We start from the raw sequence: 288358 nt of genomic DNA, 5'->3' as shown, positions 1-288358 counted from the left end.
TGATTCCAGACTCATTCCTGGGTCTTGTCTGTCAGCTCTGCCACAGTACCCAAACATTGCACACATCGGTGTGTCCGGCTCCCTCCCACACACCTGCCTGTTGTTCCCGCCACTCACCACCAGGGCACCAGATGGAGGGAAACTGTCCACCATTTTTGGTTAATGGTCTCTTCAAATCCTTTTTAAATCGAGTTAACTCTTTTGTTGTTGTAGCCAGGTTCATGTAATTTTGGGGTGTGGATGTGTGAGTTACAAAGCAAGTGAAGTAGATAATAAACTAAAGTGAAATAAACAAAAATTAACAGTAAACATTACTCGCAGAAGTTCCAAAAGAATTTAGACATTTCAAATGTCATATTATGTCTATATACAGTTTTGTAACAGTGTGCAAATAGTGTTGTAACGATGTGAAAATGGTTAAAGTACAAAGCGGAAAATAAGTCAACATAAATATGGGTTATATTTACAATGGCGTTTGTTCTTCACTGGTTGCCCTTTTCTTGTGACAACAGGTCACACATATTGCTGCTGTGATGCACACTGTAGTATTTCACCCAATAGATATGGGAGTTTATCAAAATCGAGTTTGTTTTCAAATTCTTTGTGGATCTGTGTAATCTGATGGAAATATGTGTCTCTAATATGGTCATACATTGGACAGGAGGTTAGGAAGTGCAACTCAGTTTCCACCTCATTTTGTGGGCAGTGAGCACATAGCCGATCTTCTCTTGAGAGCCAGGTCTGCCTATGGCAGGTCAACAGCAAGACTGTGGTCACTGAGTCTGTACGTGGTCAAAGTTTTCCTTAAGTTTGGGTCAGTCGCAGTGGTCAGGTATTCTGCCACTGTGCACTCTCTGTTTATCTCTCTTTCTAATGTGCTGTATGGTGCAGCACAATTTTGGCCATAATAAGCTTCAAGCTCCTAGTGGGAACCACAGTCTGACTACTAGAAGGCTCAAATGGATCATTTGGCTACAATGGGAGCTCTATATGTACTGTCAGGCCCTCAAATTGTCTCCCCGGCTAAATAGAGTAGGTTGCTCTACCATGACAGGACAGAACTACTATTGAGATGACACGTGTCAAATAAGTTATTCACATCTAATAACCCAACAGTACTTCCTGTGTTGGAGATACTCCCTGTGTTGGAGATACTCTCTGTGTTGGAGATACTTCCTGTGTTGGAGATACTCCCTGTGTTGGAGATACTCTCTGTGTTGGAGATACTCCTGTGTTGGAGATACTTCCTGTGTTGGAGATACTCCCTGTGTTGGAGATACTCTGTGTTGGAGATACTGCCTGTTGGAGATACTTCCTGTGTTGGAGATACTGCTCTGTGTTGGAGATACTGCCTGTGTTGGAGATACTCTCTGTGTTGGAGATACTCCCTGTGTTGGAGATACTGCCTGTGTTGGAGATACTCCCTGTGTTGGAGATACTACCTGTGTTGGAGATACTGCCTGTGTTGGATACTCCCTGTGTTGGAGATACTGCCTGTGTTGGAGATACTCCCTGTGGAGATACTCCCTGTGTTGGAGATACTGCCTGTGTTGGAGATACTCCCTGTGTTGGAGATACTCCCTGTGTTGGAGATACTGCCTGTGTTGGAGATACTCCCTGTGTTGGAGATACTCCCTGTGTTGGAGATACTGCCTGTGTTGGAGATACTCCCTGTATTGGAGATACTGCCTGTGTTGGAGATACTACCTATGTTGGAGATACTTCCTGTGTTGGAGATACTCCCTGTGTTGGAGATACTGCCTGTGTTGGAGATACTGCTTGTGTTGGAGATACTCCCTGTGTTGGAGATACTCCCTGTGTTGGAGATACTCCCTGTGTTGGAGATACTGCCTGTGTTGGAGATACTGCCTGTGTTGGAGATACTTCCTGTGTTGGAGATACTACCTGTGTTGGAGATACTCCCTGTGTTGGAGATACTGCCTGTGTTGGAGATACTCCCTGTGTTGGAGATACTCCCTGTGTTGGAGATACTCCCTGTGTTGGAGATACTGCCTGTGTTGGAGATACTACCTATGTTGGAGATACTCCCTGTCTTGGAGATACTCCCTGTGTTGGAGATACTCCCTGTGTTGGAGATACTGCCTGTGTTGGAGATACTCCCTGTGTTGGAGATACTCCCTGTGTTGGAGATACTTCCTGTGTTGGAGATACTTCCTGTGTTGGAGATACTGCCTGTGTTGGAGATACTTCCTGTGTTGGAGATACTACCTGTGTTGGAGATACTCCCTGTGTTGGAGATACTGCCTGTGTTGGAGATACTCCCTGTGTTGGAGATACTCCCTGTGTTGGAGATACTTCCTGTGTTGGAGATACTCCCTGTGTTGGAGATACTCCCTGTGTTGGAGATACTTCCTCTGTTGGAGATACTCCCTGTGTTGGAGATACTCCCTGTGTTGGAGATACTCCCTGTGTTGGAGATACTCCCTGTTTTTAGATATTGAACAAGAGCAGGTATGAATGAGATATTGTCACACGGGTGAGACTGAGATTTAGGTTGAGGTGAACTAGGTTGTCAGCATTTCTGTATATGAAGGTAAAAAATGTAGCATTTGAGGTCAGACTTTGTTCCTCAGATTTTCAACGAGGTTGAAAAGCAAGCAGAAGAGCAATGTGTCTGTGTTGTTAGTTTCGTTGAGTTCTATAGACGGTCAAAGGGGAAGCCAGAAGCCTCACCCAGGACCTTCCAGAGTCCTGAGCTGAGCTCCAGGACCGCTCCCACATTCCTGCTCCATGCACTCCACTGTTAGGAGAGTCTCTCGCCTCTCTCTATCCTTCTCTCTCTATCTCTCCCCTCTGTCTACCTTATCTCCCTCTCTATCCCTCATCCCCCTATCTCTTCCTCTCTTGCTGAGAAGAACTTCCTTTGTTCCACCTTTCTGGAACCTTCCCCACCAATCACACTCTGCTGATTTCTGAACTCTTGTCAGCGCCGTCCTCTGTGGTGCGGTGAGCTGGGAGATTTACGGGCGTGGCCTGTACTGTTAGAGCACAGCTCCCATCCAGACCAAGCCCTTGCCTGCTCTCCACCTACTCGCCCTGCATTGAACTGTAACTGGCTCCAGAGGAATTTGTGTTATCTTTGAATTCATGCCTCTCTTCTTCCAGTCTCTGTCTCTTTCTGTCTATCTTTCTGTCTATCTTCTCTCTGAGACTGTGATCTATAAATACATTGAGAGTAAATCTAATTGGGAGCGCAGAGAGAGAGAGAGAGAGAGAGAGAGAGAGAGAGAGAGAGAGAGAGAGAGAGAGAGAGAGAGAGAGAGAGAGAGAGAGAGAGAGAGAGAGAGAGAGAGAGAGAGAGAGAGAGAGAGAGAGAGAGAGAGAGAGAGAGAGAGAGAGAGAGAGAGAGAGAGAGAGAGAGAGAGAGAGAGAGAGAGAGAGAGAGAGAGAGAGAGAGAGAGAGAGAGAGAGAGAGAGAGAGAGAGAGAGAGAGAGAGAGAGAGAGGGGGGGATGATAAAGGAATGGAGAGAGGAGACAGATCCACACATAGCTGGCATGCCTCACTGTAGTAGCCCTTCATTACTGATATCCTATTGACCTTTCTCATAACTCGATTCAATTCAAGGGCTTTATTGGCATGGGAAACATATGTTAACATGGCCAAAGCAAGTGAGTAGATAATATACAAAAGTGAAATTAACAATAAAAATGAACAGCAAACATTACACTCACAGAAGTTCCAAAAGAATAAAGGCATTTCAAATGTATATTATGTCAATATACAGTGTTGTAACGATGTGAAAATGGTTAAAGTAGAAAAGGGAAAATAAATAAATATAAATATGGGTTGTATTTACAATGGTGTTTGTTCTTCACTGGTTGCCCTTTTCTTGTGACAACAAGAAGATGGCACACTGTGGTATTTCACCCAGTAGATATGGGAGTTTATCAAAATCAGGTTTGTTTTTGAAATCTTTGTGGATCTGTGTAATCTGATGGAAACATGTGTCTCTAATATGGTCATACACTCAGTTTCCACCTCATTTTGTGGGCAGTGTGCACATAGCCGATCTTCTCTTGAGAGCCAGGTCTGCCTACGGCGGCCTTTCTCAACAGCAAGGCTATGCTCACAGAGTCTGTACATAGACAAAGCTTTCCTTAAGTTTGGGTCAGTCACAGTGGTCAGGTATTCTGCCACTGTGTACTCTCTGTTTAGGGCCAAATAGCATTCTAATTTTCTCTGTAACTCACTCACCCTTCGTATTTCTGTCTCCATCATGGCATTCTCCCAGATAAAGCACCACAGAATGAGTAGAGAGAGAGAGAGAGAGAGAGAGAGAGAGAGAGAGAGAGAGAGAGAGAGAGAGAGAGAGAGAGACAGAGAGAGAGAGAGAGAGAGAGAGAGAGAGAGAGGCAGAGAGACAGAGAGAGAGAGATGTATGCTGGTCATCCCCTCTCTGACACCACTGGGACTCACCCAGACTGCCTCCCTAATGGTCCTGGTCAAATAAAGGAAATAGGGGGCCATTTGGGACATATACAGTCCCACACTGGCTGTTTTAATTAATAGGTGTTGACTTGTATTTATCCCACAAAGCCACTATTGAGAAGGCGGTCGGAATGTTGGCTTGAAGCTGATACAGCCATGGGTGTCCCTCCTTAGCAGAATAATCAATTATCACTAACTCATACATACAGTCATACTTTCTGCCATGTAAGACGAGGATATAGCAAGGCAGCCATATGAACTCACTCCCCCCTCTCTCATCTATCTCTCTCTCTTTCCTCCCTCTCTCCTCCCTCTGCCCCTCTTGACTCTCTATACCTCTCTGTCTTTAACCCTCTCACTCCTCTCTGTCTTTAACCCTTTCACTCCTCTCTGTCTTTAACCCTCTCACTCTCTGTCTTTAACCCTCTCACTCCTCTCTATCTTTAACCCTCTCACTCCTCTCTGTCTTTAACCCTTTCACTCCTCTCTGTCTTTAACCCTCTCACTCCTCTCTGTCTTTAACCCTCTCACTCTCTGTCTTTAACCCTCTCACTCCTCTCTATCTTTAACCCTCTCACTCCTCTCTGTCTTTAACCCTCTCACTCCTCTCTATATTTTTACTGTTTCCCCTGACTCTTTTTATCTCCTCTCTTTCTATAATTATTTTTTTCTCCCTCTCTTTTCCACATCCCTCTCTCCCTCCTCCCTCTTTCTCCACCTGCCATACCCTTGGTGTGGGAGGGTTTCTCTGCTACAATAACAGTAAGTGCTGTGGAGGCGGGGAGGGCAGAGAAGAGCAGAGCGGAGCTCACAGAGCCAGAGCTGTTGTCGGCTGCTCTGTGGCCAGCCGTTCACCCTCCTCTGGGCGGATCGTTGTTCTTGGCCCAGGCCTTCCCAGCCTCTCAGAGCGCAGTGGGTGTGGAGGAAGACGCTCAGATTCCAGGCCTGTTGGCCCATCGACGAACGGACACCACTCCACACCCACTCTTCTCTGATCCCCACAAGCAACAACCCCAGCTGGGCCCCGTCTGTTCGATCACATGACCTGCACAATAACTAACGGAATGTGGCCAAAGCTTTTACACAACAAGGCAATAAACATACACGTACAGAGCCTTCAGAAGGTATTCACACCCGTTGACTTTTTACACATTTTGTTGTGTTACAGCCTGAATTTAAAATGGATTAAATTGAGATTTTATGTCACTGGCCGACACAAAATACCCCATTATGTCAAAGCGGAATTATGATTTTAGAAATCTTTACAAATTAATTAAAAGTGAAAAGCTGAAATGTCTTGAGTCAATAAGTATTCAACCCCTTTGCTGTGGCAAGCCTAAACATGTTCAGGAGTAAACATGAGCTGAACAAGTCACATAATATGTTGCATGGACTCACTCTGTGTACAATAACAGTGTTTTACATGATTTTTGAATGAGTAGCTCATCTCTGCACCAACACATACAATTATCTGTAAGGTCCCTCAGTCAAACAGTGAATTTCAAACACAGATTCAACCACAAAGACCAGGGAGGTTTTCCAATGCCTCATAAAGAAGGGCACCATACGTTGAATATCCCTTTGAGCATGGTGAAGTTATTAATTACATTTTGGATGGTGTATCAATACACCAAGTCACTACAAAGATACAGGTGTCCTTCCTAACTCAGTTGCCGGAGAGGAGGAAACCACTCAGGAATTTCACCATGAGGCCAATTGTGACTTTAAAACAGTTACAGAGTTTAATGGCTGTGATTGGAGAAAATTGAAGTGTACAAAGCTCTTAGAGACTTACACAGAAAGACTCACAGTTGTATTCATTGCCAAAGGTGCTTCTAACAGGTATTGACTCATGGGTGTGAATACACTATAAATAAAAAATAATGTGGACACCCCTTCAAATTAGTGGATTCGTCTATTTCAGCCACACCCATTGCTGACAGGTGTATACAATTGAGCACCCAGCCATGCTATCTCCATAGACAAACATTGGAAAAAGAATGGCTTTACTGAAGATTGCAATATTCACTACTGAGTTCCAAACTGTACGTGGAGAGCTTTGTGAAATGGGTTTCCATGCCCGAGCAGCCGCACACAAGCCTATGATCACCATGCGCAATGCCAAGTGTCGGCTGGAGTGGTATAAAGCTCGCCACCATTGGACTCTGGAGCAGTAGAAACACTTTCTCTGGAGTGATGAATCACGCTTCACCATCTGGCAGTCAGACGGACAAATCTGGGTTTGCCAGGAGAACACTACCTGTCCGAATGCATATTGCCAAATGTAAAGTTTGGTGGAGGAGGAATAATGGTCTGTGGATATTTTTCATGATTCAGGCTATTACCCTTAGTTCTAGTGAAGGGAAATCTTAACGATACAGCATACAATGACATTCTAGACGATACTGTGCTTCCAACTTTGTGGCAACAGTTTGGGGAAGGTTCTTTCCTGTTTCAGCATTTCAATGCCCCCGTGCACAAAGTGGGGTCCATACAGAAAGGGTTTGTCGAAATCTGTGTGGAAGAAGATGATTTGCCTGCACAGAGCCCTGACCTCAACACCATCGAACACCTTTGGAATGAATTAGAACACTGACTGCAAGCCAGGCCTAATCGCCCAACATCAGTGCCCAAGTCCCCGCAGCAATGTTCCAACATCTAGTGGAAAGCCTTCCCAGAAGAGTGGAGGTTGTTATAGCAGCAAAGGAGGGTCCAACTCCATATTAATGCCCATGATTTTTGAAGGAGATGTTTGACGAGTAGGTGTCCACATACTTTTGGTCATGTAATGTAATTCTGTATTTCATTTTCTATCAATTTGAATACATTTCCAAACATGTTTTTAACCAAAAAATCTTTCTACAGTACCAGTCAAAAGTTTGAACACACCTACTACTTCCAGGGTTTTTCTTTATTTTTGTATTCAAATCTATCATCAAAGCAAAGGGTGGCTACTTTGAAGAATCTCAAATATATTCCTGATGTGTTATTTCATAGTTTTGATGTCTTCACTATTCTTCTACCATGTAGAAAATAGTACAAGATAAAGAAATACTCTTAACTCTTGAATGAGTAGGTGTGTCCAAACGCTGAACTGGTACTGTATATTTCATCCATTTGCAATTCAGGCTAGAACACAACAAAATGTGGGATAAGTCAAGGGATATGAATACTGTAACGGCTTTCATCGGAAGAAGAGGAATCGTCAGACCAAAATGCAGCGGGATACGTGTCCATCTTTATTATAAGGAACTGAACACGGAATACAAAAATAACAAAAGGAAAACCTGAAACGGTCCTGCAAGGTGACACAAACACTAAACAGAAATACAACTACCCACAACTAAAAGTGGAGAAACAGGCTACCTAAGTATGGTTCCCAATCAGAGACAACTATAGACAGCTGTCCCTGACTGAGAACCATACCCGGCCGAAACATAGAAATACAAAAACCTAGACATACAAACATAGAATGCCCACCCAAATCACACCCTGACCAAACTAAAATAGAAACATACAAAGCAATCTATGGTCAGGGTGTTACAAATACTTTCTGAATGCACTGACCACACATATCACCCTCCACCCCATGGCTAACTTCAAGATAAGACCTAATGCCCAATGTCATCAATTAATTGTGTAATTGTTCTGTACTTTTTAGTCTCATTGTTACAGTATTTCCAGAGTATTAACAAACTGCTTCAAGCCAAGGATACCCCCACAAACATGTCTATGACAACAGAGGTTACATATAAGTCATAGATTTCTACCAGGTCGCTGTGTGGAACATTGAAATTAACTGATCATTCCACGGTACGACAGCTCAGCAGACAACGGATAAAATATTAGCGTTACTTGAGATCCTGAGATCCTCATCAGATCCTTATCAGATCTTATGACCTTGAGGTCCTCAACAGATTTTATGACCCGGAGAACCTCATCAGATCCTCATCAGATCTTATAAACCTGAGATACTCATCAGATCCTCATCAGATTGTCAGATCCTAATCAGATATAATGCCCCTGAGATCCTCATCATATCGTATGACCCTGAGATCCTCATCATATCTTATGACCCTGAGCTCCTCATCAGATCCTAATCAGATCAAATGCCCCTGAGATTCTCATCAGATCCTCATCAGATTCTCATCAGATACTCATCATATCGTATGACCCTGAGCTCTTCATCAGATCCTAATCAGATCTAATGCCCCTGAGATCCTCATCAGATTCTCATCAGCTACTCATCATATCGTTTGACCCTGAGCTCTTCATCAGATCCTAATCAGATCTAATGCCCCTGAGATCCTCATCAGATTCTCATCAGCTACTCATCATATCGTATGACCCTGAGCTCTTCATCAGATCCTAATCAGATCTAATGCCCCTGAGATCCTCATCAGATTCTCATCAGCTACTCATCATATCGTATGACCCTGAGCTCTTCATCAGATCCTAATCAGATCTAATGCCCCTGAGATCCTCATCAGATTCTCATCAGCTACTCATCATATCGTATGACCCTGAGCTCTTCATCAGATCCTAATCAGATCTAATGACCCTGAGATCCTCATCAGATTCTCATCATATCTTATGACCCTGAGATCCTCATCAGATCCTAATCAGATCTAATGCCCCTGAGATCCTCATCAGATTCTCATCAGCTCCTCATCATATCGTATGACCCTGAGCTCCTCATCAGATCATAATCAGATCTAATGCCCCTGAGATCCTCATCAGATTCTCATCAGATCCTCATCAGATCTTATGACCCTGAGATATTCATGTGATTCTCATCCGATCCTCATCAGATCCTTATCCGATCGCCATTAGATCCTCATGCAATTCTCAGCCGATCCTCATAAGATCTTATGACCCCGAGATCCTCATCAGATCGTTTCACCCTGAGATCCTCATCAGATCGTTTCACCCTGAGATCCTCATCAGATCGTTTCACCCTGAGATCCTCATCAGATCGTTTCACCCTGAGATTCTCATCAGATCTTATGACCCTGAGATTCTCATCAGATCGTTTCACCCTGAGATCCTCATCAGATCGTTTCACCCTGAGATTCTCATCAGATCTTATGACCCTGAGATTCTCATCAGATCCTCATCAGATTCTCATCACATCCTCATCAGATCCTTTTCTACTCGCTCAGGTGTTTTATGTGCTCATAAATCTGCGTCCTAAATGGCACCCTATTCTCTACAAAGTGCACTCCATGGTCAAAAGTGGTCAAAAGTCAAATCAAATTTTATTGGCCACATACACATGGTTAGCAGATGTTATTGCGAGTGTAGCGAAATGCTTATAAATATTGTACTTTGTAGATAATAGGGTGCCATTTGGAATGCAACCATCGTCTGCCAATGTAGCTGCAATCCAAACCATTTCCCCGTTCAGTTTCATAAGAAGCACCTGTTTTCGGAGACTAACATTCCACGTACTGACCCAAGTAACTACACAAACACCTAAAAAAAACAAAAATGAAGTCCACTTGACCGTAAAGGGAAAATCAATACTATGGACATTTCTATCTGTATTTTTGCACCCAAACTTTGAGAGTGTATGCTAAATGACCAAAATGTAAACTGTTTATGATTTTAGACAATGTAAAGTTTTGATAATCTTTCATAAATAGTAATATCCTATGATCAACCACTAGATGAGCTGTAGCAGTTTCTGCCTTGTTGTGAAAAAAGGCTGTAGTATTGCTAACTAACTGCATCAAAGATAAGAGGTTGTAGTATGACTAACTACCTGAATGACATATAAGAGGTTGTAGTATGACTAACTAACTGTATGACAGAGAAGAGGTTGTAGTATGACTAACTAACTGTATGACATAGAAGAGGTTGTAGTATGACTAACTAACTGTATGACAGAGAAGAGGTTGTAGTATGACTAACTAACTGTATGACAGAGAAGAGGTTGTAGTATGACAAACTAACTGTATGACAGAGAAGAGGTTGTAGTATGGCTAACTAACTGTATGACAGAGAAGAGGTTGTAGTATGACAAACTAACTGCATCAAAGAAAAGAGGTTGTAGTATGGCTAACTAACTGTATGACAGAGAAGAGGTTGTAGTATGACTAACTAACTGTAAGAAGAGGTTGTAGTATGACTAACTAACTGTATGACATAGAAGAGGTTGTAGTATGACTAACTAACTGTATGACAGAGAAGAGGTTGTAGTATGACTAACTAACTGTATGACATAGAAGAGGTTGTAGTATGACTAACTAATGCATCAAAGAGAAGAGGTTGTAGTATGACTAACTAACTGCATCAAAGAGAAGAGGTTGTAGTATGACTAACTAACTGTATGACAGAGAAGAGGTTGTAGTATGACTAACTAACTGTATGACAGAGAAGAGGTTGTAGTATGACTAACTAACTGCATCAAAGAGAAGAGGTTGTAGTATGACTAACTAACTGTATGACATAGAAGAGGTTGTAGTATGACTAACTAACTGTATGACAGAGAAGAGGTTGTAGTATGACTAACTAACTGTATGACAGAGAAGAGGTTGTAGTATGACTAACTAACTGTATGACAGAGAAGAGGTTGTAGTATGACAAACTAACTGTATGACAGAGAATAGGTTGTAGTATGACAGAGAAGAGGTTGTAGTATGACTAACTAACTGTATGACATAGAAGAGGTTGTAGTATGACTAACTAACTGTATGACAGAGAAGAGGTTGTAGTATGACTAACTAACTGTATGACAGAGAAGAGGTTGTAGTATGACTAACTAACTGCATCAAAGAGAAGAGGTTGTAGTATGACTAACTAACTGTATGACAGAGAAGAGGTTGTAGTATGGCTAACTAACTGCATCAAAGAGAAGAGGTTGTAGTATGACTAACTAACTGTATGACAGAGAAGAGGTTGTAGTATGACTAACTAACTGCATCAAAGAGAAGAGGTTGTAGTATGACTAACTAACTGTATGACAGAGAAGAGGTTGTAGTATGACTAACTAACTGCATCAAAGAGAAGAGGTGGTAGTATGACTAATTAACTGCATCAAAGAGAAGAGGCTGTAGTATGACTAACTAACTGTATGGCATAGAAGAGGTTGTAGTATGACTAACTAACTGTATGACATAGAAGAGGTTGTAGTATGACTAACTAACTGTATGACAGAGAAGAGGTTGTAGTATGACTAACTAACTGTATGACATAGAAGAGGTTGTAGTATGACTAACTAACTGCATCAAAGAGAAGAGGTTGTAGTATGACTAACTAACTGCATCAAAGAGAAGAGGTTGTAGTATGACTAACTAACTGTATGACAGAGAAGAGGTTGTAGTATGACTAACTAACTGTATGACATAGAAGAGGTTGTAGTATGACTAACTAACTGTATGACAGAGAAGAGGTTGTAGTATGACTAACTAACTGCATCAAAGAGAAGAGGTTGTAGTATGACTAACTAACTGTATGACAGAGAAGAGGTTGTAGTATGACTAACTAACTGTATGACATAGAAGAGGTTGTAGTATGACTAACTAACTGCATCAAAGAGAAGAGGTTGTAGTATGACTAACTAACTGCATCAAAGAGAAGAGGTTGTAGTATGACTAACTAACTGTATGACAGAGAAGAGGTTGTAGTATGACTAACTAACTGCATCAAAGAGAAGAGGTTGTAGTATGACTAACTAACTGTATGACAGAGAAGAGGTTGTAGTATGACTAACTAACTGTATGACAGAGAAGAGGTTGTAGTATGGCTAACTAACTGCATCAAGAGAAGAGGTTGTAGTATGACTAACTAACTGTATGACAGAGAAGAGGTTGTAGTATGACTAACTAACTGCATCAAAGAGAAGAGGTTGTAGTATGACTAACTAACTGCATCAAAGAGAAGAGGTTGTAGTATGACTAACTAACTGCATGACAGAGAAGAGGTTGTAGTATGACTAACTAACTGTATGACATAGAAGAGGTTGTAGTATGACTAACTGTATGACAGAGAAGAGGTTGTGTATGGCTAACTAACTGCATCAAAGAGAAGAGGTTGTAGTATGACTAACTAACTGTATGACAGAGAAGAGGTTGTAGTATGACTAACTAACTGTATGACAGAGAAGAAGGTTGTAGTATGACTAACTAACTGTATGACAGAGAAGAGGTTGTAGTATGACTAACTAACTGTAACAGAGAAGAGGTTGTAGTATGTAACTGTATGACAGAGAAGAGGTTGTAGTATGACTAACTAACTGTATGACATAGAAGAGGTTGTAGTATGACTAACTAACTGTATGACAGAGAAGAGGTTGTAGTATGACTAACTAACTGCATCAAAGAGAAGAGGTTGTAGTATGACTAACTAACTGTATGACAGAGAAGAGGTTGTAGTATGACTAACTAACTGCATCAAAGAGAAGAGGTTGTAGTATGACTAACTAACTGCATCAAAGAGAAGAGGTTGTAGTATGACTAACTAACTGTATGACATAGAAGAGGTTGTAGTATGACTAACTAACTGTATGACATAGAAGAGGTTGTAGTATGACTAACTAACTGTATGACAGAGAAGAGGTTGTAGTATGACTAACTAACTGTATGACAGAGAAGAGGTTGTAGTATGACTAACTAACTGTATGACAGAGAAGAGGTTGTAGTATGACTAACTAACTGTATGACATAGAAGAGGTTGTAGTATGACTAACTAACTGTATGACAGAGAAGAGGTTGTAGTATGACTAACTAACTGTATGACAGAGAAGAGGTTGTAGTATGACTAACTAACTGTATGACAGAGAAGAGGTTGTAGTATGACTAACTAACTGTATGACATAGAAGAGGTTGTAGTATGACTAACTAACTGTATGACAGAGAAGAGGTTGTAGTATGACTAACTAACTGTATGACAGAGAAGAGGTTGTAGTATGACTAACTAACTGTATGACAGAGAAGAGGTTGTAGTATGACTAACTAACTGTATGACATAGAAGAGGTTGTAGTATGACTAACTAACTGTATGACAGAGAAGAGGTTGTAGTATGACTAACTAACTGTATGACATAGAAGAGGCTGTAGTATGACTAACTAACTGTATGACAGAGAAGAGGTTGTAGTATGACTAACTAACTGTATGGCATCGAAGAGGTTGTAGTATGACTAACTAACTGTATGACATAGAAGAGGTTGTAGTATGACTAACTAACTGTATGACAGAGAAGAGGTTGTAGTATGACTAACTAACTGTATGACAGAGAAGAGGTTTGTATGGCTATAACTGTAACAGAGAAGAGGTTGTAATGACTAACTAACTGTATGACATAGAAGAGGTTGTAGTATGGCTAACTAACTGTATGACAGAGAAGAGGTTGTAGTATGACAAACTAACTGCATCAAAGAGAAGAGGTTGTAGTATGACTAACTAACTGTATGACAGAGAAGAGGTTGTAGTATGACTAACTAACTGTATGACAGAGAAGAGGTTGTAGTATGACTAACTAACTGCATCAAAGAGAAGAGGTTGTAGTATGACTAACTAACTGTATGACAGAGAAGAGGTTGTAGTATGACTAACTAACTGCATCAAAGAGAAGAGGTTGTAGTATGACTAACTAACTGCATCAAAGAGAAGAGGTTGTAGTATGACTAACTAACTGTATGACAGAGAAGAGGTTGTAGTATGACTAACTAACTGTATGACAGAGAAGAGGTTGTAGTATGACTAACTAACTGTATGACAGAGAAGAGGTTGTAGTATGACTAACTAACTGTATGATAGAGAAGAGGTTGTAGTATGACTAACTAACTGTATGACAGAGAAGAGGTTGTAGTATGACTAACTAACTGTATGGCATCGAAGAGGTTGTAGTATGACTAACTAACTGTATGACATAGAAGAGGTTGTAGTATGACTAACTAACTGTATGACAGAGAAGAGGTTGTAGTATGACTAACTAACTGTATGACATAGAAGAGGTTGTAGTATGACTAACTAACTGTATGACATAGAAGAGGTTGTAGTATGACTAACTAACTGTATGACAGAGAAGAGGTTGTAGTATGACTAACTAACTGTATGACAGAGAAGAGGTTGTAGTATGACTAACTAACTGTATGACATAGAAGAGGTTGTAGTATGACTAACTAACTGTATGACATAGAAGAGGTTGTAGTATGACTAACTAACTGTATGACAGAGAAGAGGTTGTAGTATGACTAACTAACTGTATGACAGAGAAGAGGTTGTAGTATGACTAACTAACTGTATGACATAGAAGAGGTTGTAGTATGACTAACTAACTGTATGACAGAGAAGAGGTTGTAGTATGACTAACTAACTGTATGACAGAGAAGAGGTTGTAGTATGACTAACTAACTGTATGACAGAGAAGAGGTTGTAGTATGACTAACTAACTGTATGACATAGAAGAGGTTGTAGTATGACTAACTAACTGTATGACATAGAAGAGGTTGTAGTATGACTAACTAACTGTATGACATAGAAGAGGTTGTAGTATGACTAACTAACTGTATGACAGAGAAGAGGTTGTAGTATGACTAACTAACTGTATGAAGAGAAGAGGTTGTAGTATGACTAACTAACTGTATGACATAGAAGAGGTTGTAGTATGACTAACTAACTGTATGACATAGAAGAGGTTGTAGTATGACTAACTAACTGTATGACATAGAAGAGGCTGTAGTATGACTAACTAACTGTATGACATAGAAGAGGTTGTAGTATGACTAACTAACTGTATGACATAGAAGAGGTTGTAGTATGACTAACTAACTGTATGACAGAGAAGAGGTTGTAGTATGACTAACTAACTGTATGACAGAGAAGAGGTTGTAGTATGACTAACTAACTGTATGACAGAGAAGAGGTTGTAGTATGACTAACTAACTGTATGACATAGAAGAGGTTGTAGTATGACTAACTAACTGTATGACATAGAAGAGGTTGTAGTATGACTAACTAACTGTATGACAGAGAAGAGGTTGTAGTATGACTAACTAACTGTATGACAGAGAAGAGGTTGTAGTATGACTAACTAACTGTATGACATAGAAGAGGTTGTAGTATGACTAACTAACTGTATGACAGAGAAGAGGTTGTAGTATGACTAACTAACTGTATGACAGAGAAGAGGTTGTAGTATGACTAACTAACTGTATGACAGAGAAGAGGTTGTAGTATGACTAACTAACTGTATGACATAGAAGAGGTTGTAGTATGACTAACTAACTGTATGACATAGAAGAGGTTGTAGTATGACTAACTAACTGTATGACATAGAAGAGGCTGTAGTATGACTAACTAACTGTATGACATAGAAGAGGTTGTAGTATGGCTAACTAACTGTATGACATAGAAGAGGTTGTAGTATGACTAACTAACTGTATGACATAGAAGAGGTTGTAGTATGACTAACTAACTGTATGACAGAGAAGAGGTTGTAGTATGACTAACTAACTGTATGACAGAGAAGAGGTTGTAGTATGGCTAAGTAACTGTATGACAGAGAAGAGGTTGTAGTATGACTAACTAACTGTATGACATAGAAGAGGTTGTAGTATGACTAACTAACTGTATGACAGAGAAGAGGTTGTAGTATGACTAACTAACTGCATCAAAGAGAAGAGGTTGTAGTATGACTAACTAACTGTATGACAGAGAAGAGGTTGTAGTATGACTAACTAACTGTATGACAGAGAAGAGGTTGTAGTATGACTAACTAACTGCATCAAAGAGAAGAGGTTGTAGTATGACTAACTAACTGTATGACAGAGAAGAGGTTGTAGTATGACTAACTAACTGCATCAAAGAGAAGAGGTTGTAGTATGACTAACTAACTGCATCAAAGAGAAGAGGTTGTAGTATGACTAACTAACTGTATGACATAGAAGAGGTTGTAGTATGACTAACTAACTGTATGACATAGAAGAGGTTGTAGTATGACTAACTAACTGTATGACAGAGAAGAGGTTGTAGTATGACTAACTAACTGTATGACAGAGAAGAGGTTGTAGTATGACTAACTAACTGTATGACAGAGAAGAGGTTGTAGTATGACTAACTAACTGTATGACATAGAAGAGGTTGTAGTATGACTAACTAACTGTATGACATAGAAGAGGTTGTAGTATGACTAACTAACTGTATGACAGAGAAGAGGTTGTAGTATGACTAACTAACTGTATGACAGAGAAGAGGTTGTAGTATGACTAACTAACTGTATGACATAGAAGAGGTTGTAGTATGACTAACTAACTGTATGACAGAGAAGAGGTTGTAGTATGACTAACTAACTGTATGACAGAGAAGAGGTTGTAGTATGACTAACTAACTGTATGACATAGAAGAGGTTGTAGTATGACTAACTAACTGTATGACATAGAAGAGGTTGTAGTATGACTAACTAACTGTATGACAGAGAAGAGGTTGTAGTATGACTAACTAACTGTATGACAGAGAAGAGGTTGTAGTATGACTAACTAACTGTATGACATAGAAGAGGTTGTAGTATGACTAACTAACTGTATGACAGAGAAGAGGTTGTAGTATGACTAACTAACTGTATGACAGAGAAGAGGTTGTAGTATGACTAACTAACTGTATGACAGAGAAGAGGTTGTAGTATGACTAACTAACTGTATGACATAGAAGAGGTTGTAGTATGACTAACTAACTGTATGACATAGAAGAGGTTGTAGTATGACTAACTAACTGTATGACATAGAAGAGGTTGTAGTATGACTAACTAACTGTATGACAGAGAAGAGGTTGTAGTATGACTAACTAACTGTATGACAGAGAAGAGGTTGTAGTATGACTAACTAACTGTATGACATAGAAGAGGTTGTAGTATGACTAACTAACTGTATGACATAGAAGAGGTTGTAGTATGACTAACTAACTGTATGACATAGAAGAGGCTGTAGTATGACTAACTAACTGTATGACATAGAAGAGGTTGTAGTATGACTAACTAACTGCATCAAAGAGAAGAGGTTGTAGTATGACTAACTAACTGCATGACAGAGAAGAGGTTGTAGTATGACTAACTAACTGTATGACAGAGAAGAGGTTGTAGTATGACTAACTAACTGTATGACATAGAAGAGGTTGTAGTATGACTAACTAACTGTATGACAGAGAAGAGGTTGTAGTATGACTAACTAACTGCATGAAAGAGAAGAGGTTGTAGTATGACTAACTAACTGTATGACAGAGAAGAGGTTGTAGTATGACTAACTAACTGTATGACAGAGAAGAGGTTGTAGTATGACTAACTAACTGCATCAAAGAGAAGAGGTTGTAGTATGACTAACTAACTGTATGACAGAGAAGAGGTTGTAGTATGACTAACTAACTGCATGAAAGAGAAGAGGTTGTAGTATGACTAACTAACTGTATGACAGAGAAGAGGTTGTAGTATGACTAACTAACTGTATGACAGAGAAGAGGTTGTAGTATGACTAACTAACTGTATGACAGAGAAGAGGTTGTAGTATGACTAACTAACTGTATGACAGAGAAGAGGTTGTAGTATGACTAACTAACTGTATGACATAGAAGAGGTTGTAGTATGACTAACTAACTGTATGACATAGAAGAGGTTGTAGTATGACTAACTAACTGTATGACATAGAAGAGGTTGTAGTATGACTAACTAACTGTATGACATAGAAGAGGTTGTAGTATGACTAACTAACTGTATGACAGAGAAGAGGTTGTAGTATGACTAACTAACTGTATGACATAGAAGAGGTTGTAGTATGACTAACTAACTGTATGACATAGAAGAGGTTGTAGTATGACTAACTAACTGTATGACATAGAAGAGGTTGTAGTATGACTAACTAACTGTATGACAGAGAAGAGGTTGTAGTATGACTAACTAACTGTATGACATAGAAGAGGTTGTAGTATGACTAACTAACTGTATGACATAGAAGAGGTTGTAGTATGACTAACTAACTGTATGACAGAGAAGAGGTTGTAGTATGACTAACTAACTGTATGACAGAGAAGAGGTTGTAGTATGACTAACTAACTGTATGACAGAGAAGAGGTTGTAGTATGACTAACTAACTGTATGACATAGAAGAGGTTGTAGTATGACTAACTAACTGTATGACAGAGAAGAGGTTGTAGTATGACTAACTAACTGTATGACAGAGAAGAGGTTGTAGTATGACTAACTAACTGTATGACATAGAAGAGGTTGTAGTATGACTAACTAACTGTATGACAGAGAAGAGGTTGTAGTATGACTAACTAACTGTATGACAGAGAAGAGGTTGTAGTATGACTAACTAACTGTATGACAGAGAAGAGGTTGTAGTATGACTAACTAACTGTATGACATAGAAGAGGTTGTAGTATGACTAACTAACTGTATGACATAGAAGAGGTTGTAGTATGACTAACTAACTGTATGACATAGAAGAGGTTGTAGTATGACTAACTAACTGTATGACATAGAAGAGGTTGTAGTATGACTAACTAACTGTATGACAGAGAAGAGGTTGTAGTATGACTAACTAACTGTATGACAGAGAAGAGGTTGTAGTATGACTAACTAACTGTATGACAGAGAAGAGGTTGTAGTATGACTAACTAACTGTATGACAGAGAAGAGGTTGTAGTATGACTAACTAACTGTATGACATAGAAGAGGTTGTAGTATGACTAACTAACTGTATGACAGAGAAGAGGTTGTAGTATGACTAACTAACTGTATGACAGAGAAGAGGTTGTAGTATGACTAACTAACTGTATGACATAGAAGAGGTTGTAGTATGACTAACTAACTGTATGACAGAGAAGAGGTTGTAGTATGACTAACTAACTGTATGACAGAGAAGAGGTTGTAGTATGACTAACTAACTGTATGACAGAGAAGAGGTTGTAGTATGACTAACTAACTGTATGACATAGAAGAGGTTGTAGTATGACTAACTAACTGTATGACATAGAAGAGGTTGTAGTATGACTAACTAACTGTATGACATAGAAGAGGTTGTAGTATGACTAACTAACTGTATGACATAGAAGAGGTTGTAGTATGACTAACTAACTGTATGACAGAGAAGAGGTTGTAGTATGACTAACTAACTGTATGACAGAGAAGAGGTTGTAGTATGACTAACTAACTGTATGACATAGAAGAGGTTGTAGTATGACTAACTAACTGTATGACATAGAAGAGGTTGTAGTATGACTAACTAACTGTATGACATAGAAGAGGTTGTAGTATGGCTAACTAACTGTATGACATAGAAGAGGTTGTAGTATGACTAACTAACTGTATGACATAGAAGAGGTTGTAGTATGACTAACTAACTGTATGACAGAGAAGAGGTTGTAGTATGACTAACTAACTGTATGACAGAGAAGAGGTTGTAGTATGACTAACTAACTGTATGACAGAGAAGAGGTTGTAGTATGACTAACTAACTGTATGACATAGAAGAGGTTGTAGTATGACTAACTAACTGTATGACATAGAAGAGGTTGTAGTATGACTAACTAACTGTATGACATAGAAGGGGTTGTAGTATGACTAACTAACTGTATGACATAGAAGAGGTTGTAGTATGACTAACTAACTGTATGACAGAGAAGAGGTTGTAGTATGACTAACTAACTGTATGACAGAGAAGAGGTTGTAGTATGACTAACTAACTGTATGACAGAGAAGAGGTTGTAGTATGACTAACTAACTGTATGACATAGAAGAGGTTGTAGTATGACTAACTAACTGTATGACAGAGAAGAGGTTGTAGTATGACTAACTAACTGTATGACAGAGAAGAGGTTGTAGTATGACTAACTAACTGTATGACAGAGAAGAGGTTGTAGTATGACTAACTAACTGTATGACATAGAAGAGGTTGTAGTATGACTAACTAACTGTATGACATAGAAGAGGTTGTAGTATGACTAACTAACTGTATGACATAGAAGAGGTTGTAGTATGACTAACTAACTGTATGACATAGAAGAGGTTGTAGTATGACTAACTAACTGTATGACAGAGAAGAGGTTGTAGTATGACTAACTAACTGTATGACATAGAAGAGGTTGTAGTATGACTAACTAACTGTATGACATAGAAGAGGTTGTAGTATGACTAACTAACTGTATGACATAGAAGAGGCTGTAGTATGACTAACTAACTGTATGACATAGAAGAGGTTGTAGTATGGCTAACTAACTGTATGACATAGAAGAGGTTGTAGTATGACTAACTAACTGTATGACATAGAAGAGGTTGTAGTATGACTAACTAACTGTATGACAGAGAAGAGGTTGTAGTATGACTAACTAACTGTATGACAGAGAAGAGGTTGTAGTATGACTAACTAACTGTATGACAGAGAAGAGGTTGTAGTATGACTAACTAACTGTATGACATAGAAGAGGTTGTAGTATGACTAACTAACTGTATGACAGAGAAGAGGTTGTAGTATGACTAACTAACTGTATGACAGAGAAGAGGTTGTAGTATGACTAACTAACTGTATGACATAGAAGAGGTTGTAGTATGACTAACTAACTGTATGAAAGAGAAGAGGTTGTAGTATGACTAACTAACTGTATGACAGAGAAGAGGTTGTAGTATGACTAACTAACTGTATGACAGAGAAGAGGTTGTAGTATGACTAACTAACTGTATGACATAGAAGAGGTTGTAGTATGACTAACTAACTGTATGACATAGAAGAGGTTGTAGTATGACTAACTAACTGTATGACATAGAAGAGGTTGTAGTATGACTAACTAACTGTATGACATAGAAGAGGTTGTAGTATGACTAACTAACTGTATGACAGAGAAGAGGTTGTAGTATGACTAACTAACTGTATGACAGAGAAGAGGTTGTAGTATGACTAACTAACTGTATGACAGAGAAGAGGTTGTAGTATGACTAACTAACTGTATGACATAGAAGAGGTTGTAGTATGACTAACTAACTGTATGACATAGAAGAGGTTGTAGTATGACTAACTAACTGTATGACAGAGAAGAGGTTGTAGTATGACTAACTAACTGTATGACAGAGAAGAGGTTGTAGTATGACTAACTAACTGTATGACAGAGAAGAGGTTGTAGTATGACTAACTAACTGTATGACAGAGAAGAGGTTGTAGTATGACTAACTAACTGTATGACAGAGAAGAGGTTGTAGTATGACTAACTAACTGTATGACAGAGAAGAGGTTGTAGTATGACTAACTAACTGTATGACAGAGAAGAGGTTGTAGTATGACTAACTAACTGTATGACATAGAAGAGGTTGTAGTATGACTAACTAACTGTATGACATAGAAGAGGTTGTAGTATGACTAACTAACTGTATGACATAGAAGAGGTTGTAGTATGACTAACTAACTGTATGACATAGAAGAGGTTGTAGTATGACTAACTAACTGTATGACAGAGAAGAGGTTGTAGTATGACTAACTAACTGTATGACATAGAAGAGGTTGTAGTATGACTAACTAACTGTATGACATAGAAGAGGTTGTAGTATGACTAACTAACTGTATGACATAGAAGAGGCTGTAGTATGACTAACTAACTGTATGACATAGAAGAGGTTGTAGTATGGCTAACTAACTGTATGACATAGAAGAGGTTGTAGTATGACTAACTAACTGTATGACATAGAAGAGGTTGTAGTATGACTAACTAACTGTATGACAGAGAAGAGGTTGTAGTATGACTAACTAACTGTATGACAGAGAAGAGGTTGTAGTATGACTAACTAACTGTATGACAGAGAAGAGGTTGTAGTATGACTAACTAACTGTATGACATAGAAGAGGTTGTAGTATGACTAACTAACTGTATGACATAGAAGAGGTTGTAGTATGACTAACTAACTGTATGACATAGAAGAGGTTGTAGTATGACTAACTAACTGTATGACATAGAAGAGGTTGTAGTATGACTAACTAACTGTATGACAGAGAAGAGGTTGTAGTATGACTAACTAACTGTATGACATAGAAGAGGTTGTAGTATGACTAACTAACTGTATGACATAGAAGAGGTTGTAGTATGACTAACTAACTGTATGACATAGAAGAGGCTGTAGTATGACTAACTAACTGTATGACATAGAAGAGGTTGTAGTATGGCTAACTAACTGTATGACATAGAAGAGGTTGTAGTATGACTAACTAACTGTATGACATAGAAGAGGTTGTAGTATGACTAACTAACTGTATGACATAGAAGAGGTTGTAGTATGACTAACTAACTGTATGACAGAGAAGAGGTTGTAGTATGGCTAACTAACTGCATCAAAGAGAAGAGGTTGTAGTATGACGAACTAACTGTATGACAGAGAAGAGGTTGTAGTATGACTAACTAACTGTATGACAGAGAAGAGGTTGTAGTATGCCTAACTAACTGCATCAAAGAGAAGAGGTTGTAGTATGCCTAACTAACTGCATCAAAGAGAAGAGGTTGTAGTATGGCTAACTAACTGCATCAAAGAGAAGAGGTTGTAGTATGACTAACTAACTGTATGACAGAGAAGAGGTTGTAGTATGACTAACTAACTGTATGACAGAGAAGAGGTTGTAGTATGACTAACTAACTGTATGACATAGAAGAGGTTGTAGTATGACTAACTAACTGCATCAAAGAGAAGAGGTTGTAGTATGACTAACTAACTGCATCAAAGAGAAGAGGTTGTAGTATGACTAACTAACTGTATGACAGAGAAGAGGTTGTAGTATGACTAACTAACTGTATGACAGAGAAGAGGTTGTAGTATGACTAACTAACTGCATCAAAGAGAAGAGGTTGTAGTATGACTAACTAACTGTATGACAGAGAAGAGGTTGTAGTATGACTAACTAACTGTATGACAGAGAAGAGGTTGTAGTATGACTAACTAACTGTATGACAGAGAAGAGGTTGTAGTATGACAAACTAACTGTATGACAGAGAATAGGTTGTAGTATGACAGAGAAGAGGTTGTAGTATGACTAACTAACTGTATGACATAGAAGAGGTTGTAGTATGACTAACTAACTGCATCAAAGAGAAGAGGTTGTAGTATGACTAACTAACTGTATGACAGAGAAGAGGTTGTAGTATGACTAACTAACTGTATGACAGAGAAGAGGTTGTAGTATGACTAACTAACTGTATGACAGAGAAGAGGTTGTAGTATGACTAACTAACTGTATGACAGAGAAGAGGTTGTAGTATGACTAACTAACTGCATCAAAGAGAAGAGGTTGTAGTATGACTAACTAACTGTATGACAGAGAAGAGGTTGTAGTATGGCTAACTAACTGCATCAAAGAGAAGAGGTTGTAGTATGACTAACTAACTGTATGACAGAGAAGAGGTTGTAGTATGACTAACTAACTGCATCAAAGAGAAGAGGTTGTAGTATGACTAACTAACTGTATGACAGAGAAGAGGTTGTAGTATGACTAACTAACTGCATCAAAGAGAAGAGGTGGTAGTATGACTAATTAACTGCATCAAAGAGAAGAGGCTGTAGTGTGACTAACTAACTGTATGGCATAGAAGAGGTTGTAGTATGACTAACTAACTGTATGACATAGAAGAGGTTGTAGTATGACTAACTAACTGTATGACAGAGAAGAGGTTGTAGTATGACTAACTAACTGTATGACATAGAAGAGGTTGTAGTATGACTAACTAACTGCATCAAAGAGAAGAGGTTGTAGTATGACTAACTAACTGCATCAAAGAGAAGAGGTTGTAGTATGACTAACTAACTGTATGACAGAGAAGAGGTTGTAGTATGACTAACTAACTGTATGACATAGAAGAGGTTGTAGTATGACTAACTAACTGTATGACAGAGAAGAGGTTGTAGTATGACTAACTTACTGCATCAAAGAGAAGAGGTTGTAGTATGACTAACTAACTGTATGACAGAGAAGAGGTTGTAGTATGACTAACTAACTGTATGACATAGAAGAGGTTGTAGTATGACTAACTAACTGCATCAAAGAGAAGAGGTTGTAGTATGACTAACTAACTGCATCAAAGAGAAGAGGTTGTAGTATGACTAACTAACTGTATGACAGAGAAGAGGTTGTAGTATGACTAACTAACTGTATGACAGAGAAGAGGTTGTAGTATGGCTAACTAACTGCATCAAAGAGAAGAGGTTGTAGTATGACTAACTAACTGTATGACAGAGAAGAGGTTGTAGTATGACTAACTAACTGCATCAAAGAGAAGAGGTGGTAGTATGACTAACTAACTGCATCAAAGAGAAGAGGTTGTAGTATGACTAACTAACTGTATGACAGAGAAGAGGTTGTAGTATGACTAACTAACTGTATGACATAGAAGAGGTTGTAGTATGACTAACTAACTGTATGACATAGAAGAGGTTGCAGTATGACTAACTAACTGCATCAAAGAGAAGATGTTGTAGTATGACTAACTAACTGCATCAAAGAGAAGAGGTTGTATTATGACTAACTAACTGTATGACAGAGAAGAGGTTGTAGTATGACAAACTAACTGTATGGCATAGAAGAGGTTGTAGTATGACTAACTAACTGTATGACATAGAAGAGGTTGTAGTATGACTAACTAACTGTATGACAGAGAAGAGGTTGTAGTATGACTAACTAACTGTATGACATAGAAGAGGTTGTAGTATGACTAACTAACTGTATGACATAGAAGAGGTTGCAGTATGACTAACTAACTGCATCAAAGAGAAGAGGTTGTATTATGACTAACTAACTGTATGACAGAGAAGAGGTTGTAGTATGACAAACTAACTGTATGGCATAGAAGAGGTTGTAGTATGACTAACTAACTGTATGACATAGAAGAGGTTGTAGTATGACTAACTAACTGTATGACATAGAAGAGGTTGTAGTATGACTACCTAACTGTATGACAGAGAAGAGGTTGTAGTATGGCTAACTAACTGCATCAAAGAGAAGAGGTTGTAGTATGACTAACTAACTGTATGACAGAGAAGAGGTTGTAGTATGACTAACTAACTGTATGACAGAGAAGAGGTTGTAGTATGACTAACTAACCGTATGACAGAGAAGAGGTTGTAGTATGACTAACTAACTGTATGACAGAGAAGAGGTTGTAGTATGACTAACTAACTGTATGACAGAGAAGAGGTTGTAGTATGGCTAAGTAACTGTATGACAGAGAAGAGGTTGTAGTATGGCTAACTAACTGTATGACAGAGAAGAGGTTGTAGTATGACTAACTAACTGCATCAAAGAGAAGAGGTTGTAGTATGACTAACTAACTGCATCAAAGAGAAGAGGTTGTAGTATGACTAACTAACTGCATCAAAGAGAAGAGGTTGTAGTATGACTAACTAACTGTATGACATAGAAGAGGTTGTAGTATGACTAACTAACTGTATGACAGAGAAGAGGTTGTAGTATGACTAACTAACTGTATGACAGAGAAGAGGTTGTAGTATGACTAACTAACTGTATGACAGAGAAGAGGTTGTAGTATGACTAACTAACTGTATGACATAGAAGAGGTTGTAGTATGACTAACTAACTGTATGACATAGAAGAGGTTGTAGTATGACTAACTAACTGTATGACAGAGAAGAGGTTGTAGTATGACTAACTAACTGTATGACAGAGAAGAGGTTGTAGTATGACTAACTAACTGTATGACAGAAGAGGTTGTAGTATGACTAACTAACTGTATGACATAGAAGAGGCTGTAGTATGACTAACTAACTGTATGACATAGAAGAGGTTGTAGTATGGCTAACTGTATGACATAGAAGAGGTTGTAGTATGACTAACTAACTGTATGACATAGAAGAGGTTGTAGTATGACTAACTAACTGTATGACAGAGAAGAGGTTGTAGTATGACTAACTAACTGTATGACAGAGAAGAGGTTGTAGTATGACTAACTAACTGCATCAAAGAGAAGAGGTTGTAGTATCACTAACTAACTGTATGACAGAGAAGAGGTTGTAGTATGGCTAACTAACTGTATGACAGAGAAGAGGTTGTAGTATGACTAACTAACTGTATGACAGAGAAGAGGTTGTAGTATGACTAACTAACTGTATGACATAGAAGAGGTTGTAGTATGACTAACTAACTGCATCACAGAGAAGAGGTTGTAGTATGACTAACTAACTGCATCAAAGAGAAGAGGTTGTAGTATGACTAACTAACTGTATGACAGAGAAGAGGTTGTAGTATGACTAACTAACTGTATGACAGAGAAGAGGTTGTAGTATGACTAACTAACTGTATGACAGAGAAGAGGTTGTAGTATGACAAACTAACTGTATGACAGAGAATAGGTTGTAGTATGACAGAGAAGAGGTTGTAGTATGACTAACTGTATGACAGAGAAGAGGTTGTAGTATGGCTAACTAACTGCATCAAAGAGAAGAGGTTGTAGTATGACTAACTAACTGTATGACAGAGAAGAGGTTGTAGTATGACTAACTGCATCAAAGAGAAGAGGCTGTAGTATGACTAACTAACTGTATGGCATAGAAGAGGTTGTAGTATGACTAACTAACTGTATGACATAGAAGAGGTTGTAGTATGACTAACTAACTGTATGACAGAGAAGAGGTTGTAGTATGACTAACTAACTGTATGACATAGAAGAGGTTGTAGTATGACTAACTAACTGTATGACAGAGAAGAGGTTGTAGTATGACTAACTAACTGCATCAAAGAGAAGAGGTTGTAGTATGACTAACTAACTGTATGACAGAGAAGAGGTTGTAGTATGACTAACTAACTGTATGACATAGAAGAGGTTGTAGTATGACTAACTGTTACGAATCCCTTTTGGCCCGACAGTCTAGGGGGGATGGTAATGAGACTCGTAACATAACTCATGCAAATTATTATTGTGACAAAGGAAAAGTGTGAACGAAATAAGCACGACAACTGAAATCTACCGTCAAACTCTAGGTTTATTTATAAACACACGGTAATGGGGGGAGCAGGAAAAGGGGCTGAGCTGGACCCAAGGAAAGAAACAATAAGTATTCAAAAACACCCCTAAGCTAGACTAGCCTACTTTAACAACAGCTAACTAACTAACCAAAAATACAGTGGGTGGTCCGCCCAGTTCTAACTAGTGTATTTAACAAAGTTAACGGGTAGTGTATGCCCATAGACTTGAGGTTTTTTCCACCAGCAATCAAACACAAACACCATAACCAAAAACAATACTCACAGGTGATGACAAAGTGCTATGAGGTGCTTAAAAAAAAGAGAGGTTACGACACAAAGCGAGAGTGAAACACAGAGACCTACAGACATGGCATTTACAGAGAGATTGGATTGAGCTGAGCTGAGCTGAGCTGAGCTGGGCTCTAGAACAAACAAATGGGGTTTTTAAACCATGGGGAAGGAACTGTGATAGGTCAGGAAATTGGAGGAGGTGTGTCTTCTGATTGATGATTGATTGGGGAGTGATGATTTTCACCTGTGAGGGGAGAAGGAGAGAAAAGAAACACACACACAGGATACACACACACACAGGATAACTGTATCCGTAACACTAACTAACTGCATCAAAGAGAAGAGGTTGTAGTATGACTAACTAACTGCATCAAAGAGAAGAGGTTGTAGTATGACTAACTAACTGTATGACAGAGAAGAGGTTGTAGTATGACTAACTAACTGCATCAAAGAGAAGAGGTTGTAGTATGACTAACTAACTGTATGACAGAGAAGAGGTTGTAGTATGACTAACTAACTGTATGACAGAGAAGAGGTTGTAGTATGGCTAACTAACTGCATCAAAGAGAAGAGGTTGTAGTATGACTAACTAACTGTATGACAGAGAAGAGGTTGTAGTATGACTAACTAACTGCATCAAAGAGAAGAGGTGGTAGTATGACTAACTAACTGCATCAAAGAGAAGAGGTTGTAGTATGACTAACTAACTGTATGACAGAGAAGAGGTTGTAGTATGACTAACTAACTGTATGACAGAGAAGAGGTTGTAGTATGACTAACTAACTGTATGACAGAGAAGAGGTTGTAGTATGACTAACTAACTGTATGACAGAGAAGAGGTTGTAGTATGACAAACTAACTGTATGACAGAGAAGAGGTTGTAGTATGACAGAGAAGAGGTTGTAGTATGACTAACTAACTGTATGACATAGAAGAGGTTGTAGTATGACTAACTAACTGTATGACAGAGAAGAGGTTGTAGTATGACTAACTAACTGTATGACAGAGAAGAGGTTGTAGTATGACTAACTAACTGCATCAAAGAGAAGAGGTTGTAGTATGACTAACTAACTGTATGACAGAGAAGAGGTTGTAGTATGGCTAACTAACTGCATCAAAGAGAAGAGGTTGTAGTATGACTAACTAACTGTATGACAGAGAAGAGGTTGTAGTATGACTAACTAACTGCATCAAAGAGAAGAGGTTGTAGTATGACTAACTAACTGTATGACATAGAAGAGGTTGTAGTATGACTAACTAACTGCATCAAAGAGAAGAGGTTGTAGTATGACTAACTAACTGCATCAAAGAGAAGAGGTTGTAGTATGACTAACTAACTGTATGACAGAGAAGAGGTTGTAGTATGACTAACTAACTGCATCAAAGAGAAGAGGTTGTAGTATGACTAACTAACTGTATGACAGAGAAGAGGTTGTAGTATGACTAACTAACTGTATGACATAGAAGAGGTTGTAGTATGACTAACTAACTGCATCAAAGAGAAGAGGTTGTAGTATGACTAACTAACTGTATGACAGAGAAGAGGTTGTAGTATGACTAACTAACTGTATGACATAGAATAGGTTGTAGTATGACTAACTAACTGTATGACATAGAAGAGGTTGTAGTATGACTAACTAACTGCATCAAAGAGAAGAGGTTGTAGTATGACTAACTAACTGCATCAAAGAGAAGAGGTTGTATTATGACTAACTAACTGTATGACAGAGAAGAGGTTGTAGTATGACAAACTAACTGTATGGCATAGAAGAGGTTGTAGTATGACTAACTAACTGTATGACATAGAAGAGGTTGTAGTATGACTAACTAACTGTATGACATAGAAGAGGTTGTAGTATGACTACCTAACTGTATGACAGAGAAGAGGTTGTAGTATGGCTAACTAACTGCATCAAAGAGAAGAGGTTGTAGTATGACTAACTAACTGTATGACAGAGAAGAGGTTGTAGTATGACTAACTAACTGTATGACAGAGAAGAGGTTGTAGTATGACTAACTAACTGTATGACAGAGAAGAGGTTGTAGTATGACTAACTAACTGTATGACAGAGAAGAGGTTGTAGTATGACTAACTAACTGTATGACATAGAAGAGGTTGTAGTATGACTAACTAACTGTATGACAGAGAAGAGGTTGTAGTATGACTAACTAACTGTATGACAGAGAAGAGGTTGTAGTATGGCTAACTAACTGTATGACAGAGAAGAGGTTGTAGTATGACTAACTAACTGCATCAAAGAGAAGAGGTTGTAGTATGACTAACTAACTGTATGACAGAGAAGAGGTTGTAGTATGACTAACTAACTGCATCAAAGAGAAGAGGTTGTAGTATGACTAACTAACTGTATGACAGAGAAGAGGTTGTAGTATGACTAACTAACTGCATCAAAGAGAAGAGGTTGTAGTATGACTAACTAACTGTATGACATAGAAGAGGTTGTAGTATGACTAACTAACTGTATGACAGAGAAGAGGTTGTAGTATGACTAACTAACTGTATGACAGAGAAGAGGTTGTAGTATGACTAACTAACTGTATGACATAGAAGAGGTTGTAGTATGGCTAACTAACTGTATGACAGAGAAGAGGTTGTAGTATGACTAACTAACTGTATGACAGAGAAGAGGTTGTAGTATGACTAACTAACTGTATGACAGAGAAGAGGTTGTAGTATGACTAACTAACTGTATGACATAGAAGAGGCTGTAGTATGACTAACTAACTGTATGACAGAGAAGAGGTTGTAGTATGACTAACTAACTGTATGACAGAGAAGAGGTTGTAGTATGACTAACTAACTGTATGACAGAGAAGAGGTTGTAGTATGACTAACTAACTGTATGACATAGAAGAGGCTGTAGTATGACTAACTAACTGTATGACAGAGAAGAGGTTGTAGTATGACTAACTAACTGTATGACAGAGAAGAGGTTGTAGTATGACTAACTAACTGTATGACATAGAAGAGGTAGTAGTATGGCTAACTAACTGTATGACAGAGAAGCTTTGGAAAGGCCTCAGGCTTTTGCTCTGTTGAATGCTGCACACACCACAGAACACACACACCACAGAACACACACACCACAGAACACACACACCACAGTGACACTCACACACACACACGCCACAGAACACACACACACACCACAGAGACACACTCTCTTGCGCATGCGCGCACACACACACACACACACACAGACACAGACACACACACACACGCACGCACACACAGACACACACACACACACACACACTGAATCCACTGCTTGACCTTTCAGGCATACACGCATTCTCCCTCAATCCACAATGTCTCGATGTGATATTTCCATCCAATAAACGTTGATTTGATTTTTCTGTTCTACCTGTCATGACCAGCTATAAAATGGGGTTAAAGCAAGAATAATCAGAAGGGCTTTGTGTTTCTTTGGGTTAACTTATGTAAGTGAGATATAGTGCATTTTCAATGAGCCCCGTTCCTGGGCCTACCATAACCAATCAATGGGTGGACTCTTGACCTTCTGTCTGCGTTGTAAGTGGAGCTTGTTGGGCTGCGATAAAGCTACCAGGCTAGGTAGGCATGGTGGCGTCCCTCTGGGAGTGATATTCCTAAAAGGGATCTGTCTGTGTGTGTCGAATGGGAAACAGGTTTTGCCTCTACTGTGAGGCAAAAAGGTCCACATTGGTCACATTAATCACCACAGGAGTTATTGCTCTATTTATCGCCAGGCCTATCCATCTATATGCCTAATTATGTCTCTCTCTGCTTGTCTGTCCCCCCCTCTCCTCTCCCCTCCCTCTCTCTCTCTCTCTCTCTCCCCCTCTCTCTCTCTCTCCCCTCTCTCTCCCTCTCTCTCTCTCTCTCTCCCTCTCTCCCCCTCTCTCTCCCTCTCTCTCTCTCTCTCTCTCCCCCTCTCTCTCCCTCTCTCTCTCTCTCCCCCTCTCTCTCCCCCTCTCTCTCTCTCTCCCCTCTCTCTCCCTCTCTCTCCCTCTCTCCCTCTCTCTCTCTCTCTCTCCCTCCCTCAATCTCTGGAGAGAGTAAAAGGCCCAGGTCTATCTCCTCTGTCTCTTGTTGCCTTTTGTGTGTGTGAGAGAGAGAGAGAGAGAGAAACACGCACACACACACAAACACACACAGACACACACACACACACATACACATACATACATACACACACACACACACACACACACACACACACAGGTGTTCATCACTAATTATAACAGGATATTATTAGTCCCTGCTTGTCTCCGTAAAATAAGTGCAGGGTATCTGCAGTGTCCAGAGCCAGTTGGGTTTTTCAGAGCCTGCCAAACAAGGCCTGCCTGTGGTGCCGTTCATGTACAAGTGTTTAAACTTGCGAGAGAGACTTTTTTTTAATGGATTTGTCCCTTGTGTATTTCAGGGCTGAGATTTTTTTTACTCACGCCAGCCTTGTACAGCCAATGGTCTTACGAGGTACTACACGCGCGCATGCACACACACACACACACGCACGCACACACACACACACACACATGCACGCACGCACACACACACACACACACACACACACACACACACACACACACACACACACACACACACACACACACACACACACACACACACACACACACACACACACACCTCACTAACTCATCCATTCACACATAGCTTCACACACCCCTCCCCTCAGTGTATATAAAAGCTGTATTGAATTGCACCTTGGCTAGCAATGACTAATCGTCCTTTTGGAGCCTAGAAGAATGTCGACTGCCTCTGTCAGAGGATAGAGGAGAACGAAGTGAATTGTCCTCTGGCCTCCATTCAACTGCTATCGTAATTGCAAAGAAATTCAGAGGAGGTTTTCAGCAGTAGCAGCATTTGAGATTTATTTATTTACCTTCCTCTTCCTCTGGTTGAGATGGTCCCTAGCCTGGCTGGGCTGGCTGCTGGTTGAGATGGTGCCTGAGCTGGCTGGGCTGGCTGCTGGTTGAGATGGTGCCTGAGCTGGCTGGGCTGGAAGCTGATTGAGGTTAGAGGTCGACCGATTAATTATGGCCGATTTCAAGTTTTCATAACAATCGGAAATCAGTATTTTTGGGCGCCGATTTTGCCGATTAAAAAAAAAAATATATATATATATATTTTTTATGTACCTTTATTTAACTAGGCAAGTCAGTTAAGAACACATTCTTATTTTCAATGACGGCCTAGGAACGGTGGGTTAACTGCCTCGTTCAGGGGCAGAACGACAGATTTTCACCTTATCAGCTTGGGGGATCCAATCTTGCAACCTTACAGTTAACTAGTCCAACGCTCTAACCACCTGTCTCTCATTGCACTCCATGAGGAGCCTGCCTGTTACGCAAATGCAGTAGAAGCCAAGGTAAGTTGCTTGCTAGCATTAAACTTATCTTATAAAAAACAATCAATCAATCATAATCACTAGTTATAACTACACATGGTTACTAGTTTATCAAGCGTGTCCTGCGTTGCATATAATCAATGCAACGCTGGGGGATGATTTAACAAAAGCGCATTTGCGAAAAAAGCACAATCGTTGGATGACTGTACCTAACCATAAACACCAATGCCTTTCTTAAAATCAATACACAGAAGTATATATTTTTAAACCTGCATATTTAGCTAAAAGAAATCCAGGTTAGCAGGCAATATTAACCAGGTGAAATTGTCACTTCTCTTGCGTTCATTGCACGCAGAGTCAGGGTATATGCAACAGTTTGGGCAGCCTGGCTCATTGCGAACTAATTTGCCAGAATTTTATGTAATTATGACATAATATTGAAGGTTGTGCAATGTAACAAGAATATTTAGACTGATGGATGCCACCCGTTAGATAAAATACAGAACGGTTCCGTATTTCACTGAAATAATAAATGTTTTGTTTTTGAAATTATAGTTTCCGGATTCGACCATGTTAATGACCAAAGGCTCGTATTTCTTGTGTTATGTTATAATTAAGTCTATGATTTGATAGAGCAGTCTGACTGAGCGATGGTAGGCAGCAGCAGGCTTGTAAGCATTCATTCAAACAGCACTTTTGTGCGTTTTGCCAGCAGCTCTTCGCAAGCCTATCAGCCTAATGGCTGGTGTAACCGATGTGGAATAGCTAGTTAGTTAGCGGGGTGTGCGCTAATAGCGTTTCAAATGTCACTCGCTCTGAGACTTGGAGTAATTGTTCCCCTTGCTCTGCATGGGTAACGCTGCTTTGAGGGTGGCTGTTGTCGTTGTGTTCCTGGTTCGAGCCCAGGTAGGGGCGAGGTAATGACGGAAGCTATACTGTTACACTGGCAATACTAAAGTGCCTATAAGAACATCCAATAGTCAAAGGTATATGAAATACAAATGGTATTGAGAGAAATAGTCCTATAAATACTATATTAACTACAACCTAAAACCTCTTACCTTGGAATATTGAAGTCTCATGTTAAAAGGAACCACCAACTTTCATATGTTCTCATGTTCTCAGCAAGGAACTCAAACTTTAGCTTTCTTACATGGCACATATTGCACTTTTACTTCTCCAACTGTCGCGACTTCCGCCGAAGTTGGCTCCCCTGCCTGTTCAGGCGGTGCTCGGCGGTCGTCGTCACCGTCCTACTAGCCGCTACCGATCCCTTTTTCATTTGTCTGTTGGTTTTGTCTTATTAGTTTCACCTGTGTGTATTTTAGTTTAATTAGCTTCCCTATATATAGTAGGTTGTCCCGCCCTTGTTTTGTGCGGGATTGTTTTTGTTACTCTGTTGGATGTGGTTTTCATGTGTGTATTCTCCGGACTGTTTTGTCCTGTGTTTGGGCTGGTCTGTTCAATGCGCCCTGTATGTTGGCGTGACTGTTTTTTGGCCGGAGAATAAATTCACGATATACTGAACCCTGCTCTCTGCGCCTGATTTCAACCCACCACTCCTAGTATCCCGTGACACCAACACTTTGTTTTTGCATTATTCAAACCAAATTGAACATGTTTCATTATTTATTTGAGGCTAAATTGATTTTTATTGATGTATTATATTAAGTTAAAATAAGTGTTCATACAGTATTGTTGTAATTGTCATTATTACAAATAAATAAATAAAAATCGTCCGATTAATCGGCATTGGCTTTTTTTGGTCCTCCAATAATCGGTATCAGTATCGGCGTTGAAAAATCATAATCGGTCGACCTCTAATTGAGATGGTGCCTGAGCTGGCTGCTGGTTGAGATGGTACCTGAGCTGGCTGGGCTGGCTGCTGGTTGAGATGGTACCTGAGCTGGCTGCTGGTTGAGATGGTACCTGAGCTGGCTGCTGGTTGAGATGGTACCTGAGCTGGCTGCTGGTTGAGATGGTACTTGGGCTGGCTGCTGGTTGAGATGGTACCTGGGCTGGCTGCTGGTTGAGATGGTACCTGGGCTGGCTGCTGGTTGAGATGGTACCTGGGCTGGCTGCTGGTTGATATGGTACCTGAGCTGGCTGCTGGTTGATATGGTACCTGAGCTGGCTGCTGGTTGAGATGGTACCTGAGCTGGCTGCTGGTTGAGATGGTACCTGAGCTGGCTGCTGGTTGATATGGTACCTGAGCTGGCTGCTGGTTGAGATGGTACCTGAGCTGGCTGGGCTGGCTGCTGGTTGAGATGGTACCTGAGCTGGCTGCTGGTTGATATGGTACCTGAGCTGGCTGCTGGTTGAGATGGTACCTGAGCTGGCTGGGCTGGCTGCTGGTTGAGATGGTACCTGGGCTGGCTGCTGGTTGAGATGGTACCTGAGCTGGCTGCGTTGGGCTTATGGGCATCAGGGACCCCTGAGACAGCTGGATCCTCTCTCTTTTCCTGAGATGATCCCAGCTCTCACTCACTCTAGTCCAGTATTAATAAAAGCCCTGTCTGCTACTCTGATCACAGCCACTTCCTCTCTGTGGATCAGCTACAGGAACCGTCTCTCTGACCTGGGGGCAAAACTCACCACAGATCATATGTGTCAACTAATTCAATCTGTTGCTATCAGTTATTTTAGGTGCTCGGATCGGGAGCACGTGTGCATGTGTGTTATGTGTACTGTATTTATGTGTGATTGTGTGTACTGTATGTATGTGTGATTGTGTGTACTGTATGTATGTGTGATTGTGTGTACTGTATGTATGTGTGATTGTGTGTACTGTATGTATGTGTGATTGTGTGTGAGTGTATGCTCATGTGTGTTGCTCTGGCTCTATGACAATAAGAGGGAGCTATGTGAGAAATTAGCTGCTGCTCGTGGGTATTGTGTGTGTGGTTGTCTGTGTGTCTGGGAGCCTGACAAGACACAGATCCACACATAGCTGGCGTGACAGGAGACAGATCCACACATAGCTGGCGTGACAGGAGACAGATCCACACATAGCTGGCGTGACAGGAGACAGATCCACACATAGCTGGCGTGACAGGAGACAGATCCACACATAGCTGGCGTGACAGGAGACAGATCCACACATAGCTGGCGTGACAGGAGACAGATCCACACATAGCTGGCGTGACAGGAGACACATCCACACATAGCTGGCGTGACAGGAGACAGATCCACACATAGCTGGCGTGACAGGAGACAGATCCACACATAGCTGGCGTGACAGGAGACAGATCCACACATAGCTGGCGTGACAGGAGACAGATCCACACATAGCTGGCGTGACAGGATACACATCCACACATAGCTGGCGTGACAGGACAGATCCACACATAGCTGGCGTGACAGGAGACAGATCCACACATAGCTGGCGTGCCTCACTGTAGTAGCCCTTCATTACTGATATCATATTGACCTTTTTCATAACTCACTCACCTTTCATATCTCTGTCTCCATCATGGCTTTCTCCCAGACAAAGCACCACGGAACGAGTGTGGGAAGAGACAGACAGGAGAACGAGAGAGAGAGACAGGGCGAGAGAGACAGGGTGAGAGAGAGACAGGGTGAGAGAGGGAGAGAGAGAGAGAGAGAGAGAGAGAGAGAGAGAGAGAGAGAGAGAGAGAGAGAGAGAGAGAGAGAGAGAGAGAGAGAGAGAGAGAGAGAGAGAGAGAGAGAGAGAGAGAGAGAGAGAGAGAGAGAGAGAGAGAGATCTGCATCAGTAACAGCTGCTGAGGCTAAAGAACATGATGTAAGAGATAGCAGCCGCGGGTGAGAATCAAATCTTTAAAGAACATTTTGCCACATTACCTGTAGAAAGGTCAAGCTCATTGATGGCTACAGAAGCATTTGTCAGCGGATAAGTCTGTGCAACCAAGTACTAATTCTGTGGTCCCAATCATTTTATTGATGGTTTAAACTGTAAACTTCTGAAAATGCAACTCTGTCATATTGAAAATCCAATAACAAGGTGTGGAAACCAAAATCTGCTTTTCCATTTCAACGTATTTGAAAAGAAATATGCAATTATAGAATAAAAGTGCAAGGGTGCCAACATACACTATTTGGTTGCAACTGTATGATGATGGGTAGTATAGTAACCTGTTATAATAACCTGTTATAAAAAGCTGTTATAACAACCTGTTATAATAACCTGTTTTAATAACCTGCTATAATAAACTGTTGAAATAAACTGTTATAATAAGATAGTATAATAAGCTGGTATAATAAACTGTTATAATAAGATGTTGTAATAAGATGTTGTAACATCTTGTTATAATAGGCAGTTATAATAGCCTGTTATAATAAGCTGTTATAATGAGCTGGTATAATAACCTGTTATAATAAGCCGTTATAATAAGATGTTATAATAAGCTGTTATAATAACCTGTTATAATATCCTGTTATAATAACCTGTTATTATACCAGATTATTATAAACTGTTATGTTAACCTGTAATAAGCTGCTATAATAAACTGGTATAGTCCATCCTCCCTGAAATGTGAACAAACTGAAACATATGGATTGTGGATGGTGATGTTTGCATTGGTATGGGATGACATGATTTTAATATCCAGCTTTCAGCATACCATGTATTTGACATGAGTTTATGAATAATTTAAGATCTTCATGGGAAATCCTTCTCATTCCCATAGGTTTAAGTTTCAACTTTAAAGCTCATATCCAGTGAAAAGGAGCTATTATTTTGACCTATTACAAATGTTGATCTGATATACTGTCCACACCAGTATATGGCCTCTGTGTGCAGGGCAAGTTTTGTTTTCTGTTCCTCCAATGTAATGTTGTTTTTACAGCTGCATAAGGCATCACGCAAAGGATGGACATACCACATGGGTTATTGAACATCATACCACATGGGTTATTGAACATCATACCACATGGGTTATTGAACATCATACCACATGGGTTATTCAACATCATACTACAAGGGTTATTCAACATCATACTACGGGGTTATTCAACATCATACCACATGGGTTATTGAACATCATACCACATGGGTTAGTCAACATCATACCACATGGGTTATTCAACATCATACTACGGGGTTATTGAACATCATACCACATGGGTTATTCAACATCATGGGTTAGTCAACATCATACCACATGGGTTATTGAACATCATACCACATGGGTTAGTCAACATCATGGGTTAGTCAACATCATGGGTTAGTCAACATCATACAACATGGGTTATTAAACATCATGGGTTATTCAACATCATGTGTTAGTCAATGTCATACATCATGGGTTATTCAACATCATGGGTTAGTCAACGTTATACAACATGGGTTATTCAACATCGTGGGTTATTAAACATCATGGGTTAGTCAATGTCATACATCATGGGTTATTCAACATCATGGGTTATTCAACATCAAGGGTTATTCAACATCATGGGTTAGTCAACGTACTACAACATGGGTTATTCAACATCATACATCATGGGTTATTCAACATCATGGGTTATTCAACATCATGGGTTATTCAACATCATGGGTTAGTCAACATCATGGGTCAGTCAACGTCATACAACATGGGTTATTAAACATCATGGATTAGTCAACATCATGGGTTATTAAACATCATGGGTTATTCAACATCATGGGTTAGTCAATGTCATACATCATGGGTTATTCAACATAATGGGTTAGTCAACGTTATACAACATGGGTTATTCAACATCATGGGTTATTAAACATCATGGGTTATTCAACATCATGGGTTAGTCAACGTCATACGACATGGGTTAGTTAACATGGGTTATTCAACATCATGTGTTATTCAACATCATGGGTTATTCAACATCATGGGTTAGTCAACATCATACAACATGGGTTATTAAACATCATGGGTTATTCAACATCATGTGTTTGTCAATGTCATACATCATGGGTTATTCAACATCATGGGTTAGTCAACATCATGGGTTAGTCAATGTCATACATCATGGGTTATTCAACATCATGGGTTAGTCAACGTTATACAACATGGGTTATTCAACATCATACATCATGGGTTATTCAACATAATGGGTTATTCAACATCATGGGTTAGTCAATGTCATACATCATGGGTTATTCAACATCATGGGTTAGTCAATGTCATACATCATGGGTTCTTCAACATCATGGGTTATTAAACATCATGGGTTATTCAACATAATGGGTTAGTCAATGTCATACATCATGGGTTATTAAACATCATGGCTTAGTCAACGTCATACAACATGGGTTATTAAACATCATGGGTTATTGAACATCATACCACATGGGTTATTCAACATCATGGGTTAGTCAACATCATGGGTTAGTCAACATCATGGCTTAGTCAACGTCATACAACATGGGTTATTGAACATCATACCACATGGGTTATTCAACATCATGGGTTAGTCAACATCATGGGTTAGTCAACATCATGGGTTAGTCAACATCATACAACATGGGTTATTAAACATCATGGGTTATTCAACATCATGTGTTAGTCAATGTCATACATCATGGGTTAGTCAACGTTATACATGGGTTATTCAACATCATGGGTTATTAAACATCATGGGTTATTCAACGTCATACGACATGGGTTAGTAAATATCATGGATTAGTCAACATCATGGGTTATTCAACATCATGGGTTAGTCAACATCATACAACATGGGTTATTAAACATCATGGGTTATTCAACATCATGTGTTTGTCAATGTCATACATCATGGGTTATTCAACATCATGGGTTAGTCAACGTTATACAACATGGGTTATTCAACATCGTGGGTTATTAAACATCATGGATTAGTTAATGTCATACATCAAGGGTTATTCAATATCATGGGTTATTCAACATCAAGGTTTATTCAACATCATGGGTTAGTCAACGTTATACAACATGGGTTATTCATCATCATACATCATGGGTTATTCAACATAATGGGTTATTCAACATCATGGGTTATTCAACATCATGGGTTAGTCAATGTCATACATCATGGGTTCTTCAACATCATGGGTTATTAAACATCATGGGTTATTCAACATCATGGGTTAGTCAATGTCATACATCATGGGTTATTCAACATAATGGGTTAGTCAACGTTATACAACATGGGTTATTCAACATCATGGGTTATTAAACATCATGGGTTATTCAACATCATGGGTTAGTCAATGTCATACATCATGGGTTATTAAACATCATGGCTTAGTCAACGTCATACGACATGGGTTAGTTAACATCCTGGGTTATTCAACATCATGTGTTATTCAACATGTGTTAGTCAATGTCATTCATCATGGGTTATTCAACATCATGGGTTAGTCAACGTCATACAACATGGATTATTCAACATCATACATCATGGGTTATTCACATCATGGGTTATTCACATCATGGGTTATTCAACATCATGGGTTATTCAACATCATGTGTTAGTCAACATTATACAACATGGGTTATTCAACATCATGTGTTATTCAACATCATGTGTTATTCAACATCATGGGTTATTCAACATCATGGGTTAGTCAACATCATACAACATGGATTATTCAACATCATACATCATGGGTTATTCACATCATGGGTTATTCAACATCATGGGTTATACAAGATTATACCACATAGGTTATTCAACATTATACAACATGGGTTATTCAACATGAGAGACAATGTTTGTTCTAATCATTATTGTAGTGTTTTTTCTATGCTTCTAATCATTCTCGTTCTTCTCCCACTCCTCTCTGGTCTCCTGGCCTGTCTGTCTGTCTCCTGTCCTGTCTGTCTGTCTCCTGGCCTGTCTGTCTGTCTCCTGGTCTATCTGTCTGTCTATCTCCTGGACTGTTTGTCTGTCTGTCTGCCTGTCTGTCTGTCTGTCTGTCTGTCTGTCTGTCTGTCTACTGATCTGTCTGTTTGTCTCCTTGTCTGTCTGTCCGTTTGCCTCCTCGTCTGTCTGTTTGTCTCCTGGTTGGTCTGTTTGTCTCCTGGTCTGTCTGTCTGTCTGTCTACTGATTTGTCTGTTTGTCTGTTTGTATCCTTGTCTGTCTGTCTGTCTGTCTGTCTGTCTGTCTGTCTGTCTGTCTGTCTGTCTGTCTGTCTGTCTGTCTGTCTCCTGGTCTGTCTGTTTGTCTCCTTGTCTGTCTGTCTGTCTGTCTGTCTGTCTGTCTGTCTGTCTGTCTGTCTTCTGTCTGTCTGTTTGTATCCTTGTCTGTCTGTCTGTCTGTCTGTCTCCTGGTCTGTCTGTCTCCTGGTCTGTCTGTTTGTCTCCTGGTCTGTCTGTCTGTCTGTCTACTGGTCTGTCTGTCTGACTGTCTGTCTACTGATCTGTCTGTTTGCCTCCTGGTCTGTCTGTCTGTCTGTCTACTGGTCTGTCTGTCTGTCTGTCTGTCTACTGATTTGTCTGTTTGTCTGTTTGTCTCCTGGTCTGTCTGTTTGTCTCCTGGTTTGTCTGTTTGTCTGTTTGTCTCCTGGTCTGTCTGTTTGTCTCCTGGTCTGTCTGTTTGTCTCCTTGTCTGTCTGTCTGTCTGTCTGTCTGTCTGTTTGCCTCCTCGTCTGTCTGTTTGTCTCCTGGTTGGTCTGTTTGCCTCCTCGTCTGTCTGTTTGTCTCCTGGTTGGTCTGTTTGTCTCCTGGTCTGTCTGTCTGTCTGTCTGTCTGTCTGTCTGTCTGTCTGTCTGTCTGTCTGTCTGTCTGTCTGTCTGTCTGTCTGTCTGTCTGTCTGTCTCCTGGTCTGTCTGTCTGTCTACTGATCTGTCTGTTTGTCTCCTTGTCTGTCTGTCTGTCTGTCTGTCTGTCTGTCTTTCTGTCTGTCTGTCTGTCTCCTGGTCTGTCTGTTTGTATCCTTGTCTGTCTGTCTGTCTGTCTCCTGGTCTGTCTGTCTGTCTGTCTGTCTCCTGGTCTGTCTGTTTGTCTCCTGGTCTGTCTGCCTGTCTGTCTGTCTGTCTCCTGGTCTGTCTGTCTGTCTGTCTACTGATCTGTTTGTCTCCTTGTCTGTCTGTCTGTCTGTCTGTCTCCTGGTCTGTCTCCTGGTCTGTCTGTCTGTCTGTCTGTCTCCTGGTCTGTCTGTCTGTCTGTCTACTGATCTGTTTGTCTCCTTGTCTGTCTGTCTCCTGGTCTGTCTGTCTGTCTGTCTACTGATCTGTTTGTCTCCTTGTCTGTCTGTCTCCTTGTCTGTCTCCTGGTCTGTCTGTTTGTATCCTCTGTCTGTCTGTCTGTCTGTCTGTCTGTCTGTCTGTCTGTCTCCTGGTCTGTCTGTTTGCCTCCTTGTCTGTCTGTCTCCTGGTCTGTCTGTTTGTCTCCTTGTCTGTCTGTCTCCTGGTCTGTCTGTTTGTCTCCTTGTCTGTCTGTCTCCTGGTCTGTCTGTTTGTCTCCTTGTCTGTCCGTCTGTCTCCTGGTCTGTCTGTTTGCCTCCTTGTCTGTCCGTCTGTCTCCTGGTCTATCTCTGTCTTAGATCTGGCAGATAACCTGGCTATGGATGACTTCACGTTCCATGACCATTTGCTGACCCCTCAGCTCACTTCCGACAGGGCGGGAGGGCCGTCTTCGTCTGCGGCTGTCCTGGTTCTGAGTCACCTGGATGGGGCTCTCCCTCTGACACTCTTCCTTCTCCTCCTGCTGCTGCTTGGACACCAGTGACCAGTAATCAGTGATCCATCCCTGCTTCTCACCCACAGCTTTCAGAAGAAGAAGAATTTATTAATCTATAAGAGTCGGATATGTGTCTTCTGCTGTAACCAACCCCTCCAAAATGTATATATATAATGCAGCCCTGGGGGTCACAGCAGACTGATTCTGAGATTCCACAAACATAGTCAGACATTGTTTTGACACTATTAAGATGGCATTACTACTGAGGCCTCCCATGCCTCCCACCTATCTCTCCTTTCTCTTCACCTCTCTATATATCTCCTCTCTCTCCTCTATCCTCTCTCTCCTCTTTCTCCTCTCTCCTCGCTCTCCTCTTTCTTCTCTCTCCTCTCACCTCTCCTTTCTCCTCTCTCATCTTTCTCTCTCTCTCTCTCTCTCTCTCTCTCTCACCTCTACCTCTCTCACCTCTCTCCCCTCTCTCCTCTTTCCTCTCACCTCTTTCTTCACCCTCTATCTTCTCTCTCTCTCTCTCTCTCTCTCACCTCTACCTCTCTCCTCTCTCACCTCTCTCCCCTCTCTCTCCACAGCAGACTGATTCTGAGATTCCACAAACATAGCCAGACATTGTTTTGACAGTATTAAGATGGCATTACTACTGAGGCCTCCCGTGTACAGAACAGTTCAATGACTCATCCAAAGCTGACATGGGACTTTCTGAGTCAGCTCTTTGTGAATGAACTGTCCTCTTAATCTGTTTAAAACTCTGCTTGCTGAATAGAGACTCATGGATGTCCTTTGTCTTCGACTGCCAGGCCATCCAACTGGTCTAGATGAACCCAATGCACCATGTAAATAAGTGACTATGGCCTTTCCCTTCCCTCCCCTCTGGCCTCCTCTCATTCTGGTTAAGTGCTCCATTACTCTTTCCTCATAGGGAATCCCCCTCCACTACAGCTAACCCATCTAGACTAAACCTGGTGTTGTGACAAAGTAACTGTCTGAGGCCCTTAGAGCTGAGACTCTCATCCCTAGAGGAGCTACAGGTGTTCTGTTCTTTCGGGTGAAGAGGACTCAGAACTCACAGAGTGGACAGACATCTCTGACTCTCTCTCCTCTCGCTCTCCTCTGTCTCCACCACTTTCTCTCTCTGATCTCCTCTAACTCTCTCCTCTCGCTCTCCTCTGTCTCCACCACTCTCTCTCTCTCTCTGATCTCCTCTCGCTCTCCTATGTCTCCACCACTCTCTCTCTCTGATCTCCTCTAACTCTCTCCTCTTGCTCTCCTCTGTCTCCACCACTCTCTCTCTCTGATCTCCTCTAACTCTCTCCTCTCTCTCTCCTCTCGCTCTCCTCTGTCTCCACCACTCTCTCTCTCTCTCTGATCTGCTCTAACTCTCTCCTCTCTCACTCTCCTCTGTCTCCACCACTCTCTCTCTCTGATCTCCTCTAACTCTCTCCTCTGTCTCCACCACTCTCTCTCTCTGATCTCCTCTAACTCTCTCCTCTGTCTCCACCACTCTCTCTCTCTGATCTCCTCTAACTCTCTCCTCTCTCTCTCCTCCCCCTTCACCACTCTCTCTCTCTCTCTCTCTCTGATCTCCTCTAACTCTCTCCTCTCTCTCTCCTCTGTCTTCACCACTCTCTCTCTCTGATCTCCTCTCTCTCTCCTCTGTCTCCACCACTCTCTCTCTCTGATCTCCTCTTTCCTATCTCCTCTCTCTCTCCTCTGTCTCCACCACTCTCTCTCTCTGATCTCATCTCTCCTATCTCCTCTCTCTCCTGTCTCCACCACTCTCTCTCTCTGATCTCTTCTAACTCTCTCCTCTGTCTCCACCACTCTCTCTCTCTGATCTCCTCTCTCTCTCCTCTGTCTCCACCACTCTCTCTCTCTCTGTTCTCCTCTAACTCTCTCTTCTCTCTCTCCTCTGTCTCCACCACTCTCTCTCTCTCTCTGATCTCCTCTAACTCTCTCCTCCCTCTCTCCTCTGTCTCCACCACTCTCTCTCTGATCTCCTCTAACTATCTCCTCTCTCTCCTCTGTCTCAACTACTCTCTCTCTCTCTCTGATCTCCTCTCTCTCTCCTCTGTCTCCACCACTCTCTCTCTGATCTCCTCTCTCCTATCTCCTCTCTCTCCTCTGTCTCAAACACTCTCTCTCTCTGATCTACATCTCTCTCTCCTCTGTCTCTCCTCTGTCTCCACCACTCTCTCTCTCTCTGATCTCCTCTAACTCTCTCCTCTCTCTCTCCTCTGTGTCCACCACTCTCTCTCTCTGATCTCCTCTCTCTCTCCTCTGTCTCCACCACTCTCTCTCTCTGATCTCCTCTAACTCTCTCCTATCTCTCTCCTCTGTCTCCACCACTCTCTCTCTCTCTGATCTCCTCTAACTCTCTCCTCTCTCTCTCCTCTGTGTCCACCACTCTCTCTCTCTGATCTCCTCTCACTCTCCTCTGTCTCCACCACTCTCTCTCTCTCTGATCTCCTCTAACTCTCTGCTCTCTCTCTCTCCTCTGTATCCACCACTCTCTCTCTCTGATCTCCTCTCTCATATCTCCTCTCTCTCTCCTCTGTGTCCACCACACTCTCTCTCTGATCTCCTCTCTCTCTCCTCTGTCTCAACCACTCTCTCTCTCTGATCTCCTCTCTCTCTCCTCTGTCCACCACTCTCTCTCTCTGATCTCCTCTAACTCTCTCCTCTCTCTCTCCTCTGTCTCCACCACTCTCTCTCGCTGATCTCCTCTAACTCTCTCCTCTCTCTCTCCTCTGTGTCCACCACTCTCTCTCTCTGATCTCCTCTCACTCTCCTCTGTCTCCACCACTCTCTCTCTCCCTGATCTCCTCTAACTCTCTCCTCTCTCACTCTCCTCTGTCTCCACCACTCTCTCTCTCTCTGATCTCCTCTAACTCTCTCCTCTGTCTCAACTACTCTCTCTCTCGCTGATCTCCTCTCTCCTATCTCCTCTCTCTCTCCTCTGTCTCAACCACTTTCTCTCTGATCTCCTCTAACTCTCTCCTCTGTCTACACCACTCTCTCTCTGATCTCCTCTCTCTCTCTCCTCTGTCTCCACCACTCTCTCTCTGATCTCCTCTAACTATCTCCTCTCTCTCTTCTCTGTCTCAACTACTCTCTCTCTCTGATCTCCTCTCTCCTATCTCCTCTCTCTCCTCTGTCTCCACCACTCTCTCTCTGATCTCCTCTCTCCTATCTCCTCTGTCTCAACCACTCTCTCTCTCTTTGATCTCCTCTCTCCTCTGTCCCCACCACTCTCTCGCTCTGATCTCCTCTATCCTCTAACTCTCTCCTCTCTCTCTCTCTCTCCTCTGTCTCCACCAGTCTCTCTCTCTGATTTCCTCTAACTTACTCCTCTCTCTCTCCTCTGTCTCCACCACTCTCTCTCTGATCTCCTCTAACTATCTCTCCTCTCTCTCCTCTGTCTCAACTTCTCTCTCTCTCCGATCTCCTCTCTCCGATCTCCTCTAACTCTCTCCTCTCGCTTGCCTCTTATCTCCACCACTCTCTCTCTGATCTCCTCTCTCCTATCTCCTCTCTCTCCTCTGTCTCAACCACTCTCTCTCTCTGATCTCCTCTAACTCTCTCCTCTCTCTCTCCTCTGTCTCAACCACTCTCTCTCTGATCTCCTCTAACTCTCTCCTCTCTCTCTCCTCTGTCTACACCACTCTCTCTCTCTGATCTCCTCTCTATCCCTCCTCTGTCTCCACCACTCTCTCTCTGATCTCCTCTAACTATCTCCTCTCTCTCTTCTCTGTCTCAACTACTCTCTCTCTCTCTGATCTCCTCTCTCCTATCTCCTCTCTCTCTCCTCTGTCTCCACCACTCACTCTCTGATCTCCTCTCTTCTATCTCCTCTGTCTCAACCACTCTCTTGCTCTGATCTCCTCTCTCCTATCTCCTCTCTCTCTCCTCTGTCCACCACTCTCTCTCTCTGATCTCATCTCTCCTATCTCCTCTCTCTCCTCTGTCTCCACCACTCTCTCTCTCTGATCTCCTCTCTCTCTCCTCTGTCTCCACCACTCTCTCTCTGATCTCCTCTCTCTCTCCTCTGTCTCCACCACTCTCTCTCTCCGATCTCCTCTAACTCTCTCCTCTATCTCTCCTCTGTCTCCACCACTCTCTCTCTTTCTCTGATCTCCTCTAACTCTCTCCTCTGTCTCCACCCCTCTCTCTCTCTCTGATCTCCTCTAACTCTCTCCTCTCTCTCTCCTCTGTCTCCACCACTCTCTCTCTGATCTCCTCTCTCTCTCCTCTGTCTCAAACACTCTCTCTCACTGATCTCCTCTCTCTCTCCTCTGTGTCCACCACTCTCTCTGATCTCCTCTCTATCCCTCCTCTGTCTCCACCACTCTCTCTCTGATCTCCTCTAACTATCTCCTCTCTCTCTTCTCTGTCTCAACTACTCTCTCTCTCTCTGATCTCCTCTCTCCTATCTCCTCTCTCTCTCCTCTGTCTCCACCACTCACTCTCTGATCTCTCTCTGATCTCCTCTTCTATCTCCTCTGTCTCAACCACTCTCTTGCTCTGATCTCCTCTCTCCTATCTCCTCTCTCTCCTCTGTCTCCACCACTCTCTCTCTCTGATCTCCTCTCTGTCTTCCCTGTCTCCACCACTCTCTCTCTGATCTCCTCTCTCTCTCCTCTGTCTCCACCACTCTCTCTCTCCGATCTCCTCTAACTCTCTCCTCTATCTCTCCTCTGTCTCCACCACTCTCTCTTTCTGATCTCCTCTCTCCTATCTCCTCTCTCTCTCCTCTGTCTCCACCACTCTCTCTCTCTCTGAATTTCACCCAGTAGATATGGGAGTTTTTCAATTTGGATTTGATCTCCTCTAACTCTCTCCTCTCTCTCTCCTCTGTCTCCACCACTCTCTCTCTGATCTCCTCTCTCTCTCCTCTGTCTCAAACACTCTCTCTTGCTGATCTCCTCTCTCTTTCCTCTGTGTCCACCACTCTCTCTCTCTGATCTCCTCTCTCTCCTCTGTCTCTCCTCTGTCTCCACCACTCTCTCTCTCTGATCTCCTCTAACTCTCTCCTCTCTCTCTCCTCTGTGTCCACCACTCTCTCTGATCTCCTCTCACTCTCCTCTGTCTCCACCACTCTCTCTCTCTGATCTCCTCTAACTCTCTCCTCTGTCTCCACCACTCTCTCTCTCTGATCTCCTCTCTCCTATCTCCCCTCTCTCTCCTCTGTGTCCACCACTCTCTCTCTGATCTCCTCTCTCCAATCTCCTCTCTCTCTCCTCTGTCTCAACCACTCTCTCTCTCTGATCTCCTCTCTCTCTCCTCTGTGTCCACCACTCTCTCTCTCTGATCTCCTCTCTCTCTCCTCTGTCTCAACTACTCTCTCTCTCTCTGATCTCCTCTCTCCTATCTCCTCTCTCTCTCCTCTGTCTCCACCACTCTCTCTCTCTGATCTCCTCTCTCCTCTCTCTCTCCTCTGTTTCCACCACTCTCTCTCTCTGATCTCCTCTCTCCGATCTCCTCTAACTCTCTCTCCTCTCTCTCTCTCCTCTGTCTCCACCACTCTCTCTCTCTCTGATTTCCTCTAACTTTCTCCTCTCTCTCTCCTCTGTCTCAACCACTCTCTCTCTGATCTCCTCTCTCTCTCCTCTGTGTCCACCACTCTCTCTCTCTGATCTCCTCTCTCCTATCTCCTCTGTCTCCACCACTCTCTCTCTCTGATCTCCTCTCTCCTATCTCCTCTCTCTCTCCTCTGTCTCCACCACTCTCTCTCTCTGATCTCCTCTCTCCTCTCTCTCTCTCCTCTGTCTCCACCTCTCTCTCTCTCTCTGATTTCCTATAACTTTCTCCTCTCTCTCTCCTCTGTCTCCACCACTCTCTCTCTCTGATCTCCTCTAACTCTCTCCTCTGTCTCCACCACTCTCTCTCTGATCTCCTCTAACTCTCTCCTCTCTCTCTCTGTCTCCACCACTCTCTCTCTGATCTCCTCTAACTATCTCTCCTCTCTCTTCTCTGTCTCAACTACTCTCTCTCTCTCCGATCTCCTCTCTCCGATCTCCTCTAACTTTCTCCTCTCGCTCTCCTCTGTCTCCACCACTCTCTCTATCTGATCTCCTCTCTCTTATCTCCTCTCTCTCTCCTCTGTCTCAACCACTCTCTCTCTCTCTGATCTCCTCTAACTCTCTCCTCTCTCTCTCCTCTGTCTCCACCACTCTCTCTCTCTGATCTCCTCTCTCCTATCTCCTCTCTCTCTCCTCTGTCTCCACCACTCTCTCTCTGATCTCCTCTCTCCTATCTCCTCTCTCTCCACCACTCTCTCTCTCTCTCTCTCTCCTCTCTCCGGTCTCCTCTAACTCCCTCCACCCCTGTATTTTTCTGTACTCTTGTCACCCATCTCTCATTTTACCTCTCACTCTCTTTCCTTTATCTGTCTCTCCTCTCTCTTCCCTCCTCTATCTCTCTCTGTCCTCTTTCTCTCACTCTCACTGCATTGTGTCGCCCTGCAGGGAGAAGGTATTGAAAGCAGTTAGTTAGCTCTGACGCCCACTTCCTCCGTGGGCAGTAAAAGTATCCCTGGGATGTGTTGCGATTAGAGGACGTTAATTAAGGGGTTGTTGTGAACTCACAGGTCCCACAGGCCAAGGTGACACCCAACTGGGACGAATTTCAAAATGTGCTTTAAACATGCTGTTTGTCAGAGCAGGTGGTGTATTTTCTTTGTCTGTCTGTCTCTCTCTTTCTCTTCCTCTTCCTGTCTCTCTCCCTCATTCTGTCTGTCTCCCCTTCTCCCTCTCGTCTTGATTGTGACCTGATGAAGACAAAATTATGCCTGTTAGATTAAAGGTTAGCTCCAAGAGTCAACCCCTCCAAGTCACTTGTCCCACTCTTGTCTCCACTGACGCGCCACCATAGCAACTGTTTCCAGGAAGCATTGTATTGGATCAGATTGATTCGCCTGACTCAAGTGTTTGTCTTCTTTCAACCATTAGTGTTTGCTTCTATTACTGTTTGGAAACACCTTGTAGTGCTTTTTCAGTAGAAACCTTTCCCAGAAATTAAAAGGATAGTTAACCCCACAGGGGGTTAATTGAGGTCTTAGCTGTTGAAGAAAAATAACAAGTATTTTCTGTCTGCTTGGTTTGCTGATCAGTAAAGCTAGTAACTCATGGGAGTATATACAGATGTAGGATCATCATTTGATCACTCTTTTGTTGCTGAGAATTTTCCTGCACAGCAGGAAATGAAAACTTGTAGCGTATTGAAGGTTTAAAAAGGCTTCTAACTGGCTCAAATTAGGATCCTACATCTGTATTATCCTATCCTTGCCTGAAAACTGTACAGAATGTTGTTTTTGTTGTCTGTATTTTTGATGCCATTTAATTGCAATGTTGATAGTTTTGATTGAAGATGAATGAACAACCCTGCCATCAACTGGTCAAGAATAACTCCTGATAGGAGGAGCATTCTCTTTTCTCTTCTGAACCGTGTCCCAAATGGCACCCTATTCCCTATATAGAGATGTAGGATCTTATTTATCTGATCACTCTATTATTTGATCACTCTATTATTGCTGAAAATGCAAACTTGTAGTGTATTTGAGTTTTTAAAAGGCTTCTAAAATGTGTAATTTCCACTTATTTATTTTCCTGCTGTATAAAACTGACTCAAATTAAGATCCTACATCTGTATTATCCTATCCTTGCCTGAAAACTGTACAGAATGTTGTTTTTTTGTCTGTATTTTTGATGTCATCTTCAGGAAATATATTTAATTGCAATGTTGATAGTTTTGAATGAAGATGAATGAACAATCCTGCCATCAACTGGTCAACAATACATCCTGATAGGAGGAGCATTCAATTTTCTCTTCTGAGTTGTGTCCCAAATGGCACCCTATTCCCTATATACAGATGTAGGATATTAATTTGATCACTCTATTGCTGCTGAGAATTTTCCTGCATAGAAGGAAATGCAAACGTGTAGTGTATATGAGTTTTAAGCAGGCTTCTAAAGTTTGTAATTTCCACTTTGAAATTTCAGTCTTGATGATTTGCCCTAATGAAAAATATATCAAGCCCTTACAAAAATGTCAATTAATTCACATTTCCTGTTGCAAACAGACTTAAATTAAGATCCTACATCTGTAGTGCAATGCTTTTGACCAGAGCCCTATTGGCTTGGTCAAAAGTAGTGCACTACATAGGGAATAGGGTGCTATTTGGGATGCAAGCAAGCTGTACATTCCCAGCATTATTTAGCATGGGGAAAGAGCAAGGAGGAATATGTGTAGAGACAATGTACAGTTTTTTTTATCTTTAATTTAATTTTCAAGGTCTCCACAACTTTCCGGAAGTTTGCTATTTTCAAACCTTCCCAATGCTTGGAAGGTATATATTAATTGTATGTACAATAATACAAGGCTGGTTCAAAACCAGGAGTTACAAATATTTGTGTCTACATTATTATTTAAAAACAAAATGGCTATTTGAGGCAAAGTAATAAAAATAAAGTACTAAAAATGACCAGCTACAATAAGACTGAGTTAATTTGTATTGCGTTTTTTATTGATACACAACATGACCAAAATTATGCTGTACGCTATAGTTTCCACTGCTCCAGAGGCAGCGAGCTTTACACCACTCCAGCTGACGTGTGGCATTGCACATAGTGATCTTAGGCTTGTGTGCAGCTACACGGCCATGGAAACCCATTTCGTGAAGCTCCCGACGAACAGCACTCACTACCGAGTTCCAAACTCCCCCCTCGGTGGTCCCATTCTGTGAGCTTGTGTTCCTACCACTTTGCGGCTGAGGCGCTGTTGCTCCTAGACATTTCTACTTCACAATAAAAGCCCTTACAGTTGACCGGGCGGCTCTAGCAAGGCAGAAATTTGACGAACTAACTTGTTGGAAACGTGGCACCCTACTCCATGTTGAAAGTCACTGTCAATGGAGATTGGCTGTGTGGCTGTGTGCTCGATTTTATATACCTGTCAAAAACGGATGTGGCTGAAATAGCCGAATCCACTAATTTGAAGGGGTGTCCACAGACTTGTCTATATATAGTGTTCCTATGGTACACTCTTAGAAAAAAGGTGCTATATAGAACCTAAAAGGGTTATTCAGCTGTCCCCATAGGAGAACCCTGTGAAGAACCCTTTCTGGTTCCAGGTAGAACCCTTTTGCTTCAAGGAGGGTTTGTCATGGAACCCAAAAGTGTTCTACCTGGAACCGAAAAGGGTTCTACCTTGAACAGAAAAGGGTTCTATCTGGAACCAAAAAGGGTTCTCCTTTGGAACCTTTTTTTCTAAGAGTGTAAGATAATGGGTACATCTCAAATGGCGCCCTATTCCTTATATAGTGCATTACTTTTGACCTGAGCACTATGAGCCCTGATCAAAAGTAGTACACTGTTTGGGGCCCGGTCAACTGTAAGGGCTTTTATTGTGAAGTAGAAATGTCTAGGAGCAACAGCGCCTCAGCCGCAAAGTGGTAGGAACAAATGGCTGCCATTTGGAACGCACAAAACATGTTTAGACAGAGTCTAATTAAGAACTGAATGTCCAATTAGTGACCAAATAATCTCAGCTGATTGCAGAGCAGTGAGGATCAGGTGACTGTCTGGCCCATGGGTGGGCAACTCCAGTCCTCGAGGGCCTGACTGGTGGCACACCTTTTCTCCATCCCTAGCAAACACAGCTGATTAATCAAATTGCATTCTAAACTGAAGATCATGATTATTGGAGTCCGGTGTGTTGGGGCAAAACTGAGCTGGGGCAAAACTGTGACACCAATCAGGCCTCTCGAGGACTAGAATTGCCCACCCCTGTTAAAGACTCTGGCAAGTTATTCTGGATAGGTAGGCCTACTGTCCAGGGACAGGGGTGGATACGTAAAGGGGTGGTTATTTAGCACCTATCAATCAATGGATGAGTTACACACCAAATATGATTTTGAAGGCGAGTCAAGACTGACTGATATAGGAAAAACAGATTCCACAGCACCTCTTCAGATGATGAGGTCTATGTGCCAAATGGCACCCTATTCTGTATATAGTGCACTATGGGCTCTGGTCAAAGGTGCACTATGTGGGGAATGGGGTTCCATTTAGGATGTCCTCCAGCAATTTTTGTGTTGGTCTGATTGGGATTAGTGATGTCATCGGTCTCCCGCCTTGCTTGAGGGACAATAGCTGGGCAACAGAGAACAAAAGAGGAATCCCCCCCCACACACACACTTGTGCCATGTCATGAGGATACCTGGACCACCTGTTGAGATGTGCCTTTTGTTAAGTAAATCAGCTGATAAATTAGCTGGAAAGCAGACTGGAGCAGGACTTTTAGCCTGAGCCCCCCTATCAATTCAATTAGCATTTAAGAGACTTTATTGGAATGGCAAACATATTTTTACATTGCCCAAGTAAGTGAAATAGATAATGAACAAATGTGAAATAAACAATAAAACATTTACAGTAAACATTACAAACACAAAAGTTCCAATAATAAAAATGTAATGTCATTAACCTCCCAGGACAAGTTATCCCTTATACCTGACCAGGTGACAAACATTCACTCTGCCATGTCTCACACATCCAATTAGTCAAGGAGATTTATTAAGGTTGTGTTTGTATTTAGTCTCTATTTGAACAACTGTAAATGCTATTGTCTCTTCTTCAGCCTCTGTTAACAGGGCCATCACCAAAGCTGCACACACGCGAAACACACGCAGCTCACCCAGCTAGGGAGAGGGAGAGAGAAGTCAGGCAACTGACCCAGGGAGGGAGAGAGAAGTCAGGCAACTGACCCAGGGAGGGAGAGAGAAGTCAGGCAACTGACCCAGGGAGGGAGAGAGAAGTCAGGCAACTGACCCAGGGAGGGAGAGAGAAGTCAGGCAACTGACCCAGGGAGGGAGAGAGAAGTCAGGCAACTGACCCAGGAGAGTCAGGCAACTGACCCAGGGAGGGAGAGAAGTCAGGCAACTGACCCAGGGAGGGAGAGAGAAGTCAGGCAACTGACCCAGGGAGGGAGAGGGAGAGCAGCCAGGCAGCTGACCCTGGGAGGGAGAGGGAGAGAGAAGTCAGGCAACTGACCCAGGGAGGGAGAGGGAGAGCAACCAGGCAGCTGGCCCAGGGAGGGAGAGAGAAGTCAGGTAACTGACCCAGGGAGGGAGATGGAGAGCAGCCAGACAGCTGATCCAGGGAGGGAGAGAGAGTGAAGCCCCGGAAACTGGCCCAGGGAGGGAGAGAGAGAGAAGCCAGGCAACTGGCCCAGGGAGGGAGAGGGAGAGCAGCCAGTCTTCTGACCCAGAGAGGGAGAGGGGGAGCAGCCAGACAGCTGACCCAGCCTGCTGGTCTATTCTCCTAATGCTAATGTGAGGCAAACAGCCCCATTGAAATGCAGAGCCTGGATGTTTTCTTAAGGTAATATTGGGGCAACGTAGAAACCGGCCCACATTGTCCGAGTGAAAGGTCAATTTGATGTTAGTCAGCGGGAACAGCGGGAGTAGCTGCCTATAATCAAGAACAGTTAGATTTTCTGCTTTAGTGACTCCATCTTCATGTATGAATGTGCTCATTATTACTTATGCACACAAATGCATGGCCAGAATGTTTTCCATTGTGGTGTCAGATGTTGAACTCAAAAGCACCGTCATGTGCTTGAGAGGAAATCAAGCAGTGGATTATAAAAATTGTAATAACGTACTTCAATTAATGCTTTCGCATTTATATTGTTCACATGAAATATACTGTACACACAGTCTTCTCCTCTCCTCTCCGATTCAACCAGTCAGCTAGATGTTGAAATTCATCAGATAATGAGAAGCCAGAAACCTCTATCAATGCTTAGCCACATTTAATCACCATGGCACTGGACCATTTTCTTACCTTTTGTTATCCCATTTAGAAGAGCAAACGCCCCATGGTCTCCCATGCACGCAGCCCAGCATCCTCCCGTCCCAAATGGCACCCTAGTCCCTATAAAGTGCATTACTTTTGACCAGAGCACCCAGGCACTATATACGGGATAGGGCGTCATTTGGGACCCACACCTGCTCTTTGTCAACCCCTGGCGTCCCCAGCAGCCGCAGTCACGCCTGCCCTTCGTCAACCCCTGGCATCCCCAGCAGCCGCAGTCACGCCTGCCCTTCGTCAACCCCTGGCATCCCCAGCAGCCACAGTCACGCCTGCTCTTCATCAACCCGTGGCTTCCCCAGCAGCCGCAGTCACGCCAGCTCTTTGTCAACCCGTGGCTTCCCCAGCAGCCGCAGTCACGCCTGCTCTTCGTCAACCCCTGGCTTCCCCAGCAGCCGCAGACACGCCGGCTCTTCGTCAATCCCTGGCTTCCCCAGCAGCCACAGTCATGCCTGCTCTTCGTCAACCATTGGCTTCCCAAACAGCCACAGTCACACCTGCTCTTCGTCAACCATTGGCTTCCCAAACAACCACAGTCACACCTCCTCTTTGTCAACCATTGGCTTCCCCAGTAGCCACAGTCACACCTGCTCTTCGTCAACCATTGGCTTCCCAAACAACCGCAGTCACACCTGCTCTTCGTCAACCATTGGCTTCCCCAGTAGCCACAGTCACACCTGCTCTTCGTCAACCCCTGGCTTCCCCAGCAGCCGCAGTATCACGGAATGAATGGAGCAGACTGGAATGTGGACATACAAAAGCAGGAATGTCAGTTTACTGAGTGCTCCCTCCCAAACCCAAATGTGCCCATGCACACATGACCCCCAACCGCAAATGTTAAAACACAGGGGGGAGAATAAGAAGGTTCGATATGAGGCCTATATTGTCAGCGAACGGGGGTATATTGTTGGGGAACAGGGGTATATTGTTGGGGAACAGGGATACATTGTTGGGGAACAGGGGTATATTGTTGGGGAACAGGGGAATATTGTTGGGGAACAGGGGAATATTGTTGGGGAACAGGGGAATATTGTTGGGGAACAGGGGAATATTGTTGGGGAACAGGGGAATATTGTTGGGAAACAGGGGTATATTGTTGGGGAACAGGGGTATATTGTTAGGGAACAGGGGAATATTGTTGGGGACCGGGGAAAATTGTTAGGGAACATGGGTATATTGTTAGGGATCAGGGGTACATTGTTGGGGAACAGAGACATATTGTTGGGGAACAAGGGTATATTGTTAGCTAACAGGGGTATGGGGAAGGAGGGTTTCACTCAAAATCTCACGATACATGGCCCAATTCATTCTTTCCTTTACACGGATCAGTCGTCCTGGTCCCTTTGCAGAAAAACAGCCCCAAAGCATGATGTTTCCACCCCCATGCTTCACAGTAGGTATGGTGTTCTTTGGATGTAACTCAGCATTCTTTGTCCTACAAACACGACGAGTTGAGTTTTTACCAAAAAGTTATATTTTGGTTTCATCTGACCATCTGACATTCTCCCTATCTTCTTCTGGATCATTCAAATGCTCTCTAGCAAACTTCAGACGGACCTGGACATGTACTGGCTTAAGCAGGGGGACACGTCTGGCACTGCAGGATTTGAGTCCCTGGCGGCGTAGTGTGTTACTGATGGTAGGCTTTGTTACTTTGGTCCCAGCTCTCTGCAGGTCATTCACTCGGTCCCCCTGTGTGGTTCTGGGATTTTTGCTCACCGTTCCTGTGATCATTTTGACCCCACGGGGTGAGATCTTGCGTGGAGACCCAGATCGAGGGAGATTATCAGTGGTCTTGTATGTCTTCCATTTCCTAATAATTGCTCCCACTTTTGATTTCTTCAAACCAAGCTGCTTACCTATTGCAGATTCAGTCATCCCAACCTGGTGCAGGTCTACAATTTTGTTTCTGGTGTCCTTTGACAACTCTTTGGTCTTGGCCATAGTGGAGTGTGACTGTTTGAGGTTGTGGACAGGTGTCTTTTATACTGATAACAAGTTCAAACAGGTGCCATTAATACAGGTAACGAGTGGAGGACAGAGGAGCCTCTTAAAGAAGAAGTTACAGGTCTGTGAGAGCCAGAAATCTTGCTTCTTTGTAGGTGACCAAATACTTATTTTCCATCATAATTTGCAAATAAATTCATTAAAAATCCTACAATATGACTTTCTGGATTTTTTTCTCATTTTATCTGTCACAGTTGAAGTGTACCTATGATGAAAATTACAGACCTCTCATCTTTTTAAGTGGGAGAACTTGCACAATTGGTGGCTGACCAAATATTTTTTTGCCCCACTGTATCTGTTAGGGATACTGGTTAACTATGAGATATCTGTTAGGGATTTTGCATGAGTAAGAGCAGTGGCAGATGAACATCATCATGAATAAAGAGAGGGAAGAACTTTTTAAAAACAACTGCTTTTTCTTTGAACCAAGCCCCTCAATCGGTTTCTCAGCCATCGGCAGAGGGATCACACACACGTACACACACCTTCATCTGGCATGATCTAAGCCTGCTGGCTAATATCTCCTTTAATTATGAAGCATCTGACACACAGCAGTGCTGCTGTGGCTGTGATTGAACCTCAGGCCTGGAGAGGAGAGTGGTGGTGGTGTCATAGTAGACTGTCTGTCATCCTGTTAATGAGATGTCTCTTGCCAATGCATCTCCTCCACCTGCCACAGCCCCAGTACGCCACACTACACACCTACGGTTCCCAAATGGCACTCTATTCCTTTTGTAAAGTAGTACTCTGAATAGGGAAGAGAGTGCCATATGGGAAGCAGCCCTAGTACTCCACTACACACCCATTTCAAGATAGGCAGACATACTTAGAAAGCAATCTACCTTCTCCCCGGCAGTGTAGCTTTACCTGTGTCAGTTGCTGTCTGAGGCCCTTGAGGACGGGATTTGAGGACAGGGGATTTGAGGACAGGGGATCTGAGGACAGGGGATTTGAGGACAGGGGATCTGAGGACAGGGGATCTGAGGACAGGGGATCTGAGGACAGGGGATTTGAGGACAGGGGATCTGAGGACAGGGGATCTGAGGACAGGGGATCTGAGGACAGGGGATCTGAGGACAGGGGATTTGAGGACAGGGGATCTGAGGACAGGGGATCTGAGGACAGGGGATTTGAGGACAGGGGATCTGAGGACAGGGGATCTGAGGACAGGGGATTTGTCATTTGTTTGAATGTCGCACACATGGCACCGTATGTATCTGCCATTCTACACTTCTGGGAAGTAATGATGCAGTCAGTGTGTTTACAGTGTAGAAGTGGTCCACAGTGGAATTCAGAGGGTAATTGGGTGAGATTAAATGTGGTCAAGATTTGGTGGAAAGAAAAGTGCAGGTAAGAAAAGTGTAGGTTTTTCAGAGGCCCCACTTCTTGTTACTAATGCACAATAAAGTTTGACATGCAAGTAGGTCTATATGTCTGCGTTTACACAAGTAGATCAAGTCTGATATTTTCCAACTAAAGTGTGTTTTGACCAATCAAAACAGATATTTGCTAATAACTCCTGGTTTTCTAAACCCAGATCCATGTGCGTTTTGGCTGCTGGAGATCGCAGTGGCAAGAGCTTACTTAACGTCCGGTCCATGCTCCACCCCGGGCGTTTTGTGTTCCCAAGTCTTTGTCCGGAACTCAGTTTGTCTACTTCTCGCGTCCTCTTTCCGCTTATTCGCCTCCTTCTCAAAACGCATTGGAGGAGAATGTCAGAGGGGCGGGACCTCTGGCTTTCTTCTCCAATGGGGCGAGGAGAGAGGAGAGAGGACGCGAGGAGTGTGCAATTGAGATTTTCCCTGGGACTTTGCTAGGCGTCTAACATCTGAGCTGTAGCACGCACATAATACAGTCTAGTGTCCTGTCTGTAAAGCAAATTGCAGCGCGCTGAAGGCTGCAAAAACTTTTTGGTATCTCTACTTTCCATCGTCATTGGCCTTTGTGGGAACTGAAGTCGAGGTGGATGCAACTTAAACACGAACATTATAAAAATAAGTTTGGTTGCTTATTTAGAAAAGTTTGAAACCAATTTTGTTGCCTGCTTTGAGTTTCTATCGGAGAGTCTGGAACTCGAAATACATGCTGAAGACAAACTCATATTCTTTCGCTTTAAAAAACAACTTTCCCTTAATTATTTATTTAGTCTTAATTGTTTAAGGTGGCCCAATCACGGCTGTGAATGAAGAATCCAGTTAGTCAACCAACTTGCTAACTTTTAGAACTTTCGTTGCCAGCGAAGTTGAAAGAAATCAGGGTCTTCATGAGGAAATTCAACGTGCTAGTTGAAACTCTGTCCTAGTAATAGCCGACAGCTGAGCGCCTTTCCCGTGTTTTTGCGTTGCGGTTATATTTTAAACTTTTATTTAACCGACTCAATGAAGACGATGTTAGTGTTCTCTACGGTTTACACATTTGCCGTGCTGTTTGTTTCGACGAAGGCTGAGCACAAGTCGACAAGCTGCAATGAAGTTAGGGCTGCGTACCGTTCCAAAGGCTTCAACTCCAATGATGTTCCCAACAAAGGAATACACGGTAAATGTGCCTTTTAGATCATGTTAATTTGTTATTTCAACGTTTTTTTTGTGTAATTTAGGCCAGAACCATATGTTTTCTAAATTTGTTAGTAATTTAGGTTAGGTGTGTAGCCTACTGTCTGTGTTGTGACAATGATATTCATATAAAGTCATATTTAAAACTACAAGGTTACAGTCAAGTAAACATGTGACATTATCATGTAACAATGTAACGTTTGTAACACGCATTTGAAAATGATTTGATAGCCAAAGCCTATGTCAAACTTACCTGTCTTTCTACGATCTTCTTGAATGATTCACTTCACCAATAAGTGATCCTAGTATTAATGGCAGATTTTTATGACTTGATTTTAAAATAATTCAACTGACTCCTATCGGCTAAACTTCCGTAGCTGTTGCCTTATCTGTGTTTTTACTAGGCCTTTTATTCTTCAGCAAATATAAAACAGCAAATACTTGCCTCGTTCATTTAGAAAAACACCTTTTGCTGATTTACAACAACAGGAACTAAAACAATACACACTCTGCAGTCCGGTACAAACAACAGTCCTATCTATGGGTTATTCCCTGGCTTCCGAAGTAGTGTCTTTGTGGCCCTTATTAGCCAACCTGCCGTGATTTGGAGAAAAACGGGGTCATGTATTTGACATTTAGAGCATGCCATAGGCAATCTATCGGTGTAATAGTATATTTGATGTTTTTTATTTGTTTGTAAAATAGACATAAGTTAAAACTAGACGTTTGAGAAGGGGGGTGGGGTGGACAAAAACCATAGCCTAAATATTTTTTACATCGTCCAATGTCGTCTTTATGCGAGTGACTCTACTAAGTGAACACTCAACAGGCTACACTTTCAGTTAATAATCAGTATAGTTTCACTTCCTGTTGGAAGTCATGTACATTTTCGGTGAGATTCCAAATGGCCGTACAGGGGAACAGCGGGGGGGGGGGGTCTACTACTACGATGTTCCTCCCTGTGCCCCGCATACTTTAAATACCACCCTCCTCTCCTCCTTCCCCGTTTCAGTTTTTGGTCAATTTCATGTTTTGCCACTGTGTTGGAACTTTAAGAACATATTAGATTAATCTAAAATGTTGAATGTAGTTTTGGTCTCTTCTCCTTTTCTTATAAAAGTAGCTAATGGATGTCACAGTATCGAGATCTTAATTTAGACATGGTCATTAGCATAGAATTAGGAATTAGACCGGATCTCTCTGGTCATCAGCATGTTGGTTCTTTGCGTCACCAAAGAATAGGATTCCCTCTATTCATGTACCTTATAGAAATCCCTGTTTTGTAACTGGAACTAGCCAGCCTATAACCTATTTGTACTATGTCTGCCTTTTTCCTTCACCCCAGGCCTGGGATTAACTGAAGAGTTGTTCTGTTAGCACCTTGATTTGTTAAAGCTGCAATATGTAACTCAACCAAATTCACATAGAAATGTGAGTTATAGATATGTCATTCTGATTGAAAGCAGGTTTAAGAAGCAGTAGATCTATTCTGTGTACTATTTCTATCTTTCGTTTTTGCATCTTTTACTTTGTACACCAACTGAATTTTATTTTTTTGTTGCTTATAGTAAATATTTCAGTGGTTTAGATGGTAGAATTATTATCTACACTATACTTGCTTTTTTTGTCTCACAAACTGACATTAGGCTCACTATTAGAATATTAGCAACCTGTATAATCCATGTTTAACCTCTCTGGGATCGTTTGGGACGCTAGAGTCCCACCTCGCCAACAGCCAGCAAAATTGCAGGGCGCCAAATTCAAAACAGAAATCTCATAATTAAAATTCCTCAACCATACAAGTATTTGACACCATTTTAAAGATACACTTCTCGTTAATCCAACCACAGCGTCGATTTCAAAAAGGCTTTTTGGCGAAAGCAGAACACGTCATTATGTTTGGTAAGCAACTAGTCACAGAAAGCATTCAGCCATTTTCCAACCAAAGAGGTGTTGCAGAAATATAGATAAAATGAATCACTAACCTATGACAATCTTCATCAGATGACACTCCCAGGACTCAATGTTACACAATACATGTATGTTTTGTTCGATCAAGTTAATATTTATATCCAAAAACCTCAGTTTACATTGGCGCCATGTTCAGAAATGCCTCAAAAATCCGGAGAAATTGCAGAGAGCCACATCAAATAACAGAAATACTCATCATAAACTTTGATGAAAGATACATGTTTTACATGGAATTAAAGATTAACCTGTTCTTAATGCAACCGCTGTATCAGATTTCAAAAAAGCTTTACTGCAAAAGCACAATATTCAATCTGAGAACAGGTTCAGCCACAAAAGCAAGCCGTACAGTTACCCGCCAAATTTTGGAGTCAACAAAGGTCATAAATAACATTAGAAATCTTCACTTACCTTTGCTGATCTTCGTCGGAATGCACTCCAAGGATTCCCACTTCCATAAGAAATGTTTTTTTTTTGTTTGATTGCGTCCATATATATGTCCAAATACCTCCGCTTTGTTTGCGCGTTTAGTTCACTATTCCAAAGGCACAACGGACATAAATATTCCTATTCATGAAAATCACAAGTGAAATATATTGAGACACAGCGTTGCCTTTTGTTAATCACCTTGTCATCTAAGATTTTCAAAATCTGCTTTACAACCAAAGCTAGACAAGCATTTGTGTAAGTTTATCGATAGCCTAGCATTGCATTTTGTCCAGCTAGCAGCAGGTAACTTGGTCACGGAAATCAGAAAAGCAATCCAATTAAATCGTTTACCTTTGAGCTTCGGATGTTTTCACTCACAAGACTCCCAGTTAGATAGCCAATGTTCCTTTTTCCCAAAAGTATTATGGTTGTAGGCGAAATAGCTCCGTTTGTTCTTCACGTTTGGCTGAGAAATCGCCCAGAAATTGCAGTCACGAAAACGGCAAAAAATATTCCACATTAGCTCCATAATATCGACAGAAACATGGCAAACGTTGTTTATAATCAATCCTCACGGTGTTTTTCAAATATCTATTCGATAATATATCCACCGGGACAATTGGTTTTTCAGTAGGACCGATTGGAATAATGGCTACCTCCTGTATTTTACGCGAGAATCACTCAGAGCCATCAGGTGACCACTTGCGCAATGTAGCCGCTTACGGGTATTCTTCAACATTGATGCGTAAAACTACGTCACAATGCTGTAGACACCTTGGGGAATATGGAGAAAAAGTAATCTGGTTGATAGCCCATTCACTGCTCAATAGGGACGCATTGGAACGCAGAGCTTTCAAAAGATGAGTCGCTTCCGGATTGGATTTTTCTCAGGCTTTCGCCTGCAATATCAGTTCTGTTATACTCACAGACAATATTTTTACAGTTTTGGAAACTTTAGTGTTCTCTATCCTAAGCTGTCAATTATATGCATATTCTAGCATCTTGTCCTGACAAAATATCCCGTTTACTACGGGAATGTTATTTTTCCAAAAATGAAATTACTGCCCCCTAGTCACAAGGTTAAATGAAACTACAAACCTCAGATTTCCCACTTCCGAGTTGGATTTGTCTCAGGTTTTTGCCTGACATATGAGTTCTGTTATACTCAGACATCATTCAAACAGTTTTAGAAACTTCAGTGTTTTCTTTCCAATACTACTAATGATATGCATATATTAGCATCTGGGACAGAGTCGCAGGCAGTTTACTCTGGGCACCTTATTCATCCAAGCTACTCAATACTGCCCCCCTGTCACCAAGAAGTTAAGATGTCTGGTCAAAAACAGATCAGGTGACATGTTTAGAGAAATTTGATGTGACTGACATCCCCTTTATATTGTTATATTCATATTGTTGACATCCGTGCTACTACACTGAACACTAATATAAACTCAACATGTAAAATGTTGGTTTCATGAGCTGAAATAAGAGATCCCAGCAATATGCACAAAAATCTCTACTCGTATTTTTTTCATTTCTGCTAGTTAGCCTTTCTCCTTTGCCAAAATAATCATTCCGCCTGACCGATGTGGCATATCAAGAAGCTGATTGAACAGCATGATCATTACACAAGTGCACCTTGTGCTGGGGACAATAAAAGGCCATTCTAAAATGTGAAGTTTTGTCACAATACAATGACAGATGTCTCAAGTTTTGAGGAATCATGCAATTGGCATGTAGGAATGTCCACCAGCGCTGTTGCCAGAGAATTGCATTTTATCGATGGAAATTTGAATGCACAGGGATAAGAGACGAGATCCTGAGGCCTATTGTCGTGCCATTCATCCGCCCCATCACCTCATGTTTCAGCATGATAATGCACGGCCCCATGTGGCAAGGATCTCTACACTATTCCTAGAAGGTGAAAATGTCAACCTTCCCACTAGTTATGATTGGCTGAGATAATGAGTGGGCTGGACATGCCGAGAGAAGTTCGGATTAGCCTACCATGTAGCACGCTTCTGTCTATAGCTGGTCAGTATGTGAAGGTAATCCTTTCTAGAGTGGCTTTTTAGAAAGATCACGTAGTAGAACTGCATAAGTGTTGCTCTTCACTTTTTGGAGGACAGAGTTTTGAAATCAGTGGAATTAGTATGATAGCTAAGGTGATGGGGAGAATTCTGACATTTTGATTGCAAAAATGCAGACTGAGTCAGAGGACACAAGTCTTTATATAAAACACCTGTCTCCGGATTTCATCTTCAAACTAAGGGCAACCATGGCATCTGACAGAGGGAAGCATCCATCCATGTACAGTTGAAGTCGAAACACCTTAGCCAAATACATTTAAACTCAGTTTTCACAATTTCTGACATTTAATCCTAGTAAAAATTCCCTGTCTGAGGTCAGTTAGGATCATCACTTTATTTTAAGAATGTGAAATGTCAGAATAATAGAGAATGATTTATTTCAGCTTTTATTTCTTTCATCTCATTCCCAGTGGGTCAGAAGTTTACATACTGTTAGTATTTGGTAGCATTGCCTTAAACAATTTAAACTTGGGTCAAATGTTTCAGGTAGCCTTTCACAAGCTTCCCACAATAAGTTGGGTGAGTTTTGGCCCATTCCTCCTGACAGAGCTGGAGTAACTGAGTCAGGTTTGTAGGCCTCCTTGCTCGCACACGCTTTTTCAGTTCTGCCGTCAAATTTTGCCTCAACTTTAGAAGTATGCTTGGGGTCATTGTTCATTTGGAAGACCCATTTACGACCAAGCTTTAACTTCCTGACTGATGTCTTGAGATGTTGCTTCAATACATCCACATAATTGTCCTCCTCATGATGCCATCTTTTGTGGAGTGCACCAGTCCTCTCTGCAGCAAAGCACCCCCACAACATGATGCTGCCACCCCTGTGCTTCACGGTTGGGATGGTGTTCTTCGGCTTGCAAGCCTCCCCTTTCTCCTCAACATAACAATGGTCATTATGGCCAAACAGTTCTAATTTTGTTTCATCAAAACAGAGGACATTTCCCCAAAAAGTACAATTTTATCCCCATGTGCAGTTACAAACCGTAGTCAGGCTTTTTATGGTGGTTTTACATCAGTGGCTTCTTCCTTTCTGAGCGGCCTTTCAGCTTATGTCGATGTAGGACCCGTTTTACTGTGGCTATAGATACTTTTGTACCTGTTACATCCAGCATCTTCACAAGGTCCTTTGCTGTTCTGGGATGGATTTGCAATTTTCGCACCAAAGTACGTTAATCTCTAGGAGACAGAACTCGTCTCCTTCCTGAGCGGTATGACGGCTGAGGGATCCCATGGTGTTTATACTTGCGTACTATTGTTTGTACAGATGAACGTGGTACCTTCAGGTGTTTGGAAATTGCTCCCATAAATGAACCAGACTTGTGGAGGTCTACAATTGATTTTTTTCTTGGCTGATTTTTTTTGATTTTCCCATGATGTCGAGATTGAAGGCAGGCCTTGAAATACACCCACAGGTACACCTCCAATTGACTCAAATGATGTCAATTAGCCTATCAGAAGCTTCTAAAGCCATGATGTATTTTTCTGGAATTTTCCAAGCTGTTTAAAGGCACCGTCAACTTAGTGTATGTAAACTTCTGACCGACTGGAATTGTGATATAGATTATTTTACTTGTCAAAATTACTTGTCATGCACAAAGCAGGATGTCCCCACCGACTTGCCAAAACTCTAGTTTAACCTCTCTAGGGTATGTGGGGCGCTAGCGTTCCATCTGGCCAACATCCAGTGAGGTTGCAGAGTGCCAAATTCAATTACAGAAATGCTCATTATAAAAATTCAGACAACAAAACATTTTTACATAGGTTTAAAGATTAACTTCTTGTTAAACCAACCACACGGTCATATTTATAAAATGCTTTTCGGCGAAAGCATACCTAGCCCAGAACATAGCCCAGTTGACAAATTATTACAAACAGTAACCAGCCAAGCAGAAGCGTTACAAAACTCAGAAATAGAGAGAGAATTAATCCCCTACCTTTGATCTTCATATGGTGGCAATCAGAAGACATTCATTTACTCAATAAATGTTCCTTTTGTTTGAAGTCTCTTTATATCCAAAAACCTACGTTCTGTTAGTGTTTTCTTTAGTAATCCACTGGCTCAAACTCAGTCAAAACAATCAGACAAAAAAAATCCAAATTGTATCCGTAAAGTTCATAGAAACACGTCAAACGATGTTTACATTCAATCCTCAGGTTGTTTTTTAGCCTAAATGATCTATAATATTTCAACCGGATAGTAACTTCAATAAAAAAGGTAAACAAGAAATGCACATGCGCCTGAAAACTCTGTCGCGTTAGGGTCCACTCGTTCAGACTGGTCTTACTCCCTCATTTATAAGAATATAAACCTGAAACAATTTCTAAAGACTGACATCTAGTGGAAGGCATAGGAACTGCAAATGCAGTCCTAAGTCAATGGATACTGTAATGGCATTGACTAGAAAACTACAAAACAAAAACTACTTCCTGAATGGATTTTTCTCAGGTTTTCGCCTGCTAAATCAGTTCTGTTATACTCACAGACACTATTTTAACAGTTTTGGAAACTTTAAAGTGCTTTCTATCCAAATCTACCAGTATGCATATCATATCTTCTGGGCCCGAGTAGCAGGCCGTTTAATTTAGGCATGCTTTTCATCCAAAATTCCGAATGCTTCCCCTACCCTGGGGAGGTTAACAAGAAATGTGTGGAGTGGTTGAAAAAAGAGTGTTAATGACTCCAACCTAAGTGTATGCAAACTTCCGAGTTCAACTCTATATGGTTTAGGCTGGCTAGCTAGCTACATTTTCAGATATGACATGTTTCATTTTCAGTTCAAGTTAGTGTACTGTTAGCTAGCTAGCTAATGTTAGCTGGCTGGCTCTCTAGCTAACCTTGTGTGTGATCTGTGATATTATTAGTATCTCAGAGCCATTTGCATTGCAAGTTATAGCCTAATGTTAGCTAGCACATGTTGAAGCTGGTTGGTTAGCTACCTGCAGATTCATGCAGGGTAATAACTTTGGGATTATGGTTAATTGTTTAGCTAGCTAGCTACATGTCTTAAGACTCCACTATGCAAGTAACCATTTCAATGGAATGTTCATGATGTCACTGCAACAACTGTCGATAGCCAGAGCAAATTTACCAGCTACGTCTTTCTGCTCAGATTTCTGAGGACTCTCTGTGTGCCAGAGCACAGAATAACTGATGAATTTCCAAATGCTCAACGGTCATTGAACATGCCTGTGTCAGTATACATAGGCAAAAAAGCTTAATTAAATTTTTGCCAGTAGCACAGTTGCATTCAACGCTCTGGATAACATTAAAAACAGCCTAACCAGCTCTTCTAGAGTGAGTAAAATGGTCAGTGAGCTGTTCTCTCGTTTGTCTGGAAGTAGCTAGCCAACGTCAGTCAGTCAGTTAGCTTGACTGCTGTTATGTCAATGCTCGAATCAACCCTACTCCTCGACCAGATCATCCAGTGTGTGTGCGCGCTCTGAACACTCAGAGCAAAACATTGTCCTTTTGTAAATTCAGAATCTTACAACGCTCTGAGTTCACAAACGCCCGGAGCACACTCTGCCACTCAAAATAGAATTTGCTAACACGCCTGTAATATAAACCAGCCTTTAGCGTTTACATCTTTTTTTAAATATATATATATTTTTATATAACCTCACATGTGAATCCTTAGAGATGGGTGGGGCTAAGGCTTTAGAGGGTGTGAACAATGCTGAATGGGTGTAGACAAAGAACTCTCCAGTAGGTGTACCAGAACATTCAAGGGCTGTTTTCTGAAACGTGAGGTTACAGGTTTATCAACTTCAAAGCTTAGTTACTTTCCCATTGTTTCCCAACTGTTTGACATACAATTTTCTAGCCCTGATTCTCCACTTTTATTGAATGTTTAAAAACACCATTTCATAAGATCGAGCCAGTCGGTCACACATGGTGGTCACACCAGATACTCAATGGTTTTTCTCATCCATGCCCCTACCTTAAAAATATAAAAATAATTATGTGACCAACAGATGCATATCTGTATTCCTAGTCATGTGAAACCCAATATAGAAGCCTGGGCCAACTTCAATGAGCACTCCTTTATCATCGATAGACTGAGATAATTGATCCAGTGAGAGTGACAAGGTCTACTCTTGCCAAATCGGGTTGGGGCTATCAGAAATCAGAGGGGAACACAAATGCCCCTGCCTGGATTCAGTGTTTTGTGTTGCTAGGGAGAAGTGAAATCTAATTGAGCTCTGCCCCACTTCATCTGGCAGTGAGTCAAAACATCTATTGACTTTAACCCACATTTAAAAGTGTCTTTCTGAATTGGTCCAGGCATCACATTGGACAAGGCACACACAGCTATGTTACTATACTTGAGGAATTTTTGGGGACCAACAATTGATTCCCATTAAATTATTTTCCCTTACCCACTAAACCCTAATTCTAAACCTAACTTCTAAGCCTAAAACAGCCTTTTTACAATTGAGGACCAACCACAATTAATTTGAGTTGGTTTACTATTCTTGTGAGGACTTCTGGTATTAAAGTAAAACTTGTACACACACAACAGACAATACAGTGCATTTGGAAAGTATTCAGACCCCTTCACTTTCTCCATATCTTGTTACATTACAGCCTTATTCTAAAATGGATTGAATTGTTCCCCCCCCCCATCAATCTACACATACTACCCCATAAGGACAAAGCAAACACAGGTTTGTATAATTGTTTTGTAACAAAAAAAACATCACATTTATCTAACTATTCAGACCCCTTACTCAGAACTTTGAAGCACATTTGGCAGCGATTACAGCCTCTGTGTCATGGGTATGACGCTACAAGCTTGGCACACCTGTATTTGGGTAGTTTCTCCCATTCTTCTCTGCAGATCATTTCAAGCTCTGTCAGGTTGGACGGGGAGCTTCGCTGCACAGCTATTTTCAGGTCTCTCCAGTAGAGGTCGACCGATTACGATTTTTCAATGCCGATACCGATTTATTGGAGGACCCAAAAGGCCGATACCGATTTATTGGAGGACCCAAAAGGCCGATACCGATTTATTGGAGGACCCAAAAGGCCGATACCGATTTATTGGAGGACCCAAAAGGCCGATACCGATTTATTGGAGGACCCAAAAGGCCGATACCGATTAATCAGCCTTTTTTTGGTGTGTTTAACCTCTTGAAACTCCCCATCCCGGATCCGGGATTGTGACTAAGCCTCAGGCTCATTAGCATAACGCAACGTTAACGATTTCTGAAAATCGCAAATAAAATTAAAATAATGCGTTTGCTCTCAAGCTTAGCCTTTTCTTAACAACACTGTCATCTCAGATTTTCAAAATATGCTTTTGAACCATAGAAATTGACTAATTTGTGTAAGAGTATGCAAAGCTAGCATAGCATTTTGTGTAGCATGTAGCACGCAACATTTTCACAAAAGCCAGATAACCAAATAAATAAAATCATTTACCTTTGAAGAGCTTCTGATGTTTTCAATGAGGAGACTCCCAGCCACATACCAAATGCGCAGTGTTTCCTGAAAGCGTCTGTGTGTAGGAGAAATCGTTCCGTTTTCTACATTGCGCCTGGCTACCGAAACGAACCGAAAATGCAGTCACCTACAACGTGAAACTTTTCCGGATTAACTACATAATATCGACCGAAACATGGCAAACGTTGTTTGGAATCAATCCTCAAGGTGTTTTTTCACATATCTCTTCATTGACATGCAGTTCGTGGAAGCTTGCTTCTCTCTCTGTGCCCCATGGAAAAATACTGGCAGGTGACTTTTGCGCACCAATTTCGGCGCAGGACACCGGGCGGACACGTGGTAAATGTGGTCTCTTATGGTCAATCTTCCAACGATCTGCCTACAAATACGTCACAATGCTGCAGACACCTTGGGGAAACGACAGAAAGGGCAGACTCATTCCTCTTGCGTTCACAGCCATATAAGGAGATCATGAAAGACAGAGCCTCAAAAATCCTTGTCATTTCCTGGATGCCAAGTCATCTTGGTTTTGCCTGAAGCTCACGTTAAAGGGCACGCATAGAGAAGATATTTGTATTTCTGGACACGTCAGAGTGTTTTCTTTCGAACAGTAGCAATTATATGCATAGTCGAGCATCTTTTTGTGACAAAATATCTTGTTTAAAACGGGAACGTTTTTCTTCCAAAAATGAATTAGCGCCACCATAAGTGTAAGAGGTTAAAAAAACGTCTTTTTTTTTAGACATTTATTTTTATTTGTAATAATGATAATTACAACAATACTGAATTAACACATATTTTAACTTAATATAAAACATCAATAAAATCAATTTAGGCTCAAATAAAATAATGAAACATGTTCAATTTGTTTTAAATAATGCAAAAACAGTGTTTGTAATATGTAAAGTAATATGTGCCATGTAAAAAAAGCTAACGTTTAAGTTCCTTGCTCAGAACATGAGAACATGTGAAGGTTGGTGGTTCCTTTAAACATGAGACTTCAATATTCCAAGGTAAGATGTTTTAGATTGTAGTTAATATAGTATTTATAGGACAATTTCTCTCTACCATTTGTACACTATTAAAAAAATAAAGGGAACACATCCTAGATCTGAATGAAATATTCTTATTAAATACTTTTTTCTTTGCATAGTTGGATGTGCTGACAACAAAATCACACACAAATTATCAATGGAAATCAAATTTATCAACCCATGGAGGTCTGGATTTGGAGTCCCACTCAAATGTAAAGTGGAAAACCACACTACAGGCTGATCCAACTTTGATGTAATGTCCTTAAAACAAGTCAAAATGAGGCTCAGTAGTGTGTGTTGCCTCCACGTGCCTGTATGACCTCCCTACAATGCCTGGGCATGCTCCTGATGAGGTGGTGGATGTTCTCCTGCGGGATCTCCTCCCAGACCTGGACTAAAGCATCCGCCAACTGCTGGACAGTCTGTGGTGCAATGTGGAGTTGTTTAATGGGAGCGAGACACAATGTCCCAGATGTGCTCAATTGAATTCAGGTCTTGGGAACGGGCAAGCCAGTCCATAGCATCAATGCCTTCCTCTTGCAGGAACTGCTGACACACTCCAGCCACATGAGGTCTAGCATTGTCTTGCATTAGGAGGAACCCAACCGCACCAGCATATCTCACAAGAGGTCTGAGGATCTCATCTCGGTACCTAATGGCAGTCAGGCTACCTCTGGCATGGAGGGCTGTGCGGCCCCCCAAAGAAATGCCACCCCACACCATGACTGACCCACCGCAAAACCGGTCATGCTGGAGGATGTTGCAGGCAGCAGAACGTTCTCCACGGCGTCTCCAGACTCTGTCACGTCTGTCACGTGCTCAGTGTGAACCTGCTTTCATCTGTGAAGAGCACAGGGCGCCAGTGGCGAATTTGCTCATCTTGGTGTTCTCTGGCAAATGCCAAACGTCCTGCACGGTGTTGGGCTGTAATCACAACCCCCACCTGTGGACGTCGGGTCCTCATACCACCCTCATGGAGTCTGTTTCTGACTGTTTGAGCAGACACATGCACATTTGTGTCCTGCTGGAGGGCATTTTGCAGGGCTCTGGCAGTGCTCCTCCTTGCACAAAGGCGGAGGTAGCGGTCCTGCTGCTGGGTTGTTGCCTTCCTACGGCCTCCTCCACGTCTCCTGATGTACTGGCCTGTCCCCTGGTAGCGCCTCCATGCTCTGGACACTACGCTGACAGACACAGCAAACCTTCTTGCCACAGCTCGCATTGATGTGCCATCCTGGATGAGCTGCACTACCTGAGCCACTTGTGTGGGTTGTAGACTCCGTCTCATGCTACCACTAGAGTGAAAGCACCGCCAGCATTCAAAAGTGACCAAAACATCAGCCAAGAAGCATAGGAACTGAGAAGTGGTCTGTGGTCACCACCTGCAGAACCACTCCTTTATTGGGGGTGTCTTGCTAATTGCCTATAATTTCCACCTGTTGTCTATTCCATTTGCACAACAGAATGTGAAATGTATTGTCAATCAGTGTTGCTTCCGAAGTGGACAGTTTGATTTCACAGAAGTGTGATTGAGTTGGAGTTATATTGTGTTGTTTAAGTGTTCCCTTTATTTTTTTGAGCAATGTATTTCATATACCTTTGACTATTGGATGTTCTTATAGGCACTATAGTATTGCCAGTGTAACAGTATAGCTTCCATCCCCTTCCTTGCCCCTACCTGGGCTCAAACCAGGAACACATAGACAACAGCCACACTTGAAGCATAGTTTCCCATCGCTCCACAAAAGCCGCGGCCCTTGCAGCGCAAGGGGAATAACTACTCCAAATCTAAAAGCGACTGAAGTTTGAAACAGTATTAGCGCACAGCCAGCTAACTAGCAAGCCATTTCACATTTGTTACACCAGCCATTAGGCTGATAGGCTAGAAGTAATAAAAGCGCTGTGCTTGCGAAGAGCTGCTGGCAAAACGCACAAAATGCTGTTTGAATTAATGTTTACGGGCCTGCTGCTTCTGTCACTGCTCTATCAAATCAGACTTAATTATATCATAACACACAGCAATACGAGCCTTTGGTCATTAATATGATCGAATCCGGAAACTATAATTTCGAAAACAAAACGTTTCTATTTCAGTGAAATGCGCTGTATTTTATCTAATGGGTGGCACCCCTTAGTCTAAATATTCTTGTTACATTGCACAACCTTCAATGTATGTCATAATTACGTAAAATTCTGGCAAATTAGTTTGCAATGAGCCAGGCAGCCCAAACTGTTGCATATACCCTAACTCTGCGTGCAATGAACGCAAGAGAAATGACACAATTTCACCTGGTTAATATTGCCTGCTAAACTGGATCAGTAGTTGTAACTAGTGATTATGATTGATTGTTTTTTATAAGTTAAGTTTAATGATAGCTAGCAATTTACCTTGGCTTCTACTACATTTGTGTAACAGACAGGCTACTCGTGGAGTGCAATGGTTCGAGCGTTGGACTAGTTAACTGTGGTTGCAAGATTGGAACCCCTGAGCTGACAAGTTGAAAATCTGTCATTCTGCCCCTGAACAAGGCAGTTAACCCACAGTTTCTAGACAGTCATTGAAAATAAGAATGTGTTCTTAACTGACTTGCCTAGTTAAATAAAAGGTATTAAAAAAATAATAATAATCGGAAATCGGCGCCCAACAATACTGATTTCCGATTGTTATGAAAACTTGAAATCGGCTCTAATGAATCGGCCATTCCGATTAATCGGTCGACCTCTGCTCTCCGGAGATGTTCAAGTCCGGGCTCTGGCTGAGCCATTCGAGGACATTGAGACTTGTCCCGAAGCCACTCATGCGATGACTTGGCTGTGTGCTTAGGGTTGTTGTCCTGTTGGAAGGTGAACCTTCGCTCCAGTCTGATAACCTGCTCCAGAGCACTCTGGACTTCATCGAGGACATATCTGTGCTTTGCTCCGTTCAGCTTTGCCTCAATCCTGAAGCGTCTCCCAGTCCCTGCCGGTGAGAAACATTCCTACAGCATGATGCTGGCACTGCCATGTTTCACCTTAGGGATAATGCCAGATTTCCTCCAGATGTGACGCTTGGCATTCAGGCCAAAAAGTTCAGTCTTGGTTTCATCAGACCAGAGAAAAGTTGGGCCTTTTGGCAAACTCCAAGCGGGCTGTCGTGCCTTTTACTGAGGAGTGGCTTCCGTCTGACCACTCTACCATAAAGGCCTGATTGGTGGCGTGCTGCAGAGATAGTTGTCCTTCTGGAAGGTTCTGCCATCTCCACAGAGGAACTCTAAAGCTCTGACAGAGCGCCAATCGGGTTCTTGGTCACCTTGCTGATCAAGGCCCTTATCCCCCAATTGCTGGTTCCAAACTTCTTGAATTTAAGAACGATGGAAGCCACCACGTTCTTGGTAACGTTCAGTGCTGCAGAAAGGTTTTGGTACCCTTCCACAGATATGTGCCTCGACACGATCCTGTCTCTGATTTCTAAGGACAATTTCTTTGACATCATGGCTTCTGCTCTGAGATGCACTGTCAACTGTGGGACCATGTCCGTAGGTAATGGGTCTGAATACTTTCCGAATGCACTGTATGCATGACATTGTCTCATTGCCACCCGTTCCACTCTCCCTTTCCTCCCAGCGATTAATCAGCAAGGGTATTATTATTTAAGTACACTCCAATTTCAAGGGTATTATTATTTAAGTATACTCCATCCTCCTACGCTACATTCCAGACAATTTGAGAAGTCCCTGGAAGGCTCTGCCTCACTGAAATAGTGTTTATATAGCCGTTGTCTCTAAATGGCCATAAATCAGTGATTGGTGGAATACACTGTTTATTGTATATGTAGTCCTTGACACAACTGTTTTACCATGCAAATTAAATCCATGAGCTTAGTTGGACTCCTGACTAATATTTTAGGTTAATGTAAAAAAAACTAACGGAAAACCCATCGATGCTCAAGCATTGACAGATAGGGAGTAACGGCAGAGTCCATTGTTAAATAGTTTATTTATACCATGGTCTATCTTTTCCAACCTTCGTGGTAACTGTGACCTATTGGCACATTTTGAAGTTTGTGGTATTTGTTATTATAAAGTAGAACGTACATTATGAGCGCATGACTTTCTATTCTACCAAGAAATGCATTGAGGGTAAAACGTCTACTCTAAACAATCAGGGACAACTCATGGCTGAATTCACAGAACTTTGCCAAGGTTACAAGCTTCCACCACATTCAGGCCCTAGTACTTCTATAGGAGTACCCTGCCTGTCTGCTACAGAGGGATGAGGTGTGGGTTGGGGGTGATAAAATCGCTGCCATTGGCGCTCGATCACTGGCATAGATGTTGGGGGGATAATGTGTCAAGTGCTTTGCTGCACGGTGGCAGGGGGGACAAGCTCTTCAAAAGAGGCAAAAAACAGAGCGGTTAACACCGACCAGATGGGTATCTACCATGTCAACAGCTCTTCATTCCATCCAGGGCCAGGCACCACGCTGTACTTCTCTCTCTCTACTCCTCAAGCTAAAGATCTGTTTCAGTTTACACTGGCAGTGATGTCATGCCTCAGGTACGGGATAATGGAAAGGATCAAAGTCCAAGAGGAAAAGGTTTGGGCTGTTTTCCCTCCCTACTTTCTGCTGAAGTAACATCCCGCTCTTAATCAGTCCGGAGAATTGACTGAAACTCAATGCCGCTATGACCTCAGCACATTGGCCTGTGAGTGAGCTGAAGACGCTTAGCAGTGGAGGAGTGTGAGGTCTACTTCCTGAATATCTTTGCTGGCTGGGTTTGTGCTCTGCGTCTTTATGGTTTGGTAAATAGCAGCTTTTGTTATTGCCATAACATTCAGCAGATAAGAGCAGTCTAGGGGAACTGGGACATTAGTCTGGGCAGCTTGTATATATGTGCTCTTCTGCTCCCTGACTGTTAACATCTTCAATAATTAACTAATAAACAAACGAACTGTTGTCATGTTCCCTACTCAAGGCCAGGGATTTCTGTGAAACCTTGAGACTAGATGTTTACCGATTTTTCAATACCGCTACCAATTATTGGTGGACCAAAAAAGCCAATGCCGATTAACCAGCCAATTTTTACATTTAAAAAAAAATAATAATGACAATTACAACAATACTGAATGAACACTTATTTTAACTTAATATAATACATCAATACAATTCATTTACCCTCAAGTAAATAATGAAACATGTTCAATTTGGTTTAAATAATGCAAAAACAAAGTGTTGGAGAAGAAAGTAAAAGTGCAATATGTGCTATGTAAGAAAGCTAACGTTTCAGTTCCTTGCTCAGAACATGAGAACATATGAAAGCTGGTGGTTCCTTTTAACATGAATCTTCAATATTCCCAGCTAAGAAGTTTTAGGTTGTAGTTATTATAGGACTATTTCCGTCGACCATTTATATTTCATTAACCTTTTGACTATTGGATGTTCTTATAGGAACTTTAGTATTGCCAGTGTAACAGTATAGCTTCCGTCCCTCTTCTCGCTCCTCCCTGGGCGCGAACTAGCAACACAACGACAACAGCCACCATCAAAGCAGTGTTACCCATGCAGAACAAGGGGAACAACTCCTAGAAGGCTCAGAGCGAGTGACGTTTGAAACGCTATTAGCGCGCGCTAACTAGCTAGCCATTTCACTTCGGTTACACCAGCCTCATCTCGGGAGTTGATAGGCTTGAAGTCATAAACGGTGCAATGCTTGACGCACAGCGACGAGCTGCTGGCAAAACACACGAAAGTGCTGTTTGAATGAATGTTTATGCGCCTGCTTCTGCCTACCACCACTCAGTCAGATGCTTGTATGCTCAGTCAGATTATATGCAACGCAGGACTCGCTAGATAATATCTAGTAATATCATCAACCATGTGTAGTTAACTAGTGATTATGATTGCTTGTTTTTTTTTATAAAATAAGCTTAATGCTAGCTAGCAACTTACCTTGGCTTACTGCATTCACTTAAGTCTCCTTGTGGAGTGCAACGAGTGAGAGGCAGGTCGTTATTGTGTTGGACTAGTTAACTGTAAGGTTGCAAGATTGGATCCCCGAGCTGACAAGGTGAAAATCTGTCGTTCTGCCCCTGAACAAGGCAGTTAACCCACCGTTCCTTGGCCGTCATTGAAAATAAGAATGTGTTCTTAACTGACTTGCCTAGTGAAATAAAGCTATTTAAAAAAATTGGCAAATCTGCACCCAAAAATACCGATTTCCGATTGTTATGAAAACTTAATCGGTCGACCTCTACTTGAGACTTACCGAACCCCAGTATTAAGCTTAACAGAAACACAAAAACAAGTGAACTGCTTCATTGTTGTGGACACAGTGCACCTTGTGCACTACATTTTAATCAGGTTCCATAGTGCACTCTGTAGGAAATGGGGTTACATTTGGATTTCAGCCATGGGCTGTCTTAGCATTTCACCTGATTGACCTGAACCAAAAAAGCATAGTACCTGTAGGTAGGTTTACCTGTCTTGTCCGGTAGCTAAAGGATTTCAGGTCTGACCTGTTTGGCCACATTGGCTGGTGTTGAACTTATGTTGTTTTTCCAACATGTTGATTCTTTAATATAATATGTTGGGATTAAATTTTTTTTAATTGTACCTTTTTATTTTACTAGGCAAGTCAGTTAAGAACAAATTCTTATTTTCAATGACTGCCGAGGAACAGTGGGTTAACTGCAGGGGCAGAACAACAGCTTTGTACCTTGTCAGCTCGGGGATTCGAACTTGCAACCTTTCAGTTACTAGTCCAACGCTCTAACCACTAGGCTACCCTGCCGCCCCATTAATGGGAACACACATGCCATTCAAGTTGGCAGCATTTGTTGTGCTAAATCAGTTGCAGCAGTGGAATGGCACTGTGTTCTAAGGATGTAGTGGTCACGCTGCCATCTCTCAACCTCCCTCATGCTGGACGGCCGGCCCCTTCCCCTCCCCACTGCCCCCTCACCCTCCCCGCTGCCCCTTCCCCCTCACCATCCCCGCTGCCCCCTCCCCGCTGCCCCCTCACCCTCCCCGCTGCCCCAGTGACCGACAGATCAGATCCGTGGGGGGTGGATGCAGTGTGTTGGAACAATGGGGCACCCGTTTTTAGGCCAGTTTGCATCCCTCCCTGCAACATTCCACCCAGGACCACCAAAACCCTCACCCAGGACCACCAAGACCCTCACCCAGGGTCCCTGGAGCTGGGAACTACCACAAAGAGGGTTCCAGAGTGACTTACTGTGGCACACAGACCATGACCTTAATCGAAGGCTCATGTGTGTCTGCCAGTTTGTCTTGTTGCTCTGTAGTTTGTTCTCGAGTACTACTGAGAGTTTGTATACGGCCATATAATCAGAATTGTATTTCTATGGTTATGGGCCCACACCTCCTCCTGAGAAGAGCTGGGAGAAATCTGGGTTTGTGGCTTTCCACACTTTGGCTTGACGTGGAGCGCCCCCTCAAACTCCTTGTTAACACGTCCTGTTTGCACGCTGTTAAGTCGGCAGTCTCTCTTCCCCCTTCGCTAAGGCTGACATATCACTTCATGTTTCCCTGACTCTTTCCCCTCCCACTCAGCTCATAGGAGCTGCTCTAACAAATCCAGAGGGGTTTTGTTTCTTTCTCCGTCCTGCTGCCTTAGTGAATCTCCCTCAGTCTTTTCCTTGTCTCCATAATGGTTTATTAGTGTTTTCTTGCTCCTCTACTTTCGTCTTCTCCATACCCTGCTGTACTTGGTCTCTCTCTCCTTCTCTCTCTCCCTCTATACCCTCCTTCCTCCCCTCTCTCCACTATCTACTCCTCAGGGGTTCTTTGTGTGGAAGGCTTCCAGATGATTTTCATGCCAAAACAGACCGCTGCTGTCGTTTTCACACACTTCTCCCCCAGGCTTTGCTGTCATGCCTCAATATGAGTTGTCGTTTGGTATTGTCACAGTCAGCTCCTCTGCTGCTCCTCTGCTGCTCCTCTGCTGCTCCTCTGCCAATGGTTTTTACAGCCGTTGCTATATTAGTCTTTTTCCATAGTGCCTCTTCTTTCACTGCTGAAATTCCTTTTGTGTTGTATTTTGTTGTTCCCTTGATATCTGAGCCGTGGTGTCTTTTGTGTTGAGATCACTCAGTGGTGGTGTCACTCAGCCAGCTGTGAGGAGTGGGGAAGGACTTCTGGCGCTGATCCCAAACTCTGAGGATGGGGACTGACCTGACCGACTTTCTTTTTTGGGGGGGGGGGTGAGATATTTGTGCGTCTAACTTCTTCATTCATTATTATTCACAAGTCATTCAGGACTATCTGTAATCATGTGGATGTGTTTTAAAACATTTTATTCGTATTCCCAATAAAAGGGAATTCAAAATGACACTATTTACCATTCATTTCTTTGGTGAAAAATCTGAAACCTAATTAAAGCAAACGAAAAATGCATTCAAGTTTGTAGTCACTTGCTTGATGTAGTCCTTGCGTGCTATGAATATGGGACCAAATACTTTTTATTACTTTAATACACAGTGAATTTGTCTCAATACTTTTGGTGTCCTAAAATGTGGGGACTATGTACAAAAAGTGCTGTAATTTCTAAACGGTTCACCCAATATGAGGATGATACGGTCTACTTATGCTGACAGTCTGCACTTAAGCCTCATAGTCCATAGTATAATTTCATATTCAAAGTGCTGGAGTACAGAGCCAAAACAACTAAACGTGTCACAGTTCTTTTTGGAGCTTACTTTGGGCTGGTTGGTATACAGGGGTATTGATTCCAATCAAATGTTCTAAAATAGGTTACTTAGCTACCTGACAGTTATCATTGGTTTGACATTTGGTTGATCAGTAGAAACAATTAGAATGGAAAAAGCCAAATGAAACGCTACCCATCAATCATATGTAGAAATAAAACAGTATCAGGCAGCGATATTATATTTTGGCCCTAATGTGAGCGCCAGGGAGAGACCAAGACATGAAGCTCTAATGAAGTACCATGCAGGAACGATCAGTCAAGATTTCTGGATTGTTATGAAGATCATGAGGACGATAACAACAAGGTTTTGTATTTGCCAGAGACCTGTGTGGTTGGGGAGCAGCGTGCGTGAAGGCCTGAAGCTAGGGACTCGCCTGCGTGTTTGGGCTTGAACCCCAGTGCTGGGTCCAGGCCAGATGAGCTCTAATCCCTGCTAATTACTCCCAAGGCCTGCATCAAGACTCCCACCAATGAAGCTCCCACTAACACTTAGCTCAGTTTTCCAAAGCATAGTTATCCTAATAAGTCACCTAATGACCCAATCCCTTACTCCGCTCCAGGCTTTTGAACATGTATAAAAAAAGATCTGAGATCTGGAAAAAACAAACACGGTCCCTCTGCTTTAAATATGTTTTCTCATTTCCAGCCAAGCTGTAGGAGGGTCTCTGTCTTGGCTTTTTCACAAGGCTCTGTAAATTTGACTGACGAGGTCATCAAAACCTCATCAAAAAACATGAACAAACCATCGGCAGAAGTCCTGCTGGCCGAGGCACTTCAATTAGAACCAAAGGCTCTTCAAAGACTCCCTTGCTTTTTAAATAAAGGCTTGAAAAGCTACAAATCATTCGGTCGGTGAGGGTGGCAGTTTTCCCTGAAAGAAAAACGAGGCTTTGTGAGGAAACTGGAGGCTTCCATTTGGGACAGGAACCATGTTACATTGTTGGAAAGGCTCGACTGATCTCATAGTTGCAGTGATTTATTGACACGTCCACTCTATATAATTTGGAATGGGACAGAATTGGTTGGTCATGACAAAAGCTTTAGGTTTATTATTTATTCCGCTCTTTGACAGTTGGCTATGACTGGTTTCCATCCCACCACCCTGTCTGGTGTCAGTTTCCCAAAAGCCCAACAGGTATATCAGAATCATTGTTGCCCTTTTGTAGCTTTTGAGGGCCCAGAAACCTGATCTTGCACCTGACCTCATTCAGCCTGGGGGGCTTTGCCGGGCGGCCGTAGCAGGCTGTCCTGTTCCTGTCCCAACATCTGGTGGATCTCAGTTCAGCTGCTTTTGGACGTCTGTTATAAACATTGAGGGGCTGTTTATCCCTGGGCCCGTTTCATCCTTTACTGACAAGACTGAAATGTTTGTGTTCACATTTTTAAACCTTTCAAATGCTTCTTCACCTGACAGACAGTGATGTTTGTGGGGGGTTGAAAATGACTTTCCATGTACACTCCGTATTGGTTTGAGCGGTATCCAGACTGTCATACCATCATACCGACCTTGTGCCACCTGGGAATATCCAGATTTACTGGCACTGAACACGAGGGTCGCTATTTTCAACCCCTACTGCGCCTCTGTAATTTGAAGGTTATCAATGCTAACAAGTACATGTAAAACCCCATGGTGAATGTTGATTAAATGCTAACGAGCGCATTTCAATACAGTGTCTGACAAACTGACAAACTATTTTGTCAGACACTGACACTGCAGGACAGACATCCCAGCAGAATGCTACTCGGTTGTGCCCATGCAGCAAACTAATATTAGTGTTGACAGTATTGAAAAACCAACCTTTGACTATTTACAAATACCACAGTATACCGCTTAACTCTCACAGTTTATTAGGTACAACACCCTGTTCACGAGAATGGTTCGCTCCTACAGACATGGCCATGACTTGCTATATAGAACAGGTACAGGCATTCAGTTACTGTTAGCTTGAACGTTAGAATGGGCAAAACGAGTGACCTAAGCGACTATGGTATGATCATCAGGGCCAGGCCCTCGTTCGTGTCTCAAACGGCCATCCTCCTGGGCTTTTCACTCACGACAGTGTCTAGGGTTTACCTATAATGGTGTGACAAACATCCAGTCAGCGGCAGTCCTGTGGGCAAAAGCAGCTCATTGATGAGAGGGGTGGAAGGAGAATGGCAAGAATTGTGCAAGCTAACAGGCAGGCCACAGACAGACGAATAACGGCGTAGAACGGCATCTCGGAACACAACTCGTCGGTCCTTGTCACGGATTGGCTATTGGCAATTGAGTAGTGGGATAAACGATGCCTGGTCCGACATAGCCCGTTTCCTGTTGCGTCATGCTGATGGCAGCCAGGATTTGGCATGGTGCCTTCCTCCCTGGTGTCAACAGTACAGGCTGATGGTGTAATGGTGTGGGGAATGTTTCCCCGGCATACGTTAGGTCCCTTCATTCCCCCACCAATTCGGGCGGTTCTGTAGTCAAAGAGGGGTCCGTCCCGGTACTACATGGGTGTGTCTAATAAACTGGCCACTGTCTTTGTGTACTATAGAAACAGTCAAGTATAACTGGCCACTGTCTTTGTGTACTATAGATAATATAATATGGCTTGTAAAGTTCAGATTTCTCTGGTTTTCTGAGCGAACTTTTTAAACTTGTAATCTCATGGACAGTAGTCTGTGTTTCTGACAGCAGTACAACATTGTTTTTGTGCAAGGCTCCCATGGTAAAAGCACTTGGCTTTATGTAAAGAGGGGTTTTCTCTTTTAAAGTCTGAGTCAGTGGAAAGAGGGAGGGACTAGTTGGGAAGGTATTTTGTGCCCAGTTTTTCCTCCTGCTCCCTTGGGATCAAGCTGTGCTGTAACTTGCCCTCTGCGTTTTGTCTGAAGAACCTCTGCCTGTCTGCGAATGTGGGGAGATAACGTGTACACACACACACTCTCTTTAGCACAAGCCCAGGCTATAAATGTGGAATCCCCGGTAGAGCGGCACTAGATCAGAGAACTCAACAGATATCTGGAAGAAAGACTGACGGGACTGACTTGGATTAACTTTTAGTTTAGCATGACGTGTGTGTCCTCCCACCCTCCCAAGGATACAAGATGTTTGTTGCTTTAATAGGTGCTGGGGGTTCTGACCCTACAGTTTAAACTGATTGCTTTTTCATGGCTTTGCTCACCCTTTGAGGTCAGTGTCTTTGGCTCTCTTGCTGGTGGTAGGGCTGGGTGATATATTGAGTAATTCAAATGTATGTGTTTACTCAATATTCCAAATGCCTGTATCGTAGGAATCTAAGTTTCTCTTTTTTAGATGTTCAGTTATGTTAGGCTTGTTCTCATGTCTTTTTGGTCTCATCTCCTTCGCTCCTTCTGTGCCGTCTTCACCTTCCCATTTACACCAGAGATCTGTATATAATGGCGAGATGCGCATGTCTCCACCCTAACAATGGGAGTCGTTGTCCCGAAGGCAGGTGACAAGCTTCTGTCCAAAATAAGGCCACAGAAACACAGTGGGCTTATTTTTTGACAGATTTTGGGGAGAATAAAACCTTTCGCTCTGCCTCTTCCTCTGTGGTTTACACACACACCAAGCCCCTCCTCCTGCCCCTCACGCCAACAAAGATGGGAGATCACCTCTTCCTCTGTGGTTTACACACACACCAAGCCCCTCCTCCTGCCCCTCACGCCAACAAAGATGGGAGATCACCTCTTCCTCTGTGGTTTACACACACACCAAGCCCCTCCTCCTGCCCCTCACGCCAACAAAGATGGGAGATCACCTCTTCCTCTGTGGTTTACACACACACCAAGCCCCTCCTCCTGCCCCTCACGCCAACAAAGATGGGAGATCACCTCTTCCTCTGTGGTTTACACACACACCAAGCCCCTCCTCCTGCCCCTCACGCCAACAAAGATGGGAGATCACCTCTTCCTCTGTGGTTTACACACACACCAAGCCCCTCACGCCAACAAAGATGGGAGATCACCTCTTCCTCTGTGGTTTACACACACACCAAGCCCCTCCTCCTGCCCCTCACGCCAACAAAGATGGGAGATCACCTCTTCCTCTGTGGTTTACACACACACCAAGCCCCTCCTCCTGCCCCTCACGCCAACAAAGATGGGAGATCACCTCTTCCTCTGTGGTTTACACACACACCAAGCCCCTCCTCCTGCCCCTCACGCCAACAAAGATGGGAGATCACCTCTTCCTCTGTGGTTTACACACACACCAAGCCCCTCCTCCTGCCCCTCACGCCAACAAAGATGGGAGATCACCTCTTCCTCTGTGGTTTACACACACACCAAGCCCCTCCTCCTGCCCCTCACGCCAACAAAGATGGGAGATCACCTCTTCCTCTGTGGTTTACACACACACCAAGCCCCTCCTCCTGCCCCTCACGCCAACAAAGATGGGAGATCACCTCTTCCTCTGAGACGAGCAGTTTCAACTCGCTATTTGCGTTTGAGGCAGAATCGGTCATATGGACACTGAAACACGCGGAGACATTATTTGACTGTAATAGAGGCGTTAACCTTTCTATTGATGCCCTTTTTATGTCTCAACTCCTCAGCTTGTGCTCGGAGCAGACGCTACTAAAACGGGAGTAGAAATTAACATTGATTATGGAAAATGAATCCTCTGTCACACTAGCAGCATTTTAGCCAGACTGTTATACTAGCTGTCTAGTCTGTTTTATAAATGTGCAATAAGCATAAAACACAATTGTATATGTAATTGGCAACTCATTCTCATTTTGAGGAATACGGGAAGCCACTTGATTTCAACATAACAAAGTGGACAGGCTAGCATGCTGTTCAAACATTTGGAGACAGACAGAAGGGTGTGTTCATAATAATTCACTGTTTTGACTTGTTAGCGAGCAAATAGATCCAAGTTGTCTAAACTTGAAATATAAAGATTAGCTTGCTTCTTACTAGCGCTTGAGTGATTTGAGACTTGTGTTAATGTTCTACATTTGCCTGCTACAACATGTAAGTCATTATTAGTGAATGTGCATTATGTATGGTTCTGGTTAAATTTGTAACAAATAGGGGCATTTTCATAGACTTGAAAGCCAGATCAGTGGTTATTGCAAAAAAAGCAGGTTAAACTATTTTGATAAAATTATTAAAGATGCACTATGCAGAAATCGCTCTGCCATTTCCTTATTGCTAAAAATGTTAATAGTTTGCCTAATTTCAGCTTCACTAACAAAGTATAGTGTGGAGTCTAAACCTCTAATATATTCTCAGCTGTTTGAAGCTGGTGTAAAACACACAATCCAATCTTTACAGGACGCAAAGAAATGGTGCACAGAACATATCTACCGCTTCTTAGATTTGTGTTCATTGAGAATCATAACTAAAACACACATTTCTATGAGAATTCGGTCGGGTCGCCCCAGAAAGTGACACTTTAAAAAAATATATATATTTATATATATATATCTATAGTAGGTCTTATGGTTGTGGAAGACCTATATTTAGTCTAGGTATAATTTCACATGCCCTGAATTCATTTGATTATTGTGGACTGTTTGAAATGCAGTGTATAATTATAATAAAAATTATTATAATCGAGAGGTATATCAATCGCACCCACATACATTTCGCCCCATGAGGTTGAAAAAATGGAGATATTTAGGCCATATCATCCAGCCCTAGCTAGTAACACTACTACTAAAGACTACTATAACTACTATCATTTCATACCATTGTTAACATTGGCCAATATCTAATTGTCTAAGTAAGATCAACGTTTTGTCTGATTAAAACACGATTCGGTTCTCCTTACTCTCGTTACCTCCATTCTTTTTTCAAATGTATGTTTATCCCCATCCATGTAATGACACACTCCTTCACATCTCTCCTTAACTCCCTGCTAATACCTCATTTTGGTTAGTCCACTCCCTTTTTTTCTCTTTCCATCGCTCTCTCCCTTCTTTCACTCCTTTGGCCTCTCACCGTTTTCTACATAGAGGCCGTAGTGAGGGTTAGTATTTGGGGAAGTTTAATTGCTACCACCTCAACCTTGCTCTGCTCAGTTGAACCAACACCGTCCAGACAGTCCAGGGTTGTTTTCCAAATGGCACCCTTTCCCCTATATAGTGCACTACTTTTGACCAGTGGCCCACAGTAGTGTACTATATAGGGGAAAGGGTGCCATTTAGGAGTTAGTCCAGCTCTCCTGAAGTTCTGCTCTGCTGGCTCTAAACTAACCCCTCAGTCTTGAGGTAAATGTGTTTCATAGTTCCAAATTAGTGCATTACTATGTTTCCTCTGCTGCTTTACAGGTCACCGATACAACGATGGGCCCTATATAGTAGTTACCCATTACTAGATAGTGATACAATTATAAACATGGGACAAAGAGACTAGTTACTTATAATAGTTTGATGTGACTGCGTGTACTCCCTGTGGTAAGTGTTGGTATCTTTATAATAGTTTGATGTGACTGCGTGTACTCCCTGTGGTAAGTGTTGGTATCTTTATAATAGTTTGATGTGACTGCGTGTACTCCCTGTGGTAAGTGTTGGTATCTTTATAATAGTTTGATGTGACTGCGTGTACTCCCTGTGGTAAGTGTTGGTATCTTTATAATAGTTTGATGTGACTGCGTGTACTCCCTGTGGTAAGTGTTGGTATCTTTATAATAGTTTGATGTGACTGCGTGTACTCCCTGTGGTAAGTGTTGGTATCTTTATAATAGTTTGATGTGACTGCGTGTACTCCCTGTGGTAAATGTTGGTATCTTTATAATAGTTTGATGTGACTGCGTGTACTCCCTGTGGTAAGTGTTGGTATCTTTATAATAGTTTGATGTGACTGCGTGTACTCCCTGTGGTAAGTGTTGGTATCTTTATAATAGTTTGATGTGACTGCGTGTATCATTGACAAAGAGCTGACCTGGGATGGTAAGTGTTGGTATCTTTATAATAGTTTGATGTGACTGTGTGTACTAGACCTGTGGTAAGTGTTGGCTGATCTTTATAATAGTTTGATGCTGACCTGGGATGTAGTATAGGGAGCTGACCTGTGGTAAGTGTTGGTATCTAGTCGACTTTCTATTAACAGGGAGGTGTCTGTGAGGAAATGCCGAAGCTAGCTAAATCATTGACAAAGAGCTGACCTGGGATGTAGTATAGACAGGGAGCTGACCTGGGATGTAGTATAGACAGGGAGCTGACCTGGGATGTAGTATAGACAGGGAGCTGACCTGGGATGTAGTATAGACAGGGAGCTGACCTGGGATGTAGTATAGACAGGGAGCTGACCTGGGATGTAGTATAGACAGGGAGCTGACCTGGGATGTAGTATAGACAGGGAGCTTTTGTGTTTGGAGACTAAGGTGGAGCTGGGGAGGGCTGAGCTGAAGGGGAGAGGGAAACGGACACAGAGCGGGAGGCCAGGGCCATGTTGTGGAATCTCCCCAGGGCCTTCTGAGTAAATGTTCATGGATGATATCATTTTGGAATGTTCACAAATGGAGAGGCCATGACTGGTTTAGCAATCAGAGATGGACTCTCTCCGGGGGCAGGGGGTTAGGATTTATGGGTCTCTGTGTGTCTACTTTTTTGTGTGTGTTTGTTTGGATTATTTTACGTTTGGCGGTTGTTTTTCTTGAACTCGGGCAGTACTTCAACAATGTAATATATTAGCCTGCTGATAGCCATGGCATTTCCATAGGCTATGGAAATGCCATGGCTATCAGCAGGCTGCTTTTTAACCCGTTACAAGCCTGTTGCTGTGTCAGTGCCATGTTGTGGTGCTGTTAAACAGGAAATATACTAGTCATGTTTGTAATTAGGTTCCACTCTGGCCTCTGTACATGCGTCTCTCTCTTATCAATGTAATGCCATCCGAAAAGACAATCTTCCGTATTTTGACAGCTGTGTTTTGGAAGAGATTTTAATCCCTGATTTATTTAAGGAAACATCATTTTGCACCGGTGCTTTCCAAGGTCTTGTGGCTGGCTGCTTAACTGTAAAATATCTCCCTCCAAATTCAATTCTCCTTAACCAAAACTCCTGATCCCCTAAGGGAATGTTGTGTATTCTTCTAAATGGATTTAAGCAGGCCAGTCAAAGCACATGTTACAGACAAGGTAGCTGAGGAACAGTCAACTCTGTCCTCTTATATCAAGGAGGAGTTGCGTTTTGATAACTGGTTGCATGTTTACTAGCGACATTGAGTCCCCATCAGTCAATACTTGTAAAAATGTACATTCTGAACATATACTGTTTGTCCTGTACAGCTGCGCTCCTTCCGCCATGAGCTGAAATTGGTACTTTAATCAAAATGTTTATAGAATACAACCACAGACTTTCCCCTCATTTGTGTTGCTCAACTTCAGCCCAAATGCTCTTGTGCCAATTGAATCTCTGCTTACTTAGTACGTCAAGGCCACTACATTTCCTGTTGATCAACACAAATGAGGAAACATTTGGTTGTATTATAAGTTTTTACTAAACATATGAATTTCAGCACCCCGTGGAAGGGCCACAACCATCGACTGATGGTGACTCAATGTTGTTGCTAGAAAATTGTGTGACCTGTTATCAGTACTCAACTTGGTTCTCTTATATCAGGGTTGAGCGTTCCTCAGCTACACGCAAAGCTAACATTTCTCACTTTACCACTCTACTCCCACCAGTGTTGACAAGTTGGTTTATTTGAGCCACACGTCTCGTTTGGCATGGTTGTATGGCACCGATATTAAATGAAGTTACTTCATGTAATTCTGTGGTGTTGGAGTTGAGCTGTTTTTCTGCCACTTTTAGCACAAAGGCAGGCAGCCATTACCATACGGTGATGCATACTAGGCCTGGTGAGGAGCTGTGACCAATGTCTGGTCGGAGATGACCCCATCGCCGTTAATCATTGCTATTGTATGAGTTAGTTTGTAGCGACATGTCTGGAAAGGTTGTTTTAATTAGAGCAGTGAGGTTTATTTTTAGGAGCACTGCTATGAAACATGACTCAAAAAAATGTCTCCATGAAAGATTGAATTCAATCAATGAAACTGCCTCTGGAACCCACATGAATCAGTGTAGTGGGTGTATATTTTTATAGCCCGCTACCAAGACATACAACTTGTTTCACCATCAATGTTTATTTAGATACCAACATATGATGCTCATTTGAATGTATTAGTCTCTGACTTGGATCATGATGACTGGCCACAGCAGAGGGACATGTAGAGTACAGAGTTCCTATCAGGGATGACCAGAGTTGGCCTGCATCCAAAATGGTAACTTATTCCCTTTATAGTGTGTCCAGCTATCTCTACGGTCCCTGGTCAAAAGGAGTGCACTATAAAGGGAACAGGATACCATTTGGAATGTAGCCTCCAGCGGAAGAGTGGAGTTCTGAGTTGGCTGGGGTGTCTGCGTGTTGAAAGCGTCTTCCCGCCGCCGACCGCCTGTGAGGGTCAGCATGTCTGTCCGACGTGGGATATCCTGCTCGTTAGCTCACCTCCTTCTGGTGAGAGGGGGGGTTTCTGTCCGGCCAATCATTTGCTTGCTGGCGCCAGCTGCATGTTGGGCATTTAATACTGCCAGGGTCACACAGGAGAGGGCAATAGTGAATGGTCACCTAGGATGAAATTTGACATCCAAAGACCCCCTCGGATAACCATTGAACAATGATCTGAAATGTCTGCCTCTTATCATTAGGTGTCTGACAATTGTAGTCTATTTGAAACACAGTTGAAATAGATTATAGTGCTTCGCTATTTAGACCGACTGTTGCCTTAACTCATAAAGAGAAAGTGAAAACGGCACAGTAATGATGTGCTGCACACCACTTTGTTCAGAAACTCCTGGTTAAAGCCGGGCTCCCCGAAGCTGTTCTTTTGACAATTACACCTGAAATGCATTATTGGTTTGGCAAAATTGTTTAAACTTGTCATTCCAGTATTTTAAAAAGCACTTAAGTGGAGGAGGGTATTAGCTTCTCCTTGGTTATCTCCATATGAGAAGTTGAAGCTCTAATGGTTTCATCTTACAGAGAAACCTTGTTGAACATATTACAGTGATGACGACGTGTGTGTGTGTGTGTGTGTGTGTGTGCGTGCTCTCTCTTACCCTCCCATGAAAATGGGTGTATTAATGGTAGTCCAGCTATGTCCGTATGAGTGGAACATTGGTTCCTGATCCTAGAAACCTGACTGGCCCTCTCCATTGTAGTTCAAGCCTGATCTACTGCAGCAATAGGGCAGTTATTGGCTCCTGTTCATACATTGGCTTCACATGTATCTCATAAAGGGGTCCCTGAAAATCCCCAAAAGTGGCTCAGTCGGTAGAGTGTGGCTCAGTGGTAGACGGCGTGTTCCAGAGGAAGGCGGGGTGGTCAGCCGGCGTGCATGGCGGAATGGCGGCGTGTTCCAGAGGAAGGCGGGGTGGCAACGCCAAGCGTCGTGGGTTCAGAGGAGGCGGGGTTCCCGCTAGGACCACCCATATCCAAAAGTAGTGGCCCCAGCCGACTTGTAAGTCGCTTTGGACAAAAGCGTCTGCTAAATGGGATATATTATTATATTATTATTATATATTAAATTTGAAGAATACATAGGGCACTTCAAAGGCGTGTTCCAGAGGAAGGCGGGGTGGTCAGACGGCGTGTTCCAGAGGAAGGCGGGGTGGTCAGACGGCGTGTTCCAGAGGAAGGCGGGGTGGTCAGACGGCGTGTTCCAGAGGAAGGCGGGGTGGTAAGACGGCGTGTTCCAGAGGAAGGCGGGGTGGTCAGACGGCGTGTTCCAGAGGAAGGCGGGGTGGTCAGACGGCGTGTTCCAGAGGAAGGCGGGGTGGTCAGACGGCGTGTTCCAGAGGAAGGCGGGGTGGTCAGACGGCGTGTTCCAGAGGAAGGCGGGGTGGTCAGACGGCGTGTTCCAGAGGAAGGCGGGGTGGTCAGACGGCGTCCAGAGGACGGGGTGGTCAGGCGTGTTCCAGAGGAAGGCGGGGTGGTCAGACGGCGTGTTCCAGAGGAAGGCGGGGTGGTCAGACGGCGTGTTCCAGAGGAAGGCGGGGTGGTCAGACGGCGTGTTCCAGAGGAAGGCGGGGTGGTCAGACGGCGTGTTCCAGAGGACGGCGTGCGGGGTGGTCAGACGGCGTGTTCCAGGGGAAGGCGGGGTGGTCAGACGGCGTGTTCCAGAGGAAGGCGGGGTGGTCAGACGGCGTGTTCCAGAGGAAGGCGGGGTGGTCAGACCGCGTGTTCTTTGTAGTTATGGATTAGAGGTAAACACTATGTCCAAACTGACTGACAGAGGGAAGACCAGTCAGAGACATGCAGACGGGTGCTAGAGGGATGGATGAGATGGGGGCAGGGGAAGAGTACCTGACAACATGACGGGAACTATATAAGAGGACAACTCTTAAAATAACCTAATTGCTATCGAGTTTGCTACCTTGTTTTCTCCCTCAACTGATATTAGTTTTTATGCCCTTCTGTTTCTCCCCACAAAATATCACACATTTTCTTTTGGTAAAAGTTGGGACTTGAAAAAAAAATGATTTGGCGAATGTAGTTTTAGTTGCCGTATTTTGTTCAATCATAAGCATGGCTTTGCATAGGGCAATCCTCTCATTGACACAACTCACGTCTTTCAGTTGCGCAGTGTGATTGAGTGGATCTGCCCAGCTGTCCCTCCCACACAGCTCCCAGGCGTGAGTCAACTAGAACTATATCTAAAATAGCTGCTAAAATGAACACTGCAGTCTTTCTCTGTGGTCACTGGAGTTCAGCAGGGTGCGGATGGAAATAATCCTCTGGGGAATTTGACTTCTGACTCCGTGTGACATGTGGTTTAATGTTTGTATGTGGATGGGTCGTGTGTATGGCATGTGCTATGTGTATCTATGGTTGTTGGTGTGTATCAGTTGTTAATGTGTTTATGTGAATCTATGGTTGTTATAATGCGTGTCTTAAGGCAATTTGTGTGTGTTAGTTGTGGATGTGCTGGCTGGCGGACAGAGGGGTCAGAGGACAGGACCTCTCTCTCAGGAGTGGCTGTTAACCTTTGACCCCTCTGGTTAAGCCTGCAGGGTGGTGGTAGAGGTGGAGGTTTCCCTGCTCTGAACTCTGTCTGGTCCTGGGCCACATGATGCAGGCCAGGCAGAGGAGAGGGGGTGATGTGGCGTCTAATCTGGGTTTTGTCCACATGGTATTTTCACCTCCCCCACACCACCACCACCACCCCTCCTCCTCACCGGAGAAGCCAGTGTTCTGGGGGGCAGGCAGGGGAATGTCGTCCTCCTCCAGTGTAAAGGGGAGCAGGCAGGGGATCGTTGTCCTCCTCCTCCAGTGTAAAGGGGTGCAGGCAGGGGAACGTCGTCCTCCTCCTCCAGTGTAAAGGGGGGCAGGCAGGGGAACGTCCTCCTCCAGTGTAAAGGGGGGCAGGCAGGGGAACGTCCTCCTCCAGTGGAAAGGGGGGCAGGCAGGGGAACGTCCTCCTCCAGTGGAAAGGGGGGCAGGCAGGGGAACGTCCTCCTCCAGTGGAAAGGGGGCAGGCAGGGGAACGTCCTCCTCCAGTGGAAAGGGGGGCAGGCAGGGGAACGTCCTCCTCCAGTGGAAAGGGGGGCAGGCAGGGGAACGTCCTCCTCCAGTGGAAAGGGGGGCAGGCAGGGGAACGTCCTAATCCAGTGGAAAGGGGGGCAGGCAGGGGAACGTCCTCCTCCAGTGGAAAGGGGGGCAGGCAGGGGAACGTCAAAGGGAAGGGACTTATTGTATGAGCCGTTTAAAGAGGTTGGTGGTGGAAACCACAAAGGAGAAGCAGAAAGCAGTGGACTGTTGATGAATGCCATGACACAGTATCGTGTTGTTTATTAACGGCTCCCATGTTTTGACTGCCATAAATAACCCTCCTTTTTCCTTCTGATTGACAACCTGAACAATGTACCCGCTCGCTATTTGTTGGGATTCCCAGTGAATTGGGAGATGTTGTATGACTCAACCGTCCATCTAAAGCTTGTCCTTGAGGTTGAGCTGACGGTCCACAGACAATATAGGAAACCAACCTTTAATTGGCTGTTTTTACTTTCCTCATTCTGGATTTGGAAGGAAACCGTGTCTTCTAATCGCCTCATTCCAGTTGCAGGTGAAATTTCAAAAACCAGAGAATATTCCTGAAAAATATGAAATCCACTTTTCTTTGCACTGAGTGAGTTCACTTGCCAGATAACGCAAAGATCTACTCAAACAAAGATCTCCACACATACCAGGCATTTCTCACTCGTTACAAAACCTCTATTCAATATACATTTGAATATTTCCATGTTATCGGAGTTCCACCTGAAACTAGAAACAGGAGATTTTATTGCACCAGTTCCTTCCGAAATGGAGAATGAATTAATCTCCAAGTAAAGGAAGGTTGAGCATTCTAGTTTATTTAGTTAACCATTGACTCTGACCCCATGACTCAACTGTTTTGGAAGACTTTTGCTCAATATTGACTACTGCCTGCTGATGAGAAATACATGTAATTTTTATTTAGTATACAGAGACTTGTGGTGACTAAAATGTTTCATGCAAGATCATACCTTTAGAAACTAAACTTTAGGTCGTCCAGTCAAGGGTTTCCTATAAAATGGCTCCCTATAGTGCACTACTTATGATCAGGACCCAAAGGGCTCTGCTCAAAAGTAGTGCACTTTAAGGGAACATGGTGCCATTTGCAATGCGGCCAAGCTTTCACTTTTTAAATTTGAACCGTCTCCTCTTGTCCCAATGTTACAACCTGTTTCTGTGCGGGGTTGGAGAAGTTGGCCCCCTTATGTTTTCCCAAGGTATGCCTTAACTAGTACGAGAACATTTTCAGAGACTTTAGCCCGTGAGCTAACAATGTGACATTTGTACAGATATTCCTGTGAAAGATTGGCCATCTCAGTTTTATTTGTGTTCTTTGGTTACAGACATTTTCCACGTGGATAAAGGCCTTTAGATTGTGGTCCTGTACTGCAGGCGGGCAGGGAGGGAGGGAGGCCTTGGTGGAATACAGGCAGAATCTCTGTTTCACTTAGAGGACGTGTGTGTACGTGTGTGCATGCTTTGTGTGTCTGTGCACATGCACTCACTGCTTACTTTGCTCTCTCCAATCATCTGGTACAAAGAGCTATGTGTGATGTGATGTGTGAATGTGTTTAGGTAGTGGTTGCCAACTCTCTCTTCCTCTCTTGCTGTATGTGGGGGGGGTGGGGGGGGTCAAGTTGAGTCTGATTTGGGCTTGATCCCAAGAGTGGGGGGGGTTAAGGTTGAAAGGTGGTGATGCTTCTCTGTTTCTCTGGGTGTGGTGTTTTAGCTAGCAAGGTCGAGGCCTTCTTATAGAAGTTATACTTCAACCAACCAAGGGGTTGTGACAACATTCTCTCTCCACCTTCTGAATCATATAAGTTGTTGTGGAAAAATGGTTGGTGTTTGTGGGAGCCTTGCACAGTGTGCACTGTGTGTGTGTGTACTCCTTCACGTCAGTAGGTCCACAAGTCCACACTCGTCTCTTGGCATACGCAATTCTGACGTGTAGCGCTGCTTAGACACACACTGTTCTAGTGGTGGTACAAAGGTAGTTTAGTCCTCATATGCATCACACCAATACACACTGAACATCCACAACGTGATGGCCAGGGAGTGGGTATATATTCAACTCTTGTTTTATATACTAGGCCTGATTACACTTCATATTTTGTTGCGGCAATAGTCTTTTTAATTGTCAGTTACTGTTAGAATCTAGTGACCTGTTGATTTCCACGTTCATTATTGTTAGAATCTAGTGACCTGTTGATTTCATGTCTATCCTAAATGGCACACTTGTCCTTAGGCATAATACACTTTAGACCACAGGCCCTGGTTAAAGTACTGCACTATGTAGGGAATAGGGTGCCATTGCAGCCGGTGAATGTAGAGGTGCTAGTAACACTGTTTGGTGTAGTGTGTTTGGTGGTGCTAGTAGCGCCAGCAGAGTGGCCTGTTCTCTGGCCCTGGTGGTCTGCAGTTGATGAGCAAGCGGGTGGCTGGTGGGGAAAACCAAACAGGCCGTTGGGAGTCTGGGCGGAGTGAAAGGATCACTGTGTTCTTCCCAAATTCCAACAACCACCTTTTTAAAAAGAAAGAAAAACATAACATTATTGCAGCTGCAAATTTGCATTCAGCCTCTACGCCTCTCCGACCCTCTGCCTCTACGCCTCTCCGACCCTCTGCCTCTACTCCTCTCCGACCCTCTGCCTCTACTCCTCTCCGACCCTCTGCCTCTACTCCTCTCCGACCCTCTGCCTCTACTCCTCTCCGACCCTCTGCCTCTACGCCTCTCCGACCCTCTGCCTCTACGCCTCTCCGCCTCTACTCCTCCGACCTCCCTCTGCCTCTACGCCCTCTCCGACCCTCTGCCTCTACGCCGCTCCGACCCTCTGCCTCTACGCCTCTCCGACCCTCTGCCTCTACGCCTCTCCGACCCTCTGCCTCTACGCCTCTCCGACCCTCTGCCATTAATCGCTGTTGAGTCCACTTTGACCACTCTTTGCCAAACTTGTCAGTTCTGTACAGCAGAGGGTGTGGGTTAGAAGAGAGACTGACCGGATGGGGTGTCAGCACTTAGAGATGTCAGGTTGTTAAACTTGTTTAACATCCGCGCTCGAACTTCCCTCCCCGGACCAAGCCTGTCTTTAGCAGTCTCTCCCTCCCCCTCCTGTCAGTGTGCACGCTGGTGTGTATTGTTCCCACATGACACAGCTGCAGAAGCTTGCGGTATAACGTCTCGACTGACGGGTGCTGTGAGAGGTCACTGTGAGGAGCATAAACCTTTTCTTTCTCTTGGGTAGATGTTTCTACAGAGTCTGCTTCTGTACCTGCTGCATGAAGCAGGGAGGACTGGGATACCGCATGTTATGAGATATTATTGGACTGCCTAATTAAGGGCAAGTAGTCAATGGTGTGGCGCACATCACAATGTATTTTGTATCAATTCGATTTTTTTTTTGCTATTTAACATGGTTCATTTTCTTCTGTGAGAACATGGCACCTGATTCACGTAACGAACAGGAAACAAGCAGTTTTTCACGGTGTGTAACTGTGCTTTGTGAATTGTCTTTATGATGGTTGTTCTTGGTTTTCTCTCGCCCTGCCTCTCTGTAGGAACCCATCTGAAGGTGTGTCCCCAGGAATACTCATGCTGTACGCTGGAGATGGAGGAGAAGCTGAGTCAGCAGAGCCACTCGGACCTGAAGGCCCCCGTCTCCCAGCTCAGCACCAACCTACAGAGCACCTTCAAACAGAGGCACAGCCACTTTGACCGTAAGATTGAAACGCACGTATACAAGCTCAAACAAAATCTTGAACGCACAACACTCACACCCCTACCTTCCTACTGTATCAGTCCATCTGTTCCACTGCTAGGCAGCATGGCATCCTGTCCCAAGAGCAGCATGGTGTCCTTTCCCAGCCCCCTTAGCAGCACGGCATCCTTTCCCAGCCCCCTTAGCAGCACGGCGTCCTTCCCAGCCCCCTTAGCAGCACGGCGTCCTGTCCCAGTCCCCAGAGCAGCAGCGTGTGTGCAGTGTTGGCCTTGACTGACACTCAAACCTGCCTGTGCATTGGCAGCCTGCAGCAAAGACACCCCATCTCTGTTGGCCGGTCCACCTGTCTCTCAAAGTATCAGACATTGCAACCTCTGGCCAATCCCCTCTCGCCCTACTGTCTGGGGGGAGAGAGGCATGCATGCTCTGACGGACCACACACCCAGAGCCAGCCTTCTTTCACTTGACACACTTCCTGTTCTCTCTGTGATATGTGTGTGTGTGTGTGTGTGTGTGTGTGTGTGTGTGTGTGTGTGTGTGTGTGTGTGTAAAAATATCTGGGTCATGTTGACTGTGATTGCCCTACTGTGAGGCAGTGCATGGAAACGTGACAATGCTGTGTCACTGACAGAGGGCAGCGGGACAGTTTGGCCCCTGAGACCTCCTGTCCTCCATCGAACCCCGTCACCACTCTGGCTATTGCCTCTGCTGGTTGAGGAGGGTCTGTATGTGCAGGCTAGAGGATGCCTGGTCGGATATTCTCCAGACACACACTTTCATGCACCCACAGTACCCAACCCTCAAATGAATTAGTTATGCTGCACAGCTGGAAAGAGAGGGAGAGGTCCATTTTGGCAGTGGTCTGAAAAGCATAGAATTGACCTGATTTTATTTTAGGCTCCAGAGTGAGATGGAGTGTTGGGATATAAATTAATCTTTAAGTGTATATATTGTACATAAAAGCCAGCAGCATACCACCTTGCATCCCACTGGTGGCTTGCCTCTGAAGCTAAGTAGGGTTGGTCCCTGGATGGGAGACCAGATGCTGCTCTAAGTGGTGTTGGTGGTCCAGTAGGGGGCACTCTGCTCTCTGGTCTAAGTAGATCCCAGGGCAGTGAATGGGACATTGCCCTGCGCAGGGTTCCGTCTCTCAGATTGGATGTTAAAACGGGTGTCCTGACTCTCCATCCACTAAAGATTCCAATGCACTTATCGTAAGGTTGGGGTGTTAACTGGAGGTCGACCGATTTAATCGGAATGGCCGATTTTCAAGTTTTCATAATCGGTAATTGCCATTTTTGGATGCCGACTATGGCTGACTATATTGCAATCCACGAGGAGACTGCGTGGCAGGCTGACCACCTGTTATGTGATTGCAGGCAGCAAGGAGCCATGGTAAGTTGCTAGGTAGTATTAAACTTACCTTGTTTTTTATAAAATCTTAACATAATCACTAATTAACTACACATGGTTGATGATATTACTAGTTTAACTAGATATAATCAATGCGGTCCCTGAAACTGTCACTTCTCTTGCGTTCAGTGTAAGCAGATTTGGGGTATATGCAGCAGTTTGGGCCGCCTGGCTCGTTGCAAACTGTGTGAAGACCATTTCTTCCTAACAAAGACCGTAATTCATTTGCCAGAATTTTACATAATTATGACTTAACATTCAAGTTTGTTCATTGTAACAGCAATATTTAGACTTAGGGTTGCTGCCCGTTTGATAAAATACGTAGAGGTTCTGTATTTCACCGAAAGAATAAACGTTTAGTTTTCGAAAGGATAGTTTCTGGATTTGACCATATTAATGACCTAAGGCTCGTATTTCTCTGTTTATTATATTATAATTAAGGCTGATTTGATAGAGCAGTCTGACTGAGTGGTTGTAGGCAGCAGCAGGCTCATAGCATTCATTCAAACCGCACTTTCCTCCATTTGCCAGCAGCTCTTCGCAATGCTTGAAGCACAGCGCTGTTTATGACTTCAAGCATATCAACTCCCGAGATAAGGCTGGCAATACTATATTGCCTATAAGAACATCCAATTGTCAAAGGTCTATGAAATACAAATGGTATAGAGAGAGAGTCCTATAATAACGACAACCTCAAATTTGAAGTCTCATATTATACCACCAGCTTTCATATGTTCTCATGTTCTGAGCAGGGAACTTAAACGTTAGCTTTTTTACATGGCACATATTGCACTTTTACTTTCTTCTCCAATGGTGTTTTTGCATTATTTAAACCAAATTTAACATGTTTCATTATTTATGAGACTAAATGGCTTTTATGTATTATATTAAGTTAAAATAAGTGTTCTTTGTTCATTCAGTATTGTTGCAATTGTCATTATTACATATATATATAAAAAATAATAATAATGACAATGACAACAATACTGAATGAACAAAGAACACTTATTTTAATATAATATAATAAAAGCCATTTAGTCTCATAAATAATCTGCTTTTTTTGGTCATCCAATAATCGGTATCTGCGTTAAAATCAGAATCGGTCGACCTCTAGTGTTAACCCCGGTGTCCTGGCTAAATTCCCAATCTGGCCCTCATACCATCATGGCCACCTAATCATCCCCAGCTTCCAATTGATTCCTTCTTCCCCAGGTTGGTGCTGTAAATGAGTGTGTGCAGGATAGTCTAACAGGGAGTATGTGTATTGCAGCCAGATGTGAACAAGAATGTGACATGTCGGAATGTGGTGGCTGCTTTAGCCCGCCCTCTCTCTCTCGGTCTCACGCGTATGTTCTGTGTCTGTGTGGCCTGTCTCTCAGAGCTGTTAGTTGTGGGATACCTTTACAAAGCCCTGCTGTGCTCTTCTCTGTCTGAACCATTAGTCCAGGGTTCCAGCTCAGGCGGCTCTCTCTCCCTGGGTGGGGTGTCCAGCTCAGGTGGCTCTCTCTCTCTCTCCCTGGGTGGGGTGTCCAGCTCAGGTGGCTCTCTCTCTCTCTCTCCCTGGGTGGGGTGTCCAGCTCAGGTCTCTCTCTCTCTCTGGGTGGGGTGTCCAGCTCTCTCTCTCTCCCTGGGTGGGGTGTCCAGCTCAGGCGGCTCTCTCTCTCCCTCTCTCTCTCTCTCCCTGGGTGGGGGTGTCAGCTCTCTCTCTCTCTCTCTCTCTCTCTCTCTCTCTCTCTCTCTCTCTCTCTCTCTCTCTCTCTCTCTCTCTCCCTCTGGGGGTGTCCAGCTCTCTCTCTCTCTCTCTCTCTCTCTCTGTCCTCTCTCTCTCTCTCTGGGTGGGGGTGTCTCTCTCCCTGGGTGGGGGTCTCCTCTCTCTCTCTCTCCCTGGGTGGGGGTGTCCAGCTCAGGCGGCGCTCTCTCTCTCTCCCTGGGTGGGGGTGTCCAGCTCAGGCGGCTCTCTCTCTCTCTGGGTGGGGTGTCCAGCTCAGGCGCGCTCTCTCTCTCTCTGGGGGTGTCCAGCTCAGGCGGCTCTCTCTCTCTCTGGGTGGGGGTGTCCAGCTCAGGCGGCTCTCTCTCTCTCTGGGTGGGGGTGTCCAGCTCAGGCGGCGCTCTCTCTCTCTCCCTGGGTGGGGGTGTCCAGCTCAGGCGGCGCTCTCTCTCTCTCGGGTGTCCAGCTCAGGTGTCCAGCTGGGGTGTCCAGCTCAGGCGGCTCTCTCTCTCTGGGGGTGTCCAGCTCAGGCGGCGCTCTCTCTCTCGGGTGTCCAGCTCAGGCGGCGCTCTCTCTCTCTCGGGTGTCCAGCTTAATGTACACAGCTTTTGCTCATTTGCATGGTTAGTTGTTTGTTTCCAGCATTTTAATCAATTTATTTCCTTCACTGTTATCATTTCTTTTGTCTTAGTATGACTCCCCCCCCCAAAAAAGGAGAACTTTTACTTGCCACAATAATTCTTTGACTGTTCCGGCAGTTCTTACCTTCACCACTAGAGGGTGACCAGATGATTTATGGGGTTCTGTACTTCTGAAGTTGACTTTTTTTTTTGCTTGTTAATGGCTAACAGTGTCTTACTGGTGATTTTAAAATGGGAGATTGCAATTTAAGTCATTGCTGAATTATTTAAAGTAATCAAACATTCATGGTAATTCGAGTCACGTGACTTGGACTGAAGCACTATTCGATTTTGACTTGACCGTCTATGACTCGTGACTTGAGTTGTATGACTGGAGAGACTTGATTTGTCATCTCACACACTATCTGTCCTTGATATCGGAGTGCTGCAGGTTCTGTGTGTTCTGTTCTGTGTCTTGTTCAATTAGATTCATGGAAATCATAGGTTGTGCAGGCCAGGCACAAAGCACGTAATCTAGCAAAGCGTGCTCCACTCCACTATCTTCCGGTATTTATTTAGTAAACATAACACATCACTCCTGACAGACGCAACCAAGAACTCTTCACAGAAATGTTGCAGCAGCCTACACCTAAACTGTATGGGAAGAAAAGGAGAGGATTTCTCAGTCTTATCAACTAGGCTACTGATAACCACAGTCTGCAGCTGTGTAGGCTACAGCCAATGCACTGTCCCCTCTTGCACTCTGTTGGGAAAACAAAGTGGTAACATTATTAGTGTTAGAGGGAAAATATTAATTTAATCAAATTTGGTTTAGGCTATATTTGAACTTGGGCTGGCTAGGCTACCGTGACCTTTTCAATCGAAAATGATTAACTGAAATTAAACGTTTATTTTTTTCAACTATTTATCTATAAGGCACAATGCACATTAATCAACATCAATAATGCAACATCGATGTAAATGTGCGGAGGTTAGCCAAAAGCTCATTTGCACCAGTAATCCCTGGGCAGCTAAGGGCCTTTACACAGCTACTATACAAATACTCAATAAAACAACTCGTGTACAGGTTCGGATAGATTTGAACCGTGTTGTCAATATAAAATTACAATAATCGGTGCAGCGTCAAGTCCTTGGGCAATGCATTCCAGTATAGTGTACTGTGTTGGAAAGAGACAACACAATCCCATCTAGTTACTGCCCTTGTTATCCTAGAGGTGGTTTCCTTGAGCATGATATGCTGGCATTGGGGGGAGGGGCAAGACCATGCAGGATCTTAAAGACCAGGCTTGCATCTACATACTCATTTAAGCTATCCAGACTAAGTCAATTGTTTGTAAATGATATGACAATGGTGGTAACTGTTTGGTTTGTTATCAAAAATCGTAAGTTCGTAGAGCGATTCAAATAGTTTCAGATTAGTAGCTCCAGCTTGTGACCAGCATGTGGGGCAATATCGCAAATGTGAGATCATAGCATGCCTATATAGTTTGGTGGCCTCCAGAGGAAGGAAAGGTCTTTATAAACCTTAAGTTGGATAATCGGAACTTGACGGTGTTACCCCACCACCTTAACATGTTTCTTAAATGTCAAGTTGGAGTCTGAAATGATGCTGCGATATCTGAAGTTAGGCACTTTCAGATTCTCCCCATTAACAAGAACAGCTCGTTGAGAAGAATCAATGGATTTATTAGAGAAGTACCTAGTCTTGTCCATTTAATTTAAATGCAGGCAAGAATTAGTCGTCCATTTTTGAAACATGTACCATAGCTTCAGTAAACTTAACTAGTCTATTTTTTTTTTAGTGTACATACAGAACTGTATTGTCTGCATGTTAACTTGTGTGCAAGCAAGTGGGAGATATTTTATATACAGTTGAAGTCGGAAGTTTACATACAGGTTGGAGTAATTTAAAACTCATTTTTCATCCACTCCATAAATTTCTTGTTGCCAAAACTATAGTTTAAGTCGGTTAGGACATCTACTTGGTGCATGACACAAGTAATTTTTCCAACAATTGTTTACAGACCGATAATTTCACTTAATTCACTGTATCACAATTCCAGTGGGTCAGAAGTTTACATACACTAAGTTGACTGGGAAAATTGGAGACCTCCAGAAGTCTGGTTCATCCTTGAGAGCAATTTCCAAATGCCTGAAGGTACCACATTCATCTGTACAAAACAATAGTACACAAGTATAAACACCATGGGACCATGCAGCCGTCATACCGCTCAGGCAGGAGACAAGTTCTGTCTCCCTGAGTTGAACATACTTTGTTGCGAAAAGTGCAAATCAATCCCAGAACAACAGCAAAGGACCTTGTGAAGATGCTGGAGGAAACAGGTACAAAAGTATCTATACTCACAGTAAACGAGTCCAAAATCGACATAACCTGAAAGGCTGCTCAGCAAGGAAGAAGCCACTGCTCCAAAACCACCATGAAAAAGCAAGACTACGGTTTGCAACTGCACATGGGGACAAAGATGGTACTTTTTGTAGAAATGTCCTCTGGTCTGATGAAACAAAAATAACTGTTTGGCCATAATGACCATCATTATGTTTGGAGGAGAAAGGGGGATTCTTGCAAGCCGAAGAACACCATCCCAACCGTGAAGCACGGGGGTTGCAGCAGCACGTTTTGGCGGTGCTTTGCTGCAGATGGGACTGGTGCACTTCACAAAATTAAATAGCATCATGAGGAAGGGAAATTGTGGATATATTGAAGCAACATCTCAAGACATCAGTCAGGAAGTTAAAGCTTGGTTGTAAATGGGTCTTCAAAATGGACAATGACCCCAATAATACTTTCTATGTTATGGCAAAATGGCTTAAGGACAACAAAGTCCCGGTACTGGAGTGGCCATCACAAAGCCCTGACCTCTATCCTATAGAACATTTGTCGGCAGAACTGAATAAGCGTGTGCGAGCAAGGAGGCCTACAAACCTGACTCAGTTACACAAGCTCTGTCAGGAGGAATTCAAAATTCACCCAATTTATTGTGGGAAGCTTGTGGAAGGATACCTGAAACATTTGACCCAGGTTAAACAATGTTAAAGCAATGCTACCTGTCATGGCTTTCTTCTATCTCCTCCTCTGACGACGAGGACCAAAATGCAGCGTGGTAATTTTCATACGTGTTTAATAGCGAATAAACACGAACAATACAAAACCAAGAAACGTAACACGAAAACCAAAACAGCCTATACTGGTGCAAACTAACACAGAGACAGGAACAATCACCCACGAAACACTCAAAGAATATGGCTGCCTAAATATGGTTCCCAATCAGAGACAACGATAAACACCTGCCTCAGAACCACTTCAGGCAACCATAGACATTTCTAGATAACCCTACCAATTCACAATCCCAACACCTACAAAAAATCCAAGACAAAACACACCACATAATAAACCCATGTCACACCCTGGCCTGACCAAAATAATAAAGAAAACACAAAATACTAAGACCAGGGTGTGACACTACCAAATACTAATTGAGTGTATGTAAACTTCTGACACACTGGGAATGTGATGAAAGAGCTAAAAGCTGAAATAAATAACTCTACTATTATTCTGACATTTCACATTCTTACAATAGTGGTGATCTTAACTGACCTAAGACAGGGAATTTGTACTCGTATTAGATGTCAGGAATTGTGAAAAACAGTACAAATTTATAATGCTAAGTTGTATGTAAACTTCTGACTTCAACTGCAGATGTTAAACAGAAGGGTGTGTAATATTGACCCTTGTGGGACGCCAAGGTTATAGTAATGAGAGTCCTACTGAACCATTTTGCTTCTGTTTGCCAGATAGGAATACATCCAACTAATGACTTCAGTGGACACATTAAGGGAGGATAGTTTGGATAGGAGAACTTCATGATTCACAGTATCAAAGGTATTTTTAAGATCCAAAAAGACTGCATTGACTTCACCAATATGTCCAGTTTAGATTTTATTTGTTCTAAAAAATAGCAATTGGCTGTTTTGGTAGAATGGTTAGTTCTGAAACCACATTGCATTTGCTGTATTGAGTTGCCCTGAATGAGATGTACAGTCACCCATCTTTCACCCACATAATACTGATTACATAAATGTACATGATTTTTAATTGCAGTTGCATTGGCCTATGCTTTATGCAGGTTTGCATTGTAATCTCAGCCCTGTGGGTTCTATTGTCCAATTGCAGTGGTTGTTTGTGTAAAATCTAGTTTTTAATTCATTCCTATTAAAAAGTACAAGGTTGCTGCAGTTTGACAGGGTTTTCAAACCTCCCGTTTAGAAAACATCTGTGTACCGAGCCGGCGGGTAGCCTACTGGTTAAGAGCGTTGGGCCAGTAACCAAAAGGTCAATTGTTCACCATGTCGACTCAGGGATTCGAACCATCTATTGGTGTTCCCTTGAGCAATGCACTTAATCCTAATTGCTCCTGTAAGTAGCTCTGGATAAGAGCATCTGCTAAATGACTCAAATGTAAATCTGGTCCTATGCTAATATACATACCTTGTTTACAACTACTAATGATTCACTGTCAGATCCTATAGGGTCCTGATGTAGACCTGGGTAGGTTACCAGATTAGTAAATGCTCCGGGCCCCAGGGAAAACTATTTGCCCCATCACTCTGGGACCTGTGGTGCCAGCTCTGCATCAGGGCATAATCGGTCCCAAAAATCCTAGCATTCGGTTTCAAAGACTGGTAGTTGGGGAAAGGTATGCCTTTTGTAAAACATGTGGGTCCAAAATCACTGATGCATTTCAGTTGCAATAAAATTGGCTGAGTACTTGAAACCCTAAATAAGGGACTTGTGGCTTGATTCACCCTGAGCTGTGGAACTTAGGACTTTACTTGACACTTGCCCATTATTACTTGGGACTTGACTCGAAGATTAAGACTTGCTTAGGACTTTGTGTTACGTCTCTGGTAATTCATTTTAACCTCATAAACAATTCATTTCCACCCATTTGTTTATTTGAAGCAGACGTTTATTTTCTGAATTTGGTTGCCATTGCCCGGCTATTATAAGGAACAGGCGCTGAGCCTCAGCGTTTTTATTGAAGTTTTACAGTACCTGAATTTAGCTGTTCCGTTTTGCAAGTGTTTGGATTAGTGATTAGACCCCAATTCTCACATTGAGACGTCCAGAACAGCCATTTCCTACGGACGTGTCTGCCACGGGAAATGTGCCTGCGGCTCGTTGTATTTAGTGGCTGGAGACGGTAATGATGATGGTGGCTGATGGTTCATCTGGAGACAAACACAGACACACAGGAAGTGGTAGAGCAGAGTCCTCATCATGTGCCTGGAGTTAGGAGTCATGGCCAATTAAGTACGGGCCAGAAATAGTTTATGCTCTTATCTCCCTCTGACCTGGGGTTTGTGTTTGTCCCTGTCTGTCTGGGATTAAGCCCTTCTGCCCCAGGACACACACGCATCAAGACCCATACATCTCCACCACTGCAGTCCTAACAGCAGGAGGGGTGGAACCCCACAAGAAAAGGGAGCAATTACTGTGAGGATGGAGGGAGGAGGAGGAGGGAAGTCCAATTCTCCTTATGGGAGGAAAGGGGAGGGAGGAGTGCTAAGGAGGTCGGTCAGCTCCTCTCTTGGGGTGATGGATTGGGCCCAACATCAGTGCTTCATACTTCGGGGGTGGGGGAAGAGATTCTTCCAGGCTCTCTCTTTTTCTCTAACAAGATTCTTGCTGTCAGGATCTACATTCAGACTCTCACACGAACACACACATGTTAAGCGGCTATACTGCCTCATATGTCCTTAGTGTTTCCCTACACACCATGATCCTTTTCCTCTAACCTTTCACCTACATTTTCCTTAACCAATGGTTGAGTGGTAAGCACATTTTTCTTCGGGGAAAAACCTTAAGGGAGTGTGTGCTGCTCCACGGCCTAACTGTTGGCCGACAGCTGTACGTCATAACCCGTTTTTAATGATGAATCAAGATGCCACTGTAATGCTGGTTTCATACTAGATGCCATAGCTTCAGCCAGAGAAACCCGCTCAACTTTTAAACAACCTTTAAAAACAACCAGAAGTTACTAGAAAAAAAACACGACAAAAACAACCAGAAGTTACACACTAGAAGTGTGTTTTGTGCTACCTTGTTACTGACCCCCTGTACATGGTTGCCAGCACAGATCTTTTGGGTGGGAAGTGGTGGTTCATTAGTATGTCTGCATAGGCAGGATGATGGGGCCTGTCCTCCCTCCTCCCCTCCCTCATGTCTCCTTTCACTGACTTTAAACTTGTGGCAACTGACATTCCGGAGTGGGGGGTGGTGGGGGGTAGAAGGACCTTTTGTTTTAATCTCTGTCAATGGAGCGTGGAGTTTGGTGCCCTTTCCCCTGTCTTTGTGTGTAGGGGACGTGAATGGAAGTACTGCAGTGTTTCCGGTATCCTTGGTGACACAGTGGGGATTTGGAGTTAAAAAAGCCCTCAACTTAACCCTCCCCAAGCCGCCCCCACCCCTCCCCCACTTCATTTTTCTTTTTAGATTGTCAGTCTGAAGTGGAAGTGACAGCGCCGCACTTGCAGTGTGTGTGTGTGTCCTGGTGCCCGAATTCAGGAGCGTTTGGTGACTCCCTCGGAGAGAGCATGGGAACTTTACATTTCAAAGCCGGGCAGAGGGCACACAGAAACTACAGCGGAACCGAAGCTGTGTGTACAAGGAGAAAGAGATGAGACAGAGAGGTGAAGGGGGGGGGGTGGTGCCACGCATGAGAGAGGGGTGAAGGGGGGGTGGTGCCACGCATGAGAGAGGGGTGAAGGGGAGTGTTTATGATGCTGCGCATGAGAGAGAGGTGAAGCATTTTGCAGTGAGTCTGGAATTCTCATTTAGTTCAGATTAAGAAAGTGGCGGGGGGGTGGGGGGGGGGTTCTGGGAGAGGGGTGCTGGATTATTTGGGGGGTGGGGGTGATGGACATTCCTTAGGATGAAGTAGGTCATTGTTCCTGTCTCTACTGAAGAGAGCCTTCTGAAGGAACTGACCAACTGAAAGCATTGGAGGGGGAGAGTGAGAGAGGAGGGACAGGTCCCTATATGGAAAGAGATGAAGGGGAGCAGTAATCCTATTGAAAATTCCTCTGAAGGACAGACCAAGAGGAGCAGGGAGAAAGGAAAACGAATGGAATGTGACAACAGAAAAATGCCATTGGTGGTCAGTCTGAAGCAGCTTGATGTGGAGAGACGTTTCTGTTGAATGGCAGTGGATTTACAGGAACCTGGCAACCACCTCTCCCATATACAGCCTCTCTCTCTCTCTCTCTCTCTCTCTCTCTCTCTCTCTCTCTCTCTCTCTCTCTCTCTCTCTCTCTCTCTCTCTCTCTCTCCCGCTAAGAAACTCTAACTCCCTCTCATCCCCCCTCACTCCTTTCTTTCTCTTCCTCCTTTCCAACCGTTTCTCTTCCCATACAACCATTCCCATCGGTTTTTTTTCTGCTGAGGAATTTTATGTGCTATTCCTGCTGTTGGGACACTGTGCTATTCCTGCTGTTGGGACACTGTGCTATTCCTGCTGTTGGGACACTGTGCTATTCCTGCTGTTGGGACACTGTGCTATTCCTGCTGTTGGGACACTGTGCTATTCCTGCTGTTGGGACACTGTGCTATTCCTGCTGTTGGGACACTGTGCTATTCCTGCTGTTGGGACACTGTGCTATTCCTGTTGTTGGGACACTGTGCTATTCCTGTTGTTGGGACACTGTGCTATTCCTGTTGTTGGGACACTGTGCTATTCCTGTTGTTGGGACACTGCTATTCCTGTTGTTGGGACACTGTGCTATTCCTGTTGTTGGGACACTGTGCTATTCCTGCTGTTGGGACACTGTGCTATTCCTGCTGTTGGGACACTGTGCTATTCCTGCTGTTGGGACACTGTGCTATTCCTGCTGTTGGGACACTGTGCTATTCCTGCTGTTGGGACACTGTGCTATTCCTGCTGTTGGGACACTGTGCTATTCCTGCTGTTGGGTACTGTGCTATTCCTGCTGTTGGGACACTGTGCTATTCCTGCTGTTGGTGTACTGTGCTATTCCTGCTGTTGGGTACTGTGCTATTCCTGCTGTTGGGACGCTGTGCTATTCCTGCTGTTGGGACTGTGCTATTCCTGCTGTTGGGACACTGTGCTATTCCTGCTGTTGGGACACTGTGCTATTCCTGCTGTTGGGACACTATGCTATTCCTGCTGTTGGGACACTGTGCTATTCCTGCTGTTGGGACACTGCTGTGAAGGGAAACCAGTACTGACAGGACAATGTCAAATGAAATAAACATCCATCTGTTTTGATCATAACCCTTCTGATTTTCAACCCTATTGGCAGCTACATGAGGACTGGTCCCAAATGGAACCCTATTCCCTATATAGTGCACTATGGGCCTTGGTCAAAAGTGTTCTATATAACCTTTTTTTGCCTTTCGTGAACGAGCACTTGACTTTTCCCCTTTCTACCTCTGACTTTGCTGATAGTACGTACATTTTTTTCCTCAATTAAGTAGCAATGACTTGATATGTGGTGGTCTCACCCCGCTGCCTTATGATTGATTCTCAAACTAAGTCGCTCTGGTTAAGAGCGTCTGCTAAATAACAATGTATAGGGAATAGTGTGCCATTTTGGACGCAAGTCAGGTTTTCTATAGCCCGGAGCTGTGCATTCTGGGAGTGCTGTGCAAACCTAAATCTGTCTCTCTGGAGTACCATTCTAATGACGGTCACAGATACACTGCCAAAAACATTATTGAGGAGACGTTCAATCTGGTTGTGGAAATGTACAATAGGACTGGGGTTAGCGGCCAGTCAAGGCAAATGCCCGTTTGATTTGGTTAAAATGTTTGAGCAGAGGAACACAGCGTTAGCCATGGTAAAATGAATAGAATTGTAGGAAATTAACATTCTTTATTTTGATCTTGCTCTAAAATGTTCAGTCTATTTACATTTGAAGTTTAGCAGACACTCTTATCCAGGGGGACTTAGTTTGTGCATTCATCTTAAGACCGCTAGGTGCGACAACCACATCTCAGTCATAGCTAATTTGAGGAAAAATATGCCATCAGCAAAGTCTGTGCTAGTAGAAAATATGTACAAATGGTCAAGGTTGAGTGTTAGTTCACGAAAGGCAATATTGCAAAAATAAATGTAATGCGTAGAACTAGGATTTACAGTTGAAGTCGGGAGTTTACTTATAGGTTGGAGTCATTAACTCGTTTTTCAACCACTTCACAAATTCCTTGTTAACAAACTAGAGTTTTGTCAAGTTGGTTAGGGCATCTAAGTAATTTCTCCAACAATTGTTTACAGACAGATTATTTCACTTACAATTCATTATCACAATTCCAGTGGGTCAGAAGTGTACATACACTAAGTTGACTGTGCCTTTAAACAACTTGGAACATTCCAGAAAAATATGTCATGGCTTCTGGTAGACGAATTGACATCATTTGAGTAATTTGGAGGTGTACCTGTGGATGTATTTCAAGGCATACCTTCAAACTCAGTGGCTTGACCTCATGGGAAAATCAAAAGAAATCAGCCAAGACCCCCGAAAGAAAATTGTAGACCTCCGCAAGTCTGGTCCACCCTGGGGAGAAATTTCAAAACGCCTGAAGGTACCACATTGATCTGTACAAACAATAGTAATCAAGTATAAACACCATGGGACCACGCAGCCATCATACCGCTCAGGAAGGAGACTCTTTCTGTCTCCTAGAGATGAATGTACTTTGGTGCGAAAAGTGCAAATCAATCCCAGAATAACAGCAAAGGACCTTGTCCAGATGCTGGAGGAAACAGGTACAAAAGTATCTATATCCACAGTAAAACGAGTATTATATTATATAATATTATATTATTATATTATATTAAAACTATTATTTCGACATAACTTGAAAGGCTGCTCAGCAAGGAAGAAGCCACTGCTCCAAAACCGCCATAAAAAAGCACGATTACGGTTTGTAACTACACATGGGGACAAAGATTGTACTTTTTGGAGAAATGTCTTCTGATCTGATGAAACAAAAATAGAAATGTTTGGCCAGAATGACCATTATGTTTGGACGAAAAAGGGGGAGGCTTGCAAGCCGAAGAACAGCATCCCAACCGTGAAGCACGGGGGTTGCAGCATCATGTTGTGGGGGTGCTTTGCTGCAGGAGGGACTGGTGCACTTCACAAAATAGATGGTATCATGAGGGAGGAAAATTGTAGATATATTGAAGCAACATATCAAGACATCAGTCAGGAAGTTAAAGCTTGGTCGCAAATGGGTCTTCCAAATGGACAATGACCCCAAGCATACTTCCAATGTTGTGGAAAAATGGCTTAAGGACAACAAAGTCAAGGTACTGAAGTGGCCATCACAAAGCCCTGACCTCGATCCTATAGAACATTTGTTGGCAGAACTGAAAAAGCGTGTGTGGGCAAGGATGCCTACAAACCTGACTCAGTTACACCAGCTCTGTCAGGAGGAATGGGCCAAAATTTACCCTAATTATTGTGGGAAGCTTGTGGAATGCTACCCGAAACGTTTGACCCAAGTTAAACCATTTTTAAAGGCAAAACTACCAAATACTAACTAAATGTATGTAAACATCTGACCCACTTGCAATGTGATGAAAGAAATAAAAGCTGAAATGAAACATTTTCGCTACTATTATTCTGACATTTCACATTCTTAGGATCACCACTTTATTTTAACTGACCTAAGACAGGGAATTTTTACTGGGATTAAATGTCAGTAATTGTGAGAAATTGAGTTTAAATGTATTTGGCTAAGGTTTATGTAAACTTCCTACTTCAACTGTATGTTTGTTTTTAGATGCACAGATATAAATAGAATCCATAGTTTCAACCTTTGACAGAGTAAATATGGTATTAAGATGAGGGTTGATTAAAATCTCTACCCCCTTCCAGGCACATGTTCTGGAAGATTTACAAAGCCATTATCTATCACGCTGAGAATGTCACAAATGACATTTCTTCAATATCATATCACCTCTTAATAACCTCTAATATTCCATTAGGTTCACAAATATAGCCTATCATTACAAAACTGTGTGATGTTGATATTCAAAGTCTTAGGTGCTATTGTCATACTAACATCCTCTCTTTCCTGTCTGCAGAGTTCTTCCGCGAGTTACTGGACAACGCGGAGCGCTCGCTCAACGACATGTTCGTGCGCACATACGGCAAGATGTATGTGCAGAACGCCGAGCTATTCAAGCACTTCTTCCAGGAGCTGAAGCGCTACTATGTGTCGGGCAGCGGGGCAGTCAACCTGGACTCCATGCTGTCTGACTTCTGGGAAGACCTCCTGGAGAGGATGTTCCGATTGGTCAACGTCCAGTACGAGTTCAGCGACGCCTACATGGAGTGCGTCAGCCGCCACACCGAGCAGCTAAAACCGTTTGGCGACGTGCCACGCAAGCTCCGCCTCCAGCTGACACGGGCCTTCGTGGCGGCACGCACCTTTACCCGCGGCCTGGCGCTCATGCCCGAGGTGGTCAACAAGGTTTCCACGGTAAGAGGCATGTTAATGTGTAGTATTACATATACAGTGCTTTCAGAAGGTATTCACACCCCATTTTTCAAAATGTTGTGGTTCCAGCTGGGATTTAAAAAGCATTGAGGTTTTGTATCACTGATCTACACACAATAACGCCATTATCCTGTTTACAATGAGGCACGAAAGGAAAACTGCAAAAAGTGTCAAAGGAACTTTTTGTCCTGAATACAAAGCCTTATGTTTGTTGATAATCCAACACATCACTCAGTACCATGCTTCATATTTTCAAGCATAGTGGTGGCTACATCATGTTATGGGTATGCTTGTCATCGGCAAGTACGAGAGTTTTTTTTTTTAGGATAAAAAGAAACCGAATGGCGCAGAGGACAGGAAAAATCCTATTGGGAAACTTGGTTGTCTGCTTTCCAACAGACACTGGAGATGAATTCACCTTTCAGCAGGACAATAACCTAAAATACAAGGCCATATATACACAGGAGTTGCTTACCAAGATGACATGGAATGTTCCTGAGTGGCTAGTTACAGTTTTGACATATTGGCTTCAAAATCTATGGCAATAATTGAAAATGGTTGTCTAGCAATGATCAACAAACAACTTGACAGAGCTTGAAGAATTTGAAATGGTAATTTACAAATATTGTACAAATATTGTATAATCCATGTGTGCAAAGCTCTTAGTCTTACCTAGAAAGACTCACAGGTGTAATCCCTGCCAAAGGTGCTTCTACAAAGTATTGAATTGGGTGTGATACTTAAATTTACGAATTTCATTTTCAATAAATTGGCTAAATTGTCTAAAATGTTTCACTTTATCATTATGGTATATAGTGTGTAGATGGGTGAGAGGAAAAATATGTTATCCATTTTGAATTTAGGCTGTAAATCAACAATGTGTAATACGTTTGAAGACTCTCTGAAGGCCCTGTGTATTATTTGCATTATAGCATCTCTGTGATGGGATATGTTGGTTGTGTCACGAAGGAACCAGGGAGGATGTTGAGAAGTTGCATGAAGTGCCCTTAAAGCCTCCTGTGTAGAGATTTGTAGCCTTGGTCCAGTGTTCTCATGCACTGAACAGCTGGTTTAAACACCCAAATAGACAAACATTCCCATATCTGGTTCCCAGAACAACAACCTGTAATGTTTGACCAGGTGTGGGGAGTTCAGGTGAACATTTCTTCCTCACCCTCTTGTGTTTTCTAACCTCTGTGGAAAGCAGATGGCATTTGGGACACTGTCTGAATGGGAGTTGAAGATTTCATAATGGTACTGTTTTGTTGATAGGTGTGTGTGAAGAGAGGACATGAGAGGTTTATGGCAGGTTTGGAAGTGACTCATTAATGATAAGATACTGCACATTGGACTTTCACTATAAATCACATTGTGGGATTTGAGTGATAATTTGATATGTTGTGTATATAGTCTTAGTGTCCTGCCTGTTGGTTTAAGATAAGGATCAGTTCATTCACCTCGTTTAACTTAGTGACCAATGCATAGGAGTACAAACTCCTTACTCCCTCTGTCCTCCTCCCTCAGGTCAATGCGTCCCCTAGCTGTGTGCGGGCAGCCATGAAGATGATGTACTGTCCCTACTGTTCTGGCCAGATTGCCCTCAAGCCTTGTCAGAACTTCTGTCTCAATGTGATGCGTGGCTGTCTGGCTAACCAGGCTGATCTCGACACCGAGTGGAACAACTTCCTGGGTAAGGGCTTCCATATCCAACAAGGAACAGCTCACTATGCTGTGTTAGTCTTCTGCCACGCGGTTCCCCACTGGGGTGCCTCTGATGCCTGCTACCCCCTCTCTGTGTGGCAGCTTTACTGGGCCTTGTTAAGTCCTCTTAGGCTCAAAACACTGACACTGCTGTGTGCTTCCCCCTGCTGGTAGAAACAGGCCAAATCGCCCCATAGTGAAAATGGCCGAAAGAATCTAGGCCTCAAAGATTATAGTGCTTATTTAATTCCCAGAAGTATTTACTTAGGGTATGGTTGTTTTCATTGTGACTGAGTTGTCTTATTCTCAGATGCCATGTTGAGTCTGGCTGAGAGGTTGGAAGGGCCCTTCAACTTCGAGTCTGTCATGGATCCCATTGACGTCAAGATCTCTGAGGCCATCATGAACATGCAAGAAAACAGCATGCAGGTGTCACAGAAGGTGAGTCACTTCCTGTCTGACTGTTTTTTTCTGCATTCCCCTCCCGTCTCTGTCTGGCAGCCCTCCCGTCTCTGTCTGGCAGCCCTCCCGTCTCTGTCTGGCAGCCCTCCCGTCTCTGTCTGGCAGCCCTCCCGTCTCTGTCTGGCAGCCCTCCCGTCTCTGTCTGGCAGCCCTCCCGTCTCTGTCTGGCAGCCCTCCCGTCTCTGTCTGGCAGCCCTCCCGTCTCTGTCTGGCAGCCCTCCCGTCTCTGTCTGGCAGCCCTCCCGTCTCTGTCTGGCAGCCCTCCCGTCTCTGTCTGGCAGCCCTCCCGTCTCTGTCTGGCAGCCCTCCCGTCTCTGTCTGGCAGCCCTCCCGTCTCTGTCTGGCAGCCCTCCCGTCTCTGTCTGGCAGCCCTCCCGTCTCTGTCTGGCAGCCCTCCCGTCTCTGTCTGGCAGCCCTCCCGTCTCTGTCTGGCAGCCCTCCCGTCTCTGTCTGGCAGCCCTCCCGTCTCTGTCTGGCAGCCCTCCCGTCTCTGTCTGGCAGCCCTCCCGTCTCTGTCTGGCAGCCCTCCCGTCTCTGTCTGGCAGCCCTCCCGTCTCTGTCTGGCAGCCCTCCCGTCTCCGCCTGGCAGCCCGCTTGCCCACACGTCTGTCTGGTTGCCCCACCCGTCTGTCTCTGTACATGCCGCTCACTCTACTCTCCACCTCTCCAGGTGTTTCAGGGGTGTGGTCAGCCTCAGCCAGGTAAAGGCTTCCGTTCCCGTCGCTCAGTCAAGGAGACAGGATTCACCGGTCGCTTCCGTCCCTACAGCCCCGATGCACGGCCCACCACAGCTGCTGGCACCAGCCTGGACAGACTGGTAAGTCTTCGTCAGACATCGGGCCTAACCAGCAACCTCAAAACAAGTTTTTACGTGAGTCCAAAGTCTTTCAAATGGACTTAGTATAAATGTGTGATCATCTCTGTTTGCCTGCTTCCTTCTACCCAGACGACAGATGTGAAGAAGAAGCTGAAGCATGCTAAGAAGTTCTGGTCCACGCTGCCAGAGACGGTGTGTGTTGGAGAGAGGATCACGTCAGGGGATGACTGTTGGAATGGAACAGCAAAGAGCAGGTTAGTTTGGCAGGTTTTCTCAGGTCACTCCCTTGACACAGACACCAATAACATTGTGTGTGTCCAAAATAGGACAATATTCCCTATTTTTAGTGCACTACTTTTGACTAGGGCATGTAGGGATGGAGCCACTCTAAAGGCATAAAGTAAGGTTGCTGCAGAACGAATTGGTGTGTCCTGTAGGATCTCCACATTCACTCACACCCTTCTTCCCTAGGTACGAGTCTGTTGTTATGGGCAACGGATTGGCCAATCAGGTGTCCAACCCAGATGTGGAAGTGGACATCACAAAGCCAGACCTGGTGATTCGCAGTCAGATCGCAGTGTTAAAGGAAATGACTAGCTGGCTGAAGGCCGCCCACAGCGGCAACGACATCTCCAGCGACCAAGGTGAGGATGGTAAACCCCAACAGATGAACTGACTGAGGCCTATTAAAAACTTCTTACGGCTGAGATCCCGCTAACGGGATCGATATGACAACAGCCAGTAAAAGTGCAAGGGTCCAAATTCAAAACAACAAATCCCATAGTTAAAATTCCTCAAACATACAAGTATTTTACACCACTTTAAAGTTACACTGCTTGTTAAATCCCACCACAGTGTCCGATTTCAAATAGGCTTTACGGCAAAAGCACCACAAACGATTGTTAGGTCAGAGCCAAGTCACAGAGAAGCACAGCCATTTTTCCAGCCAAAGAGAGGAGTCACAAAAGTCAGAAATGGAGAGTGAACGAATCACTAACCTTTCATCTTCATCAGATGACACTCATAGGACTTCATGTTACACAATACATGCATGTTTTGTTAGAAAAAGTTCATACACTGCTCAAAAAAATAAAGGGAACACTTAAACAACACAATGTAACTCCAAGTCAATCACACTTCTGTGAAATCAAACTGTCCACTTAGGAAGCAACACTGATTGACAATAAATTTCACATGCTGTTGTGCAAATGGAATAGACAACAGGTGGAAATTATAGGCAATTAGCAAGACATCCCCAATAAAGGAGTGGTTCTGCAGGTGGTGACCACAGACCACTTCTCAGTTCCTATGCTTCCTGGCTGATGTTTTGGTCACGTTTGAATGCTGGCGGTGCTTTCACTCTAGTGGTAGCGTAAGACTGAGTCTACAACCCACACAAGTGGCTCAGGTAGTGCAGCTTATCCAGGATGGCACATCAATGCGAGCTTTGGCAAGAAGGTTTGCTGTGTCTGTCAGCGTAGTGTCCAGAGCATGGAGGCGCTACCAGGAGACAGGCCAGTACATCAGGAGACGTGGAGGAGGCCGTAGGAGGGCAACAACCCAGCAGCAGGATCGCTACCTCCGCCTTTGTGCAAGGAGGAGCAGGAGGAGCACTGCCAGAGCCCTGCAAAATGCCCTCCAGCAGGCCACAAATGTGCATGTGTCTGCTCAAACAGTCAGAAACAGACTCCATGAGGGTGGTATGAGGACCCGACGTCCACAGGTGGGGGTTGTGCTTACAGCCCAACACCATGCAGGACGTTTGGCATTTGCCAGATTGGCAAATTTGCCACTGGCGCCCTGTGCTCTTCACAGATGAAAGCAGGTACACACGGAGCACATGTAACAGAGTCTGGAGACGCCGTGGAGAACGTTCTGCTGCCTGCAACATCCTCCAGCATGACCGGTGTGGCAGTGGGTCAGTCATGGTGTGGGGTGGCATTTCTTTGGGGGGCCGCACAGCCCTCCATGTGCTCGCCAGAGATCCTCAGACCCCTTGTGAGACCATATGCTGGCGCGGTTGGCCCTGGGTTCCTCCTAATGCAAGACAATGCTAGACCTCATGTGGCTGGAGTGTGTCAGCAGTTCCTGCAAGAGGAAGGCATTGATGCTATAGACTGGCCCGCCCGTTCCCCAGACCTGAATCCAATTGAGCACATCTGGGACATCGTGTCTCGTTCCATCCACCAACGCCACGTTGCACCACAGACTGTCCAGGAGTTGGCGGATGCTTTAGTCCAGGTCTGGGAGGAGATCCCTCAGGAGAACATCCACCACCTCATCAGGAGCATGCCCAGGCGAAGTAGGGAGGTCATACAGGCACGTGGAGGCCACACACACTACTGAGCCTCATTTTGACTTGTTTTAAGGACATTACATCAAAGTTGGATCAGCCTGTAGTGTGGTTTTCCACTTTAAATTTGAGTGTGACTCCAAATCCAGACCTCCATGGGTTGATAAATTTGATTTCCATGGATCATTTTTGTGTGATTTTGTTGTCAACACATTCAACTATGTAAAGAAAAAAGTATTTAATAAGAATATTTCATTCAGATCTAGGATGTTATTTTAGTGTTCCCTTTATTCTTTTGAGCAGTGTATTTATATCCAAAAATCTCAGTATACATTGGCGCGTTATGTTCAGTAGTTCCCAGAACATCCGGTGATTTTGCAGAGAGCCACATCAATTTACAGAAATACTCATCATAAATGTTGATGAAAATACAAGTGTTATACATAGAACTTTAGATACACTTCTCCTTAATGCAACCGCCGTGTCAGATTTCAAAAAAGCTTTACGGGAAAAGCAAACCATGCAATAATCTGAGTACGGCGCTCAGAGCCCAAACAAGCGAAAAACATATCTGCCATATTGTGCAGTCAACAGAAGTCAGAAATAACATAAATATTCACTTACCTTTGATGATCTTCATAAGAATGCACTCAGAGGAATCCCAGTTCCACAATAAATGTTTGTTTTCTTCGATAATGTCCATCATTTATGTCCAAATAGCGCCTTTTGTTAGAGCGTTTGGTAAACAAATCCATACTCACGAAGCGTGTTCACTAGGAGCAGACAAAATGTCAAAGTTCAGTTACAGTCCGTAGAAACATGTCAAACGATGTATAGAATCAATCTTTAGGATGTTTTTAACATACATCTTCAATAATGTTCCAACTGGAGAATTCCTTTGTCTGTAGAAAAGCAATGGAACAGAGCTCGCTCTCACGTGAGAGCGTCACAAGCTCAAGGCATTCTGGCTCATTCGCCCCCACTTCACAGTGAAGCATCAAACAAGGTTCTAAATACTGTTGACATCTAGTGGGAGCCTTAGGAAGTGCAACATGACCAATATCCCACTATCTTCAATAGGGAATGAGTTGAAAAACGACCAACCTCAGATTTCCCACTTCCTGGTTGGATTTTTTTCTCAGGTTTTTGCCTGCCATATGAGTTCTGTTATACTCAGACATCATTCAAACAGTTTTAGAAACTTCAGTGTTTTCTATCCAAATAATAATATGCATATAATAATATGCATATATTAGCAACTGGGACTGAGTAGCAGGCAGTTTACTCTGGGCACCTTATTCATCCAAGCTACTCAATACTGCCCCTAGCCATAAGAAGTTAACCACAACTCTCCACAATAATGCATGCACAACTGAGGTAAAAGGCTATGTGTTATCTTCTGAACGATCAGATAGCTAGCAAGAAGCTGTGTTGACGTGTTTTGACTCTTGTCACGTCTATGCTAATTTGGCAAAAATTAGCAAGCTAGCTAACAATGTACAGGTAAATGATCAAATAAAGGTAACACTTGAGTAAATGAGGGTTCAAATTATATTGAAAGCAGGTGCTTCCACACTGGTGTGGAGTAACATCCCACTATGCTTAGGTTCATGTATAAAAATGTTGGGCAGGCCTAATTGCCAATTAAGTTTAGCTACCATGTCTGGGTGGAGAGATCTGTGACTTTGAAAGAAGGGTGATTGTTGGGGCACGTTTAGTAGGAGCTTCAGTGACGAAGACTGATCAACAGTGATGTAAATCATATGCCATGGCTGTCTATCACCAGATACCAACCCAATTCAACACTTATGGGAGATTCTGGAGCGGTGCCCGAGAGAGCATTTTACACTACCATCAACAAAACACCAAATGATGGAATTTCTTGTGGAAGAATGGTGTCGCATTCCTCCAATAGAGTTCCAGACACTTGTAGAATCTATGACGAGGTGCATTGAAGCTGTTCTGGCCCGTGGTGACCCAACGCCCTATTAAGACACTATGTTGGTGCTTACTGGGCAAATGTATTTGTTTTCAATAAACATTTGCAGACTAAGCTTACACAAATTGGCAATAATCCTTTGATTGTAAGCCCACTGTCTGTTGTACCTCCTAGTTACGTAGTGCACACCCAGTGGTTTTGATGGTAAACACCCCACCTGTCTATAGATGAGAAGAATATCTAGGCCAGATAATGTATTCAGTTGACCTACGAATGCCTCCCTGTGTGAGAAGGAACATTGGATGACTCATGCTTACATGTGTGAGAAGGAACCTTCAATGACATTTAGACACTTTTTTTATCCAAAGGGACTTAGTCATGCGTGCATAAAGCTTTTACGTCGTCCCGGAAATCAAACCCACTATCTTGGCATTGCAAGCGCCATACTCTACCAACTGAGCTAGAGGGGACCACAAATTTGGTGTTACCATTCAAAATGTTACAACAGACTTGATCACTCCTCTTTTCATCCTTGAATGCTGTTTGTAGTCCTGAGTTCATGGCCTTCATCAACCTTCTCTCTCTCTCTGTTCCAGATGAGGACGGTAGCGGAGGAGAGGAGAGTGGCAGCGGTTGTGACTCTCCGTCCTGTGAGGTGGACCGGGACATCTACTTCTCCACCACGGCCACACCCATCAACCCCCGCGTAGTCAAGGTGGTGCACCAGGACACGAGTGGCGGAGTCCGTGTGGTACACGGGAGCATGGCACTGGCACTCAGTGCGCTTGTCCTGGCCCTGCTCGCCCCCCACTGGAGATAAAACTGCCGTGGGAAGTGAAGGGAAGGGAAGGGAGAGATTGCCAGAGAGAAGGGGGAAAAACTGTCAGATACTTTAAAAAAGACTGCCTTCAGGACCTTTGTCTGCCCGCCATCTTTGGGGGGGGGGGGGGCTCTGGAGTTATTAATATTATAATAACTTCACTTTTAATTTTTATAAAAATGGACATCAAGTGTACAGCGATACGATTTTCTTCCAAAATATTCACTTTTTTATTAGCATTTTGTCCTGATTAACTGATTAGCCCCTTGAAGCTAGGATCTCCACCGCCACATCACCGACAGTGTTTTCAGTTCTACCATTTTAGCCTATTATTCACATTTTAGTTGTTGTTCAAGTGAGTGTTAGTGTCTTAAGGATATCTCAATTGGAACCCGGGATTGTGTGCGTTTTGTAGTGTGTCTGAGTGCTTTTCATTTTAACAATATGCTCTCTATTCACAAATACATTTCCCTTATCAAGAGCGCAACTAAGGAACAATGTTTGCCAATGTTTCTGGTTTGTATGAGTGTGCTTCCTTTTCTTTTTAAAGATATAGTGGCCGTATCGTCAGGCTGGTCAGGGATGAATGTGTACGAAAACATTGAAATGGAAATCTTGGTCACATGTTGAAGCTTCAGACTGGCTCACACAGCTGAAAGTACAAGAGACTGGTAGATCTGTAGGAAAACACTGAGAGGAGTGACAGGGCTGATTGTTTGGTAGGAAATGGAACTAGCTGGTGAGGGGTTCTCTGGGTTTCTGTGTACCCAGGATTGTATCCATCACATCCTAAACTACACTCTTAACCAGTCCACTGAGATCATACCACATGTGTTCTCTGAAACATCATCATTATAAACTAGCTGTTGGATGTATGGGGGCAGTCTTGATATAGGTTACGCTGGAGACTTGACAGGAGGGGCTCTCTCTCCCTGGAATTCCCCAAAGAAGGCAGAGCTGACGGGTGTCCTGGGGCAGTGACTCTGCACAGTCAGTCTGACATGAAAAAATGAGATCTTGGCAGGGAGTGGCTTGTATGTTCAACATCTTTTAGATATAGCAAAAAAGAGAAACAGATACAAGTGACTGTGAATTGAATTGGAGATGAGGGAACTGTGGACTGAGTATGATCAAATTGGAACACAGGGTTTTACGTGGAGGTAGTGTTCACATGTTTTGTAATAAAGATATGTATTAGGTACTACAATGAATTGTATTGTTAGTTGTAGGAGCTGGTGGTCTGTGCACAGATTGTTTTGGGGTGCTTGTTTGCACCCCATACAGACATTTACCTCTACTTTCATTAGGTCTGTCTGACGTGTCCCCCCTTCGCATCCAATAATTTCAACTGTTTGCAACTGAAGTTGATATATTCTCTCTTGCATGGAAAATGAAACCTTGGTACGTTAGTAACTACTTCATGGTCATGAAAATGTTGTTTTCTGGGAATTCTCAAATCAATCAATTGTATCTGTTGTCAGCAGAAGTACTTTTCTGTCTCTCCAGACACAACGGTGTAACTGAGTTTGTGTTGAATTGGACAACTGACAAGCACAATATGTTTGAATTCACATCACCTAAAAGTTTCACCTCACATTATCCACTAGTTGCTTTTGTACAGTAAATTATTTAATTGCATGTTTATTTTAAAGCATTTACAAACATGCATTCAAAAAATACAGTACTCAGAATGTATTGATATATTGTGTAGATGAAAAGATATTGATAATTTTACAAATTAACCGAAGGTATTGGTTTCAGATTTCCTATTTTACATTTGAATTCTGTTAAGAAAAAAAAAACACTTTCATGTTGCAGTCTGTCAAGTCTTCTAAGGTGATTGGCTGATGTATGGTGGTGATGCCTGGACAAGTTGTTCGCTCAATACCTTTTGTGCCTCTTGTGCCCCCATGGTGCTGGACACATTTCTGCACTAAACCTCTAATGCCCCCAAGGATTACGCCTGGCCGGCCGCCACGACTTGGAAGGAATGCCTGAGGACATTTGGGGATTGAGGACAGGACATTGTGATGACATGCAGCCAAAACAGCTATGCAGCCTTTGCAGAGGAAATATCCATACTGCCTTTCCACACTCAACTTGCAGGCTTTTAATAATGTTTCTGTCATCAAATTATTTTTTTCAATCTCAAATGGTAAATGTGGGACAGTAATGGCCGCAGAACTTCCTGTAGGCACGGCAGCAGGTGTGTTTGTCTAGCTTATAGTACCATAGGGGTTCTCCTTGTTTATGATCCATGGAACAACCTCAGATGTGTCTGAAATGGCACCCTATTCTTAAAGGTGCACTGTGAGCCCTGGTCAAAAGAAGTGCATTATGTAGGGAATAGAGTGTCATTTCAGACAGAGCCTGATAGTTGAGGAGATGGATACAGTGCCTTGTAAAAGTATTCATCCGTCTTGGCGTTTTTCCTATTTTGTTGCATTACAACCTGTAATTTAAATGTTTTTTTTATTTAGATTTCATGTAATACATACACAAAATAGTCCAAATTGGTGAAGTGAAATGAAAAAAGTTACTTGTTTAAAAAAGATTATATAAAATAAAAAATGGAAAAGTGGTGCTTATGTATTCACCCCCTTTGCTACAAAGCCTCTAAATAAGCTCTGGTGTAACCAATTACCTTCAGAAGTCACATAATTAGATTGCACACAGGTGGATTTTATTTAACTGTCACATGATCTCAGATATACACTTGTTCCCAAAATGCCCCAGTGTCTGCAACACCACCTGTGCAAGCGTCACCATGAAGACCAAGGAGCTCGCCAAACAGGTTAGGGACAAAGTTGTGGAGAAGTACAGGGTTGGGTTATTAAAAAAAAACTAAGAAAATTTGAACATCCCACCGTTAAATCCATTATTAAAAATGTAAAGAATATGGCACCATAACAAACCTGCCAAGAGAGGGCCGTCCACCAAAACTCACGGACCAGGCAAGGAATCAGAGAGGCAACAAAGAGACCAAAGATAACCCTGAAGGAGCTTCAAAGCTCCACAGTGGAGATTGGAGTATCTGTCTATATGACCACTTTAAGCCGTACACTCCACAGAGCTGGCCTTTACGGAAGAGTGGCCAGAAAAAAAGCCATTACTTAAAGAATGAAATAAGCAAACACATTTGGGGTTCGCCAAAAGGCATGTGGGGGACTCTCCAAGCATATTGAAGAAGCTACTCTGGTCAGATTAGACAAAAAAATATAGCTTTTTGGCCATCAAGGGAAATGCTATGTCTGGCACAAACCCAACACCTCTCATCACTCGAGAACACCATCCCCACAGTGAAGCATGGTGGTGGCATGCCGTGGGTATGCTTTTCATCGGCGGGGACTGGGAAACTGGTCAGAAATGAAGGAATGATGGATGGCGCTAAATACAGGGACATTCTTGAGGGAAACCTGTTTCCAGAGATTTGAGAATGGGGCAGAGATTCACCTTCCAGCAGGACAGTGACCCTAATTCTACTGCTAAAGCAATACTTGAGTGGTTTAAGGGGAATCATTTAAATGTCTTGGAATGGCCTAGTCAAAGCCCAGACCTCAATCCAATTGAGAATCTGTGGTATGACTTAAAGATTGCTGTACACCAGCAGAACCCATCCAACTTGAAGGACCTAGAGCAGTTTTGCCTTGAATAATGGGCAAAAATCAGTGGCTAGATGTGCCAAGCTTATAGAGACACCCCAAGAGACTTGCAGCTGTAATTGCTTCAAAAATGTGGGTCTACAAAGTATTGATTTTAAGGGGGTGAATAGTTATGCACGCTCTAGTTTAGTTTTTTTTGTCTTATTTCTTGTTCGTTTCACGCAAAAAAATATTTTGCATCTTCAAAGTGGTTGGCATGTTGTGTAAATCACATGATACAACCCCCCAAAAATACATTTTAATTCTAGGTTGTAAGGCAACAAAATAGGAAAAAATGCCAAGGGGTGTGAATACTTTTGCAAGCCACTCTATATGACGGCACACCCCATCGGTCTTTGGCCCACCAGAACAGCATGGCGTCATCTTTGAAGACTGAGGAGTTTGGGACACACTATTCCCCTGGTCAAAATAGTGCACTACATAGGGAATAGGGTGTCATTTGGGATTCATATGAGTGACAAAGTAATATGTAACTGAGCAGCCATTTTAGATGTCTCTGAAAGAGGCCATAACAATCCATGTTTTTACTTCTGAGTATCTCCTAAATGTTGTGAGAAAAACAAGATGAGATAGATGCTAAATTGTAAAAGAAAAGGTGTCTTCCTAGTCTTGTTGAAATAAAGACTGCAGATATTTAAATGTTCTTGAATGGTTTATATTCTGAATTACTGACATTTACATAATGACCCTCTAAATACTAGTTAGGTTTACCCTAAAGATGAAACATTACCTTTTAAAGATATGCATTTCAACAAATGAACCTTTGCAACGAAGAAGCATATGCTCTCTGAAAAATGCAGATATTGTGTCTCCCCCCCATGTTGACTCCAACGCTTCCCACAGTTGTGTCAAATTGGCTGGATGTCCTTTGGGTTGTGGACCATTCTTCATACACATGGGAAACTGTTAAGCCTGAAAAACCCAGCAGTGTTACAGTTCTTGACACAAACTGGTGTGGCTGGCACCTACCTATACCATGTTCAAAGGCACTTAAATTTGTATCTTGCACATTCACCCTCTGACTGGCACACATTACACAATCTATGTCTCAAGGCTTAATCCTTTAACCTGAACAAGTGACATCAATGGGATCATAGCTTTAACCTGGATTCACATGGTCAGTCTATATCGTGGAAATAGCTGTTCTTAATTGTTTTGTACACAGTGTGTGGTTCTTTGTATGTAAGATTCAAATTAAACCCATTAGACTTTTTATGAGTAGTCAATAATGCACATGCCTTTCTGTGTTTAGAGACGAAAGGTATTGTCTCTACTCCTTCACAAAGAGAGTAGATAATTCCTCTGGAAAGGTCTGAAAAGCTGTGGTGCCTACCATAACCTTCCAACATCAGTAGGCCTTCATTGTATAGAAAAAGGAAACACGTTGACTATCAAATATTTTATTTTAGTATTTGGTTCTCAACCCGTGGCACATAGAATATCCCAATGGTATGCGAGCACTGCAGTCTTCAAATTCATTCAAAATGTATAAACCTGCCGAAACCCGGGATCGAACCAGGGACCTTTAGATCTTCAGTCTAACGCTCTCCCAACTGAGCTATTTCGGCGGTATATCGAGGATCACGGGAAAGCGTTATCTAGTTAAGATAACTCCTCTGTATAGTTCTAGAAACTTTGACATGCGGGTGTTGTATGCATCTACAAAGTAATAAAATCACAATATCAAATCTGGGCAGCATGGTACAGATACATCTTTATGGATTGGCCAATATATGCAGTCATTGATTGGCTCACATCAGAGAACCTCCGCCCATGTATGTAAATGCCGTCATTTCACGAGCCCCAGCCAACGCAGGGGATTCTGGGAAGAAAGTTTAGGGATCGGGAACATGGTGATGGAAAGGGGCTATAAGCACCTAATTCTTGGTGGGAAACACAACATCTGTAATGCTTTCGTGACATACAAGCAGACTTGTGAGGTAAATGTTGTCACGTCTGCAACATAATTATTTCGTGAAACATCAAAAGCCCTCTGTTTGTATGCGAATGTTGTGTGGCTAGCTTAGCCTGGCTACTTGTTCCGCTAGCCAGCCATAGCTGGCCATCGTTTTTGTTAAGTGAACGAAGTGAAAGCAATAAAGCTAGAAAGCAGTGTTTGCCTCCAACCGAGGCAGGGCCCAGTGGGTCAGACTGCTTGAGTAATGTGGTTTAGTTTCTCTCGGGAAGATGGATGAAAGGTCCACCAACCACCACCGGCTCTTGATTGCCCTGGTGATAATCTTGCTCTTTGGCGTTATTGTGCTTCAGTACCTTTGTCCTAGCTCCGGTTGCCAACTGTTGCACCTAGGATCATTGGCCTCCAACTCGGGCAGCAATGCCATCGGGTCCCAGGGAAACGACATTGGCCTCAGTGGACAGGACACATACGTCGCTGAGGACTGTGCCCTGGCCCGTTTTGTTCCCCGCTTCAATTTCACTTCTGCAGACCTCGGTCGACTCGTAGACTTCAATATCCAGGAAGATGATGTTATTGTTTTTCTACACATTCATTAGACAGGGGGCACAACATTTGTTGCGTAATATTAAACTCGAGAGGCCTTGTGAGTGTCATGCTGGCCAAAAGAAATGCCCCTGTTACCGGTCAGGTAAAAGGGAAACGTGGCTTTTCTCTCGGTTCTCCACTGGCTGAAGCTGTGGTCTTCACGCGGACTGGACCGAGCTGACCAACTGCGTGCCGTCTCATGAACACGCGCGAGCCCCCCAAGAAGTCTACAGTTCCCAGGTAAGAGTGTCACCCAGAGCACTGGATTTGAAATTACTTGTGGACAACAATTTCAGTTTGTTCAGTATCTTGTTCCTAAATTGAATCCACATCTCATATTTTATTATGTATGATCAATTGGAGACAAATGCATCCATGCTTCTCTAGGGTTGAAAGGGGATTCTGGTCTGGTTAAGCCGGGTCAATAGCAAGCACCTCCCCTGTGACTCTCTCTATTGTGACTCTGTTCATCTTGAACTGCAGAGTCCCAAATTACCCCCTATTCCCATTTGTAGTGCACTGGTTTTGATCAGAGGCCCTGTTCAAAAGTAGGCCACTTTATAGGAAATAGGGTGCCGTTTGTGACTTACTCATTGAGACTATTGTGTTGGTTATTAAAGTTATATAACAGAGGTGCTGAATTCTAAACAAGTCTAAAGACAAATTAACTGACCTAGATATCTTTCTCTCTGTTCACTCTGTTCTGTCTCTCTCTGTTCTGTCTGTTTGCCTCTCTCTGTTCTGTCTGTCTGCCTCTCTCTGTTCTGTCTGTCTGCCTCTCTGTTCTGTCTGTCTGCCTCTCTCTGTTCTGTCTGTCTGCCTCTCTCTGTTCTGTGCCTCTCTCTGTTCTGTCTCTGTTCTGTCTCTCTCTGTTCTGTCTCTCTCTGTTCTGTCTGTCTCTCTCTCTGTTCTGTCTGTCTCTCTCTCTGTTCTGTCTGTCTCTCTCTCTGTTCTGTCTGTCTCTCTCTGTTCTGTTCTGTCTGTCTCTCTCTCTGTTCTGTCTGTCTCTCTCTCTGTTCTGTCTTCTGTCTCTCTCTGTTCTGTCTGTCTGTCTCTCTGTTCTGTTCTGTCTGTTCTGTCTGTCTCTGTTCTGTCTGTCTGTCTCTCTCTGTTCTGTCTCTCTCTCTGTTCTGTCTGTCTGTCTCTCTCTGTTCTGTCTGTCTGTCTCTCTCTGTTCTGTCTGTCTGTCTCTCTCTGTTCTGTCTGTCTGTCTCTCTCTGTTCTGTCTGTCTGTCTCTCTCTGTTCTGTCTGTCTGTCTCTCTCTGTTCTGTCTGTCTGTCTCTCTCTGTTCTGTCTGTCTGTCTCTCTCTCTGTTCTGTCTGTCTCTCTCTCTCTGTTCTGTCTGTCTCTCTCTCTGTTCTGTCTCTCTCTCTGTTCTGTCTCTCTCTCTGTTCTGTCTCTCTCTCTGTTCTGTCTCTCTCTCTCTGTTCTGTCTCTCTCTCTCTGTTCTGTCTGTCTGTTCTGTCTGTCTGTCTCTGTCTTTCTGTTCTGTCTCTCTCTCTCTGTTCTGTCTGTCTCTCTCTCTGTTCTGTCTGTCTCTCTCTCTGTTCTGTCTGTCTCTCTCTCTGTTCTGTCTCTCTCTCTGTTCTGTCTCTCTCTCTGTTCTGTCTGTCTCTCTCTCTGTTCTGTCTGTCTCTCTCTCTGTTCTGTCTGTCTGTCTCTCTCTGTTCTGTCTGTCTGTCTCTGTTCTTTCTGTCTGTCTATCTCTGTTCTGTCTGTCTCTCTCTCTCTGTTCTGTCTGTCTCTCTCTCTCTGTTCTGTCTGTCTCTCTCTCTGTTCTGTCTGTCTCTCTCTCTGTTCTGTCTGTCTCTCTCTCTGTTCTGTCTATCTGCCTCTCTCTGTTCTGTCTGTCTCTCTCTCTGTTCTCTGTCTCTCTCTCTGTTCTGTCTATCTGCCTCTCTCTGTTCTGTCTGTCTGCCTCTCTCTGTTCTGTGCCTCTCTCTCTCTCTCTGGTCTGTCTGTCTCTCTCTCTCTCTGGTCTGTCTCTCTCTCTGTTCTGTCTGTCTCTGTCTGTCTGTCTGTCTGTCTGTCTGTCTGTCTGTCTGTCTGTCTGTCTGTCTGTCTGTCTTCTGTCTGTCTGTCTCTCTGTCTGTCTCACTCTGTTCTGTCTGTCTGTCTCTCTCTGGTCAGTCTGTCTCTATATTCTATCTGTCTGCTGTTCTTCAGCCGGAACTACTACTATATCACCATCCTGCGTGACCCGGTGTGGCGTAACCTGAGCGAGTGGCGGCACGTGCAGCGCGATGCCACCTGGAAGGCCTCCCTGCACGTGTGTGACGGGCGCGCCCCCACGCTGGCCGAGCTGCCCAGCTACGACCCCGGGGATGACTGGTCCGGCTGCTCCCTGCAGGAGTTCATGGACTGCCCCTACAACCTGGCCCAGCGATAAGCCCCAGTGAGGACTACATGGATAATGTGGAACAGTGGCGGTAGTAGTGAGAGGACCAAGTTGGAGAAAGAGGGAAGAGTTGAGCCTTGTCTATACAGACATTATGGGCGCTTCCTGCAAATGTGCACGTCTTCACGTCCCTCCATGGATTTGAAAGGAAATTACTGGTATTAGAAAAATGTGTTTTTAACCATGCCTATACCAATCCAATGCTATATGAGGGTAGTAGTGAACAAATGCACACTTCGGGAACAAGGAGATATGGGATACACACATTCTCAAAACTCTCCACTAACAGCGTACAGCTCCCTTTAGCCTGCATCCGAACCTGTAGTCCATGGACAGCTTTCCATTTAGCAAAACGTGCTTATTTTTCTTCAATGTAATTTATTTTTGTGTACTTCACTAACCCACATTGTGGTCATGACATTTCATAGAGAAAATCCAGGGCTCGTCACAATTGGCATCCTATTCCCTAATATAGTGCACTTTTGACCCCGGTCAAAAGCTGTGCACTACATAGAGAATAGAGTACCAATTGGGACAGGGTGACTACCAATACCATGCACCTCTCAATCGCCCAAGCCTTCTGATGAAACCTTACGGTTCACGTACAGAATTGTTGGTTATATACCAGGGGGAAAAAATATTTTCCCTGATAGTCCATTTGATATTGATTTTATAAGCACATTTTTGTAACGGATTTTGTTTCAAAGAGAATAAGCTTTTTTCTCCCTTGCTGCTTTTCTATTCATATTATGCCACAATGTTGTTGTGAATTATGTTGGTAAAGCTGTTGAATGATTTGTCAGATGACATGCAGCTCACAAATGACTGAGAAAGACTTGAAATGACCGAAGAAGAAAATAAAAAAGTCTCACTAAATGAGATGTAATAATGACCTCAATCAGTAGCACAGTATGTAACTCACTTATTTTTGTGCTGTCCTTGTCTCCTCTTTTGTATGAAAAATATTCACTGGTGTCATGTCTTGAAACTGATACACCAGGTAGAGTGTGTTGGTATGTCCACATCCTTACTACACATGTAGCCTACACACCTGTCTCTGGTTGGTACAAATGTGCAGTTGCCAGCCAGGTCACGATTGGACCCGTCATTATAATCCAGTGCTGTCCCTTCGTCCCCCTCTCTCTGTTGCTCCAGCAGGTGGTGCCAAATCTGTGTCAAAACAACTGTCTCCACTGAAAATGTCATCTCGTGTTTTGGTGAATCTGGTCTGGTCTAAATGATCATCCCTTTCTGTGTAAATTATACTTTGTGTGTATTACTTTACAATTGTGCATAGGAGTGATTGGATAGAAATCTGAATGTTGCACATGCTACAATAACAGCACACCAATGATCCACAGTGCTCCTCTACCTGCAGCATACATAGGTACTAGATTTACAGGTAGGTTTATCCCTAGTTGTGTCTGACACGTTTTTACAGGTGAGTCATTATCATAAATGAAAGAATATTGTGATCTGTAATAGATGCTTATGACGGTGGCTACCCTGTACTACCATTTAGGACATGAAGCTGTATACCTGAGATTGTGGACCATGACATTCGGTAAAGTAGGTTTGCCAAAATATAAAGGGTAGAGATAGAACCTGAAGTGACCCATCCAGTTACCGCCCTCTTGCCGCGGATAACAGCCTAATGGGATTCCCCTAAAATGGAGGCAATGCACGGCTCTTCGGCAATGCGTAATACCAAACAACACTTTCTCCTGAACTCCTCCCTTCTGCTTTTGCCCTCCCTCGATTTTTACCTCGCCCTCCTCTGGTCTCGCTTGTCTCTGCTTTTTATTTAGCCAGCTACCAAGTTGCGACATTTCACTTCACGCCGCTTCATCGTTTTGTTTCCCCGCATAATATTTTGGGATAAATGCACGACGTATCGTTTTTTAAACTGTTATCATAAATGTAAGTGATTCAATTTTTCCAGCACAATTAACATTCGCTCTAAGTATGGCGTATTCAGAATTGGTAAAATAATTATCGTATCGTGACATGAACATTTATTTAGCATGCTGTAATAAGTAAGAAGACAACGTGTTGAAGACAGGATTAGGCTATTTATCAGACCTTCCGAGCGTGTACAGGTAAGAACACTAATGCTTGACTGCTGTCGCAGTTGACTTTCACCTGGCGTCTTTGCCTTACTAATTGCGCATGTTGGTTCGTGTAAATAAGCTTGTAACAACACATCTATTGGAAGTTAGTAAATATGTATCACATGGATAGCCAACATTTGAATAAACTGTCTCTTTGCCTGTTGTTGGGTAGTTTACAATAGCAATAGTAGGCGAGGTTACGCATAGAATACAGAGTGATGACGTCTGACATTATTTTAGGCCTAGTCCATATGGTGATGCATTTAGGCAACCAACAGAATCATTTTCAGGGCTGTCGCTCTTCAAGACACTCTCAGTATGCCACAATTATCGATTCTGTCGCGTCGGTAATACAGGAAGCAAATCTCACAACCATTTATAATGCGGAAATGTTGAAGAGCTCGCCAGTTTAACTGGAAATTAGTAACATCTGGTTCAGGTCGTTCAGCCATTCCTATGGGGGAAATTAATGGAGAAAGAATGGGGTTTTGGGATAAACGCTGAAATAAGGACTGAGGTTAACAGAAGTTTAGGAGACAAAGTTTTTTTTCTGTATATAAATTGCTAATCCTGTGTTTACCACAGACCTTATTTTCGGTGTTTATAAAAAACACATTCATTTCCCCATAGGCTTTGGCCAACAAACTATGTGGAGTTCGCCCCCTCCTGTCAGGCACTGTTTTATTCAGAACAGAACAGGTGGGAAGTGGTGGCGATGCCGTGTGCTAGCTAACTAACTAGCACACGGTGTCGCTAACTAGCAAGCTAGCACACGGGTTCGCTAACCAGCAAGTTAGCTAGCACAAGGTGTCCCTTCCGACTGCTGTACTAGTGGGAGGCAGGAGCGACTGGTAGACGGTGTCCTTTGCCCTCGCCTATCTGGCATTGTTTTCCCGCAGTTCTGTTAACGATGGTGAGGGCAGGTGTTCGGCAGGCGGGAGTGAAGTACACTGTCTACCGGTGTCGCCTCCTACTAGCTAGTAACAGCAGACTGGGATGAAACAAACTCAGAACACTTTTATTTCCCTTTTGACCCACATTCAGAATTGTCACAAAAGTATGAAGATGGCGTACTAGAGGGGGATCGTTCATGCAGGAACCAATGGGATGCTCGAGGGGGCGTTATGCCCACATGCAGGTCGATTTGCGGGTTGCAGTTGCACACTATTTGTCTGTTAGTGCCAATAACAAGATGCCACTTCTTGACCTGTAATGCCACTCCATCCAAGTGCATGTCGCTCTTTTGAAGAACTACATAATTTATATGTCTATCGAATTGCAAATCACTATGCCTATTTGAACACTTTTTGGAATGATAATGTGACCTGGGGGACTAGATGTTCCTGGCCTGGGGGACTAGATGTTCCTGGCCTGGGAGACTAGATGGTGCTGGCCTGGGGGACTAGATGGTGCTGGCCTGGGGGACTAGATGGTGCTGGCCTGGGGGACTAGATGGAGCTGGCCTGGGGGACTAGTAGGAGAAGTTGTTCCTTATAGTGCTGGCCTTGGGGGCTAGATGTTCCCGGCCTGGGGGACTAGATGGTCCTGGCCTGGGGGACTAGATGGTCCTGGCCTGGGGGACTAGATGGTCCTGGCCTGGGGGACTAGATGGTCCTGGCCTGGGGGACTAGATGGTCCTGGCCTGGGGGACTAGATGGTGCTGGCCTGGGGGACTAGTAGGAGAAGTTGTTCCTTATAGTGCTGGCCTTGGGGGCTAGATGTTCCCGGCCTGGGGGACTAGATGGTGCTGGCCTGGGGGACTAGTAGGAGAAGTGGTTCCTTATAGTGCTGGCCTTGGAGCTTTTCTTATTCCAATCATAACCTGTTATCAGACCTCATCCAATACACTATGCCTACTACGTCCCAAATGACACCATATTTCCGATGTAGTGCACTACTTGGGCCAGGTTCCAAGTACATTTACATTTAAGTCATTTAGCAGACGCTCTTATCCAGAGCGACTTACAAATTGGTAACTCTACATAGGGAACATGGTGCCATTTGGTTTGAATGAGATAAACAGAACATTACATTAATATACTGGCTGGTGCCAATAGGTTTGAATGCGTTAAACAGAACATTACATTAATATACTGGCTGTCTCAGGTCACCACAGTAGTTCTGTCGGTTAAACCAGGTGACTAAACCAGTTTCCTTTTATCTTTGCCAAGTGGCATTCCACCTGGTGGAGTGAAGTTCCCCCCTTATTTTCTGAAATAGGGGGGGGGGGGCTGCAGATAAGGGGTCACATCAAAGTCAATAGGGCTATAACACACCATAACCCCACACTTAAATATGCTGTTTTCACTCACTCAACATCAGTGCATATGCTTTTGCGAATCGATGCCATTGCCTTGCCTCATTTAACAGCATGGCGAGTCTAGACTGGTTTATGTTCTGTCTCTATGTCTCAATTCAATTCAAGGGGCTTTATTGGCATGGGTAACATGTGTTGACATTGCCAAAGCAAGTAAGGTAGATAATATATAAAGTGAAATAAACAATAAAAATTAACAGTAGATATCACACATATCACATGTCTCTCTCTCTGTCTCTCTCTCTCTCTGTCTCTGTCTCTCTCTCTCTGTCTCTCTCTGTCTGCACCCGTCTAGCTATTTTTATTTTTTACTCCATATTAACACAGGTAACCGCTGCACCACACACACAGTGAGGTTACTGTATTCTAACTGCACTCCTACACAACCTGTCCTCATTTCCCCTCTACACAACCAACCAGGTCCCTGCTCAGCTGCCCCAGATTCTGCCCAGTACCTAGTATTTTCATGGCGCAAGTAAAACTTACTGATAAAGCAACAGCCTAAAAAACATCGGCAAATGTTATGCAGGTAATATGAAATTGATTAATCCATATTATCTGCTAATACTCAGCCATCTCACAGGTAGTAAATAGACAGACTTTTGTAGGCATACAAATCAAATCAGTAATTCTTAAATGCAAACATGTTTCCTTGTTAACTCCATTACATGTCATGCTTTACATTTCAGTATGTGGTACAGTATGTTATTCCTTGAGTACACTAATATGTCATTTATGAGTGTAGCCTATGCGTCTGTGTACATGCCAGTTACACAAAAACATACACTATACAGGACACACATGTAAGTGTCCATGTACAGCGCCTTCAGAAAGTTTTCATACCTCTTGAATTATTCCACATTTTGTTGTGTAACAGCTTGAATTCAAAATGGATTAAATATGTTTTCCCCTCACCCATCTACATGCAATACCCCATAATGACAAAGTGAAAACATGTTTTTAGAAAATTGTGCAAATTTATTGAAAATGTACCATACATATCTCATACATATAAGTATTCACACCCCTGAGTCAATACATGTTAGATTCACCCAGTGATTACAGCTGTGAATCTTTCTGGGTAAGTCTCTAAGAGCTTCGCACACCTGGATTGTACAATATTAGCAAGTTAGCTTTAGCGCAATGACTGTAAGTCTATGGATATCTGCAGATACCCATAGACTTCCAGTCATTGCATGCTCGCAGATACCCATAGACTTTCAGTCATTGTGCTAACACTAGTTAGCATTGGCACCCAAAACTACCTTTAACTTCCTTCATAATGGACACAGAGACATAAAAATGATATCCACAAGTTAATCTGACTGGGCTTTATTTTTATTTAACTAGGCAAGTCAGTTAAGAACAAAATCTTATTTACAATGACAGCCTACCCTGGCCAAATCCGGACCAATTGTGAGCTGCCCTATGGGACTCCCAATCACAGCCGGTTGTGATGCAGCTTGGAATTGAACCAGGGTCTGTAGTGATGCCTTTAGCACTGAGATGCAGTGCCTTAAATTGCTGTGCCACTCGGGGGTCCTAATGGGCCTCATTGCCAAAATTCTGAAGTATCCATGAAGTATCCCACGCATGCGTCCGCATGTTGTTTTTGTCCATCCACACCAGATGTGATCAGGACACGCGGGTTAAAATATCAAAACGAACTCTGAATCAATTATATTCATTTTGTGACAGGTTGGAACAGAAGACACATTCATGGACATTTAGCTAGCTATCTTACTGTTGCTAGCTAATTTGTCCTGGGATATAAACATTGGGTTATTATCTTACCTAAAATGAACAAGGTCCCTTTTTTTCTGGATCTTTGTAGAATTTTTACCCATTTTGTGTCACAAAATCGTGTGTTCTCTACTCAAACAACTAATCCACAGATCAAAGTGAAAACCTTAGTTTCTAGTAATCTCTCCTCCAGTCTTCTTCTGTGGACTTTATCTGGCGGTTGGCAACCAACTTTGACTGGAGTGTGGACCTCCGATCATCATTCAGTCACCCATGTGGGTATATGCTCCTAAAAACCAATGAGTAGATGGTACAGGTGGGACTTGCAGTCAAAAATGGAGCCAAGTTCTATTTTAGAGCCTGGCTACGCAGACGCTTGTTGACGCGTGCGAGCAATTTGGATGAAATTATTGAATAACCTGGATGTGTATATTTATTTTGCAATGCTCGCGCATGCAACAGGGGCGGTGTGGTCAGCATGTTAGGATTGCCATAACAAAGGGGTGGAACACTTTTTGACTCAAGACATTTCAGCTTTTCAATTTTAATTAATTTGTAAACATTTCTTTAAACATAATTCCACTTTGACATTTTGGGGTATTGTGTGTAGGCCAATGACACAAAACCCTGCTTAAATTCAGGCTGTAACCCAACAAAATGTGGAAAAAGTCAAGGGGTGTGAATACTTTCTGAAGGCACTGTTTGAGAGGGGTATATCTATAGCTGGATGTATGTTTTTGTGAATGGATACTGTGGTGCTTTAACAAGCTGAGGGGATTATAGATACTTAACCTAATTACTTTGCTCTATCCCTGTTGCTTGACCTTCCCTCTCATTGTGACCTGGAGCTCCTCCTCTTGTCTTGTTATTCTCCTCCTCCTCCAGCGCTATCTTTAATCAATCACCTAATCACTCTACCCACACCACTGTCTCTCTTTCTCTCTCGCAATTCAATTTTAGGGGGCTTTATCGGCAAATAGTTAAAGTATCTAATATGGTCATACATTTGGCAGGAGGTTAGGAAGTGCAGCTCAGTTTCCACCTCATTTTGTGCCTTTCTCAATAGCAAGGCTGTACATAGTCAAAGATTTCCTCCGTTTCGGGTCAGTCACAGTGGTCAGGTATTCTGCCAATGTGTACTCTCTGTTTCGGGCCAAATAGCATTCTAGTTTGCTCTGTTGTTTTGTAAATTGTTTCCAATGTGTCAAATAATTATATTTTTGTTTTCTCATGATTTGTTTGGGTCTAATTGTGTTGCTGTTCTCGGGCTCTGTGGCGTCTGTAAACAGAGCCCCAGGACCAGCTTGCTTAGGGGGCTCTTCTCCAGGTTAATTTCTCTGCAGGTGATGGCTTTGTTATGCAAGGTTTCTTTCTCTCTGCTTTTTAGAGATAGCATCAGCTAGGTTTCTATCCCTCTGTTTCACTCCCGGAAGTGGTGCAGCGATCTAGGGCACTGCATCTCAGTGCTAGAGGCGTCACTACAGACCCTGGTGCAATTCCAGGCTGTATCACAACCAGCCGTGATTGGAAGTCCCATAGGGCGGTCACAATTGGCCCAGCGTAGTTAGGGTTTGGCCGGGGTAGCCCGTCATTGTAAATAACAATTGGTTCTTAAATGATTTGCCTAGTTAAATAAAAGATAAATATAAATAATTATGTTAGAATGTTCCAGGTGACTGGTCTGAGTAAGACTCTAATGTTATTGGTTGGTTCTAGGCTATGTTTGTTTAAAGCTTGAAATGTTGCTGGTATGACAAAGGTCTAAAAGAGTAATTTGTTAGATTTTTATCAGTCAAACAGTTGTTTAAGGGCTCTGGCTGCACATTTTCTAAATATATTGCATGTCTTAAAGATTCCTGCGTTCCAAGTGTCTACTCTGGTGTTATGGCCTTGCGGTTTCGCACAGTTATTAGTTTTATCCGTCTGTGCCTGGTGCTCCGACAGAGGGGCTGACTGGGCTTTTGGACGTGTGCAGCATGGGGGAGGGACCGGGGAGAAACTAATAATAATTTATTACATTTGTAAGAGCTTTTCATTACACAAGAATAATCACAGGGTGCATGAAATAAAATAGAAAATAGAGACATAGTCAACAAAATTTAAACAAATGTATGTAACCATATCATGAGGAAGGCTAGGCCGATAGAAGTGAGTCTTAAGGCCTGCTTTAAAAGCTCCAACAGTCTGAATAGCCCTGAGATTATCTGGTAGGGAGTTCCATAGACATGGTCTAGGGATTTGCAGATGAGGACGATGATTTTAAAGTCAATTCTTTGACTTTGAGTTGAAGTTTATTTTATTTTTTACAGGGACAGTGCACATTAATCAACGTTTCAGTAAAAGTGCCGGTTTTAGCCAGCCGGCTAATTTTCAACCGCAGTCCCTGGGCAGGTTATTAAAAAGAATTACAATATAGACAATAGCAACATAGGACAAGCAAGACATAGCATACAGACAGAGCAATATAGAACAAAAGGCAGCAAGACAAAATTCATAAAAGCAATAGTGTTTCCACACGTCACAAGTTACAGACAACAGACATGGAAAGCGGCAACACACAGCTAGGGACCATGTTCACAAATCTGATTGACCTTTAGCCATGTATTCATACATTTTGTGAAAGTGTGATATGTGGTGCAGTTATGTGTGTCTGATGGCAGTGTATTCCAGACATGGGAAGCTCTCTCACAGAGAAAATGGATTTACTAAAGGTGCTTTTCCTTAAGGGAGCTATACGGTCACCTCTCATGGCAGACCTTATGGATCTGCTGCCATATGTTTGGGTTTTCTGTTTAACAAAAATACTGAGTGGAGGGGGGGCCAGGCCATTTAGGATCTTGAATACAAGACATGCATCGGTGTATTGCACAAGATTTTCCCAACTCAGGAGCTCATGCTTTCTGAGGATGTAACAGTGATGATGGCTATTGGGCTTCCAATCAAGCACTTTGAGAGCCTGTTTGTAGACAGACTGAATAGGAACAGGTAGCCAATGGGGGTGATGTGGGCAGACCGCTTTGTCTGTCTCAGAAGAATCCTTGCAGCACTGTTCAAATTCAATGCAGATTTAAATAATAATAATAATTTAAAAAAAGGAATAACACAAGGAATAAAAGGATGAATAAAATACACAAGAATGGAGCTATATACAGGGAGTACCAGTACCAGATCAATGTGCAGCTATATACAGGGAATACCAGTACCAGATCAATGTGCAGCCATATACAGGGAGTACCAGTACCAGATCAATGTGCAGGGGTATGAGGTATTTGAGGTAGATACAGTGCCTTGCGAAAGTATTCGGAGTACCAGTATCAATGTGGAGCTATATACAGGGAGTACCAGTATCAATGTGCAGCTATATACAGGGAGTACCAGTACCAGATCACTGTGCAGCCATATACAGGGAGTACCAGTACCAGATCAATGTGCAGCCATATACAGGGAGTACCAGTACCAGATCAATGTGCAGGGGTATGAGGTATTTGAGGTAGATACAGTGCCTTGCGAAAGTATTCGGAGTACCAGTACCAGATCAATGTGCAGCTATATACAGGGAATACCAGTACCAGATCAATGTGCAGCTATATACATGGAGTACCAGTACCAAATCAATGTACAGGGGTATGAGGTATTTGAGGTAGATACAGTGCCTTGCGAAAGTATTCGGCCCCCTTGAACTTTGCGAACTTTTGCCACATTTCAGGCTTCAAACATACAGATATAAAACTGTATTTTTTTGTGAAGAATCAACAACAAGTGGGACACAATCATGAAGTGGAACGACATTTATTGGATATTTCAAACTTTTTTAACAAATCAAAAACTGAAAAATTGGGCATGCAAAATTATTCAGCCCCCTTAAGTTAATACTTTGTAGCGCCACCTTTTGCTGCGATTACAGCTGTAAGTCGCTTGGGGTATGTCTCTATCAGTTTTGCACATCGAGAGACTGAAATTTTTCCCATTCCTCCTTGCAAAACAGCTCGAGCTCAGTGAGGTTGGATGGAGAGCATTTGTGAACAGCAGTTTTCAGTTCTTTCCACAGATTCTCGATTGGATTCAGGTCTGGACTTTGACTTGGCCATTCTAACACCTGGATATGTTTATTTTTGAACCATTCCATTGTAGATTTTGCTTTATGTTTTGGATCATTGTCTTGTTGGAAGACAAATCTCCGTCCCAGTCTCAGGTCTTTTGCAGACTCCATCAGGTTTTCTTCCAGAATGGTCCTGTATTTGGCTCCATCCATCTTCCCATCAATTTTAACCATCTTCCCTGTCCCCGCTGAAGAAAAGCAGGCCCAAACCATGATGCTGCCACAACCATGTTTGGCAGTGGGGATGGTGTGGTCAGGGTGATGAGCTGTGTTGCTTTTACGCCAAACATAACGTTTTGCATTGTTGCCAAAAAGTTCAATTTTGGTTTCATCTGACCAGAGCACCTTCTTCCACATGTTTGGTGTTTCTCCCAGGTGGCTTGTGGCAAACTTTAAATGACACTTTTTATGGATATCTTTAAGAAATGGCTTTCTTCTTGCCACTCTTCCATAAAGGCCAGATTTGTGCAATATACGACTGATTGTTGTCATATGGACAGAGTCTCCCACCTCAGCTGTAGATCTCTGCAGTTCATCCAGAGTGATCATGGGCCTCTTGGCTGCATCTCTGATCAGTCTTCTCCTTGTATGAGCTGAAAGTTTAGAGGGACGGCCAGGTCTTGGTAGATTTGCAGTGGTCTGATACTCCTTCCATTTCAATATTATCGCTTGCACAGTGCTCCTTGGGATGTTTAAAGCTTGGGAAATCTTTTTGTATCCAAATCCAGCTTTAAACTTCTTCACAACAGTATCTCGGACCTGCCTGGTGTGTTCCTTGTTCTTCATGATGCTCTGCGCTTTTAACGGACCTCTGAGACTATCACAGTGCAGGTGCATTTATACAGAGACTTGATTACACACAGGTGGATTGTATTTATCATCATTAGTCATTTAGGTCAACATTGGATCATTCAGAGATCCTCACTGAACTTCTGGAGAGAGTTTGCTGCACTGAAAGTAAAGGGGCTGAATAATTTTGCACGCCCAATTTTTCAGTTTTTGATTTGTTAAAAAAGTTTGAAATATCCAATAAATGTCGTTCCACTTCATGATTGTGTCCCACTTGTTGTTAATTCTTTACAAAAAATACAGTTTTATATCTTTATGTTTGAAGCCTGAAATGTGGCAAAAGGTCGCAAAGTTCAAGGGGGCCGAATACTTTCGCAAGGCACTGTATGTATATGAAGGCAGGGTAAAGTGACTTGGCATCAGGATAGATAATAATAAGAGTAAAATAAAGAACAGAGTAGCTGCAGAATATGATGAGTGTAAAAGTGTAGTGTGTGTGTATATAGTGTACATAGAGTCAGTGCAAGATAGTCCAGGGTAACCATTTAATTAACTATTTAGCAGTCTTATGGCTATTTAACAGTATTATGGCTTGGGGTAGTGGCTGCCTCGGGGGCTGTTGGTCCGAGAGCCGATGCTTCGGTACTGTTTGCCGGACGATTGCAGAATGAACAGTCTGTGGCTAGGGTGGCTGGAGTCTTTGGCAATTTTTCGATCCTTCCTCTGACACCACCTGATATAAAGGTCCTGGATGGCAGGGAGCTCGGTCCCAGTAATGTACTTGGCTGTCCGCACCACCCACGGAAGCACTTTGGTCGAGAGAAGTGCATTTGTCATACCAAGTGGTGATGCAGCCAGTCAAGATGCTCTCGATGGTGCTGCTGTAAAACATTTTGGGATCCAAGGCCCATGCCAAATCCTTTCAGCCTTGTGGGGGAAGAGGCGCTGTCATGCCTGCCTCACGACTGTGTTGGTGTGTGTGTGTCCCATGTTGAGTCCTTAGTGATGTAGACAGCAAGGAAATTGAAGCTCTCAACCCGCTCCACATCAGCCAATGTCACAAAGTGCTGTACAGAATCCCAGCCTAAAACCCCAAACAGCAAGCAATGCAGATGTAGAAGCACGGTGGCTAGGAAAAGCTCCCTAGAAAGGCTGGAACCTAGGAAGAAACCTAGAGAGGAACCAGGCTTAAATTACCCTTGCCTAACGATTGTGTCTGAAGCTGGGCTTGCAGCACGGCTATCCTCGCCATAAGGCAATCGTTCTCCTGTATATTATGAGTACAGCGACTGCAGTTAGAAGGCATCATGTTAATGTGTTAATGTAACTACTTAGCTTCGGCTGGTGGAGGTCGTGTAGAACCATGTCCAGGTAAAGCATCATGTTAATGTTACTACTTAGCTTCGGCTGGTGGAGGTCGTGTAGAACCATGTCCAGATAAAGCATCATGTTAATGTTACTACTTAGCTTCGGCTGGTGGAGGTCGTGTAGAACCATGTCCAGATAAAGCATCATGTTAATGTTACTACTTAGCTTCGGCTGGTGGAGGTCGTGTAGAACCATGTCCAGATAAAGCATCATGTTAATGTTACTACTTAGCTTCGGCTGGTGGAGGTCGTGTAGAACCATGTCCAGATAAAGCGTCCGGGGTTCTAATGTTTAATGAAAAAAGTTGAGCGAGGTGAAAAATAAAAATATAAAACGGTAATTAAAAAGTAAAAACCGTAAAGTTGGCAGGTAGCAAAGAAACGTTAGCAACAAACTGCACAGCAGCACGTAAACAAGTCTACAAGTTGTGACCGGAAATGACGGTGTGATGGTCAAAGCATTTCATAATGACAGATTCAAGTGCTAAAGGGCAATAGTCATTTAGGCAGGTTACCTTGGAGTTCTTGGGAACAGGGTCAATGGTGGTCAGCTTGAAACATATTGGGATTACAGACAGGGACAAGCAGAGATTGAAGACACTTTTAAGATGGTCTGCGCATGCTTTGAGAACGCACCCTGGTATTTTAAATGGCGGCCTTGTGAGTGCTAACCTGTTTTAAAGTTTTATACACATCAACCACGGAGAGTGAGATCACGCAGTCATCCGGAACAACAGGGGCTTTCACGTAAGACTCAGTGTTGTATTCCTCGAAGCGACCATAAAAGGCATTTAGCTCGTTTGGGAGTTCTGCATCACTGGACATCTCACGGCTGGGTTTCCCTTTTGTAATCCGTTATTGTCTGCAAGCCCTGACACATACGACTAGTGTTGGAGTACTGAACGCGTCACTGGTACTTCCTGTTTGCGTTTTAGTTCGTAAACAGGAAGCAAGAGAAGAGTCATGGTCAAATTTGCAGAAGGGAGGACGAGGGGGAACGTTGTATGCGTTTCTGTGGTTAGAATAAAAGTGGTCTACAGTTTTAGCGCAGGAGACATATTGATAAAAGTGAGAGAACGGTTTTAATTCTCCCCGTGTTCAAGTCTCTGCCCACCAGAAACACTGGCTCTGGGTCAGTGGTTTCTTCTTTGTTTATGGCCTCATATAGTTCGTTGAGTGCCAAAGTGGTGCTGGCTTGTGGAGGGATGGAGACAGTTGTGATCATTACTCTCTTGGTAGATAAGTGTCTGCAGCTTATCATGAGGTGTTCTATATCAGGTAGATTAAAGGTTCTGCAGTTTACCATGTACCATATAATGAATATCAGCAGGATGTGCTAATTGGGTATTTGCTGGATGATAATTAGCTGGATGTGCTAATTACTTATTTACAGGATATGCTTATTAAGTAATTGACCTGGATATGTTGAAATTATATATCAGGTAGATTAAAGGTTCTGCAGTTTACCATGAGGTGTTCTATATCAGGTAGATTAACTTCTTGCGTCGAGCAATCCCGGATCCGGGATTCTATTTATAGCCTCAAGCTCATTAGCATAACGCAATGTTAACTATTCATGAAAATTGCAAATTAAATGAAATAAATATATTTGCTCTTAAGCTTAGACTTTTGTTAACAACACTGTCATCTCAGATTTTCAAAATATGCTTTTCAACCATAGCTAAACAAGCATTTGTGTAAGAGTGTTGATAGCTAGCATAGCTATAAGCCTAGAATTCAGCCAGCAACATTTTCACAAAAACAATAAAATCGTTCAAATAAAATAATTTACCTTTGAAGAACTTCAGATGTTTTCAATGAGGAGACTCTCAGTTAGATAGCAAATGTTCAGTTTTTCAAAAAAATATTATTTGTGTAAGACAAATCGCTCCGTTTTGTTCACGTTTGGCTATGAAAAAACCTGTATCCAGTTATAGCCTCAAGCTCATTAGCATAACGTAACGTTAACTATTTATGAAAATCGCAAATGAAATGAATGTGCTTGCTCTCAAGCTTAGCCTTTTCTTAACAACACTGTCATCTCAGACTTTCAAAATATGCTTTTGAACCATAGGAAAACAAGCATTTGTGATAGCTAGCGTAGCATTTAGCGTAGCATTTAGTGGGCAACATTTGCACAAAAAACAGAAAAGGATTCAAATAAAATCATTTACCTTTGAAGAACTTCGGATGTTTTCAATAAGGAGACTCTCAGTTACATAGCAAATGTTCAGTCTTTCCTGAAAGATTCTTTGTGTAGAAGAAATCGCTCCATTTTGTACATCACGTTTGGGTACCAAAAAAAACGAAAATTCAGTCATCAAAACGGCGAACTGTTTTCCAAATTAACTCCATAATATCGACTGAAACACGGCAAATGCTGTTTAGAATCAATCCTCAATGTGTTTTTCACATATCTCTTCATTGATATATCGTTCGTGGTAGTCTCCTTTCTCCGGTGAATCGCTTGGAAAAAGACGTGCAGTTGAAGATGACGCACCAATTTCGACGGAGGACACCGGGCGGACACCTGGCAAATGTAGACTTATGGTCAATCTTCCAATGATATGCCTACAAATACGTCACAATGCTGCAGACACCTTGGGGAAACGATAGATAGGGCAGGCTCATTCCTGTCGCATTCACAGCCATATAAGGAGACAATGAAAAACAGAGCCTCAAAAATCATGCTCATTTCCTGGTTGCAGTTTCATCTTGGTTTTGCCTGTAGCTTCTGTTCTGGGGCACTCACAGACAATATCTTTGCAGTTCTGGAAACGTCAGAGTGTTTTCTTTCCAAAGCTATCAATTATATGCATAGTCGAGCATCTTCTTGTGACAAAATATTGCGCTTAAAACGGGCACGTCTTTTTATCCAAAAATGAAATAGCGCCCCCATAGATTTAACAGGTTAAAGGTTCTGCAGTTTACCATGAGGTGTTCTATATCAGGGAATAAAAAGCTAGAGATTTCCTTCACACTGAACGCAGCACACCAGTTGTTGTTTATGAAGAGGCACACCCCTCCCGCCTTGGACTTGCTCGAGGCTGCCTTCGTCCGATCGTGCTGCTACATGGAGTAACCACTGAGTTCACTGAGTCATCCAGCCACGTCTCTGCAAGACATAATTTTGCAGCTTTTCAACTCTCTCAGATAGGAGACTCTTGAACGAATCCCAACCATCTTATTCTTGAGTGACTGGACATTTGCCAATAGGACGGGGGATATTCTCTTTGTCTCAGTGACACAAGGATGCCGGCTCGTCTGCAGCATCGATGCCCACAGCGTTTTGGTGAAGTGGAACAAATGAATGGTGTATGAACAAGGGAACTGTTTAGTCTAAGTCGGATTTGAAGTCGAAATCGGGGTTAGTAACTGTCTTGGCCATCAAGTATTAATAGGGCTAGGCGTTCCGCTAGCGGGACAACTTCAAATAATTAATCATTAAAATTATGGATATTAAACATTTAGGTACATACAAGTGTCTTTATATCAGTTGAAAGCTTAAATTATTGTTAATCTAACTGCACTGCCCTATTTGCAGTAGACATTAGAGCGAAAGCATGCCATGTGATTGTTTGAGGACGGCGCCCCACATCAAAATATTTTTACACCGGCACAGGTTTCATAAATTCACAAATAGCGATTTAATAGCAACTTTTTAAAAGTCTTCCTCTGATTTGTCATCCAAAAGGTCCCAGCTACAACATGTCATTTTGTTAGATAAAATTCTTTATATCCCAAAAAGTCTGTTTAGTTGGCGCCATCGATTTGAGTAATCCACTCGTTCAACTTGCAGAGAAAGGAAAATCTACCACTAAACTTTGTTAAAACAAGTCAAAATACATTTCTATTGACTCCTCAGATACCCTAAAATGTAATCAAACTATAATATTTCTTACGGAAAGATGTTCAATAGGAAACTGATATTAGCATGTGCGTCTTGTCTTCATTGCGCGCCCAAACACAAATTTACAAGACTGTCCTTGTACTAAAACTCATATTTCTTATTCGTTTTGGAAGTTACACGCCTGGAACCTTGAATATAAACTGCTGGCACCCTATGGAAGCCATAGGAATTGCATCTTGGGAGCTAGAATTCATTATGCCCCTATACTTTCAACTGTAAGAGCATGGGCTCTCAAAAAAAAGAAAGCTAATTCCATTTGCTTAAACTTTGGATTTTCTTCTACCATATCTATTGTGTTATAGTCTCCTACATTATTTTAACATTTCTACAAACTTCAAAGTGTTTCCCTTCCAATGGTACCAATGATATGCACATCCTGGCTTCAGTGCCTGAGCAACAGGCAGTTTACTTTGGGCACTTCATTCAGACAGGAAGTGGAGAAAAAAGGACCCTAGCCCTAAGAAGTTTTAACTTTCTGTACAAAAAAGTAAGGATAAACATGGAAAAGGTCACTCAATAGCAGTCAGGTTGCAACTCGTAAGATGTCACCCTTCTCCATCGGCGCCATCTAGTTTATGAATTGAATTTGCAGGCAGGCCCCCAAGTACTGCGTTCCCATAATCAATTCTGGAGACATCAGCTTCCTGCTATGAAGGTTACCTTGTTACGTAGTGTAGTGGTGCTCCATCTTTGAGGATGGACATGACGCAGTGCGCTGGAGTCAACAACAGCCAGACTTCCCCCTCTCTGGCTGTGTACCATAGGCTACATTGACACAGGCAGACAAATTCTGATGTTTTGCCCAATTATTGGCAAAAGAGCTGATCTGATTGGTCAAAAGACCAATGAATTAAAAAAATATCAGAATTGTGCTGCCTGTGTAAATGGCACCTTATTCCCTATATAGTGTGGTACTTTTGACCAGAGTCCTACATAGGATGTATGCCACATAAGAAAAAGGGTGCCATTTGGGACACAACCTCTGTCCCACCTACCCTGACCTCTACCTGGTGACTCCTGGAGTTCCCTCCCCCCTCTCTCTCTGCAGGTGTGGAGAGGCAGCCTGCCTTCTCCTTCTCTCTCTCAAATCAATTTCAATTTAAGGGTTTTATTGGCATGGTAAACAATGTTAACATTGCAACAGTAAACATTACACTCACAGAAGTTCTCTCTGTCTCTCAGCAGGCATGGGGAGGGAATGCAGTAGCAGCCTGCTCTCTCTCTCTCTCTCTCTCTCTCTCTCTCTCTGCAGGTGTGGGGAGTTTTATTTCAGTATACATGGCAGCAGCTAAATGCTGTATTGTGGACATACTGAAACAGGAAATGAAACGTTAAAAACAAAACGAATATAGTAGGCTAATGAAGGATGTAAAGAAGTCTTCATGAAGGGATCTTGGACCAGGGAGAGTGTCCACACCAGTATCACCTTGACTCTGCATGATCACTAGCCTAAACAATAATGACATTTCATCAAACTCAATATTAACCTTTTCATTCCTCCCCGTTGCCAAATATGTATATTTTTAAATGTTGACCTATTGATTGGCCAAGCGGCAAATCATGTGGCAATCTCAGGTTCAGAGGTCACCTATCTGCTGATCCAGTGTGTTGTTTAATGTAGTGTGTTATATTTGTATTGTTGTTTAATGTATTTAGGTCTGAAACCTTCCAGTAAATTTCCGGAATTTCCCCGGAAATTTTCTATGGGAAGTTAAGCCCGGGAATTTTGGTAAATTTGCTTAAATTCATCAAAAAATGTTAGCTTATAACAGAGAACCTTTTTGTGGGATACACATAATGTCCCGATCGTCGTATGGACTGGACCAAGGTGCAGCGTGGTGAGCGTACATTTTTCTTTATTTTGCAAATGTCGCCAACAAAACAATAATACAACAAAAAAACTTACGTGAAGCTCCGTAAGGCTATACATGCACAAACGAAGACAACTACCCACAACTACCAAAAGGAAAAAGGCTTCCTAAGTATGATTCCCAATCAGAGACAATGATAGACAGCTGTCCCTGATTGAGAACCATACCCGGCCAAAACATGGAAACAAACAACATAGAATGCCCATCCCAAATCACACCCTGACCTAACCAAATAGAGAAATAAAATGGCTCTCTAAGGTCAGGGTGTGACACATAAGGCAATTCTAGGACTTGTGGCATATTTTGGTTTAACTATCCCCAATTCAATGGAATTGCAACCCTCTGCATGCACAGTGCATTCTTCTATCACATGTGCAGTGCACTCTTCCATCACATGTACAGCTGATTCTCAAGATCTTGCACACTAATGAGATGTTATTGAGCCCACACTACTACACTGTCTGAGCCAAGGACTACATGCATTCTGGTAAGTTTTGATTACAATACTTGGTGGGGTGAATATATTTTATATGACATACATGATTTTATGTTAACTAGTAAATAGTAGCCTACAAAGTGCAAAGTGTGTTTAAATAATTTCTAACTGTTAACAATTTCTGCAAGTTAGTTTTTGCTACCTGTGGGTTTTAGCTTGCTTGAGCCTGCTAACTGAGGAGTGTTAATTCACCCCATTTCCATACATGTTTCATTTTAAAACATTTATCCTAGAAAGGAGTTGTTAAATTAAACTGCTTAACTATTTATCTGTACATGGAAATGTATTTAGGTTTTTTATTTTTCAAATTTTTTCCTAATCTTTACAGGAAAATGCCATGGGCACTATCTGATGTGTGGAGACATTTCACTTCAGCTAATGCAGAAGGAAAAGCTGTGTACATACGCAAATACTGTGCCAAATCATATGTGAAGAATGCAACAAAGATGCAGAATCATCTGGCCAAGTGCATGAAGTTCCCTCAGCGCTCACAACAAGCAACCTCTGACAAAAGTCCCTCCACTTCTATTCGAGGTGAAAATGATGAATCAGACACCGTATCGATAGCATCAGCTCATGGTCCTCCTGGAATCAGACACCTTATCGATAGCAACAGCTCATGGTCCTCCTGGAATCAGACACCGTATCGATAGCAACAGCTCATGGTCCTCCTGGAATCAGACACCGTTATCGATAGCAACAGCTCATGATCCTCCTGGAATCAGACACCGTATCGATAGCAACAGCTCATGATCCTCCTGGAATCAGACACCGTATCGATAGCAACAGCTCATGATCCTCCTGGAATCAGACACCGTATCGATAGCAACAGCTCACGATCCTCCTGGAATCAGACACCGTATCGATAGCATCAGCTCATGGTCCTCCTGGAATCAGACACCGTATCGATAGCAACAGCTCATGATCCTCCTGGAATCAGACACCGTATCGATAGCAACAGCTCATGATCCTCCTGGAATCAGACACCGTATCGATAGCAACAGCTCATGATCCTCCTGGAATCAGACACCTTATCGATAGCAACAGCTCATGGTCCTCCTGGAATCAGACACCGTATCGATAGCAACAGCTCATGGTCCTCCTGGAATCAGACACCGTATCGATAGCAACAGCTCATGGTCCTCCTGGAATCAAAAGTTTATTTGACTCAGTCAAGGAATGTAGTCAGAGAAATGCTGATGAATGTCTTGTTCGAGCTGTGAATGCAACTGGTTCACCTCTGATGCTCACAGGCAATGTGTATTGGAAGATGCACATGCTTTATCTACTCATTTGCTGGATGCAGAGTTCAACAGAGTTCAAGTGAAGGTCAAGCAAATCATAGAGAAAGCAGACTGTATTGCGATCATCTCTGATGGGTGGTCGAATGTTCGTGGGCAAGGAATAGTTAACTACATCATCTCTACCCCTCAACCAGTATTCTACAAGAGCACAGACAAGACACAACAGACACACTGGTCTCTACATTGCAGATGAGCTGAAGACAGTCATCAATGACCTTGGACCACAGAAGGTATTTGCACTGGTAACAGACAATGCTGTGAACGTGAAGGCTGCTTGGTCTAAAGTGGAGGAGTTCTACCCTCACATGACACCCATTGGCTGTGCTGCTCATGAATTGAATCTGCTCCTCAAGGACATCATGGCACTGAAAACAATGGATACATTCTACAAAAGAGCCTTCAATCTACTTCACCAAGCAAAGTGAGATGAATAAGAACACCACATTGAAGCTGCCCAGCAACACCCATCAAGATGGTGTTGTCATCATGTTTGACAGTCTACTGGAGGGGAAGGAGTCTCTCCAAGAAATGGCCATATCACAGTCTGTCGATATGGAGAGCGCCATCAAGAGGATCCTCCTGGATGATGTATTTTGGGAGAGAGTGATAAGCGGCCTAAAACTCCTGAAACCTATAGCAGTAACATTGCACGGACTGAGGGAGACAATGCCATCCTGTCTGATGTTCAGACTCTGCTTGCAGGTGTAAGAGAATAAATCTGTACTGCCCTGCCCACTGTTGCTCCAAGGAGAGGAAACTGCAGTTCTGAAATACATCAAAAAGCGTGAGGACATCTGCCTGAAGCCCATCCATGCCGCAGCGTACATGTTGGACCCCAAGTATGCTGGAAAGAGCCTCTTGTCTGGTGCACAGATCAACAAGGCCTATGGTGTCATCACTACCATGTCTCGCCACCTTGGCCTGGATGAGGGCAAGGTTCTTGGCAGTCTATTGAAGTCCACTTCCAATCAAGGGCTTTGGGATGGAGATGCAATATGGCAGTTGTGCCAACATGTCTCATCAGCCACCTGGTGGAAGGGACTTTGTGGATCTGAGGCTCTTTCCCCTGTTGCCTTCATCATCCTCCAAATCCCACCAACATCAGCCGCCTCAGAGGAAAACCGGTCCTTGTTTGGGAACACACACACAAAAGCACGCAACAGGCTGACCAATGCAAGGGTTGAAAAATTGGTAGCCATCCGGGCAAATTTGAGGCTTTTTGAGCCTAACAACGATCCAAGGTTGGAAAGTGACAGTGAAGATGAGGCCTCAGAGTCTGATGTTTAAGAGGTGGACATTAAGGGGGTTCAGGGAGAAGACATGGAAGCCTGAGAGGAAGACAACCAAAGCTTTAGTTTCTAGACTATCATTTTACAGATGTATGTTGAAAACAGTTTTGGGAGATGCGATGAATCATTGAGTATCATTCAATATTCCCTTTATTTTGTTGTTCAGTGAAATCATCCGACGTGAAGAGTCAACTCATTTAATTAAAGTTCAATTCGTAACTACATTTTTTTTTCTATTGGAAGGATTTAATCATTTGCAATTATGTGTACTTATGATAAGGTAAAATGTTAATGTATCTTTCTCCATATGATATGGGAAATATATCCAATGCAAAAAAACATATACATTTAATGGTATTAATATGAATTCCCATATATTCCCTTTAATTCCCACAGAAAGTTTCCACCTGTTGAATATTCCCCAAAATGTGCAACCCTGAATGTATTGTGTATTGTTTGTTCCTGTAGCCTTCAGACTCAAATGTAGCTGATGTTCGATCAGGTCAGGGTTAATGTTTACACAGGAACTAATGTCTCAGCCAAAATGTTATGAGATACCAGGAAGTGGCTTTATATAGTCGTCTATCTAGACTACATGGTTTTATGTTTGCACACACAGACAGAGCCTTGCCACTGACCAGGTTTTGCTTGATGCATTTAGACCCTATTAATTTCTTCTTACATGATGAATAATAACTCATCACTCAACCTCAAATCTCCTGAAATAGAATTATAACATTGTTTTGGACAATGCATGCATACATAAACACAGGGAAAAAAGAAATGTCCCTTTTTAAGGACTTTTTCATGACAAATAACTTCACAGATCTTCATTCTAAAGGGTTTAAACACAGTTTCCCATGCTTGTTCAATGAACCATAAATAATCAATGAACATACACCTGTGGAATGGTCGTTAAGACACTAACAGCTTACAGACGGTAGGCAATTAAGGTCACAGTTATGAAAACTTAGGACGCTAAAGAGGCCTTTCTACTGACTGAAAAATGCCAAAAGAAAGATGCCCAGGGTCCCTGCTCTTCTGCTTGAATGAGGACTGCAGATGTGGCAGGGCAATAAATTGCAATGTCCATACAGTGAGACGCCTAAGACAGAGCTACAGGGAGACAGGATCGTCCTCGCAGTGATCGTCCTCACAGGGGCAGACCACATATAACAACACTTGCACAGGATCGGTACATCCGAACATCACACCTGGAGGACATGTACAGGATGGCAACAACAACTGCCCGAGTTACACCAGGAACGCACAATTCTTCCATCAGTGCTCAGACTGTCCGCAATAGTCTGAGGCTGTACTGAGGGCTTGTAGGCCTGTTGTAAGGCAAGTCCTCACCCGACATCACGGGCAAAAACGTCGCCTATGGGCTCAAACCCACCGTCGCTGGACCAGACAGGACTGACGAGCCGCGGGTTTGTCGGATTTGCATTTATCATCGAAGGAATGAGCATTATGCCGAGGTCTGTACTCTGGAGCGGGATTGATTTGGAGGTGGAGGGTCGGTCATGGTCTGGGGCGGTGTGTCACAGCATCATCGGACTGAGCTTGTTGTCATTGCAGGCAATCGCAACGCTGTGCATTACAGGGAAGACATCCTCCTCCCTCATGTGGTGCCCTTCCTGCAGGCACATCCTGACATGACCCTCCAGCATGACAATGCCACCAGTCATACTGCTCGTTCTGTGCATGATTTCCTGCAAGACAGGAATGTCAGTGTTCTGCCATGGCCATCGAAGAGCCCGGATCTCAATCCCATTGAGCACGTCTGGGACCTGTTGGATCAGGGGGTGAGGGCGAGGGCCATTCCCCACAGAAATGTCCGGGAACTTGCAGGTGCCTTGGTGGAAGAGTGGGGTAACATCTCACAGCAAGAACTTAGCATATCTGGTGCAGTCCATGAGGAGGAGATGCACTGCAGTACTTAATGCAGCTGGTGGCCACACCAGATACTGACTATTACTTTTGATTTTGACACCCACCCCCCTTTCTTCAGGGACACATTATTCCATTTCTGTTAGTCACACGTCTGTGGTACAGTCTCAGTTTTTGAATCTTGCAATGTTCATACAAATATTTACACATAAATAAACGTAGTTGACAGTGAGAGGACGTTTCTTTTTTTGCTTTTTTTGCTTACATCCTCAATCTTACATTGTCTGTCTCACGGTCACACAAACACACGCGCACGCACACACACACAAACACATACAGTCAACTCCATATTTCCTTATTCACCTTATCAAATCCACTCTTCAGTATTCTTGACGGACACAGCGGCAGGAGGTGTGTGTGGAACAGGCTGGCTGACCTTTTAGAGTCAATATTAGGGGTCGACCGATTAATCGGAATGGCCGATTAATTAGGGCTGATATCAAGTTTTCATAACAATCGTAAATCGGTCATTTTGGACGGCAATTTGAAATCTTTATTTAACTAGGCAACTTAGTTAAGAACACATTCTTATTTTCAATTACGGCCAAGGAACGGTGGGGTAACTGCCTTGTTCAGGGGCAGAATGACAGATTTTTACCTTGTCAGCTCAGGGATTCAATCTTGCAAACTTACGGTTAACTAGACCCACGCTCTAACCACCTACCTCACGAGGAGCCCGCCTGTTACGTGAATGCAGTAAGAAGCCAAGGTAAGTTGCTAGCTAGCATTAAACTTAATCAATCATAATCACTAGTTACAACTACACATGGTTGATGATATTACTAGTTTATCTAGCGTGTCCTGCTTTGCATGTAATTGATGCAGTGCGCATTCGCAAAAAAGGAGTGTTGTTTCTCCAACGTGTACCTAACCATAAACACCAATGCCTTTCTTAAAATCAATACACAGAAGTATATATTTTTAAACCTGCATATTTAGCTAATATAAATCCAGGTTAGCAGGCAATATTAACCAGGTGAAATTGTGTCACTTCTCTTGCGTTCATTGCACACAGACTCAGTGTATATGCAACAGTTTGGGCCGCCTAATTTGTCAGAATTTTACGTAATTATGACATAACATTGAAGGTTGTGCAATGTAACAGGAATATTTAGACTGATGGATGCCACCCGTTAGATAAAATACGTAACGGTTCCGTATTTCACTGAAAGAATAAACGTCTTGTTTTCGAGATGATAGTTTCCGGATTCGACCATATTAATGACTAAAGGCTCGCATTTCCTTGTGTTATTATGTTATAATTAAGTCTATGATTTGAGAGAGCAGTTTGACTGAGCGGTGGTTACAGCATCAGGCTCGTAAGCATTCATTCAAACAGCACTTTCCTGCGTTTTGCCAGCAGCTCTGCTGTTTATGACTTCAAGCCTATCAACTCCCAAGTTTAGGCTGGTGTAACCGATGTGATGTGAAATGGCTAGCTCATTAGCGGGGTGCGCGCTAATAGCGTTTCAAATGTCACTTGCTCTGAGACTTGGAGTAGTTGTTCCCCTTGCTCTGCATGGGTAACGCTGCTTCGAGGGTGGCTGTTGTGGTTGTGTTCCTGGTTCGAGCCCAGGTAGGAGCGAGGAGAGGGACGGAAGCTATACTGTTACACTGGCAATACTAAAGTACCTATAAGAACATCCAATAGTCAAAGGTATATGAAATACAAATGGTATAGAGAGAAATAGTCCTACAATTCCTATAATAACTACAACCTAAAACTTCTTACCTGGGAATATTAAAGACTCGTGTTAAAAGGAACCACCAGCTTTCACATGTTCTCATATTCTGAGCAAGGAACTGAAACGTTAGCTTTCTTACATGGCACATATTGCACTTTTACTTTCTTCTCCAACACTTTGTTTTTGCATTATTTAAACCAAATTGAACATGTTTCATTATTTATTTGAGGCTAAATAGATTATATTGATGTATTATATTAAGTTAAATTAAGTGTTCATTCAGTATTGTTGTAATTGTCATTATTACAAATACATTTTAAAAATTGGCCGATTAATCGGCATCGGCTTTTTTTGTCCTCGAAAAATCGGTATTGGTATTGTAGTTGAAAAATCATAATCGGTCACCTCTAGTCAATATCCATTCTCTTCTCCCTCTTTGTCTCAGTCCGCCTCTCATTTACAGCCACTCCTGCAATGTTTCTCCCTCTGTCTCAGTCCGCCTCTCATTTACAGCCACTCATACAACGTTTCTCCCTCTGTCTCAGTCCGCCTCTCATTTACAGCCACTCCTGCAACGTTTCTCCCTCTGTCTCAGTCCGCCTCTCATTTACAGCCACTCCTGCAATGTTTCTCCCTCTGTCTCAGTCCGCCTCTCATTTACAGCCACTCCTGCAACGTTTCTCCCTCTGTCTCAGTCCGCCTCTCATTTACAGCCACTCCTGCAACGTTTCTCCCTCTGTCTCAGCCCGCCTCTCATTTACAGCCACTCCTGCAACGTTTCTCCCTCTGTCTCAGCCCGCCTCTCATTTACAGCCACTCCTGCAACGTTTCTCCCTCTGTCTCAGTCCGCCTCTCATTTACAGCCACTCCTGCAACGTTTCTCCCTCTTTGTCTCAGCCCGCCTCTCATTTACAGCCACTCCTGCAACATTTCTCCTTCCCTGCTATTTCCTATCTCATCTCCTCTCATGTTCCATCCATCTTTCTCTCCTCTTTTCTCCTCTCTTTACTCCTCTCCTCCCCCCTTTACTCCTCCCCCCTTTACTCCTCCCCCTTTACTCCTCCCCTCTTTACTCCTCCCCTCTTTACTCCTCCCCTCTTTACTCCTCTCCTCTTTACTCCTCTCCTCTTTACTAATCTCCTCCCCTCTTTACTCCTCTCCTCTCCCCTCTTTACTCCTCTCCTCTTTACTCCTCCCCTCTTTACTCCTCTCCTCTTTACTCATCTCCTCCCCTCTTTACTCATCTCCTCCCCTCTTTACTCCTCTCCTCTTTACTCATCTCCTCCCCTCTTTACTCCTCTCCTCTTTACTCATCTCCTCTCCTCTTTACTCCTCTCCTCTTTACTCCTCTCCTCTTTACTCCTCTCCTCCCCTCTTTACTCCTCCTCTCCTCCCCTCTTTACTCCTCCCCTCTTTACTCCTCTCTTCTTTACTCCTCTCCCCTCCCCTTTACTCCTCTCCTCTTTACTCATCTCCTCCCCTCTTTACTCATCTCCTCTCCTCTTTACTCCTCCCCTCTTTACTCCTCTCCTCTTTACTCCTCCCCTCTTTACTCCTCTCCTCTTTACTCTTTACTCCTCTCCTCTCTCCTCTGTACTCCTCTCCTCTGTACTCCTCTCCTCTTTACTCCTCCCCTCTGTACTCCTCTCCTCTTTACTCCTCCCCTCTTTACTCCTCTCCTCTTTACTCGTCTCCTCTCCTCTTTACTCGTCTCCTCTCCTCTTTACTCGTCTCCTCTCCTCTTTACTCGTCTCCTCTCCTCTTTACTCATCTCCTCTTTACTCATCTCCTCCCCTCTTTACTCATATCCTCTCCTCTTTACTCCTCCCCTCTTTACTAATCTCCTCTCCTCTTTACTCCTCTCCACTCCCCTCTTTACTCCTCTCCTCTCCCCGCTTTACTCCTCCCCTCTTTACTCCTCTCCTCTTTACTCGTCTCCTCTCCTCTTTACTCATCTCCTCTCCTCTTTACTCCTCCCCTCTTTACTCATCTCCTCCTCTTTACTCCTCTCCACTCCCCTCTTTACTCCTCCCCTCTTTACTCCTCTCCTCTCCCCTCTTTACTCCTCTCCTCTTTATTCCTCCCCTCTTTACTCCTCCCCTCTTTACTCCTTTCCTCTCCTATTTACTCCTCTCCTCTTTATTCCTCCCCTCTTTACTCCTCTCCTCTTTATTCCTCCCCTCTTTACTCCTCCCCTCTTTACTCCTCTCCTCTTTATTCCTCCCCTCTTTACTCCTCCCCTCTTTACTCCTTTCCTCTCCTATTTATTCCTCTCCTCTTTATTCCTCCCCTCTTTACTCCTCCCCTCTTTACTCCTTTCCTCTACTATTTATTCCTCCCCTCTTTACTCCTCCCCTCTTTACTCCTCTCCTCTTTACTCCTCTCCTCTTTACTCCTCCCCTCTTTACTCCTCTCCTCTTTATTCCTCCCCTCTTTACTCCTCTCCTCTTTATTCCTCCCCTCTTTACTCCTTTCCTCTCCTATTTACTCCTCTCCTATATACTCCTCTCCTCTTTACTCCTCCCCTCTTTACTCCTCCCCTCTTTACTCCTCCCCTTTACTCCTCCCCTCTTTACTCCTTTCCTCTCCTATTTACTCCTCTCCTCTTTATTCCTCCCCTCTTTATTCCTCCCCTCTTTACTCCTCTCCTCTTTATTCCTCCCCTCTTTACTCCTCCCCTCTTTACTCCTTTCCTCTCCTATTTATTCCTCTCCTCTTTACTCCTCTCCTCTTTATTCCCCCTCTTTACTCCTCCCCTCTTTACTCCTCCCCTCTTTACTCCTTTCCTCTCCTATTTACTCCTCTCCTCTTTATTCCTCCCCTCTTTATTCCTCCCCTCTTTACTCCTCTCCTCTTTATTCCTCCCCTCTTTACTCCTCCCCTCTTTACTCCTTTCCTCTACTATTTATTCCTCCCCTCTTTATTCCTCCCCTCTTTATTCCTCCCCTCTTTACTCCTTTCCTCTCCTATTTACTCCTCTCCTCTTTATTCCTCCCCTCTTTATTCCTCCCCTCTTTACTCCTCCCCTCTTTACTCCTTTCCTCTACTATTTATTCCTCCCCTCTTTATTCCCCCCTCTTTGTTCCTCCCCTCTTTACTCCTTTCCTCTACTATTTATTCCTCCCCTCTTTATTCCCCCCTCTTTGTTCCTCCCCTCTTTACTCCTTTCCTCTACTATTTATTCCTCCCTCTTTATTCCCCCTCTTTGTTCCTCCCCTCTTTACTCCTTTCCTCTACTATTTATTCCCCCCTCTTTGTTCCTCCCCTCTTTACTCCTTTCCTCTACTATTTATTCCTCCCCTCTTTACTCCTTTCCTCTACTATTTATTCCTCCCCTCTTTACTCCTCTCCTCTTTATTCCTCCCCTCTTTACTCCTCTCCTCTTTACTGCTTTCCGCCCTTTCTCCTCTCTCCATTTCCTCTTTTCTCCTGTTTTCTCCTGCTCTGCAGCGCCTCACTCCTCACAATCACTCAGCCGCTGGAGCAATTAGACCTCAATTCAAATTCAGACTTGTAGTAATGCTATCTGCATTTATACAGCATGCTGCTGGAAAGGGCTTGGATATGTGGCTTATGTACTTATGTTCAATTATTCAACACTGTTGTCCTGATTAGTCCCCTGGTGTGCTGGCTGGGTGAATTGAGGGAATCATGAGCCCAGTCAGTGGCTGCTATTTTAGATGTGGCACCAACTCCAGACTTGTCTGGTACTGAAGGAATAGTTCATTCTCTGCTTTACTGTACTCTGTTACTTAATTTGCTTATGGATGAATAATATCCATTACAGAGTCACAGAGTACCTTCTGTTCCTGCCTCAAGATGATTGTCTACAGTATGGATGCCGTTGTGAGTCTGGGCCAGAGCCAGTGTCCACCCTAACTGCCTATCAACTGCTCAGGTGGAAACTGTGCAGCCGTTCTATCTATTGCGGAAAGCCAGCCAGGGAGCAGTCAAGACTCCGCTCGTGTTCCCTTTCTGTTGTGGGTTTTGATGATGTTGGTTGCAGCGTTGCTGAGCAAGGATGCATGCACCCTGAGGGAGGTAGGTGTGGAAACACTGCGTAAGCAGGGGCTCCTGACTGTGGCTGACATGGCCTGAATGCAGGATAGGGAGAGACAGGCCAGCAGGATGAGAGGAGGAGGAGGAGGAGGGAGAGACAGGCCAGCAGGATGAGAGGAGGAGGAGGGAGAGACAGACCAGCAGGATGAGAGGAGGAGGAGGGAGAGACAGACCAGCAGGATGAGAGGAGGAGGAGGGAGAGACAGACCAGCAGGATGGGAGGAGGAGGAGGGAGAGACAGACCAGCAGGATGAGAGGAGGAGGAGGGAGAGACAGACCAGCAGGATGGGAGGAGGAGGAGGGAGAGACAGACCAGCAGGATGAGAGGAGGAGGAGGAGGGAGAGACAGGCCAGCAGGATGAGAGGAGGAGGAGGAGGGAGAGACAGACCAGCAGGATGAGAGGAGGAGGAGGAGGGAGAGACAGGCCAGCAGGATGAGAGGTGGAGGAGGAGGAGGAGGGAGAGACAGACCAGCAGGATGAGAGGAGGAGGAGGAGGGAGAGACAGACCAGCAGGATGAGAGGAGGAGGAGGAGGGAGAGACAGACCAGCAGGATGAGAGGAGGAGGAGGAGGGAGAGACAGGCCAGCAGGATGAGAGGTGGAGGAGGAGGAGGAGGGAGAGACAGGCCAGCAGGATGAGAGGAGGAGGAGGGAGAGACAGACCAGCAGGATGAGGAGGAGGAGGGAGAGACAGACCAGCAGGATGGGAGGAGGAGGAGGGAGAGACAGACCAGCAGGATGAGAGGAGGAGGAGGAGGGAGAGACAGGCCAGCAGGATGAGGAGGAGGAGGAGGAGGGAGAGACAGGCCAGCAGGATGAGAGGAGGAGGAGGAGGAGAGACAGGCCAGCAGGATGAGAGGAGGAGGAGGAGGAGAGACAGGCCAGCAGGATGAGAGGAGGAGGAGGAGGGAGAGACAGGCCAGCAGGATGAGAGGAGGAGGAGGAGGGAGAGACAGACCAGCAGGATGAGAGGAGGAGGAGGGAGAGACAGACCAGCAGGATGAGAGGAGGAGGAGGGAGAGACAGACCAGCAGGATGAGAGGAGGAGGTGGGAGAGAGAGACCAGCAGGATGAGAGGTGGAGGAGAGACAGACCAGCAGGATGAGAGGTGGAGGAGAGACAGACCAGCAGGATGAGAGGTGGAGGAGAGACAGACCAGCAGGATGAGAGGTGGAGGAGAGACAGACCAGCAGGATGAGAGGTGGAGGAGAGACAGACCAGCAGGATGAGAGGTGGAGGAGAGACAGACCAGCAGGATGAGAGGTGGAGGAGGAGGATGGAGAGACAGACCAGCAGGATGAGAGGTGGAGGAGAGACAGACCAGCAGGATGAGAGGTGGAGGAGGAGGATGGAGAGACAGACCAGCAGGATGAGAGGAGGAGGAGGAGGGAGAGACAGACCAGCAGGATGAGACAAGGAGGAGGGAGAGACAGACCAGCAGGATGAGACAAGGAGGAGGGAGAGACAGACCAGCAGGATGGGAGGAGGAGGAGGGAGAGACAGACCAGCAGGATGGGAGGGGGAGGAGGGAGAGACAGACCAGTAGGATGAGAGGGAGAGACAGACCAGCAGGATGAGAGGTGGAGGAGGAGGAGGGAGAGACAGACCAGCAGGATGAGAGGAGGAGGAAGGAGAGACAGACCAGCAGGATGAGAGGAGGAGGAGGATGAGGGAGAGACAGACCAGCAGGATGAGAGGGAGAGCAGGGAGAGACAGACCAGCAGGATGGGAGGATGAGGAGGGAGAGACAGACCAGCAGGATGGGAGGGGGAAGGAGGGAGACATACCAGCAGGATGAGAGGTGGAGGAGGAGGGAGAGACAGACCAGCAGGATGTGAGGTGGAGGAGGAGGAAAGGCAGACCAGCAGGTTGAGAGGTGGAGGAGGAGGAGGGAGAGACAAACCAGCAGGATGAGAGGTGGAGGAGGAGGAGGGAGAGACAGACCAGCAGGATGAAAGGAGGGGGAGACAGACCAGCAGGATGGGAGGAAGAGGAGGATGAGGGAGAGACAGACCAGCAGGATGAGAGGTGGAGGAGGATGAGGGAGAGACAGACCAGCAGGATGAGAGGTGGAGGAGGGAGAGGGGCAGAGACAGACCAGCAGGATGAGGAGTGGAGGAGGAGAGACAGACCAGCAGGATGGGAGGTGGAGGAGGAGGAGGGAGAGACAGACCAGCAGGATGAGAGGTGGAGGAGGCAGAGAGAGAGACAAACCGGCAGGATGAGAGGGGGAGGGAGAGACAGACCAGCAGGATGAGAGGTGGAGGAGGGAGAGACAGACCAGCAGGATGAGAGGTGGAGTAGGAGGAGGGAGAGACAGACCAGCAGGATGAGAGGTGGAGGGAGAGACAGACCAGCAGGATGAGAGGAGGAGGAGGGAGAGACAGATCAGCAGGATGAGAGGTGGAGGAGGAGGATGAGGTAGAGACAGACCAGCAGGATGAGAGGTGGAGGAGGCGGAGGGAGAGACACACCAGTAGGATGAGAGGTGGAGGGAGAGACAGACCAGCAGGATGAGAGGTGGAGGGAGAGACAGACCAGCAGGATGAGAGGATGAGGAGGGAGAGACAGACCAGCAGGATGAGAGGTGGAGGGAGAGACAGACCAGCAGGATGAGAGGATGAGGAGGGAGAGACAGATCAGCAGGATGAGAGGAGGTGGAGGGAGAGACAGACCAGCAGGATGAGAGGAGGAGGAGGGAGAGACAGACCAGCAGGATGAGAGGCGGAGGGAGAGAGACAGACCAGCATGATGAGAGCTGTAGGAGGAGGAGGGAGAGACAGACCAGCAGGATGAGAGGTGGAGGTAGAGGAGGGAGAGACAAACCAGCAGGATGAGAGGTGGAGGAGGAGGGAGAGACAGACCAGCAGGATGTGAGGTGGAGGAGGAGGAGGGAGAGACAGACCAGCAGGATGAGAGGTGGAGGAGGGAGAGACAGACCAGCAGGATGAGAGGTCGAGGAGGAGGGAGAGAGAGAGACAGACCAGCATGATGAGAGCTGTAGGAGGAGGAGGGAGAGACAGACTAGCAGGATGAGAGGTGGAGGTAGAGGAGGGAGAGACAAACCAGCAGGATGAGAGGTGGAGGAGGAGGGAGAGACAGACCAGCAGGATGTGAGGTGGAGGAGGAGGAGGAGGGAGAGACAGACCAGCAGGATGAGAGGTGGAGCAGGGAGAGACAGACCAGCATGATGAGAGTTGGAGGAGGAGGAGGGAGAGACAGACCAGCAGGATGAGAGGAGGAGGAGGATGAGGGAGAGACAGACCAGCAGGATGAGAGGTGGAGGAGGCACAGAGAGAGACAAACCGGCAGGATGAGAGGGGGAGGGAGAGACAGACCAGCAGGATGAGAGGTGGAGGAGGAGGAGGGAGAGACAGACCAGCAGGATGAGAGGAGGTTGGAGGGAGAGACAGACCAGCAGGATGAGAGGTGGAGGAGGCAGAGAGAGAGACAAACCGGCAGGATGAGAGGGGGAGGGAGAGACAGACCAGCATGATGAGAGGTGGAGGAGGGAGAGACAGACCATCAGGATGAGAGGAGGAGGAGAAGGAGGAGGATGAGGTAGAGACACACCAGCAGGATGAGAGGTGGAGGAGGCGGAGGGAGAGACACACCAGTAGGATGAGAGGAGGAGGGAGAAACAGACCAGCAGGATGAGAGGTGGAGGAGGAGAAGGAGGAGGATGAGGTAGAGACACACCAGCAGGATGAGAGGTGGAGGAGGCGGAGGGAGAGACACACCAGTAGGATGAGAGGAGGAGGGAGAAACAGACCAGCAGGATGAGAGGTGTAGGAGGAGGAGGGAGAGACAGACCAGCAGGATGAGAGGTGGAGGTGGAGGAGGGAGAGACAAACCAGCATGATGAGAGGGGGAGGGAGAGACAGACCAGCAGGATGAGAGGTGGAGGAGGAGGGAGAGACAGACCAGCAGGATGTGAGGTGGAGGAGGAGTGAGAGAAAGACCAGCAGGATGAGAGGTGGAGGAGGGAGAGACAGACCAACAGGATGAGAGTTGCAGGAGGAGGAGAGAGAGACAGACCAGCAGGATGAGAGGTGGAGGAGAAGGGAGAGACAGACCAGCAGGATGAGAGGTGGAGGAGGAGGAGAGAGAGAAAGACCAGCAGGATGAGAGGTGGAGGAGGGAGAGACAGACCAACAGGATGAGAGTTGCAGGAGGAGGAGAGAGAGACAGACCAGCAGGATGAGAGGGGAAGGAGGAGAGAGAGACAGACCAGCAGGATGAGAGGTGGAGGAGGAGGGAGAGGGGTAGAGACAGCCAAGCATGCCTAAGCAATCAATCTTACCTTCTCATCTCTCAAACCTTTTTTTGCGGTTGTGTGCCTTTGTTCTTGTGTCTGAAGGTGTTTTAATACTGCAGTGGGCTAAATCAGAGTCACACCAAGTGTTTCTGTGTAGCAGTGGTGGAAAAGTACCCAAATATCATACTTGAATAAAAGCAAAGATACTTTAAAAGAAAATGGCTCAAGTAAAAGTGAAAGTCACGCAGTAAAATACTACTTGTGTAAAAGTCTAAAAGTATTTGGTTTTAAATATACTTAAGTATCAAAAGTAAATCTAATTGCTGAAATATACATATGTATCAAAAGTAAAAGTATAAATCATTTAAAAATCATTATATTAAGCAAACTAGACAGACCCATTTTCTTGTTTTTGTAATGTATGGATAGCCAGGGGTACACTCCAACACTCAGACATCATTTACAAACAAAGCATGTGTGTTTAGTGAGTCCGCCAGATCAGAGGCAGTAGGAATGACCATGGAAGTTCTCTTGATAAGTGTGTGAATGGACCATTTTCCTGTCCTGCTAAGTATTCATAATGTAATGAGTACTTTTGGCTGTCACTTTTCACCACTGCTCTGTAGTATTAAACAAATCTACTTTGAAACAAAAGTATGCTTCTCATAAACATGGTTATGGGTGTAAAAAGAAGAAGACTGTTGTACCATGTCAGATATAGAGTTTAGTTTGCAGCCCAATTTTAGAACATAAAAACTCCAGATTTTTGTCTGGTCTTTAAAAATAATGTTGATTAATTATGAAATTGCGAAAAATATGAATAACATTCCACCCATGAGGCCACTAGAGGGCAGTTTGATAATTTGTCTGCAGGAAAGTACTGCAATTGGAGAGCTTGGGACTATAAGACATAGCCGTGTTCTATTCAATGTTCTCTACCTATACAGTCCTCTAAGTACCCCGATTCATATTGATAAGTTCAAAAGAATACAAGATAAAAACACCATTCAAACCAATGAGGGTTCTGAACTTTAAAGCCAATTATCTCAGAATCATCTTTTTGCAGATAGAAGCTTGTAGTCCCAAGTTCTCGAATGCCCATCTCTCCCCATTGTCTCTCTTCTCCCCATTCTCTCTCTTCTCTCCATCTCTCTCTCTCCCCCTCCCTCCACCACAGGACTCTCCTAATGGGCTTTCTGTCTTTGCACTCTCATACACACAGAGACACTCTCATACGCACAGAGACACTCTCATACGCACAGAGACACTCTCATACGCACAGAGACACTCTCATACACACAGAGACACTCTCATACGCACCGAGCCACTCTCATACGCACAGAGCCACTCTCATACGCACAGAGCCACTCTCATACGCACAGAGCCACTCTCATACGCACAGAGCCACTCTCATACGCACAGAGCCACTCACGCACAGAGCCACTCTCATACGCACAGAGCCACTCTCATACGCACAGAGCCACTCTCATACGCACAGAGCCACTCATACGCACAGAGCCACTCTCATACGCACAGAGCCACTCTCATACGCACAGAGCCACTCTCATACGCACAGAGACACTCTCATACGCACAGAGACACTCTCATACGCACAGAGACACTCTCATACGCACAGAGACACTCTCATACGCACAGAGACACTCTCATACGCACAGAGACACTCTCATACGCACAGAGACACTCTCATACACACAGTCACACTCTCATACACACAGACACACTCTCATACACACAGACACACTCTCATACACACAGACACACTCTCATACACACAGAGACATTCTCATACACACATAGACACTCTTATACACACAGACACCCTCCCATTGCTCCTTCCATCTGTCTCTGTCGCTATGTGACATGCGGACCGATAATATCTGCCCCAATCCCTTCTCCTTTCTTTTCACCTCTCTTTTATTCCTGCCTCCTTCCTGTTATGTTTTCACCTCTCTTTTATTCCTGCCTCCTTCCTGTTATGTTTTCACCTCTCCTTTATTCCTGCCTCCTTCCTGTTATGTTTTCACCTCTCTTTTATTCCTGCCTCCTTCCTGTTATGTTTTCACCTCTCTTTTATTCCTGCCTTCTTCCTGTTATGTTTTCACCTCTCCTTTATTCCTGCCTCCTTCCTGTTGTTTTCACCTCTCTCTTTTATTCCTGCCTCCTTCCTGTTATGTTTTCACCTCTCTCTTTTATTCCTGCCTCCTTCCTGTTATGTTTTCACCTCTCTCTTTTATTCCTGCCTCCTTCCTGTTATGTTTTCACCTCTCTCTTTTATTCCTGCCTCCTTCCTGTTATGTTTTCACCTCTCTCTTTTATTCCTGCCTCCTTCCTGTTATGTTTTCACCTCTCATGTCTACAGTCAACCATGGCACACGTTCTGGTTAATAGTTCCCAATGTTTGCACAGTGTCGCTCATTGACTTATGGTGTGGGTTACTTATTAGGATGTACCCCTTATTTATCAAGTCATTCACTATTAATGACTATATACACTGAGGATACACAACATTAAGCTTCCTAGTACACCCACCCCCCACTTTTGCCCTCAGAATAGCCTCAATTCATTGGGGAATGGACTCTACAAGGTGTCGAAAGACAATCACTTTCACCAGATTTTGTCCTTGTTATATTAAGCCCCCCATCCCTCGCTCACACTTAACCCTGCCTTACCACACCTCACGGGGAGAAATAGAGTAAGAATCCCTCCTATCATCCTCTCACATCCCTCTCTTTCTCCCTCTCTGGAAGTCAGACACTGCAGTGATGCCCTCGGTTTGAGCAGGACACAGGTGCACACAAACTTCAGAGTGAGAGAAAGAGAGGACTTTATTCTCCTCCCTAAATCCTGGCATGGGGTGGCAGGTAACCTAGTGGTTAGAGCGTTGGACCAGTAACTGAAAGGTTGCTAGATCAAATCCCGAGCCGACAAGGTAAAAATCTATCGTTCTGCCCCTAAACAGGCAGTTAACCCACTGTTCCTAGGCCGTCATTGTAAATAAGAATTTGTTCTTAACTGACTTGCCTAGTTAAATAAAGGTCAAATAAAAAATAAATGAGTCTCAGACATGACAGGCTGTACCAGAGGAAAGAGGCAGGCAGGGAGGGGGAACAAGGATGGATGGGCTGGGGTCGATATGCAACCTCTATCCTCATTGGCAAGCCACTTTCTTTGCCTGCCTGCAAGGCTTAAGCTGATTGGCTGTGGCCTCATTGCAGCTACAGTTGTGGAGAAATGCTCTTTCTCTCTTTTCCTCATCACTCCCTTCCCCTCTATATATTCATAACTGTCTCCGACGGCAGCAGACAGACTGCTGGTGGGGATCGGCAGTTTCAGCCAGCCAGCCTGTGGCGGTTCAAGGATACTCATTTTCAGCACACATCGCAGCATGATTCATGTCAAGTTGGTCAATTACATTCAGCTCTGCAAAGCTCATGTGGCTTAAAGGGACATCTCTTTCTTGCTAGCTTTCTCTTCGTTCCCTCCCTCTTTCTCCCTCCCTCTATCCCTCCCTCTCTCTATCACTCCCTCCATTCTTCCTTTATCCCTCCCTCTCTCTATCGCTCCCTTTATCCCTCCCTCTCTCTATCCCTGCCTCCCACTCTCTATCCCCCTCCCTCTCTCTCTCACTCCCTCCCTTTATCCCTCCCTCTACCTCCTTGTATCTCTTAATTAAGACATTGTCCTTTCCTGTGCATTGCGGCCTCCCATTGCAGCCTCCCTACTAGCCTCCCTCTCCGTCTGCTCTGCTCTATCTGTGTGTCTCTCTTTCACCTCATGACCTCATCACCCAGTTAGACTCTATAGGTTTCTGTTGTAAGTGTAGGTTGGCAGTGTAGGTTGGATTCTAATGCAGTTATATTCTACATTCAGGATGCCTGCTTTTCCTGGAACCCTTTTCTGCAATTGATTTTTTATTTTATTATTTTAAACCGACTGCTGACTAATTTTGATCATCTGTCTCTTCTTGCAACCTAAAGACAGGTTTTTACGGCAGGGGAGCCACATGAAGAGGTCAATAAAGAGGATGACGAAGACGGAAGGATAAACGACAAGAGACAGCCAGGGAAGGAAGAAACGTGGAGAAGGAGGGATGAGAAAGAGACTAAAATAAGAGGAGGAAGTGGAACTCCAAAGTGCCTAAGAAGACTGAGTGGGTGCCTGACGTTCTGGTCTGGAGTGTTTGGCTGGCTGGTGGCCTGCTGCCTCTGTGTACTGCTGCTGTCTGCATAGGACAGGCTCCTGGCCCTGCTAGGTGAGAGTAGAGCAAAGCACAGCACTGTGTGTGTGTTTATTTGTGTGTGTTTGGCCTTGAATGAGGCTATATGTGACCCTGCTGCTGATCTGCAAACCGCCCACCTCCCCCCAGCCTCCACCTCCCCCCAGCCTCCACCTCCCCCCAGCCTCCACCTCCCCCCCCTCAGCCTCCACCTCCCCTCAGCCTCCACCTCCCCCCAGCCACCACCACCCCCCCCCCAGCCTCCAGCCTCCCCTCAGCCTCCACCTCCCCTCAGCCTCCACCTCCCCCAGCCTCCACCTCCCCCAGCCTCCACCTCCCCCCAGCCTCCCCTCAGCCTCCACCTCCCCCAGCCCCTCAGCCTCCACCTCCCCCTCAGCCTCCACCTCCCCCCAGCCTCCACCTCCACCTCCCCTCAGCCTCCACCTCCCCCCAGCCTCCACCTCCCCCAGCCTCCACCTCCCCCAGCCTCCACCCCAGCCCCCTCAGCCTCCACCTCCCCTCAGCCTCCACCTCCCCCCAGCCTCCACCTCCCCCCAGCCTCCACCTCCCTCAGCCTCCACCTCCCCTCAGCCTCCACCTCCCCTCAGCCTCCACCTCCCCCCAGCCTCCACCTCCCCTCAGCCTCCACCTCCCCTCAGCCTCCACCTCCCCTCAGCCTCCACCTCCCCTCAGCCTCCACCTCCCCCAGCCTCCACCTCCCCTCAGCCTCCACCTCCCTCAGCCTCCACCTCCCCCAGCCTCCACCTCCCCCCAGCCTCCCCTCCCCCAGCCTCCAGCCTCCACCTCCCCCAGCCTCCACCTCCCCCCCCAGCCTCCACCTCCCCCCAGCCTCCACCTCCCCCTCAGCCTCCACCACCTCCCCCCCTCAGCCTCCACCTCCCCCAGCCTCCACCTCCCCTCAGCCTCCACCTCCCCTCAGCCTCCACCTCCCCCAGCCTCCACCTCCCCTCAGCCTCCACCTCCCCCCAGCATCCACCTCCCCCCAGCCTCCACCTCGTCATCAATACAAGGACACTGGTCGATAAGCTTCTGCTTTTTTTTATCTTTCCCTTTTTCTAAACAGCCTGACCAGCCATACTAAACGCTACAGAGGCCGTGTCACAGTTCTGGATATTTGGGGTGGTTTTTGGGGTTTCTGTCTGAAGAATGGAGTGACCAGCGCGCGCAATACAGAGACAGACAGACTGACGGACATAAGAAGAGGAAGCTGTCATTGGAAGGTCTCTCTCTAGGACAATGCATGTCTGAACTATATATCTCAGCATGCCAGAGTAAGGTCCCCCAATTTCGTCCTTTTTCTATGAGACAGAGCTGGCCTCTGCTCACCTCTATCTCTGAGAACTCCTCCCATCGTCAGTGGATCAGGGATCTGCACCGTACCCAAGAAAACCCACTACTCCAGCCTCCATACCCAGAAACTCAAAGTCATTTCAAAGGACCAGCTTATTCATTGTATCCAGTATAACTAAGTCTTTCATTTAATTTCACGCACTCATCTCCTCTTGTCTTGCCAAGGAGTTTCCAATTTATTTTCGTCTGCATTAGGGCTTTTTGTTTGTGCACTAAGTCCCGATTGTGTCCAACCCTAGACCCCACTCCTTTATCCACTTGCCCCTTCTTGTCCCGAGGGGCTGTAATGGCAGTCAATATGGGAAGTATGGCCATGGGCCGGGACACTAAGTGGTTGACCCTAGAGGTGTGTCGAGAGTTTCAGAGGGGTACCTGCTCCCGCTCGGACGCTGAGTGTAAGTTCGCCCACCCAGCCAGGAGCTGCCACGTGGACAATGGCAGAGTCATCGCCTGCTTCGACTCACTCAAGGTAACAGTCAGCATCACACACACACACACACACACACACACACACACACACACACACACACACACACACACACACACACACACACACACAGCAGGCACTGTCTGACAATAAGGTAAGGGAAAACATTCTCAAGCTCAGACACACACCACACAGCCAACCTGTAAATCGTTTTGATATTCATCAGCGAGCCTACTAAGGGATTAGTAATAGACAATAGTTTTTACGTTTTGTGAATGAATTTACAAAACACGAAGAACACCTGTTCTTTCCATGATGTAGACTGACAAGGTGAATTCAGGTGAAAGCTATGACCCCTTATTGATGTCCCTTGTTAAATCCACTTAAATCAGTGTAGATGAAGGGGAGGAGGCTGGTTAAATAAGTATTTTTTAAGCCTTGAGACAATTGAGACATGGATTGTGTGTGTGCCATTCAGAGGGTGAATTGGCAAGACAAAAGATTGAAGTGCCTTTGAGTTGGGTATGGTAGTAGGTGCCAGGCGCACCGATTTGAGTGTGTCAAGAACTGCAACGTTGCTGGGGTTTTAACGCTCAACAGTTTCCCATGTGTATTAAGAATGGTCCACCACCCAAAGGACATACTGCCAACTTGACACAACTGTGGTAGGCATTGGAGTCAACATGGGCCAGCATCCCTGTGGTTGTAGAGTTCATGCCTCAATGAATTGAGGCTGTTCTGAGGGCAAAAGAAGTTGCAACTCAATATCAGGAAAGTGTTCCTAATGTTTTTTACACTCAGTGTATATTATATTGGACCCGTGAAGAGGGAGTTGACTTATAAGCTGTTTTAAAAGATTTGTCAAGACCAGGAACTGTTCAAGCACACCCACCCTCTGTGCCTTTCTCCTTGCTATCTATGAATCAGTTCTGAGGAAGAGCTGGGACTATAAACCAAACATTATCGACAACGATCATACTGATCACTTATCCCAGGCATTTTCTGGATATTGTTCATTACGATAAGTAGCCTATACTAGAGAAATGTGAAGTTTGAAGTGAAATGAGTTTGATAATATGGATCCACAATGTTATAAACATATCTTTATTTTTATCATTATCGCATCAATTCAGGTAATTTATCCCATTACTCTGTACTGCTGATTTGGTGTCCCTCTACTCTGTACTGCTGACTAGCTGTCCCTCTACTCTCTACTGCTGATGAGCTGTCCCTCTACTCTGTACTGCTGACTAGCTGTCCTTCTACTCTGTACTGCTGACTAGCTGTCCCTCTACTCTGTACTGCTGACTAGCTGGCCCTCTACTCTGTACTGCTGACTAGCTGTCCCTCTACTCTGTACTGCTGATTCGGTGTCCCTCTACTCTGTACTGCTGACTAGCTGTCCCTCTACTCTCTACTGCTGACTAGCTGTCCCTCTACTCTGTACTGCTGACTAGCTGTCCCTCTACTCTGTACTGCTGACTAGCTGTCCCTCTACTCTCTACTGCTGATTAGCTGTCCCTTTACTCTGTACTGCTGACTAGCTGTCCCTCTACTCTGTACTGCTGACTAGCTGTCCCTCTACTCGGTACTGCTGACTCCGTGTCCCTCGACTCTGTACTGCTGATTAGCTGTCCCTCTACTCTGTACTGCTGACTAGCTGTCCCTCTACTCTGTACTGCTGACTAGCTGTCCCTTTACTCTGTACTGCTCACTAGCTGTCCCTCTACTCTGTACTGCTGACTAGCTGTCCCTCTACTCTGTACTGCCGACTAGCTGTCCCTTTACTCTGTACTGCTGACTAGCTGTCCCTCTACTATGTACTGCTGACTAGCTGTCCCATTACTCTGTACTGCTGACCAGCTGTCCCTTTACTCTGTACTGCTGACTAGCTTTCCCTTTACTCTGTACTGCTGACTAGCTGTCCCTTTACTCTGTACTGCTGACTAGCTGTCCCTCTACTCTGTACTGCTGACTAGCTGTCCCTCTACTCTGTACTGCTGACTAGCTGTCCCATTACTCTGTACTGCTGACTGGCTGTCCTTTTACTCTGTACTGCTGACTCAGTGTCCCTTTACTCTGTACTGCTGACCAGCTGTCCCTTTACTCTGTACTGCTGACTAGCTGTCCCTTTACTCTGTACTGCTGACTAGCTGTCCCTTTACTCTGTACTGCTGACTAGCTGTCCCTCTACTCTGTACTGCTGACTAGCTGTCGCTCTACTCTGTACTGCTGACTAGCTGTCCCATTACTCTGTAGTGCTGACTAGCTGTCCTTTTACTCTGTACTGCTGACTCCGTGTCCCTTTACTCTGTACTGCTGACTAGCTGTCCCTCTACTCTGTACTGCTGACTAGCTGTCCCTCTACTCTGTACTGCTGACTAGCTGTCCCTCTACTCTGTACTGCTGACTAGCTGTCCCTCTACTCTGTACTGCTGACTAGCTGTCCCATTACTCTGTACTGCTGACTCCGTGTCCCTTTACTCTGTACTGCTGACTAGCTGTCCCTTTACTCTGTACTGCTGACTAGCTGTCCCTCTACTCTGTACTGCTGACTAGCTGTCCCTCTACTCTGTACTGCTGACTAGCTGTCCCTCTACTCTGTACTGCTGACTAGCTGTCCCTTTACTCTGTACTGCTGACTAGCTGTCCCTCTACTCTGTACTGCTGACTAGCTGTCCCTCTACTCTCTACTGCTGATTAGCTGTCCCTTTACTCTGTACTGCTGACTAGCTGTCCCTCTACTCTGTACTGCTGACTAGCTGTCCCTCTACTCTGTACTGCTGACTAGCTGTCCCTCTACTCGGTACTGCTGACTCCGTGTCCCTCGACTCTGTACTGCTGACTAGCTGTCCCTCGACTCTGTACTGGTGACTAGTTGTCCCTCTACTCTGTACTGCTGACTAGCTGTCCCTCTACTCGGTACGGCTGACTCCGTGTCCCTCGACTCTGTACTGCTGACTAGCTGTCCCTCTACTCTGTACTGCTGACTAGCTGTCCCTCTACTCTGTACTGCTGACTAGCTGTCCCTCTACTCTATACTGCTGACTAGCTGTCCCTCTACTCTGTACTGCTGACTAGCTGTCACTTTAGTCTGTACTGCTCACTAGCTGTCCCTCTACTCTGTACTGCCGACTAGCTGTCCCTCTACTCTGTACTGCCGACTAGCTGTCCCTTTACTCTGTACTGCCGACTAGCTGTCCCTCTACTATGTACTGCTGACTAGCTGTCCCATTACTCTGTACTGCTGACCAGCTGTCCCTTTACTCTGTACTGCTGACTAGCTTTCCCTTTACTCTGTACTGCTGACTAGCTGTCCCTTTACTCTGTACTGCTGACTAGCTGTCCCTCTACTCTGTACTGCTGACTAGCTGTCCCTCTACTCTGTACTGCTGACTAGCTGTCCCATTACTCTGTACTGCTGACTAGCTGTCCCTTTACTCTGTACTGCTGACTGCGTGTCCCTTTACTCTGTACTGCTGACCAGCTGTCCCTTTACTCTGTACTGCTGACTAGCTGTCCCTCTACTCTGTACTGCTGACTAGCTGTCCCTCTACTCTGTACTGCTGACTAGCTGTCCCTCTACTCGGTCCTGCTGACTCCGTGTCCCTCGACTCTGTACTGCTGACTAGCTGTCCCTCGACTCTGTACTGCTGACTAGTTGTCCCTCTACTCTGTACTGCTGACTAGCTGTCCCTCTACTCGGTACGGCTGACTCCATGTCCCTCAACTCTGTACTGCTGACTAGCTGTCCCTCTACTCTGTACTGCTGACTATCTGTCCCTCTACTCTGTACTGCTTGATTAGCTGTCCCTCTACTCTGTACTGCTTGATTAGCTGTCCCTCTACTCTGTACTGCTGACTAGCTGTCCCTCTACTCTGTACTTCTGACTAGCTGTCCCTTTACTCTGTACTGCTGACTCCGTGTCCCTTTACTCTGTACTGCTGACTAGCTGTCCCTTTACTCTGTACTGCCGACTAGCTGTCCCTTTACTCTGTACTGCCGACTAGCTGTCCCTCTACTATGTACTGCTGACTAGCTGTCCCATTACTCTGTACTGCTGACCAGCTGTCCCTTTACTCTGTACTGCTGACTAGCTTTCCCTTTACTCTGTACTGCTGACTAGCTGTCCCTTTACTCTGTACTGCTGACTAGCTGTCCCTCTACTCTGTACTGGTGACTAGCTGTCCCTCTACTCTGTACTGCTGACTAGCTGTCCCTCTACTCTGTACGGCTGACTCCGTGTCCCTTTACTCTGTACTGCTGACTAGCTGTCCCTTTACTCTGTACTGCTGACTAGCTGTCCCTCTACTCTGTACTGCTGACTAGCTGTCCCTCTACTCTGTACTGCTGACTAGCTGTCCCTCTACTCTGTACTGCTGACTAGCTGTCCCTCTACTCTGTACTGCTGACTAGCTGTCCCTCTACTCTGTACTGCTGACTAGCTGTCCCTCTACTCTGTACTGCTGACTAGCTGTCCCTTTACTCTGTACTGCTGACTAGCTGTCCCTCTACTCTGTACTGCTGACTAGCTGTCCCTTTACTCTGTACTGCTGACTAGCTGTCCCTTTACTCTGTACTGCTGACTAGCTGTCCCTCTACTCTGTACTGCTGACTAGCTGTCCCTTTACTCTGTACTGCTGACTAGCTGTCCCTCTACTCTGTACTGCTGACTAGCTGTCCCTCTACTCTGTACTGCTGACTAGCTGTCCCTTTACTCTGTACTGCTGACTAGCTGTCCCTTTACTCTGTACTGCTGACTAGCTGTCCCTCTACTCTGTACTGCTGACTAGCTGTCCCTCTACTCTGTACTGCTGACTAGCTGTCCCTCTACTCTGTACTGCTGACTAGCTGTCCCTCTACTCTGTACTGCTGACTAGCTGTCCCTCTACTCTGTACTGCTGACTAGCTGTCCCTCTAGTCTGTACTACTGACTAGCTGTCCCTCTGCTGATGTGGCCCTGCCCCTCTACACAGAACCACTGCAGCTGCTCCCTGTCTGTGGCCCCTCTCAACTCCTCCCAGAGACAGCAGCACTACCACAGACAGACACACACCATTAACCACACAGTTGAGATGCAGCTATTTCGGGTGGATAGCCTTCGCACTGTGACTAGGCTTTGTAAATATAGTTTGTGTGCGTGCATGTGTGTGTGTTGTGTGTCTACTTGTTTGTGTGTGTGTGTCTATACAGCATCCCCTGCAGAAAGAGAGAGACCCAGACAAGGGGTTCTCTGTCTGAGTGCAGCTGCTGTCTCCCCGTTTATTGAGTTAGAATGTATTATTCAGCCATTTTTCTGTGTTATGTCTTCCAGAGCAGGAGAGGGAGATGGAGGGAGGGAGAGAGGGAGAGAGAGAGCAGCCTAGCAACAGCGCAGAGTGCCTATCCATTGGACAGTTCAGTTTGATCTCTGTGAGTGGCTGTTTTTAGCACAGAGCAACAGCCTGTTTTCTGTATCGGTTGTATTGAGGGTTTAAGAGAAGCAAGGTGTTTTTTTTTAGTGTCAGAGGTGATAATGTGGTGCGTGAAATGCAGTGAGTTGGCTGCCTGCCTTAGGTTGTAGGGTCACTGCAGCATTGCTTTAAGAAAGTGTTCATGTGAGAGACAACGGACGGTCAACATGGCTCTCTCTTTATCAAGAGTCACACACACACCCAGACACACACCTCCGTCCTGTTTAAATGTTTCTCTCCAGTCCTCACTAAGGACATATTGATTGTACAACAGTGTAGCTCCACAGACTTCGTTTTTCTCACTTTTACTTATTCACTTTAAAGAACAAGGAAACAAGTTATGTTCCCACTCGTGATATGCCTCTATTCCATCCTTCCCTCCTCTCTCATTCCCCCTCTTTCCTTTCCTCCTCTCTCCTTCCCTCCTCTCGCCTTCCCCCTACCAATGCTGCTAATTTATGGATTTATCTTTTAATGGCCTCCTCACGGCTTCCTCACTGTCCCCTCCATATCTAACATCTTCTCTGCAGTCCTCCTCTCCTACTGCTCCCCCATTAGCCCTGTCTGTCTGGCCAGGCTGACTGTCAACCTGTTGGGGGAAGGGAGGCATTAAACCTTGTAACAATGTCAACCCATTTTGAAATGATGATCATAGTGACTACCACATCTACTTGCTGGTTTAGACTCAGTTACACCGTTTGGAGACGAAATGCATTCAGGAGTCAGAGCTTGTTTGGATGACGTAATTGTCTAGCATGCGGACAGGCATGAGCAGCAGGGCAAGATGGCTGAGAGATTTTTCCCCGTCTGTAGTCCAGATCAAGTTGTTCGTCAGAGAAGTCTAGTCTTTGCTGTAAATGCTTTCTTAGCATGTCTTGTTTAATGTAGATACTACATGTTGTTATCCTTGTATAGGATGAATGCCCATCTCTCCCTCCCTCCCTCTCTCTCTCTCTCTCTCTCTCTCTCTCTCTCTCTCTCTCTCTCTCTCTCTCTCTCTCTCTCTCTCTCTCTCTCTGTCTCTCCTGTGCAGCACAGATGGTACTGTACAAGGAGGGACTTCCTCCCTGTTTTTTAGTGTGTTGCCATGGCTACCTTAGAGGAGGATTTTTCTGACCCAATATATTTTACTTGACATTACTTTTCATTTCTTTCTTCTCTCCTCCTGTCTTTCTGTTTCTCCTCTCCTCCTGTTTCTCCTGTCCTCCTGTCCTCCTGTTTCTCTTCTCCTCCTGTCTTTCTGTTTCTCCTCTCCTCCTGTTTCCCTTCTCCTCCTGTCTTTCTGTTTCTCCTCTCCTCCTGTTTCCCTTCTCCTCCTGTCTTTCTGTTTCCCTTCTCCTCCTGTCCTCCTGTTTCCCTTCTCCTCCTGTCCTCCTGTTTCCCTTCTCCTCCAGTCTTTCTTTTTCCCTTCTCCTCCTGTCCTCCTGTTTCCCTTCTCCTCCTGTCTTTCTGTTTCCCTCTCCTCCTGTCTTTGTTTCCCTTCTCCTCCTGTCTTTCTGTTTCTCCTCTCCTCCTGTCCTCCTGTTTCCCTTCTCCTCCTGTCTTTCTGTTTCCCCCTCTCCTCCAGTCTTTCTTTTTCCCTTCTCCTCCTGTCTTTCTGTTTCTCCTCTCCTCCTGTCTTTGTTTCCCTTCTCCTCCTGTCTTTCTGACTTCTCCTCCTGTTTCCTTCTCCTCCTGTCTTTCTGTTTCCCTCTCTCCTGTCCTGTCCTCCTGTTTCCCTTCTCCTCCTGTCTTTCTGTTTCCCTCTCCTCCTGTCTTTCTTTTTCCCCCTCTCCTCCTGTCCTCCTGTTTCCCTTCTCCTCCTGTCTTTCTGTTTCCCCCTCTCCTCCTGTCTTTCTGTTTCCCCCTCTCCTCCTGTCCTCCTGTTTCCCTTCTCCTCCTGTCTTTCTGTTTCCCTTCTCCTCCTGTCTTTCTGTTTCTCCTCTCCTCCTGTCCTCCTGTTTCACTTCTCCTCCTGTCTTTCTGTTTCCCCTCTCCTCCTGTCTTTCTGTTTCCGCTCTCCTTTTGTTTCCCCTCTCCTCCTGTCTTTCTGTTTCCCCTCTCCTTCTGTTTCCCCTCTCCTCCTGTCTTTCTGTTTCCCCCTCTTCTCCTGTCTTTCTGTTTCCCCCTCACCTCCTGTCCCTGTTTCCTCCTCTCCTCCTGTCCTCCTGTTTCCGTTCTCCTCCTGTCTTTCTGTTTCCTCCTCTCCTCCTGTCTTTCTTTTTCCCTTCTCCTCCTGTCTTTCTGTTTCCCCTCTCCTTTTGTTTCCCCTCTCCTCCTGTCTTTCTGTTTCCCCTCTCCTTCTGTTTCCCCTCTCCTCCTGTCTTTCTGTTTCCCCCTCTTCTCCTGTCTTTCTGTTTCCCCCTCACCTCCTGTCTTTCTGTTTCCTCCTCTCCTCCTGTCCTCCTGTTTCCGTTCTCCTCCTGTCTTTCTGTTTCCTCCTCTCCTCCTGTCTTTCTTTTTCCCTTCTCCTCCTGTCTTTCTGTTTCCCCTCTCCTCCTGTCTTTCTGTTTCCCCTCTCCTTCTGTTTCCCCTCTCCTCCTGTCTTTCTGTTTCCTCCTCTCCTCCTGTCTTTCTGTTTCTCCTCTCCTCCTGTCCTCATGTTCCCTTCTCCTCCTGTCTTTCTGTTTCCCTTCTCCTCCTGTCTTTCTGTTTCCCTTCTCCTCCTGTCTATCTGTTTCCCCCTATCCTCCTGTCTTTCTGTTTCCCTTCTCCTCCTGTCTATCTGTTTCCCTTTTCCTCCTGTCCTCCTGTTTCCTCCTCTCCTCCTGTCTTTCTGTTTCTCCTCTCCTCCTGTCCTCCTGTTTCCCTTCTCCTCCTGTCTTTCTGTTTCCCCCTCTCCTCCTGTCTTTCTGTTTCCCTTCTCGTCCTGTATTTCTGTTTCCCTTCTCCTCCTGTCTTTCTGTTTCCCCCTCTCCTCCTGTCCACCTGTTTCCCTTCTCCTCCTGTCTTTCTGTTTCCCCCTCTCCTCCTGTCCACCTGTTTCCCTTCTCCTCCTGTCTTTCTGTTTCCATTCTCCTCCTGTCTTTCTGTTTCTCCTCACCTCCTGTCCTCCTGTTTCCATTCTCCTCCTGTCTTTCTGTTTCCCCTCTACTCCTGTCCTCCTGTTTCCGTTCTCCTCCTGTCTTTCTGTTTCCCTTCTCCTCCTGTCTTTCTGTTTCCCTTCTCCTCCTGTCTTTCTGTTTCCCCCTTTCCTCCTGTCTTTTCCCCCTCTCCTCCTGTCTTTCTTTTCCCCCTCTCCTCCTGTCTTTCTGTTTCCCCCTCTCCTCCTGTCTTTGTTTCCCCTCTCCTTCTTTTTCCCTCTCCTCCTGTCTTTCTGTTTGCCTCTCCTCCTGTCTTTCTGTTCTCCTCCTGTCTTTCTGTTTCCCCCTCTCCTCCTGTCTTTGTTTCCCCTCTCCTTCTGTTTCCCTCTCTCCTGTCTTTCTGTTTCCTCCTCTCCTCCTGTCTTTCTGTTTCCTCCTCTCCTCCTGTCTTTCTGTTTCCTCCTCTCCTCCTGTCTTTCTGTTTCCTCCTCTCCTCCTGTCTTTCTGTTTCCTCCTCTCCTCCTGTCTTTCTTTTTCCCTTCTCCTCCTGTCTTTCTTTTTCCCCTCTCCTCCTGTCCTCCTGTTTCCGTTCTCCTCCTGTCTTTCTGTTTCCCCCTTTCCTCCTGTCTTTTCCCCCTCTCCTCCTGTCTTTCTTTTCCCCCTCTCCTCCTGTCTTTCTGTTTCCCCTCTCCTTCTTTTTCCCCTCTCCTCCTGTCTTTCTGTTTCCCCCTCTCCTCCTGTCTTTCTGTTCTCCTCCTGTCTTTCTGTTTCCCCCTCTCCTCCTGTCTTTTTTTCCCCTCTCCTTCTGTTTCCCCTCTCCTCCTGTCTTTCTGTTTCCTCCTCTCCTCCTGTCTTTCTGTTTCCTCCTCTCCTCCTGTCTTTCTGTTTCCCCTCTCCTCCTGTCTTTCTTTTCACCCTCTCCTCCTGTCTTTCTGTTTCTCCTGTCCTCCTGTTTCCCTTCTCCTCCTGTCTTTCTGTTTCCCCTCTCCTCCTGTCTTTCTGTTTCCTCCTCTCCTCCTGTCTCTCTGTTTCCTCCTCTCCTCCTGTCTTTCTTTTTCCCCTCTCCTCCTGTCTTTCTGTTTCTCCTGTCCTCCTGTTTCCCTTCTCCTCCTGTCTTTCTGTTTCCCCTCTCCTCCTGTCTTTCTGTTTCCTCCTCTCCTCCTGTCTCTCTGTTTCCTCCTCTCCTCCTGTCTTTCTGTTTCTGCCTCCTCCTGTCCTCTGTTTCCCTTCTCCTCCTGTCTTTCTGTTTCCCTTCTCCTCCTGTCTATCTGTTTCTCCTCTCCTCCTGTCCTCCTGTCAACCCTTCTCCTCCTGTCTTTCTTTTTCCTTCTCCTCCTGTCCTCCTGTTTCTCCTCTCCTCCTGTCTTTCTGTTTCCCTTCTCCTCCTGTCCTCCTCTTTCCCTTCTCCTCCTGTCTTTCTGTTTCCCCTCTCCTCCTGTCTTTCTGTTTCCTCCTCTCCTCCTGTCTCTCTGTTTCCTCCTCTCCTCCTGTCTTTCTGTTTCTCCTCTCCTCCTGTCCTCATGTTTCCCTTCTCCTCCTGTCTTTCTGTTTCCCTTCTCCTCCTGTCTATCTGTTTCTCCTCTCCTCCTGTCCTCCTGTTTCCCTTCTCCTCCTGTCTTTCTTTTTTCCTTCTCCTCCTGTCCTCCTGTTTCTCCTCTCCTCCTGTCTTTCTGTTTCCCTTCTCCTCCTGTCCTCCTGTTTCCCCTCTCCTCCTGTCTTTCTGTTTCCCTTCTCCTCCTGTCTTTGTTTCCCTTCTCCTCCTGTCTTTCTGTTTCTCCTCTCCTCCTGTTTCCCTTCTCCTCCTATCTTTCTGTTTCCCCTCTCCTCCTGTCTTTCTGTTTCCCCTCTCCTCCTGTCTTTCTGTTTCCCCCTTTCCTCCTGTCTTTCTGTTTCCCCTCTCCTCCTGTCCTCCTGTTTCCCTTCTCCTCCTGTCTTTCTGTTTCCCTTCTCCTCCTGTCTTTCTGTTTCTCCTCTCCTCCTGTCCTCCTGTTTCCTTCTCCTCCTGTCTTTCTGTTTCCCTCTCCTCCTGTCTTTCTGTTTTTCCTTTTTGTTTCTCCTCCTGTCTTTCTGTTTCCCCTCTCCTTCTGTTTCCTCTCCTCCTGTCTTTCTGTTTCCCCCTCTCCTCCTGTCTTTCTGTTTCCCCCTCACCTCCTGTCTTTCTGTTTCCCCTCTCCTCCTGTCTTTCTGTTTCCCTTCTCCTCCTGTCTTTCTGTTTCTCCTCTCCTCCTGTCCTCCTGTTTCCTCTCTCCTGTCTTTCTGTCTCCTTCTGTTTCCCTCTCCTCCTGTCTTTCTGTTTCCTCCTCTCCTCCTGTCTTTCTGTTTCCTCCTCTCCTCCTGTCTTTCTGTTTCTCCTCTCCTCCTGTCCTCATGTTCCCTTCTCCTCCTGTCTTTCTGTTTCCCTTCTCCTCCTGTCTTTCTGTTTCCCTTCTCCTCCTGTCTATCTGTTTCCCCCTCTCCTCCTGTCCTCCTGTTTCCCTTCTCCTCCTGTCTTTCTGTTTCCCTTTTCCTCCTGTCCTCCTGTTTCCTCCTCTCCTCCTGTCTTTCTGTTTCTCCTCTCCTCCTGTCCTCATGTTCCCTTCTCCTCCTGTCTTTCTGTTTCCCTTTTCCTCCTGTCTTTCTGTTTCTCCTCTCCTCCTGTCCTCCTGTTTCCCTTCTCCTCCTGTCTTTCTGTTTCCCCCTCTCCTCCTGTCTTTCTGTTTCCCTTCTCGTCCTGTATTTCTGTTTCCCTTCTCCTCCTGTCTTTCTGTTTCCCCCTCTCCTCCTGTCCACCTGTTTCCCTTCTCCTCCTGTCTTTCTGTTTCCATTCTCCTCCTGTCTTTCTGTTTCCATTCTCCTCCTGTCTTTCTGTTTCTCCTCACCTCCTGTCCTCCTGTTTCCATTCTCCTCCTGTCTTTCTGTTTCCCCTCTACTCCTGTCCTCCTGTTTCCGTTCTCCTCCTGTCTTTCTGTTTCCCCCTTTCCTCCTGTCTTTTCACCCTCTCCTCCTGTCTTTCTTTTCCCCCTCTCCTCCTGTCTTTCTGTTTCCCCTCTCCTTCTTTTTCCCCTCTCCTCCTGTCTTTCTGTTTCCCCTCTCCTCCTGTCTTTCTGTTCTCCTCCTGTCTTTCTGTTCCCCCTCTCCTCCTGTCTTTGTTTCCCCTCTCCTTCTTTTTCCCCTCTCCTCCTGTCTTTCTGTTTCCCCCTCTCCTCCTGTCTTTCTGTTCTCCTCCTGTCTTTCTGTTTCCCCCTCTCCTCCTGTCTTTGTTTCCCCTCTCCTTCTGTTTCCCCTATCCTCCTGTCTTTCTGTTTCCCCTCTCCTCCTGTCTTTCTGTTTCCTCCTCTCCTCCTGTCTTTCTGTTTCCTCCTCTCCTCCTGTCTTTCTGTTTCCCCTCTCCTCCTGTCTTTCTTTTCCCCTCTCCTCCTGTCTTTCTTTTTCCCCTCTCCTCCTGTCTTTCTGTTTCTCCTGTCCTCCTGTTTCCCTTCTCCTCCTGTCTTTCTGTTTCCCCTCTCCTCCTGTCTTTCTGTTTCCTCCTCTCCTCCTGTCTCTCTGTTTCCTCCTCTCCTCCTGTCTTTCTGTTTCTCCTCTCCTCCTGTCCTCATGTTTCCCTTCTCCTCCTGTCTTTCTGTTTCCCTTCTCCTCCTGTCTATCTGTTTCTCCTCTCCTCCTGTCCTCCTGTTTCCCTTCTCCTCCTGTCTTTCTTTTTTCCTTCTCCTCCTGTCCTCCTGTTTCTCCTCTCCTCCTGTCTTTCTGTTTCCCTTCTCCTCCTGTCCTCCTGTTTCCCTTCTCCTCCTGTCTTTCTGTTTCCCCTCTCCTCCTGTCTTTCTGTTTCTCCTCTCCTCCTGTCTCTCTGTTTCCTCCTCTCCTCCTGTCTTTCTGTTTCTCCTCTCCTCCTGTCTTTCATGTTTCCCTTCTCCTCCTGTCTTTCTGTTTCCCTTCTCCTCCTGTCTTTCTGTTTCTCCCTCTCCTCCTGTCTTTCTGTTTCCCATCTCCTCCTGTCTTTCTTTTTTCCTTCTCCTCCTGTCCTCCTGTTTCTCCTCTCCTCCTGTCTTTCTGTTTCCCTTCTCCTCCTGTCCTCCTGTTTCCCTTCTCCTCCTGTCTTTCTGTTTCCCTTCTCCTCCTGTCTTTCTGTTTCCCTTCTCCTCCTGTCTTTCTGTTTCCCCTCTCCTCCTGTCTTTCTGTTTCCCCTCTCCTCCTGTCTTTCTGTTTCCCCCTCTCCTCCTGTCTTTCTGTTTCCCCCTCTCCTCCTGTCTCTCTGTTTCCTCCTCTCCTTCTGTCCTCATGTTTCCCTTCTCCTCCTGTCTTTCTGTTTCCCTTCTCCTCTTGTCTTTCTGTTTCCCCTCTCCCCCTGTCCTTCTGTTTCCCTTCTCCTCCTGTCTTTCTTTTCCCCTCTCCTCCTGTCTTTCTGTTTCTCCTCTCCTCCTGTCCTCCTGTTTCCCTTCTCCTCCTGTATCTCTGTTTCCCCTCTCATCCTGTCTTTCTGTTTCTCCTCTCCTCCTGTCCTCCTGTTTCTCCTCTCCTCCTGTCCTCCTGTTTCCCTTCTCCTCCTGTCTTTCTGTTTCCCTTCTCCTCCTGTCTTTCTGTTTCTCCTCTCCTCCTGTCTTTCTGTTTCCCTTCTCCTCCTGTCCTTCTGTTTCCCCTCTCTTCCTGTCTTTCTGTTTCCCCTCTCCTCCTGTCTTTCTGTTCCCCCTCTCCTCCTGTCTTTCTGTTTCCCCCTCTCCTCCTGTCTTTCTGTTTCCTCCTCTCCTCCTGTCTTTCTGTTTCCCTTCTCCTCCTGTCTTTCTGTTTCCCTTCTCCTCCTGTCTTTCTGTTTCTCCTGTCCTCCTGTTTCCGTTCTCCTCCTGTCTTTCTGTTTCCCCCTCTACTCCTGTCTTTCTTTTTCCCTTCTCCTCCTGTCTTTCTTTTCCCCCTCTCCTCCTGTCTTTCTGTTTCCCCTCTCCTTCTGTTTCCCCTCTCCTCCTGTCTTTCTGTTTCCCCCTCTCCTCCTGTCTTTCTGTTTCCTCCTGTCTTTCTGTTTCCCTTCTCCTCCTGTCTTTCTTTTTCCCCCTCTCCTCCTGTCTTTCTGTTTCCCCTCTCCTCCTGTCTTTCTGTTTCCCCCTCTCCTCCTGTCTTTCTGTTTCCTCCTGTCTTTCTGTTTCCCTTCTCCTCCTGTCTTTCTTTTTCCCTTCTCCTCCTGTCTTTCTTTTCCCCCTCTCCTCCTGTCTTTCTGTTTCCTGTCTTTCTGTTTCCCCCTCTCCTCCTGTCTCTCTGTTTCCTCCTCTCGTCCTGTCTTTCTGTTTCCCCCTCTCCTGCTGTCTTTCTGTTTCCCCCTTTCCTGCTGTCTTTCTGTTTCCCCTCTCCTCCTGTCTTTCTGTTTCCCCTCTCCTCCTGTCTTTCTGTTTCCTCCTGTCTTTCTGTTTCCCTTCTCCTCCTGTCTTTCTGTTTCCCCTCTCCTCCTGTCTTTCTGTTTCCTCCTGTCTTTCTGTTTCCTTCTCCTCCTGTCTTTCTGTTTCCCTTCTCCTCCTGTCTTTCTGTTTCTCCTGTCTTTCTGTTTCCCCCCTTCCTGTCCTCCTGTCTTTCTGTCTTTCTGTTTCCCATCTCCTCCTGTCTTTCTGTTTCTCCTCTCCTCCTGTCCTCCTGTTTCTCCTCTCCTCCTGTCCTCCTGTTTCCCTTCTCCTCCTGTCTTTCTGTTTTCCTCTCCTCCTGTCCTCCTGTTTCCCTTCTCCTCCTGTCTTTCTGTTTCCCCTCTCCTCCTGTCTTTCTGTTTCCCCCTCTCCTCCTGTCTCTCTGTTTCCTCCTCTCCTTCTGTCCTCATGTTTCCCTTCTCCTCCTGTCTTTCTGTTTCCCTTCTCCTCTTGTCTTTCTGTTTCCCTTCTCCTCCTGTCTTTCTGTTTCCCTTCTCCTCCTGTCTTTCTGTTTCCCTTCTCCTCCTGTCTTTGTTTCTCCTCTCCTCCTGTCCTCCTGTTTCCCTTCTCCTCATGTCTTTCTGTTTTTCCTCTCCTCCTGTCCTCCTGTTTCCCTTCTCCTCCTGTCCTCCTGTTTCCCTTCTCCTCCTGTCTTTCTGTTTCCCCTCTCCTCCTGTCTTTCTGTTTCCCCCTCTCTTCCTGTCCTCCTGTTTCCCTTCTACTCCTGTCTTTCTTTTTCCCTTCTCGGGAATTATTTGGTCAATAACAAAAGTTTATCTCAATGCTTTGTTATATACCCTTTGTTGGCAATGACAGAGGTCAAACATTTTCTGTAAGTCTTCACAAGTTTTTCTCACACTGTTGCTGGTATTTTGGCCCATTCCTCCATGCAGATCTCCTCTAGAGCAGTGATGTTTTGGGGCTGTTGCTGGGCAACACGGACTTTCAACTCCCTCCAAAGATTTTCTATGGGGTTGAGATCTGGAGACTGGCTAGGCCACTCCAGGACCTTGAAATGCTTCTTACGAAGCCACTTCTTCGTTGCCCGGGCGGTGTGTTTGGGATCATTGTCATGCTGAAAGACCCAGCCACGTTTCATCTTCAATGCCCTTGCTGATGGAAGGAGGTTTTCACTCAAAATCTCACGATACATGGCCCCATTCATTCTTTCCCTTACATGGATCAGTCGTCCTGGTCCCTTTGCAGAAAAACAGCCCCAAAGCATGATGTTTCCACCCCCATGCTTCACAGTAGGTATGGTGTTCTTTGGATGCAACTCAGCATTCTTTGTCCTCCAAACACGATGAGTTGAGTTTTTACCAAAAAGTTGTATTTTGGTTTCATCTGACCATATGACATTCTCCCAATCTTCTTCTGGATCATCCAAATGCCCCTTAGCAAACTTCAGACGGGCCTGGACATGTACTGGCTTAAGCAGGGGGACACGTCTGGCACTGCAGGATTTGAGTCCCTGGCGTCATAGTGTGTTACTGATGATAGGCTTTGTTACTTTGGTCCCAGCTCTCTGCAGGTCATTCACTAGGTCCCCCCATGTGGTTCTGGGATTTTTGCTCACCGTTCTTGTGATCATTTTGATCCCACGGGGTGAGATCTTGCGTGGATCCCCAGATCGAGGGAGATTATCAGTGGTCTTGTATGTCTTCCATTTCCTAATAATTGCTCCCACAGTTGATTTCTTCAAACCAAGCTGCTTACCTATTGCAGATTCAGTCTTCCCAGCCTGGTGCAGGTCTACAATTTTATTTCTGGTGTCCTTTGACAGCTCTTTGGTCTTGGCCATAGTGGAGTTTGGAGTGTGACTGTTTGAGGTTGTGGACATGTGTCTTTTATACTGATAACAAGTTCAAACAGGTGCCATGAATACAGGTAACGAGTGGAAGACAGAGGAGCCTCTTAAAGAAGAAGTTACAGGTCTGTGAGATCCAGAAATCTTGCTTGTTTGTAGGTGACCAAATACTTATTTTCCTCCATAATTTGCAAATAAATTCATTAAAAATCCTACAATGTGATTTTCTGGAATTTTTTTTCTGGAATTTTTTCTCATTTTGTCTGTCATAGTTGAAGTGTACCTATGGTGAAAATTACAGGCCTCTCTCATCTTTTTAAGTGGGAGAACTTGCACAAATGGTGGCTGACTAAATACTTTTTTGCCCCACTGTATATATAATGCTCTGTGAACAACCCTATCGGTGGTAATATACAGTGCATTCAGAAAGTATTCAGACCCCTTTACTTTTTCAACATTTTGTTACGTTACAGCCTTATCCAAGAATTGATTTAATAAAACAAATGCCTCATCAATCTACACACAAAACCCCATAATGAAAAACCAAAAGCAGGTTAAAATAAAATAAATAACATTTACTTAAGAATTCAGACCCTTTGCTATGAGACTCGAAATTAAGCTCTGGTGCATCCTGTTTCCATTGATCATCCTTGAGATGCTTAACCAACTTGATTGGTCCACTTGTGGTAAATTTAATTGTTTGGACATGATTTGGAAAGTCACACACCTGTCTATATAAGGTCCCACATTTGACAGTGCATGTCAGAGCTAAAACTAAACCGAATCAATGTCCGTAGAGCTCCATGACAGCATTGTGTCGAGGCACAGATCTGGGGAAGGGTACCAAGACATTTCTGTAGCATTGAAGTTTCCCAAGAACACAGTGGCCTCCATCATTCTTAAATGAAAGAAGTTTGGAACCACCAAGACTCTTCCTAGAGCTGGCTGGCCAGCCAATCTGACCAATCAGGGGAGAAGGTCATTGGTCTGGGAGTTGACCAAGAACCCAATAGTCACTCTGACAGAGCTGTAGAGTTCCTCTGTGGAGATGGGAGAAACTTCCAGAAGGACTAACATCTCTGTAGCACTCCACCAATCAGGCCTTTATGGTAGAGTGGCATGACAGCCAAAAGACACCTAAAGACTCTCAGACCAAGATTCTCAGAAACAAGATTCTCTGGTCTGATGAAACCAAGATTGAACTCTTTGGCCTGAATGCCAAGCGTAATGTCTGGAGGAAACCTGGCCCCATCCCTAAAGTGAAGCATGGTGGTGGCAGTTTTATTTTACCTTTATTTACTAGGCCAGTCAGTTAAGAAGAAATTCTTATTTTCAATGACAGCCTAGGAACAGTGGGTTAACTGCATGTTCAGGGGCAGAACGACAGATTTGTACCTTGTCAGCTCAGGGGTTTGAACTTGCAACCTTCCGGTTACTAGTCCAACACTCTAACCACTAGGCTACGCTGCCGCCCCACACCTGTAATGCAGTATCATGCTGTGGGGATGTTTTTCAGTGGCAGGGACTGGGAGACTAGTCAGGATCGAGGGAAAGATGAACAGAGCAGATCCTTGTACAGAGAGATCCTTGATAAACAACTGCTTCGATCGAACATCACTGGAGAGACCTAAAAAAAAAGCTGTGCAGCAACACTCCCCATCCAACCTGACAGAGCTTGAGAGGACCTGCACAGAAGAATGTGAGAAACTCCCCAATTACAGGTGTGCCAAGCTTGTGGGGTCTTACCCAAGAAGACTAGAGGCTGTAATCGCTGCCAAATGAGCTTCAACAAAGTACTGAGTAAAGGGTCTGATACTTCGGGGTATTGTGTGTATATTGATGAGGGGGAAAAACGATTTAATACATTTTAGAATAAGGCTGTAACGTAACAAAATTTTAAAAAAGTCAAGGGGTCTGAATGCTTTCCCAATGCGCTGTATATAATGCTCTGTAAAAAAAAAACACCTGGGTGGTGATATAGGAGACAGTGTGACTCTCCTCTTCCTACCCTTCAAGCTGCGTCCTACCAGTCCAGAGCTCACACACACAGACACACACACACACTAGCACTTCCCGTTCAGATGTCCTCTGTGTCCTCATCACAGCGCGACTCCATCCATCACCATTACTGTCTCCCCTCTGTGACATCACTACCTTGCTAGTCCCAATCCCTGCTGGCTGCCTCACTACTGGCCTCCTGGCAGGGAGGGCAGGAGGTGGAGAAGGGCTGGTGGAAGGCAGGGGTGGGGGAGGGGGAGGGGGGTTGGTGGCAGGGAGGCCACGAGGCAAAGTGGGGTTGGTAGGGGGGGGGGGGTTGATTATGACTGGAGCCTGTTTAGAGGTTTAACAGCTCATCTGCAAGGAGGGAGGGAGGGAGGGACAGCTGCTGCCAGCCCAGGAGTTTAATGGGGACTGCAGTTTCCTTCCTTCCTCTTGAGTCTCTGCTTTCACCTGCAGTGTTCCTGCACCAACCACCCTCGTCCCATCCTCCCCTCCTTTTCTCCTCCCATCCTCTACTCCTCCCCCCTCCTCCCATCCTCCACCATTCCCCCTCCTCCTTCCATCCTCCCCTCCTCCACCAACACCCCATGAAGTGTTATTAGATGGGAGGGAGAGGGCACAGCAGAGGACATTTACAATACATTGAATTACATTTAACAACAAGATAAATGGATAATGTTATATATAGGCTTGTTGTAAAGAGGCCAGAAATGAGAGTTTAAGTATTTTAAAGGGGCAATCTACAGTTGCTTTATCCCTTTTGGACAGCTGAATTCATGAAATGTACACATTGATTCTTGAAGATTATAACTTAGAAATGCCTCATGATCTTAGTTCAACTGTCGTACCCCATTAAAACCCAAAATATAAGCTTGTTTCACTCCAATGTTTAATTAAAGAAGTAAATGTAAACAAACATTATATAGCCTTCAAACATGGTTAAAACTATAATTTAGAAGTCATGGATGTCAGTCCTTGCATCCATAGCTTTGTCTATGAATGTGAGAGTGGTTACATTTCTCCAGCCCCATCCTTCAGCTCTTTACAGAAACGAGGGGAGGATGGGACGAGGAGGGCTGGCAGCAGCTGTCTCCAGCCCCATCCTTCAGCTCCCTCCCTCCTTCCAGTCTATGAATGTGAGAGTGGTTACATTTCTCCAGCCCCATCCTTCAGCTCTTTACAGAAACGAGGGGAGGATGGGACGAGGAGGGCTGGCAGCAGCTGTCCCTCCCTCCCTCCTTCCAGTCTATGAATGTGAGAGTGGTTACATTTCTCCAGCCCCATCCTTCAGCTCTTTACAGAAACGAGGGGAGGATGGGACGAGGAGGGCTGGCAGCAGCTGTCCCTCCCTCCCTCCTTCCAGTCTATGAATGTGAGAGTGGTTACATTTCTCCAGCCCCATCCTTCAGCTCTTTACAGAAACGAGTGGGGAGCATGCTTGTTTCAACTGCTGATTGACACTTTAAGAAGGACTTATGAAATTATTGCCCCCACAAACAACATCGCAGGTTATCTATTTTCTATTTTAGAATGTGTAAAAGCATATTTTCAGAGAAGTGCTTAAATAACAGCCTGTTAAGACTAATGATTGTCTATGTATTTAGGCTATAGGCTTACAGAAAATTAGTGTGTACATTGGGCTCCCGACTGGCGCAGTGGTCTAAGGCACTGCATCTCAGTGCTAGAGGTGTCACTACAGACACCCTGGTTTGAGTCCAGGCTCTATCACAACCGGCTGAGATTGGGAATCCCATAGGGCGGCGCACAATTGGCCCAGCATCATCCTGGTTTGGCCGGGGAAGGCTGTCATTGTAAATAAGAATTTGTTCTTCACTGACTTGCAAAACATACAGTCAATAATACAGTAGAACAAAAGAAAACAGAAAGTCTATATACAGTGAGTGCAAATGAGTTAAGTTAAGGAAATACAGTGCCTTGCGAAAGTATTCGGCCCCCTTGAACTTTGCGACCTTTTGCCACATTTCAGGCTTCAAACATAAAGATATAAAACTGTATTTTTTTGTGAAGAATTAACAACAAGTGGGACACAATCATGAAGTGGAACGACATATATTGGATATTTCAAACTTTTTTAACAAATCAAAAACTGAAAAATTGGGCGTGCAAAATTATTCAGCCCCCTTAAGTTAATACTTTGTAGCGCCACCATTTGCTGCGATTACAGCTGTAAGTCGCTTGTGGTATGTCTCTATCAGTTTTGCACATCGAGAGACTGATATTTTTTCCCATTCCTCCTTGCAAAACAGCTCGAGCTCAGTGAGGTTGGATGGAGAGCATTTGTGAACAGCAGTTTTCAGTTCTTTCCACAGATTCTCGATTGGATTCAGGTCTGGACTTTGACTTGGCCATTCTAACACCTGGATATGTTTATTTTTGAACCATTCCATTGTAGATTTTGCTTTATGTTTTAGATCACATATGTCAGAGTCAAGGCCCGCGGGCCACATCCGGCCCGCGAGAAGGTTTTTTACGGCCCCTGGGATGATCTTGATTTATTATTAGAACCGGCCCGCAGACCGCAGCAAGCCGGCAGCCCGCAGATCTTTTACACGCACCAATACTACATTTCCCACAATGCAACGGTGACGCACCGAGCAGTAGGCTGCTTCATTTCAATATTTATTGGCACAGCAGTCGTCAGCATCACAGTAAAATTAACTTTCAGATACCCATCAAAAATGGCAAAACGGAAGGTGGACACTGAGAACCGGGGGTTTCAAACAAGGTGGGAGTCGGAGTATATGTTCACGGAGGTAGCTGGAAAACCTGTGTGTCTTCTGTGTGGAGAAAGTGTGGCGGTACTGAAAGAGTATAATCTGAGACGACATTATGAAACGAAACACGCGGACAAAAACAAGAATATGGACATGGAACAAAGGCTACAAAAGGCAGAGGAATTAAAACGAGGCCTCAAATCTCGACAGGCTCTGTTCAAAAAAGCCAAATCACAAGGCCAGGCTGCTGTCAAGGCCAGTTTTATTTTGGCAGAAGAGATCGCTAAATCAGCCCGGCCATTTACGGAGGGGGATTTCATCAAAAACTGCATGATTAAAGTTTGTGACGAAGTTTGCCCAGAAAAAAGGCAACTCTTTTTAAATGTGAGTCTGAGCAGAAACACCATTGCCGAGAGAGTAGACCAGTTGTCCATCAATCTAAAAGAGCAGCTTGTGAAAAAGGGAAAAGATTTCATTGCATATTCCTTGGCTGTGGATGAGAGCACCGACATTTCTGACATTGCCCAGTTGTCAATTTTCAAATTTGTCTTTTGTGTCTGTTGAAAATTAAAGATTACTGACAGAGCCATAAGAAAATATTGCTTTATTTATCTGATCATATTGGAATATATTTGTTAGGTTTTCAGTAGGTTCAATTAGGTTCACTAGACTATATGCGTCATTTAAAAAATTTTCAATGAACATTCGAACAGTCCGGCCCTCGGCTTGTAGCTAAATTTTTTATTTGGCCCTCCGTCCATTTGACTTTGACACCCCTGTTTTAGATCATTGTCTTGTTGGAAGACAAATCTCCGTCCCAGTCTCAGGTCTTTTGCAGACTCCATCAGGTTTTCTTCCAGAATGGTCCTGTATTTGGCTCCATCCATCTTCCCATCAATTTTAACCATCTTCCCTGTCCCTGCTGAAGAAAAGCAGGCCCAAACCATGATGCTGCCACCACCATGTTTGACAGTGGGTATGGTGTATTCAGGGTGATAAGCTGTGTTGCTTTTACGCCAAACATAACGTTTTGCATTGTTGCCAAAAAGTTCAATTTTGGTTTCATCTGACCAGAGCACCTTCTTCCACATGTTTGGTGTGTCTCCCAGGTGGCTTGTGGCAAACTTTAAACAACACTTTTTATGGATATCTTTAAGAAATGGCTTTCTTCTTGCCACTCTTCCATAAAGGCCAGATTTGTGCAATATACGACTGATTGTTGTCCTATGGACAGAGTCTCCCACCTCAGCTGTAGATCTCTGCAGTTCATCCAGAGTGATCATGGGCCTCTTGGCTGCATCTCTGATCAGTCTTCTCCTTGTATGAGCTGAAAGTTTAGAGGGACGGCCAGGTCTTGGTAGATTTGCAGTGGTCTGATACTCCTTCCATTTCAATATTATCGCTTGCACAGTGCTCCTTGGGATGTTTAAAGCACTCACAAACTTCTACAGATGCACAATCGAGAGCATCCTGGCGGGCTGTATCACCGCCTGGTACGGCAACTGCTCCGCCCTCAACCGTAAGGCTCTCCAGAGGGTAGTGAGGTCTGCACAACGCATCATCGGGGGCAAACTACCTGCCCTCCAGGACACCTACACCACCCGATGTTACAGGAAGGCCATAAAGATCATCAAGGACATCTACCACCCGAGCCACTGCCTGTTCACCCCGCTATCATCCAGAAGGCGAGGTCAGTACAGGTGCATCAAAGCTGGGACCGAGAGACTGAAAAACAGCTTCTATCTCAAGGCCATCAGACTGTTAAACAGCCACCACTAACATTATTGAGTGGCTGCTGCCAACACACTGACACTGACTCAACTCCAGCCACTTTAATAATGGGAATTGATGGGAAATGATGTAAATATATCACTAGCCACTTTAAACAATGCTACCTTATATAATGTTACTTACCCTACATTATTCATCTCATATGCATACGTATATACTGTACTCTATATCATCGACTGCATCCTTATGTAATACATGTATCACTAGCCACTTTAACTATGCCACTTTGTTTACATACTCATCTCATATGTATATACTGTACTCGATACCATCTACTGTATCTTGCCTATGCTGCTCTGTACCATCACTCATTCATATATCCTTATGTACATATTCTTTATCCCCTTACACTGTGTATAAGACAGTAGTTTAGGAATTGTTAGTTAGATTACTTGTTGGTTATTACTGCATTGTCGGAACTAGAAGCACAAGCATTTCGCTACACTCGCATTAACATCTGCTAAGCATGTGTATGTGACAAATAAAATTTGATTGATTGATTGATTGATTGATTGATTGAGCTTGGGAAATCTTTTTGTATCCAAATCCGGCTTTAAACTTCTTCACAACAGTATCTCGGACCTGCCTGGTGTGTTCCTTGTTCTTCATGATGCTCTCTGCGCTTTGAACGGACCTCCGAGACTATCACAGTGCAGGTGCATTTATACGGAGACTTGATTACACAGAGGTGGATTGTATTTATCATCATTAGTCATTTAGGTCAACATTGGATCATTCAGAGATCCTCACTGAACTTCTGGAGAGAGTTTGCTGCACTGAAAGTAAAGGGGCTGAATAATTTTGCACGCCCAATTTTTCAGTTTTTGATTTGTTAAAAAAGTTTGAAATATCCAATAAATGTCGTTCCACTTCATGATTGTGTCCCACTTGTTGTTGATTCTTCACAAAAAAATACAGTTTTATATCTTTATGTTTGAAGCCTGAAATGTGGCAAAAGGTCGCAAAGTTCAAGGGGGCCGAATACTTTCGCAAGACACTGTAAATAGGCCATGGTGGCGAAGTAATTACAATATAGCAGTTAAACACTGGAATGGTAGATCGGCAGAAAATTAATGTGCAGGTAGAGATACTGGGGTGCAAAGGAGCAAAATAAATACCAGTATGGGGATGAGGTAGGTAGATAGATGGGCTGTTTACAGATAGGCTAAGTACAGGTGCAGTGATCTGTAAACTGCTCTGACAGCTGGTGCTTAAAGCTAGTGAGGGAGATGTGAGTCTCCAGCTTCAGAGATTTTTGCAATTTGTTCCAGTCATGGGCAGCAGAGAACTGGAAGGAAAGATGACCAAAGGAGGAATTGGCTTTGGGGGTGACCAGTGAGATATACCTGCTGGAGCGCGTGCTACGAGTGGGTGCTGCTATGGTGACCAGTGAACTGAGATAAGGCGGGGCTTTACCTTTAATGAGGTAACATAGTGGCTTTGCTGGTCTCTGCTCTACTACACAACATGGTGTGGGTGGGCATGCATGTCTCCCTCCCTGAATTAGTCACATGGTTTGAGATATTTGTCCTTTGAAAAGCTGCTTACTTGGTAGACTGCAAACATACCAGATGTTGGATCTTAATTTGACCTCTTTCTGTCGCAGGAGGAAAATAATCCTGCAGGAGGATTTTAATAGCTGAAGAAATATTTAGAATCGCCACCAAGGGGCAGCTGGAAGCAGTGTTTGTATGCAATGCAGTACCATACCTACATTGTAACTCATGTAGGTTACGAGCAGGCTACAGCAAGTCTCATGTTAATTTTTATGTAGATTGTAATAAATGTACATATTTGTAGGGGGTAGATGTACAGTACCAGCCAAGTTTGGACACATACTCATTCCAGGGGTTTTCTTTATTTTTCTATTTTCTACATTGTAGAATAATAGTGAAGACATCAAAACTATGTAATAACGTTTATGGACTCATGTAGTAACCAAAAAAGTGTTCAACAAATTAAAATGTATTTTATATTTTAGATTCTTCAAAGTAGTCCCCCTTTGCATTGATGACAGCTTCGCACACTCTTGGCATGTTTTTCCAGACTGAAAATGTTTTATTGCTTCACAAAGTTCCTCTTCTGTAAATTGGCCTTCACACTGTTCTTTCTGTAAATGTTCTTATTATTAGGAAATCAATACTCACATTTAACACCATTCAGTGGAAATAGAGGAGACTGAAAAACATGCTTAAAATATTTTGCCTCCTCTTTCAAAATAATATTTGGTGAATCAAAATAACTCCATCATTTGTGACAAGTTTCTGTAAATTCTTTTTTGGTAGAATTTCTGTGTTGAAGATTCAAGAAAAAATGTCATTTTCCCCCATTTTCCATCCAATTCGCTGTATTTTTGTAATACATTACACTTGATCGTTCTTGAATAAGTACCTCCACTTCTTTTTGTTTTTCTTCTAACCTATTTTGTGCCTCTATAGTACAGTTTCCTTTCCCATCTACCAGCTCTGTTACTTCCTCCATTTCCTTTATTAGTCTAATCCCCTTTGACCGAGACTGCTTTTGTTTTAATTATGAGTATTGTATTGAATGGCCTCTAAAAGTACATTTGAAAGTGTCCCATACAATAAGGGGTCTGCTGTACCTATGTTGTAAAAAAAAAAGTCAATTCTGAATTATTTTGTCTTAGTTAAGAAAAAGATATCATCCAATAGGCTTTCCCCGTCCACGTGGACATTCTGTAAGAGTTATATGGAGGCCAATTAGATGGTGGTCCGATCGCATTCAGGCTCCTATTAATGCTTTTTAAAACTTTTGATGCCAGCAAGAATGAGACTAGGGGTAATCAAGACGGCTAGCTTGATGAAGCCTCCTCCATATACATCTCACTAGGTCAGGGTTTTTCAGCCTCCATGTATCCACTAGTTCTAATGTATCCATGATCTTTGTAATCTCCTTAAGTGCTTGAGGGTGATAGTTTGTAGAATGATTTCCTTTACGATCCACTGAGGTACTTCAAATCCTATTATAATCTCCCACTGTAATAATAGATTATTTGGTTGCTTGTGAGCTCAATAGATTATTATATTTTTGAAAAGTGTAGATCGACAGATCTGTTTTTGGTCCAATAGTATATTTAAAATAATCCATCTTCCTTGTTGATCTGTTTGCACAGTTTGCACAATCACCCCTTTTGAGTTTCTTTGCCCATGACAAAAAATATATTTCTCCCTCCCAGTCCTTTTTCCACCCAACCTCATCTAGATTTGTAGAATGAGTTTCCTGTAAGCAATAGATATTGCAATTATAACTTTCTATACTTATTTTCCCACTTACCATAATGATACCCATGTTTCAATTATACTTACTACAAACAATGTTTGTAAACTTACCATTAAAAAGCACCATGATGATTAAGTGTCCGTATAGCTGTAGCTGTACCATAATATTTGCACTGGTGAGCATACTGTAGCTGCAACTTTGTAAACCTCCAATTGTCCTAATATTCCACCCACTAAAACCTACCCCCGAATAACCAAATAACATGGTGTCACGTTCTGACCTTAGTTCCTTTGTTTTTGTCTTTATTTTAGTGGGTCAGGGCGTGAGTTGGGGTGGGCAGTCTAAGTTTGTTTTTCTATGTTGGTTTCTGTGTTCGGCCTAGTATGGTTCTCAATCAGAGGCAGGTGTCGTTAGTCGTCCCTGATTGAGAATCATACTTAGGTAGCCTTTTTCCACATGTGTTTCGTGGGTGTTTATTTTCTGTCTTTGTGTATGTTGCCAGACAGGACTGTTTCGGTTTTCGTTCGTTCACTTTATTAATTTTTGTATTTCAGTGTTCAGTTTGATTCATTAAATATTACATCATGAACACTTACCACGCTGCAAATTGGTCCTCTGATCCTTCTCGCTACTCCTCCTCTGAAGAGGAGGACGAGATCCTTTACACATGGAAAAAAGTAACAAAAAAGTAATAGAGTAACAATAATAGGTAATATAAATAATAACAACACAATCTTATACATGCATTCTCATATTATAAAGTCCTAGCAAGTCTGTAAGCATGTCAGCCCAGCCTGCTCAGTTCATTGGATTCAGTTGTTCATAAAAAATCAAATTAAAATAATTTAAAAAGAAGAGAAAACAACCTAAATATATCAGAAGACCAGTCCCTTTTTTATGTCCATTACATTCAAGACATATTTCATATAGTCCTCATTATATCCTGTTGTATTCTGACAAAAAGGAAGAAGGAAAGAGGAACATAGATTCTAACGGCTTCAAGTAATAATGTGTCTTAGGCATCACATTATATCCTGTTGTATCATGCCATGGCTGTGCCAGAGCCGACCGCAAGCCAAACCCAAGGACTACCTTATGGGAAGGCATACTCAATTTCAACTGACAATCGTTTCCGACACAGCCACGGCACGACAGCCAAGAACAGTACTGACAATCCAGAGCGAATAAACCTGTAAAACCCACCCTCTCTCCACCCTTATTCCAGGGTTGTTGCTCTATCACCTTGGCTGTTTTACACCTAGGCCTATATCATTAGGAACAAGAATATAAAAGGCAGCATAAATAGCTTATATTGAAATATATAATATACTTTTCTCTCGCTTAGAGAAGTGCTTCCATAAGCCAATTACTGTATTAGTTCTACCGTTAACTTGAATTACTTTATCCCAGTGTTAACCAGCCCACACACACTAGAGACAACCACCCTGTTGTCAATACCTAATCCATCCATTTGCCGGTGTGTATCGGATGAATAATCATATAATTTACATTTTATATTGAGATTTATTTTTTTAATGTAAAAGGGTAATGCCAATTCTTTTAGGATTGTATAGGCCTATTCCAATAGGAAACCTGGGCAGGTTTATAATTATATAATGCTATATCCTATATAATACATCTATTCATATTTATTAAGTTTTATCTTTAAAGCTAATCATTCCGATTCACATCAGCGAACAAGGGCCACACTTATATAACAGCTTTTAAGTCATAATACACCCAACTTCTACAATGAGGACATATCATATTCAACAACAAAAAACTACCCTGGTATTTCTAATGCACAGTCTTCAAATTAAATACATGAATGAATCATAAAGAAAAACCAGGTCAACCTTACCCATCCTCGCCTTCCCTTAAATCAAAACCTGATATTACGTCCATATAGCCCAAAGTTCCATAATGCCTTAATAGAAAAAGGATAAGTTCATCATACCCATTCTGCATTACCATAAATCCAACCTTATTTTAAGTCCACATAGTCCACGATTCCATTAATGCATACATAAAAACAAAAATAAAGTTGTTCATGCAACAACAACAAAAAAATGTAAAAAATCTATGATTCCATATTTGTACTGTAAATATGTAACCGGGACCACTTCAACAGGAGGTAGCTACACTCACAGCCACGTTGTAATCCTCCAGTCCTTGAACAAATATGTAACCGGGACCACTTCAACAGGAGGTAGCTACACTCACAGCCACGTTGTAATCCTCCAGTCCTTGAACAAATATGTAACCAGGAGGGACCACTTCAACAGGAGGTAGCTACACTCACAGCCACGTTGTAATCCTCCAGTCCTTGAACAAATATGTAACCGGGACCACTTCAACAGGAGGTAGCTACACTCACAGCCACGTTGTAATCCTCCAGTCCTTGAACAAATATGTAACCGGGACCACTTCAACAGGAGGTAGCTACACTCACAGCCACGTTGTAATCTTCCAGTCCTTGAACAAATATGTAACCGGGACCACTTCAACAGGAGGTAGCTACACTCACAGCCACGTTGTAATCCTCCAGTCCTTGAACAAATATGTAACCGGGACCACTTCAACAGGAGGTAGCTACACTCACAGCCACGTTGTAATCTTCCAGTCCTTGAACAAATATGTAACCGGGACCACTTCAACAGGAGGTAGCTACACTCACAGCCACGTTGTAATCCTCCAGTCCTTGAACAAATATGTAACCGGGACCACTTCAACAGGAGGTAGCTACACTCACAGCCACCAGTCCTTGAACAAATATTGTCAACAGGAATCTTCCAGTCCTTGAACAAATATGTAACCGGGACCACTTCAACAGGAGGTAGCTACACTCACAGCCACGTTGTAATCTTCCAGTCCTTGAACAAATATGTAACCGGGACCACTTCAACAGGAGGTAGCTACACTCACAGCCACGTTGTAATCCTCCAGTCCTTGAACAAATATGTAACCGGGACCACATCAACAGGAGGTAGCTACACTCACAGCCACGTTGTAATCTTCCAGTCCTTGAACAAATATGTAACCGGGACCACTTCAACAGGAGGTAGCTACACTCACAGCCACGTTGTAATCTTCCAGTCCTTGAACAAATATGTAACCGGGACCACTTCGACAGGAGGTAGCTCACAGCCACACTCTTGAACAGACCCACGTTGTAATCTTCCAGTCCTTGAACAAATATGTAACCGGGACCACTTCGACCGGAGGTAGCTACACTCACAGCCACGTTGTAATCTTCCAGTCCTCGAACAAATATGTAACCGGGACCACTTCAACAGGAGGTAGCTACACTCACAACCACGTTGTAATCTTCCAGTCCTTGAACAAATATGTAACCTTGAACAAATATGGACCACTTCAACAGGAGGTAGCTACACTCACAGCCACGTTGTAATCTTCCAGTCCTTGAACAAATATGTAACCAGCCACGGACCACTTCAACAGGAGGTAGCTACACTCACAGCCACGTTGTAATCTTCCAGTCCTTGAACAAATATGTAACCGGGACCACTTCAACAGGAGGTAGCTACACTCACAGCCACGTTGTAATCTTCCAGTCCTTGAACAAATATGTAACCGGGACCACTTCAACAGGAGGTAGCTACACTCACAGCCACGTTGTAATCTTCCAGTCCTTGAACAAATATGTAACCGGGACCACATCAACAGGAGGTAGCTACACTCACAGCCACGTTGTAATCTTCCAGTCCTTGAACAAATATGTAACCGGGACCACTTCAACAGGAGGTAGCTACACTCACAGCCATGTTGTAATCTTCCAGTCCTTGAACATTTGATTATTTACACATTTATCGACCACTAGACGAGCATTCTGCTACTCTGTTCGGAGCCTTTTGAAAGGGGGGTACAGGGGCACATCGTCTCTCCACTTTTTCAAGAGGAAATTGTTCATTAATAGAGAATGGGGTGTTCTTCAATTCCCTACCCTGTTGTAACAAGGCAATTTTCATTTTGTAGTGGGTTAGCATAGCTACGATTGGACGGGTCCTTCCCTCTGCTCTGCCACCAAAACGGTGAGCTCTTTGAAAATCAATTGTTTCCACCTGTTCGTCCGTCATTTTGAGATTACGTTTCATGAACACCTTGACTTTTTCCTCCGTTGACTGATTTTTGTTTTCATCCTCCTTTATTCCCATTATAACAATATTATTTATCATCCTTCTGCACTTTAGATAAAGTAATTCAGTTTTCATTATCATACCGTAGCCTCTCTGTCATGTCTTTTAGGGAGTCCAGGGTTTTCAATATCTTATTTTCCGCTCGTATTTCTTCCATCATATTATTACTGTAATCCATTCCTGTTTTTAAGGCCTCAACCTCCCCCAGTAGGCCAGGCAATAGAGCCAGTTTTTTAAACTGCTTGCTCATGCTTGTAAGCAATGCTCTTTCTTCTGGAGACAGTTATAAAAACGTCCCCCTCCAATGTTAAGTTTGGAATTTTAGACAATGACTTTACTCCCGTTTCACTAGCAGAACTCGAAGAAAGGTCTTTTGTTGTTCGCTTCGATGTATCCGTTTCTTTTTCAAGCATATCATAATGCTGATCAATAAATAGTTCCAGATTCTCTATATTATCCAGAATGTTTGTTTCGCAGTTATCATCTCATCCTCAATTTTTGTGATTAATTCATGGGACAAGCTGTGCCTACCACATCATCACCCTCTTACATAATTCATAGTTTTCTCTGTGCTTGCTAGAGCATTGTGAATTGCCATAGTGCAGTGGTCTAAGCAGCACACTCCATGAGTGCTGGGCGATCTAGTGACCAGCATGAGCCTACATTTTTTTAAATATTTGTTTTTATTGAACTAGGCAAGTCAGTTAAGAACAATTTCATATTTACAATGACGCCGGGCCAATTGTGCACTGCCCTATGGGAGCCCATTAGACTTGGGAGCCCATTAGACCCACAAGTTAATCATTTTCAAGAAGTAAAAAGAATACACTGAGCATTTACATATCAAAGACAACTGTCTTAGCTCAACTAAATCGTCTTTGGATAGGCTCAAATGCATAAACATCAAATCATATCAAATCAAATTTGATTTGTCACATGCACAAATACAACAGTGAAATGCTTACTTACAAGCCCCTAACCAACAATGCAGTTTCAAGAAAAACAAGTGTAAAGAATAGATAAGTAAGAAATCGAATAAAAAATCAAAATAGGTTTTGTCGTGCCCTCTTCACGACTGTCTTGGTGTGCTTGGACCATGTTAGTTTGTTGGTGTGGACACCAAGGCACTCAACCTGCTCCACTACAGTCCTGTCGATGAGAATGGGGACGTGCTTGGTCCTTGGTTGCATCATCTGTGGATCTGTTGGTGCGGTATGCAAATTGGAGTGGGTCTAGCATTTCTGGGATAATGGTGTTGATGTGAGCCATGACCAGCCTTTCAAAGCATTTCATGTCTACAGACGTGAGTGCTATAGGTCGGTAGTTATTTAGGCAGGTTACCTTAGTGTTCTTGGGCACAGGGACTATGGTGGTCTGCTTGAAACATGTTGGTATTACAGACTCGGTCATAGACAGGTTGAAAATGTCAGTGAAGACACTTGCAGTTGGTCAGCACATGCTCGGAGTACACGTCCTGGTAATCCGTCAAGCCCTGCGGCCTTGTGAATGTTGACCTGTTTGAAGGTCTGAACTCACATCGGCTACGGAGAGCGTGATCACACAGTCGTCTGGAATCAGCTGGTGCTCTCATGCATGTTTCAGTGTTACTTGCCTCGAAGCGAACACAGAAGTTATTTAGCTTGTCTGGTAGGCTCGTGTCACTGGGCAGCTCTCGGCTGTGCTTCCCTTTGTAGTCTGTAATAGTTTGTAAGCCCTGCCACATCCGACAAGCTTCGGAGCCGGTGTAGTATGAATCGATCTTAATCCTGTATTGACGCTTTGCCTGTTTGATAGTTCGTCGGAGGGCATAGCAGGATTTCTTATAAGCTTAAGGGTTAGAGTCTATCTATTTGAATGCAGCAGCTCTACCGTTTAGCTCAGTGCGAATGTTGCCTGTAATCCATGGCTTCTGGTTAGGGTATGTACGTTTCAGTCACTGTGGGGACGGCGTCCTCGATGCACTTATTGACAAATCCATTGACTGATGTGGTGTACTCCTCAATGTCATCGGAAGAATCCCGGAACATATTCCAGTCTGTGCTACCAATGCAGTCCAGCAATTTATTGACCGAGTCACTGGTTCTTCCTGCTTCAAATTTGGCTTGTAAGCAGGAATCAGGAGGATAGAATTATGGTCAGATTTGCCAAATGGAGGGCGAGGGAGAGCTTTGTATGCTTCTCTGTATGTGGAGTAAAGGTGGTCTAGATTTTTTTTCCCCACTGGTTGCACATTTAACATGCTGGTAGAAATGAGGTAAGACTGATTTAAGTTTCCCTGCATTAAAGTCCCCGGCCACTAGGAGCGCCACCTCTGGATGAGCGTTTTCCTTTTTGCTTATGGCAGTATACAGCTCATTGAGCGTGGTTTTAGTGCCAGCATCGGTCTGTGGTGGTATGTAGACAATTACAAAAAATACAGTTGAAAACTCTCTAGGTAGATAGTGTGGTCTACAGCCTATCATGAGATACTCTACCTCAGGCGAGAAAAACCTTGAGACTTCCTTAGATATTGTGCCCCAGCTGATGTTCACATATATACATAGGCCCCCGCCCCGTGTCTTACCAGAGGCTGCTGTTCTGTACTGCCGATGGAGTGTATAACCCCACCAGCTGTATGTTCTTAATGTTCCTGACTCAGCAGGAAAATTCTCTGCGACAAAAAAGTGATCTAGTTAAGATCCGACATCCGCACTAGGTATATGGCTATAAGGTCTGGCCTGATTTAGGACCAGGGTGAGATTGTAGCATGTGTTTTCTTTACCCTGGATCTGCTCCAAATTGTATGCATAGAGCTCTGGTCAAAAGTAGTGCACTACTTAGGGAATAGGGTGTCAATTAGGACACCCTATTCCCCTGAGTGTAACCTTTGTCAGCATGGTACCACGAACATAACTGTGTAAAGGTGAAAATAGTGAAACCTGGCAGACACACAACAGGTGCTATTTCAATAACACTTAATTTGTCAATTAAAAAAAAAAATCCTTGAATACCTGGGTACATAGTGTAATTGTTACTAACATTTTAATTTGGTTCAGAGATAGTACTATGTCAATTAAGAGGTAGAATTAAACAGTAATTTCATTCCCTGCACTTTTTTCTCTCAATGTCCTTAATACTCCCAGTTGGGATATATTACAAAATAAAACACTCCAAATTAAGTTCTATGTTGGTGTTAATTACCTTGCATGTACTGTCTCTTATGACTTACTATCACTGCCTATATCACTATCTACTGTGTGATATTCAGTGAGGGATTTTCTATCTCAAAATGGGCTTTACTGAATTTCTACTTTATCCCATGTTTGAGCATTTACACCTCAAGTAATGCACTTCACTTCAAGGGTGAGTATCCCAAATGGCACCCTATTACTTATACTGTATACTGCAAGCCCTATGTGCCCTGGTCAGAAGTAGTACACTATATAGAGAATAGGGTGCATTTGGGATGTACCCCATGTGATAGAGCTTGAACAGCTTTTCCTCCTAAATGACATGGAGGTCTACATCTTGTTGTCTTTATGGCTGTCCTGTCAGGGGAACCCCAGAGTGATTGATCCCCCAATCACATTACTCTCATCTTCCTGTCACTCCGGTTCATCTCTCCTAAATCTAAATAGCTAAGAGATGCCGCAATTCATCAGCTACGATGCACCACAACTCAGCCGCTCTCTCTTCTCTCCCCCTCCCCAGGGACGCTGCACGCGTGACAACTGTAAGTACCTGCACCCCCCTCCCCACCTCAAGACCCAGCTGGAGATCAACGGGAGAAACAACCTGATCCAGCAGAAGACAGCAGCGGCCATGTTGGCCCAACAGATGCAGTTCATGCTGCCAGGAGCCCAGTTGCAGCCCATAGTGAATAGCCCACACTACACAGTGAGTACTTCATGTATAGTCCATAGTATGTAGCCCACACTACACAGTGAGTACTTCATGTATAGTGCATAGTATGTAGCCCACACTACACAGTGAGTACTTCATGTATAGTCCATACTATGTAGCCCACACTACACAGTGAGTACTTCATGTATAGTCCATACTATGTAGCCCACACTACACAGTGAGTACTTCATGTATAGTCCATACTATGTAGCCCACACTACACAGTGAGTACTTCATGTATAGTCCATACTATGTAGCCCACACCAAACCATCCTCATTATTTAGTCAACACATTCGATTTACACTTTTATATTTCTCCATTTATCTACAGTTTGAACCATGGCTGTTCACAGGCTGTTTCTCTGTCTGATCTCCCCTCATGTCCTCCCTCTCTCCACCTCTCCTTCTCTCTCAGACTACGTTCCCTATGACTCCCAGTATGTCGTCCCTGGCCACCAGTCCCAGTATGGCGTTCAGCCCGTATCTGAGCCACATGGGGCCAGGGATGGGCCTGATGCCTGAGCTGCTACACCAGGCCCCCCTGCTGGTCCCAGGGAGCCCCACCAGCCTCCAGGTCATGGGCAACAGCAGCTCCCAGCAGAAACACATGCGGACAGACAAGCTGGAGGTATGTGTTGTGAGTGTTTGTGTCTTTGCAGTAGCCCTGTCAGTAGCAGAGAAATAGAATGATAGAATATAATAGAATCATTCTTGTTCTGTGGTCCTTCTCTGACTGTGCCCCCCCCCCCCAATCCTAACACCACCCAGGTATGTCGTGAGTTCCAGAGGGGTAACTGCACGCGGGGCGAGGGCGACTGCCGCTATGCCCACCCTATGGAGGCAGCAATGGTGGACGGCAGTGAAAACTCAGTCATCGTCTGTATGGACTACATCAAGGGCCGCTGCTCCAGGGACAAATGCAAGTACTTCCACCCCCCTGCCCACCTGCAGGCAAGGATTAAGGCCGCCCAGCACCAGGCCAGCCAAACCGCCAACGCCATGGTGAGTCATGGTAAACACTACTGATGGGTTAAATATTGATACAGTTGCATATCGCAATATTATTTTGGTCAATATCATATAAATACTTTTAATTTAAGTGTTGTTTTTTTTGGGGGGGGGGGGGGGGGGGGTTGTATATAGCGTAAGCTACTGCTAGTCGGCTGTACCCGAGCCAAAACTCTGGTATTTTTTGTCCTATATCTTGTTCTCCATCTTATTTTTAAATAGGCAGGGCTAGCTAAAGGCAAGCAATACTGAAGCATGCATGAGAGCACCAGCTGTTCCGGACGACTATGTGATAGTGCTCTCGGTAACCGATGTGAGGAAGACCTTCAAACAGGTTAACATTCACAACGCCGCTAGGCCAGAAGGATTACCAGGGTGTGTACACAAAGCATTGCGCGCACCAACTGGCAAGTGTCTTCACTGACATTTTCAACCTCTCCCTGACCGTGTCTGTAATACTTGCATAGTCCCGGTGTCCAAGGAAGCGAAGGTAACCTGCCTAAATGATTACAGCCATGTCGCACTCACGTCGGTAGCCATGAAGTGCTTGGAGTGGAGCGGGTCAAGAGTTTCAAGTTCCTTGGTGTCCACATCACCAACAAACTATCATGGTCCAAACACACCAAGACAGTCGTGAAGAGGGCATGACAACACCCCCCATCACTGAGGCCAAGCTTCCTGCCATCCAGAACCTGTATACTAGGCAGTGTCAGAGGAAAGCCACAAAAATGGTCAAAACTCCAGTCACCCAAGTCATAGACTGGTCTCTCTGCTACCGCACAGCAAGCGGTACCGGAGCGCAAAAGTCTAGGACCAAAAGGCTCCTTAACAGCTTCTACCCCCAAGCCAGAAGACTGCTGAACAATTCATCCATTTCACCACCAGACTATTTACATTGACCTCCCCTCGCTGTTTATTATCTATGCGTAGTCACTTCACCCCTACCTACATGTACCTCGACTAACCTTCTACCCCCACATTGACTCGGTACTTGTAACCTCTGTATATAGCCTCGTTATTGTTATTTTTTGTGTTACTTTTTTAAATAATTCTTTACTTTAGTTTATTTGGTAAATATTTTCTTAACTATTTCTTGAACTGCACTGTTGGTTAAGGGCCTGTAAGTAAGCATTTCACGGTAAGGTCTACACTTCGGCGCATGTTACAAATAAAGTTAGATTTAATTTTATTTGAATTTCAGACGCATCTTTGGTCTGCATTGGTTCTTTGTAATCTGCAGAGACTGAGATAATATTTCACGTGTTTAAAATGTTCTGCAGTTGGGTATGTATTTACTGTTGCTAAGCAGGATAAGGGCAGCACACCACTAGCACATTACCCACCAGAGATGAAAGAATGTCTTTTCTTGCTGTATAGTGTGTGAGAAGTGTTTTTTTCTGGAGGCTGGGGCAGCATCCCAAATGGCACCCTATTTCCTATATAGTGCACTACTTTTGACCAGAATCCTCTGGGCCTATGTATCTTCTGTCATATAAGAAGGCAACAGGAGTTCAATCTGATAGGATGAACAACAGAAAACAGACTGTCTGCATTGCAGGTGTATAAAAACACAATAGAGAGAGAGTGGGAGGGAGTGAGACAAAGAAAGATGTGGAGAGGGAAGGAAAATATAGATTTTTTTAAAGCATTATGGGCTTTTTCTCTTGTTCATCTGCATTTGTTGGTCCTCTGGTCTGCTTCTAGGGGTTGATTGTCTGTCAGGTTTTACTCCCGTCAGGTTATATCATCATTCTCCTTTGTAATCCTTCATCTTTTTGCTTCTCTGTGGGTTGTTTCATTCAACTTCACCTTCATCTATTCCCATTATGCATCACGCATCACACCTCTCTCTCTCTCGCTCTCTCTCTCTCTCTGACCTCACCCCAATTTCCACTGGTTTACTGTCTGTCATTTGCTTGATCCTCATTGGTTGGCTGTCATCGTGTGCTCACTGCTTGTTGTGCTAACCCTGCCCCCAGCCTGTGGTATTTTTACCTTTTTATCACTATCTTTTCTGATTTCACTTTTATGTGTGTATCTTCCATTTCTGTCCGATGGTGCGTCATATTTTCCATCAGAAAATTGATTCTAGTCTGACAGCCCTGTTTTGCTATGGTTGGTCTGAGGGATTTCTGATACAGTAGCATCCTCTATAGGTGGGGAACTACCAGCAAGGGCAGTGATGCTGTTCAAGCCTCAGAATGGGTTTCATGTTAGGGCAGTAGGCTGTTTCAGAGTAGTTTGACACGAAAGGTTTTTATGTAATTCAAAGTACATGCAGTTGAAGTCGGAAGTTTACATACAGCTTAGCCAAATACATTTAAACTCAGTTTTTCACAATTTCTGACATTTAATCCTAGTACAAATTCCCTGTATTATGTCAGTTAGGATCACCACTTTATTTTAAGAATGTGAAATGTCAGAATAATAGTAGAGAGAATGATTTATTTCAGCTTTTATTTCTTTCATCACATTCCCAGTGGGTCAGACGTTTACATACACTCAGTATTTGGTAGCATTGTCTTTAAATTATTTAACTTGGGTCAAATGTTTCGGGGAGCCTTCTACAAGCTTCCCACAATAAGTTGGGTGAATTTTGGCCCATTCCCCCTGACAGAGCAGGTGTAACTGAGTCATGTTTATAGGCCTCCTTGCTCGCACACACATTTTCAGTTCTGCCCACAAATTGTCTATAGGATTGAGGTCAGGGCTTTGTAATGGCCACTCCAATACCTCGACTTTGTTGTCCTTAAGCCATTTTGCCACAACTTTGGAAGTATGCTTGGGGTCATTGTCCATTTGGAAGACCCATTTGCGACCAAGCTTTAACTTCCTGACTGATGTCTGAGATGTTGCTTCAATATATCCACATCATTTTCCTCCTTGTGATGCCATTTATTTTGTGAAGTGCACCAGTCTCTCCTGCAGCAAAGCACCCCCACAACATGATGCTGCTTCACGGTTTGGATGGTGCTCTTCGGCTAGCAAGCCTCCCACATTTTTCTTCCAAACATAACGATGGTCATTATGGCCTAACAGTTCTATTTTTGTTTCATCAGACCAGAGGATATTTCTACAAAAAGTACTATCTTTGTCCCTGTATGCAGTTACGAACCGTAGTCTGGCTTTTTTATGGCGGTTTTGGAGCAGTGGCTTCTTCCTTGCTGAGTGGCCTTTCAGGTTATGTCGATGTAGGACTCGTTTTACTATGGATATACAGTGGGGCAAAACGGTATTTAGTCAGCCACCAATTGTGCAAGTTCTCCCACTTAAAAATATGAGAGAGGCCTGTAATTTTCATCATAGGTACACTTCAACTATGACAGACAAAATTAGAAAAAAAATCCATAAAGTCTCATTGTAGGATTTTTAATAACCTCTTGATACTCCCCATCCTGGATCCGGGATCGTGAATAAAGTCTCAGGCTCATTAGCATAACGCAACGTTAACGATTTCTGAAAATCGCAAATAAAATGAAAATAATGCGCCTGCTCTCAAGCTTAGCCTTTTCTTAACAACACTGTCATCTCAGCTTTTCAAAATATGCTTTTGAACCATAGCAAATCAATCATTTGTGTAAGAGTATTGCAAGCTAGCTTAGCATTTTGAGTAGCATTTAGCACGCAACATTTTCACAAAAAACAGATAACCAAATAAATAAAATAATTTACCTTTGAAGAGCTTTGGATGTTTTCAATGAGGAGACTCTCAGTTACATAGCAAATGTTCAGTTTTTCCTGAAAGAATCTTTGTGTAGGAGAAATCGCTCCGTTTTGTACATCACATTTGGCTACCGAAACGAAACGGAAATTCAGTCACCAAAACGTCAAACTTTTTCCAAATTAACTCCATAATATCGACCGAAACATGGCAAACGTTGTTTAGAATCAATCCTCAAGGTGTTTTTTCACATATCTCTTCATTGATATGCAGTTCGTGGAAGCCTGCTTTCCCCTCAGAATCGCATGGAAAAATACCAGCAGCTGAAAAAGACGCACCAATTTCGACGGAGGACACCGGGCGGACACCTGGAAAATGTAGTCATATGTGTAATTATATGCATAGTCGAGCATCTTTTTGTGACAAAATATCTTGTTTAAAACGGGAACGTTTTTCATCCAAAAATGAAATTGCGCCCCCAGAGTTTCAAGAGGTTAATGAATTTATTTGCAAATTATGGTGGAAAATAAGTATTTGGTCAGTCACAAAAGCTTATCTCAATACTTTGTTATATACCCTTTGTTGGCAATGACAGAGGTCAAATGTTTTCTGGAAGTCTTCACAAGATTTTCACACAAGGTTGCTGTTATTTTGGCCCATTCCTCCATGCAGATCTCCTCTAGAGCAGTGATGTTTTGGGGCTGTTGCTGGGCAACACGGACTTTCAACTCCCTCCAAAGATATACCTCTAATTGACTCAAATTATGTCAATTAGCCTATCGGAAGCTTCTAAAGCCATGACATCATTTTCTGGAATTTTCCAAGTTGTTTAAAGGCACAGTCAACTTAGTGTATGTAAACTTCTGACCCACTGGAATTGTGATACAGTGAATTATAAGTGAAATAATCTGTCTGTAAACAATTGTTGGAAAAAAATACTTGTGTCATGCACAAAGTAGATGTCCAAACTGACTTGCCAAAACTATAGTTTGTTAACAAGAGATGTGTAGAGTGGTTGAAAAACAAGTTTTAATGACTCCAACCTAAGTGTACGTAAACTTCCGGCTTCAACCGTAGATGCATTGTACTTGCACAATTTCTGAGCCCAACTGCTGACACTCTCACTTTCTCTCTCTCTCTCTCTCTCTCTCTCTCTCTCTCTCTCTCTCTCTCTCTCTCTCTCTCTCTCTCTCTCTCTCTCTCTCTCTCTCTCTCTCTCTCTCTCCCTCTCCCCCCTTTTCTACTTCCCCAGGCCCTGCCCCATGGGGCAATGCAACAGCTACCAAAGAGGCCCACCTTAGAGAAGAGTAACGGGGGTGGTGCTGTGTTCAACCCCAGCATGTTCCACTATCAGCAGGCCCTGGCTAACATGCAGCTGCAGCAGCCAGCCTTTATCCACCCTGGTGAGTCTAGTCTACTCTTGTCAAATAGAATAATTTGGCATTCCTTTTAAAAAGTAAGTAGACTGAATTATTCATTCAATTAAGTTGGACGAACTTATCTATCCTGAGTCTGATTTAGATAGGTGAACTAAGTGTACTGGGGAGGGCTAGCTAGGCCAGTCAGACTGACACAGGGGAGGGCTAGCTAGGCCGGACAGACTGACACAGGGGAGGGCTAGCTAGGCCAGACAGACTGACACAGGGGGGGGCAAGCTAGGCCAGTCAGACTGACACAGGGGAGGGCTAGCTAGGCCGGACAGACTGACACAGGGGAGGGCTAGCTAGGCCGGACAGACTGACACAGGGGGGGCTAGCTAGGCCGGACAGACTGACACAGGGGGCTAGCTAGGCCGGACAGACTGACACAGGGGGGGAGGCCGGGCTGACACAGCTAGGCCAGACAGACTGACACAGGGGAGGGCTAGCTAGGCCAGACAGACTGACACAGTGGGGGGGGGCTAGCTAGGCCAGACAGACTGACACAGGGGAGGGCAAGCTAGGCCAGACAGACTGACACAGGGAAGGGCTAGCTAGGCCAGACAGACTGACACGGGGCAGGGCTAGCTATGCCAGACAGACTGACATAGGGGAGGGCAAGCTAGGCCAGACAGACTGACACAGGGCTAGCTAGGCCAGACAGACTGACATGGCAGCTTCACACTGTACTGTCATCTGGGGGACAAGTTAACTGCCAACGGTCTAAATAAGGACTGCACATGGAAACAGACAGAAGAAAGGACACAGCAGAATGTCAAACATTAGTACTACAGCATATTACTATGAACATATTGTTATGTCAAACATTAGTACTACAGCATATTACTATGAACATATTGTTATGTCAAACATTAGTACTACAACATATTACTATGAACCTATTGTTATGTCAAACATTAGTACTACAACATATTACTATGAACATATTACTCAGGAGTACTGATACACATACCAGTGGATGTCTATTTGATAGAGGGGATGTGTTATGGTATAGAATATATTGTAGGGACATGAGAGAAGAAAGCGGGTTCCTTGTGAGTATTGAGGAACTCTCTCTCTGTGCTGAGTGTTTACAATGTCCTGTCTGGGATAGAGCTTATTGGGTGTACTCTGTCCTGTCTGGGATAGAGCTTATTGGGTGTACTCTGTCCTGTCTGGGATAGGGCTTATTGGGTGTACTCTGTCCTGTCTGGGATAGAGCTTCTGGCCTTCTGTCTGGGATAGAGCTTCTGGCCTTCTGTCTGGGATAGAGCTTATTGGGTGTACTCTGTCCTGTCTGGGATAGAGCTTATTGGGTGTACTCTGTCCTTCTGTCTGGGATAGAGCTTCTGTCCTTCTGTCTGGGATAGGGCTTATTGGGTTACTCTGTCCTCCTGTCTGGGATAGAGCCTTTGTCTGGGATAGTACTCTGTCTTCTGTCTGGGATAGGCTTATTGGGTGTACTCTGTCCTCCTGTCTGGGAATCTGGAATAGGGCTTATTGGGTGTACTCTGTCCTTCTGTCTGGGATAGAGCTTTGTTGGGTGTACTCTGTCCTTCTGTCTGGGATAGGGCTTATTGGGTGTACTCTGTCCTTCTGTCTGGAATAGGGCTTATTGGGTGTACTCTGTCCTTCTGTCTGGAATAGAGCTTATTGGGTGTACTCTGTCCTTCTGTCAGGGATAGAGCTTATTGGGTGTACTCTGTCCTTCTGTCTGGGATAGAGCTTATTGGGTGTACTCTGTCCTTCTGTCTGGAATAGGGCTTATTGGGTGTACTCTGTCCTTCTGTCTGGGATAGGGCTTATTGGGTGTACTCTGTCCTTCTGTCTGGGATAGGGCTTATTGGGTGTACTCTGTCCTGTCTGGGATAGAGCTTCTGGCCTTCTGTCTGGGATAGGGCTTATTGGGTGTACTCTGTCCTTCTGTCTGGGATAGAGCTTCTGGCCTTCTGTCTGGGATAATTCTTATTGGGTGTACTCTGTCCTGTCTGGGATAGGGCTTATTGGGTGTACTCTGTCCTTCTGTCAGGGTTAGAGCTTATTGGGTGTACTCTGTCCTTCTGTCTGGGATAGGGCTTATTGGGTGTACTCTGTCCTTCTGTCTGGAATAGGGCTTATTGGGTTACTCTGTCCTGTCTGGGATAGAGCTTATTGGGTGTACTCTGTCCTTCTGTCTGGGATAGAGCTTATTGGGTGTACTCTGTCCTTCTGTCTGGGATAGAGCTTATTGGGTGTACTCTGTCCTTCTGTCTGGGATAGAGCTTATTGGGTGTACTCTGTCCTTCTGTCAGGGATAGAGCTTATTGGGTGTACTCTGTCCTTCTGTCTGGAATAGGGCTTATTGGGTGTACTCTGTCCTTCTGTCTGGGATAGAGCTTATTGGGTGTACTCTGTCCTTCTGTCTGGGATAGAGCTTATTGGGTGTACTCTGTCCTTCTGTCAGGGATAGGGCTTATTGGGTGTACTCTGTCCTTCTGTCTGGGATAGAGCTTATCCGGTGTACTCTGTCCTTCTGTCAGGGATAGAGCTTATTGGGTGTACTCTGTCCTTCTGTCAGTGATAGAGCTTATTGGGTGTACTCTGTCCTTCTGTCTGGAATAGAGCTTATTGGGTGTACTCTGTCCTTCTGTCAGGGATAGAGCTTATTGGGTGTACTCTGTCCTTCTGTCAGGGATAGAGCTTATTGGGTGTACTCTGTCCTTCTGTCTGGGATAATTCTTATTGGGTGTACTCTGTCCTTCTGTCTGGGATAGAGCTTATTGGGTGTACTCTGTCCTGTCTGGGATAGAGCTTATTGGGTGTACTCTGTCCTTCTGTCTGGGATAATTCTTATTGGGTGTACTCTGTCCTTCTGTCTGGGATAGGGCTTATTGGGTGTACTCTGTCCTTCTGTCTGGGATAATTCTTATTGGGTGTACTCTGTCCTTCTGTCTGGGATAATGCTTATTGGGTGTACTCTGTCCTTCTGTCAGGGATAGAGCTTATTGGGTGTACTCTGTCCTTCTGTCTGGGATAGAGCTTATTGGGTGTACTCTGTCCTTCTGTCTGGGATAGAGCTTATTGGGTGTACTCTGTCCTTCTGTCTGGGATAGAGCTTATTGGGTGTACTCTGTCCTTCTGTCTGGGATAGAGCTTATTGGGTGTACTCTGTCCTGTCTGGGATAGAGCTTATTGGGTGTACTCTGTCCTTCTGTCTGGGATAGAGCTTATTGGGTGTACTCTGTCCTTCTGTCTGGGATAGAGCTTATTGGGTGTACTCTGTCCTTCTGTCAGGGATAGAGCTTATTGGGTGTACTCTGTCCTTCTGTCAGGGATAGAGCTTATTGGGTGTACTCTGTCCTTCTGTCAGGGATAGAGCTTATTGGGTGTACTCTGTCCTTCTGTCTGGGATAGAGCTTATTGTGTGTACTCTGTCCTTCTGTCAGGGATAGAGCTTATTGGGTGTACTCTGTCCTTCTGTCTGGGATAGAGCTTATTGGGTGTACTCTGTCCTTCCCTCCTACTCTCACTCTATTTTTCTCTCCTTCTTTCTCCCTCTCTGTCCCCTGCACTCTGTGTCTTTGTCCCATGCTTAACTGGTGCCCTGCTATCACGCACAAATACTGGCACAATCTGCTCTAGGTGGCCTAAAGTATGCAGCAACAGCACCCAGCACACTCTGGGAGAGAATGTATAGATCTCTGACTGATCCACTCCTCCACTTTCCTCAGCTGTTCCATCATCAGGTCTATATTGCTATTAAAGTATCACAATAACAATTGATATGCCATATCCATCCAAACTTAACAGCAATGAGCAATTGAACACTATTAATGCTCTCTGCATCCTATGCCCTCCACTGCTCTGTTCCCGTGTTCTGTGTTCTGTCTGTCTGCCTTTAAGCCTCCATGTTGTCTCTGCTGTGTTCTAGTTGACTGTGACAGGTTATATTAGCCATTATTTACACGCTGTTCTTGTGGCTTGCACTAACCTGAATGTTGTTTTTGTCTTGTCCTGTTGTCTGTCGTCACTCTCTCTGTGTCAATCACTCCTCCCCTTTTGCTCCCCTCCTCCATCCTCTCATCACCTCCTTCTGTTGTCCCCATCTTCCTTCCCCTCATCCCCCTCTCTCCCCATCTCTGCATGCTGTGGCAGGCTCAGTCCTGTGCATGGCGCCATCAGGAGGCATGGGTAGGTCGGCTCGGTCACTCACTGCTGCTGGGGGCTTGGAAGAGGTGTGGGGACTGTGGTTGGCCAGATAGCTAGGAGAGAGGGGGGTTGGTAGTGGATGGACTCTGTAATTGGCCAGAAAGCTAGGAGAGAGGGGGTTTGGTAGTAGTAGGACTCTGTGGTTGGCCAGATAGCTAGGAGAGAGGGGGGTTGGTAGTGGATGGACTCTGTAATTGGCCAGATAGCTAGGAGAGAGGGGGTTTGGTAGTAGATGGACTCTGTGGATGGCCAGATAGCTAGGAGGAGGGGGGGGGTTCGTGGTAGATGGACTATGTGGTTGGCCAGATAGCTAGGAGAGAGGGGGGTTGGTAGTAGATGGACTCTGTGGTTGGCCGGATAGCTAGGAGGAGGGGGGGGGGGGGTGGTAGATGGACTATGGGTTGGCCAGATAGCTAAGAGATGGACTGGTAGATGGGTTGGCCAGATAGCTAGGAGGAGGGGGGTTCATGCTAGATGGACTATGTGGTTGGCCAGATAGCTAGTAGAGAGGGGCTTTGGTAGTAGATGGACTATGTGGTTGGCCAGATAGCTAGGAGGGGGGGGGGTTCGTGGTAGATGGACTATGTGGTTGGCCAGATAGCTAGGTGGATGGGGGATTTGTGGTAGATGGACTATGTGGTTGGCCAGAGAGCTAGGAGAGAGGGGCTTTGGTAGTAGATGGACTATGTGGTTGGCCAGATAGCTAGGAGGAGGGGGGTTGTGGTAGATGGACTCTGTGGTTGGCCAGATAGCTAGGAGGAGGGGGGATTTGTGGTAGATGGACTATGTGGTTGGCCAGATAGCTAGGAGAGAGGGGGTTTGGTAGTAGATGGACTATGTGGTTGGCCAGATAGCTAGGAGAGAGGGGGGGTTGTGGTAGATGGACTATGTGGTTGGCCAGATAGCTAGGAGGAGGAGGGGGGGTTCGTGGTAGATGGACTATGAGGTTGGCCAGATAGCTAGGAGAGAGGGGCTTTGGTAGTAGATGGACTATGTGGTTGGCCAGATAGCTAGTTAGGAGGGGGGTTCGTGGTAGATGGACTATGTGGTTGGCCAGATAGCTAGGAGGAGGGGGGGTTCGTGGTAGATGGACTATGTGGTTGGCCAGATAGCTAGGAGGAGGGGGGGTTCGTGGTATGTGGACTATGTGGTTGGCCAGATAGCTAGGAGAGAGGGGGTTTGGTAGTAGATGGACTCTGTGGTTGGCCAGATAGCTAGGAGAGAGGGGAAGAATGATCAGCAACACGTCCTCTGAAGATAGTGGATGTAGTTCTCAGATTGTAGTTTAGTAGTTCTAGTTGTAGTAGATTCTAGAATCATAGTTAAGTTCCAGACCCCAACACCAAGAACCTTGGAGGATATGACTGTAGATATTAGTCATTTTGGAGCCTTCATGTTGTCCCACTGGTGTCTGCCTGTCCTCTGTCTGCCTGCCTGTCTGCCTGTCTGCCTGTCTGCCTGCCTGTCTGCCTGCCTACCTGTCTGCCTGTCTACCTGTCTGCCTGTCTGCCTGTCTGTCTGCCTGTCTGCCTGTCTGCCTGTCTGTCTGTCTGTCTGTCTGTCTGTCTGTCTGTCTGTCTGTCTGTCTGTCTGTCTGTGTACCTGCCGCTGTGCTTGCACTTGTCACCCCACTTTAATTTCTGATACAAAAAAAACAACTTATTTCAACATTTTAGTTGTGTATTATTAGAGTTTGCTAGAGTGTGTGTGTGTCTCTCTATGTCAGCTCAGATATCTCAGTTCCAGCCTAGTCAGTATGAGGTTGCTGGTCTCCCAGGTTGTGTCCAGAATAGCACCCTATTATAAATATATAGTGCACTACTTTTGACCTCTGGGCTCTGGTCAAAAGTAGTGCACTATGTAGAAAATAGGGTGCCATTTAGGATTCAGTTTAAGCCTGCTGCCCCGTCTCTTGTAGGGCTTATGAAAGGGCCGGCCCCGCTAGCAGTGGATGGCCATTGGGAGAGGCGGGACTGGAGCAGCTGCAGGCACCCCCACAGCCGCCTCTTGTCAGCGCCTGGATTCACTGGTGAGGGGAATCCACAGCTGGTCTCCCCCTCTACCTGACCCTCTAACTCCCCCTTTCCTCTACCTCCCTCTCTGCCTAGCCTTCTATCCCCCCCTCCACCTCCCTCTCTACCCCCCTCCACCCTCCCTCCCTCTACCTACCTGACCTCCCCCTCTACCTAGACCCCCCTCTACCTCCCCTCTACCTGACCCACTACCCCCCTTATCTCCCTCCTCCCTGACCCTCTATCCTTCTACCTAGCCCCTCTCTCCTCTACCTCCCTCTCTACCAGACCTTCTACCTTCCACTCTACCTCCCCCTCTACCTCCCTCTCTACCTGACCCTCTACCTCCCCCCCTGCCTAGCCTTTCACCTTCCCTCTACTCCCCCTCTACTTGACCCTCTATCTCCCTCTCTACCTGACCCACTACCTCCCTCTCTACCTCTCCCTCTACCTCCCTCTACCTCCCTCTACCTGACCCTCTAACCCCCTACCTAGCCTTCTCCCCTCTACCTCCCCTCTACCTGACCCTCTACCTTCCCCTCTACCTCCCCCTCTACCTAGCCTTCTACTTCCCCCTCTACCTCCCTCTCTACCTGACCCTCTACCTCCCCCTCTACCTGACCCTCTATCTCCCTCTCTACCTGACCCTCTACCTCCCTCTCTACCTTCCCCTCTACCTTCCCCTCTACCTCTCTACCTCCCCCCCTCTACCTCTCTACCTGACCCTCTAACTCCCCCTGCCTACCGGACCCTCTACCTCCCCCTCTACCTTCCACCTCCCCCCTACCTCCCTCTACCTGACCCCCTCTACCTAGACCCTTCTATCCCCTCTACCTGAGCCTCTACCTCCCCCTCTACCTACCTCCCTCTCCTCCCCTGACCTCCCCCTACCTGACCCCTCCCCCTCTACCTGACCCTCTATCTCCCTCTCTACCTGACCCTCTACCTTCCTCTCTACCTGACCATCTACATGACCCTCTACCTCCCCTCTACCTCCCTCTCTACCTGACATCCCCCTCTGCCTAGCCCTACACCCCCCTACCTGCCTAGCCTTCTACCTGACCCCTCCTCCACCTCCCTCTCCCTGACCCTCTACTCCCCCTCTTCCCTACCCCCTCTACCTGACCCTCTAACTCCCCCCTTCCTCTACCTCCCTCTCTACCTGACCCTCTACCTCCCCCCCTGCCAAGCCTTCTACCTCCCCCTCTACCTGACCCTCTACCTCCCCCTCTACCTCCCTCTCTACCTGACCCTCTACATCCCCCTCTGCCTAGCCTTCTACACCCCCCTCTACCTCCTTCTCTACCTCCCCCTTTATCTCCCTCTCTACCTGACCCTCTACCTAGCCTTCTACCTCCCCTCTACCTCCCTCTCTACCTGACCCTCTAACTCCCCTCTTCCTCTACCTCCCTCTCTACCTGACGCTCTACCTCCCCCTCTGCCTAGCCTTCTACCCCCCCTCTACCTCCTTCTCTACCTGACCCTTTACCTCCCCCTCTGCCTAGCCTTCTACCTCCCTCTCTTCCTGACTCTCTATCCCCCCCCCTCTCTACCTGACCCTCTACATCCCCCCCCTCTACCTACCTCCCCTCTACCTGCCCTTCATCTCCTTCTACTGACCCCTCTCTACCTTCCCCTCTACCTCCACCTCTACCTCACCCTTCACCTAGCCTTCGACCCCCCCTCTACCCCCCCTCTACCTCCCTCTCTACCTGACCCACTACATCCCTCTCTATCTAGCCTTCTACCCCCCCTCTACCTCCCTCTCTACCTGACCCACTACATCCCTCTCTATCTAGCCTTCTACCCCCCCCTCTACCTCCCTCTCTACCTGACCCTCTACATCTCTCTATCTAGCCTTCTACCTCCCCCTCTGCCTCCCTCTCTACCTGACCCTCTACTCCCCCTATCTAGCCATTTTCCTCTCCTCGACCTCCCCCTCTACCTCCCTCTCTACCTGACCCCTTACCTCCACCTTCACTTTCCACTCTACCTTCCCTCTACCTACTATAGCTGTATTTGATAAACTCTACCCTCTCTAACTCTGAGTGCATCGCTATAATATTTCCTTCTCCTGAAGTGCACACTGGTTCACCTGACATAGGAAGGTCCAGCTGACAGACCCCTGAGTCTCTCCGTACAGTAAGACTTAGGCTATGTCCCAATTATCTCTCCTTCCTCCAAAAGTGTGGACTTGTTCACTTCCTTCAACTGATTTGAAAGGAAATGACTGGTGTAAGAAATATGGTGGAAATTCCAACTAGCCAATGCCTCCACCAATCCAATTATTTTATATCTATGGAAGTAGTGAACCAGTGCACAGGGCAGGCTCAGCAGCCTTGAAACGGATACTCTTTCTGCATCTAGTGGAAGGTAGCTCCTCTTACTGTATCTATGGGAAGGTAGCTCCTCTTACTGAATCTATGGGAAGGTAGCTCCTCTTACTGTATCTATGGGAAGGTAGCTCCTCTTACTGTATCTATGGGCTCCTCTTACTGTATCTATGGGAAGGTAGCTCCTCTTACTGAATCTATGGGAAGGTAGCTCCTCTTACTGTATCTATGGGAAGGTAGCTCCTCTTACTGTATCTATGGGAAGGTAGCTCCTCTTACTGAATCTATGGGAAGGTAGCTCCTCTTACTGAATCTATGGGAAGGTAGCTCCTCTTACTGTATCTATGGGAAGGTAGCTCCTCTTACTGAATCTATGGGAAGGTAGCTCCTCTTACTGAATCTATGGGAAGGTAGCTCCTCTTACTGTATCTATGGGAAGGTAGCTCCTCTTACTGTATCTATGGGAAGGTAGCTCCTCTTACTGTATCTAGGGGAAGGTAGCTCCTCTTACTGTATCTAGGGGAAGGTAGCTCCTCTTAGCTCCTCTTACTGAATCTATGGGAAGGTAGCTCCCTACTGTATCTATGGGAAGGTAGCTCCTCTTACTGTATCTATGGGAAGGTAGCTCCTCTTACTATCTATGGGAAGGTAGCTCCTCTTACTGAATCTATGGGAAGGTAGCTCCTCTTACTGTATCTATGGGAAGGTAGCTCCTCTTACTGTATCTATGGGAAGGTAGCTCCTCTTACTGAATCTATGGGAAGGTAGCTCTTACTGAATCTATGGGAGGTAGCTCCTCTTACTGTATCTATGGGAAGGTAGCTCCTCTTACTGTATCTACTGAATCTATGGGAAGGTGTATCTATGGGAAGATAGCTTACTGAATCTATGGGAACTCTATCTATGGGGGGTGAATCTATGGGAAGGTAGCTCCTTCTTACTGTATCTATCTACGGGAAGGTAGCTCCTCTTACTGTATTTAGGGGAAGTTGCTCCTCTTACTGTATCTGGTGGAGTTGGCTCCTCTTACTGTATTTAGGGGAAGGTAGCTCCTCTTACTGCATCTACGGGGAGGTAGCTCCTCTTACTGTATCTAGGGGAAGGTAGCTCTCTCTTACTGTATCTTGGGGAAGGTAGCTCCTCTTACTGTATCTAGGGGAAGGTAGCTCCTCTTACTGTATCTAGGGGAAGGTAGCTCCTCTTACTGTATCTAGGGGAAGGTAGCTCCTCTTACTGTATCTACTGTATCTAGGGGAAGGTAGCTCCTCTTACTGTATTTAGGGGGAAGGTAGCTCCTTCTTACTAGGAGAAGGTAGCTCCTCTTACTCTTTCTTGGGGGAGGTAGCTCCTCTTACTGTATCTATTGGGGGGTAATTCCTCTTACTGTATCTAGGGGGGGTAGCTCCTCTTACTGTATCTAGGGGAAGTTAGCTCCTCTTACTGTATCTAGGGGGAGGGAGCTCCTCTTACTGTATCTAGGGGAAGTTAGCTCCTCTTACTGTATCTAGGGGGATCTGGGGGAAGGTGTATTTAGGGGAAGGTAGCTCCTCTTACTGTTTCTAGGGGGATGTACCTCCTCTTACTGTATCTAAGAGGATCTAGTGGAAGGTGTATCTATGGGAAGGTAGCTACTCTTACTCTATCTAGGGGGAAGGTACTGTATCTCTTAAAGGTGTATCTAGGGGAAGATAGCTACTCTTATCTAGCTCCTCTTACTGGGTATCTGGGGAAGTTGCTCCTCTTACTGTATCTGGGGAAGGGCTCCTCTTACTGTATCTAGGTAGCTCCTCTTACTGTATCTAGGGGGAGGTAGCTCCTCTTCCTATATCTCGGTGAAGGTAGCTCCTCTTACTGTATCTAGGGGGAGGTAGCTCCTCTTACTGTATCTAGGGGGGGTAGCTCCTCTTACTGTATCTAGCGAAAGGTGTATCTAGGGGAAGATAGCTACTCTTACTCTATCTAGGGGTGTTAGCTCCTCTTACTGTATCTACGGGAAGGTAGCTCCTCTTACTGTATCTGGTGGAGTTGGCTCCTCTTACTGTATTTAGGGGAAGGTAGCTCCTCTTACTCTTTCTTGGGGGAGGTAGCTCCTCTTACTGTATCTATTGGGGGGTAATTCCTCTTACTGTATCTAGGGGGGTAGCTCCTCTTACTGTATCTAGGGGAAGGTAGCTCCTCTTACTGTATCTAGCGGGAGGTAGCTCCTCTTAGTGTATCTAGGGGAAGGTAGCTCCTCTTACTGTATCTAGGGGGTGGTAGCTCCTCTTACTGTATCTACGGGAAGGTAGCTCCTCTTACTGTATCTAGGGGAAGGTAGCTTCTCTTACTGTATCTTGGGGAAGGTAGCTCCTCTTCCTGCATCTAGCGGGAGGTAGCTCCTCTTACTGTCCCTAGGGGAAGGTAGCTCCTCTTACTGTGTCTAGGGGGAAGTTGCTCCTCTTACTGTATCTAGGGGGTGGTAGCTCCTCTTACTGTCCCTAGGGGAAGGTAGCTCCTCTTACTGTATCTAGTGAAAGGTGTATCTAGGGGAAGGTAGCTCCTCTTACTGTATCTAGGGGGAAGGTAGCTCCTCTTACTGTGTCTAGGGGGAAGTTGCTCCTCTTACTGTATCTAGGGAAAGGTCCTCTTACTGTATCTAGGGGGAGGTAGCTCCTCTTACTGTATTTAGGGGAAAGTAGCTCATCTTACTGTATCTAGGGGAAGGTAGTTCCTCTTACTCTATCTAGGGGAGGTAGCTCTCACTGTAAAATCACTGAAAGGTAGGTCCTCTTACTGTATCTAGCGGGAGGTAGGTCCTCTTACTGTATCTAGCGGGAGGTAGGTCCTCTTACTGTATCTAGGGGGAGGTAGGTCCTCTTACTGTATCTAGCGGGAGGTAGCTCCTCTTACTGTATTTAGGGGAAAGTAGCTCATCTTACTGTATCTAGGGGAAGGTAGTTCCTCTTACTCTATCTAGGGGGAGGTAGCTCTCACTGTAAAATCAGAAAGTGTGTGTGTGTGTGTGTGTGCGTGTGTGCGTGTGTGTGCGTGCATGTCAGTGTTTGTGCTTTTCTATAAGCTGTTTCTGTTTTTTATGCATGTCCCACCCGGTATTTTTTTTTCATCCATACCCTTCTGCATTTAACATGATGATGCTGATTTCTACACATTCGGCCTGTATACCTGTCTGTTGCATTTGTTTCGGATGTATTCATTCCCTTTTTGAAGCAGCACGTGATGCATCACACTCCCACAGAATTGTTGGAAAGTAGTGCACCCAAAGGGAATAGGGTGCCATTTGGGACGCAAACTATCTGACCTTTCACCTTAATGAAATCATAATGTCAGTCAGGAGGGAGATGGTGACTTTGTCCCAAACAGCACCCTGTTCTCTTTATGGAACACTACTTTTGACCACGACCCTTAGCCTTCTGTGTACACACTGCTATCTCCTTCCCATCTACAGGCTAACCTATTTGATTATTTTTAAAATATTTCCTCAACATATTAATGTGATTCAGTTATGTGATAAGGATGATAAATGAGTGTCATATTATATTAGCTAATGCCTTTGCGTTTTTGTGTGAGTCTGTGGTTCACAGAAATAGTATTTTGCTTCTTTTTTCTGTTATTCATTTGCTCCCTCCCTACACATGTACTCCCTCCATCTGAATACAATCATCAGATGCCTTAGTCTGATTCGATTGTATGAAATAGGATTTTTGACATATTTTGTTAACGACTTTTAGATTTGAGACAATATTGAATATTGTTCATCAGTTTTAACATAGTTGCTTCTCCTTTAATTGGAATAAGTCATGTCATTTAATTTTTCTCTTATTTCATTTGCATGTCTTGGTTCGTGTTGAAACCCCTCACCCCCTGGCAATGTCGTCACATGACTTCTTGCCATGACTTTTACTCCTCTTCCACATTTCGCCATGGTAACCATAACATCCCCCCCTCCCCCCACCCATCCCCCCTGTCTCTCGTCCAACTCGCCTGAATAAAAGTACCCATGATGCACGGTGCCACCACCTCCACTGTTTCGTCGGCCTCGACCCCAGTCACCAATGTTCCTTTCGCAGAATCAGCCTCCTCCAATCAGGTTTGTCCCTTCATTTTGGGTTCTCTCTTTGGTTTCTATCTGTATGGTGTCAGGTCTTTGGCCATTAAGACTCCCATTTTTTATAATTTAATATACATACATACTGTATGTGTTTCACATTTCACTTTTTTTCAGTCACGTTTTAATGTGACACACTGAAAGTAGATTTTTTGGGGTGGATTCTGTTGCATTTGGGTCTAGTGTTAAGCCATCTGTGTCACTCTATCTGTCAAATAAAATACATTTTTATTTGTCACATGCTTCAGAAACAGCAGGTGTAGACTAACAGTTAAATGCTTACTTACAGGCCCTTCCCAAAAATACAGAGAATTTTTTGTTACTGAAATAGTAGAAAAGTAAAACACGTAATAATATAATTAATAATAAATATACAATGAGTAACGATAACTTGACTATATACACGGGGTACCAGCTCCAAGACAATGTTCAGGGGTACAAGGTAATTGAGGTAGATACAGTATGTACATATAGGTAGGGTTAAAGTGACAGAAAATAAATAGTAGCAGCAGCGTATGTGAAAAAAGTTAGTGGAAAAAGGGTCAATGCACATAGTTAAACAGTTAACCAAATAGCTATCCGGACTAACTATTTAGCAGTCTTATGGTTTCGGTGTAGAAGCTGTTTAATGTCCTGTTGGTTCCAGACTTGGTGCATCAGTACCTCTTGTCATGCAGTAGCAGAGTGAACAGTCTAGGACTTGGCTGGAGTCTTTGACCATTTTTAAGGCCTTCCTCTGACACCGCTTAGTATAGACAACCTGGATTTCCTGTTGATGTGAGCCATGACCAGCCTTTTAAAGCCCCATAGCACTCAGATGTGAGTGCTATGGGGCGATAGTCATTTAGACAGGTTATCTTGGCTTTCTTGGTCATAGGAAATATGATGGTCTGCTTGAAACATGTAGTTATTATAAACGGGGTCAGGGAGAGGTTGAAAATGTCAGTGAAGACACTTGCCAGCTGTTCAGCGCATGCTCGGAGTACGCATCCCAGTAATCAGTCTGGCCCTGCGGCCTTGTGAATGTTAACCTGTTTAAAGGTCTTACTCACAGTGGCTACAGAGAGTGTGATCACACAGTCGTCCGGAGCAGCTGGTGCGCTCATGCATGGTTCAGTGTGGCTTTCCTCGAAGCGAGTATTGAAGGCATTTAGCTCTTCTGGTAGGCTCATGCCACTGGGCAGCTCGCGTCTGTGTTTCCCCTTGTAATCTGGGATAGTTTGCAAGCCCTGCCAAATCCAACAAGCGTCAGCTGGTGTCGTAGGATTCGATCTTAGTCCTATACTGATGCTTTGCCTATTCGATGGTTCCTCAGGTAGAGTAAAGCGGTTTCTTATAAGCGTCCAAAATATTGTCCCGCTCCTTGAAAGCGGCAGCTCTACCATTTACCATTCTGGTTGGGACATGTACGTATGGTCACTGTGGGGATGACGTCATCCATGTACTTAATAATGAAGCCGGTGGTTAATGTGGTAATCTCCTCAATGCCATTAGATGAATCCTGGAACATATTCCAACCTGTGCTAGGAAAACAGTCCTGTAGCTTAGCATCCACTGCATCGGACCACTTCCGTATTAAGCAAGTCACTGTTTGAGGTTTTGCTTGTAAGCAGGAATCAGAAGGATAGAGTTATGGTCAGATTTTCCAAATGGAGGGGGCAAGGGAGAGCTTTGTATGCATTTATATGTGTGGAGTAAAGGTGATCTAAAGTTTTTTCACGTGTAGTTGCACAGGTGACATACTGGTAGAAATGAGGTAAAACCATTTAAGTTATTCCTGCATTAAAATACCTGCTACTTGGAGCGTCGCTTCTGGATGAGCATTTTCTTGTTTGCTTATGGCCCTAAACAGCTCGTTGAGTGCGGTCATAGTGCCAGCATCGGTTTGTGGTGGTAAATAGACAGCTACGAAAAATATAGATGAAAACTCTCTTGGTGAATAGTATGGTCTACAGCTTATCATGAGGTATTATAACTCAAGCATGCAGAACCTCAAGACTTCCTAATATTAGAGCTTGCGCACCAACTGTTGTTAACAAAGAGACACACACCTCCCCCCTTGAGCTTACCCAACTGCTGTTCTGTCCTGATGATGCATAGAAAAAACAATTAGATGTACAGTGCATTCGGAAAGTATTCAGACCCCGTGACATTTTCCAAAATTTATTATGTTACAGCCTTATTCTAAATTATATTCAACTGTTTTTTCCCCTCATCAATCTACACACAATAACCCATAATGGAAACGCAAAAACAGGTTTAAATATATATATTTTAAAAAACGAAAATATCACATTTACATAAGCACATTTGGCAGCGATTACAGGCACACCTGTATTTGGGGAGTTTATCCCATTCTTCTCTGCAGATCCTTTCAAGCTCTGTCAGGTTGGATGGGTTGCGTCGCTGCACAGCTATTTTCAGGTCTCTCCAGAGATCTTTGATATGGTTCAAGTCTGTGCTCTGGCCGGTCAAGGAAATTCAGAGACTTGTCCCGAAGCCACTCCTGCGTTGTCTTGGCTGTATACTTAGGGTCATTGTCCCATTGGAAGGTAAACCTTCGCCCCCAGTCTGAGGTACTGAGTGCTCTGGAGCAGGTTTTCATGCTGCCACCACCATGCTTCACCGTAGGGATGATGCCAGGTTTCCTCCAGATGTGACGCTTGGCATTTAGGCCAAAGAGTTCCAGCTTGGTTTCATCAGACCAGATAATCTTGTTTCTCATGGTCTGAGAGTCATTTAGGTGCCTTTTGGCAAACTCCAAGCAGGCTGTCATGTGCTTTTTACTGATGAGTGGCTTCCGTCTAGCCGCTCTACCATAAAGGCTTGATTGGTGGAGTGCTGCAGAGATGTTTGTCCTTCTGGAAGGTTCTCCCATCTCCACAGAGGAACTCTTGAGCTCTGTCAGAGACCATCAGATTCTTGGTCACCTCCCTGACCAAGGCCCTTCTCCCCCGATTGTTCTAGGAAGATTCTTGGTGGTTACAAGCTTCTTCCATTTAAGTTTCAAATGTCAAAAAACCTGTTTGCGCTTTTTCATTATGGTGTATTGTGTGTAGATTGATGAGTAAAATATTGTATTTAATCAATTTTAGGATAAGGCTGTAATGTAACAAAATGTGGAAAAAGTCAAGGGGTCTGAATATGTTCCGAATGCACTGTATGTCAATCTGAAGTGTATGCAAATAGATTATACAAATGGTTAGGCATTTTCAACACTCAAATGCTTCTCAAAAAGACTAAAAGAGAAGTAGTCAATGTTTCCTCAACCAGGAAATACTATCATGCATGTTATTGATGTTAGTTCTGTGTGTACAGTTAAGGACAAGGTGTGCTGCTCTGTTTTGAGCCAGCGGCAGCTTTCTTTTCATACCACACATACTGTACCTCTCCCCATCTTCACAACAACTTTGTCAAAATGACTTGCCCATGAGGACTGACCATCCATGTTACTCCTAGGAGTTCAGCTTCTTCTACTCAATGGTCACACGCTTTATGCATAACTCCAGCTGAGGTTTAGGTATTAGAGAATGTTTTGAACCAAATACAATGCTTTAGGTTTCAGACAAGTTTATTGTTAATCTCCCATTCTGACACTAACTGTCACTCCTTGTTAAGAGTCTCAATGAGCTCACTGCCTTTGGGTGCTGACATGTAGAGTGAGGAATCATCAGCTTACATAGTCATTTTAGCTTCTTGTAAGACAAGTGGCAAATCATTTGTAGAAATAGAGAAGAGTAATGGCCCAAGGCAACTGCCCTGAGGAACACTGCACTGTACATATCTGATGTTAGAGAAGCTTCCATTGAAGAACATTCTCTGGGTTCTATTGGATAAGTAACTTTCCAACCATGTGATAGCAGGTGATGTAAAGCCATTTTCTATAATAACAAATTATGATCAATAACATCCAAGGCTGCACTGAAATCTAACAATACAGCTCCAACTATCATCTTATTATCAATTTATTTTAGCCAATCATCATTCATCTGAGTCAGTGCAGAGCAAGTTGATGCATTACAATACTGTACTACTTTTGGTGAAATGACATTATCCCTCTCTCCAGTTGTTTTCTAGGTTTCATTTCTCCTCTTCCCCTCTCCCTTTCTCCTCTCTCTCTCTCTCTCTCCCCCTTTTTCTCTCTGTCTCTCTCTCATCTCCTCCAGTAGACCCTTCAGAGGTTCTGAGTGCCGACCCAGTGGACCTTCAGTGCGTCCCCATGGAAGCCCACTTCTGCCCTCTCCCCAAACTCCTGATGGCTGCTCCGGTGGCACTGAACCCAGTAACCCTCCCGTGAAACCCCAGTTAAAGCACCCGACAACACCATCAAACCCTTAGTCATCCCCAACCAACCAACCCTGCCCCAAAAATACCACAGTCAACTATTTGAATGCAACAAACATGTGCCTAACCTACAGTGCACCCCAAGTGAGAGGTAGTGTTATACTCATTAAGGAGGTATTCACATAATAAAGAAGTTGACAAGGATTTATTGACATTTATCACAGGCAATACTAAAGCTTGGACCCATTACTGTTGATGTAAAGCCAGCCCAGACTGATGCACATTGACTTGAAGGAGCAGACTGAAGGAGAGGCTCCCCAGTTCTTACAGCCATACAAACCCACACCTTTAACACACAAATACACATACACACTAAAAACAGCAAATCCTCTTGGAGACTAAGCTGAGGATATGAGGCGTAAGGTCGTATAATCTTACACAGCTGACTGTTCCCTCAAAGTCAGACAGTCTGGAAAGAAAATGAGTGACAAGTCAGACAAGAAGAAAGAAGTAGTCTGCAGAGGTTGGATCATTCTTGAAGTAGTCTGCAGAGGTTGGATCATTCTTGAAGTAGTCTGCAGAGGTTGGATCATTCTTGAAGTAGTCTGCAGAGGTTGGATCATTTTAGAAGTAGTCTGCAGAGGTTGGATCATTTTAGAAGTAGTCTGCAGATGTTGGATCATTTTAGAAGTCGTCTGCAGAGGTTGGATCCTGTAGATCATTCTAGAATGCAATGCCGTTTTCTTCATCTTTTCTTTTTCACTTCAAAGAAATGTGTTGCGTCCCATTTAATGTTTACAGTACGTTTCAAGACGGCTGAAGCTTAAAAGCAGTGTGTTATTATGTGAGCCATTTCCTTAGTTCAGAGAGGCTAAGCTCCTATGGTTCCAATTCAAAAATCTCACCCAAGGTCTCATATATGATGTTCATTTGTCTGTGCCTTTTGAGTTCCCAGCTATGTAGGAGATTTGATGTCTTATCCCAAAACAACTGAAGTCAATGACTTAAAACCCAATAGCCTTGATCTCAGACAAAGTATAGAGAAGTGTTTCTATTGACACACAAGTCTATAGCTCCTCCTGTGTATATATTGCCTGTCGAAAGGTCTCTCTGTTCAGGAGGACTAGGTCCTGTGACAAGCTCTCTTCATGAGATGATTTTTGGGTCGTTACACGAATAGAGTGCCTTTCAATTGAACTGTTAGATCACGTACATCGATGCTCTAACTAGTCTCGTCAATCCCAGACCTCGGGCAACAGCACTGGGAATCATGAAAAGGAAATTGTCCTCTTCAGACAGACCAATCACAAGTTTGGGTAGGCGGGGCTTAGAATGCAGGCAGGAATTGTGAAGAACTCTTACCATGGCCTGTAGAGCCAGACATGCCAGAACTTCGCAATTTGAAACCAAAGTTTGCAGGCAAAACCTTTTCAGTGGTTTTAGTGAAGGTAGTTGATGCAAACTAGCCACTTGTGAAATACACTCATTAAAACAACCTCTGTGAGCTCCAACTTGTTAGCTACTATTTTGGGCAACAAGCGAATAAGGCAGTGACGTAAGAAAGAAGGAAATCCCAACTCCACCTTTTACTCTATGTCAAATTGACTTTGTCTTAGTACAGACGTGTATGCTGGAAAACTGGTGCGTTGTGGGAGGCAACCCATCTGTTTAGAGAGACTATGCTCTAACTTAACAAAAACCATTTTCATTCAAATAAGTTATTTGTTTTCTCTGAAAATCCACATTTTGCCATGTCCCATGTCTTGTTTGTCCAACTTCTAGGAAGATTTTAACTCACTTAACCCCAAGTTTTTCAGATGTTTTCATGGTCATTTCTGAAGATGTTTTACTTATTTAATGTAATTCCCCCTCTGACATCATTGAACGTCTGTGCACGCATGATAGAACATCAATGTACTGCTATTTTATTTTACCACGATGCCGGATGCTCCTCTCCTCCGATTAATCAACAAAACAAAAACAATATCACCTTTGCTCGGGCCGAAGAATGGCGCTGTTATTCCCCTTGTGTGGATTTCAACTTTAAACCTCTTGAGATGGGAAAACATGTTTGTTATGAATTTCAACATGTGCTCCTCATGACAGAATGTTACAATTAAGTGAAAGCGTTATTTTTGACAAAATTACACTTCCCAAAAGGTCATCTATTCGTGGAAGGACACATTATTGAAACCAAAAATGAAATTCAATGGCGAAATCTGAAATAATACTTATTAATATTTCTTGAACTTTCTGGAACCACTGCAGAGGCTGCATCAGGGGAGTTGCTTTGCTTGTCTGAAAGGTCTAGCATGCTTACCTGTGTGCCAATGATTCTATAATGGAGGTTTGTCTGTGCCAATCATTGGTGTATACTGTATCCTGAATAGAATTCCCTTACTGTTGTCGGATTGATATCTGAGTGGATGTTTCCCCTTCAATGAGCCTTTCTCTGTCAGACGTCAACTGATATTTGCAGATATTTTTTGGGGTCAATCTCCTGCATTCATAGTAGTATGTTTAAGTAAGTGGTATACATTTTTCTATATGTTGTGTTAAGAATATTTTAATGGAATGGATTTGACAAAAAAATGTGGTTCTGCAGGGAGTATATTGAGTAAGCTTGAAATTGTTCTGTCTGTAAAACATGTATTTGATCATAGTCACTGTGTCCTTACTTTCAATCATCAGCAGACTTTAAATGCTACAAATATAGTGACCTGGTGGGACAGTACCGACCTAAGTGGAGGAAATAGAAGGAGATAGTGAGAGACTGAAAGAGAAACTGATCAGTTCTGGAGTCAAGTATTTGGTCTTAAAATAGTATCCAGAATTATTACAAAATGGAGCAGAATTGCTATGAAAATGGATAGAGACAATACATTAGCTGATATGTTTAGGTGAGTTTTAATGTGCCTCTCTCACTCGTTTTCAAGTCTTCTGAAACCAATCACTGTCCATACACTGTAATAACTGACTTTTCAGTCTTTTCAAACAGATGATACGTTGACTAGCACTGCCTGTCTGGCGCCATTGATCTGTCGTGTCTCTGTAGTTTCTTCGTTGAAACAGCTGTGCTGTCTCATCTTTTGATGAGATAAAAAAGGTAATTAGCCTGAGTGGGTGGCGTGTTTAAATGTTTTCATTAATGACACTGAATCACTGAGTTGGACGTGGAAATGTTGAGACGTTTTCCACATCTTGGGGGAAATGGATATTGACAGGAAGCTATTCATGTTTAAGTCATGTCATTTACGTGGTGAATGTATCTAATAGCGCAAAACTCTAGCGGCATGTTGAAATGTAATGATTCACTATATAGGCTATTTCTATTAAGAGGTCAAATGCAAACCACGTTAAGAAAACATACTGTGTTAAGAAATGTTTTAAGTATGTGTGTGTATTGTTATATAGGTTTATGTTTACATGTTTGTGAGTGTGATGAGTACTTTCAGAAATATATTTGGACAAGTGTGGTCCCTGCATTTTCCTCCTTTCTTTGATGCATTCAGATGCATATTAGAAATGGTCCTCTCTTAATCAATGAAATTGATATTAGAATGTCTAGACATATTCATTTTGTCTAAATTGTATAGCTTTGAAGGACTTGCGTTGCCCAGCCAAGATGAAAATCTATCTTCTCTCTCTCCCCCCCTCTCTATGTCACATCATTATGCCTTCTCCAACTGCTATCCAGCTGGAAATAACAAAATACTTGATTTAAGAAAAAGAAAATGTGCCTCGTGGGGGGGGCGTTAGCATTTTAAGTAAACTTACATGTTTAAGAGGTGTGTTTTCCTTGTACAAGAACATAGTTAACTAGAGTAATTGTAGTGTTGTTGGTACAAATATATGATTCTTTCTTTCTTCATCCTTTACCAGTATGTTCCAAAGTTTCTCCCTCTCTAAATGGTACTTGATCGAATTTCCGTCACATTTTTTGTCTTTATTCCTAAATCACAATATCAAAGATGTGACTATTTATGGACAGAACTGTTAGTGGTATTTTCACCCATTTAGATTTGTTTTTATTGTTTTATTCGACATTTGAAAAAAGTCATAGCATGAAAGTAAGATAATCTTCATTGATACTTAATTAATAGTTGGTGTAGTTTCCATTTAAGAAAAACTAAAAATAGAAATTATATAAAAAAATATATACATTTGTATCTATACAATGATAGATTCATTGTTACTTATTAATAGTACGTTGTTGTTGTTGCTGTGGCAACAGAACGACAACATGGCTACCTTTGTCAATCTTAATTGTGAATTTTTTCACATATGAATTGAAATAATGTACAACATTAACTTATTCAGAAAGGGAATGTCTTGTTAGATTGTCTTGGATTGCAAGATGATTGAATATTTTGTAAGAAAAAGTCAAGTTAAATCCTTAATGTCCAAAGGTCCTCTGGGGAGATCAGGTGTTTTGTTTGTTTATCTTTTGGGTTTGATTCGTTTTTATTTCTGTATTTTGTTTTTTTGGAGAGTAAGAACACATCTCAGCTTTTAAAATGATCACCTTAAATACCAGGAGGGTAAAGAGACTTTGGGACTGGATACAAGATTGAAATAATTCTGCTAAATTGAGTCATTGTAGACTTATGACCTGATTTGATTTGCTGTTTTTGATCAGCACATTACATTGGAGTTGAACTGGCCCATACATGCTGTACAGAATTTGCTATGCGTCGTCTCTATGCATTGTATTGCCAACAATTTTCACCTAGGCTCATAGGCTTATACTATAGGCCTTCTGTCCACCTGGACAGGGAGTGCTGATGTCACCGAGCTCTTGGATTGGTCCTCAGTATGAAGTCTCTTTCCCCCTGTGGCCTGCCCAGCTGTGCTGGGAGATGTTGATGCTCGCTGGAGCTTTAAGGGATTCAACCGGTGTACGAATGTGTGATATTCACCTCGTTTGCACTTATGTACATAAGTAAGTCAAAATATTCTGAATTTATTTTGAATAAATATAGAGAAAAGAACTGATAAAAAAAATCTAATTTACTGTATTGTTAAGAAATACAGATAAACAATTATCATTTTAATACAGTGTAACAAAAGAGAGTTGTTTTTGAGGGATGTGTCTTTGGTTTTGTTATATATGTGCCCTGCTCCTATCAAAACATGATGGTGCCTCTGTTAAGAGAAAACAGAATGTGTCAAAAAGAAGCTTTGTAGTTTGCCATACTTTATAGAAGCACATTTAGAAGTCCAGCTATGTCTGATCCTGAACCAGTTTAGTTATATATATATATATATATATATTTAGTTAGAACTATATGCATTTAGTTAGAACTAATAGAACTATATGCATTTAGTTAGAACTAATAGAACTATATGCATTTAGTTAGAACTAATAGAACTATATGCATTTAGTTAGAACTAATAGAACTATATGCATTTAGTTAGAACTAATAGAACTATATGCATTCAGTTAGAACTAATAGAACTATATGCATTTAGTTAGAACTAATAGAACTATATGCATATAGTTAGAACTAATAGAACTATATGCATATAGTTAGAACTAATAGAACTATATGCATTCAGTTAGAACTAATAGAACTATATGCATTCAGTTAGAACTAATAGAACTATATGCATATAGTTAGAACTTATGGAACTATATGCATATTCCCTTTAGTAAACAAATGAATGATATTTCCATTTCCATCAGGTGTTCTCCTGTTTGATGACACAGTGGCACAGTAAATCAGAATGCTAGTTTACATAAAACTAGGGTTGCAAAGCTACCGGTAATTTAACGAAGTTACTGGAATCTTCTGTATTTTTTGGTAATTAACAGGTAATATATGGCAATCTATGATAACTTTGGTCATTTATACTTGAATACATTTTTAAAAACGTATTCATATATAGTTTTCATATTGTCCATTAGTTTCTAGCAGATTTGATTCAAGAGGACATGTATTCAATTAGAATGTAATCAACAATGGCATTATTTTCAATTAACTCTGCAATGCTTCGAACTATTGACTAAACTGACACCAGTTTAGCTACAAAACATTTACAACAAAGACATATTGACATAGTCTTGTAAAATAATGAAAAGTGTGTAAAAACATATAGAAAGGATATTTCATGCTTAATCCCTCATATTAAACACCAGTGGTATTCACTAAATTGATGGTTTATATTTAGAATAATGTTTTACAACTTTGCCATTGTATTTTTTTAAATATTAAAATCTTCTTATTTGATTGTTATATATTTGACATATGATAAGGCCACACAGAGGGCCAGAGATCATAACAGACACCTGTGGTCATCTGAAGTCCCCAGAAGGGCCACTAGATGTTTTTTGATAATTTACATTAAATCCTTGAAATTTACCAAATTTCAGGTAGTTTACTGGTAAACTTTGAAATTGCAATGTAATATACCCTTCCTTTGCAACCCTATATAAAACTAGATTGGTTTCAAGATCCAACCGTGTTAGGATTTTCAACACTATCAGTCCCATCATTCTGCATGCAAGTCGATGTGCAGAAGAACCTGTGAATTTGGTGGTCCACCTGCTGTCTGTCTAGGAAATGACATCCGCTGACAGTCGGAAAATAATGGATGTCAGTTGTGCGCAAAAACAGGAAATAATTTGCTACTCATGTGTATTTGATTTGTGAGAAGGGATTTTTCTTTACTCATTGTCATTATCCAAAAAACAATCAATCTGAATTCTCCACAGGATTTTAGTCAGATCTGGATTTTAAAAAACTGGTTTTACTACAATCACACACACTTGCGAAACAAACATCCCTGACGAAAACTTCTGTTCATGAGAACTTGTACATTTAATGCTCTTCAATTGCTTTGGAAGCCAATCATTTTGTTGCCATGGCACTTGTCCTAGTGGTGGTGGAGGGACTGGGTCTCAGTGGATTGGTCCAAGGCCTTTCCACTGTAAACAGAGGAGAGGGCAACCTTCCTGTAGACTGGGGGTAAGACTGGGGGTCAAGGCTCCCAAACTTTTAACAACTGATTCAAAGATCAGTCTCATAATGTACATCTGTGCGTGTTGATGTGAAAGCAAAAACATAACATCTCATTCATGGCAAGTGACCACAGAATTTGTCCCTTTAATTTAAATAACCATTAGTTGCTTTGGGTGCTTTCTTGGATATTAGTTGCCTGTTTCTGCTTGCTTGGCAAGGCAATGCCAAGGATTGAACAAACTTGCACCAGGTAAAATATTGGGTTTGTTTAAAAGCATTTCCGTTGGAGAGAAGGCTGTCCATTATGCTCCTCTCTCCCCCACTCTAGGACAAAAGTGAAATTGACTGCTTTGATTCCTGGTATGAAAATGCTTCTCTTTCACTTTCTATTTAGCTTGTTGTGCTTGTACGTGCTAGAGAACTGTGCTACATGCCAATTATTTTTGCTATGTATAAATATATAGGTATACATACACATATGACTTATGTTATTTTTGTTTTACCTTTTAATAAAGCACTTAATTGGTGATCTATCTTTTTGGTTTGTGTGTGTCGTTTTTCTTCTTCAATCAGTTACATCTAGACATACTTTAATGGTAGGAACTAAAAGAAAACACTTTGGATATTAATAGGAAATGATCAGAACGAAGTTGAGGAACCAACAGTTCATCTGACACAAGACCCAATTCAAACACTTGATTTTTATTTGCATTTCACTTATTTTTTATTTAACCTTTATTTTAGCAGGGAGTCAGTCCCATGAGAGATGGCAGGGTGAGAGAGCAAGCGGGTGAAGGGGTACGGAAGAGAACGGTCACAGAGAAATTAGAGAGAAGAAAGAAAGAGAGGTGTATGGAATAAGGATAAACAGGCTGGAGTTGGAATTAATTCAAATGCTTAAATGCTTCAAACTTGTATCAAGGGGGCTTTGTGACTTATGGTTGTTTAGGGAGCCAATTAACCAGCAAAGATACAGCGTGAATTGGCTTTAGTGGGTGGAGGAGAGTTGAGACAGGTTAGCTGATGTTTTGCCAATGTCAGAGGTATAGCAGCCTTCGACACCGTGAACCATTAGATCCTCCTCTCCACCCTCTCAGGGCTGGGTGTCTCAGGCTCTATCAGATCCTCCTCTCCACCCTCTCAGGGCTGAGTGTCTCAGGCTCTATCAGATCCTCCTCTCCACCCTCTCAGGGCTGAGTGTCTCAGGCTCTATCAGATCCTCCTCTCCACCCTCTCAAGGCTGGGTGTCTCGGGCTCTATCAGATCCTCCTCTCCACCCTCTCAGGGCTGAGTGTCTCGGGCTCTATCAGATCCTCCTCTCCACCCTCTCAGGGCTGGGTGTCTCGGGCTCTATCAGATCCTCCTCTCCACCCTCTCAGGGCTGAGTGTCTCGGGCTCTATCAGATCCTCCTCTCCACCCTCTCAGGGCTGAGTGTCTCAGGCTCTATCAGATCCTCCTCTCCACCCTCTCAAGGCTGGGTGTCTCGGGCTCTATCAGATCCTCCTCTCCACCCTCTCAGGGCTGAGTGTCTCGGGCTCTATCAGATCCTCCTCTCCACCCTCTCAAGGCTGGGTGTCTCGGGCTCTATCAGATCCTCCTCTCCACCCTCTCAGGGCTGAGTGTCTCGGGCTCTATCAGATCCTCCTCTCCACCCTCTCAGGGCTGGGTGTCTCGGGCTCTATCAGATCCTCCTCTCCACCCTCTCAGGGCTGGGTGTCTCAGGCTCTATCAGATCCTCCTCTCCACCCTCTCAGGGCTGGGCATCTCAGGCTGTGCACACTCTTGGATTGCATCCTACCTGACATGTCGCTCTTACCAGGTGACATAAAGAGGATCTGTGTCTGCACCACATGCTCACACTACTGGTGTCATCCAGGACTCGTTTCTAGGCCCTCTCCTGTTCTCTCTATACACCAAGTCACTCGGCTCCGTCATGTCCTCACATGGTCTCTCCTATCATTGCTATGCGGATGACGCTCAAATAGTATTCTCCTATCCCCCCTTCTGACACTCAGGTGCCTGGCAGACCTCTCAGCTTGGATGTCGGCCCACCACCTCAAGCTCAACCTCAACAAGCTCTTCTTCCCGGGAAAGGCCTGCCCCCTCAAGATCCTTCCATCACGGTTTGACAACACCTCAGTGTCCCCCTACCAGAATGCAAATAACCTTGGCGGGAACCCCTGTTGTTCTCTGCAAACATCAAAGCAGTGACTTGCTACTGCAGGTTCATGCTCTACAACATCTGTAGTACCTTTCCTCACACAGAAAGCTGCTCAGGTCCTAATCCAGGCACTTGAAATCTCCCGTCTGGACTGCAACTCTCTGTTTGCTGGGGTCCCCACTTGTGCCATCAAACGCCTGCAATTATTCAGAACTCCACAGCTGCCTGGTGTTTCACCTTCCATAGTTCTCCTATGTAATCCCGCTCCTCCGCAAACTCCACTGGCTTCCAGTCAAAGCTCACATCCATTTTACCTCCATCTTGCCTACAGATCAGCAAGGGGAACAGGGGTTCAGCTCCCGCTCAGCCCAGTCAAGGCTCTTCTCTGTCCTGGTACCCCAATGGTGGAACGAGCCTCCCCCAAACTTTAGGACAGTGGATTGATTACCTGACCATCTTCCGAAAACGTCTGAAACCATACATCTTCATAGAGTATCTTAAATAAATCTCACCGCGCCCCCCAAATGATGGTGTTTTTGTTCCATAAACCTCAGAGCAACTGTTCACTAATACTTTATCTGGTTCTTATGACACAATGCAGAAAATACAAAGGACCTAGTAAGGGTCATTTTCCTGAAGAAAACGTGTGCTTTCTTCAGCTGTCCTTAAAAAGAAATGTTTCTTCAGCTGTCCTTAAAGAGAAATGTTTCTTCAGCTGTCCTTAAAGAGAAATGTTTCTTCAGCTGTCCTTAAAGAGAAATGTTTCTTCAGCTGTCCTTAAAGAGAAATGTTTCTTCAGCTGTCCTTAAAGAGAAATGTTTCTTCAGCTGTCCTTAAAGAGAAATGTTTCTTCAGCTGTCCTTAAAGAGAAATGTTTCTTCAGCTGTCCTTAAAGAGAAATGTTTCTTCAGCTGTCTTAAAGAGAAATGTTTCTTCAGCTGTCCTTAAAGAGAAATGTTTCTTCAGCTGTCCTTAAAGAGAAATGTTTCTTCAGCTGTCCTTAAAGAGAAATGTTTCTTCAGCTGTCCTTAAAGAGAAATGTTTCTTCAGCTGTCCTATCTGGTGTAATTCTCCTGTCTTATCTAGTGTCCTGTGTGAACTTAAGTATGCTCCCTCTAATTCTCCCATCTCTCCCCTCTCCCAGAGGACCTGAGCTCGAGGACCATGCCTCAGGCCTGTGGCTATGGAACCTGGACCTTTTACCGGATGTGCTATCTTGCCCTGGACCTGCTGTTTTTGACCCTCTGTCAACCTCTCCTGCTCCCTCTCTCTCCCTCTCTCCCTACCACACCTGCTGTCTCTACTTCTGAATGCTCGGGCTATGAAAAGCCAACTGACATTTACTCCTGAGGTGCTAACCTTTTGCACCATCTACAACCACTGTGATTATTATTTGACCCTGCTGGTCATCTATGAACATTTGAACGTAATGAAGAACGATCTGGCCTTAATGGTCAAGTACTTGCGGTACCGGAGCGCCAAGTCTAGGTCCAAGAGGCATCTAAACAGCTTCTACCCCCAAGCCATAAGACTCCTGAACAGCTAATCAAATGGCTACCCCCCCCCCCCCCACACCTATTCTACGCTGCTGCTACTCTCTTATTATCTATGCATAGTCACTTTAAAAACTCTACCTACATGTACATATTACCTCGACACCGGTGCCCCCACACATTGCCTCTGTACCGGTACCTCCTGTATATAGCTCCGCTATTGTTATTTACTGCTGCTCTTTAATTATTTTGATTATTTATTACTTTTTTTCTCTCTGTATTTTCTTAAAACAGCATTGTTGGTTAAGGGCTTTAAGTAAGCATACCTGTTGTATTCAGCGCATGTGACAAATAAAATTTGATTTGATACTCTTATAATCTCCACCCAGCACAGCCAGAAGAGGACTGGCCACCCCTCAGAACCTGGTTCCTCTCTAGCTTTCTTCCTTAGTTCCTGCCTTTCTAGGGAGTTTTCCTAGCCACCACCTCTATATATAACATCTGCATTGGTTGCTGTTTAGGGTTTTAGGCTGGGTTTCTGTATAAGCACTTTGTGACATCTGCTGATGTAAAAAGGACTTAATAAATCACTTTGATTGATTGGTTCCCACTTGTCAACTTCTCCAGCACCACCCTAACATCAACATGTGAAAACGGCAGGTTTCTGATGTCATAGGAAACACTTATGACATCATCTGATGTGAGGCATGTGATTTAGTAACCTTTGCCAGCTCATAGTTGGTTAAAATCACATGTCACGTTTCTCCGATGACATCATCCATAAATACTTTTGACATCACCTGGTGTGCATGTTTTTGACCACAAATCACAGAAACCTGTCGTTTTCACATAGGGTGGGATCCGGAATTATTGGATCCGTTGATAAAGAAGAGCAAAAAAGACTAAAATAAATAAAGATTTGGAGGAAGCAGGCATCACATGCTAAACGAGCGCGCTACCATTTGAGCAAATCCCCGTTTTTACTACAGCTATTATAAAACATATTCCATATCACTGGCACTGCCTAGTCATAGATGGGAAGTAAAGATTTGAAGGAAGCAGGCATTGACCCACTACCGCTCATGGTAAGCAAGCGTCTTACAATTTGAACTAATCCTCCATTCATGTAGAGATGATGACGAATGGAATGTTCAGTGTAAGTTATATATTGAGCTATGTTGATAATAATATTATCAACATATTTGATATTAATAATACAGTGTATCTGAGAATACAGCTGCAGCAACATCCGTTTCTAAAAGTATAACACCGAAGGAAATGGAATTGCTCAAACTACTTCAGAAGCTAATTATATCACATTCAATAAAAAAATAAGGAAACAATGGAAGACGCGGGCATTGATCCCGCTACCTCTCGCATGCTAAGCGAGCGCTCTACCATTCGAGTTAGTCCCCCTACTAGCTGTACGTGAGTTATTGTGATGTCAGTCTCCACATCTGTGCTACATTGAAATGATTCCGGCGGAAGTTTAGTGGCGAGGCCCTGTCCACAAAGAAATGGCGAGTGGAGTCGGGAGTGAGTATTATTTGTTAGCTTGCAAGGGTAGCTACAACGTATACATACATTTCAAATGTAAAGTACAACATTTTCGTAACTAGCTTTCTACATTATTTTCGTCTAGCTAGCCCTGCCTGGGTTTTGTTAGTTTGCCAGGCGCGCGCCACTAGCTAATGTTAGCTAGCTTGATAACAATAGGTGTTCCTAGCTACAGAGCACGCACCTTACTAGCCGAATATGATAAACAACCAAAGCAATTATTGTGTTCAATTACCTAGCTAGCTAATTGGTGACGTTATGCTTTTCTAGATAGCTCAAAACCGTATTTGCATTAACAGCAATATTGTAGCTTGCTGGCTGTGTAGCCGGTGTTTAGCTAGTTAATTATCTAGCCTATATTTGAGCTCTGACCTAATTTTGGTTCCTCCTGTGACATCTCTCTTTCTATTGCTAGTCTACCTATTCCAAGCGTCATAATTGCTTTATCTGTTTTTATGTAGAACACAAGAGGCTGTCCGTTGGCCCGACGGAGCCGTGGTCATTGAGGGAGAAACTATGCCTCGCTTCCTCTGTTATGAGGAGCGGAGACCAAAACTGGTAAACAAACACACTAATTGTTTCAGTCTGTCGCTGACTGCATTTACATTTTGTTCTTCTACATGGTAATTTGTGTGCTTGATTGTCCTCCTACCACTTTGTCTGCTTTTCAGGGTGTCAGTCAGCAGAGCCATCAAGCCTTTCTCAGAGCCAGGCCGCCCTCCAGACTGGTTCTCCCAGAAGGTATGAGACAGACAACAAGCTTGTCCCCATTTCATAGTCAGACTCACTGTGACACAAAACAATTCATCTCTTTCATGATGATCAAGGTTGAAAGGTCAGCTACAATATATCTAACCAGCTTTCTGTCATTCTGACCCCCACAGCACTGTGCCTCTCAGTATTCTGAGCTGCTGGAGACTACAGAGGCTCCAAAGTTAGTACACAAGCACACATTGTATCTGCTTTATTGGAGTATTCTGTAGCGGAGGCAGCACTTCAGCTGTCGTCAGAGCTGTTCATGTGTCTGATGTACTGTTCATGTGTCTGATGTATGGCGCTGTTTCAGGCGTAAGCGTGGAGAGAAGGGTGAGGTGGTGGAGACCATCGAGGATGTGATCGTACGGAGACTCACTGCCGAGAGGATAGAGGAGCTGAAAAAACTACTGAGAGACACACAGGACAAATACAGGTCAATACACACAGGCACTCCCGCTCTCACACACATACAAATGTAGTCTCACACACACATACACAGTGGAACCTTCACTATCAATACATAGCCAATATTTATCCCTGTTCAAAGCCATTATAGATGACAGACATGCTCCATACACTCTATTTACCATGCTTGACCTTTGGCCCTGTACTTCCTGTTTTGACAGAAAGTTGAAGAAGGAGGTGGATCTGATCCAGACAGGACATCTGGACTCACGGCTAGAGGAGCTGTGGACAGACATAACACAGTAAGAAACTGGTCTGTCTGTCTCTTGGTTTGTGTCTGCATGCCTTACTGTCTAACAATATGCCTTTCTTTTTATTTGATGTAAACACAACGTTGTAATTCATAGTGTACTTTCTGTACCGGATTTAGCAGTGAAGATTGTGTTTCATGGTTAAAATGACTTGTCTTTGGTTTGGCAGGAAAAATAAGCAGGATGAGGATGAGGCAGATCTTAAGAGGAAGGCCACAGAGACATCCTACCAGGGTAAGCTTTGGACTAATAATAAACATTTTGGACACCACTGATTTGAACAATTATTAGGCTCAAGAACTACCAGTAATAATAACCCTTCTTCTCTTCGTTCTCAGCTCGCCAAGCGGTTAAGAACACGCCCAAGCGGGTGTCCAGTGTTACTATACGCTCCCCTCTGGGTGCCAGTCCCACGGGCATGGAGGGGGCACAGACAGACACCCCCACACCCCCAATAGATACAGCCATGCCCCAGGCAGAGGAGACCCGTGGTGCCAATTTGGTAAGGGAAGGGTCTTAGTCCTGGTCAGCATAACATTGTGTGCATAAAACACCTGGTATAAACATTAGAGAATTTGTTTTGTACTGTTTTGAAAGTCTCTTCTAGCTGGTTGTTGCTTGTCTCTTGTTGTCATTGAGGAATGGTCAATTAATGTTTTTTTCCCCCCTCTCTGTCCACGTAGTCCCAGGGGGGAGCAGTGTTCCTACCGTCGTCGGATGCTCCAATAGCGGGGCCCAAGGAGGGAAGCCTGGGGTCTCTGGTAGACGACTCCCCACAGAAGAGGCTTCTCAGTCAGAAGTCCACGCCGCCTCCCTCCCCTCTCCTCTCAGAGCTACTGAAGAAAGGAAGCCTGATCTCTGCTAGCCCCATACTGGTGAGAAATACACTACAAAAGGAAGTTGAAAGGGGATGATTTGCAGTAATAAGGGATGAAAGTATTTGGATTATATTGGGTTATATTGGATTATATTGTGTGGATCTGTTTAAGGGAGAGGGTTCAGGTTAAGTTTGACTTCACAAGCTACTGTTGTTGGGGAAATTCCTGTCTATTCTAGGGAGTAATATGCTGTTGTACATCCTACCAAGCTGCTCAGTAAAAACAGGTGATGTAGATGTTTTTAGAGAACAGGGAATTGGGGATATTGTGTGTTGATGACGTGTTGTCGTCAGGTAGTGGAGGCGGATGCTGCTGCTGCAGGACTGGCTAACGGAGGAGTTCCTACTGCAACCCCCACTATCACAGCAGACTTTGAGGTCGCCCGCGCAGGTAACAATGGCAAGCGTGGAGTAACCGCTCTTGCTGGCGGGCTGATTGTTATGTGTTTGGCTTGATGTGTGTTAGGATTAGAGGTCGACCGATTATGATTTTTCAATACCGATACCGATTGTTGGAGGACCAAAAAAAGCAGATAGGGATTAATCAGCTGATTTTATTTTTATGTATTTGTAATAATGACAATTGCAACAATACTGAATGAACACATATTTTAATATAATACATCAATAAAATCAATTTAGCCTCAAATAAATAATGAAACATGTTCAATTTGGTTTAAATAATGCAAAAACAAAGTGTTGGAGAATAAAGTAAAAGTGCAATATGTGCCATGTAAGAAAGCTAACGTTTAAGTTCCTTGCTCAGAACATGAGAACCTATGAAAGCTGGTGGTTCCTTTTAACATGAGACTTCAATATTCTGAGGTAAGAGGTTTTAGGTTGTAGTTAATATAGGAATTATAGGACTATTTCTCTCTATACCATTTGTATTTCTTTAACCTTTGACTATTGGATGTTCTTATACGCACTTTAGTATTGCCAGTGTAATAGTATAGCTTCCGTCCCTCTCCTCGCTCGAATCAGGAACACATCCACAACAGCCACCCTTCGAAGCAGCGTTACCCATCGCTCCACAAAGCCGGGGCCCTTGCAGAGCAAGGGGAACAACCACTACAAGTCTCAGAGCGAGTGACGCTTGAAACACTATTAGCGTGCACCCCGCTAACTAGCTAGCCATTTCACATCGGTTACACCAGCCTAATCTCGGGAGTTGATAGGCTTGAAGTCATAAGCAGCTGCTGGCAAACGCACGAAACTGCTGTTTGAATGCATGCTTACGAGTCTGCTGGTGCCTACCATCGCACAGTCAGACTGCTCTCTCAAATCATAGACTTAGTTATAACATAATAACACACAGAAATACCAGCCTTAAATCATTAATATGGTCGAATCCGGAAACTATCATCTCAAAAACAAGACGTTTATTCTTTCAGTGAAATACGGAACTGTTCTGTTATTTTATCTAACGGGTGGCATCCATCAGTCTAAATATTCCTGTTCCATTGCACAACCTTCAATGCTATGTCATAATTACGTAAAATTCTGGCAAACTAGGCAGCCCAAACTGTTGCATATACCCTGACTCTGCGTGCAATGAATGCAAGAGAAGTGACACAATTTCACTTGGTTAATATTGCCTGCTAACCTGGATTTCTTTTTGCTAAATATACAGGTTTAAAAATATACTTGTGTGTATTGATTTTAAGAAAAGCATTGATGTTTATGGTTAGGTACACATTGGAGCAACGATACGCATCGCATCGATTATATGCAACGCAGGACACGCTAGATAAACTAGTAATATCATCAACCATGTGTAGTTAACTAGTGATTATGATTAACTGTAAGGTTGCAAGATTGGTTAACAGTAAGATTGAATCATCCTAGTTAAATAAAGATTAAATAAAGGTGTAAAAAAAAAAAACATCGGCCAAATCGGTGTCCAAAAATATCTATTTCCGATTGTTATGAAAACTTGAAATCGGCCCTAATTAATCGTCCATTCCGATTTAATTGGTCAACCTCTATTTAGAATGCTAAGTATTAGTGCTGTATGTGCTTCTCTGCTTTAAATGTGTTAGAAGCAAAGTGCGTCTGTCCTTTATTATATGTACTTTGGTGTGTCCAATGGAAACAGTGCCCCCCACTGTCCAGCCCTGCCACACCCAACACAGATTAATACTGTCCCTCGTCTGTCAGTGTGTCTCTCTAAACTCACCTGTCTCTATCTTCCCTCTAGAAAGGGGAAGGAATATCTAGTATATAAAGAGGAACCCTCATCTGATTTCTAATCAGTGAGACCAGTGTACCGTTGGTGGTGACACGTGTGTGTGTGTGTTTCTTTGTCTCTGTCTGTGTGTGTTCAGTCAAAGAGGCAGGCTCAGAGGTGGTGAAGGTGGAGGAGGACCATGCACCTGGTTCCTACATGGGGGATGAGCTGGACATGGAGACCGTGGGAGACATAATCTCCATCATAGAGGAGAAGGTACATGGTGTGTGTGGGGGGCGGGGGACTTTGAGAGGGTGGGATACAGCTTTTGACATAGATATCTCTGTAGTAAGCAACCTTTTTTTGTGCACACGCATCACAGTCCTCTCTCTCTGTCTTTCTGTGTCTGTATTTCTCAGGTGGATGACTCTGTGGAGGTTCTAGATGCTGCAGCAGTGGAGGCTGCTCTCTCTCTCTGTGAGGAGGCTGTTTCTGCTGGCCACTCCCTCTCAGGCCCATGGGAGGCTCAGGACTTGAAGACCTCAGAGCCTGGTCCTATGGTTCAGTCTGACCCCACACATGGGCTTCAGGCTGCGGCTGGAGCTAACCCTGGGAGCCTGGAGGCACAGACAGAGAGTGGAAGGGGGGAAGCCGAAGAGGGGAAGGACTATGAGGGACAAGAAACAGTGCAGACAAATGTGGTCCCTTCTGTTGTTGCTGATGATGGCCTGGCAGGAAGCGAGGTCACAGAGGAGGGAGTTCTGGGGGAGGAAGGAGCCCTGAGCACAGCTGTGAAGACTGAAAATGAGGAGTGGATCCAGCCAGAACTAAACACACCCTGCCTAGACTCAGAAGACAGCTCTGGATCAGGGAAAGAGTCCAAGGTAATTGTCCTATTTTCAGAAACGCAGCACACAAGCACACATCTCTACCAAGTGCAGTTGAATTATCATCTCTCCTTGTGTATCTTTGTGTAGGAAGTGAAGGATGAGGATGGAGCGAGTGATGGGGATCCTGATGAAGGAATGGAGATGAAGGAATGTGGAGAGGGGGAGGGGCCCTACCTATCAGAAGTAGAACCGGCAGCCAGTGAGAGCGAGGATGGCTATGGCCCCTCCTCCCAACGCTACACCACAGCTGATTCGCTAGCCAGCAGCCCTGCCTCTTCCCAGTTGTAAGTGTCCAACCCTGGTCCTTGTGTCCATGGCAACTCTTAACCTGATCATTCTATCACAAGCCTGAATAAAGCACTGAATGACACTAAAGAATGCTTTATGACCTCTCTCCCCCTCTATCACTCTATCACTCACTAACCCTTCACCCTCCTCCGTCTCTCTCAGTTCAATATGCGGGGAGGATCAGGAGGCGGTTCAGGCTCAGAAGATCTGGAAGAAAGCCATCATGCTGGTGTGGAGAGCAGCGGCCAATCACAGGTCAGCTCTTAGCCATTTCCCCAATAACAGCCAATCACTTAACATGTCTGAGCTACTGTAGAATTTGACAGATAAATTGTTGGTACCTGTGTCAGGTACGCCAGTGTCTTCCTTCAGTCTGTGTCTGAAGACATCGCCCCTGGTTACCACAGCATTGTACACAGGTGAGAGTTCTATAACAGTAAACGGTTTGTTTGCATGTGAAAATAAAATCTATTTATTAAACAATGTAAGTACATGCTCACATTACCCCCTAAAACACATACACCCTTTCCCTCCCTTCGCCTCCAGACCCATGGATCTGTCGGCCATCAAGAAGAGTATCGAGGCGGGTCAGATCCGTACGACAGCAGAGTTCCAGCGTGACATCATGCTGATGTTCCAGAACGCGGTGATGTACAACAGCTCTGACCACGACGTGTTCCACATGGCCCTGGAGATGCAGAGAGATGTTCTAGAACATGTGCAGCAGTTCCTGGCCACTCAGCTCATCATGCAGACCTCAGAGTCCTCCATCTCCACCAAGAGCCTCAGAGGCCGCGAGGGGGGTCGCAAGCCAGGGGAGTCCGTGGAGAAGGTAAGACTAGATACACACATACAGGTAACTGCCACAATTATAGAAACACTTGCGTGAATGAGGGATGCAAAGTATATTAAAAGCAGGTGTTTCCACACAGGTGTGGTTCCTGAGTTTATTAAGCAATTAACATCCTATCGTGCTTAGGGTCATGCTGGGCAGGCCAATATTTTGGCTACCATGGCTAAAGCCCCGTAGGATTACAATGCCCCCATCCACAGGGCACGAGTGGTTACTGAATGGTTTGATGAGATGTAAACCATATGCCATGGCAGTCTCAGTCACCAGATATCAACCCAACTGAAGACGTAATGTGAGATTCTGGAGTGTCGCCATAGAGCGTTTTTCACCACCATCAACAAAACACCAAATTATGGTATTTCTGGTGGAAGAATGGTGTCTCATCCATCCAATAGAGTTACAAACACTTCAATGTGTTTCCTTTATTTTGGCAGTTACCTGTACACAAACACACATACCTCCGAGTCCAGCAACAAGGAGCCAAGGAACCAAGACATGTACAATTGATGCAGGACAGACTGTACCCATCTCATGCCCCAATAATCATATCTTGCCTCTCACCTAACCCCCCTGCAATACACTTCATCTGTAGACAGGCTTCATGCTCCCGCCTCCCCTCTCCATTACGGCTGTCTGCCTCCCCTCTCCATTACGGCTGTCTGCCTCCCCTCTCCATTACGGCTGTCTGCCTCCCCTCTCCATTACTGCTGCCTCGTCTCCCCTCTCCATTACTGCTGCCTCGTCTCCCCTCTCCATTACGGCTGTCTCGTCTCCCCTCTCCATTACGGCTGTCTCGTCTCCCCTCTCCATTACTGCTGTCTCGTCTCCCCTCTCCATTACGGCTGTCTGCCTCCCCTCTCTATTACTGCTGTCTGCCTCCCCTCTCTATTACTGCTGTCTCGTCTCCCCTCTCTATTACTGCTGTCCGTCTCCCCTCTCCATTACTGCTGTCTCGTCTCCCCTCTCCATTACTGCTGTCTCGTCTCCCCTCTCCATTACTGCTGTCTCGTCTCCCCTCTCCATTACGGCTGTCTGCCTCCCCTCTCTATTACTGCTGTCTCGTCTCCCCTCTCTATTACTGCTGTCCGTCTCCCCTCTCCATTACGGCTGTCTCGTCTCCCCTCTCCATTACGGCTGTCTCGTCTCCCCTCTCCATTACGGCTGTCTCGTCTCCCCTCTCCATTACGGCTGTCTCGTCTCCCCTCTCCATTACGGCTGTCTCGTCTCCCCTCTCCATTACGGCTGTCTCGTCTCCCCTCTCCATTACGGCTCCATTCGGCTGCCTCGTCTCCCCTCTCCATTACGGCTGTCTCTGCCTCGTCTCCCCTCTCCATTACGCTGCTGTCTCCCCCTCTCTCGTGCCTCGTCCCCTCTCCATTACGGGCTGTCTCGTCTCCCCTCTCGTTACTGCTGTCTCGTCTCCCCTCTCCGTTACTGGCCTCCCCTCTCCGTTACTGCTGTCTCCCCTCTCCATTACTGCTGTCTCGTCTGCCGTCCGTCTCCCCTCTCCATTACTGCTGTCTCCCTCTCCCCCTCTCCATTACGGCTGCTCGTCTCCCGTCTCCGTTCGTCCGTCTCCCCCTCTCCATTACGGCTGTCTGCTGTCCGTCTCCTCTCCATTACTGCTGTCTCCGTCTCCCGTCTCCCCTCTCCATTACTGCTGTCTCGTCTCCCCCTCTCCTCTCCGTTACGGCTGTCTCGTTACGGCTGTCTCGTCCCCTCTCCATTACGGCTGTCTCGTCTCCCCTCTCCATTACGGCTGTCTCGTCTCCCCCTCTGTCCGTCTCCCCCTCTCCATTACTGCTGTCTCTCCGTTACGTCTCTGTCCCCTCTCCGTTACGGCTCCCTCCCCTCTCCATTACTGCTGTCTCCGTTACGGCTGTCTCCCCCTCTCCATTACTGCTGTCCGTCTCCCCCTATCCATTACTGCTGTCTCGTCTGTCGTCCGTCTCCCCCTCTCCATTACTGCTGTCTTGTCTCCCCTCTCCATTACTGCTGTCTCGTCTCCCCTCTCCATTACTGCTGTCCGTCTCCCCCTCTCCATTACGGCTGTCGTTCGGCGTCTCGTCTCTCCATTACGGCTGTCTCGTCTCCCCTCTCCATTCGCCCCCTCTCCGTTACGGCTGTCTCGTCTCCCCTCTCCGTTACGGGCTGTCTCTCGTCTCCCCCTCTCCATTACGGCTGTCTCGTCTCCCCTCTCCATTACGGCTGTCTCGTCTCCGTCTCCCCTCTCCATTACTGCTGTCTCGTCTACGGCTGTCCTCTCCATTACGGCTGCTGTCCGTCTCCCCCTCTCCGTTACGGTCTGTCTCGTCTCCCCTCTCCATTACGGCTGTCTCGTCTCCCTCTCCGTTACGGGCTGTCCGTTCTCCCCTCTCCATTACTGCTGTCTCGTCTACGGCCGTCCGTCTCCATTACTGCTGTCGTCGTCTCCGTTACGGCCCCCTCTCCATTACTGCTGTCTCGTCTGTCGTCCGTCTCCCCCTCTCCATTACTGCTGTCTCGTCTCTCGTCCGTCTCCCCCTCTCCATTACGGCTGTCTCGTCTCCGTCTCCCCCTCTCTCCCATTACTGCTGTCCGTTACGGCTGTCTCGTCTCCGTTACGGCTGTCTCGTCTCTCCCTCTCCATTACGGCTCCTCCGTCTCTCCCTCTCCATTACGGCTGTCTCCGTTACGGCTCCCCTCTCCATTACTGCTGTCTCGTCTCCCCTCTCCATTACTGCTGTCTCGTCTCTCCCCGGCTGTCTCCCTCTACTGCTGTCTCGTCTCCCCCTCTCCATTACTGCTGTCCGTCTCCCCCTCTCCATTACTGCTGTCCGTCTCCCCCTCTCCTTTACGGCTGTCTCGTCTCCCCTCTCCATTACGGCTGTCTCGTCTCCCCTCTCCATTACGGCTGTCTCGTCTCCGTTACGGCCGTCTCGTCTCCGTTACGGCTGTCTCGTCTCCGTTACGGCCGTCTCGTCTCCGTTACGGCTGTCTCGCCTCCCCTCTCCGTTACGGCTGTCTCGTCTCCTCCCCTCTCCGTTACGGCTGTCTCGTCTCCCCTCTCTCCATTACGGCTGTCTCGTCTCTCCCCTCTCCGTTACTGTCTGTCTCCGTTACGGCCTCCCTCTCCATTACTGCTGTCTCGTCTCCCCTCTCCATTACGGCCGTCTCGCTGTCTCGTCTCCCCTCTCCATTACTGCTGTCTCGTCTCCCCTCTCCATTACGGCTGTCTCGTCTCCCCTCTCCATTACGGCTGTCTCGTCTCCCCTCTCCATTACGGCTGTCTCGTCTCCCCTCTCCATTACGGCTGTCTCGTCTCCCCTCTCCGTTACGGCTGTCTCGTCTCCCCTCTCCGTTACGGCTGTCTCGTCTCCCCTCTCCGTTACGGCTGTCTCGTCTCCCCTCTCCGTTACGGCTGTCTCGTCTCCCCTCTCCGTTACGGCTGTCTCGTCTCCCCTCTCCATTCCGTTACGGCTGCTGTCTGTCCGTTACGGCTGTCCCCCTCTCCATTACTGCTGTCTCGTCTCCCCTGTCCGTCCGTCTCCCCTCTCCATTACGGCTGTCTCGTCTCCCCTCTCCATTACGGCTGTCTGTCGTCCGTCTCCATTACTGCTGTCTCGTCCCCTCTCCATTACGGCTGTCTCGTCTCCCCTCTCTGTCGTCTCCCCTCTCCATTACCGTCTCCCCTCTCCATTACGGCTGTCTCGTCTCCCCTCTCCATTACGGCTGCTGTGCCGTCCGTACTGCTGTCTCTTCTCCCCTCTCCATTACGGCTGTCTCGTCTCCCCTCTCCATTACGGCTCCATTACTGCGTCTCCCCTCTCCATTACGGCTGTCTCGTCTCCCCTCTCCATTACGGCTGTCTCGTCTCCCCTCTCCATTACTGCTGTCTCGTCTCCCCTCTCCATTACTGCTGTCTCGTCTCCCCTCTCCATTACTGCTGTCTCGTCTCCCCTCTCCATTACTGCTGTCTCTCCATTACGGCTGTCTCCCTCTCCATTACTGCTGTCTCGTCTCGTCCCCTCTCCATTACTGCTGTCTCTCCCCTCTCCCCTCTCCATTACTGGCTGTCTCTCTGTCTCCCCTCTCCATTACTGCTGTCTCGTCTCCCCTCTCCATTACGGCTGTCTCGTCTGCCGTCCGTCTCCATTACTGCTGTCTCGTCTCCCGTCCGTCTCCATTACTGCTGTCTCGTCTCCCCTCTCCATTACTGCTGTCTCGTCTGTCGTCCGTCTCCCCCTCTCTGTGTCTGCCGTCCGTCTCTGTGTACTGTGTTTCACTTGACTGTCTGAACGTGTGTCTCTTACTGTCTGTTCTTCTGTTTTGTACAATGTTGTCTTGTTTGTTGTTTACTCTGGGTGTGTTTGGAGAGGTGTGTGTATATGAGGGGGGGTGTGCGTGTTCTCTCTTTTCTCACTAACTGTTTGTCCTCCTACAGGACAGTGTTCCAATGGCCTCTCCCGCTTTCCTTCTCTCTCTCTTTGTAAGTATTCAGGTCAAAGGTCAGAACTCACCAGGTCAAGTCAAGCGCACGCTCTGTTTCTCTGTCACACACACCCAAAACACTAATCTCATATTCAGAAGCGCATAAAACAGTTTGCAACTCACACCAACTACCCCTGTAGTCAAACACTCAAAAAGCATACACTCACCTCTTATATTAACACACACATCCGTCACTACATTTTTTACCTTCGGTATTTGGTTCTTAAATGGACCCATCCTGGTTGGGTTATGTATCCAGTGGTTTTGTCTTCAACGTCTGTGATCGTCTCGTCTGCTCCATCGCCTTTCTTTCTTTTCGTTTTTTTCCATCCTTTCATCTTTCTTTTCTTCATTTCCTCTGGTCAGAGATCGTCTTTGTGTTTTTCTACGGGCCAACCACAAGCCATCACTGGGTTTTCAACCTGGTGTCAAACTGACCTTCACCTTTTAACCTCTCTTCCCTGCAGGATGGGGGCACCAGAGGGCGCCGCTGTGCTATTGAAGCAGACATGAAGATGAAGAAATAACCAGAGTCAAAAGGCAGTAGGACAATAGATTGCCAACAGGCCATAGGGCTGGAGGTTTAAAGAGAGACTTGATGCAAGGCTGCAGTCCTCGGGTATTCTCCTCTCCAGGCCATTTCTAATTGATCATTGTGTACCATAGTTGTGTACAGTTTAATTAACTAACTTAAGTCTGATTGTATTTAAAGCCAGTACACTAGATATCCAGACATCATATGATTCTCATTGATATTTGCCACTGGTAAACAGCAGACACTGCAGCCCTGGAGGACTGAATCTGTTTTACAACTGCAGTAGTACTAAAGTACTTGTGACTGACTTGGGGCCCTGTTGTTTTGTGTATAGGATTAGCCAACTGCAAAATATCCTTCAAGGAATCATGATCCCAGTGTCAACACTGATTGTTAGAATCAACATTGTTTCAATATAATTTGTCAATGTGTAACGTGGAATCTATACTGAACAAAAATCTAAACGCGACATGAAACAATTCCCACCCCACATGATCCTGCAGGTCTGGTGAAGAAGCTGTATGTGGAGGTCCTGGGCTGACGTGGTTATACATGATCTGTGTAACCACGGTTGTACTGACATATTCTCTAAAACGATGTTGGAGGCAGCTTATGTTAGAGACATTCAGCTCTGGTGGACATTCCTGCAGTCAGCATGCCAATTGCGCGCTCGCTCAGCACTTGACATCTGTGGCATTGTGTTGTGATAAAACAGCACATTTTATAGTGGCCTTTTATTGTCCCCAGCACAAGGTGCACCTCTATTGATTGTGCTGTTTAATCAGCTTATTGATATGCCACCACCTGTCAGGTGGATGGAACATCTTGGAAAATTAGAAATACTCACTAACAAAGATGTAAACAAATTTGTGCACAACATTTGAGAGAGGGAATCTTTTTGTGGGTATGGAACATTTCTGGGATCTTTTATTTCAGTTCATGAAACATGGGACGAACACTTTACATGTTGCGTTTATATTTTTTGTTTAGTATATTTGGAAAATACCATAGAAATAAGAGTGAAGAGAACAGGCTTGGAACCTCTAACCCTGGCAATTAATTAACTGGTTAACTCATGTTTACACTCTCAATGGCTGCCTGGTATTGTGATGCAATAATTGCCATGGTATTTTGGAATGTTCTATCAACTGATGCTGGATTGCCATGGTAATGTAGAATGTTCATTCAAATGATTCTAACTAATGTGGCTCATGGAATGTATTTTTTGTAATATCAATTGACTTGACTCAACAAATCACAGCACAGATGGAAAGGTACACTTCCTGTTTTTACGTCCTGGCATGGGTACACCCATTATGCCATCATTGACTTGAATGGAGATGCCCTTTCTATTCATTCTTATTTCTATGGAAAATACATTGGATTTGCAAAAAGTAATCAACTGTTGTTTTGAGGGTAAATTTTCAACCACAGAATTATGTAATCGTGGTAACAAATTTTGCACATAGCTAAACCGTGTATAAAATGTTTAATTTGAAACGATGTCTGATCTTCAATGTTATGTCCACTATCCGTTTTTAAAAAAACCAATAGACTGGGCAGCAGCACCTACTGCAGAGTTGGTCTACACAGCTATCCATTTGGTCTCCCATCCAGAGTTTTAACCAAGCCCAGCTTTGATATTTGTCACTGACTAACAATGTGCTATCATGAGAAATGTATTATTGAGAGATCTCTTAATAACTATATAATTGACTGTTGCTATCGAAGTCATTCCAAAGGATAGGTTTAACAGAGCAAATGAAGTATAACCATACCCCTATAAGTAATATCAATAATAATATTTAGTCCTGTATAGCCTTTGCAAAGTCATCAACAGCTATTGTTTCAATTCAACCCAGAATTCAACTAAAAATAAACAATACAATAGGTCTAAGGTTTCAAGCTCTAGTTGATTTCAAATGGAGTCTTCAAGTTAATAATGAATATGTTGGATTCATGTCTCCATTTCAACCAAAAAGTTAATAGGACTAAATCAAACTTTAATTGCACTTTAAATAGTTTAATTTGATTTAGTCCTTTGTAATGTTTTAGTTGAGTTGGAGACGTGAATCCAACATATCAATTAACTGGTAGACAAGTCAGTGGCACAAAATATACATCTCCTTCAAATGTTTATTTGGTTGCGTTGACAACCAAACCTAATTCAATATCACTTTTGCAATACAGTAAAAAGCCTATTAACTTGATGAGTTAACAAATCATGCTGGATTCTCCAAATTAACCAAAAAAAATCAAGTTAAATAATAGGTTAAACCAGTGACAGATTAAACTGTCCAAGTAGTAAATCCATCTCTTAAATGTTGATATTTGGTTGAGTCACATTGCGATATGACTTTTGTAATACTGTAAATAGCCTAAAGCTAAGTCTCTTACAAACTAATGTAAAAAAAAATATTCAACCTTAAAATGAGTAGCACATCCATGGGCACATTCTGAGGTTATAACTATCAACGTCTTGAATAATCACAGTGAGCCTTAATGTTCCAGGTCTGTAGAGATCATAATATAAAACATCTGTGCAGAATCTCAACCAGCATTGATCACTTGCACTATTAATGTAATCTCAACCAACTGTTATCCAGGTCATTTGGTTGTGCTATTAAATGAAGCACAGTAATGACAAGTTATTTAAAAAAAAACTAAATATCTGACATTGTATTCCCATTTGAACGTTGCTTTTAAATCCTTGAAAGTGCAGTGATATATTTAGATAACTAAATCATTTTTTTCCATTTTAATTTGGTTGTGCTTTTAGATGGTTGAAAGCAGTGATAACCCATAGGGAATTCAAACTTTTGGCTGTCTGGAATGTTAAAAGGTCTCCTTGATCTCAACCAAAAATGACCCCCATTTCCACATTGAAATGACATGGTGTTCCCTGTGGGATGTCTACTGTATGTTAGTGGGAGTACAATAGAGTAGTAACTGAGTTGAACTTTATGTACAGTTTAGTTTCACATGTTTGTTTTGCTCAACTGTTTAGAGATTAGGAGAATTGAAAACAATGGGAATGTCAGTCTAAATTGACAGACCCAAGTTGAGACCTTCAGGTCTAGTGTAGACATTGAAGTTTGACAGCTCTAATGATTAAAAGAGTATGGCAACACTGAAAAGGATACTGTGCAAAAACATTTTATTTCACTTTAACAATACTGCAAGACAAACATTTGCACACAGGGGTGAGGGGCAATACCAGCTTGCCTTCCCTCTGCTTTCACATCCAACATGAGGTTTCCATGGTTTTACAAAATAATCCTAGAATTGTTGCACAACAAAATTTGTGCATAAACAAAAACTGGCTGTTATTGTACAGATGTAGGATCTTAATTGGAGAACCATACAATGCAGAAAATGTTCTACTTGTATTGTATTTGAGGTTCAAAATGACTTCTGAAGTTTCATTCCCACTTTGAAATTTTAGATATGATTATCTTATGAAAAATATATCAACCCTTACAAAACTGTCCATTAATTATAATTGACAATTCACATTTCCTGTTGCTGCAGGATTATTTCCCTGCTACAGCAAATTGGCTCAAATTAAGATCCTACATTTGTACAGAACTTCAACACATTTCACCCCCTGCTAGAACCAGCAAGGTAACATGCATTCTGTGTTTTTTTTCTAACTAGGTCAACTCACATTTCAACCATTCCCTCATTTTTACCTACACAATATATTTCGTTTCACAATTGAGCTGATTGTTCCAGACATTTTCCAGTGCATATACAGTGCAAAACTTTCATTCGAATTTTAAAACTCCAATATAGATGTACATTGACATACATTTAGTACACAAAAAGTGATGCAGCGCTTTTTTTCCTAAAAGGAATGTAGAAACATGACATGTTGACGATCAGAAATTATCTCTCAGCAAAACTCGTGTATGACAGGGCTTGCGGAGGAATACAATTTCTTCTTGACCAGCCGGTACTGGGGTCGTAGTTTCAACAACTTGTCGGTAACGAATATGTGCTTGAGAGGAGGCCAACCGTCTTTGTCCAGCTTGAACACAATGGACAGCTCGAAGGTAGGAGTGACGGTCGGGTCGGGTGATATAATGCCCAGCGTCTGCAGCTGAAGGCCCTGTTCTGTCTCCAAATAGACCTGTATGAAGGCCCCGCGGAGCCCACACGGTTCTCCAACTGAGGAACGCACCACGTCCCGGGCAACCTTGGCGGTCAGCGGGCGGGGAAGCAGCAGCACCCTGCAGCGCAGATTCGATTCTTTAGCGTCAGAGAGACAACTCTCGATCTGCCTGATCATGTCCTGCTGGAGTATTCTCTCCTCACAGTCAAGAGTAATTTCAGAGTCCAGACCTGAACAAGAGAATGCGTTAATATCAATATGTTGCTAATGAACCATGAGTTGAAGTTGTACAACCTATACTTTTGTATTACAGGCATTTGATAAGGCCTATAATACTATTCCATTTAAGTTATTCAGCCTACTATTCAATAGCGTTACAATAATACATTTCAAACCATCTTAAATTGCCTTATTTTGATGAGTAGTCTTATAATACTACACTCAATAACATGTCCCGTGTGGTTGAGCATGGCGCTAGCAACGCCAGAGTGTTCAGATTTCAACGGGACCAGTACGAAAAATGTATGCACTCACTAGGCTACTGTAAATCGCTCGGGATTGGAGCGTCTGTAAAATGGCTAAAATGTAGCATTGTAACAGACTATTCTTATCAATTGTGAATCTTTTTTTTTTTACATTGATCGTCAAAGTAAGGCAATGTATTAGCAACTCTAAACGAGAGACAGAGCTCGGTTTAATTAATGAACTTTCAAGAACAGACCACCAGCTGACAGTCATGAGCAGTCGGCTACCCAGTTGACTATCTGGCTGCATCAGCTACATTCATATCTACCACTGCTTGGAATGGTCAAAACCTATGAGTCATAGGCTAAAGTTGACAAAAGGCCTATAAAGTCAACAGAATTAACTGACAGTTAAAATAAGCCATTATATATAACAGTACATATCCGATTAAATACAAACTTAGATTTCAGTACAGAGCCTTACTTACTTGAGTTCCTTTCCTTGATGAATTCGCAACTTTCAAGGCTGCCCCGACGCGTATCTTTTTTGACGCTCGATGTGATTTGATAAAGAAACTTTCGCTCGACTACGCTACCCTCTTCAGACATAATGAGCATTCCGTGTCCAAGGACCAAAGCCGGAGTATAGACCATTGTGATTTTTCCTCGATCTCCACTACTCCACTTAGTGATACAGGTTTTCGGTCTATTCCCTCCATGTAGAAGTCAGTTGATTGAAGTCGCTGACGCGCTCACGGTGTTTAAATAGTCATCCGTGGTTGCTTCAGCTGATCACTTGTGGGACTGCCTCCTTGGTTACTATAGCAGCGCGACGGTGAGCAACTGTTGAAAGGGGTTGAATCAGCCTCACGCCACATGCCTAGACATTGCACTGACTGGCCTCAGTACTGACACCATCACCCGTTTTATCCCGTATTCTGTGCCATTTATGTTATTAGAAATGTTTACTGTTAGGTTATCAAGAAAATAAAAGTATCCAATGCTCATACACTACATCACAAAGTATGTGGACACCTGCTCATCGAACATCTCATTCCAAAATCATTGCCATTAATATGGAATTGGTCCCCCCCTTTGCTGCTATAACAACCCCCACTCTTCTGGGAAGGCAGTCCACTAGATGTTGGAACGTTGCTGCAGGGACTTGCTTCCATTCAGCCACAAGAGCATTAGTGAGGTCAGGCACTGATGTTGGGCAATTAGGCCCACAGTTGGCGTTCCAATCCATTCCAAAGGTGTTCGATGGGGTTGAGTTCAGGGCTCTTTGCAGGCCAGTCAAGTTCTTCCACATCGATCTCGACAAATCATTTCTGTATGGACCTTGTTTTGTGCACAGGGGCATTGTCATGCTGAAACAGGAAAGGGCCTTTCCCAAACTGTTGCCACATATATATATATTATTATTTTTTGTTGTTGTTATTATTATTTTTTCCCTATTGTGTTATTGACGGTATGTTTTGTTTATTCCATGTGTAACTCTGTGTTGTTTGTGTCGCACTGCTTTGCTTCATCTTGGCCTGGTCATGGTTGTAAATGAGAACTTGTTCTCAACGAGCCTACCTGGTTAAATAAAGGTGGAAAAAAAAGTTGGAAGCACAGCATTGTCTAGAATGTAATTTATGCTGTAGTGTTAAGATTTCCCTTCACTGGAACTAAGGGGCCTAGCCCGAATCATGACTTTAAGGTTGGCACTATGCACCCGGGCAGGTAGCGTTCTCCTGGCATCCACCAAATCCAGATTTGTCCGTCTGACTGCCAGATGGTGAAGCGTGATTCATCACTCCAGAGAAAGCGTTTCCACTGCTCCAGAGTCTAATGGCAGCGAGCTTTACACTACTCAAGCCTACACTTGGCACTGCGCAGGGTGATCTTAGGCTTGTGTGCGGCTGCTTGGCCATGGAAACCCATTTCATGAAGCTGCTGATGAACAGTTCTTGTGCTGACGTTGCTTTCAGAGGTAGTTTAGAACTCTGTAGTGGGACTACCATTTCGAGGCTGAACCGTTGTTGCACCTAGATGTTTCCACTACACAATAACAGTACTTACAGTTGACCAGGGAAGCTCTAGCAGGGCAGACATTTGTTGAACTGACTTGTTTTGTAAGGTGGCATCCTATGATTGTTCCAAGTTGAAAGTCACAGCCCTTCAGTGAGGCCATTCTACTGCCAATGTTTCCCTCTGGAGATTGCATGGCTGTGTGCTCGATTTTATACACATGACACCAATTGGTGTGGCTGAAGTCGCCAGATCCACTAAGATAAAGGGCTGTCCACATACTTTTGTATGTATAGTGTATTTATAAAAAATGGTTTTATACTGTTATAAATATAATTGATGACATAATTATGCATACCCAGGCCTAATGTAGGCCTAAAAAGATAGGCTTAGGTTTAATAACCCCCATAACATGATTTATTGTATATTGGAGGTGGTTGGCTTAATTCCCTTTTGATGAATCCCTTTATGAATATGGCACCTGAGGGTTCCCGGAATACACTAGAATGCCCTCACTGCTCTGTTCCCGCTACCTGTGCCTGCCGGTCTAGACAAGGCCAGCACAGCCAGCCACGAGACTTACCTGGGCTGAGTCACAGGTGAATCACATCACATGACCTGACACTCACTGATCAGGCAGGAAGGGAATTTCCATTGAACCTTGGATCCTCCCTTCCCGCTCTCCCTTGGCTCTTTCAACACCCACACCACATTGTTTCAAACAATGGTGAAATGAATGAGTATCTAGAAGAGTAAATGTTTTCTCAGCACGCCACTCTTTCACAGTGTTTATTATAAATGAGAATACAAGTCTCACACTATCTATAAACCTATGTGCTATTTTTAGGCTCAGGTGTTGCTGGACCTGTCGAGAATCTATGGCTGGACCTGTGTCCCAGGATGGAGTCGGACTGTAACAGCATTCAGTTATGAGCCACAGAAAAGGAAATTGACCCTTTTGGGACTCCAGCTGTACACCACCAGCCTATCATCTTCAGCCCTGCCCAGATCATTATGATGTCTAAACATTAAATAGGAAGTTCACTGTCTTTCCATGGAAGTGATTGGAAACTACAGAATGTGTTGGTCTGTAGAGCTTACCACTGTGTCTGGCTGGGCTGATGCAGACATCCTCTCTGCTTGCATTTCCCATGTTTTTTGTGTGCGTCCATGTGTGTGTGCGTGTTTGCTCACAGATATCATCAGCTTCCTCATCAGATTGAGAACAGGTGTTCACAGGTTCTCAACTGATTTACCTAATTCAGGAAATGATTTACCTAATTCAGGAAATGATTTACCTAATTCAGGAAACGATTGACCTAATTCAGGAAATTAATCAAAATCTACTGTACAATATACTGTTAGAAAAAATGTGCTACCTACTGTAGAACCAAGAAGGAATAACCCTTTTTGGTTCCAGGTAGAAGCATTTTGAGTTTCATGTAGAACCCTTTCCACAGAGAGTTCTACATGAAACCCAAAAGGGTTCCACCTGGAACCAAAAAGGGTTCTCCTATGGGGACAGCCGAAGAACTCTTTTGGAACCCTTTTTTCTAAGAGTGTATCACTGATGTGCCCTATTTCTGTAAAAATGTCCTCCAAGCACATTCATTGAAGTGGAGACACTGTCAGCCCAGAACACACCAGACCAGTCCCAGTCCCAGACCCAGTCCCAGACCAGTCCCAGTCCCAGACCAGTCTTTGTCCCAGTCCCAGACCCAGTCCCAGTCCCAGACCATTCTATGTCCCAGACCAGTCCCAGTCTCAGTCCCAGACCAGTCCCAGTCCCAGACCAGTCCCAGTCCCAGTCCCAGTCCCAGTCTCAGTCCCAGACCAGTCCCAGTCTCAGTCCCAGACCAGTCCCAGTCCCAGACCAGTCCCAGACCAGTCCCAGTCCCAGTCCCAGTCCCAGTCCCAGTCCCAGACCAGTCCCAGTCCCAGTCTCAGTCCCAGTCCCAGTCCCAGACCAGTCCCAGTCAGTCCCAGTCCCAGTCCCAGACCAGTCTTTGTCCCAGTCCCAGTCCCAGTCCCAGTCCCAGACCAGTCCCAGTCTCAGTCACCTGCTTGCTACCTCCTGCATGGTCAATCAGCAGGTCATGTGTTGCAGTCTAGAAAATTCTACAACCTTGAATCCATACACCTACTGTATAGTTTCAACTTTTCTAAACAGTATCCAAGTTAGCAGTGTATTTATGTCATTCACTCAATCAAATGGATATGGTATCTGATGCAATCACAAAGAGATGTTTCCGGATACATCCGGATCGTTTGCGTCTGTGCGTGTATACGCTGTAGATAGATAACATGACTGGTAACTCGTGACTCAGGCTCTGTTCTCCTCTGAATGATCTGCCCAGGCTCAGCTCTCAGCTCACTCCCTAGCCCCTGGCCAGGCATGCAGATATGGGATCTCTCTCTCTCTCAAATTCAAGTTGCTTTATTGGCATGAAAAACATTGCGTTGTAAATTGCAAAAGCAATAATGTATATTATAATAAAATAATGAAGAGTAATAATATAAAATGTTAGTAAATAAATTACATATAAAGAAAAAAATACAAATAATAACAACAATAAAATTGTAACAGTCAATAGTAGAAATATAAAGATAAAAGTTTAAACCCAGAAAATGAAACTATAACTAACTGTCATTCTCACCATTACATCAGTAATACAATTACCATCATCATTACTACTACCACCACCATCATTAAACTGCTATCATTACCATCACCCCTACTACCGTACCACTACTATTTGGAATGATAAAGCTGTTAATATTCAGTGTCCCTCAGGCTCTCCCTTCTCTCCCCTTCTAATTCACCCCATGGTTCAGGTATGCACATTCTGTCTTTGCAAATAATGTAAATCCATCATAGTTTTCTTTTTTATTTAACCTTTAAGAGGTTTATTTAACTAGGCAAGTCAGTTAAGAACAAATTCTTATTTACGATGACGGCCTACACCGGCCAAACTCGGACGGCGCTGAGCCAATTGTGTGCTGCCCTATGGGACTCCCAATCACGGCCAGATGTGTTACAGTCTGGATTCGAACCAGGGACTGTAGTGACACCTCTTGCACTGAGAGGCAGCGCCTTAGACCGCTGCTTCACTCGGGAGCCCATACATACAGTACAGACAGATGAATTACAAAACTGAGTGTAGAACAACATGCACACAATGAGAGGAATGAGCAGGGTTGTTGTTGTAACTTGACCCTGAATTCTGTTTGTTTGTATACATATAGAAACACAACACTTACAGTATGTGGCCAAACGTTACAGCCAACACAGGATTGTATTACACCATTAACAATGTTCTGTTATTCCTCTGTTAGTATGCAATCTGACCATCAAGATTGAGGCAGAAAAACAATTTAATCCATTTTAGAATAAGACCAACGTAACAGAATGTGGAAAAAGTCAAGGGGTCTGAATACTTTCCAAATGCACTGTAAGTTAAGTAATGAGTGGCGGTGTAAAGGGGAAGGCAATGCCTTGTTGCTCTACTTTGAGATGGCTTTGAGTGCTTCCTGCCTTGCAGCCTGGTGTAGTGCTGCTGCTGTTGTGCATAACTGCAATTTATTTTGTTTATCTCTCCAGACCTGTCTCATGGAGAAAGGTCTTCCGAATTCTCAACCGGTTCCCTGAGCGTACGTGGCATGTCTTGACTGATCATGATCGTAGGCACCCTGCTCATTGGCTCAGCTCGGTGCCAGTCAACGATGATGGGCAGGGCATTGGATGGGTGGTCCACCTCAGGCTGAGGGATGAAAGGGGGAACATAGAACTCTTCTTTCTCCTGTTGATCCAGGTTCTTCAGAATGGAGTTGGACAGGTAGTGAGGGTCATCCTCATGTTCATCTACAGGAAGTAGAAATTATATAGGGTTCATAGGTTGTACTATTGGGGACATAGGAGGACATGATTTATTATACAGAGAGAGAGTGAGAGAAAGGCAGGTAACATGTAAATATCCATGTAAATAGCATGATATCTAACCGTTGAGCAGGATGAGGCGGTAGCGGTTCCTGCACTCCAGTGAGCGGTCCAGTATGTCCTGTAGAGTCCTGTAGAACAGCAGCACCTGCTCTCTCCTGTCCCTCTCCCCAAACCCTGCACTGCTCTCCTGAGACATCTTATACAGGGTCAGCAGAGGGGTGGCATACTCCACAACACAGTGATGGGCCTAGAGACACACACACACACACACACACACACACACACACACACACACACACACACACACACACACACACACACACACACACACACACACACACACACACACACACACACACACACACACACACACACACACACACACACACAAGAGATACTGTGATTAGGCGTTTCAGTGTAAAACATCTGCAAATGGGTTCATAGATTGTCCACACATTTGGCCACCATGGTGCAAGTGTTGGCTTTTCCATGTTTGTTATAGTCTTTTCCAGTGCTTCATAAGCGCTCACGGTTGATTCACCATTTGACCACATAGTGGTGCCAGTGTGATGCATTTCACTTTGGGATAGTGTTTGAGAATGTGACTGTAAATGAATCCCACCTACCTGTCTGTCCTTGTCCAATACGGTGTAGACACTGTGCTTGTAGACACGCCCCCTGACACCTGCCCTGTCGATCTCTGTGTCAGGGAGGTTGTCATAGAAATGGATGTTGGTGTCCTCGTCCTCCAGCGTGTGAGTAATGTTTGCGTTGAGAGGAAGGAGAATGAGGAGCTTTCTGGAACCCCTGGTCTCAAACGGACCTGCATTATGTGAAGCACGGAACGCTGCGATAGAACCCTCCAACCCTACCAGAGAAACACACACACGCACAATGGGATACATGTAAATTTGAACAGGAACACACACACAATGTTGACATGACAGCTTTTTCATATATGAAATGAGCGCACTTCATGAATTAATGCTACTTACGAGGCAGAACCAGGTTGAGGTAGCCCAGGTGGAAAGACCAAGCCAGGCCATGAGCCACGTTCATCTTCCTCGTCTCACAGATCTCTGACACCTCCACCTCAGACGGACCCTGAACATGGGAGAGGAAACAACAACCGGAAAAGGAACAGAATTACTCACAGGCCAAGAGAAAGACACGTAGGAAATCTGGGATAAAAAGACAGGAATTAATGTTCTACATTTTATCCCAGTGTGTGGGTGTCAGAAATAAGGCTGTAGCGGTCATGACATTTTGTCAGCCGGTCTCACGGTAATTGACCGTTAATTAACATAAATACATTAACCATCTTTAGGCACCCACACATAAGAGCAGCATACTGTACAAGCTGCTTATGCGCCTATGCCAGTATTTTATATTATATGATTTTATAGTAAAAGACTAATATAATTGAACTCAGATGAATAAAATATAAATCCTATTTTTCTCATTTATAGAGGAGTGCGCATATGAAGTGACGATGTTCAGCAAAAAAGGGATAATTTGAAACAGGTCCTATATACTAGGTTTAGAGTTATTTGGGAGATTCATTTGTAAATTATACAAATCTTAGAATGTGTTAGAAATCAGAACATACAGTATATGGGCTGCATGGTGAGACTACATACAGGCTGTTGATGATTTGAAAAAGTAGCGAGAAAAGCATGTGCTCTGTTCTCTCATCAACTGATCATGTTTTCACCCATCAGACTATTCTAAATGTAATCTAGTTTTTATGAATATATACAATTAGTTTGAATTTAGAATGGCTATTATCAAATAGGTAGGAACAGGGGCAGAAGACATGTTATCTGCACTGGAAAAGCGAAGGTAGGCTGTGTGCTTTCCTGCAGGTCCATCTTTCAATGATGAGCCAGGAAACTAATAGATTAAAGAGACATTGCAGAAAGGCAGAGCTGAAGTGGAGGAAGTCAAAGTTGCAGGTCCATTATGATATTCTGAGAGAGCAACTTGGTACATAGCAAGGCAATTAGAAATGCCAGACGGGCTCATTTTTCTAACTTGATCACTAATAATCACTAATAAAGTGCTCTACTCGACCATTGATGGCCTGATAAATCCTACCCCTGGAAACCTATGTGAACTTTCCTCCACATCTAAATGTGATGAGTTTGTGGCAAATTTCAGAGATAAGATAACAAACATTAGGCTGGGTATCAGTCAAGCAAGACCTGATGAGAAGTTTGATGATATGTGCCCTAGCCTTCTATTCTTCTATTGTTTTTTAAATCAATCCATGATTGTGCACCCCAGTACATGTCAGACATGATTTTAAGTGATGTTCCCAGTAAGTCCTTCAGGTTCTCTGGCACTGACCCTTTAACTATCCCAAAGCCTGGGACCAAGAGTCATGGAGAGGCAGCCTTTAGTTACTATGCCCCCAGCCTCTGGAATAGCTTGCCAGAGAACCTGAGGGGGGCCGAAACTGTGGACATTATTTAAAGAGATCTTAAAACAAAACGTTTTATCTATGCTTTTCCTTACGGTGAATGTAGTTATTATTATTTTTTTACCCCATTTTCAATTTTGTCTCATCACTGTAACTCTCCAACAGGCTCGGGAGGCGAAGGTTGAGTCATGCGTCCCCCGAAACATGACCCGCCAAACTGCACTTCTTAACACCCTCCCGCCAGCCACACAAAAACCTGTTCAACTGACAACCAAGCCTGTTACAAGGAGTCTATAGAGCAAAGTAAAGCCTTCCACAGCCAAACCCTCCCCTAACCCTGATGACACTGAGCCTAATGTGATACACCCTGGGTCTGTAGTTACACCTCGAGCACTGCGATGCAGTGCCTTAGACCACTGCACCACTCAGGGGGCACAATTCCTCAGTGTTTTATCCTCTTTTGTTTGTTGTGTAGTAAATATGATTTTTTTTTTCTTCCTGTGAAGCACATTGTGTTGCATTCCAAGTCAGAAATGTGCAGTATAAAAACAGTGTGATTTGAGTTGATTTGACTAGGCTATTAAAAATCAAATACAAATTCGCTACAATTTGGGGCGGCAGGGTAGCCTAGTGGTTAGAGCGTTGGACTAGTAACCGGAAGGTCGCAAGTTTAAACCCCCGAGCTGACAAGGTACAAATCTGTCGTTCTGCCCCTGAACAGGCAGTTAACCCACTGTTGCTAGGCCGTCATTGAAAATAAGAATTTGTTCTTAACTGACTTGCCTAGTAAAATAAAATAAATACAAATTGTAGACTACCTGTAAGCCCACCTGCACAATCAATGAACCAAAAGCATCGCCTCGGGCTTGCTTCCAGAATCATGGATATGCATTTTGGAGCGCAGCATAAGGTAGGTAACCAGTCCATCCTGTATGCATAATAATGCAGTCCACACTCAAAGGACATTATTCTAATATGTTTCATTTTGGAGTATAGGCTAGACAAATGATGTACCAATGACATCTTAAATCAGTTTAGTTTGATGTTTTTCTGCCATGGGTAATATGCTGTCGGCTATGTATTGTTTAACAGCACAATACTCATTTTAGTGAACGCTTTTTTCTAGTTTGGGATCCTAACCTTATGCATATGCATAAGCTCTAATATGTATATGGGTGTTTTGAATGAATCATCACAATAGAAAGCGCTGTCCATTTCATTGTGTTGGCTTTAAACAACATCTACAACAACCATGTTTTACACTGTTTCAACCTGCTGTTGAACTTCTTTCTTCAAATTGATCACTATACTGTTTTGATGAAAAATATTTGATGTGATTTTCGATTGCATTTATGTCAGAGTGGTTAGAGGGACAATAGAGCCCTCAGTACCAGGACATTAGGACCTGATGGCCGTTAGTGAGTTGGGTTCTACCAACACATGTCCAGAGTGTATAAGAGGAGACTACCATGACTCAACGGTCACATGGAATTTGACAGCGGTCATGACTCATGGCAGTAATGACTCAACAGCCCGAGTCAGAAAACCTCAGGGTTCCTGTATGAACAGTGTGTTGAGCCTCCCTGGATGCACAGCTCTTTCCAGGTTCACTCTGTGGTGATTTAGGGAAGAAAAATAGTTTTCTTACCTAAATGATTTTCAGAAGAAATTAACCACAACAAAATTAAACCTGCTTGATGTATTTCAAAACAAGTCCATGCCACTTCTGCTGACTGGAGGGCAATAGAGGTTCCTCTTTCGGGTTTCAAGTGACAGAAACCACAACAGTGATGGGCAAATAAAAAAACAACTATGTGCTAACATAAATCACACTAACACACAGTCAACATTTTACAGCAGCATGTAAGCTACAGTCTCGTATAGCATCATTCACCTTCACTGGCTTTACAAAGGTAAACTGTGTTATTAGTGGCATAAAGGAAAGGGTTTGGGAAACTAGACTGCTGATTAAAACTCAACCTGGAGACACATAGGGTATTGTGTTGGTTCATACTATGTGTGAGAGTTCCAGATCAGGAGCTTGTTATCTCACCAGTACTCCCAGGGTTTTGAGTAGAGGGTAAAGGACACAGGCCAGGATAATCATGCTCCAACGGTCCCTCCAGGGCTGGGGCTTGGTCAAGACAAACAGCAGCACTGCCAAACCCACACACAGGAGGGTACATACACTCACACAGGCTGTCACCATCTGACCCAGCCTCCGACCACGGTACCTGGGCAGAGAGAAAGAGAGAGGAGAGAGGGAAAGGAAGCGAGAGAGGGAGAGAGAGAGAGAGAGTGAGAGAGGGAGGGAGGTAACATGTAAATATCAATGTAAAACATGGAGAGAAAAAAACATGTAAATCAATTTATTCGCCTACCATGTTTTGTGAGTATGAAAGTTAACAAGTTCCTTCACCTGGTAGTTGCATGATGAAGACATTCCTCTGAGAGAAGAAACACTCCATGCAGCGAGGGCCCCACAGTCAGGATGAGTATTGCTGCAGAAACGTGTCTGAAGAAGCCCTCAGGCTCCAAAACCAAGATGGCCGTCGCCACCACAGAAGCCAATCCTATCGCACAGGCTTTGGGTAAACTCCCACGAGGCTGAGGGACCAGACACTCCTCCCCTCCCAATTGCTGCATCTGAGGAACAGATGTAACGAGACCATGGCTTAGTATGATACAACACTACAATAATCCTCAGTAAACTCCTCTTCCTTTTGTCATTTTCACAACTTCTCTGGAATGACCTTCTATGAAGAAGTATTTCCAGGGTTCGGGTTCGATTTCATCACAGTGGCATCGTGTGTATGAGATCTCAGAATACGTCACATTTAAACATCCTGCTACGGAAAGTCGGAGAACTAAGAACAGCTATCTGAGAACAACTAAGAACCCAAATGGGTGTGTGTGTGTGTGTGTGTGTGTGTGTGTGCATGCGTGCGTGCATGTGTGTATGTATGGTTTATAGGAGTAGATTCACTTCCTATCTTCACACATCTGCTGTCACTGTTTCAAAGGCAATACCGAATTACCATAAATGTAAACTAGCTAGTACAGTATGGTTCAAAGCCTGATTATCTTTTAATCCTGAACTCAACTACAGGGGAACAATTACGTGAGATAATTTTGCAATTGTGAATCTGATCATCATGAATAAAATAATATGGCTAATCTCTTTAAGAGAAACCCTCATTCTGATTAAAAAATATATATGATATATGGTAGAACAGGAGAGGATAATAGGGAAACTATTAAATGGTGCCCTGATGTTACCCATATGCACTACAGAGTAATGGAAGCATCGTACATCGTCTCCTTGACTACATTCTCATACCACACAACGGGAGACGATCAGTGATACATTCATACATACACAATAAATACTTTTTTTCCATGAGGGAATTGTTATCCTGTACCCAGATCTATAGACTATTACTCATTCATTTGAAGGTTCAGTTCAAATTCAAAGAAATGATTTTGCTGCTGACATTACTAATCTGCTGAATTTTACCTTTCTTCTGTTTGGAGTGGTCTCAGTTCCAGAACAACAGAGACAATCAAGATTAAAAGAGTTCACTGGAGATTATAACTCAGAGCCGGCATCTCTTCGTCTTCCATGTTCTTTCTCGTTGTTCTTTCTCTCCTACCATGCCTTTGTGTTATACAAACTTGAGTAATACTTTCAGTTTCAGTTTGACAGAGGTGGCAGTGAGGCAATATATCCCACATAAAGATGGATAGAGAACAGTAGAGAGGGATAGAGAAATATAAAGAGAGTGATAGAGGAAGATAAAGAGATAGAGAGAGGAAGATAAAGAGATACACATATAAAGAGAGTGATAATGAAAGATAAAGAGATAAAGTGTCACGCCCTGACCTTAGAGATCCTTATTATTTTCTATGTTTGGTTAGGTCAGGGTGTGACTCGGGTAGGAAATTCTATGTTTTCTATTTCTTTGTTTTTTTGCCGTGTGTGTGTGTGTGTGTGTGTGTGTGGTTCCCAATCAGAGGCAGCTGTTTATCGTTGTCTCTGATTGGGGATCATATATAGGTTGTCATTTTCCTTTTGGGTTTTGTGGGGTGTTATTTTCTGTTTAGTGTTTGTGCCTGACAGAACTGTTTGCGGTCAGAGTTGTTATATTTGTTTGAGTGTTTCTTGTAAATAAAGATCATGAACACTTTCCATGCTGCACTTTGGTCCACTCTTCCTTCCAACGATGACGAGCATTACATAGAGAGAGGAAGATAAAGAAATACAAATAGAGAAAGAGACAGTTTTATTTAACTAGGAAATTCTTAGTTACAATGACAGCCAACCCTGTCCAAACCCTAACGACGCTGGGACAATTGTGCACCGCCCTGTAGGACTCCCAATCACAGCCGGTGGTGATACAGCCTGGAATCAAACCAGGGTCTGTAGTGATGCCCCTAGCACTGAGTTGCAGTGCCTTGGACCACTGCACCACTCTGGAACCCAACATGTGAGTGGAAGAGAGAGAGTGGCAGAGAAAGAGAGAGAGAGAGTGGTAGAGAAAGGGCTATAGAGGGGAAGGGACATTTAAAGAATGTGCAAACATAATAAATTCCACACAGAGGCTTCACTGAAATGTAACAGCAGTGGAACAGGGAGTGGTGGGAGAAGAATGTACTGTGATAGATAACAGTAGTGGGACTGGTGGAAGAGTCATGTACTGTGATAGATAACAGTAGTGGGACTGGTGGAAGAGCCATGTACTGTGATAGATAACAGTAGTGGAACAGGGACTGGTGGAAGAGGCATGTACTGTAATAGATAACAGTAGTGGAACAGGGACTGGTGGAAGAGGCATGTACTGTAATAGATAACAGTAATGGAACGGGGATTGGTGGAAGAGGCATGTACTGTACTAGACAACAGTAATGGAACAGGGATTGGTGGAAGAGACATGTACTGTAATAGATAACAGTAATGGAACGGGGATTGGTGGAAGAGGCATGTACTGTAATAGATAACAGTAATGGAACAGGGAGTGGTGGAAGAGGCATGTACTGTAATAGATAACAGTAATGGAACAGGGAGTGGTGGAAGAGGCATGTACTGTAATAGATAACAGTAATGGAACAGGGGGTATGGGAAGAGGCATGTACTGTAATAGATAACATTAATGGAACAGGGATTGGTGGAAGAGGCATGTACTGTAATAGATAACATTAATGGAACAGGGAGTGGTGGAAGAGGCATGTACTGTAATAGATAACAGTAATGGAGCAGGGATTGGTGGAAGAGGCATGTACTGTAATAGATAACAGTAATGGAACAGGGATTGGTGGAAGAGGCATGTACTGTAATAGATAACAGTAATGGAACAGGGAGTGGTGGAAGAGGCATGTACTGTAATAGATAACAGTAATGGAACAGGGAGTGGTGGAAGAGGCATGTACTGTAATAGATAACAGTAATGGAACAGGGACTGGTGGAAGAGGCGTGTACTGTGATAGATCACATTAATGGAACAGGGATTGGTGGAAGAGGCATGTACTGTAATAGATAACATTAATGGAACAGGGGGTATGGGAAGAGGCATGTACTGTAATAGATAACAGTAATGGAACAGGGATTGGTGGAAGAGGCATGTACTGTAATATATAACATTAGTGGAACAGGGACGGGTGGAAGAGGCATGTACTGTAATAGATAACAGTAATGGAACAGGGAGTGGTGGAAGAATTATGGGTGTAATAGATAACAGTAATGGAACAGGGATTGGTGGAAGAGGCATGTACTGTGATAGATAACAGTAATGGAACAGGGAGTGGTGGAAGAGGCATGTACTGTAATAGCTAACAGTAGTGGAACAGGGAGTGGTGGAAGAGGCATGTACTGTAATAGATAACAGTAGTGGAACAGGGAGTGGTGGAAGAGGCATGTACTGTAATAGATCACATTAATGGTACAGGGAGGGGTTGAAGAGGCATGTACTGTAATAGATCACATTAATGATACAGGGAGGGGTGGAAGAGGCATGTACTGTAATCGGTAACAGTAGTGGAACAGGGAGTGGTGGAAGAGTTATGGGTGTAATAGGTAACAGTAATGGAACAGGGAGGGGTGGAAGAGACATGTACTGTAATAGGTAACAGTAATGGAACAGGGATTGGTGGAAGAGTTATGGGTGCAACAGGTAACAGTAATGGAACAGGGAGGGGTGGAAGAGGCATGTACTGTAATAGATCACATTAATGGAACAGGGAGGGGTGGAAGAGGCATGTACTGTAATAGGTAACAGTAGTGGAACAGGGAGTGGTGGAAGAGTTATGGGTGTAATAGGTAACAGTAATGGAACAGGGAGGGGTGGAAGAGGCATGTACTGTAATAGGTAACAGTAATGGAACAGGGATTGGTGGAAGAGTTATGGGTGTAATAGGTAACAGTAATGGAACAGGGAGGGGTGGAAGAGGCATGTACTGTAATAGATCACATTAATGGAACAGGGAGTGGTGGAAGAGTTATGGGTGTAATAGGTAACAGTAGTGGAACAGGGAGTGGTGGAAGAGTTATGGGTGTAATAGGTAACAGTAATGGAACAGGGAGGGGTGGAAGAGGCATGTACTGTAATAGGTAACAGTAATGGAACAGGGATTGGTGGAAGAGTTATGGGTGTAATAGGTAACAGTAATGGAACAGGGAGGGGTGGAAGAGGCATGTACTGTAATAGATCACATTAATGGAACAGGGAGTGGTGGAAGAGTTATGGGTGTAATAGGTAACAGTAGTGGAACAGGGAGTGGTGGAAGAGTTATGGGTGTAATAGGTAACAGTAATGGAACAGGGAGTGGTGGAAGAGTTATGGGTGTAATAGGTAACAGTAGTGGAACAGGGAGTGGTGGAAGAGTTATGGGTGTAATAGGTAACAGTAATGGAACAGGGAGTGGTGGAAGAGTTATGGGTGTAATAGGTAACAGTAATGGAACAGGGAGTGGTGGAAGAGTTATGGGTGTAAGCGTAGGTGGACGTTTTTATAACCAGACTTCTACAACTGCTACATTTCTGATGAATCATACAGTATGTGTTCTTGTGATAAACTTTTGTGGAGGTGATGTAACAAGTTTCAGTCAACCCACCACTCTCAAGTCCACTCAAATCTTGTTACATTATTATTACACAGCACAGCACAGTACAGCACTACAAGTCACGGTCCCTATCCAGGTGTGGAATCCTGGACTAGGTAGCCTAAATATATTACAGAAAATTACAGGAAAATGATCAATTCATTATTTTTTTTTTTTAAATGTATCCTCTGGATGCCACATCATGCCTGGAAACATTTGTGGAAGAGCCAGGAAAAGTGTTTTCAATATAGCTCGAGTCTGCTTGATCCAGCTGCAGTTATTGTGTGTGATCTACTGAGGGGGCGCTCTCCACCAGAGGGCAATTAGAGAACACACACTGAAAACATTATGAACACCTTCTCTTTCCATGACATGGACTGACCAGGTGAATCCAGGTGAAAGCTATGATCCCTTATTGATGTCACTTGTTAAATCCACTTCAATCAGTGTAGATGAAAGGGAGGAATGTTAAAGAAGGATTTTTAAGCCTTGAGACAATTGAGACGTGGATTGTGTGTGTGTGCCGTTCAGAGGGTGAATGGGTATGACAGATTGAAGTGCCTTTCAACGGGTATGGAAGTAGGTGCCAGGCACACCGGTTTGTGTCAAGAACTGTAACGTGGCAGAGTTTTTCAGGCTCAACAGTTTCCTGTGTGTATTAAGAATGGTCCACCAAATGACATTCAACAACCTTGACACAACTGGGAAGCATTGGAGTCAACGGGCCAACATCCGACACCTTGTAGGCTGGGGGTCCAATTCAATGTTAAGAAGATGTTCCTAATGTCTGGTATACTCAGTGTATAGTGGTGTGTGTGTGTGTGTGTTTGCACTTCTGTATGTATCTGTGAACAACAGAGGAAATAAACAGAAGTATGCCAAAGGTTCATGCATATTTTATTCAAGAGTAAAAAAAAGTGGTTTATCCCATGGGGCATGCTTACAGTGTGTGTGATGAGACAGAGAGCCATGGCACAAACTATATGGCACAAGGTCTCGAGTAAGTTCACCTCGTAAAATAAAGCACAATGAGACCAAACAAAGATCAGAAAAATGCAAGAGCAACCAGCAGAGAGCTTAAGAATAATGTTAATTATAAATATAATAATAATAATATTAAATAACAATAATATAATTTAAGAATTATGATTAGAAAGTAAACTTTCCCTTTAAAATTTGAAGGACAACTTCTGTAACTGTGTCTGCTTTTACAGATGAGTTTACCATGCAATCATGCTTTGGCTGCCTGAATGGAAGTCTGTGTCTTTATAGTATGGTCATTCATTCACGCTATTGCAAGTTTAAAAGCAACTCCTGTACATCAACAGAGGAGAGATAGAGTCACAATGCATTTCACCTCATAGAAGCTTCCAGTCTGTACAGCATCAAAATAAAACATTACATTAACTCATAATACAATCATGGAAAACATTAAAAAAAATTAAAAAAATCAACCCAAAAATTATAAAAATCATACATGTTTTGCAAAATAAATATGATCCCTATTTGAAGGAAGAAAAAGGGAACTTACCATATTGAAACACGGCACAAATCGAATTTCACATTATTATTATCAAATAACTTAACTGCATGCATTGATGCGTTTATAAATGCTTTACAAATAAATAACCTTCTGTTGACTTCTGTTAGTCACTGCTCACACTCAGCCAAAAACACTTAATTTAATTTTCAAGGTAGAACACAACAGCATATACACTATAGGAATTTCCTCCAGTGCAGCCAGCTCAGGTTATAGGCTACTGGACAGCACATTAAGAGGACACCGTAGAAATGGAACGCATGGAATGGACTACACTCATTGCTGATTCTGATTGCATGCCTGCAAAACAGCCAATCTATCATAGTATTTCTACATTTCAATATCTGATACAGGTGTCCATTCTATGCTTTCTATTTCTATGATTGACTTGGCAGCAATAGAACATTAAACGTGTAGCTAGTCCCAGCAAGTGAAATAAGTAAAAGTGATAAAAAGTTGCCCTTAAAAGTGAAATATGATCAGTTTTAGCAATAGAACATAAGAGTGGAATAGACAGACGTTGCCACTAAAACTGATCTAAGGTCAGTTTTATTTATCAGACTGACTTTAGGGCAGCGTCTGTCTGGGGTGTAGTGAGTGTACTGTGAACTCTGTGTGAATTAACGGTGGGTCACACACTTTAGTCCTGACTAACTGACCAGTGGAGCATATTGGCTTATAAAATGAGATCGAGAGAGAACACTCAGGTAATAAGACTGCATTTTTAACCTTCTGACAACATAGTATTTTCTTTGAAGTTAATAAATAATATGTTTCATTTGAATGTCCTGTTATTATCATATATTACTGGTAGCAAAACATGTTCGATAGCACAACCTTGTATGTTGCATATGAAAATGCCATTCAAATTTCACCCCCACAGACACACATACACTCACACAATCGCAAATGCAGACACAAGCACACACAAATAAACTCCCATGGACGTCATGACAACCATCCAGTCCATCTCTCGATCTATCTATCTATCTATCTTATAAAATAAAGTGAATGAAGTAAACCACCAACCGGGCTGACCACAAAATTCCTGTTTTAAAATGAGAAGAGGAAACTGAAAATCCCGGACAGGAAGTCCCTCTCCCGCATGCCACCTCAGCCCTCGTTGACCTCTCAGCCCATGCCTCCCCTCCCCAATCCCCCCCACTCTCCCTCTGCCCCCAACACAACAGAAAGGTAACATCTGTCACCCAGTCACCCCTACTACACAATGAGAACAGAACAGTAGCTCTTTGTTTTGCATTGGAGTGTTCCAGAACGTCCAGTAGAGTGTTCCAGAGCGTTCAGTAGAGTGTTCCAGAACGTTCAGTAGAGTGTTCCAGAACGTTCAGTAGAGTGTTCCAGAACGTTCAGTAGTGTTCCAGAACGTCCAGTAGTGTTCCAGAACGTTCAGTAGAGTGTTCCAGAACGTGCAGTAGAGTGTTCCAGAATGTCCAGTAGAGTGTTCCAGAATGTCCAGTAGAGTGTTCCGTAGTGTGTTGTGGTCAAGTCAGGGGCCTTCAGTAGTGTGTGTGACCAGGTCAGATCAGGTAATGATGGAACCTGCAGTACAGTTTGTCCAGTAGGACTCCTCAACCATCCATGGCAAAGTCTTGCCACACTGGTGGAGAGGTGGGCTGGGCAGCAACAGGACGGGGTAGGGGGGAGGAGGAGGATGGTGTGTGTGCCATCACTGTATAAGGGTATATGTTGACTTGTGTGTGTGTGTGTGTGTGTGTGTGTGTGTGTGTGTGTGTGTGTGTGTGTGTGTGTGTGTGTGTGTGTGTGTGTGTGTGTGTGTGTGTGTGTGTGTGTGTGTGTGTGTGTGTGTGTGTGTGTGTGTGCATCATCCCTGTATATTGCTGTTGTTGTCGGTGCCGTTGGGCTCCCCCATGTTCATGCGGCCCATGGAGACACCCACACTGTTGACGGCGTCACGGCGGGGGGGCATGCGCTCGTTGATCCGGTCCAGACCCTTGGCCTCCGCAAAGCTATTGATCTTATGTTGAGGAGAGAAGCCTCGGATTGCTGGGGAAACAGATCTCAACACAATTACACACAGATGTAATACACACACACAATGTAGTTACATTGCAGTTGCTACACACTAAGGAGTTAGGGCTCTTTGGGAAAAGGGACTTTGTATTTATTAAGGAACCCCGTTAATCCTGCCAAGGCAGCAGCTACTCTTCCTGGGGTTTATTAAGGAACCCAATTAGTTCTGCCAAGGCAGCAGCTACTCTTCCTGGGGGTTTATTAAGGATCCCCATTAGTTCCTGCCAAGGCAGCAGCTTCTCTTCCTGGGGTTTATTAAGGAACCCCATTAGTTCTGCCAAGGCAGCAGCTACTCTTCCTGGTGTCCACACATATTAAAGCACTTACATTACATTTACAATAAAAGATAAAACAGTACATAATATAACATTATTACACTACTACACATCTACAATACAAAACATATAATACCACCATATAACAATATCACAATGCATGTGTTGTACCTTTGTGTGTGTCTCATCACAGTCCCTGTTCCATTAGATTTATTTTTACCTGCTTTTTAAAATCCGATTCTACTGCTTGCATCATTTACCTTATGTGGAATAGAGTTCCATGTGGTCATGGCTCTATGTAGTACTGTGTACCTCCCATAGTCTGTTCTGGACTTGGGGACCGTGTAGAGACCTCTGGTGGCATGTCTTGTGGGGTATACATGTGTTTCCGAGCTGTGTGCTAGTAGTTTAGAAAGACAGCTCGGTGCATTCAACATGTCAACACCTCTCATAAATAAAAGTAGTGATGAAGTCAATCTCTCTTCCAGCCATGAGCCATGAGAGATTGACATGCCTGTCATTAATGTTAGCTCTCCATGTACTTTGAAGGGCCAGCTGTGCTGCCCTGTTCTGAGCCAACTGCAAAGTCCCTGTTTGTGGCACCTGACCACACGACAGAACAGTAGTCAAGGTGCGACAAAACTAGGGCCTGTAGGACTTGCCTTGTTGATAGTGTTGTTAAGAAGGTATAAACTAGGCCTGTAGGACCTGCCTTGTTGATAGTGCTGTTAAGAAGGTAGAAACTAGGGCCTGTAGGACTTGCCTTGTTGATAGTGTTGTTAAGAAGGTAGAAACTAGGGCCTGTAGGCCTTGCCTTGTTGATAGTGCTGTTAAGAAGGCAGAAACTAGGGCCTGTAGGACTTGCCTTGTTGATAGTGCTGTTAAGAAGGTAGAAACTAGGGCCTGTAGGACTTGCCTTGTTGATAGTGCTGTTAAGAAGGTAGAAACTAGGGCCTGTAGGACCTGCCTTGTTGATAGTGCTGTTAAGAAGGTAGAAACTAGGGCCTGTAGGACTTGCCTTGTTGATAGTGTTGTTAAGAAGGTAGAAACTAGGGCCTGTAGGCCTTGCCTTGTTGATAGTGCTGTTAAGAAGGCAGAAACTAGGGCCTGTAGGACTTGCCTTGTTGATAGTGCTGTTAAGAAGGTAGAAACTAGGGCCTGTAGGACTTGCCTTGTTGATAGTGCTGTTAAGAAGGTAGAAACTAGGGCCTGTAGGACCTGCCTTGTTGATAGTGCTGTTAAGAAGGTAGAAACTAAGGCCTGTAGGACCTGCCTTGTTGATAGTGCTGTTAAGAAGGTAGAGCAGGACTTTATTATGAACAGACATTCATATTAGCTACTGTTGTATCAATATGTTTTGACCATGACAGTTTACAATCCAGGGTTACTCCAAGCAGTTTAGTCACCGCACCTTGCTCAATTTCCACATGATTTATTACGAGTATTTGTTGAAGTTTAGGGTTTAGTGAATAATTTGTCCCAAATACAATGCTTTTAGTTTTGGAAATATTTAGGACGAACTGATTCCTTGCCACCCATTCTGAAACTAATTGCAGCACTTTGTTAAGTGTTGCAGTCATTTCAGTTGCTGTAGTAGCTGATGTGTATAGTGTTGAGTATTCCGCATACATAAACACACAGGCTTTACTCAAAGCCAGTGGCATGTCGTCAGTAAATATCGAAAAAAGTAAGGGGCCTGAACAGCTACACTGGGGAACTCCTGATTCTACCTGGATCATGTTTATTGTTAAATAACACCCTCTGTGTTCTGTTAGGGCCAGTATCCTGGAATCGCCTCTTCACTGTTGACATTGAGACTGTTTTTTTTTGCGGGTACTATTTAAGGAAGCTGCCAGTTGAGGACTTGTGAGGCATCTGGTTCTCAAACTAGACACTCTAATGTACTTGTCCTCTTAGTCAGTTGTGCACCGGGGCCTCCCATTCTTTCTTTCTGGTTAGAGACTGTTTGTAATGTTCTGTGAAGGGAGTAGTATACAGCGTTGTACCAGATCTTCAGTTTCTTGGCAATTTCTCACATAGAATAGCCTTCATTTTTTCTAATGATCAATTAGCCTTTTAAAATGCTAAACTTGGATTAGCTAACACAACGTGCCATTGGAACACAGGAGTGATGGTTGCTGATAATGGGACTCTGTACGCCTATGTAGATATTCAATGAAAAATCAGCTGTTTCCAGCTACAACAGTCATTTACAACATTAACAATGTCTACACTGTATTTCTGATGAACTTGAAGTTATTTTAATGATCAAAAAATGTGCTTTTCTTTCAAAACAAGGGCATTTCTAAGTGACCCCAAATGTTTTGAACGGTAGTGTATATATATGCATATACATACATATATACATATACACACTTTTTTTAGTATATACCATCCTTAATTATTCCCCACAAACCCTATCACCGCTCCCCCAATTGGAGTACTTAATAAACAATAACACATAGGCTTCTACTTCCTGCTTATACTTACTATACACATTTTAAAGACACAATCTATTTTACAATAGTTATATTTAGTTTGTTTTTAGTCCTGGCCTTCCTCTATTTCTGATGTCCATCCAGTTTGATTTCTATTTACCATATATTTGTAACTGTGCTATTTCACAAAAGTTCTGAACCTATATACATTTTACAGACCCCGTATGTTTTACATTTGTTATCTTGTTGTTATTAGTCCCACCCTGCAGCTCCATTCAACCCCTCCCATCTATCTCTTAACAACATCCATATTGGATATCTATTTGCCATATATTTTTCAAGTGTGATGTGATGCTTCACAAAAGTACTGAACCTTTCTATTCTCATAGTTTCTACAGATTGTAAATTAAAGATAAACATTTTTGCTCAAATAATGATTATATTATTGATTGATTGACTATGACTTATCAAATCACCCAGTATTGCTATCTGCAGTGTTAGTTCTAGGCAAATGTTGCAATTCTTCAGCCATTCCTGAAACTGTGACCAAACTGTGACCAATTCGTTCCAGTCACAGGCAGCAGAGAACTGGTTCCGGTTCCGGTTGGAGCGAGCGGCCGCATCTACACTTCGGTCCGCAGGTAGTATAACTTTTTATAACTTTTCATTACATTTCGTTATAGTACAACGGTTTGATTTGTCTAATCTTAGCAATTTCTTCTTAGCCAGCTACATAGCCGTCTTTGTATCAACGACAATTGCATAATTATCGTATTTCGTCGTCCTAACGTATCTGCCCAGCAGCTAGCTAACATCCACTGTCCACTAGCACTGTAGAAACTACTACACTCAACTGAACGACTCGATTAGTGTAGTGTCAGCTAGCTACATAGTTGTCTTCGTATCCAAGATAATTGTGCAGTTTAGAGTGTGTAGACTTAGAGTGATTATCTTAATTTACCGAGGTTAGCTAGCCAGCTATTTGTCGTCCTTAACGTAGGTAATGCTGCTAGCTAGCTAGCCAACAGCTAGCCAACCTCTACCGAATTGAACTCCAACTACCCGGTCAACATTCCGCGTCGTTCCACAGGTAGTATCACATTTTCATTTCACTTCATTACAGTACAACGGTTTGATTTGTTGATCGTAGCTAGCCAGCTACATAGCCGTCTTTGTATCTAAGACAATTGTGTAGCCTAGAGCGATTTTCTAGGTTAGCTGGCCAGCTATTGTCGTTCTTCTAACGTAGCTAGCCAGCTACCCCCCGAATAGCAGCACTGTAGTAACTATTACAGTACAACGGTTTGTTTTGTTTGATCGTAGCTAGCTAGCTACATAGCCGTCTTTGTTTCTAAGACAATTGTGTAGCCTAGAGCGATTTTCTAGGTTAGCCAGCCAGCTATTGTCGTTCTTTTAAAGTAACGGAACGCAATCAACCTTGCTAGCTAGCCAGCTAGCCCCGAATAGCAGCACTGTAGAAACTATTACACTCGACGGAACGACTTGATTAGTGTAGTGTCAACATCGCAGCCACTACCAGCTAGCCTACTCCAGCAGTACTGTTTCATTTCAATCATTTTAGTCAATAAGATTCTTGCCACGTAAGCTTAACTTTCTGAACATTCGAGACGTGTAGTCCACTTGTCATTCCAATCTCCTTTGCATTAGCCTAGCCTCTTCTGTACCCTGTTAACTATGTGTCTATCTATCCCTGTTCTCTCCTCTCTGCACAGACCATACAAACGCTCCCACCGCGTGGCCGCGGCCACCCTAATCTGGTGGTCCCAGCGCGCACGACCCACGTGGAGTTCCTGGTCTCCGGTAGCCTCTGGAACTGCCGATCTGCGGCCAACAAGGCAGAGTTCATCTCAGCCTATGCCTCCCTCCAGTCCCTCGACTTCCTGGCACTGACGGAAACATGGATCACCACAGATAACACTGCTACTCCTACTGCTCTCTCTTCGTCCGCCCACGTGTTCTCGCACACCCCGAGAGCTTCTGGTCAGCGGGGTGGTGGCACCGGGATCCTCATCTCTCCCAAGTGGTCATTCTCTCTCTCTCCCCTTACCCATCTATCTATCGCCTCCTTTGAATTCCATGCTGTCACAGTTACCAGCCCTTTCAAGCTTAACATTCTTATCATTTATCGCCCTCCAGGTTCCCTCGGAGAGTTCATCAATGAGCTTGATGCCTTGATAAGCTCCTTTCCTGAGGACGGCTCACCTCTCACAGTCCTGGGCGACTTTAACCTCCCCACGTCTACCTTTGACTCATTCCTCTCTGCCTCCTTCTTTCCACTCCTCTCCTCTTTTGACCTCACCCTCTCACCTTCCCCCCTACTCACAAGGCAGGCAATACGCCGACCTCATCTTTACTAGATGCTGTTCTTCCACTAACCTCACTGCAACTCCCCTCCAAGTCTCCGACCACTACCTTGTATCCTTTTCCCTCTCGCTCTCATCCAACACTTCCCACACTGCCCCTACTCGGATGGTATCGCGCCGTCCCAACCTTCGCTCTCTCTCCCCCGCTACTCTTTCCTCTTCCATCCTTTCATCTCTTCCCTCTGCTCATACCTTCTCCAACCTTTCTCCTGACTCTGCCTCCTGAACCCTCCTCTCTTCCCTTTCTGCATCCTTTGACTCTCTATGTCCCCTATCCTCCAGGCCGGCTCGGTCCTCCCCTCCCGCTCCGTGGCTCGATGACTCATTGCGAGCTCACAGAACAGAGCTCCGGGCAGCCGAGCGGAAATGGAGGAAAACTCGCCTCCCTGCGGACCTGGCATCCTTTCACTCCCTCCTCTCTACATTTTCCTCCTCTGTCTCTGCTGCTAAAGCCACGTTCTACCACTCTAAATTCCAAGCATCTGCCTCTAACCCTAGGAAGCTCTTTGCCACCTTCTCCTCCCTCCTGAATCCTCCCCCCTCCTCCCTCTCTGCAGATGACTTCGTCAACCATTTTGAAAAGAAGGTCGACGACATCCGATCCTCGTTTGCTAAGTCAAACGACACCGCTGGTTCTGCTCACACTGCCCTACCCTGTGCTCTGACCTCTTTCTCCCCTCTCTCTCCAGATGAAATCTCGCTTCTTGTGACGGCCGGCCGCCCAACAACCTGCCCGCTCGACCCTATCCCCTCCTCTCTCCTCCAGACCATTTCCGGGGACCTTCTCCCTTACCTCACCTCGCTCATCAACTCATCCCTGACCGCTGGCTACGTCCCTTCCGTCTTCAAGAGAGCGAGAGTTGCACCCCTTCTGAAGAAACCTACACTCGATCCCTCCGATGTCAACAACTACAGACCAGTATCCCTTCTTTCTTTTCTCTCCAAAACTCTTGAACGTGCCGTCCTTGGCCAGCTCTCCCGCTATCTCTCTCAGAATGACCTTCTTGATCCAAATCAGTCAGGTTTCAAGACTAGTCATTCAACTGAGACTGCTCTTCTCTGCATCACGGAGGCGCTCCGCACTGCTAAAGCTAACTCTCTCTCCTCTGCTCTCATCCTTCTAGACCTATCGGCTGCCTTCGATACTGTGAACCATCAGATCCTCCTCTCCACCCTCTCCGAGTTGGGCATCTCCGGCGCGGCCCACGCTTGGATTGCGTCCTACCTGACAGGTCGCTCCTACCAGGTGGCGTGGCGAGAATCTGTCTCCTCGCCACGCGCTCTCACCACTGGTGTCCCCCAGGGCTCTGTTCTAGGCCCTCTCCTATTCTCGCTATACACCAAGTCACTTGGCTCTGTCATAACCTCACATGGTCTCTCCTATCATTGCTATGCAGATGACACACAATTAATCTTCTCCTTTCCCCCTTCTGATGACCAGGTGGCGATCGCATCTCTGCATGTCTGGCAGACATATCAGTGTGGATGACGGATCACCACCTCAAGCTGAACCTCGGCAAGACGGAGCTGCTCTTCCTCCCGGGGAAGGACTTTCCATGATCTCGCCATCACGGTTGACAACTCCATTGTGTCCTCCTCCCAGAGCGCTAAGAACCTTGGCGTGATCCTGGACAACACCCTGTCGTTCTCAACCAACATCATGGCGGTGGCCCGTTCCTGTAGGTTCATGCTCTACAACATCCGCAGAGTACGACCCTGCCTCACACAGGAAGCGGCGCAGGTCCTAATCCAGGCACTTGTCATCTCCCGTCTGGATTACTGCAACTCGCTGTTGGCTGGGCTCCCTGCCTGTGCCATTAAACCCCTACAACTCATCCAGAACGCCGCAGCCCGTCTGGTGTTCAACCTTCCCAAGTTCTCTCACGTCACCCCGCTCCTCCGCTCTCTCCACTGGCTTCCAGTTGAATCGCATCCGCTACAAGACCATGGTGCTTGCCTACGGAGCTGTGAGGGGAACGGCACCGCAGTACCTCCAGGCTCTGATCAGGCCCTACACCCAAGCAAGGGCACTGCGTTCATCCACCTCTGGCCTGCTCGCCTCCCTACCATTGAGGAAGTACAGTTCCCGCTCAGCCCAGTCAAAACTGTTCGCTGCTCTGGCCCCCCAATGGTGGAACAAACTCCCTCACGACGCCAGGACAGCGGAGTCAATCACCACCTTCCGGAGACACCTGAAACCCCACCTCTTCAAGGAATACCTAGGATAGGATAAGTAATCCTTCTCACCCCCCCCCTTAATGATTTAGATGCACTATTGTAAAGTGGCTGTTCCACTGGATGTCAGAAGGTGAATTCACCAATTTGTAAGTCGCTCTGGATAAGAGCGTCTGCTAAATGACTTAAATGTAAATGTAAAAACGAGCTACACATGGACAGTACCAAAATAAATGATCTAATGACTCTGCCTCCTTGCAGCAAAATCTGCAGAGCTGAGAAGATTGTATCCCCCATATATATAACATTCTGTTGCAAGAATTTTGTATAATAATTTAAATTGAAAAATTCTGTTTTGAATATGGTGTTGTTTTGCATGTCAATTCATTAACCATGTGCCATGGAATGGTACATTGAAAATCTCTTCCCAACTATTTTGCAATTTATATGGCACAGCTGTCAATTTTTTTTAATCCTTAAATGAAACTGGTATATATTTTTATTGATCACAATTTTCTTTACCCAGTTCTTTTGGTCTTCAATGCAGGGCCGACAGACAAGTTCCTGACTTTTCCTTACTGAATAAAGGGGAAAAGGCCATTCTTGAACACGGGGTGAGACATTCTTACTAATTTACTAGAGAACCATTTCAGATTTCAGTATAACTTTTGTATGACTGATACCTTACGTGAGAGGTCTAATGCTTTAATATTTAATCATTTCTGCCCCCCAAATTAATATTCATTATATAAATAGGCCCTTTTAATTTTGTCTGGCTTGCCATTCCAAATAAAATGCAATATTTTTTGCTCATATAATTAAAAAAACTAGTTGCTAGGTGTAGGCAAGGCCATAAGCAAATAGCTAAACTGGGATATGACTACAGAGTTAATCAGGGGATTTTTTTCCACAAATATACAGGTATTTTCCTTTCCATGGTAGCAAGATCTTATGCATTTTTGCAAACTTTCTATAAAAATGTATTGGAGTGAGATCATGTCTTTCTTTCTGGATATGAATACTGAGTGTGTCCACTTCCCCGTCAGACCATTTTATTGGTAAACTACACGGTAATATAAAAGTTGAATTTTTTGGTGATTCATAATATAGTACACTTATCATAATTTGGTTTTAATCCAGAGAGGTTAGAAAAAGTATCTAGATCCTCTATGAGGTTTTGTGGGGATTCTAATTGTGGTTTTAAAAGAAAACATGAATCATCAGCGTACAATGACATCATTTTATAAGAGATTCTCCAAAATTGAAATATTCCAGGCATTTATATTTAAACTCCAGTCATACTTTAACAAAAGCCTTTTCAAAGTCAGCTATGAAAACCAGGCCTGGTTTCCCAGATGTTTCATAGTGTTCTATTGTTTCCAGTATTCAATGCGCTTTAGCTAGAGTTTTTGCATCAAAACACTGAAGTGTAAGAGGCCTCCAATTTTTTTAATGGACTGGATCTTTATATTTACCACTTGGATCCTGTTTCAGTAATAGTGAAAGTAGACCTTCTTGTTGAGTGTCTGACAAACTACCATTTATATGGGAGTGGTTAAAACATGCGGTCCTCTGAGTATATCAACAAATGTTTGGAATACCTCCACTGGTACGCCATCCAGCCCTGAAGATTTCCTGGACTTAAAGGCTTTGATTGCATCAAGAAGTTCCTCCTCTGTAATTTGGCCATCACATGAGTCTTTCTGTACAGCTGATAATTTTACATTATTAATAGGAAACATATCCATACAATCCATACAGTTAGTGGAGATGGTGGAGACTGAAATGAAAATATGTGCTTGAAGTACTTTACTTTACTAGCGTATCATTGTTGATAGACAACAATAATACCTCTTCCACACTGACTTTACGGAACTCAAAAGTAAAATTCTTGTCTTTCATAATTTGGTCCGATATACAGTTGAAGTCGGAAGTTTACATACACTTAGGTTGGAGTCATTAAAACTTGTTTTTCAACCACTCCACACATTTCTTGTTAACAAACTATATGTCACGAATATTACCGAAGGTGACTCCCCTTCTTGTTCGGGTGGCGCTCGGCGGTCGTCGCTGGTCTACTAGCTATCACCGATCCGTTGTTCTGTGTTCCTTTGGTTTTGTCTGATTGGTATCACCTGTTTCTTGTTTGGTTGTTAGGGTAGGGTTATATATAGTTTGTTCAGCCCGCTTCTGTTTCGTGCGGGCTTGTTCGTCTGTTCTATGTTTGAGTGTATTTTGTTTGTATTTTGGGTTTCGCGCTGTCCGTTAATATTTCTGATCATTTGTTTTCCTACTTTTGTTCATGTTATTTTTCCGGGACATTAAAGCGTGATTTTTTCCCACATCTTTTGCTCTCTGCGCCTGACTCCACACCTCCTCACTCATTTGCCGTAACACTATAGTTTTGGCAAGTCAGTTAGGACATCTACTTTGTGCATGACACAAGTAATTTCTCCAACAATTATTTACAGACAGATGGTTTCACTTATAATTCACTGTATCATAATTCCAGTGGGTCAGAAGTTTACATACACTAAGTTGACTGTGCCTTTAAACAGCTTGGAACATTCCAGAAAAGTATGTAATGGATATAGAAGCTTCTGATAAGCTAATTGGCATCATTTGAGTCAATTGAAGGTGTACCTGTGGATGTATTTCAAGGCCTACCTTCAAACTCAGTGCCTCTTTGCTTGACATCATGTGAAAATCAAAATAAATCAGTTAAGATCTCAGAAAATAAATTGGAGACCTCCACAAGTTTGGTTCATCCTTGGGAGCAATTTCCAAAAGCCTGAAGGTACCACGTTCATCTGTACAAACAATAGTACGCAAGTATAAACACCATGGGACCATACAGTTGTCATGGTCGGCAGGGTAGCCTAGTGGTTAGAGTGTTGGGCTAGTAACTGGAAAGTTGCGGGTTCAAACCCCTGAGCTGACAAGGTACGAATCTGTCGTTCTGCACCTGAACAGGCAGTTAACCCACTGTTCCCAGGCCGTCATTGAAAATAAGAATTTGTTCTTAACTGACTTGCCTGGTTAAATAAAGTTTAAAAAAAAATACTGCTCAAGGAGAAGAAGGATTTGTCTCTTAGAGATGAACATACTTTGGTGCGAAAAGTGCAAAACAATCCCAGAACAACAGCAAAGGACCCTGTGAAGATTCTGAAGGAAACAGGTACAAAAGAAATGTCCTCTGATCTGATAAAACAAAAATATAACTTTTTGGCCATAATGACCATCGTTATGTTTGGAAGAAAAGGTGGAGGCTTGCAAGCCGAAGAACACCATCCCAACCTTGAAGCAGCATCATGTTGTGGTGGTACTTTGCTGCAGGAGGGACTGGTGCACTTCACAAAATAGATGGCATCATGAGGAGGAACTGTATGTGGATATATTGTAGCAACATCTCAGACATCAGTCAGGAAGTTAAAGCTTGGTCATAAATGGGTCTTCCAAATGGACAATGACCCCAAGCATACTTCCAAAGTTGTGGCAAAATGGCTTAAGGACAACAAAGTCGAGGTTTGGAGTGGCCATCACAAAGCTTTGACCTCAATCCTATAGAAAATTTGTGGGCAGAAATGAAAAAGCATGTGCAAGGCCTACAAACCTGACCCAGTTACACCAGTTATGTCAGGAGGAATGGTCCAAAATTCACCCAACTTATTGTGGGAAGCTTGTGGAAGGCTACCCGAAACGTTTGACTCAAGTTAAACAATTTAAAGGCAATGCTACCAAATAATAACTGAGTGTATGTAAACTTCTGACCCACTGGGAATGTGATGAAAGACATAAAAGCTTAAATAAATAATTCTCTCAACTATTATTCTGACAATAAAATAAAATAAAAAGTGGTGATCCTAGCTGACCTAAGACAGGGAATTTCTACTAGGATTAAATGTCAGGAATTGTGAAAAACTGATTTGAAATGTATTTGGCTAAGGTGTATGTAAACTTCCGACTTCAACTGTTCTTGGATGTGTAGTGTCAGCGTTTGTTGCTGACATGTCATACCTAAGTTTGCTTATCTTGCCAATGAAAAAGTAATTAAAGTAGTTGGAAATATCAGTGGGCTTTGTGATGAATGAGCCATCTGATTCAATGAATGATGGAGCCGAGTTAGCCTTTTTCCCCAAAATGTCATTTAAGGTGCTCCAAAGCGTTTTACTATCATTCTTTATATCATTGATTTTTGTTTCATAGTGTAGTTTATTTTTATTTGTATTTAGTTTAGTAACATGATTTCTTAATTTGCAGTACGTTTGCCAATCAGTTGGGCTGCCAGACTTAATTGCCATACCTTTTGCCTCATCCCTCTCAACCATACAATTTTTCAATTCTTCATCAATCCAAGGGGATTTAACAGTTTTTACAGTCATTTTCTTAATGGGTGTATGCTTATTAGTAACTGGAATAAGCAATTTCATAAATGTGTCAAATGTAGTGAGTGTCTGGTTGCTCCTCATTACACACCACAGACCAGCAAATATTATTTACATCATCAACATATGAATCACTACAAAACTTGTGGTATGACCTCTTATACACCATATTAGGCCCAGACTTTGGAACTTTGGTTTTCCTAGATATGGCTATTATATTGTGATCACTACATCCTATGGATCTGGATACGGCTTTAAAGCAAATATCTGCAGCATTAGTAAAGATGTGATCAACAGATGTTGATGATTTAATTCATGTGCTGTTTGTAACTACCCTGGTACGTTGACTGATAACCTGAACCAGTTTGCAGGCACTGGTTACACTATGATTTTTTTTACTTGGGTGGGCAGCTTGATGATAGCCAGTCAATATTTAAATCACCCAGAAAGTATACTTATCTGTTGATATCTCATACATTATCAAGCATTTCACACATATTATCCAGATACTGACTGTTAGCACTTGGTGGTGTATAGCAGCTTCCCACCAGAATGGGTTTTAGGTGAGGCAGATGAACCTGTAGCCATATTACTTCAGCAGTATTTAACATGAGATCGTCTCTAAGCTTTACAGGAATGACGTTCTGAATATAAACAGCAACACCACCTCCGTTGGCATTTCTGTCTTTTCGGTAGATGTTATAATCATGTATTGCTACCACTGTATCATCAAATGTATTATCTAAGTGAGTTCCAGAGATTGTCAGAATATGAATGTCATCTGTTACTAGCAAATTATTGACTTCATGGAACTTGTTCCTCAGGCTGCATATGTTAATATGGGCTAATTTTAGATGGTGGTTCTATGTGGAACCATAATGACTCAAATAACCGTTTGAGCCCTTCAATGGTTCTTTGCATTTCTGAAAATTGGTTCTTTCCTCTTTTAGTAAAAATTAAAATGTATGGGTGTCGGCTCATTCAAATATTTGGGGCTTGGTTTGCTCACGGCTCCTTTTCAACTGTGAGTGAGCGTGTCATTCCAGTCTAGCAGTTGTGTTATGTCCTTACATGTTAAATATGACTATGGCCAGTGATGGTTACATATGACTCATGTTCTTTATAGAGCCTCAGGAAATTGTTCTTTATAACACTATAAAGGTTCTATTTAGAACCGTATGAGCATGTTTCTTTATAGAACCTTTCAAAAAGGGTTCTATACAGCACGAAAAAGGGATCTACTATCGTTAGGAACCAAAGAAACCTCTATTTGGCACTATATAAAATATATATGGAATATATACAATATGTGTGTACCAGGCTTGGGGTCAACTTAATTTCAATTCCAGTAAATTCAGGAAGTATACTGAAATTCCAATTCTCTTCTATGCTTTTAAATTAGGAAAATTTGGAATTGGAATTTGGTTTAATTCTGAATTGATTGGAATTGAAATGGAATTGTCCACAACCCTGCTTGCTACATACACACACGATAAGCAGTTCCTACACACGATAACCAGTTACTAGGCTTGGGCGGTATGCCGTATACAGTGCCTTGCGAAAGTATTCGGCCCCCTTGAACTTTGCAACCTTTTGCCACAATTCAGGCTTCAAACAAAAAGATATAAAACTGTATTTTTTGTAAAGAATCAACAACAAGTGGGACACAATCATGAAGTGGAACGACATTTATTGGATATTTCAGACTTTTTTAACAAATCAAAAACTGAAAAATTGGGCGTGCAAAATTATTCAGCCCCTTTACTTTCAGTGCAGCAAACTCTCTCCAGAAGTTCAGTGAGGATCTCTGAATGATCCAATGTTGACCTAAATGACAAATGATGATAAATACAATCCACCTGTGTGTAATCAAGTCTCCGTATAATTGCACCTGCACTGTGATAGTCTCAGAGGTCCGTTAAAAGCGCAGAGAGCATCATGAAGAACAAGGAACACACCAGGCAGGTCCGAGATACTGTTGTGAAGAAGTTTAAAGCCGGATTTGGATACAAAAAGATTTCTCAAGCTTTAAACATCCCAAGGAGCACTGTGCAAGCGATAATATTGACATGGAAGGAGTATCAGACCACTGCAAATCTACCAAGACCTGGCCGTCCCTCTAAACTTTCAGCTCATACAAGGAGAAGACTGATCAGAGATGCAGCCAAGAGGCCCATGATCACTCTGGATGAACTGCAGCGATCTACAGCTGAGGTGGGAGACTCTGTCCATAGGACAACAATCAGTCGTATATTGCACAAATCTGGCCTTTATGGAAGAGTGGCAAGAAGAAAGCCATTTCTTAAAGATATCCATAAAAAGTGTCGTTTAAAGTTTGCCACAAGCCACCTGGGAGACACACCAAACATGTGGAAGAAGGTGCTCCGGTCAGATGAAACCAAAATTCAACTTTTTGGCAACAATGCAAAACGTGATGTTTGGCGTAAAAGCAACACAGCTCATCACCCTGAACACACCATCTCCACTGTCAAACATGGTGGTGACAGCATCATGGTTTGGGCCTGCTTTTCTTCAGCAGGGACAGGGAAGATGGTTAAAATTGATGGGAAGATGGTTAAAATTGATGGGAATATGGATGGAGCCAAATACAGGACCATTCTGGAAGAAAATCTGATGGAGTCTGCAAAAGACCTGAGACTGGGACGGAGATTTGTCTTCCAACAAGACAATGATCCAAAACATAAAGCAAAATCTACAATGGAATGGTTCAAAAATAAACATATCCAGGTGTTAGAATGGCCAAGTCAAAGTCCAGACCTGAATCCAATCGAGAATCTGTGGAAAGAACTGAAAACTGCTGTTCACAAATACTCTCCATCCAACCTCACTGAGCTCGAGCTGTTTTGCAAGGAAGAATGGGAAACAATGTCAGTCTCTCGATGTGCAAAACTGATAGAGACAGACCCCAAGCGACTTACAGCTGTAATCGCAGCAAAAGGTGGCGCTACAAAGTATTAACTAAAGGGGGCTGAAAAATTTTGCAAGCCCAATTTTTCAGTTTTTGATTTGTTAAAAAAGTTTGAAATATCCAATAAATGTCGTTCCACTTCATGATTGTGTCCCACTTGTTGTTGATTCTTCACAAAAAAATACAGTTTTATATCTTTATGTTTGAAGTCTGAAATGTGGCAAAAGGTCGCAAAGTTCAAGGGGGCCGAATACTTTCGCAAGGCACTGTATACCCTATAGGGCTCCCGACTTGCGCAGCGGTCTAAGGCACTGCAGCTCAGTGCAAGAGGCATCACGACACCCTGGTTTGATTCAAGGCTGTATCACATCGGGCCGTGATTGAGAGTCCCATAGGGCGGCACCCAATTGGCCCAGGGTTTGGCGGGGTAGGCCGTCATTGTAAATACGCATTTGCTCTTAACTGACTTGCCTAGTTAAATAAATAAATAAAATATATATGGGGTATTTGGAAATAGTTAGCCACTAAAATATGCAGTTTTGTCACACAACACAATGCCACAGATGTCTATATTTTGAAGGAGCGCACAATTGGCATGCTGACTGCAGGAATGTCCACCAGAGCAGTTGCCAGAGAATTGAATAAGATAATCCACCCGCCTTTGTCTATCTACCATAAGCCGCGTCCGACGTTGTTTTAGAGAATATGGCAGTACGTCCAACCCGGCCTCACAACCGCAGACCACGTGTAACCACGCCAGCCCAGGACGTCCCTTCCAGCTTCTTCACCTGCGGGATCATCTGAGACCAGCCATCCAGACAGCTGATGAAACTGAAGAGTATTTGTGTCTGTAATAAAACTCATTCTGATTGGCTGGGCCTAGCTCTTAAGGGGGGGGCTATGCAGGCCCACCCATGGATGCCACCCTGCCCAGTCATGTGAAATTCATAGATTAGGGCCTAATGAATGTATTTCGATTGACTGATTTCCTTCTATGAACTGTAACTCAGTAAAATAGTTGAAATTGTTCTATGTTGCGTTTATGTTTTTGTTCAGTATACATTTTTGTTCAACACATTCAGCAGAAAATAGCTTCATTTTCATCAGATGATAACAGAAGTACAATGCTATTTGTCTGGCAGCCTCACAAGTAAATGAGTTTACAATGAAAAAGCAAGGTATTTTGGGCAAAAAAAGGATGCATTGCCATCATATTTCTAATGTTTATCGTAAACAGAATGTATCCAGCTACATTTCCTAAAGTTTTGCTTAAAGTCAATCTTGCATTATACCGTAAAAAATAGTCTACATGGAAAAGTACCAGAGAAAACTAGTCTATATGGAAAACCAACAGAGAAAAATAGTCTATATGGAAAAGTACCAGAGAAAGAAAAGTAGCTACACATTAGTCAGAGCTCTGTCATCCGAGTGGAGAAGTGCAACTGAAGCACAAAATGTGTCTGATGCCGAGCAGAAATGACAATAAGAAGCACTTTAGATCTGCATCTTCAAAACGCAGCAAGATATTTCTTATGTGTTTAATATATTTGTCTGCGTGTAAATCGCAGCATTCTGCATTAATGCGTCCCATTAACTTGCTAGTTATCTCAGTAAGTGGCTGAATTCATAAGGAGACGGAGCATCATATCGTGTCATCTATCTGCCGTGTTTGAGAAATCTGTACAACTGCCTGCTATCTTGATTTTATGGTGTTTTTTTCTCCTCTCCGTTCTTGGCCCGTCTGCTATTGCCCCATCTTCTTGCCCCATCTTCTTTGAGCAGAGCAGGCAGGACTGTTGCCCTAGCGACTCCAGACTCCACACAGACACAGCATGTACCACGAGTGAAAAATCTATGTTAACCTCTTTCAGTTCATATGACTTCTAATGTGTTGAAGGATCTCTTGAAGTTTATGCTTGTGTGTGTGGGTGTGCAACCACACACCCTCTGGGCAGACAGCAAAACGTGTTTGCTTGACCCCAATCAGGAAACTGTTGATTTTCAGAGAAACTGAACTGATTTCCTGTTGTTTTGAGATCTCACTTAAAGAGTAGAATAACTAGCTGTTGTTTTGAGATCTCACTAGAAGAGTAGAATAACTAGCTGTTGTTTTGAGATCTCACTAGAAGAGTAGAATAACTAGCTGTTGTTTTGAGATCTCACTAGAAGAGTAGAATAACTAGCTGTTGTTTTGAGATCTCACTAGAAGAGTAGAATAACTAGCTGTTGTTTTGAGATCTCACTAGAAGAGTAGAATAACTAGCTGTTGTTTTGAGATCTCACTAGAAGAGTAGAATAACTAGCTGTTGTTTTGAGATCTCACTAGAAGAGTAGAATAACTAGTTGTTGTTTTGAGATCTCACTAGAAGAGTAGAATAACTAGCTGTTGTTTTGAGATCTCACTAGAAGAGTATCCAATTTGTAAGTCGCTCTGGATAAGAGCGTCTGCTAAATGACTTAAATGTAATGTAAATGTAGAATAACTAGCTGTTGTTTTGAGATCTCACTAGAAGAGTAGAATAACTAGCTGTTGTTTTGAGATCTCAATGGAAGAGTAGAATAACTAGCTGTTGCTACAGAACGAGACGACCAATTTACAGTTAGTCTGCACCTTCTACCATAGTTTAGTCTCATTCACCACACATGAACACATACCAAGATGTTTTGTGTGTGCTTGTGTAAAATAGTTTGACTATATAAGTCTTCTGTACTCATTGTGTCATCGAGCTCTCAGCCTTACACTTCAGAGTGCATGACTGACCAGCTTCATTATTGCAATTCTTATTAATAAAGATTGATTGTTTGAAGAAATAACAAAGTCTCTCGCAATTGGTTAGAATTTCCACATGCTGCTTCTAACCTCAGACAAGCATGCGTCAAAACTTTGTTCATTTGCAAACTTTGTTCATTTGCACAGTGTCTCTCATTCACAATCGGCTGGGAAAGGTCATAACTCACTAAAAATGTCATTCAGTAGCTCCAAGCTATATACACTGCAGACCCCTTTCCTTTTCCACATGTTATGTTACAGCCTAATTCTAAAATGGATTCAATTGTTTTTTCCCCTCGTCAATCTACACATAATACCCCATAATGACAAAGCAAAATCAGGTTTTTAGAAATGTTTGCATGTGTATTAAAAAGCTTGGCACACCTGTATTTGGGGCGTTTCTCCCATTCTTCTCTGAAGATCCTCTCAAGCTCTGTCAGTTTGGATGGGGAGCTTCGCTGCACAGCTATTTTCAGATCTCTCCAGAGATGTCCTGTTGGATGGTGAACCTTTGCCCCAGTCTGAGGTCCTAAGCTTTGGAGCTGGTTATCATCAAGGATCTCTCTGTACTTTGCTCTGTTCGTCTTTCCCTCGATCCTGATTAGTCTCCCAGTCCCTGCCGCTGAAAAACATCTCCACAGCATGATTCTGCCACCACCATGCTTCACCGTGGGGATGGTGCCAGGTTTCCTCTATATGTGATGCTTGGCATTCAGGCCAAAGAGTCCAATCTTGGTTTCATCAGACCAGAGACTCTTATTTCTCATGACCTGAGAGTCCTTTAGGTACCTTTTGCAAACTCCATGTGGGCTGTCATGTGCCTTTTTCTAAGGAGTGACTTCCGTCTGGCCACTCTACCATAAAGGCCTGATTGGTGGAGGGCTGCAGAGATGGTTGTTCTTCTGGAAGGTTCTCCCATCTCCACAGAGGAACTCTGCGGCTCTGTCACAGTCACCAAGGCACTTCTCCC

The 288358-nt window shown here is 44.0% G+C and overlaps 8 protein-coding genes, 1 long non-coding RNA gene and 1 other non-coding gene across 20 annotated transcripts in view; 6 read left to right on the top strand and 4 right to left on the bottom strand.

Moving 5' to 3' along the window:
• The window catches only part of gpc3 (glypican 3), a 443954-nt gene extending 400760 nt beyond the window's left edge, over positions 1–43194 (top strand). The window contains exon 8 of the mRNA XM_064973352.1: positions 42524–43194. Within this exon, the coding sequence (XP_064829424.1) occupies positions 42524–42708 (185 nt within the window). The 3' untranslated portion in view covers positions 42709–43194. The remainder of the gene's footprint in view (positions 1–42523) is intronic.
• Positions 43195–58353: 15159 nt separating this feature from the next.
• gpc4 (glypican 4) lies at positions 58354–120955 on the top strand. The gene is made up of 9 exons (XM_064973351.1): positions 58354–59084; positions 94872–95030; positions 109927–110324; positions 111867–112032; positions 112354–112484; positions 113176–113322; positions 113452–113576; positions 113794–113966; positions 118151–120955. Exons 1-9 carry the CDS (start codon positions 58928–58930, stop codon positions 118372–118374), a joined length of 1680 nt encoding a protein of 559 aa, XP_064829423.1. The 5' UTR covers positions 58354–58927; the 3' UTR covers positions 118375–120955.
• Positions 120956–123531: 2576 nt separating this feature from the next.
• Positions 123532–123604, bottom strand: trnaf-gaa (transfer RNA phenylalanine (anticodon GAA)). The gene has a single exon. It is a non-coding gene; the product is annotated as a tRNA-Phe (tRNA).
• A 260-nt stretch (positions 123605–123864) lies between these two features.
• On the top strand, positions 123865–127830 carry hs6st2 (heparan sulfate 6-O-sulfotransferase 2). Its single transcript, XM_064973350.1, has 2 exons — positions 123865–124779; positions 126671–127830. The coding sequence occupies exons 1-2, from the start codon at positions 124739–124741 to the stop codon at positions 126927–126929; spliced, it is 300 nt and encodes a 99-aa protein (XP_064829422.1). The 5' UTR covers positions 123865–124738; the 3' UTR covers positions 126930–127830.
• An 885-nt stretch (positions 127831–128715) lies between these two features.
• On the top strand, positions 128716–230155 carry mbnl3 (muscleblind-like splicing regulator 3). Of its 7 annotated transcripts, none has more exons than XM_064973341.1 (10): positions 128716–129037; positions 164189–164463; positions 165512–166267; positions 199460–199645; positions 200067–200279; positions 200420–200653; positions 205573–205723; positions 211845–211955; positions 218264–218358; positions 222443–230155. In XM_064973341.1, the coding sequence occupies exons 3-10, from the start codon at positions 166085–166087 to the stop codon at positions 222671–222673; spliced, it is 1404 nt and encodes a 467-aa protein (XP_064829413.1). In that variant the 5' UTR covers positions 128716–129037; positions 164189–164463; positions 165512–166084; the 3' UTR covers positions 222674–230155. The 7 variants fall into 7 exon arrangements, with proteins under 7 accessions (XP_064829413.1, XP_064829416.1, XP_064829417.1 ...); XM_064973344.1 differs by having other exon boundaries at positions 222546–222651; XM_064973345.1 differs by having other exon boundaries at positions 222543–222634.
• Positions 230156–234331: 4176 nt separating this feature from the next.
• LOC135545606 (bromodomain-containing protein 8-like) lies at positions 234332–247889 on the top strand. 3 transcript variants are annotated; one of them, XM_064973339.1, is made up of 18 exons: positions 234332–234362; positions 235296–235392; positions 235506–235575; positions 235719–235768; positions 235901–236023; positions 236217–236297; positions 236476–236540; positions 236645–236808; positions 236990–237181; positions 237478–237574; positions 239511–239629; positions 239773–240237; positions 240331–240527; positions 240694–240786; positions 240882–240950; positions 241078–241363; positions 245808–245852; positions 246322–247889. In XM_064973339.1, exons 2-18 carry the CDS (start codon positions 235370–235372, stop codon positions 246379–246381), a joined length of 2199 nt encoding a protein of 732 aa, XP_064829411.1. In that variant the 5' UTR covers positions 234332–234362; positions 235296–235369; the 3' UTR covers positions 246382–247889. The 3 variants fall into 3 exon arrangements, with proteins under 3 accessions (XP_064829411.1, XP_064829408.1, XP_064829409.1); XM_064973336.1 differs by lacking the exon at positions 234332–234362 and adding an exon at positions 234720–234813; XM_064973337.1 differs by lacking the exons at positions 234332–234362; positions 245808–245852 and adding an exon at positions 234720–234813.
• A 1640-nt stretch (positions 247890–249529) lies between these two features.
• LOC135545607 (DNA damage-inducible transcript 4-like protein) lies at positions 249530–251691 on the bottom strand. The gene is made up of 2 exons (XM_064973340.1): positions 251456–251691; positions 249530–250733 (listed from the first exon to the last, which is right to left on the bottom strand). Exons 1-2 carry the CDS (start codon positions 251619–251621, stop codon positions 250285–250287), a joined length of 615 nt encoding a protein of 204 aa, XP_064829412.1. The 5' UTR covers positions 251622–251691; the 3' UTR covers positions 249530–250284.
• Positions 251692–255404: 3713 nt separating this feature from the next.
• Positions 255405–263047, bottom strand: LOC135545605 (stimulator of interferon genes protein-like). The gene is made up of 7 exons (XM_064973335.1): positions 262863–263047; positions 261765–261991; positions 261399–261579; positions 257919–258027; positions 257550–257791; positions 256984–257170; positions 255405–256845 (listed from the first exon to the last, which is right to left on the bottom strand). The coding sequence occupies exons 2-7, from the start codon at positions 261989–261991 to the stop codon at positions 256592–256594; spliced, it is 1200 nt and encodes a 399-aa protein (XP_064829407.1). The 5' UTR covers positions 262863–263047; the 3' UTR covers positions 255405–256591.
• A 6103-nt stretch (positions 263048–269150) lies between these two features.
• Positions 269151–288358, bottom strand: part of LOC135545602 (protein phosphatase 3 catalytic subunit alpha-like) — a 69474-nt gene continuing 50266 nt past the window's right edge. For all 3 annotated transcript variants that reach the window (XM_064973332.1, XM_064973334.1, XM_064973333.1), the window contains one exon: positions 269151–270005. In XM_064973332.1, coding sequence (XP_064829404.1) covers positions 269824–270005 — 182 coding nt within the window. In that variant the 3' untranslated portion in view covers positions 269151–269823. The remainder of the gene's footprint in view (positions 270006–288358) is intronic.
• On the top strand, positions 273344–287459 carry LOC135545604 (uncharacterized). Its single transcript, XR_010456482.1, has 3 exons — positions 273344–273386; positions 277852–277918; positions 285319–287459. It is a non-coding gene; the product is annotated as an uncharacterized LOC135545604 (long non-coding RNA).

This window comes from Oncorhynchus masou, chromosome 9 (genome assembly GCF_036934945.1).
Source record: "Oncorhynchus masou masou isolate Uvic2021 chromosome 9, UVic_Omas_1.1, whole genome shotgun sequence".
NCBI classification, from domain to species: domain Eukaryota; kingdom Metazoa; phylum Chordata; class Actinopteri; order Salmoniformes; family Salmonidae; genus Oncorhynchus; species Oncorhynchus masou.
The sequence above is the reverse complement of the archived record's forward strand: the minus strand, read 5'-3'. Positions and strand labels throughout refer to the sequence as shown.

Excerpts from the sequence above, each read along its gene's own strand:
- LOC135545606 (XM_064973336.1), top strand. Across the intron at positions 240,238-240,330 it reads GATCAGGGAAAGAGTCCAAG|GAAGTGAAGGATGAGGATGG; the intron begins GTAATTGTCCTA and ends ATCTTTGTGTAG. Across the intron at positions 240,528-240,693 it reads AGCCCTGCCTCTTCCCAGTT|TTCAATATGCGGGGAGGATC; the intron begins GTAAGTGTCCAA and ends CGTCTCTCTCAG.
- gpc4 (XM_064973351.1), top strand. The coding sequence starts at position 58,928 with ATGAAGACGATGTTAGTGTTCTCTACGGTTTACACATTTGCCGTGCTG. Across the intron at positions 95,031-109,926 it reads GAGGCACAGCCACTTTGACC|AGTTCTTCCGCGAGTTACTG; the intron begins GTAAGATTGAAA and ends TCCTGTCTGCAG. Across the intron at positions 113,967-118,150 it reads CGACATCTCCAGCGACCAAG|ATGAGGACGGTAGCGGAGGA; the intron begins GTGAGGATGGTA and ends TCTCTGTTCCAG.
- hs6st2 (XM_064973350.1), top strand. The coding sequence starts at position 124,739 with ATGAACACGCGCGAGCCCCCCAAGAAGTCTACAGTTCCCAG. Across the intron at positions 124,780-126,670 it reads AAGAAGTCTACAGTTCCCAG|TCTGTCTCTATATTCTATCT; the intron begins GTAAGAGTGTCA and ends CTCTCTGGTCAG.
- LOC135545605 (XM_064973335.1), bottom strand. The coding sequence starts at position 261,991 with ATGCAGCAATTGGGAGGGGAGGAGTGTCTGGTCCCTCAGCCTCGTGGG. Across the intron at positions 257,171-257,549 it reads TATTGGACAAGGACAGACAG|GCCCATCACTGTGTTGTGGA; the intron begins GTAGGTGGGATT and ends GTGTGTCTCTAG. Across the intron at positions 256,846-256,983 it reads CCGCCTCATCCTGCTCAACG|ATGAACATGAGGATGACCCT; the intron begins GTTAGATATCAT and ends TACTTCCTGTAG.
- mbnl3 (XM_064973341.1), top strand. The coding sequence starts at position 166,085 with ATGGCAGTCAATATGGGAAGTATGGCCATGGGCCGGGACACTAAGTGG. Across the intron at positions 205,724-211,844 it reads GCCAGCCTTTATCCACCCTG|GGCTTATGAAAGGGCCGGCC; the intron begins GTGAGTCTAGTC and ends CGTCTCTTGTAG. Across the intron at positions 211,956-218,263 it reads GTCAGCGCCTGGATTCACTG|TACCCATGATGCACGGTGCC; the intron begins GTGAGGGGAATC and ends CCTGAATAAAAG.
- LOC135545607 (XM_064973340.1), bottom strand. The coding sequence starts at position 251,621 with ATGGTCTATACTCCGGCTTTGGTCCTTGGACACGGAATGCTCATTATG. Across the intron at positions 250,734-251,455 it reads CATCAAGGAAAGGAACTCAA|GTCTGGACTCTGAAATTACT; the intron begins GTAAGTAAGGCT and ends TCTCTTGTTCAG.